Source organism: Salvelinus namaycush, chromosome 35 (assembly GCF_016432855.1).
Source record: "Salvelinus namaycush isolate Seneca chromosome 35, SaNama_1.0, whole genome shotgun sequence".
NCBI lineage: Eukaryota > Metazoa > Chordata > Actinopteri > Salmoniformes > Salmonidae > Salvelinus > Salvelinus namaycush.
In genome coordinates this window covers 1,657,544-1,867,253 of record NC_052341.1, presented here as the reverse complement: position 1 = coordinate 1,867,253, position 209,710 = coordinate 1,657,544, and the positions used below count along the sequence as shown (strand labels likewise).

Genomic DNA, 209,710 nt, shown 5'->3' with positions numbered 1-209,710 from the left:
TTTTTATACCCTGAAACAGCATGTTCTTATGAGTCCATAGGCTCGGGGTTTACACTCCCCCCGCTCTACCCTGAACAGCATGTTCTTATGAGTCCATAGGCTCGGGGTTTACACTCCCTCCCGCTCTACCCTGAACAGCATGTTCTTATGAGTCCATAGGCTCGGGTTTACACTCCCTCCCTCTCTACCTGAACAGCATGTTCTTATGAGTCCATAGGCTCGGGTTTACACTCCCTCCCGCTTACCTGAACAGCATGTTTCTATGAGTCCATAGGCTCGGGGTTTACACTCCTCCCGCTATACCCTGAACAGCATGTTCTTATGAGTCCATAGGGCGGGTTTACACTCCCTCCCGCTCTACCCTGAACAGCATGTTCTTATGAGTCCATAGGCGGGTTTACACTCCCTCCCGCTCTACCCTGAACAGCATGTTCTTATGAGTCCATGGCTCGGGGTTTACACTCCTCCCCTCTACCCTGAACAGCATGTTCTTATGAGTCCATAGGCTCGGGGTTTACACTCCTCCCGCTCTACCCTGAACAGCATGTTCTTATGAGTCCATAGGCTCGGGGTTTACACTCCCTCCCGCTCTACCCTGAACAGCATGTTCTTATGAGTCCATAGGCTCGGGGTTTACACTCCTCCCGCTCTACCCTGAACAGCATGTTCTTATGAGTCCATAGGCCAGGGTTTACACTCCCTCCCGCTCTACCCTGAACAGCATGTTATTAGTCCATAGGCTCGGGTTTACACTCCCTCCCGCTATACCCTGAACAGATGTTTTATTAGTCCATAGGCTCGGGGTTTACACTCCCTCCCGCTTACCCTGAACAGATGTTCTTATGAGTCATAGGCTCGGGGTTTACAATCCCTCCCGCTCTCCCTGAACAGCATGTTCTTATGAGTCCATAGGCTCGGGGTTTACACTCCTCCGCTATACCCTGAACAGCATGTTCTTATGAGTCCATAGGCTCGGGTTTACACTCCCTCCGCTCTACCCTGAACAGCATGTTCTTATGAGTCCATAGGCTCGGGGTTTACACTCCTCCCGCTCTAACCTGAACAGCATGTTCTTATGAGTCATAGGCTGGGTTTACACTCCCTCCCCTCTACCCTGAACAGCATGTTCTTATGAGTCCATAGGCTCGGGTTTACACTCCTCCCGCTCTACCCTGAACAGCATGTTCTTATGAGTCCATAGGCTCGGGTTTACACTCCTCCCGCTCTACCCTGAACAGCATGTTCTTAGAGTCATAGGCTCGGGGTTTACACTCCTCCCGCTCTACCCTGAACAGCATGTTCTTATGAGTCCATAGGCTCGGGTTTACAATCCTCCCGCTCTACCCTGAACAGCATGTTCTTATGAGTCCATAGGCTCGGGTTACACTCCTCCCGCTCTACCTGAACAGCATGTCTTATGAGTCCATAGGCTCGGGTTTACACTCCTCCTCTAACCCTGAACAGCATGTTCTTATGAGTCCATAGGCTCGGGTTTACACTCCTCCCGCTACTACCCTGAACAGCATGTTCTTATGAGTCCATAGGCTCGGGTTTACACTCCTCCCGCTTACCCTGAACAGCATGTTCTTATGAGTCCATAGGCGGTTTACACTCCTCCCGCTCTACCTGAACAGCAGTTCTTATGAGTCCATAGGCGGTTACACTCCTCCCGCTCTACCCTGAACAGCATGTTCTTATAGTCCATTGGCGGGTTTACACTCCCTCCCCTCTTACCCTAACAGCATGTTCTTATGAGTCCATAGGCTCGGGGTTTACACTCCCTCCGCTCTACCCTGAACAGCATGTTCTTATGAGTCCATAGGCTCGGGTTTACACTCCCTCCCTCTACCCTGAACAGCATGTCTTATGAGTCCATAGGCTCGGGGTTTACACTCCCTCCGCTTACCTGAACAGCATGTTCTTATGAGTCCATAGGCGGGTTTACACTCCCTCCCGCTCTACCCTGAACAGCATGTTCTTATAGTCCATAGGCTCGGGGTTTACACCCTCCCGCTATACCCTGAACAGCATGTTTTTATTAGTCCATAGGCTCGGGTTTACACTCCCTCCCGCTTACCCTGAACAGCATGTTCTTATGAGTCCATAGGCTCGGGGTTTACACTCCCTCCCGCTCTACCTGAACAGCATGTTCTTATTAGTCCATAGGCTCGGGGTTTACACTCCCTCCCGCTCTACCCTGACAAGATGTTCTTATGAGTCCATAGGCTCGGGGGTTACACTCCCTCCCGCTTACCCTGAACAGCATGTTCTTATGAGTCCATAGGCTCGGGGTTTACACTCCTCCCGCTTACCCTGAACAGCATGTTCTTATGTAGTCCATAGGCGGGGTTTACACTCCCTCCCGCTTTACCCTGAACAGCATGTTCTTATGAGTCCATAGGCTCGGGGTTTACACTCCTCCCGCTCTACCCTGAACAGCCTGTTTTATGAGTCCATAGGCCAGGGTTTACACTCCCTCCCGCTCTACCCTGACAGCATGTTCTTATGAGTCCATAGGCTCGGGGTTTACACTCCTCCCGCTATAACTGAACAGCATGTTCTTATGAGTCCATAGGCTCGGGGTTACACTCCCTCCCGCTCTACCGAACAGCATGTTCTTATGAGTCCATAGGCTCGGGGTTTACACTCCTCCCGCTCTACCTGAACAGCATGTTTATGAGTCCATAGGCTCGGGTTTACACTCCTCCCGCTCTACCCTGAACAGCATGGCTTATGAGTCCATAGGCTCGGGTTTACACTCCCTCCCGCTCTACCCTGACAGCATGTTCTTATGAGTCCATAGGCTCGGGTTTACACTCCTCCCGCTCACCCTGAACAGCATGTTCTTATGAGTCCATAGGCTCGGGGTTTACACTCCTCCCTCTCTACCCTGAACAGCATGTTCTTATGAGTCCATAGGCCGGGGTTTACACTCCCTCCCGCTCTACCCTGAACAGCATGTTCTTATGAGTCCATAGGCTCGGTTACACTCTCCCGCTCTACCCTGAACAGATGTTCTATGAGTCCATAGGCTCGGGTTTACATCCCTCCCGCTATACCCTGAACAGCATGTTCTTATGAGTCCATAGGCTCGGGTTTACACCCTCCCGCTCTACCCTGAACAGCATGTTCTTATGAGTCCATAGGCTCGGGTTTCACTCCTCCCGCTTACCCTGAACAGCATTGTCTTTATGAGTCCATAGGCTCGGGGTTTACACTCCCTCCGCTCTACCCTGAACAGCATGTTCTTATGAGTCATAGGCTCGGGGTTTACACTCCTCCCGCTACCCTGAACAGCATGTTCTTATGAGTCCATAGGCTCGGGTTTACACTCCCTCCCGCTCTACCCTGAACAGCATGTTCTTATGAGTCCATAGGCTCGGGGTTTACACTCCTCCCTCCTTACCCTGAACAGCATGTTCTTATGAGTCCATAGGCTCGGGTTTACACTCCCTCCCCTTACCCTGAACAGCATGTTCTTATGAGTCCATAGGCTCGGGGTTTACACTCCTCCCGCTCTACCCTGAACAGCATGTTCTTATGAGTCCATAGGCTCGGGGTTTACACTCCTCTCCGCTCTACCCTGAACGCATGTTCTTATGAGTCCATAGGCCGGGGTTTACCTCCTCCCGTCTACCCTGAACAGCATGTTCTATGAGTCCATAGGCTCGGGTTTACACTCCCTCCGCTCTACCCTGAACAGCATGTTCTTATGAGTCCATAGGCTCGGGTTTACACTCCTCCCGCTTACCCTGAACAGCATGTTTATGAGTCCATAGGCTCGGGTTTACACTCCCTCCCCTCTACCCTGAACAGCATGTTCTTATGAGTCCATAGGCCAGGGTTTACACTCCCTCCGCTATACCCTGAACAGCATGTTCTTATGAGTCCATAGGCTCGGGGTTTACACTCCTCCCGCTATACCCTGAACAGCATGTTCTTAGAGTCCATAGGCCAGGGTTTACACTCCCTCCCGCTCTACCCTGAACAGCATGTTCTTATGAGTCCATAGGCCAGGGTTTACACTCCTCCCGCTCTACCTGAACAGCATGTTCTTATGAGTCCATAGGCTCGGGGTTTACACTCCCTCCCCTCTACCCTGAACAGCATGTTCTTATGAGTCCATAGGCTCGGGTTTACACTCCTCCCGCTCTACCCTGAAGCATGTTCTTATGAGTCCATAGGCTCGGGGTTTACACTCCCTCCCGCTCTACCCTGAACAGCATGGTCTATGAGTCCATAGGCTCGGGGTTTACACTCCCTCCCGCTCTACCCTGAACAGCATGTTCTTATGAGTCCATAGGCCGGGTTTACACTCCTCCCGCTCTACCCTGAACAGCATGTTCTTATGAGTCCATAGGCTCGGGTTTACACTCCCTCCGTTACCCTGAACAGCATGTTCTTATAGTCCATAGGCTCGGGGTTTACACTCCCTCCGTCTAACCCTGAACAGCATGTTCTTATGAGTCCATAGGCTCGGGGTTTTACACTCCTCCCGCTCTACCTGAACAGCATGTTCTTATTAGTCCATAGGCTCGGGGTTTACACCCCTCCCGCTCTACCCTGAACAGCATGTTCTTATGAGTCCATAGGCGGGGTTTACACATCCCTCCGCTATACCCTGAACAGCATGTTCTTATGAGTTCATAGGCTCGGGTTTACACTCCTCCCGCTCTACCCTGAACAGCATGTTCTTATTAGTCCATAGGCTCGGGGTTTACACTCCCTCCCGCTATACTGAACAGCATGTTCTTATGAGTCCATAGGCTCGGGGTTTACACTCCTCCCGCTCTACCCTGAACAGCATGTTCTTATGAGTCCATAGGCCAGGGTTTACACTCCCTCCCGCTCTACCCTGAACAGCATGTTTTATGAGTCCATAGGCTCGGGGTTTACACTCCCTCCCGCTATACCTGAACAGCATGTTCTTATGATCCTAGGCTCGGGTTTACACTCCCTCCCGCTCTACCTGAACAGCACTGTTCTTATGAGTCCATAGGCTCGGGTTTACACTCCTCCCGCTCTACCCTGAACAGCATGTTCTTATGAGTCCATAGGCCAGGGTTTACACTCCTCCCGCTATACCCTGAACAGCATGTTCTTATGAGTCCATAGGCTCGGGTTACACTCCTCCCGCTCTACCCTGAACAGCATGTCTTTATGAGTCCATAGGCTCGGGTTTACACTCCTCCCCGCTCTACCCTGAACAGCAGTCTTATGAGTCCATAGGCTCGGGTTTACACTCCTCCCGCTCTACCCTGAACAGCATGGTCTTATGAGTCCATAGGCTCGGGTTTACACCCTCCCGCTTACCTGAACAGCATGTTCTTATGAGTCCATAGGCCGGGTTTACACTCCCCCGCTCTACCCTGAACAGCATGTTCTTAAGAGTCCATAGGCTCGGGTTTACACTCCCCTCCCCTTACCCTGAACAGCATGTTCTTATGAGTCCATAGGCCGGGTTTACACTCCCTCCCGCTCTACCCTGAACAGCATGTTCTTATGAGTCCATAGGTCGGGTTACAACTCCTCCCGCTCTACCCTGAACAGCATTTTTATGAGTCCATAGGCTCGGGTTTACTCCCTCCCCTCTACCTGAACAGCATGTTCTTATGAGTCACTAGGCTCGGTTTACACTCCCTCCCGCTTACCCTGAACAGCATGTTCTTATGAGTCCATAGGCTCGGGTTTACACTCCCTCCCGCTCTACCCTGAACAGCATGTTCTTATGAGTCCATAGGCTCGTGTTACACTCCTCCCGCTCTACCCTGACAGCATGTTCTTATGAGTCCATAGGCTCGGGTTTACACTCTCCCGCTCTACCTGAACAGCATGTTTTATGAGTCCATGGCTCGGGGTTTACACTCCTCCCTCTACCCTGAACAGCATTTCTTATGAGTCCATAGGCTCGGGTTTACACTCCTCCCGCTCTACCCTGAAAGCATGTTCTTATGAGTCCATAGGCTCGGGGTTTACACTCCCTCCCGCTCTACCCTGAACAGCATGTTCTTTGAGTCCATAGGCTCGGGGTTTACACTCCTCCCGCTCTACCCTGAACAGCATGTTCTTATGAGTCCATAGGCTCGGGGTTACACTCCCTCCCGCTATACCCTGAACAGCAGTTTCTTATGAGTCCATAGGCTCGGGTTTACACTCCCTCCCGCTCTACTGAACAGCATGTTCTTATGAGTCCATAGGCTCGGGTTTACACTCCCTCCGCTTTACCCTGAACAGCATGTTCTTATGAGTCCATAGGCTCGGGGTTACACCCTCCCGCTCTACCCTGAACAGCATGTTCTATGAGTCCATAGGTCGGGTTTACACTCCCCCCGCTTACCCTGAACAGCATGTTCTTATGAGTCCATAGGCTCGGGGTTTACACTCCCTCCCGCTTTACCTGAACAGCATGTTCTTATGAGTCCATAGGCTGGGTTACACTCCCTCCCGCTCTAACCTGAACACGCATGTTCTTATGAGTCCATAGGCTCGGGGTTTACACTCCCTCCCGCTCTAACCCTGAACAGCATTGTCTTATGAGTCCATAGGCTCGGGTTTACACTCCCTCCCGCTCTACCCTGAACAGCATGTCTTATGAGTCCATAGGTCGGGTTACACTCCCTTCCCGCTTACCTGGAACAGCAGTTCTTATGAGTCATAGGCCCGGGTTTACACTCCCCTCCCGCTCTACCCTGAACAGCATGTTCTTATGAGTCCATAGGCATCGGGTTTACACTCCCTCCCGCTCTACCCTGAACAGCATGTTCCTTATGAGTCCATAGGCTCGGGTTTTACACTCCCTCCCGCTCTACCCTGAACAGCATGTTCTTATGAGTCCATAGGCCAGGGTTTACACTCCCTCCCGCTCTACCCTGAACAGCATGTTCTTATGAGTCCATAGGCCAGGGTTTACACTCCCTCCCGCTCTACCCTGAACAGCATGTTCTTATGAGTCCATAGGCTCGGGTCTTACACTCCTCCCGCTCTACCCTGAACAGCATGTTCTTATGAGTCCATAGGCCAGGGTTTACACTCCCTCCCGCTCTAACCCTGAACAGCATGTTCTTATGAGTCCATAGGCTCGGGGTTTACACTCCCTCCCGCTCTACCCTGAACAGCATGTTCTTATGAGTCCATAGGCCAGGGTTTACACTCCCTCCCGCTCTACCCTGAACAGCATGTTCTTATGAGTCCATAGGCCAGGGTTTACACTCCTCCCGCTATACCCTGAACAGCATGTTCTTATGAGTCCATAGGCTCGGGGTTTACACTCCTCCCGCTCTACCCTGAACAGCATGTTCTTATGAGTCCATAGGCTCGGGGTTTACACTCCTCCCGCTATACCCTGAACAGCATGTTCTTATGAGTCCATTGGCTCGGGGTTTACACTCCCTCCCTCTCTACCCTGAACAGCATGTTCTTATGAGTCCATAGGCTCGGGGTTTACACTCCCTCCCGCTCTACCCTGAACAGCATGTTCTTATGAGTCCATAGGCTCGGGGTTTACACTCCCTCCCGCTCTACCCTGAACAGCAGGTTCTTATGAGTCCATAGGCTCGGGGTTTACACTCCCTCCCGCTCTACCCTGAACAGCATGTTCTTATGAGTCCATAGGCTCGGGGTTTACACTCCCTCCCGCTCTACCCTGAACAGCATGTTCTTATGAGTCCATAGGCTCGGGGTTTACACTCCTCCCCTCTACCCTGAACAGCATGTTCTTATGAGTCCATAGGCTCGGGGTTTACACTCCCTCCCGCTCTACCCTGAACAGCATGTTCTTATGAGTCCATAGGCTCGGGGTTTACACTCCCTCCCGCTCTACCCTGAACAGCATGTTCTTATGAGTCCATAGGCTCGGGGTTTACACTCCCTCCCGCTCTACCCTGAACAGCATGTTCTTATGAGTCCATAGGCTCGGGGTTTACACTCCCTCCCGCTCTACCCTGAACAGCATGTTCTTATGAGTCCATAGGCCAGGGTTTACACTCCCTCCCGCTCTACCCTGAACAGCATGTTCTTATGAGTCCATAGGCTCGGGGTTTACACTCCCTCCCGCTCTACCCTGAACAGCATGTTCTTATGAGTCCATAGGCTCGGGGTTTACACTCCCTCCCGCTCTACCCTGAACAGCATGTTCTTATGAGTCCATAGGCTCGGGGTTTACACTCCCTCCCGCTCTACCCTGAACAGCATGTTCTTATTAGTCCATAGGCTCGGGGTTTACACTCCCTCCCGCTCTACCCTGAACAGCATGTTCTTATGAGTCCATAGGCTCGGGGTTTACACTCCCTCCCGCAATAAAACTCTATGGGTACTCAATAGACCTTTTCTATTGTGTTATTGACTGTACGTATGTTTATCCCATCTGTGTTGTTGTTTTTGTCGCACTACTTTGCTTTATCGGAGGGCCTGTTGTCCGGACCTCTGGCAGTCTCTATGGGGGTGCCACAGGGTTCAATTCTCGGGCCGACTCTTATCTCTGTATACATTAACGATGTCGCTCTTGCTGCTGGTGATTCTCTGATCCACCTCTACACAGACGACACCATTTTGTATACTTCTGGCCCTTCTTTGGACACTGTGTTAACAACCCTCCAGGCGAGCTTCAATGCCATACAAATGCATGCTCTTCAACCAATCGCTGCCTGCACCTGCTCGCCCGTCCAGCATCACTACTCTGGACGGCTCTGACTTAGAATATGTGGACAACTACAAATACCTAGGTGTCTGGTTAGACTGTAAACTCTCCTTCCAGACTCACATTAAGCATCTCCAATCCAAAATGAAATCTAGAATCAGCTTTCTATTTCGCAACAAAGCATCCTTCACTCATGCTGCCAAACATACCCTTGTAAAACTGACCATCCTACCGATCCTCGACTTTGGAGATGTCATTTACAAAATAGCCTCCAATACCCTACTCAATAAATTGGATGCAGTCTATCACAGTGCCATCCGTTTTGTCACCAAAGCCCCATATACTACCCACCACTGCGACCTGTACGCTCTCGTTGGCTGGCCCTCGCTTCATATCCGTCGCCAAACCCACTGGCTCCAGGTCATCTACAAGTCTCTGCTAGGTAAAGCCCCGCCTTATCTCAGCTCACTGGTCACCATAGCAGCACCCACCCGTATCACGCACTCCAGCAGGTATATCTCACTGGTCACCCCCAAAACCAATTTCTCCTTTGGCCGCCTCTCCTTACAGTTCTCTGCTGCCAATGACTGGAACGAACTGCAAAAATCTCTAAAGCTGGAGACTCATATCTCCCTCACTAGCTTTTAGCACCAGCTGTCAGAGCAGCTCACAGATCACTGCACCTGTACATAGCCCATCTGTTATCAACCCATCCAACTACCTCATCCCCATACTGTATTTATTTATTTATCTTGCTCCTTTGCACCCCAGTATCTCTACTTGCACATTTATCTTCTGCACATCTACCATTCCAGTGTTTAATTGCCATATTGTAATTACTTCGCCACCATGGCCTATTTATTGCCTTACCTCCCTTATCTTACCTCATTTGCACACACTGTACATAGACTTTTTTCTCTACTGTATTATTTACTGTCTGTTTGTTTATTCCATGTGTAACTCTGTGTTGTTGTTTGTGTCGCACTGCTTTGCTTTATCTTGGCCAGGTCGCAGTTGTTAAATGAGAACTTGTTCTCAACTACCTGGTTAAATAAAGGTGAAATATAAATAAATAAAATAAAACCGAATAATGGGAAGACAACTTTTTTAAATTGTATTTTACCTTTCAGTCAAATCGAGCTGTAGAAGAGCTGTTGAATTAGCTGAAGTGTTGATGAAAAGAAAAGGTACTTTCTGTTCATTTATTTTCTTATGAAAGGAAAGGACTAATTGTTTTTAACCTTTTATTCAACTAGGCAAGTCAGTTAAGAACAAATTCTTAATTTACAATGACTATGCCTATCTACTGTACCCTGATAACTCACTAAGTTCTTCCGCTGCTCTGCCCGTTCGCTACACTTCGTCTGTGGTAAGTAGGCGAAAGTTGTTTGTGGTAACGAGGGTGCACGAGGGGTTGTCACTAGTTACCACAGACACAAAGTCAAAAATGACTATATAGTCAAATCCAATCAAATTTTATTTGTCACATGCGCTGAATACAACAGGTGTATCACCTTACAGTGATTTACGTACTTACAAACCCTTAAAAATGATTTAAGAAGTTAAGAAAAAAGAAAGAAAAAAAGTGCTAAGTAAAGAGTAGAAAAATAAAATTAAAGTAACAAATAATTAAACAGCAGCAGTAAAATAACAAGCTGGGTTATATACAGGGGATACCGGTACAGAGTCAATGTGGAGGCTATATACAGGGGGTACCGGTACAGAGTCAATGTGGAGGTTATATACAGGGTATTACGGTACAGAGTCAATGTGGAGGCTATATACAGGGGATACCGGTACAGAGTCAATGTGGAGGCTATATACAGGGGGTACCGGTACAGAGTCAATGTGGAGGCTATATACAGGGGGTAACGGTACAGAGTCAATGTGGAGACTATATACAGGGGGTAACGGTACAGAGTCAATGTGGAGGCTATATACAGGGGGTACCGGTACAGAGTCAATGTGGAGGCTATATACAGGGGGTACCGGTACAGAGTCAATGTGGAGGCTATATACAGGGGGTACCGGTACAGAGTCAGTGTGGAGGCTATATACAGGGGCTACCGGTACAGAGTCAATGTGGAGGCTATATACAGGGGGTACCGGTACAGAGTCAGTGTGGAGGCTATATACAGGGGCTACCGGTACAGAGTCAATGTGGAGGCTATATACAGGGGGTAACGGTACAGAGTCAATGTGGAGGCTATATACAGGGGGTACCGGTACAGAGTCAGTGTGGAGGCTATATACAGGGGGTACCGGTACAGAGTCAATGTGGAGGCTATATACAGGGTGTTACGGTACAGAGTCAATGTGGAGGCTATATACAGGGGGTACCGGTACAGAGTCAATGTGGAGGCTATATACAGGGGGTACCTGTACAGAGTCAGTGTGGAGGCTATATACAGGGGCTACCGGTACAGAGTCAATGTGGAGGCTATATACAGGGGGTACCGGTACAGAGTCAGTGTGGAGGCTATATACAGGGGGTACCAGTACAGAGTCAATGTGGAGGCTATATACAGGGGGTACCGGTACAGAGTCAATGTGGAGGCTATATACAGGGTGTTACGGTACAGAGTCAATGTGGAGGCTATATACAGGGGGTACCGGTACAGAGTCAATGTGGAGACTATATACAGGGGGTAACGGTACAGAGTCAATGTGGAGGCTATATACAGGGGGTACCGGTACAGAGTCAATGTGGAGGCTATATACAGGGTGTTACGGTACAGAGTCAATGTGGAGGCTATATACAGGGGGTACCGGTACAGAGTCAATGTGGAGACTATATACAGGGGGTACCGGTACAGAGTCAATGTGGAGGCTATATACAGGGGGTACCGGTACAGAGTCAATGTGGAGGCTATATACAGGGGGTACCGGTACAGAGTCAATGTGGAGGCTATATACAGGGGGTACTACGGTACAGAGTCAATGTGGAGGCTATATACAGGGTATTACGGTACAGAGTCAATGTGGAGGCTATATACAGGGGGTACTACGGTACAGAGTCAATGTGGAGGCTATATACAGGGGGTACCGGTACAGAGTCAATGTGGAGGCTATATACAGGGTATTACGGTACAGAGTCAATGTGGAGGCTATATACAGGGGGTACCGGTACAGAGTCAATGTGGAGACTATATACAGGGGGTTCCGGTACAGAGTCAATGTGGAGGCTATATACAGGGGATACCGGTACAGAGTCAATGAGGAGGCTATATACAGGGGGTACCGGTACAGAGTCAATGTGGAGGCTGTATACAAGGGGTACTGGTACAGAGTCAATGTGCGGGGGCACCGGTTAGTTGAGGTAATATGTACATGTAGGCAGAGTTAAAGTGACTATGCATAGATTATAAACAGAGAGTAGCAGCAGTGTAAAAGAGGGGTCTGGGTAGCCCCAGCTGTTCAGGAGTAGCTGTTCAGGAGTCTTATGGCTTGGGGGTAGAAGCTGTTAAGAAGCCTTTTGGACTTCGACTTGGTGCTCCGGTACCGCTTGCTGTGCGGTAGCAGAGAGAACAGTCTATGACTAGGGTGGCAGGAGTCTTTGACAATTTTTAGGGCCTTCCTTTGACACCGCCTGGTATAGAGGTCCTGGATGGCAGGAAGCTTGGCCCCAGTGATGTACTGGGCTGTACGTACTACCCTCTGTAGTGCCTTACGGTCGGATACCAAGCAGTGATGCAACCAGTCAGGATGTTCTCAATGGTGCAGCTGTAGAAAGTTTTGAGGATCTGAGGACCCATGCCAAATCTTTTCAGTCTCCTGAAGGGGAATAGGCTTTGTCGTGCCCTCTTCATGACTGTCTTGGTGTGTTTGGAGCATGTTAGTTTGTTGGTGATGTGGACACCAAGGAACTTGGAGCTCTCAACCTGCTCCACTACAGCTCCATCGATGAGAATGGGGGCGTGCTCAGTGCTCCTTTTCCTGTAGTCCACAATCATCTCTTTGTTTTGATCACGTTGAGGGAGAGGTTGTTGTCTTGGCACCACGCAACCAGGTCTCTGACCTCCTTCCTATAGGCTGTCTCATCGTTGTCAGTGATCAGACCTACCACTGTTGTGTCAATGGCAAACTTGATGATGGTGTTGGAGTCGTGCATGGCCATGCAGTCATGAGTGAACAGGGAGTACAAGAGGGGACTGAGCACGCACCCCTGAGGGGCCCCCGTGTTGAGGATCAGCGTAAACATTCATGAGAACAAAAAAATGCTTTTTTGGTCTTGATTTAAGGTTAGGATTTGCCATAAGGTTAGCAGTGTGGTTAAGGTTAGGGTTAGGCTTAAAATTACATTTTAAGATGAGAAATTGTAGAAATAGGCAAGGTTTAGACATAATTATGACTTTGTGGCTGTGGTAACTAGTGACGACAAGGGATGTTGTACAAAACAAAGTCATCAGAGATTGGATCATCTATAACCAATCAGAGTATCAAAGCCAATGTTCAAACCACCGTTTTTCCCACGTGTGTTCTGGCTCTGGCCCAACCCGCCGGGTTTCTGGGACCAATCAGACGGCCCCTAATGTGTTCTCATTCGGTGAAAGGGTAGGGGCAGGTATTCAGATCCAGACTCGTTGTGGCGAAGAAACTAACATCCGTGGGCGTGGCTTAGCATTTGGCAGGAGCAAGGAGTCTGGGTAGCCAGGCAATATCTATTGATGTTAATTTTCATAATGACTTATATGTATTCTATTATCTAATCAGCCTAGGCTACTTCTTGAGGCAGGATGGGCATTTATTTTGTATTTATTTTTTAACATTAGCAGATATTGTAGTCTAACAACAATGTGCGGAAAACATACTTTTTCTCTCAGGAATTTAACAAATCAGAGTCGTAAACATGTGAAGAAATGCCTTTCTACGATTATATTATCCTGAATCAGCATTCAGTGTGACATTACAAAAGTGTCCTAACAGCAACAACAGGAGTTAACTGGTCTGTGTAACGTCTGTGTTTATAGAGTATTTGCCATGATACCAATAGACCCTACTCAATTGTTTTGACTAGATGGTATACAGCTACTGTCAGAAGAACATTTTTGTAGCAGGTTAGGATAATTAATGTAGCAGATTATGAGAATTAATGTAGCAGGTTATGAGAATTAATGTAGCAGGTTATGAGAATTAATGTAGCAGGTTATGAGAATTTACGCGGCAGATTTACGCAGCAGATTATGAGAATTTACACAGCAGGTTATGAGAATTTACACAGCAGATTTATGCAGCAGATTCTGAGAATTTACGCAGCAGGTTAGGAGAATTAATGAGAATTTACGCAGCAGGTTTAGAAATTATATTACGGTTAGGAAAAGGGTTGGGGTTAGGGTTAGCTAAAGTGCAAACATTCTCCCCAACGTGACTCGCTTTGACATAAACTGTATTCCGTCTAGCCATGACCCTACTCAATAGACCATATTCAACAAAGCTCCTCCTGAGTGGCCCTTCTCTCTTGCCAACAGCAGATCCTCCCTCTCGTCATCTGACCAGTTCTACAACACCATAGGCTCCATGATTTTGGTCCGATGGCTTATGTCAATAATGGGGTGATGTATCCGATATGATAGCATTAAAATACATTTTGTTCCCGCTGAAAACACGTTGATTGACACTAAAAGCCTTTGTAAGCTACAAAGCATATTGACTGAATCAATGGCTTATAGGCCTAATAGCATTATTGCATGTACTGCACTAGCCTACTCCAAAGTAATGGGTTGGCAGTTGACAGCGGGCGCTGTGCACCAAAGCTCTCTGACAACTCTGATTAACAGTCTAGTAAGGCTGCGATTACACAGTCAGCCAAATTCAGATATATTTTTTTCACTAATTGGTCTTTTTGACCAATCAGATCAACTCTGAAAAAGGTCTGATGTATAATAATCGGATGTGATTGGTCAAAATACCAAAAGGGTGGAAATATCATAATTGGACAGCCTTTGAAACTTATTTGCTTCTACGTCTGCATCGCTTGCTGTTTTGGGGGGTTTTAGTCTGTGTTTCTGTATAAGCACTTTGTGACATCGGTTGATGTAAAAAAGGGCTTCATAAATACAGTTGATTGATATTTAATTAGAGCCTAAATGACTCATGGTAGGATATACAAGCCACTCTGTGAAACCTAAGCTTTCAGTGACACCTGAGTCTTGTCATTCTTGACTTTTGACCCAGGAAAGGGCTGAAAATAACTCATATTAATCAAATCAAATCAAATTTATTTATATAGCCCTTCGTACATCAGCTAATATCTCGAAGTGCTGTACAGAAACCCAGCCTAAAACCCCAAACAGCAAGCAATGCAGGTGTAGAAGCACCTAATATGTAGCCTTAGAAATAAGGTTCATGAAACATGATAACATCAGATTATATATATATATATATATATATATATATATATATATATATATATATATACTGTATATATATGTAACATATATATATACATACACTACCGTTCAAAAGTTTGTGGTCACTTAGAAATGTCCTTGTTTTTGAAAGAAAAGCACATTTTTTTGTCCATTAAAATAACATCAAATTGATCAGAAATACAGTGTAGACATTGTTAATGTTGTAAATGACTATTGTAGCTGGAAACGGCAGATTATTTTTATGGGATATCTACATAGGTGTACAGAGGCCCATTATCAGCAACCATCACTCCTGTGTTCCAATGGCACGTTGTGTTAGCTAATCCAAGGTTATCATTTTAAAAGGCTAATTGATCATTAGAAAACGCCTTTTTGCAGTTATCCATCAAATACATGGATAACAGGATGATAGTTGGAGCTGTTATTGTTAGATTTCAGTGCAGCCTTTGATGTTACTGATCATACATTGTTATTGGACAAAACTCACGTGCTATGACTTTACATCACCTGCCATCACATGGTTGGAGAGGTACTTATCCAATAGAACCCAGAGAGTGTTCTTCAATGGAAGCTTCTCTAACATCAGATATGTACAGTGCGGTGTCCCTCAGGGCAGTTGCCTCGGGCCATTACTCTTCACTATTTGTACAAATTATTTGGTCACTGGTCTAACATGAAGCTACAATTTATGTATGTAAATGATTCCACACTCTACATGTCAGCACCCGAAGCCAGTGAGCTCACTGAAATTCTAAATAAGGAAGTTACAGTCAGTATCAGAATGGGTGATTAATAATAAACTGGTTTAAATACATCTACAACTAAAAAAACATTTTATTTGGTTCAAAACATTATCTAAGACCTAAACCAGAGTTGTGTATAAAGGGTGTGACCAGTAGGCATGTTGAGGAAGGTAAACTCTTAGGTATGACATTGGATGGTCAATGATCATGGTCAAGACATACTGACAAAGTTGTTGTGAAGATGAAGAGGGGTATGTCTGTTTTTTCTTTTTTTTAAAGATGTTCTGCGTTTTTGACACAGAAATTGTTAATATGTAAGGTAACATGTTAATATGTAAGGTAACATGTTAATATGTAAGGTAACATGTTAATATGAAAGGTAACATATGTAAGGTAACATGTTAGTATGTAAGGTAACATGTTAATATGTAAGGTAACATGTTAGTATGTAAGGTAACATGTTAATATGTAAGGTAACATGTTAATATGTAAGGTAACATGTTAATATGTAAGGTAATATGTTAATATGTAGGGTAACATGTTAATATGTAAGGTAACATGTTAATATGAAGGTAACATGTTAATATGTAAGGTAACATGTTAATATGTAAGGTAACATGTTAATATGTAAGGTAACATGTTAGTATGTAAGGTAATATGTTAATATGTAAGGTAACATGTTAATATGTAAGGTAATATGTTAATATGAAAGGTAACATATGTAAGGTAACATGTTAATATGTAAGGTAACATGTTAGTATGTAAGGTAACATGTTAATATGAAAGGTAACATATGTAAGGTAACATGCTAATATGTAAGGTAACATGTTAATATGTAAGGTAACATGTTAATATGTAAGGTAACATGTTAATATGTGAGGTAACATGTCAAATGTACCCCATACATACCCCAACATGCCACCAGGGGTCTCTTCACAGTACCCCAAGTCCAAAATGAATTCACGGCAACTCAGTATTATACAGAGCCATGATCGCATGGAACTCCCTTCCATCTCCTATTACTCAAGCAAACAGCAAAAGGACCTTTAAATATACGGCTTAGACAACAAGTAGCTCCTGCTTCAAAAAAAAAAAAAGCTAATCGGGATCCTAATAAACAAAAAAATCAATAGCTAGTTATTGGTTACAGTTGTCATAGCAACAGACCTTCATTCAAGTAATGTATACAGGAGGATATGGCTATCATTTGGATAAGCCTGTAGATGGTTTACTAGACACTGCATTCATGCCTAATTCCTGCCATACAGGACCTCTATACAAGGCGGTGTCAGAGGAAGGCGCACATTTTTTGGGGGCCAAAGACTCCAACCACCCTAGTCATAGACTGTTCTCTCTGCTACCGCATGGTAAGCGGTACCGGAGCACCAAGTCTAGGTTCAAGAGGCTTCTAAAAAGCTTCTACCCCCAAGCCATAAGACTCCTGAACATCTAATCAAATGGCTACCCAGACTATTTGCATTTCCCCCCCCCCCCCCCCCACCCCCAATTTTACGCTGCTTCTACTCTTTGTTTATTATCTATGCATAGTCACTTTAACTCTACCTACATGTAGATATTACCTCAATTACCCCGACTAACCCGACTAACCCGCACATTGACTCTGAATATAGCCTCCACATTGACTCTGTACCGTTACCCCCTGTATATAGCCTCCATATTGACTCTGTACCGGTACCCCCCTGTATATAGCCTCCACATTGACTCTGTACCGGTACCCCCTGTATATAGCCTCCACATTGACTCTGTACCGGTACCCCTGTATATAGCCTCCACATTGACTCAGCCTCCACATTGACTCTGTACCGGTATAGCCTCCACATTGACTCTGTACCGGTACCCCCTGTATATAGCCTCCACATTGACTCTGTACCGGTACCCCCTATATATAGCCTCCACATTGACTCTGTACCGGTACCCCCTGTATATAGCCTCCACATTGACTCTGTACCAGTACCCCCTGTATATAGCCTCCACATTGACTCTGTACTGGTACTCCCTGTATATAGCCTCCACATTGACTCTGTACTGGTACCCCCTGTATATAGCCTCCACATTGACTCTGTACTGGTACTCCCTGTATATAGCCTCCACATTGTCTCTGTACTAGTACTCCCTGTATATATCCTCCACATTGACTCTGTACCAGTACTCCCTGTATATAGCCTCCACATTGACTCTGTACCGGTACCCCCCTGTATATAGCCTCCACATTGACTCTGTACCGTTACCCCCTGTATATAGCCTCCACATTGACTCTGTACCGGTACCCCCCTGTATATAGCCTCCACATTGACTCTGTACCGGTACCCTCTGTATATAGCCTCCACATTGACTCTGTACCGGTACCCCCTGTATATAGCCTCCACACTGACTCTGTACCGGTACCCCCCTGTATATAGTCTCCACATTGACTCTGTACCGGTACCCCCCTGTATATAGTCTCCACATTGACTCTGTACCGGTACCCCTTGTATATAGTCTCCACATTGACTCTGTACCGGTACCCCCCTGTATATAGTCTCCACATTGACTCTGTACCGGTACCCCCCTGTATATAGTCTCCACATTGACTCTGTACCGGTACCCCCCTGTATATAGCCTCCACATTGACTCTGTACCGGTACCCCCCTGTATATAGCCTCCACATTGACTCTGTACCGGTACCCCCCTGTATATAGTCTCCACATTGTTATTTTATTGTTGCTCTTTAATTATTTGTTAATGTTCTATTTTCGGTGCATGTGACAAATAAATTAGATTGTGTTTCTTAATCACATAACTGTCAGAGGTCATTTCTATACTAATGAAATAAGTCAAATGTTTATTCTCAGTGAATGTAGATTACATAAGAAATGTCAAAGTAGAAGGAAACGTTTGAGCTGATACAAACATAACCCTCATAATAAATTCTGTACAAATCTGATCCACCTTTTAAAACATGTTTTACTTTACTTTTCCAGACAATGCAACAACAAAAAAATAACATTTGCCTCTTCTGAGAGGGTAAAAAAAAAACGGTCATTTATTCCCCAAAAGAAAATGCACAAAGTAACCCTGTCGTCGTAGTTGACAGCTATTGTTCTTGGACACAAAGGAACAGGGTCCATGGATCGCAGGCCGCTCATACAGGCACCTCATTCCATTCCGTCAGATCCCCTAACCACCCAACCAACGAATAAAACCGACTCAATAAATAAAAAAACACGTGCAAAAGAAGAGAACACAGGATTCTGCCAGTGTCAACATTAAAAGGCTATTCAATTCTGACATTAGACATAGACTAGTAAAAACAACATTCCCATCGGTGTGGAAAGTGTTCGCCGTGCGTAATGGTGAGCAGTGTCAGTGGACAGGCTACAAATGATCCATGTCCTTTGTGTAGGCTACAATGTGTAATGTTCATAGCTTGCCATATCACATCATATTAAAGTCCTATAATATCACAAGCGGTAGTCAACAGCTTTTTAGGTGCGGAAGGGCAGATCGTTTGTCCACTTTTACAAAAGCAGAGGCGCTTTCAACTCCTTTCAGCCATTCTTTGCATTTCCTCACCACCGTCTCATCCACATTTCCATCTTCTTCTTCGTATTCCACGTCATCGTATTTATATTGATCATTTAGTAAAGAGATTTTTACTATGGATGTAATGTCCTTTGCGTGTTGCAGATTGGCGACGGGGATGGTAGAGCTTTTGGAACCACTTTGAGTCCGTTTGGATGGAAAGACTCGCCTGTGTCGAAAGTCTACGGAAGCACAACCCTTCTGCTGTTTGGCTAGTATCTGTTTTTCTAAACTGCGCTTTTGAATAACGAGAATGGCCTCCGGTGTGAGGCTCAGAGAGAATTTAATCTCTCTTTCTTCTCCTGCCTCGTCCTTTCCCACGGAGCTCCGCGAGGACTGCTTGCCCCTGTCCGGGTGCGTGGTGGCTTCCATCGAACTGGAACGCGGAACGCTCTTGCACGAGTCCTGAGATTGTTTGGGTAAAGTTAGAAGGTCTAAGGAACTCCTGGCTGTCTCCTGAATCGGGAGTTTGCATTTCTGTTGCTGGGGTTTTCGCCCCAGATTCCTCAGATTGGCTGTAGTCCAGGACTTCGACATCTTTTCCTTCTCCGAGTCTTTTTCCTCCAGCTGTTTCTTTTTCTTGAACAGCTCGCTGCCAGGAGAAGAGATTCGTTGGAGATTTATCGGTGGAAAAGGCATTATTGTGGATTTAAGTGATCCGAACACAACAGCAACGTCGCCTTTTAATAAACAAAATAAGAATAAACTCGAAGACTGTGAAGAAATATACTGTACTCCAATTGCATTATCCGATCCCCCCAAAATAATATATATGTATCTAGATCGTTAGGTGCACCTTTGCTGTAGTCCGTTGTGTAATTCAACTGGCGTGAAGGCGAAGCTGCCGGCTGTCTGGAATTTATACGGCTCGTGGATGGGAGGCGTGGCCGTGGTGAGAGCGGCGAGCAGCAGCACGCGGCTAAACAAAGACCGTATAAAAACAGCTCCTGCGGCGGCATCTATGATAGTGATGTCATCGATACAGTCCTTCGGATGTAACGGTAGCCTATTCTTGTTGAATGTATAAAGAAAAACGGACCAATGACATGTTTGGTTTACACTTAACGTAGACTTATTTATAGGGCTATAGTAGTTTTGTTATGGGGGACTGTTAAAATAGGGACGAGGTCACTCTTAATTGGAATTCCAGTGGAAGAATGGTCACATTTTTCCGTTCTTGAACAGGATATTCAGTTCTTCCACAAGCAAAATAAAATAGACGAAAGACATTTAGAGGTCATATGAAATAGCAAGTTTTTATCAATGCTCCATAGACATTTTTATGTCAGGCGTCTCTATAAACATTGTATTTAAGTACAATAAAAATTGTATTGGTCGCATACACATGTTTAGCAGATGTTATTGCGGTTGTAGCGAAATGCTTGTGCAAAGTTGCTTAGGAGCCTGAAACATTGCGGCCATGTCTATCGGCACCCATCTTAGACACAACATGTATCTAGACTATATATTGTATCCCCTATATTTAACAAACCATTAAAGTCTAAGCCCTGTCTACTAAGCTATACTGAATTGTTTTAAGATGGTCATACCATGGATCATATAAATGCATAGAACAACAAATAGTCCCCCCTTAAATTTGTTTTAAAGGAAGTTTGTTCTGAAGTGGCTATCCTAGATCTGAGAGATATAAGACATATATATATTTTTTTTTAAAACATGTTTTTAACCTCTTATTTTTGGCACTAAAACAGTCTCCCTATATATAATATATATACAAAAGTATGTGGACACCCCTTCAAATTAGTGGATTCGGCTATTTCAGCCACACCCGTTGCTGACAGGTGTATAAAATTGAGCACACAGCCATGCAATCTCCGTAGACAAACATTGGCAGTGGAATGGCCGTACTGAAGAGCTCAGTGGCTTTCTGCCCTTTCTACCCCGGTCAACTGTAAGCGCTGTTATTGTTACGTGGAAACGTCTAGGAGCAGCAACGGCTCAGCACTTGAAGTGGTAGGACACACAAGCTCAAAGAACGTGACCGCCAAGTGCTGAAGTGCGTAACGCGTAAACATTGTCTGTCCTCGATTGCAACACTCACTACCGAGTTCCAAACTGCCTCTGGAAGCAACGTCAGCACAATAACTGTTTGTCGGGAGCTTCATGAAATGGGCTCAGCCACGGAAACCTAACAAGCCTAACATCACCATGCGCAGCATCTGGCAGTCAGATGGACTAATCCGTGTTTGACAGATGCCAGGAGAACGCTACCTGCCCCAATGCATAGTGCCAACTGTAAAGTTTGGTGGAGGAGGAATAATGGTCTAGAGCTATTTTACATGGTTCAGACTAGGTCGCTTAGTCCCAGTGAAGGGAAATCTTAATGCTACTGAATACAATAACATTCTAGACGATTCTGTGCTTCCAACTTTGTGGCAACAGTTTGGGGAAGGCCCTTTCCTGTTTCAGCATGACAATGCCCCCGTACACAAAGCGAGGTCAATACAGAAATGGTTTGTTTAGATTGGTGTGGAAGAACTTGACTGGCCTGCACAGAGCTCTGACCTTAACCCCAACCACACCTTTGGGATGAATTGGAACGCCGACTGCGAGCCAGGCCTAATCGACCAACATCAGTGCCCGATGCTCTTGTGGCTGATGCTCTTGTGGCTGAATGGAAGCAAATCCCCGCAGCAATGTTCCAACATCTAGTGGAAAGCCTTCTCAGAAGAGTGGAGGCTGTTATAGCAGCAAAGGGGGGACCAACTCCATATTAATGCCCATGATTTTGGAATGAGATGTTCGACGAGCAGGTGTCCACATACTTTTGGTAATGCAGTGTAACTAAATGATTATAGCTTTACTTCTGTTACTTAATAAGGATCATATCACCGCCACCTTACCCAACTCACTGCAATTTGTATACCCCCCCCCAATAGATCCACGGATGACACAATCGCCATTGCACTGCACATTGCCCTGTCCCATCTGGATAAGAGGAATACCTATGTAAGAATGCTGTTCATTTGACTATAGCTTAGCCTTCAACACCATAGTACCCTCCAAGCTTTATCATTCAGCTCAGGGACCCTAGGTCTGAACCCCGACCTGTGCAACTGGGTCCTGGACTTCCTGACAGGCTGCCCCCAGGTGGTGAAGGTAGGAAACACCACACATGCGGATCTGGGTCATGTTCAGTAAGCGCCAAATGGAAGAAAACGGACTGAAATAGAGAGGGATTACAGGGTTATGTCCAATAAGAACTGTAGATTTCTCCATCATTGCAAAGCATTTTGAAACGTTTTGCCCTAATGAACACAACCTACTGGTAGAGTAGCTCCTTTCCCTTTGTTGTCTTCGGCTGAGAAAAGGGGAGAGTGTCCGTCTGTCACCCCAGGCAGTGATCTGGGTTTAATGTGGTGTCTGTCTGTCCGTCTGTCTCCCCAGGCAGTGATCTGGGTTTAATGTGGTGTCTGTCTGTCTCCCCAGGCAGTGGTCTGGGTTTAATGTGGTGTCTGTCTGTCCGTCTGTCACCCCAGGCAGTGATCTGGGTTTAATGTGGTGTCTGTCTGTCTGTCTGTCACCCCAGGCAGTGATCTGGGTTTAATGTGGTGTCTGTCTGTCTCCCCAGGCAGTGGTCTGGGTTTAATGTGGTGTCTGTCTGTCTGTCTCCCCCAGGCAGTGGTCTGGGTTTAATGTGGTGTCTGTCTGTCTCCCCAGGCAGTGATCTGGGTTTAATGTGGTGTCTGTCTGTCCGTCTGTCTCCCCAGGCAGTGATCTGGGTTTAATGTGGTGTCTGTCTGTCCGTCTGTCTCCCCAGGCAGTGGTCTGGGTTTAATGTGGTGTCTGTCTGTCCGTCTGTCACCCCAGGCAGTGATCTGGGTTTAATGTGGTGTCTGTCTGTCTCCCCAGGCAGTGATCTGGGTTTAATGTGGCGTCTGTCTGTCTGTCTGTCTCCCCCAGGCAGTGGTCTGGGTTTAATGTGGTGTCTGTCTGTCTCCCCCAGGCAGTGATCTGGGTTTAATGTGGTGTCTGTCTGTCTGTCTGTCACCCCAGGCAGTGATCTGGGTTTAATGTGGTGTCTGTCTGTCTCCCCAGGCAGTGATCTGGGTTTAATGTGGTGTCTGTCTGTCTCCCCAGGCAGTGATCTGGGTTTAATGTGGCGTCTGTCTGTCTGTCTCCCCCAGGCAGTGATCTGGGTTTAATGTGTCTGTCTGTCTCCCCAAGCAGTGATCTGGGTTTAATGTGGTGTCTGTCTGTCTGTCTCCCCCAGGCAGTGATCTGGGTTTAATGTGGCATCTGTCTGTCTGTCTGTCTCCCCCAGGCAGTGATCTGGTTTTAATGTGGTGTCTGTCTGTCTCCCCAAGGCAGTGATCTGGGTTTAATGTGGTGTCTGTCTGTCTGTCTCCCCCAGGCAGTGATCTGGGTTTAATGTGGTGTCTGTCTGTCTCCCCAGGCAGTGATCTGGGTTTAATGTGGTGTCTGTCTGTCTCCCCAGGCAGTGATCTGGGTTTAATGTGGCGTCTGTCTGTCTGTCTCCCCCAGGCAGTGATCTGGGTTTAATGTGGTGTCTGTCTGTCTCCCCAAGCAGTGATCTGGGTTTAATGTGGTGTCTGTCTGTCTGTCTCCCCCAGGCAGTGATCTGGGTTTAATGTGGCATCTGTCTGTCTGTCTGTCTCCCCCAGGCAGTGATCTGGTTTTAATGTGGTGTCTGTCTGTCTCCCCAAGGCAGTGATCTGGGTTTAATGTGGTGTCTGTCTGTCTGTCTCCCCCAGGCAGTGATCTGGGTTTAATGTGGTGTCTGTCTGTCTGTCTCCCCAGGCAGTGATCTGGGTTTAATGTGGCATCTGTCTGTCTGTCTGTCTCCCCCAGGCAGTGATCTGGGTTTAATGTGATGTCTGTCTGTCTCCCCCAGGCAGTGATCTGGGTTTAATGTGGTGTCTGTCTGTCTGTCTCCCCCAGGCAGTGATCTGGGTTTAATGTGGTGTCTGTCTGTCTCCCCAGGCAGTGATCTGGGTTTAATGTGGTGCCTGTCTGTCTCCCCAAGGCAGTGATCTGGGTTTAATGTGGTGTCTGTCTGTCTGTCTCCCCCAGGCAGTGATCTGGGTTTAATGTGGTGTCTGTCTGTCTGTCTGTCTGTCTCTCCCAGGCAGTGATCTGGGTTTAATGTGGTGTCTGTCTGTCTCCCCAGGCAGTGATCTGGGTTTAATGTGGTGTCTGTCTGTCTCCCCCAGGCAGTGATCTGGGTTTAATGTGGTGTCTGTCTGTCTGTCTCCCCAGGCAGTGATCTGGGTTTAATGTGATGTCTGTCTGTCTGTCTCCCCAGGCAGTGATCTGGGTTTAATGTGGCATCTGTCTGTCTGTCTGTCTCCCCCAGGCAGTGATCTGGGTTTAATGTGGTGTCTGTCTGTCTGTCTGACTCCCCAGGCAGTGATCTGGGTTTAATGTGGTGTCTGTCTGTCTGTCTCCCCCAGGCAGTGATCTGGGTTTAATGTGGTGTCTGTCTGTCTCCCCCAGGCAGTGATCTGGGTTTAATGTGGTGTCTGTCTGTCTGTCTCCCCCAGGCAGTGATCTGGGTTTAATGTGGTGTCTGTCTGTCTGTCTGTCTCCCCAGGCAGTGATCTGGGTTTAATGTGGTGTCTGTCTGTCTGTCTCCCCAGGCAGTGATCTGGGTTTAATGTGGCGTCTGTCTGTCTGTCTGTCTCCCCAGGCAGTGATCTGGGTTTAATGTGGTGTCTGTCTGTCTGTCTCCCCCAGGCAGTGATCTGGGTTTAATGTGGTGTCTGTCTGTCTCCCCCAGGCAGTGATCTGGGTTTAATGTGGTGTCTGTCTGTCTGTCTCCCCAGGCAGTGATCTGGGTTTAATGTGGTGTCTGTCTGTCTGTCTGTCTCCCCAGCCAGTGATCTGGGTTTAATGTGGTGCCTGTCTGTCTCCCCAAGGCAGTGATCTGGGTTTAATGTGGTGTCTGTCTGTCTGTCTGTCTCCCCCAGGCAGTGATCTGGGTTTAATGTGGTGTCTGTCTGTCTGTCTGTCTCCCCAGGCAGTGATCTGGGTTTAATGTGGTGTCTGTCTGTCTGTCTCCCCCAGGCAGTGATCTGGGTTTAATGTGGTGTCTGTCTGTCTGTCTCCCCCAGGCAGTGATCTGGGTTTAATGTGGTGTCTGTCTGTCTCCCCCAGGCAGTGATCTGGGTTTAATGTGGTGTCTGTCTGTCTCCCCAGGCAGTGATCTGGGTTTAATGTGGTGTCTGTCTGTCTGTCTGTCTCCCCCAGGCAGTGATCTGGGTTTAATGTGGTGTCTGTCTGTCTGTCTGTCTGTCTCCCCCAGGCAGTGATCTGGGTTTAATGTGGTGTCTGTCTGTCTGTCTGTCTCTCCCAGGCAGTGATCTGGGTTTAATGTGATGTCTGTCTGTCTCCCCCAGGCAGTGGTCTGGGTTTAATGTGGTGTCTGTCTGTCCGTCTGTCACCCCAGGCAGTGATCTGGGTTTAATGTGATGTCTGTCTGTCTCCCCCAGGCAGTGATCTGGGTTTAATGTGGTGTCTGTCTGTCTCCCCAGGCAGTGATCTGGGTTTAATGTGGTGTCTGTCTGTCTCCCCCAGGCAGTGATCTGGGTTTAATGTGGTGTCTGTCTGTCTGTCTCCCCAGGCAGTGATCTGGGTTTAATGTGGTGTCTGTCTGTCTGTCTCCCCCAGGCAGTGATCTGGGTTTAATGTGGTGTCTGTCTGTCTGTCACCCCAGGCAGTGATCTGGGTTTAATGTGGTGTCTGTCTGTCTGTCTCCCCAGGCAGTGATCTGGGTTTAATGTGATGTCTGTCTGTCTGTCTGTCTGTCTCCCCAGGCAGTGATCTGGGTTTAATGTGGTGTCTGTCTGTCTGTCTCCCCCAGGCAGTGATCTGGGTTTAATGTGGTGTCTGTCTGTCTGTCTGTCTCCCCCAGGCAGTGATCTGGGTTTAATGTGGTGTCTGTCTGTCTGTCTGTCTCCCCCAGGCAGTGATCTGGGTTTAATGTGGTGTCTGTCTGTCTGTCTGTCTCCCCCAGGCAGTGATCTGGGTTTAATGTGGTGTCTGTCTGTCTGTCTCCCCAGGCAGTGATCTGGGTTTAATGTGGTGTCTGTCTGTCTGTCTCCCCCAGGCAGTGATCTGGGTTTAATGTGGTGTCTGTCTGTCTGTCTCCCCAGGCAGTGATCTGGGTTTAATGTGGTGTCTGTCTGTCTCCCCAGGCAGTGATCTGGGTTTAATGTGGTGTCTGTCTGTCTGTCTCCCCAGGCAGTGATCTGGGTTTAATGTGATGTCTGTCTGTCTGTCTGTCTCCCCAGGCAGTGATCTGGGTTTAATGTGGTGTCTGTCTGTCTGTCTGTCTGTCTCCCCAGGCAGTGATCTGGGTTTAATGTGATGTCTGTCTGTCTGTCTCCCCAGGCAGTGATCTGGGTTTAATGTGGTGTCTGTCTGTCTGTCTGTCTCCCCCAGGCAGTGATCTGGGTTTAATGTGATGTCTGTCTGTCTGTCTGTCTCCCCCAGGCAGTGCACGGTGGGGTACTGTAGTTTATGAAGCATTTCGTAACATAACTCAATGTGACTATCAGCCCCATGACTGACACATCACTGACTTAGACACATGGGGGTTGAGGAGAAACAATTATGTTTCAAGGAATCCCTTACATCAGCATGCTCGCACGTGCACACGCGCACAGACAGATGTGTGTCTGCTTCTGCATTTTAGGAAATGATATCTCACACACACACACACACACACGTGCACACATTTCTGCTCCTAGAAAATAATAAGCATGCCACCAACATTTGAGGGTGAACTAAATTAGTTTACTGAAAGGAGGGCAGTTTTAAAATGAAAACAGTTGATGTCATTCATCAAAAACAGTTGATGTCATTCATCAAAAACAGTCTTCCCATTCTTGTCAAGTCTAAATCCAAAAGTAGAGAAAGGTAAGGCACTGAGTTCTATTTTCAGATTTACAGGCATCATATTGTAAATGTCTATAGGCTTTAACCTGCTCTGAAAGAACAAGATAGGAAATTGGTATTTTTGCAGGGTTGGGGTCAGTTCAAATTTAAAGCAGAAAAACTACAATTTCAATTGAATAATTGAAAAAAATATATCTATTGTATCTAATGTAAATCTATTTGAATAACTTTGCAACTAACTGAAATGTAAAAGTTATTTATTTCGAGAGTTTTTACATTTTTTTTTTATTTGAAATTTAAATCACTTCTGGAGTGGACTGCCTTTAATTCTAATTGACCCCGACCCTGTCTTCATGGATAATATTTTAATTTCACCTCTCACTTTCACCGGAAGCACTTAAAAAAACGACAGACAGAATTTGAGTGTAAAAATATGAGATTTTGCAGACAAGCTTCAAGCAGGGTCAATTCCATTTAAACTCAAGTCAATTCAGGAAGTAAACAAACCTCATCAATGCTTCTCAATGAGAACAACAGAATTATAAGTTTTAGTCAACTTCCTGAATTAAAGACATTTAAAATGGAATTGACCCCAAACCCTGCTAAGCATAATATGAATACACATTAGTTTCAGATAACTGTTACACAATTATTGGAAATATTAATGATTCATAGTATGAAACAGCAATGAAAATATATATTAGAAAATAAAAAGGAAAAACACAATTCCAAAAACAAAATATTTTACATATATCCACTCTGCATTACTAGTCTTCACATGAAAAAGTGGACAGTCTGGAAACATTAGACCTGGGTTTAAATACAATTCGAAATCTTTCAAATACCTAGACAAATTGCTCTAGCTTTCCTGGAGTGTTAGGTGGGTGGGGTTTTGCAGTTCCGCAATTTTCTATTGGTTCCATCACGCCAGGCATGCTCAATCAAGCCTCAGCTAAACTGATTTCAAATAGTGTTTGAACCCACGTCTGTTCTCTTAACTCAGGCAGCTGGTGAAGACCTTCATCACGGCGTCCCTGGAGAAGAAGGGAACACACAAGTGTTAGGAGAATCGGTGATAAATGACAAGACTTCATGAAGGGTGTTTGCATGAACAATCCAGTAGGCGATATTTACCTGAAAAGCAGAAGAACAAAAAAACAAGAAAATAAATGATGAAAGCAATTGTGGATAACAGAGTGATTTCTTTCTCTTTCTATCTAGTATTTTGAAATGTTTTTTTTTGGTACCCACCACAGATATTTTACCCTTTCTTGATAACAATTACAGTATATCACCAGAAAGGTACTTTACAGTAATGTGATTGCATTTTATTAGATTCATCTTTTGTTGTTATAGGTGTGGCTCACGCATATGTAATGATGTTTTGGCGGGAAAGCAGCACATGTTCAGTGATGCCCCTCCCCCTTCCACACTCCAGATATTGGAATGATGCATCACAACCAGCAGTCGCCACAGCAACAGCAAAACAAGGTCACTCGTCCATCTCAATTCTCTCTCCCCCTCTTCCGCCTCCCCCTCAATCTTTCTTTCTCGCCGTCAACCGCTCTCTCTACCCCTATCCATGTGTTGCTAGGCAGACTTTCCTTGCCCGCCACCCTCAACACCTACTGAAGGTGCTGTGAAGCTGAACCAGTACAGGTTAAAAAGAGGGCGGGATGGAGGGAGGAGAGAGAGAGAGGAAGTACGAGGAGGTTGGTGGAAACGACTGGTGTCTCTCCTGCTTCTCTGACTTGCAGTGAGCTCACCCCCCTTCACATAAAAAGGCACATACACACACACATCTTTCCTCTATCCTTATTGGCTCTACACCGGAGGCAACAGACTGCTATTTTAACAACCGGCTTCCTAAAACACACCACATAAATAAATGATAATTGACTGAAATGATGACACCCCGGTGCAAGTCTATTCTAGGATACCCCAGATAAAGTGCGTTTCAAAGGGCACCCTATTCCCTATAAAGCGCACTAACTTTGACCAGAGCCCTTTGGGATACCCTATGGGCCTTGATCAAAAGTAGTGCACTATATTAGGGAAGAGGGTGCCGTTTAGGACACAACCATAGTTCCCTGAGCTGTCGTATATAGAAAGAGCAGATGCAGCAGGTTCAACCGGGGACATGGGGAGAGCAGCAGGTTCGACCGGGGACATGGGTAGAGCAGCAGGTTCGACCGGGGACATGGGGAGAGCAGCAGGTTCGACCGGGGACATGGGGAGAGCAGCAGGTTCGACCGGGGACATGGGGAGAGCAGCAGGTTCGACCGGGGACATGGGGAGAGCAGCAGGTTCGACCGGGGACATGGGGAGAGCAGCAGGTTCGACCGGGGACATGGGGAGAGCAGCAGGTTCGACCGGGGACATGGGGAGAGCAGCAGGTTCGACCGGGGACATGGGGAGAGCAGCAGGTTCGACCGGGGACATGGGTAGAGCAGCAGGTTCGACCGGGGACATGGGGAGAGCAGCAGGTTCGACCGGGGACATGGGGAGAGCAGCAGGTTCGACCGGGGACATGGGGAGAGCAAGAGGACCTATATATAGTATCAACAGAGTAAAACACATTAAAGGATTGGCTTAATCTACAGTAGTCTGGGGAGTGACGCCCTCAGCCTGGTCTACAGTAGTCTGGGGAGTGACGCCCTCAGCCTGGTCTACAGTAGTCTGGGGAGTGACGTCCTCAGCCTGGTCTACAGGAGTCTGGGGAGTGACGTCCTCAGCCTGGTCTACAGTAGTCTGGGGAGTGACGTCCTCAGCCTGGTCTACAGTAGTCTGGGGAGTGACGTCCTCAGCCTGGTCTACAGTAGTCTGGGGAGTGACGTCCTCAGCCTGGTCTACAGTAGTCTGGGGAGTGACGCCCTCAGCCTGGTCTACAGTAGTCTGGGGAGTGACGCCCTCAGCCTGGTCTACAGTAGTCTGGGGAGTGACGCCCTCAGCCTGGTCTACAGTAGTCTGGGGAGTGACGCCCTCAGCCTGGTCTACAGGAGTCTGGGGAGTGACGCCCTCAGCCTGGTCTACAGGAGTCTGGGGAGTGACGTCCTCAGCCTGGTCTACAGGAGTCTGGGGAGTGACGTCCTCAGCCTGGTCTACAGTAGTCTGGGGAGTGACGTCCTCAGCCTGGTCTACAGTAGTCTGGGGAGTGACGTCCTCAGCCTGGTCTACAGGAGTCTGGGGAGTGACGTCCTCAGCCTGGTCTACAGGAGTCTGGGGAGTGACGCCCTCAGCCTGGTCTACAGTAGTCTGGGGAGTGACGTCCGCAGCTTAGTCTACAGTAGTCTGGGGAGTGACGCCCTCAGCCTGGTCTACAGTAGTCTGGGGAGTGACGTCCTCAGCCTGGTCTACAGTAGTCTGGGGAGTGACGTCCTCAGCCTGGTCTACAGTAGTCTGGGGAGTGACGCCCTCAGCCTGGTCTACAGTAGTCTGGGGAGTGACGTCCTCAGCCTGGTCTACAGGAGTCTGGGGAGTGACGTCCTCAGCCTGGTCTACAGTAGTCTGGGGAGTGACGTCCTCAGCCTGGTCTACAGTAGTCTGGGGAGTGACGTCCTCAGCCTGGTCTACAGTAGTCTGGGGAGTGACGTCCTCAGCCTGGTCTACAGTAGTCTGGGGAGTGACGTCCTCAGCCTGGTCTACAGTAGTCTGGGGAGTGACGCCCTCAGCCTGGTCTACAGTAGTCTGGGGAGTGACGCCCTCAGCCTGGTCTACAGTAGTCTGGGGAGTGACGCCCTCAGCCTGGTCTACAGTAGTCTGGGGAGTGACGCCCTCAGCCTGGTCTACAGTAGTCTGGGGAGTGACGCCCTCAGCCTGGTCTACAGTAGTCTGGGGAGTGACGCCCTCAGCCTGGTCTACAGTAGTCTGGGGAGTGACGTCCTCAGCCTGGTCTACAGTAGTCTGGGGAGTGACGTCCTCAGCCTGGTCTACAGTAGTCTGGGGAGTGACGTCCTCAGCCTGGTCTACAGTAGTCTGGGGAGTGACGTCCTCAGCCTGGTCTACAGGAGTCTGGGGAGTGACGTCCTCAGCCTGGTCTACAGTAGTCTGGGGAGTGACGCCCTCAGCCTGGTCTACAGGAGTCTGGGGAGTGACGTCCTCAGCCTGGTCTACAGTAGTCTGGGGAGTGACGTCCTCAGCCTGGTCTACAGGAGTCTGGGGAGGTTGAGGACGTCACTCCCCATAAATAAAAAAATTTCTTGGTTAAATAAAATAAATAATGCATGTATTATGTTATTCAAAGGGAAACGGCACCATACTATAGTTGGGATGTGGGTTAACCCTAGCTGTCAATGTAAATAACAACGTGTTGTTAACGGACTCAACCTGGTTAAATGTTATGTTCAAAGGAAAACTATAATCATTTCATAATTGAAATATTACTCAGGCCGCGTGATAACAAAAGGAAAACAATAGAAGGACAAATAAATAATAAAATCTCCATGAAATGAAAATGGATTTACATTCGACTTCACAATCATTCATATGTACTTTGGATGGCGTCCAAAGGCTTGTCCCTGCTTACATCTGGGTCATCTTTTAAAAAACACACACTGCAGAGTTAATTAAGAAGTTGAGAATATATATATTTTTTAAAGTGCTTCTTCTATAGAAATAGGTCACGCCTCAGTCAACGTTCCTATCGGTCCTAGACTATGGTGACATCATCTATATGAACACAGCTGCCACTTCATTACAGCCGTTAGATACAGTTTATCATAGTGCACTGCGCTTTATTACGGGCGAAAATTTTTGAACTCATCACTGCATTCTCTACCAGAGAGTTGGTGGGCCCTCTGTGATGTCATCACCGCATTCTCTACCAGAAAGTTGGTGGGCCCCCTGTGATGTCATCACTGCATTCTCTACCAGAAAGTTGGTTGGCCCTCTGTGATGTCATCACCGCATTCTCTACCAGAAGATACGTTGGCCCTCTGTGATGTCATCACCGCATTCTCTACCAGAAGATACGTTGGCCCTCTGTGATGTCATCACCGCATTCTCTACCAGAAGATACGTTGGCCCTCTGTGATGTCATCACCGCATTCTCTACCAGAGAGTTGGTGGGCCCTCTGTGATGTCATCACCGCATTCTCTACCAGAAAGTTGGTTGGCCCTCTGTGATGTCATCACCGCATTCTCTACCAGAAAGTTGGTTGGCCCTCTGTGATGTCATCACTGCATTCTCTACCAGAAAGTTGGTGGGCCCTCTGTGATGTCATCACTGCATTCTCTACCAGAAAGTTGGTTGGCCCTCTGTGATGTCACAGAGGTTGATACATTGCTATGTTTTCATTTATAAAGCCCTTTTACAAATATCTCCACTGTGCCTAACATCATTACTAAACTTTAGATATAGGAGTTACCACACCCGGTCTCAGGGATGGATAACTCTGGAAATTCCGTTGGTCTCTACTGAGTTAGGTAAATCAGCTTTTAGTTCCCTTGCAACGACGACGACGTGAGGAGGGCTTTATAGCCATGACGACGACGTGAGGAGGGCTTTATAGCCATGACGACGACGTGAGGAGGGCTTTATAGCCATGACGACGACGTGAGGAGGGCTTTATAGCCATGACGACGACGTGAGGAGGGCTTTATAGCCATGACGACGACGTGAGGAGGGCTTTATAGCCATGACGACGACGTGAGGAGGGCTTTATAGCCATGACGACGACGTGAGGAGGGCTTTATAGCCATGACGACGACGTGAGGAGGGCTTTATAGCCATGACGACGACGTGAGGAGGGCTTTATAGCCATGACGACGACGTGAGGAGGGCTTTATAGCCATGACGACGACGTGAGGAGGGCTTTATAGCCATGACGACGACGTGAGGAGCGCTTTATAGCCATGACGACGACGTGAGGAGCGCTTTATAGCCATGACGACGACGTGAGGAGGGCTTTATAGCCATGACGACGACGTGAGGAGCGCTTTATAGCCATGACGACGACGTGAGGAGGGCTTTATAGCCATGACGACGACGTGAGGAGGGCTTTATAGCCATGACGACGACGTGAGGAGGGCTTTATAGCCATGACGACGACGTGAGGAGCGCTTTATAGCCATGACGACGACGTGAGGAGCGCTTTATAGCCATGACGACGACGTGAGGAGGGCTTTATAGCCATGACGACGACGTGAGGAGGGCTTTATAGCCATGACGACGACGTGAGGAGCGCTTTATAGCCATGACGACGACGTGAGGAGGGCTTTATAGCCATGACGACGACGTGAGGAGGGCTTTATAGCCATGACGACGACGTGAGGAGCGCTTTATAGCCATGACGACGACGTGAGGAGCGTTTTATAGCCATGACGACGACGTGAGGAGCGTTTTATAGCCATGACGACGACGTGAGGAGCTCTTTATAGCCATGACGACGACGTGAGGAGCGTTTTATAGCCATGACGACGACGTGAGGAGCTCTTTATAGCCATGACGACGACGTGAGGAGCTCTTTATAGCCATGACGACGACGTGAGGAGCGTTTTATAGCCATGACGACGACGTGAGGAGCGTTTTATAGCCATGACGACGACGTGAGGAGCGTTTTATAGCCATGACGACGACGTGAGGAGCTCTTTATAGCCATGACGACGACGTGAGGAGCGTTTTATAGCCATGACGACGACGTGAGGAGCTCTTTATAGCCATGACGACGACGTGAGGGCTTTATAGCCATGACGACGACGTGAGGAGCTCTTTATAGCCATGACGACGACGTGAGGAGGGCTTTATAGCCATGACGACGACGTGAGGAGCGCTTTATAGCTATGACGACGACGTGAGGAGCGCTTTATAGCCATGACGACGACGTGAGGAGCTCTTTATAGCCATGACGACGACGTGAGGAGGGCTTTATAGCCATGACGACGACGTGAGGAGCGCTTTATAGCCATGACGACGACGTGAGGAGCGCTTTATAGCCATGACGACGACGTGAGGAGCTCTTTATAGCCATGACGACGACGTGAGGAGCTCTTTATAGCCATGACGACGACGTGAGGAGCGCTTTATAGCCATGACGACGACGTGAGGAGCGCTTTATAGCCATGACGACGACGTGAGGAGCGCTTTATAGCCATGACGACGACGTGAGGAGCGCTTTATAGCCATGACGACGACGTGAGGAGCTCTTTATAGCCATGACGACGACGTGAGGAGGGCTTTATAGCCATGACGACGACGTGAGGAGGGCTTTATAGCCATGACGACGACGTGAGGAGGGCTTTATAGCCATGACGACGACGTGAGGAGCGCTTTATAGCCATGACGACGACGTGAGGAGCGCTTTATAGCCATGACGACGACGTGAGGAGCGCTTTATAGCCATGACGACGACGTGAGGAGCTCTTTATAGCCATGACGATGACGTGAGGAGCGCTTTATAGCTATGACGACGACGTGAGGGCTTTATAGCCATGACGACGACGTGAGGAGCGTTTTATAGCCATGACGACGACGTGAGGAGCGCTTTATAGCCATGACGACGACGTGAGGAGCTCTTTATAGCCATGACGACGTGAGGAGCGCTTTATAGCTATGACGACGACGTGAGGGCTTTATAGCCATGACGACGACGTGAGGAGCGTTTTATAGCCATGACGACGACGTGAGGGCTTTATAGCCATGACGACGACGTGAGGGCTTTATAGCCATGACGACGACGTGAGGGCTTTATAGCCATGACGACGACGTGAGGAGCGTTTTATAGCCATGACGACGACGTGAGGAGCGTTTTATAGCCATGACGACGACGTGAGGAGCGTTTTATAGCCATGACGACGACGTGAGGAGCGTTTTATAGCCATGACGACGACGTGAGGAGCGTTTTATAGCCATGACGAATGATTTCAAAAGATGCATATCTCCTCCTACTAACTTTAAAGCATTTGTTCAGTTTGTATCTTTCACTTTATGATGATTGGAACCGGTTAGTGGTCATTTTGTGATAACTACACTGATTCTAATTTTGTAAAAATGTTATATTTATTTAAACCTTCTTCGGTTTTAGATTTTTTTTCTCTCGAAACGTTAACAATCCCAAATGTCGTTTAAAACGTTTACACCGGTAGGGCCTTCTGCTTGTCAGCGGGGGTCGAGGTATGGGGTGGGGGAGGTGAGACAGGCAGATCAGATGTAGACACTGTTAGTCTTCCATATGGGAATATTTCACATCACCTTTGTGTTCTACAGAGATGAATGCAGGAGGAGACCCATTTGAGCAAATTTTTAGAGGGGGGGAACCTCACCAAAACTTCACACTAAAGGGAGAGAAATCCCAGATTCAGTCACAGCTGTGCTAAGCCATGCCTTTAGGGCTCAGATTGTATGTGTTTAATCCTCCCTGACCTTCAGAGAGGGATTCCAAGACAGAAATCACCACTAAAATCCCCCAAAAGCCAACTTGCAGGGGGTCAATCAGAGGTTATCACTGATAATAATATGAATACTACACAACAACAACAAAAAAACGACATAAGCAAGTTTTCAAAAACTGGAAGCCTGAAGCAGCGAAGGGTGTGTGAGAACAAACTAATAGCTGGCCACCTTGACTATTTACATTGACCCCGCCCTTTTGTTTTTACACTGCTCGCTGTTTATTATCTATGCATAGTCACTTTTCAAATGACCTCATATAACCTGTACCCCCCCCCCCCGCACATTGACTCGGTACCCCCTGTATATATAGTCTTGTTATTGTTATGTAATTTTTTTTTTTTTTACTTTAGTTTATTTATTAAATATTTTTTAACTCTATTTCTTGAACTGCATTGTTAGTTAAGGGCTTGTAAGTAAGCATTTCACTAAGGTCTACACCGGTTATATTTAGCGCATGTGAGCAATAACATTTGCAGGGCGGGCTGGGTGAGAACATTAAAACCAACAGCTGAAACTGGGTGGGGTGGGTGAGCTGCCATTTGCATGGCTCTGTCTGGTGAGCTACGTGGGGTTAGGGCTTTGGTCTGTGTCCCAAATGGCACCCTATTCTCTATATATAGTGCACTACTTTTGACCAGGACCCATAAGGGAGGCCCATGGGGCTCTGGTCTAAAGTAGTGCAAGATGTAGAGAATAGACTTCCATTTGGGACGCATCCTAGAGGGGATTAAGCAACATATGGTGGAACCAAACAGCAGGGTGTGTAGAAGTAAATAAATACATGTTTTCATTCAGGGACCAGTGTGTGTGTGTGTGTGTGTGTGTGTGTGTGTGTGTGTGTGTGTGTGCACTTAGTTCAGTTGGCACTCTGCCATTTGTAGATGGACGACTGCTGCTCTCAAAGATAAAACATCTGTGTGTGTCTTTGAGATTGTCATTATTCCTTAAAGAGCGACTGCACTTCCTTATTTCGGCCACATTTTGAAGATAGGCTAAAACTGCTTCCCCAATAGAAATCCCCGATCACATTTGTAGGCGATGTCATGGCGACGTTGGCTAGCTAAGGTCATGCGTAGAAACACGTCATCGTGTCTAACGGTTGTCTGGCGCCAAACTGCGCCTCCGGGATTAGAAACCGATTGCACCTTAAGAAATGCTAGCAGCAAGGCCTCCCTAGTGGCGCAGTGGTCTAAGGCACTGCATCGCAATGCTTGAGGCGTCACTACAGACCAGGGTTCGTTCCTAGGCTGTATCATAACCAGCCGTGATCCGGGAGTTCCATAGGGCGGTGCACAATTGGCCCAGCGTCGTCCGGGTTAGGGGAGGGTTTGGCCGGGTTGGGGCTTTACTTGGCTCATCAGTCTAACAATCTTCCCGGGTCTTCCTTCACACCACCTGATAAGAGGTCCTGGATGGCAGAGAGCTTGGCCCCAACGATCTACTGGGGCTGTCCCCACCACCCTCTGTAACGCCATGCGATCGAGGGCGGTGATGCAGAGTGTCAAGATGCTCTCAATGGTGCAGCTGTAAAACGTTTTGAGAATTTGAGGGGACCATGCCAAACCTTTCAACCTCCTGAGGGGGAGGAGGGGGTCACACCTTCGCACGTGAGTGGACCATTATAATAAATAAACAAAACACTTTTACCCCATTTTCTCTCCAATTTCGTGATATCCAACTGGAAGTTACAGTTTTGTCCCATCGCTGCAACTCCCGTACGGACTCGGGATTGGCGAAGGTCGAGTGCCATGCGTCCTCCGAAACACAACCCTGATAAGCCGCAGTGCCCTCTTGACACACTGCTCGCTTAGTCCGCAAGCCAGCCGCACCAATGTGTCAGAGGAAACACCGTACAACTGGCGACCGAAGTCAGCTTGCAGGCGCCAGGCCCGCCACAAGGAGTCGCTAGAGCGCAGTGAGACATCCCGGCCGGCCAAACCCTCCCCCTAATCCGGACGACTCTGTGCCAATTGTGCACCGCCTCACGGGTCTCCCACTCACGGCCGGCTGTGACACAGCCTGGGATCGAACCGGGTCTGTAGTGATACCGCTGCGCCACTCAGGAGGCAAGTAGACCATTTTAAGTCCTTAGTCATTTGGACACAGAGGGACTTAAAGCTCTCGACCCGCTCCACTGCAGCCCTGTCGAAGTGGATGGGGGCGTGCTCGCCCCCTCGTTTACTGTAGTCCACGATCAGCTCCTTGGTCTTACTGACGTTGAGGGAGAGGTTGTTGTCCCGGCACCACACTGCCAGGTCACTGATCTCCTCCCTGTACGCCGTCTCATCGTTGCCGGTGATCAGGCCTACCACCGTCGTGTCATCAGCAAACTTGATGACAGTGTTGGAGTCGTGGGTGAACAGGGAGTAGGAGGGGACTAAGCACACACCCCTGTGGGGCCTCCGTGTTGAAGGTCAGCGTGGTGGCGGTGATGTTGCCTACCCTCACCACCTGGTGTCAGCCCATCAGGAAGTCCAGGTTCCAGTTCCAGAGGGAGGTGTTTAGTCCCAGGGTCCTTAGCTTGGAGGGTACTATGGTGTTGAACGCTGAGCTGTAGTCAATGAACAGTATTCTCATATAGGTATTCCTGTTGTCTAGGTGGGTGAGGGCAGTGTTGCTTGCAATTGAGATTGCGTCGTCTATGGATCTGTTGGGGCGGTATGCAAATTGGAGTGGGTCTATGGTGTCTGGGATGATGTGTGCCATAACCAGCCTCTCGAAGCACTTCCTGATTACAGATGTGAGTGCTACAGGGCAGTAGTCATTGTGTCTCGAAGCACTTCCTGATTACAGATGTGAGTGCTACAGGGCAGTAGTCATTGTGTCTTGAATTTTTTGAGAAGAGGAATGGCTTCAGTGACGTTTAGTCGTTTACAACTTTCTAACTATTACCAGTGTGTGTGTGTGTGTGTGTGTGTGTGTGTGTCTGTGTCTGTGTCTGTGTCTGTGTCTGTGTCTGTGTGTGTGTCTGTGTCTGTGTCTGTGTGTGTGTGTGTCTGGCAGTGTTTCATGGGAAATGATGTTCCTACTCAGGTCGCAGGGAGGACGCAAGATGCTCGTGAATGGATTTTGGAATATTGACAAGTTGCAGTTGGGATACAATTCCGCTCTGATCATCTTAAATTCTAATTTGTGGCGGACTCGAGTGGTTGACAGTATCAAACACATCAGCAAGTGGCCACTCCATTAAAGGGGCTTAGGGCCAAGCGTTATTTTAACATAACATTGGCTGAGCGTTGTCTTATGTAAACAAGTCTGAAGCGCTGCGTAAAATGGGCAGGTCTGTCTGCCTGTCTGGAGATTCGGACTGCTCTGATTGGATAGAGCACACACAGCTGATTCTCTCGTATTAGTGGGCCCTGGGCAGGATGGTAACCCATACCCTCCCAGTAAGTCATGACAAAACACACTTCGTGGCCAACTTATCCTATTTCCACTTTTGTAGTCAATTTTGACACTAGAATAAATGTTGCCGACTCATATCAATGAACCCTTAGGCGGTTTAAAAACAGAGAAGTTGGTTCTAAGGGGCAGTTGACCTTTAACCTTGTCCATGAGGTTTGTGTCAACTCAAGAATGTGCCAACTGGACCACTGAAATCACACACACCAGAAGAACATAGAACCCAGGGCTCTAAAGTGCGGGCCAATGGGGTTGCATCATAATATTTTGCTGTGCGACCAATAGTTTTAGGAGCCCTGTGCGACAACACAAACATCTCAACTAGGGAAAACCTCTCCCAGATAATAGTTGTAGTAATGATAAAGCGTCGCTGTATCGTTGTTATTTCCCAGTGTCCTGGAGAAAGAAGTGAGCGCAGATTCGATAGCGCCATTGGTTGGACCATTACTACAGCGGCTTCCTTCTAGCCCGACCAGGTTAAAAGATCTGACCCATTTTTATCTTCCGATAGCGGATCCGCCGGGACCGTATTGTACATTCAGAAACCGTTCTAAAACGGCTTATTATTTTAACGTTAACAAAACGGGTAACTTTGCCACTATATGCAAACATCTGGGAGGCAGAGAAAGAAAGGACAGGGGACATTTTCTTCAGGAAGTCGATCATACGAACGAACGAACGACAGATCTCTTGCACGACATCGACATAAACCTGACATTTTCTGACAGTGTTACAATTTCCAACGTAACTCAACGTAGAAACCTAATTTCAATGACAGATATTCGTATCAACATTTTAGGCTTTTCTAATAAACGAAAATGTCTTTAGTGTTACATGTCAGTTTCTAGGGCATAACATGTGCTTCAAAAGCAACTAGAATTCATATTAGGCCCAATATAGGCTGTATTAGCAGTCAATTTATACAAACTTATTCTCATGTGGTGCTCCTAACTTTCTTTCTTTTTTAAACTTAGGAGCACCACTTGCTATAAATTAGAGCCCTGGGTGCACCTTGTGTACGGAGCAAATTAGAGCCCTGGGTGCACCTTGTGTACGGAGCAAATTAGAGCCCTGGGTACACCTTGTGTACGGAGCAAATTAGAGCCCTGGGTGCACGGAGCAAATTAGAGCCCTGGGTGCACCTTATGTAAGGAGCTTTGACTGAAATCACACCAACAGCCAGTAATATCAGACAGAAATAAATGGAAACTCTTCTACCTGTGCAGTAAGACACTAATAAACAAATGTATTTATTACAGTTAAAACACTTGTATATAACAAAGTAAATAAGTAACCCCCCCCCCCCCCCCCCCCCCCCCCCATGATCCAAACCTTGCCCATTGGGCACAGGGTGGTTGGCGGTCAAGGCACTGGGTGCCACAAATCACACCAGATAAGGATAAGTTAGACTCATTAGGATAAGTCAGTTAGACTCATTAGGATAAGTCAGTTAGACTCATTAGGATAAGTCAGTTAGACTCATTAGGATAAGTCAGTTAGACTCATTAGGATAAGTCAGTTAGACTCATTAGGATAAGTCAGTTAGACTCATTAGGATAAGTCAGTTAGACTCATTAGGATAAGTCAGTTAGACTCATTAGGATAAGTCAGTTAGACTCATTAGGATAAGTCAGTTAGACTCATTAGGATAAGTCAGTTAGACTCATTAGGATAAGTCAGTTAGACTCATTAGGATAAGTCAGTTAGACTCATTAGGATAAGTCAGTTAGACTCATTAGGATAAGTCAGTTAGACTCATTAGGATAAGTCAGTTAGACTCATTAGGATAAGTCAGTTAGACTCATTAGGATAAGTCAGTTAGACTCATTAGGATAAGTCAGTTAGACTCATTAGGATAAGTCAGTTAGACTCATTAGGATAAGTCAGTTAGACTCATTAGGATAAGTCAGTTAGACTCATTAGGATAAGTCAGTTAGACTCATTAGGATAAGTCAGTTAGACTCATTAGGATAAGTCAGTTAGACTCATTAGGATAAGTCAGTTAGACTCATTAGGATAAGTCAGACTCATTAGGATAAGTCAGACTCATTAGGATAAGTCAGACTCATTAGGATAAGTTAGACTCATTAGGATAAGTTAGACTCATTAGGATAAGTTAGTTAGACTCATTAGGATAAGTTAGCTAGACTCATTAGGATAAGTTAGCTAGACTCATTATGATAAGTTAGCTAGACTCATTAGGATAAGTTAGTTAAACTCATTAGGATAAGTTAGTTAAACTAACTGGATCCACAAAAGGGTTCATGTACCGTAGTTTGAAACATAAACCTCTTACCTGGCAAATGGAATATAAGAGATGCTGTACCTGAAAGAGAAAACAGGGGGGGGAAAGAGTGAGTATATACCGTACAGGTGTACTATACAGGTATAGTATCAGGTAACCTATATTACAATATACAGGTATAGTATCAGGTAACCTATATTACAATATACAGGTATAGTATCAGGTAACATATATTACAATATACAGGTATAGTATCAGGTAGCCTATATTACAATATACAGGTATAGTATCAGGTAACATATATTATAATATACAGGTATAGTATCAGGTAATCTATATTATAATATACAGGTATAGTATCAGGTAACCTATATTACAATATACAGGTATAGTATCAGGTAACCTATATTACAATATACAGGTATAGTATCAGGTAACCTATATTACAATATACAGGTATAGTATCAGGTAGCCTATATTACAATATACAGGTATAGTATCAGGTAACCTATATTACAATATACAGGTATAGTATCAGGTAACCTATATTACAATATACAGGTATAGTATCAGGTAGCCTATATTACAATATACAGGTATAGTATCAGGTAGCCTATATTACAATATACAGGTATAGTATCAGGTAGCCTATATTACAATATACAGGTATAGTATCAGGTAACCTATATTACAATATACAGGTATAGTATCAGGTAATCTATATTATAATATACAGGTATAGTATCAGGTAACCTATATTACAATATACAGGTATAGTATCAGGTAACCTATATTACAATATACAGGTATAGTATCAGGTAATCTATATTATAATATACAGGTATAGTATCAGGTAATCTATATTACAATATACAGGTATAGTATCAGGTAACCTATATTACAATATACAGGTATAGTATCAGGTAATCTATATTATAATATACAGGTATAGTATCAGGTAGCCTATATTACAATATACAGGTATAGTATCAGGTAACCTATATTACAATATACAGGTATAGTATCAGGTAGCCTATATTACAATATACAGGTATAGTATCAGGTAACCTATATTATAATATACAGGTATAGTATCAGGTAGCCTATATTACAATATACAGGTATAGTATCAGGTAACCTATATTATAATATACAGGTATAGTATCAGGTAGCCCATATTATATGTATAGTATTGGCAGCATACTGATTGGCAGCATACTGTAACAGTGGCAGCCTATCAGACGATTGCAGGTGTGGCTTATTGGAGGCATAGCTTTCAGCGAGCTCTTTTTGGTGTCTCCCATTAGAGGAAACGTCATCAGTAGTCGTCACACAGTGCTTTACAGATACCCAGTCTAAAACCCCAAAACTGCAAGTCAGTAGTACCCAGTCTAAAACCCCAAAACTGCAAGTCAGTAGTACCCAGTCAGTAGTACCCAGTCTAAAACCCCAAAAGTGCAAGTCAGTAGTACCCAGTCAGTAGTACCCAGTCAGTAGTACCCAGTCTAAAACCCCAAAACCCCAAACACAGCGCGTGTCTGTCCAGCCGAGAGACTATACAACACAGAGCGTGTGTCTGTCCAGCCGAGAGACTATACAACACAGAGCGTGTCTGTCCAGCCGAGAGACTATACAACACAGAGCGTGTGTCTGTCCAGCCGAGAGACTATACAACACAGAGCGAGTGTCTGTCCAGCCGAGAGACTATACAACACAGAGCGTGTGTCTGTCCAGCCGAGAGACTATACAACACAGAGCGTGTGTCTGTCCAGCCGAGAGACTATACAACACAGCGCGTGTCTGTCCAGCCGAGAGACTATACAACACAGCGCGTGTCTGTCCAGCCGAGAGACTATACAACACAGCGCGTGTCTGTCCAGCCGAGAGACTATACAACACAGCGCGTGTCTGTCCAGCCGAGAGACTATACAACACAGCGCGTGTCTGTCCAGCCGAGAGACTATACAACACAGAGCGTGTGTCTGTCCAGCCGAGAGACTATACAACACAGAGCGTGTGTCTGTCCAGCTGAGAGACTATACAACACAGAGCGTGTCTGTCCAGCTGAGAGACTATACAACACAGAGCGTATCTGTCCAGCTGAGAGACTATACAACACAGCGCGTGTCTGTCCAGCTGAGAGACTATACAACACAGCGCGTGTCTGTCCAGCTGAGAGACTATACAACACAGAGCGTATCTGTCCAGCTGAGAGACTATACAACACAGCGCGTGTCTGTCCAGCTGAGAGACTATACAACACAGCGCGTGTCTGTCCAGCTGAGAGACTATACAACACAGCGCGTGTCTGTCCAGCTGAGAGACTATACAACACAGCGCGTGTCTGTCCAGCTGAGAGACTATACAACACAGCGCGTGTCTGTCCAGCCGAGAGACTATACAACACAGAGAGCGTGTCTGTCCAGCTGAGAGACTATACAACACAGAGCGTGTGTCTGTCCAGCTGAGAGACTATACAACACAGAGCGTGTGTCTGTCCAGCTGAGAGACTATACAACACAGAGCGTGTGTCTGTCCAGCTGAGAGACTATACAACACAGAGCGTGTGTCTGTCCAGCTGAGAGACTATACAACACAGAGCGTGTGTCTGTCCAGCTGAGAGACTATACAACACAGAGCGCGTATCTGTCCAGCTGAGAGACTATACAACACAGAGCGCGTATCTGTCCAGCTGAGAGACTATACAACACAGCGCGTGTCTGTCCAGCTGAGAGACTATACAACACAGAGCGTGTCTGTCCAGCTGAGAGACTATACAACACAGCGCGTGTCTGTCCAGCTGAGAGACTATACAACACAGAGCGAGTGTCTGTCCAGCTGAGAGACTATACAACACAGAGCGAGTGTCTGTCCAGCTGAGAGACTATACAACACAGAGCGTATCTGTAATAAGGCTGAATCCCCTTCGTGTGGCCGTAAATAAACCACCCCCCCCCTCCCCCTCCCCCTCCCCTAAAAGAAGATCCATGCCTTTTGCGGCCAAAGTGGCCGTTGTGCCCTTGGGCTGAAAATAATAATTATAAAAATTCCCTTCTCTTGGCTGCCAATCGCTGTGCTCCGAAGCACCTCTCACTCACATGGCTCGCTCAGATATCTTAATTCTTATCAGCCCAATGCCCGTCACGTGATCAGGTGACTTCTAACCAGGCGTCTCAGCTAAGAAGTAGGCTACAAGTGAAGACGGACGCAACAGCGCGCGTCCTTCTAATTGAATTCCAAGGCGTATATCGAATACGTTAGAAGAACCCGTCTAAATTTCCTTTGTCAGCCAACAAGACGAGTAACGAACAGCATAAACACTAGTCTACGTTAATCTACTAATCGCCCATAGTCCAAAAGTTAACCATATTCTATTGGTCAACTTGTCCTTCTGTGCAATAAATAAATATTCCAAACATACTGTAGTCTGGGACAGTTGTGGGAAGCGATAGATCCCAAGTTAATACAACCACTGCACATCAAAAAAACACTTTTAAAAAGCAAATGAGACTGAAGCAACAGATCAGAACGTTTAGCTTAAAAATGTTGATAAAGTAGTTAGGCAATTTATTCACATTATAAGTGCAGCAATACGCAGTAAGCACAAATGTTTAGCGGGAAAACAGCATTCTCAAAAGTGACTGCAAATATGATTATACAAGTAGTGCTTTATTACAAAAAGGTGTGTTTAAAATTGTGAAAATTATCTTCCCCAAACTTCACGCCACCTATGTATGCCAGTTAGGCTCTACACCAGTTGTAAAACGGATTAGGCTCTACACCAGTTGTAAAGCGGATTAGGCTCTACACCAGTTGTAAAGCGGATTAGGCTCTACACCAGTTGTAAAGCGGATTAATGCGCTTAATTTTAAGAAGTTAATTTGGCCACTTTAGTTGTGATACAAACCTTATCAAAACATACAGGCATATGGACTAGGCTACACGAGGTGTGCGACTATGATTTGCCATACTGCACACAAGCTGGGCATCATTCACAGGTGATAAGATATCAATCACAAATGACAGGCTAATATTGTCACCCATCAGACTATTTCTAATTTAATCTGGTCTTTACATATTATTTAGTATATGTGTGTGAAATTAGTTTTGATTTAGAATGGACCCTTATCATGCATCGGTCTGGAAACGGGGGCATGGAAAAAAATAATATATGCACTTAAATAGCAATGGAGGACGCTTTTCCTGTGGTTTATTTTCATGCCAGCCAGGTAGGCTATATTCCTGTTGTAAAGAGAAGCAATGGGCTTAGTATTAGGAAAGTTGATAAATACATATAGTAGGTCTAGCCTATAGAAAGCTGATGGGATCCTCCTCTTTTTAGTAGAGGCCATCACTCCATTTTCTCATGCTATTACATAGCCTATAGAAATGTATAGCAACACGGGCTCTCATGAAGTGTTTGATTAGATTTTCAATTACATATGCATTGATGTCAGTGACAATAGAGTGCTGAGTACCAGGCAGTTAGCAAGTTTGGTAGACTACTAATGACCATCAGCAGCATCAGAGCTTGGAGAAGCCTAATCATGACTCGTGACCGCCGGTGTAACAGCCCTAGGCCAGAGTGTGCAATGCGGTACTGAATGTGTCCGTCTGTCACTTTGATTACTCCAACTTGTCTCTCGACCTGTGCACCTACGTTGTAATCTTTCATTCATAGGCTAGGTTGTAGCAACCTCATGATGGGTACAGGGAAAATTACAGTATCATGTAGGTGCCTAAACCTATCACTGTTACATTGAGCTGGGTGAATGGAATATGAATGACAGTAACCTAAACCTATCACTGTTACATTGAACTGGGTGAATATGAATGACAGTAACCTAAACCTATCACTGTTACATTGAACTGGGTGAATATGAATGACAGTAACCTAAACCTATCACTGTTACATATGAACTGGGTGAATATGAATGACAGTAACCTAAACCTATCACTGTTACATTGAACTGGGTGAATGGAATATGAATGACAGTAACCTAAACCTATCACTGTTACATTGAACTGGGTGAATATGAATGACAGTAACCTAAACCTATCACTGTTACATATGAACTGGGTGAATATGAATGACAGTAACCTAAACCTATCACTGTTACATTGAACTGGGTGAATGGAATATGAATGACAGTAACCTAAACCTATCACTGTTACATTGAACTGGGTGAATGGAATATGAATGACAGTAACCTAAACCTATCACTGTTACATTGAACTGGGTGAATGGAATATGAATGACAGTAACCTAAACCTATCACTGTTACATTGAACTGGGTGAATATGAATGACAGTAACCTAAACCTATCACTGTTACATATGAACTGGGTGAATATGAATGACAGTAACCTAAACCTATCACTGTTACATTGAACTGGGTGAATGGAATATGAATGACAGTAACCTAAACCTATCACTGTTACATATGAACTGGGTGAATGGAATATGAATGACAGTAACCTAAACCTATCACTGTTACATTGAACTGGGTGAATATGAATGACAGTAACCTAAACCTATCACTGTTACATTGAACTGGGTGAATATGAATGACAGTAACCTAAACCTATCACTGTTACATTGAACTGGGTGAATAGAATATGAATGACAGTAACCTAAACCTATCACTGTTACATTGAACTGGGTGAATATGAATGACAGTAACCTAAACCTATCACTGTTACATTGAACTGGGTGAATATGAATGACAGTAACCTAAACCTATCACTGTTACATATGAACTGGGTGAATGGAATATGAATGACAGTAACCTAAACCTATCACTGTTACATATGAACTGGGTGAATATGAATGACAGTAACCTAAACCTATCACTGTTACATATGAACTGGGTGAATGGAATATGAATGACAGTAACCTAAACCTATCACTGTTACATATGAACTGGGTGAATATGAATGACAGTCATCCAATATGCTGTAATAGAAATAAGGCCATGTTCATCTGAAACAGCACTGACTGCCACTGGATGTGAGACTATGGGTATACTGTGTAGGCACCTGATCTGAGCCATACAGCAGACTAGGAATATATCAGATTAGGGGAAGAATCAATGTAACCTGTGTTTGTTACCCCCCCCACTTTGGTTCTGAAATCATTATTAGCCACTAACTAACTTGTGTTTGATCAAGTAATGTACCAATATTTATCATTTATAAAATTAGCTACAACATAGCCAATAATTATATAGCACAATGTTGGATTTTACCCCCACCGTTTCCAGACTGATGCATGATAATGGTCCATTCTAAATCAAAACTAATTTCACACACATATTATTTAGTATATGTAAAGACCAGATTAAATTAAGAATAGTCTGATGGGTGACAATATTAGCCTGTCATTTGTGATTGATATATTATCACCTGTGAATGATGCCCAGCTTGTGTGCAGTAAGGCAAATCATAGTCGCACACCTCTTGTAGCCTAGTCCATATACCTGTATGTTGTATCACAACTAAAGTGGCCAAATTAACTTCTTAAAATTAAGCGCACTAATCCCCATCTCAAAATCGAATGGTTTTGAAAATGTTTAACAGAGAGGAAGAGAAGCGAGGTCTTCCTCAGCAGGTGGGGTTGTTTCTGATGCTCACCAAGCCAGGAGTTTTTAATATAGGAGGTCAATGAGTGTGTCGAATCTGGTCAACAACAAATAAAATGGAGTGGCTTATTTGCTACGTTTATAAATTGAAGTTTCTTAATGCTTAGGTTGTTACGAGTATAAGTTGGACACATGACACCCCGGGCAACTTTGAGCAAAATAAATAAATAAATAAAAACACACAAATCGGAGTTCTCTCGAGACGGCTATAGATATTCACGGCTATAGATAAAGCATCTCGCTCCACTGAATACAGGTGGTTGATGTCGACAATCCTCATCGAATATTAAAAATTAAAATAAATATTCAACTAAATGAGATGTATCCACCAACCTAAAGAGAAGAATAGTTGAGAGCCCACCGTGCCGCTTTGTGGACAACGACGGCCATTGTTAGGGGGCGTAGAGACAAGCATCTTCTTGTCAGCACATCCATAAAAACTTTTTTTTTTTTTTTAAAGTGACCTTCTTTTTCTTCCTCCCACTTTAGCAGTGCGTCTCGCAAAAGTGATTCCTCGTTATGAAATGATCAAATTAAAGCCCGTTTATTTAAATGATCATATACTGTACACTGATTGTTTAAAGCAAAACCATTGCTGATGATGTTGAACCTGAACAAACACAAATATATATATTGTAAGCCCTCTTTCAGCAGTAGGCTATAGCCAGATGAGAGTAGAGGTTGTCACCCAACTCATAAAGCCTAATATTGCGTAAGCCATTGTAGAATTTGAATGCTGAAGGTACTGCCGACCTCGTGTTGGTCACCGCGTGAAGCTAGGCACATCTACAGACTGTCACTAGGCTCCTGATATTCCCTGGGGCTGCTAGGCACATCTACAGACTGTCACTAGGCTCCTGATGTTCCCTGGGGCTGCTAGGCACATCTACAGACTGTCACTAGGCTCCTGATATTCCCTGGGGCTGCTAGGCACATCTACAGACTGTCACTAGGCTCCTGATATTCCCTGGGGCTGCTAGGCACATCTACAGACTGTCACTAGGCTCCTGATATTCCCTGGGGCTGCTAGGCACATCTACAGACTGTCACTAGGCTCCTGATATTCCCTGGGGCTGCTAGGCACATCTACAGACTGTCACTAGGCTCCTGATGTTCCCTGGGGCTGCTAGGCACATCTACAGACTGTCACTAGGCTCCTGATATTCCCTGGGGCTGCTAGGCACATCTACAGACTGTCACTAGGCTCCTGATATTCCCTGGGGCTGCTAGGCACATCTACAGACTGTCACTAGGCTCCTGATATTCCCTGGGGCTGCTAGGCACATCTACAGACTGTCACTAGGCTCCTGATATTCCCTGGGGCTGCTAGGCACATCTACAGACTGTCACTAGGCTCCTGATATTCCCTGGGGCTGCTAGGCACATCTACAGACTGTCACTAGGCTCCTGATATTCCCTGGGGCTGCTAGGCACATCTACAGACTGTCACTAGGCTCCTGATATTCCCTGGGGCTGCTAGGCACATCTACAGACTGTCACTAGGCTCCTGATATTCCCTGGGGCTGCTAGGCACATCTACAGACTGTCACTAGGCTCCTGATATTCCCTGGGGCTGCTAGGCACATCTACAGACTGTCACTAGGCTCCTGATATTCCCTGGGGCTGCTAGGCACATCTACAGACTGTCACTAGGCTCCTGATATTCCCTGGGGCTGCTAGGCACATCTACAGACTGTCACTAGGCTCCTGATATTCCCTGGGGCTGCTAGGCACATCTACAGACTGTCACTAGGCTCCTGATATTCCCTGGGGCTGCTAGGCACATCTACAGACTGTCACTAGGCTCCTGATATTCCCTGGGGCTGCTAGGCACATCTACAGACTGTCACTAGGCTCCTGATATTCCCTGGGGCTGCTAGGCACATCTACAGACTGTCACTAGGCTCCTGATATTCCCTGGGGCTGCTAGGCACATCTACAGACTGTCACTAGGCTCCTGATATTCCCTGGGGCTGCTAGGCACATCTACAGACTGTCACTAGGCTCCTGATATTCCCTGGGGCTGCTAGGCACATCTACAGACTGTCACTAGGCTCCTGATATTCCCTGGGGCTGCTAGGCACATCTACAGACTGTCACTAGGCTCCTGATATTCCCTGGGGCTGCTAGGCACATCTACAGACTGTCACTAGGCTCCTGATATTCCCTGGGGCTGTTAGGCATGTAAAATGGCTGATATTCCCTGGGGCTGTTAGGCATGTAAAATGGCTGATATTCCCTGGGGCTGTTAGGCATGTAAAATGGCTGATATTCCCTGGGGCTGTTAGGCATGTACATGACTGATATTCCCTGGGGCTGTTAGGCATGTACATGACTGATATTCCCTGGGGCTGTTAGGCATGTAAAATGGCTGATATTCCCCTGGGGCTGTTAGGCATGTAAAATGACTGATATTCCCTGGGGCTGTTAGGCATGTACATGACTGATATTCCCTGGGGCTGTTAGGCATGTACATGACTGATATTCCCTGGGGCTGTTAGGCATGTACATGACTGATATTCCCTGGGGCTGTTAGGCATGTACATGACTGATATTCCCTGGGGCTGTTAGGCATGTAAAATGGCTGATATTCCCCTGGGGCTGTTAGGCATGTAAAATGACTGATATTCCCTGGGGCTGTTAGGCGTGTAAAATGGCTGATATTCCCTGGGGCTGTTAGGCATGTAAAATGGCTGATATTCCCTGGGGCTGTTAGGCATGTAAAATGACTGATATTCCCTGGGGCTGTTAGGCATGTAAAATGACTGATATTCCCTGGGGCTGGTAGGCATGTAAAATGGCTGATATTCCCTGGGGCTGGTAGGCATGTAAAATGGCTGATATTCCCTGGGGCTGTTAGGCATGTAAAATGACTGATATTCCCTGGGGCTGTTAGGCATGTACATGACTGATATTCCCTGGGGCTGTTAGGCATGTAAAATGGCTGATATTCCCCTGGGGCTGTTAGGCATGTAAAATGGCTGATATTCCCCTGGGGCTGTTAGGCATGTAAAATGACTGATATTCCCTGGGGCTGTTAGGTGTGTAAAATGGCTGATATTCCCTGGGGCTGTTAGGCATGTAAAATGGCTGATATTCCCTGGGGCTGTTAGGCATGTAAAATGGCTGATATTCCCTGGGGCTGTTAGACACGCAAAATGGCTGATATTCCCTGGGGCTGTTAGACACGCAAAATGGATGATATTCCCTGGGGCTGTTAGGCATGTAAAATGGCTGATATTCCCTGGGGCTGTTAGGCATGTAAAATGACTGATATTCCCTGGGGCTGTTAGGCATGTACATGACTGATATTCCCTGGGGCTGTTAGGCATGTACATGACTGATATTCCCTGGGGCTGTTAGGCATGTACATGACTGATATTCCCTGGGGCTGTTAGGCATGTAAAATGGCTGATATTCCCCTGGGGCTGTTAGGCATGTAAAATGACTGATATTCCCTGGGGCTGTTAGGCATGTACATGACTGATATTCCCTGGGGCTGTTAGGCATGTACATGACTGATATTCCCTGGGGCTGTTAGGCATGTACATGACTGATATTCCCTGGGGCTGTTAGGCATGTAAAATGGCTGATATTCCCTGGGGCTGTTAGGCATGTAAAATGGCTGATATTCCCTGGGGCTGTTAGGCATGTAAAATGCCTGATATTCCCTGGGGCTGTTAGGCATGTAAAATGCCTGATATTCCCTGGGGCTGTTAGGCATGTAAAATGCCTGATATTCCCTGGGGCTGTTAGGCATGTAAAATGGCTGATATTCCCTGGGGCTGTTAGGCATGTAAAATGACTGATATTCCCTGGGGCTGTTAGGCATGTAAAATGACTGATATTCCCTGGGGCTGTTAGACATGTAAAATGGCTGATATTCCCTGGGGCTGTTAGACATGTAAAATGGCTGCAAAATGACTCGTAGATCAATGACTGTCAACACTGATACAAACCTAGTTTGACACTGAAGGAGAAGACGCATCAGTTGTACATCTGCAATTCGTAATGTCCGATTGAGCCGACATATACGGATTGAATGCCCTGTTAAGTGGAGTGTTACTTACCATGTCATAGCCAAGAACTGTAGAATGCAGAAGATGATGGCCAATCCCTTCTTTCCCCACTACAGAGACAGAGAGAACGTCACGTCTGTTCTCAGACAACGGTGTTGTACATTTGTTATAGTGTATTAGGCCAGTGTTTCCCCCCCCCAACTCAGTCCTGGGGTTCCCAAGGAGTGCACATTTTGGTTTTAGCTGTGGTATTACACAGATGATTTAAATAAATCAACTCATCGTCAAGCTTTGATTTACAAGCATTTCGCTACACTCGCATTAACATCTGCTAACAGTGTGTATGTGACAAATACAATTTGATTTGAATCAGCTGTGTAGTGCTACGACAAAAAAAAAAACTAAATTCTGCACCCCAGTTGGGGACCCCAAAACGGAGTTTAGGGAAACGCTGCCATAGGGTCACGATGTTGGCTACTGAACTGTATCAGAGGCGTTCAAATACTTACCCAGAAAACTGCACAAAGCGTCAAAATGAGACAGAGCTGGAGGCAGAAAGAGAAAAACTCAAATTAAAAAAACAACTTTTAAAAATATGGATTAAATGAATGAATTATCTGATTCATCTTCTCGTGGAGGGATTTACTTCAGATTACCACTCGGCTTTGAGCCCTAAAGGCAGATCAACTTTAAAAAGATGGAATCCGCATTAGTGAAAACAACGCCACTGTTCGCCCCCCCCCCCCATTAGTGAAAACAACGCCACTGTTCGCCCCCCCCCCCATTAGTGAAAACAACGCCCCCGCCCCCCCCCATTAGTGAAAACAACGCCACTGTTCTCCCCCCCCATTAGTGAAAACAACGCCACTGTTCGACCCCCCCCCATTAGAGAAAACAACGCCACTGTTCACCCCCCCCCATTAGAGAAAACAACGCCACTGTTCGCCCCCCCCCCCCATTAGTGAAAACAACGCCCCCCGCCCCCCCCCATTAGTGAAAACAACGCCACTGTTCGCCCCCCCCCCCCCATTAGTGAAAACAACGCCACTGTTCGCCCCCCCCCCCCCATTAGTGAAAACAACGCCACTGTTCGCCCCCCCCCCCCCCCATTAGTGAAAACAACGCCACTGTTCGCCCCCCCCCCCCCCCATTAGTGAAAACAACGCCACTGTTCGCCCCCCCCCCCATTAGTGAAAACAACGCCACTGTTCGCCCCCCCCCCATTAGTGAAAACAACGCCACTGTTCGCCCCCCCCCCCCCCCCCCATTAGTGAAAACAACGCCACTGTTCGCCCCCCCCCCCATTAGTGAAAACAACGCCACTGTTCGCCCCCCCCCCATTAGTGAAAACAACGCCACTGTTCGCCCCCCCCCCCATTAGTGAAAACAACGCCACTGTTCGCCCCCCCCATTAGTGAAAACAACGCCACTGTTCGCCCCCCCCCCCCCCCCATTAGTGAAAACAACGCCACTGTTCGCCCGCCCCCCCCATTAGTGAAAACAACGCCACTGTTCGCCCCCCCCCCCCCCATTAGTGAAAACAACGCCACTGTTCGCCCCCCCCCCCATTAGTGAAAACAACGCCACTGTTCGCCCCCCCCCCATTAGTGAAAACAACGCCACTGTTCGCCCCCCCCCCCCATTAGTGAAAACAACGCCACTGTTCGCCCCCCCCCCCATTAGTGAAAACAACGCCACTGTTCGCCCCCCCCCCCCATTAGTGAAAACGCCACTGTTCGCCCCCCCCCCCCCATTAGTGAAAACAACGCCACTGTTCTCCCCCCCCATTAGTGAAAACAACGCCACTGTTCTCCCCCCCCCATTAGTGAAAACAACGCCACTGTTCGCCCCCCCCCCATTAGTGAAAACAACGCCACTGTTCGCCCCCCCCCCCATTAGTGAAAACGCCACTGTTCCCCCCCCCATTAGTGAAAACAACGCCACTGTTCTCCCCCCCCATTAGTGAAAACAACGCCACTGTTCCCCCCCCCCATTAGTGAAAACAACGCCACTGTTCTCCCCCCCCATTAGTGAAAACAACGCCACTGTTCGCCCCCCCCCCCCCCCATTAGTGAAAACAACGCCACTGTTCTCCCCCCCCATTAGTGAAAACAACGCCACTGTTCTCCCCCCCCATTAGTGAAAACAACGCCACTGTTCCCCCCCCCCATTAGAGAAAACAACGCCACTGTTCGCCCCCCCATTAGTGAAAACAACGCCACTGTTCGCCCCCCCCCCCCCCCATTAGAGAAAACAACGCCACTGTTCGCCCCCCCATTAGTGAAAACAACGCCACTGTTCGCCCCCCCCCCCCATTAGTGAAAACAACGCCACTGTTCGCCCCCCCCCCTCCCCCATTAGTGAAAACAACGCCACTGTTCCCCCCCCCCCCATTAGTGAAAACAACGCCACTGTTCGCCCCCCCCATTAGTGAAAACAACGCCACTGTTCGCCCGCCCCCCCCATTAGTGAAAACAACGCCACTGTTCGCCCGCCCCCCCCATTAGTGAAAACAACGCCACTGTTCTCCCCCCCCCATTAGTGAAAACAACGCCACTGTTCTCCCCCCCCCATTAGTGAAAACAACGCCACTGTTCTCCCCCCCCCATTAGTGAAAACAACGCCACTGTTCTCCCCCCCCCATTAGTGAAAACAACGCCACTGTTCTCCCCCCCCCATTAGTGAAAACAACGCCACTGTTCTCCCCCCCCCATTAGTGAAAACAACGCCACTGTTCTCCCCCCCCATTAGTGAAAACAACGCCACTGTTCTCCCCCCCCATTAGTGAAAACAACGCCACTGTTCGCCCCCCCCCCATTAGTGAAAACAACGCCACTGTTCGCCCCCCCCCCATTAGTGAAAACAACACCACTGTTCGCCCCCCCCCCCATTAGTGAAAACAACGCCACTGTTCGCCCCCCCCCCATTAGTGAAAACAACGCCACTGTTCGCCCCCCCCCCATTAGTGAAAACAACGCCACTGTTCACCCCCCCCCCATTAGTGAAAACAACGCCACTGTTCGCCCCCCCCCCATTAGTGAAAACAACGCCACTGTTCGCCCCCCCATTAGTGAAAACAACGCCACTGTTCGCCCCCCCCCCATTAGTGAAAACAACGCCACTGTTCGCCCCCCCCCCCATTAGTGAAAACGCCACTGTTCGCCCCCCCATTAGTGAAAACAACGCCACTGTTCCCCCCCCCCATTAGTGAAAACAACGCCACTGTTCTCCCCCCCCATTAGTGAAAACAACGCCACTGTTCGCCCCCCCCCCATTAGTGAAAACAACGCCACTGTTCGCCCCCCCCCCCATTAGTGAAAACGCCACTGTTCCCCCCCCCATTAGTGAAAACAACGCCACTGTTCTCCCCCCCCATTAGTGAAAACAACGCCACTGTTCCCCCCCCCCATTAGTGAAAACAACGCCACTGTTCTCCCCCCCCATTAGTGAAAACAACGCCACTGTTCGCCCCCCCCCCCCCCCCCCCCATTAGTGAAAACAACGCCACTGTTCTCCCCCCCCATTAGTGAAAACAACGCCACTGTTCTCCCCCCCCATTAGTGAAAACAACGCCACTGTTCCCCCCCCCCATTAGAGAAAACAACGCCACTGTTCGCCCCCCCATTAGTGAAAACAACGCCACTGTTCGCCCCCCCCCCCCCCCCATTAGAGAAAACAACGCCACTGTTCGCCCCCCCATTAGTGAAAACAACGCCACTGTTCGCCCCCCCCCCCATTAGTGAAAACAACGCCACTGTTCGCCCCCCCCCCCCCCTCCCCCATTAGTGAAAACAACGCCACTGTTCCCCCCCCCCCCATTAGTGAAAACAACGCCACTGTTCGCCCCCCCCCCCCATTAGTGAAAACAACGCCACTGTTCGCCCGCCCCCCCCATTAGTGAAAACAACGCCACTGTTCTCCCCCCCCCATTAGTGAAAACAACGCCACTGTTCTCCCCCCCCCATTAGTGAAAACAACGCCACTGTTCTCCCCCCCCCCATTAGTGAAAACAACGCCACTGTTCTCCCCCCCCCATTAGTGAAAACAACGCCACTGTTCTCCCCCCCCCATTAGTGAAAACAACGCCACTGTTCTCCCCCCCCCATTAGTGAAAACAACGCCACTGTTCTCCCCCCCCCATTAGTGAAAACAACGCCACTGTTCTCCCCCCCCCATTAGTGAAAACAACGCCACTGTTCTCCCCCCCCCATTAGTGAAAACAACGCCACTGTTCTCCCCCCCCATTAGTGAAAACAACGCCACTGTTCGCCCCCCCCCCATTAGTGAAAACAACGCCACTGTTCGCCCCCCCCCCATTAGTGAAAACAACGCCACTGTTCGCCCCCCCCCCATTAGTGAAAACAACACCACTGTTCGCCCCCCCCCCCATTAGTGAAAACAACGCCACTGTTCGCCCCCCCCCCCATTAGTGAAAACAACGCCACTGTTCACCCCCCCCCCATTAGTGAAAACAACGCCACTGTTCGCCCCCCCCCCCATTAGTGAAAACAACGCCACTGTTCGCCCCCCCCCCCATTAGTGAAAACGCCACTGTTCGCCCCCCCCCCATTAGTGAAAACAACGCCACTGTTCGCCCCCCCCCCATTAGTGAAAACAACGCCACTGTTCGCCCCCCCCCCATTAGTGAAAACAACGCCACTGTTCGCCCCCCCCCCATTAGTGAAAACGCCACTGTTCGCCCCCCCCCCCATTAGTGAAAACAACGCCACTGTTCGCCCCCCCCCCATTAGTGAAAACAACGCCACTGTTCGCCCCCCCATTAGTGAAAACAACGCCACTGTTCGCCCCCCCCCCCCCATTAGTGAAAACAACGCCACTGTTCGCCCGCCCCCCCCATTAGTGAAAACAACGCCACTGTTCTCCCCCCCCCCATTAGTGAAAACAACGCCACTGTTCTCCCCCCCCCATTAGTGAAAACAACGCCACTGTTCTCCCCCCCCATTAGTGAAAACAACGCCACTGTTCTCCCCCCCCCATTAGTGAAAACAACGCCACTGTTCTCCCCCCCCCATTAGTGAAAACAACGCCACTGTTCTCCCCCCCCCATTAGTGAAAACAACGCCACTGTTCTCCCCCCCCCATTAGTGAAAACAACGCCACTGTTCTCCCCCCCCCATTAGTGAAAACAACGCCACTGTTCACCCCCCCCCCCATTAGTGAAAACAACGCCACTGTTCACCCCCCCCCCCATTAGTGAAAACAACGCCACTGTTCGCCCCCCCCCCCCATTAGTGAAAACAACGCCACTGTTCGCCCCCCCCCCCATTAGTGAAAACAACGCCACTGTTCGCCCCCCCCCCCATTAGTGAAAACAACGCCACTGTTCGCCCCCCCCCCATTAGTGAAAACAACGCCACTGTTCGCCCCCCCCCCATTAGTGAAAACAACGCCACTGTTCGCCCCCCCCCCATTAGTGAAAACAACGCCACTGTTCGCCCCCCCCCCATTAGTGAAAACAACGCCACTGTTCGCCCCCCCCCCATTAGTGAAAACAACGCCACTGTTCGCCCCCCCCCCATTAGTGAAAACAACGCCACTGTTCTCCCCCCCCCCATTAGTGAAAACAACGCCACTGTTCTCCCCCCCCCATTAGTGAAAACAACGCCACTGTTCTCCCCCCCCCATTAGTGAAAACAACGCCACTGTTCTCCCCCCCCCATTAGTGAAAACAACGCCACTGTTCTCCCCCCCCCATTAGTGAAAAACAACGCCACTGTTCTCCCCCCCCCATTAGTGAAAACAACGCCACTGTTCTCCCCCCCCATTAGTGAAAACAACGCCACTGTTCTCCCCCCCCCATTAGTGAAAACAACGCCACTGTTCGCCCCCCCCCATTAGTGAAAACAACGCCACTGTTCGCCCCCCCCCCCATTAGTGAAAACAACGCCACTGTTCGCCCCCCCCCCATTAGTGAAAACAACGCCACTGTTCGCCCCCCCCCCCATTAGTGAAAACAACGCCACTGTTCGCCCCCCCCCCCATTAGTGAAAACAACGCCACTGTTCGCCCCCCCCCCCATTAGTGAAAACAACGCCACTGTTCGCCCCCCCCCCATTAGTGAAAACAACGCCACTGTTCGCCCCCCCCCCCATTAGTGAAAACAACGCCACTGTTCGCCCCCCCCCCCATTAGTGAAAACAACGCCACTGTTCGCCCCCCCCCCCCCATTAGTGAAAACAACGCCACTGTTCGCGCCCCCCCCCCCCCCCCCCCCCCCCAGCGTCTTTGTTATTGTTTTGTTGATGAAAACGGAGGGGAGGAGCATCTGACAGCAAGGTCCAAATATATTCTGCTGTCCTATCGAGCGTGCAACACTGTTCGTTGTATCGCCGTCGTTGTATCTCCAAAAAAACGGACGTGGCACTTTCACCAATTAAAAGGATTCCCGCTTTGAAGTTGTAGTATTTAGTCGTGGAAAAAACGAACGGCTGACCTAAACTAATGGCCTAAATCCACCAACAGTTTAAGAGCAGATGTATCACGCAACACGGAGAAAAAAATAACTGTCTTAAAAAGGAGAGAACTGCTGAATCCATTAAGACCTACATAACAGAATGATTCTTTAAAAAAAAAGTTGCAATGTAATATTTAACAGCCAGTTTTTTTTGTCATTTAAAATAATGTTTATCAATTATCATTTTTGACAAATATAGACTAACTTAGAAATGCCTTGTGCTTAGCAACATCTATCCAGCCACATCCCTCGGTTACGGGATTACTTGCAACGATTGTGATATATGTGGTTGTTTAAAACTTACATTAGTTGACTAGGACATTACACTTGTGTGTGTTATGTATTATGTAATTTTTACAATGTCAAATAAACTCGTTTACAATACATAGAGTACAGTAGGTAGTTACCAGCACAACACAGGTGGCTATCAGTCTGGTGGGTTCAAACATTCTCTTCAGCTGTTTCAGAGGTCCCATCAGGAAACAGGTGCTGCAGACACATGCAGGAAAACACAACGGTTTTTTAAAAAAACGTAGAAAATAAAATGTCACATGGATTTGAATTTCTATGATTTATTATGTTGGAAAAGACTACATATTGTTCAAAACAGCCCAGAGAAATGAAAACGGGTTGTTGTTGCTGATATTAAAATGTATATATATATATGAGAAGACTTTGACATGGATTCAACACAACACTAAAAAAAACAGACAAGCAAAAATAAAGCATTCTAATTTCAAATGTTAATAGATTTTCTGTGGCTGGGATTATAATAAGCCATGTATACTGAACAAAATCTAAAAACGTAACAACTTCAACGATACGGAGTTACAGCTCATTTAAGGAAATCAGTCAATTGAAATAAATTCATTAGGCCCTAATCTATGGATTTCACATGACTGGATAGGGGCACAGACATAGGTGGGCCTGGGAGGACATAGGCCCAGCCACTGGGGAGCCAGGCCCAGCCGCTGGGGAGCCAGGCCCAGCCGCTGGGGAGCCAGGCCCAGCCGCTGGGGAGCCAGGCCCAGCCGCTGGGGAGCCAGGCCCAGCCACTGGGGAGCCAGGCCCAGCCAATTAAAAATCAGGTTTTCCCCCACAAAAAGGCTTTATTATAGACAGAAATACTCCTCAGTTTCATCAGCTGTCTGGGTGGCTGGTCTCAGACGATCCCCGAGGTAAAGAAGCCGGTGGTGACTGGGCTTTCTCTGTACTGGGATCAGTTTATACACTGGCCACCGTCACACTGTCTCTTTACAGTCTTTATGGACTCTTTTCTAGGTCAGGAGACTAACGTCTATCTCATAATGCTACATCATCACTAACAGCTACACAAAGTATAGAGCGAGAGAGAAGAGAGGAGAGAGAGAGATGGGCATTCCTGTGCCGTTTTATTAAGTTTCAGGAAAATACGAATCACTGACGCATTTTGTTCATGTCTTATGATTAACTTGAACAAATTAATGAATTTTCTAATGAGTTAAACACATTTTTGAATTACGTTTTAATGTCTGGATTCCGTGATTCTGTCCGCAACACAGATCTTAGAGAGCCCTGCTGGTAGGCCTAGGATATTTATATACACTCACACACAGTACCAGTCAAAAGTTTACACCTAAAACCTACTCATTCAAGGGTTTTTCTTTATTTTTACATTTTCTACATTGTAGAATAATAGTGGACATCAAAACTATGAAATAACACATATGGAATCATGTAGTAAAAAAAAAAGAGTTAACAAATCAAAATATTTGTTATATTTGAGATTCTTCAAATTAGCCACCCTTTGCTTTGATGACAGCTTTGCACACACTTGGTATTCTCTCAACCAGCTTCATGAGGTAGTCACCTGGAATGCATTCCAATTAACAGGTGTGCCTTTTTTTAAAGTTAATTTGTGGAACTTCTTTCCTTCTCAATGCTTTTGAGCCAATCAATTGTGTTGTGACAAGGTAGGGAGGGTATACAGAAGATAGCCCTATTTGGTAAAAGACCAAGTCCATATCATGGCAAGAACAGCTCAAATAAGCAAAGAGAAACGACAGTCCATCTTTACTTTAAGGACATGAAGGCCAGTCCATGCAGACAATTTCTAGAACTTTGAAAGTTTCTTCAAGTGCAGTCGCAAAAACCATCAAGCACTATGATGAAACTGGCTCTCATGAGGACCGCCACAGGAAAGGAAGACCCAGAGTTCCCTCTGCTGCAGAGGATAAGTTCACTAGAGTTGCCAGCCTCAGAAATCAGCAATTAACTGCACCTCCAGATTGCAGCCCAAATAAATGCTTCACAGAGTTCAAGTAACAGACACATCTCAACGTCAATTGTTCAGAGGAAACTGCGTGAATCAGGCCTTCATGGTCGAATTGCTGCAAAGAAACCAATACTAAAGGACACCAATAAGAAAAAGAGACTTGCTTAGGCCAAGATACACGAGCAATGGACATTAGACCAGTGGAAATCTATCATTTTGGTCTGATGAGTCCAAATGTGAGATTTTTGGTTCCAACAGCCGTGTCTTTGTGAGACGCAGAGTAGGTGAACAGATGATCTCCGCATGTGTGGTTCCACCGTGAAGCATGGAGGAGGAGGTGTGATGTGTGGGGGTGCTTTGCTGGTGACACTGTCAGTGATTTATTTTGAATTCAAGGCAAACTTAACCAGCATGGCTACCACAGCGTTGTGCAGTGACACGCCATTCCATATGGTTTGCGCTTAGTTGGACTATAATTTATTCAACTCATTCAATTCAAACTCAGTACCTCTTTGCTTGACATCATGGGAAAATTAAAAGAAATCAGCCAAGACCAGAGAAAATAAATTGTAGACCTCCACAAGTCTGGTTCATCCTTGGGAGCAATTTCCAAACGCCTGAAGGTACCACGTTCATCTTTACAAACAATAGTATGCAAGTATAAATACCATGGGACCACGCAGCTGTCATACCGCTCAGGAAGGAGACGCATTCTGTCTCCTAGAGATGAATGTGCGAAAAGTGCAAATCAATCCCAGAACAACAGAAAAGGACATTGTGAAGATGCTGGAGGAAACGGGTAGAAAAGTATCTATATCCACTGTAAAACGAGTCCTATATCGACATAACCTGAAAGGCCACTCAGCAAGGAAGAAGCCACTGCTCCAAAACCGCCATGAAAATGCCAGACTACGGTTTGCAACTGCACATGGGAACAAAGATCGTACTTTTTGGAGAAATGTCCTCTGGTCTGATGAAACAAAAATAGAACTGTTTGGCCATAATGACCATCGTTATGTTTGGAGGCAAAAGGGGGATGCTTGCAAGCCGAAGAACACCATCCCAACCGTGAAGCACGGGAGTGGCAGCATCATGTTGTGGGGGTGCCTTGCTGCAGAAGGGGCTGGTGCACGTCACAAAATAGATGGCATCATGAGGGAGGGAAATTATGTGGATATATTAAAGCAACATCTCAAGACAGGAAGTTAAAGCTTGGTTGCAAATGGGTCTTCCAAATGGACAATGACCCCAAGCATACTTCCAAAGTTGTGGCAAAATGGCTTAAGGACAACAAAGTCAAGGTATTGGAGAGGCCATCACAAAGCCCTGACCTCAATTCCATAGAAAATGTGGGCAGAACTGAAAAAGGGTGTGCGAGCAAGGAGGCCTACAAACCTGACTCAGTTACACTAGCTCTGTCAGGAGGAATGGGCCAAAATCCACCCAACTTATTGTGGGAAGTTTGTGGAAGGCTACCCGAAACGTTTGACCCAAGTTAAACAATTTAAAAGGCAATGCTACCAAATACTAATTGAGTGTATGTAAATGTCTGACCCACTGGGAATGTGATGAAATAAATAAAATCTGAAATAAATCATTCGCTCTACTATTATTCTGACATTTCACATTCTTAAAATAAAGTGGTGATCCTAACTGACCATCCAAGATGGCGTAGCAGTGTAGACGTGTTTGTTTAGTCCTCTCGTGTACGTTTGTATTTTTCGTATTTCTTGTATATACTTTTTTTTTTAAATTCTATCTCTTTTCGATTTTTAATTCGATTATACCTTCCGGTAACCTACCTCACCCAATGTGATACGGAATCACTATTATTTTTTTAAACTTTGGAACACATTCAAGAACCCCCAGTAGCTAACCAGCTAATCAGCTACAAGCTATTTAGCCATTTTTAGCCGCTGCTAGCAGCTTTTACCTTCTGCACAGACACCAGCCCTGTTATTAGCCTGGATATTACTCACCAATTTACCAGCATCGGACTGTCTCTCGACAACAACGCCGGATTCCTGCCGTAATCCCTGAGCCACTACTTCTGATCCTCACAGCTAGCTTGCAGCTAGCGCAGCTAGCGCCACAGCCACGAAGCTAGCACCAGTTAGCAAACACAATTCTACAATCACAACCTCTCTTTCGCCGTCGCCATCCGACTTGGATTCTCTGTCGACACGACCACGTCTGGTCTGCAGACGAATACCCCATCCGCTGTGCCCTCAACCGGCCTCCGTCTGATCAGACCACCCCCCGGGCTACTAACTTTAAACGCCGCGTGCTAGCTTAGTGGCGGCTTCCCTGCTCCATTTACGGTTGCCCCCTGGACACTATGATCACTTGGCTACATAGCTGATGCCTGCCGGACTGTCCATTAATTCACGGTACTCCATTCTGTTTATTTGTGTTTTATCTGTCGGCTCTGTGTTTTAACTCAGGCTCTGTGTGTAGTTAATCCGACCCTCTCTGCCTAGTCGTCGCCATTTTACCTGCTGTTGCTGTGTTAGCTGACTAGCTGCTGTTATCTCACCTGTTGTTTTAGCTAGCTCTCACAATCAAGACCTGCAATCACTTTATGCCTTACTGTATGTCTCTCTCAAATATCAATATGCCTTGTATACTGTTTTTCAGGCTAGTTATCATTGTTTTGGTTTGCAATGGACCCCGTAGTTCCACTCTCCGTACCTCTGATACCTCCTTTGTCCCACCTCCCACACATGCGGTGACCTCACCCATTGAGACCAGCATGTCCAGAGATACAACCTCTCTTATCATCACCCAGTGCCTGGGCTTGCCTCCGCTGTACCCGTGCCCCACCATACCCCTGTCTGCACATTATGCCCAGAATCTATTCTACCACGCCCATAAATCTGCTCCTTTTATTCCTTGTCCCCAACGCTCTAGGCGACCAGTTTTGATAGCCTTTAGCCGCACCCTCATCCTACTACTCCTCTGTTGATGTGGAGGTAAACCCAGGCCCTGCATGTCCCCAGGCACCCTCATTTGTTGACTTCTGTGATCGAAAAAGCCTTGGCCTCATGCATGTCAACATCAGAAGCCTCCTCCCTAAGTTTGTCTTACTCACCGCTTTAGCACACTCTGCCAACCCTGATGTCCTTGCCGTGTCTGAATCCTGGCTTAGGAAGGCCACCAAAAATTCTGAGATTTCCATACCCAACTATAACACTTTCCGTCAAGATAGAACTGCCAAAGGGGGAGGAGTTGCAATCTACTGCAGAGATAGCCTGCAAAGTTCTGTCATACTTTCCAGGTCTATGCCCAAACAGTTTGAACTTCTAATTTTAAAAATTAATCTCTCCAGAAATAAGTCTCTCACTGCTACCGACCCACCTCAGCTCCCAGCTGTGCCCTGGACACCATCTGTGAATTGATCGCTCCCCATCTAGCTTCAGAGTTTGTTCTGTTAGGTGACCTAAACTGGGATATGCTTAACACCCCGGCAGTCCTACAATCTAAGCTAGATGCCCTCAATCTCACACAAATCATCAAGGAACCCACCAGGTACAACCCTAAATCCGAAAACATGGGCACCCTAATAGACATTATCCTGACCAACTTGCCCTCCAAATACACCTCTGCTGTTTTCAATCAAGATCTCAGCGATCACTGCCTCATTGCCTGTATCCGCGGTCAAACGACCACCCCTCATCACTGTCAAACGCTCCCTAAAACACTTCTGTGAGCAGGCCTTTCTAATCGACCTGGCCCGGGTACCCTGGAAGGATATTGACCTCATCCCGTCAGTTGAGGATGCCTGGTCATTCTTTAAAAGTTACTTCCTCACCATATTAGACAAGCATGCTCCGTTCAAAAAATGCAGAACTAAGAACAGATATAGCCCTTGGTTCACTCCAGACCTGACTGCCCTCGACCAGCACAAAAACATCCTGTGGCGAACTGCAATAGCATCGAAGAGCCCCCGCGATATGCAACTGTTCAGGGAAGTCAGGAAACAATACACGCAGTCAGTCAGGAAAGCAAAGGCCAGCTTTTTCAAGCAGAAATTTGCATCCTGTAGCTCTAACTCCAAAAAGTTCTGGGATACTGTAAAGTCCATGGAGAACAAGAGCACCTCCTCCCAGCTGCCCACTGCACTGAGGCTAGGTAACACGGTCACCACCGATAAATCCGTGATAATCGAAAACTTCAACAAGCATTTCTCAATGGCTGGCCATGCCTTCCTCCTGGCGACTCCAACCTTCGCCAACAGCCCCCCCCCCCCGCCCCGCTGCTACTCGCCCAAGCCTCCCCAGCTTCTCCTTTACCCAAATCCAGATAGCAGATGTTCTGAAAGAGCTGGAAAACCTGGACCCATACAAATCAGCTGGGCTTGACAATCTGGACCCCCTATTTCTGAAACTGTCCGCCGCCATTGTCGCACCCCCTATTACCAGCCTGTTCAACCTCTCCTTCGTATCATCTGAGATCCCCAAGGATTGGAAAGCTGCCGCGGTCATCCCCCTCTTCAAAGGGGGAGACACCCTGGACCCAAACTGTTACAGACCTATATCCATCCTGCCCTGCCTATCTAAGGTCTTCGAAAGCCAAGTCAACAAACAGATCACTGACCATCTCGAATCCCACCGTACCTTCTCCGCTGTGCAATCCGGTTTCCGAGCCGGTCACGGGTGCACCTCAGCCACGCTCAAGGTACTAAACGATATCATAACCGCCATCGATAAAAGACAGTACTGTGCAGTACTCTTCATCGACCTGGCCAAGGCTTTCGACTCTGTCAATCACCATATTCTTATCGGCAGACTCAGTAGCCTCGGTTTTTCTAATGACTGCCTTGCCTGGTTCACCAACTACTTTGCAGACAGAGTTCAGTCTGTCAAATCGGAGGGCATGTTGTCCAGTCCTCTGGCAGTCTCTATGGGGGTACCACAGGGTTCAATTCTCGGGCCGACTCTTTTCTCTGTATATATCAATGATGTTGCTCTTGCTGCGGGCGATTCCCTGATCCACCTCTACGCAGACGACACCATTCTGTATACTTCTGGCCCTTCCTTGGACACTGTGCTATCTAACCTCCAAACGAGCTTCAATGCCATACAACACTCCTTCCGTGGCCTCCAACTGCTCTTAAACGCTAGTAAAACTAAATGCATGCTTTTCAACCGTTCGCTGCCTGCACCCGCACGCCCGACTAGCATCACCACCCTGGACGGTTCCGACCTAGAATATGTGGACATCTATAAGTACCTAGGTGTCTGGCTAGACTGCAAACTCTCCTTCCAGACTCATATCAAACACCTCCAATCCAAAATCAAATCTAGAGTCGGCTTTCTATTTCGCAACAAAGCCTCCTTCACTCACACCGCCAAACTTACCCTAGTAAAACTGACTATCCTACCGATCCTCGACTTCGGCGATGTCATCTACAAAACAGCTTCCAATACTCTACTCAGCAAACTGGATGCAGTTTATCACAGTGCCATCCGTTTTGTTACTAAAGCACCTTATACCACCCACCACTGCGACCTGTATGCCCTAGTCGGCTGGCCCTCGCTACATGTTTGTCGTCAGACCCACTGGCTCCAGGTCATCTACAAGGCTATGCTAGGTAAAGTGCCGCCTTATCTCAGTTCACTGGTCACGATGGCTACACCCACCCGCAGCACGCGCTCCAGCAGGTGTATCTCACTGATCATCCCTAAAGCCAAAACCTCATTTGGACGCCTTTCCTTCCAGTTCTCTGCTGCCTGCGACTGGAACGAATTGCAAAAATCTCTGAAGTTGGAGACTTTTATCTCCCTCAACAACTTTAAACATCTGCTATCCGAGCAGCTAACCGATCGCTGCAGCTGTACATAGTCCATCGGTATATAGCCCACCCAATTTACCTACCTCACCCCCCATACTGCTTTTATTTATTTACTTTTCTGCTCTTTTGCACACCAGTATCTCTACTTGCACATGATCATCTGATGATTTATCACTCCAGTGTTAATCTGCTAAATTGTAATTATTCAATTTATTTCCTACCTCCTCATGCCTTTTGCACACATTGTATATAGATTCTCTTTTTTCTACCATGTTATTGACTTGTTTATTGTTTACTCCATGTGTAACTCTGTGTTGTTGTCTGTTCACACTGCTTTATCTTGGCCAGGTCGCAGTTGCAAATGAGAACTTGTTCTCAACTAGCCTACCTGGTTAAATAAAGGTGAAATAAAAAAAATAAAAAAAGACAGGGAATTTCTACTAGGATTAAATGTCAGGAATTGTGAAAAACTGAGTTTAAATGTAATTGGCTAAGGTGTATGTAAACTTCAGACTTCAACTGTATGCTGGTGTGCCTGGGTATATATTATGCAGCATGAAACGCATGGTTACTTATGCCCACCTGAATATACTCCTCAAATTAAAAAATATGACGGTCTGAGCACTTCAAGTTACTGTGTGCACAAAAGCCCTTGTATGCATTACATAGTGTACAATATACCCTAGTCAAAAGCAGTGCACTACATAGGGAGCCATTTGGGGAAAAATGTCCAGTGTAAACATGACACTACTGTTTGTGGTTCAGAACAGTAACCAGAAGTGAGGACACACTGAACCCGTTTCTTTCACAGTGTTGTCGCTGTGGAAACACACAAGATGACAGAAGACACTTGAAACAAAGAGATGTCACAGTTCACCGTCCGGTAGGAAAATGATACCGTGTCAAAAGAAAGCCACACCACGACGCGACACCTGTCTGTGATAACCAATCAAATTAATTTCAGCAAACGGAAGCACAGTGGCATGGAAACACTCCCAAATAAGGGAGAAAAAAAACAGAGAGAGGGGAGGAACCAGGCTCAGAGGAGAAGAACCGGGCAAGAAGTGTTGGTCCCATGTTTCATGAGTTGAATCACAAAAAGCTATTCCTCTCAACTTTTGTGCACAAATTTGTTTACATCCCTGTTTTGTGAGCATTTCTCCTTTGCCAAGACATTCCAGCCACCTGACAAGTGTGGCATATCAATAAGCTGATTAAACAGCATGATCATTATACAGGTGCACCTTGTGCTGGGGACAAAACAAGGCCAATAAAATGTGCAGTTTTGTCACAACGCCACAATACCACAGATGTCTCAAGTTGAGGGAGCGTGCAATTGGCATGCTGACTGCAGGAATGTTCCCCAGAGCTGTTGCCAGATCATTTAATGTTAATTTATCTACAACACGCTGCCTCCAATGTTATTTTTTGAAAAAATATATATAAATAAAATTAATTAATTAAAATCGTCAGTACGTCCAACCGGCCTCACAACCGCAGACCACAGGTAACCGTGCCAGCCCACGACCCCCACATCCGGCTTCTACACCTGCAGCATCGTCTGAGGTGGGGTGGAGGGGTGCTGAGGAATATTTCTGTCTGTAATAAAGCCCTTTTGTGAGGAAAAACTCACTCTGATTGGCTGGGCCTGGCTCCCCATTGCGTGTGCCTGGCTGCCAAGTGGGTGGGCATATGCCTGCTAAGGCCCACACATGGCTGCACCCCTGCCAGTCATGTAAAATCCATAGATTAGGGCCTAAAACTTAAAGAGAGAGTGAGTGTACCTCATGATAAGATGTAGACCACACTATCTACTAAGACTATCTATATTTTTCGTAGCCGTCCATTTACCACCACAAACCCATGCTGGCACTAAGACGACACTGAACGAGCTGTATAAGGCCATTAGCAAACAAGAAAATGCTCATCAAGAAGTGGCGCTCCTAGTGGCCGGTGACTTTAATGCAGGCAAACTTAAATCCGTTTTACCTCATTTCTACCAGCATGTTAAATGTGCAACCAGAGGAAAAGCCCACCTTTACTCCACACACAGAGACGTGTACAAAGCTCTCCTTCCATTTGGAAAATCTGACCATAATTCTATCCTACTGATTCTTGATTACAAGCAAAAACTAAAGCAGGAAGTACCAGTGACTCGCTCAATACGGAAGTGGTCAGATGACGCGGATGCTAAGCTACAGGACTGTTTTGCCAGCACAGACTGGAATATGTTCCGGGATTCATCCAATGGCATTGAGGAGTACACCACCTCAGTCACCGGCTTCATCAATAAGTGCATCGATGACGTCGTCGCCACAGTGACTGTACGTACAAATCCCAACCAGAAGCCATGGATTACAGGCAACATCCGCATCGAGCTAAAGGCTAGAGCTGCCGCTTTCAAGGAGCGGGAGAATAATACAGACACTTATAAGAAATTCCGCTATGCCCTTAGACAAACTATCAAACAGGAAAAGCTTCAATACAGGACTAAGATGGTATCCTACTACACCGGCTCTGACGCTCGTCGGATGTGGCAGGGCTTGCAAACTATTACGGACTACAAAAGGAAACCCAGCCGCGAGCTGCCCAGTCAAGTGAGCCTACCAGACAGGCTAAAGGCTTTTTATGCTCGCTTCGAGGCAAGCAACACTGAAGCATGCAGCTGACATTTTCAACCTCTCCCTGACCGAGTCTGTAATAACTACATGTTTCAAGCAGACCACCATAGTCCCTGTGCCCAAGAAAGTGAAGGTAACCTGCCTAAATGATTACCGGCCTGTAGCTCTCAAACTCCCAACACAATCATTAAGATTGCTGACAATACAACGATGGTAGGCCTGATCACTGACAACGATGAGACAGCCATTAAGGAGGTGGTCAGAGACCTGGCAGTGTGGTGCCAGGACAACAACCTCCCCCTCAACGCGAGCAAGACAAAGGAGCTGATCGCAGACTACAGGAAAAGGAGGACTGAGCACGCCCCCATTCTCATCGACGGGGCTGCAGTGGAGCAGGTTGAGAGCTTCAAGTTCATTGGTGTCCACATCACCAACAAACTATCATGGTCCAAACACACCAAGACAGTCGTGAAGAGGGCACGACAACACTCCCCCCCACCCCCTCAGGAGACAGATCTTCTGCACCATCGAGCGCATCCTGACCGGTTGCATCACCGCCTGGTTTGGCAACTGCTCGGCATCCAACCGTAAGGCGTGTAGTGCGTACGGCCCTGGGGCCAAGCTTCCTGCCATCTAGGACCAGGCGGTGTAAGAGGAAGGCCCCCAAAAAATAGTCAGACTCCAGTCACCCAAGTCATAGACTGTTCTCTCTGCTACCATACAGCATATGGTACCGGAGCGCCAAGTCTAGAACCAACTAGGCAAGTCAATCAAGAACAAATTCCTATTTACAATGACGGCCTACCCTGGCCAAACCTGGACGACGCTGGGTCAATTGTGCACCACCCTATTGGACTCCCAATCACAGCCGGATGTGATGCAGCCTGGATTCGAACCAGGGACTGCAGTGACACCTCTTGCACTGAGATGCAGTGTCTTAGACGACAGCGCCACTCGGGAGCCCTGCAGAGGGGATAACCGTTCATTTATTTTTTACTTTATAGAGCTTGAAGTAAGCATTTCACGCTACGGTGAACCTGCTGTATTTGGTGCATGTGACACAATTGGATTAGATTTAATGAATTGATTTAAAATTTACTGATTTCCTTATGTGAACTGTAACTCAGTAAAATCTGTGAAATTGTTGCATGATAAGTTTAAATTTTTGTTCAGTATTATAGTAAGTAAGCATTTGACAAGTTAGCCTCGTCCGAGCCAGAACGGCCCATAGCGGCAGGAGCCCATCTCCTGATTACACACTCCCTGGACAGAACGCTAGTCTGTCGTAGGGCCTTCTCCCCAATCAATCTCCTTCATGCTGAGTGCCAAGCAAGGCATTGGGTCCCATTTTTAGAGTCTATTGGAGAGAGTCACGTGTAATACATTTATCTGACAGCTCAACCCTCTCTTGATTCTTAAGATAGAGAACTAAACCCAACAGACCTGTTCCACCATCAGGAATTCAATCAAAATACATTACTGAACTGTACAAAAATGTCCTGAATTATAGAAACCCTTTACCACAATGAATCCTAGACAGCTGTACATTGTTGCCAAAGCAACTTACTTACAGTGAGTGCATGGGGACAAAACAAATGGTGTATGTGTGTGTGGTCCCTGCGGGAAATGAACCTACGACCTTGGTGTTCATTAGTGTCATGCTCTTACCTACTGAGCCACACAGGACTACTACACCAAGCTCAATAGGGAACCCATCCAATGTGCTTCTGTTCTGTCTGAACATTTAAAAAATAAAAAAATAAAAATAAATACTGCATAGTATGACAGACAAACCAGGTGGTCTTACTGACACCTGAAACATAGAAATAGAACAGCTAGAACAGGGACAGAATTCCAATTCTAGAACAGGGACAGAATTCTAACTCTAAATTCCGTGACTTGGAACACCCCTCGACAATGAACTCAAAAGAACACTTTGGCAGCTACTTTACGGACTGCTACAGAGTCCACTCCAAGCTGGGTGACGGGACAGGAGATCAATAATTGATAGGTCATTCGTAAAGTGTGGACAACAACAAAAAAAGATTAGGCACCCCCATCAATCACGTTAGTGGAGTGGTGCTAAACATTCAAATCGACAGATGTTAGAAAAACGGCAACAACTCGATGTGTCTGGGTCAAGTCCATCCAAAGTCAAGTTAAATGGGTAGGAGGGAACTTACAGTGAAATTACCTCACATTAAATTAGAATTGAAGTGTATAATGTAGTTTTTTTTAAATGTAAAAAGTATATCAAATAAGTATGCATTTAGTAATAGCTTAATTCCTGAATTGCTTGTATTGGAAATAGCTTTGTCTTTTAGCTCTGGCAGTAACAACAGTATTGGTAGCAGACCATGAACAAAATGAATGGACTCACCTGGAGAGTGCAGCAAGGTTACCTAGTGTGTAGAACACAGCAAACAGCTTGGTGCCATTTGGTAAGAACAGCAGTGCAGTGCCCTGGTTGAAAAACACACAAAATTAAATTATTACTATGTCCACCTAGGCATCATCCTGCCATCAGTTTGTATGAGCAGTCTGATCGGCTAAAGAAACTCCTGGAAGACAAGAGAAGAGGTACGCTAGATCAATGTTACCTGGAATTAGACTATTTGGTAAATATCAGGTAGGCCAAAATATTTTAAAATTATAATAATTTGTATTGCTTTTGTATTTTATTTTGAACAAGAACGATCTGTAGGCCAAAGGAAAATGGTTCCCTGAAATGTTACAAATACAATGTTACATGATCGCCACCTAGTGGTGAAACACCATATCACTTTCTACACACGGACATGCTGGTTCCCAAAAACAGGATCTGACTCATTTCGCTTTTATTTTTAAAAGTTGATCATACAGTCTAGGGCTCTCCATCTCTGTTCCTGGAGAGTTACCCTCCTGTATGTTACAGCAGGACTCTCCATCTCTGTTCCTGGAGAGTTACCCTCCTGTAGGTTACAGCAGGGCTCTCCATCTCTGTTCCTGGAGAGTTACCCTCCTGTAGGTTACAGCAGGGCTCTCCATCTCTGTTCCTGGAGAGTTACCCTCCTGTAGGTTACAGCAGGGCTCTCCATCTCTGTTCCTGGAGAGGTACCCTCCTGTAGGTTACAGCAGGGATCTCCATCTCTGTTACTGGAGAGTTACCCTCCTGTAGGTTACAGCAGGGCATTCCATCTCTGTTCCTGGAGAGTTACCCTCCTGTAGGTTACAGCAGGGCTCTCCATCTCTGTTACTGGAGAGTTACCCTCCTGTAGGTTACAGCAGGGCTCTCCATCTCTGTTCCTGGAGAGTTACCCTCCTGTAGGTTACAGCAGGGCTCTCCATCTCTGTTCCTGGAGAGGTACCCTCCTGTAGGTTTACATCAGGGCTCTCCAACCCTGTTCCTGGAGAGCTGCTGTCCTGTAGGTTCACTCCAGCCCTAATCTAGTCACCTGATTCTAATAATTAGCTGGTTGATAAACTGAAACAGGTTAGTTACAACTGGGGTTGGAGTGAAAACCTACAGGAGGATCCCTCTCCAGGAACAGGGTTGGAGAGCCCTGCTGTAAACCTACAGGAGGGTAACTCTCCAGGAACAGGGTTGGAGAGCCCTGCTGTAAACCTACAGGAGGGTAACTCTCCAGGAACGGGGTTGGAGAGCCCTGCTGTAACCTACAGGAGGGTAACTCTCCAGGAACGGGGTTGGAGAGCCCTGATGTAAACCTACAGGAGGGTACCTTTTCAGGAACAGGGTTGGAGAGCCCTGATCTAAACCTACAGGAGGGTAACTCTCCAGGAACGGGGTTGGAGAGCCCTGCTGTAACCTACAGGAGGGTGACTCTCCAGGAACGGGGTTGGAGTGCCCTGCTGTAACCTACAGGAGGGTAACTCTCCAGGAACAGGGTTGGAGAGCCCTGCTGTAAACCTACAGGAGGGTAACTCTCCAGGAACAGGGTTGGAGAGCCCTGATGTAAACGTACAGGAGGGTAACTCTCCAGGAACAGGGTTGGAAAGCCCTGCTGTAAACCTACAGGAGGGTAACTCTCCAGGAACGGGGTTGGAGAGCCCTGCTGTAAACCTACAGGAGGGTAACTCTCCAGGAACAGGGTTGCAGAGCCCTGATGTAAACGTACAGGAGGGTAACTCTCCAGGAACAGGGTTTGGAAAGCCCTGCTGTAACCTACAGGAGGGTACCTCTCCAGGAACAGGGTTGGAAAGCCCTGCTGTAACCTACAGGAGGGTAACTCTCCAGGAACAGGGTTGGAGAGCCCTGCTGTAACCTACAGGAGGGTAACTCTCCAGGAACAGGGTTGGAGAGCCCTGCTGTAACCTACAGGAGGGTAACTCTCCAGGAACAGGGTTGGAAAGCCCTGCTGTAAACCTACAGGAGGGTAACTCTCCAGGAACAGGGTTGGAGAGCCCTGCTGTAACCTACAGGAGGGTAACGCTCCAGGAACGGGGTTGGAAAGCCCTGCTGTAAACCTACAGGAGGGTAACTCTCCAGGAACGGGGTTGGAAAGCCCTGCTGTAAACCTACAGGAGGGTAACTCTCCAGGAACGGGGTTGGAAAGCCCTGCTGTAACCTACAGGAGGGTAACTCTCCAGGAACAGGGTTGGAGAGCCCTGCTGTAAACCTACAGGAGGGTAACTCTCCAGGAACGGGGTTGGAGAGCCCTGCTGTAACCTACAGGAGGGTAACTCTCCAGGAACAGGGTTGGAGAGCCCTGCTGTAACCTACAGGAGGGTAACTCTCCAGGAACAGGGTTGGAGAGCCCTGATGTAAACCTACAGGAGGGTAACTCTCCAGGAACGGGGTTGGAGAGCCCTGCTGTAACCTACAGGAGGGTAACTCTCCAGGAACAGGGTTGGAGAGCCCTGCTGTAACCTACAGGAGGGTAACTCTCCAGGAACAGGGTTGGAGAGCCCTGCTGTAACCTACAGGAGGGTAACTCTCCAGGAACAGGGTTGGAGAGCCCTGCTGTAAGCTACAGGAGGGTAACTCTCCAGGAACAGGGTTGGAGAGCCCTGCTGTAACCTACAGGAGGGTAACTCTCCAGGAACAGGGTTGGAAAGCCCTGCTGTAAACCTACAGGAGGGTAACTCTCCAGGAACAGGGTTGGAAAGCCCTGCTGTAAACCTACAGGAGGGTAACTCTCCAGGAACAGGGTTGGAGAGCCCTGCTGTAAACCTACAGGAGGGTAACTCTCCAGGAACAGGGTTGGAAAGCCCTGCTGTAAACCTACAGGAGGGTAACTCTCCAGGAACAGGGTTGGAGAGCCCTGCTGTAACCTACAGGAGGGTAACTCTCCAGGAACAGGGTTGGAGAGCCCTGCTGTAAACCTACAGGAGGGTAACTCTCCAGGAACAGGGTTGGAAAGCCCTGCTGTAAACCTACAGGAGGGTAACTCTCCAGGAACAGGGTTGGAGAGCCCTGCTGTAAACCTACAGGAGGGTAACTCTCCAGGAACAGGGTTGGAAAGCCCTGCTGTAAACCTACAGGAGGGTAACTCTCCAGGAACAGGGTTGGAGAGCCCTGCTGTAAACCTACAGGAGGGTAACTCTCCAGGAACAGGGTTGGAGAGCCCTGCTGTAAACCTACAGGAGGGTAACTCTCCAGGAACAGGGTTGGAGAGCCCTGATATAAACCTACAGGAGGGTAACTCTCCAGGAACAGGGTTGGAGAGCCCTGCTGTAAACCTACAGGAGGGTAACTCTCCAGGAACAGGGTTGGAAAGCCCTGCTGTAAACCTACAGGAGGGTAACTCTCCAGGAACAGGGTTGGAGAGCCCTGCTGTAAACCTACAGGAGGGTAACTCTCCAGGAACAGGGTTGGAAAGCCCTGCTGTAAACCTACAGGAGGGTAACTCTCCAGGAACAGGGTTGGAGAGCCCTGCTGTAAACCTACAGGAGGGTAACTCTCCAGGAACAGGGTTGGAGAGCCCTGCTGTAAACCTACAGGAGGGTAACTCTCCAGGAACAGGGTTGGAGAGCCCTGATATAAACCTACAGGAGGGTAACTCTCCAGGAACAGGGTTGGAGAGCCCTGATATAAACCTACAGGAGGGTAACTCTCCAGGAACAGGGTTGGAGAGCCCTGCTGTAAACCTACAGGAGGGTAACTCTCCAGGAACAGGGTTGGAGAGCCCTGCTGTAAACCTACAGGAGGGTAACTCTCCAGGAACAGGGTTGGAAAGCCCTGCTGTAAACCTACAGGAGGGTAACTCTCCAGGAACAGGGTTGGAGAGCCCTGCTGTAAACCTACAGGAGGGTAACTCTCCAGGAACAGGGTTGGAAAGCCCTGCTGTAAACCTACAGGAGGGTAACTCTCCAGGAACAGGGTTGGAAAGCCCTGCTGTAAACCTACAGGAGGGTAACTCTCCAGGAACAGGGTTGGAGAGCCCTGCTGTAAGCCTACAGGAGGGTAACTCTCCAGGAACAGGGTTGGAGAGCCCTGATGTAAACCTACAGGAGGGTAACTCTCCAGGAACGGGGTTGGAAAGCCCTGATGTAAACCTACAGGAGGGTAACTCTCCAGGAACAGGGTTGGAGAGCCCTGCTGTAAGCCTACAGGAGGGTAACTCTCCAGGAACGGGGTTGGAAAGCCCTGCTGTAAACCTACAGGAGGGTAACTCTCCAGGAACGGGGTTGGAAAGCCCTGCTGTAGGCTATTACATAATGTTCTTGTGGAATAAGCCCTTGGTGTTTAACACCAACCTGACCTGATCCATCTCCTAATGAAAGACCAAATGGTGCATACAAACACATGATCCATGTTAGACATTCCTGAACTAGTAGAATCAATGATGAATGAGAGGAAAATATATAAATAGGGCTTCTGTTATGAATGGCTCTCACCAGTGTTGTTAACACGCTGTGAATAATCAGTCTCCAGAGTTGTTATCAGTACAACCCTTCTGTAGACCAGCCCATAACCAAATAACAGAGAGGACAACTGTTCTGTAGACAGGCCCATAACCACACTAACAGAGAGGACAACTGTTCTGTAGACAGACCCATAACCACACTAACAGAGAGGACAACTGTTCTGTAGACAGGCCCATAACCACACTAACAGAGAGGACAACTGTTCTGTAGACAGGCCCATAACCACACTAACAGAGAGGACAACTGTTCTGTAGACAGACCCATAACCACACTAACAGAGGAGACAACTGTTCTGTAGACAGACCCATAACCACACTAACAGAGGAGACAACTGTTCTGTAGACAGACCCATAACCACAATAACAGAGAGGACAACTGTTCTGTAGACAGACCCATAACCACACTAACAGAGAGGACAACTGTTCTGTAGACAGACCCATAACCACACTAACAGAGAGGACAACTGTTCTGTAGACAGGCCCATAACCACACTAACAGAGAGGACAACTGTTCTGTAGACAGACCCATAACCACACTAACAGAGAGGACAACTGTTCTGTAGACAGACCCATAACCACACTAACAGAGAGGACAACTGTTCTGTAGACAGGCCCATAACCACACTAACAGAGGAGACAACTGTTCTGTAGACAGGCCCATAACCACACTAACAGAGAGGACAACTGTTCTGTAGACAGACCCATAACCACACTAACAGAGGAGACAACTGTTCTGTAGACAGACCCATAACCACAATAACAGAGGAGACAACTGTTCTGTAGACAGGCCCATAACCACACTAACAGAGAGGACAACTGTTCTGTAGACAGACCCATAACCACAATAACAGAGGAGACAACTGTTCTGTAGACAGGCCCATAACCACACTAACAGAGGAGACAACTGTTCTGTAGACAGGCCCATAACCACACTAACAGAGAGGACAACTGTTCTGTAGACAGACCCATAACCACAATAACAGAGAGGACAACTGTTCTGTAGACAGACCCATAACCACACTAACAGAGAGGACAACTGTTCTGTAGACAGGCCCATAACCACAATAACAGAGAGGACAACTGTTCTGTAGACAGGCCCATAACCACACTAACAGAGAGGACAACTGTTCTGTAGACAGACCCATAACCACACTAACAGAGAGGACAACTGTTCTGTAGACAGGCCCATAACCACACTAACAGAGGAGACAACTGTTCTGTAGACAGACCCATAACCACACTAACAGAGAGGACAACTGTTCTGTAGACAGACCCATAACCACACTAACAGAGAGGACAACTGTTCTGTAGACAGACCCATAACCACACTAACAGAGAGGACAACTGTTCTGTAGACAGGCCCATAACCACACTAACAGAGAGGACAACTGTTCTGTAGACAGACCCATAACCACACTAACAGAGAGGACAACTGTTCTGTAGACAGACCCATAACCACACTAACAGAGAGGACAACTGTTCTGTAGACAGACCCATAACCACACTAACAGAGAGGACAACTGTTCTGTAGACAGGCCCATAACCACACTAACAGAGAGGACAACTGTTCTGTAGACAGGCCCATAACCACACTAACAGAGAGGACAACTGTTCTGTAGACAGGCCCATAACCACACTAACAGAGAGGACAACTGTTCTGTAGACAGACCCATAACCACACTAACAGAGAGGACAACTGTTCTGTAGACAGACCCATAACCACACTAACAGAGAGGACAACTGTTCTGTAGACAGGCCCATAACCACACTAACAGAGAGGACAACTGTTCTGTAGACAGACCCATAACCACACTAACAGAGAGGACAACTGTTCTGTAGACAGACCCATAACCACACTAACAGAGAGGACAACTGTTCTGTAGACAGGCCCATAACCACACTAACAGAGGAGACAACTGTTCTGTAGACAGACCCATAACCACACTAACAGAGAGGACAACTGTTCTGTAGACAGACCCATAACCACACTAACAGAGAGGACAACTGTTCTGTAGACAGGCCCATAACCACACTAACAGAGAGGACAACTGTTCTGTAGACAGACCCATAACCACACTAACAGAGGAGACAACTGTTCTGTAGACAGACCCATAACCACACTAACAGAGGAGACAACTGTTCTGTAGACAGGCCCATAACCACACTAACAGAGAGGACAACTGTTCTGTAGACAGGCCCATAACCACACTAACAGAGAGGACAACTGTTCTGTAGACAGGCCCATAACCACACTAACAGAGAGGACAACTGTTCTGTAGACAGACCCATAACCACACTAACAGAGGAGACAACTGTTCTGTAGACAGACCCATAACCACACTAACAGAGAGGACAACTGTTCTGTAGACAGGCCCATAACCACACTAACAGAGAGGACAACTGTTCTGTAGACAGACCCATAACCACACTAACAGAGAGGACAACTGTTCTGTAGACAGGCCCATAACCACACTAACAGAGGAGACAACTGTTCTGTAGACAGGCCCATAACCACACTAACAGAGAGGACAACTGTTCTGTAGACAGACCCATAACCACACTAACAGAGAGGACAACTGTTCTGTAGACAGGCCCATAACCACACTAACAGAGGAGACAACTGTTCTGTAGACAGGCCCATAACCACACTAACAGAGAGGACAACTGTTCTGTAGACAGACCCATAACCACACTAACAGAGGAGACAACTGTTCTGTAGACAGACCCATAACCACAATAACAGAGGAGACAACTGTTCTGTAGACAGGCCCATAACCACACTAACAGAGAGGACAACTGTTCTGTAGACAGACCCATAACCACAATAACAGAGGAGACAACTGTTCTGTAGACAGGCCCATAACCACACTAACAGAGGAGACAACTGTTCTGTAGACAGGCCCATAACCACACTAACAGAGAGGACAACTGTTCTGTAGACAGGCCCATAACCACACTAACAGAGAGGACAACTGTTCTGTAGACAGACCCATAACCACAATAACAGAGAGGACAACTGTTCTGTAGACAGACCCATAACCACACTAACAGAGGAGACAACTGTTCTGTAGACAGACCCATAACCACACTAACAGAGAGGACAACTGTTCTGTAGACAGACCCATAACCACACTAACAGAGAGGACAACTGTTCTGTAGACAGGCCCATAACCACACTAACAGAGAGGACAACTGTTCTGTAGACAGACCCATAACCACACTAACAGAGAGGACAACTGTTCTGTAGACAGGCCCATAACCACACTAACAGAGAGGACAACTGTTCTGTAGACAGGCCCATAACCACACTAACAGAGAGGACAACTGTTCTGTAGACAGGCCCATAACCACACTAACAGAGAGGACAACTGTTCTGTAGACAGACCCATAACCACACTAACAGAGGGGACAACTACAGATACAGTGTAGGCAGCACTGTCCACTGTGACTAAGGTTTTACTTTCGTTTTCTCTGACACAGAGACTGAACTCATGTACCTACTGACATAGAGGATGATAGAGGACACTGCTGTGGTTTACTGTAATATACAGCCATCACTGGTATCATGCTGTGGTTTACTGTAATATACAGCCATCACTGGTATCCTGCTGTGGTTTACTGTAATATACAGCCATCACTGGTATCCTGCTGTGGTTTACTGTAATATACAGCCATCACTGGTATCCTGCTGTGGTTTACTGTAATATACAGCCATCACTGGTATCCTGCTGTGGTTTACTGTAATATACAGCCATCACTGGTATCCAGCTGTGGTTTACTGTAATATACAGCCATCACTGGTATCATGCTGTGGTTTACTGTAATATACAGCCATCACTGGTATCATGCTGTGGTTTACTGTAATATACAGCCATCACTGGTATCCTGCTGTGGTTTACTGTAATATACAGCCATCACTGGTATCCTGCTGTGGTTTACTGTAATACACAGCCATCACTGGTATCATGCTGTGGTTTACTGTAATATACAGCCATCACTGGTATCATGCTGTGGTTTACTGTAATATACCACCATCACTGGTATCATGCTGTGGACAGACACTTGTTTGTTGAGGAGAATACTGGCAGAAGGAGAATACTGTACACGAGGAAGAGAATCTGATAAGTGCTTTGTGGATGGAAACAGCCGTGGGCATTGGAAGGGAAGGGGGAATGTGAAACCAAACCCGACTCATATAGGCTGGTTAGCTGACGTCGTCACCAGAACGATGCGCGTCAAAGGGGGCAGAAGGCCGTGTTTTGTTATGGTTCTGAATGGCCAGATAGCTTCTTTTGTCATTGTTGCTAGCTGTCATGATGGGAATGGTAAGGGGCTCCTTCCAGCTAATCTCATCTTGTATTGAATGATGTCACGTCTAAGCTAATATGGCTTAAAATTAGCTAGCTAGTCAACTACTGTAACAGCGTATTTGCGGTCATTGGCTAACTTTATGTTTTCAATAAATGTTAGAGATTAAATATAGTTTACATTGGGGCGGCAGGTAGCCTAGTGGTTAGAGACGGGTAGCCTAGTGGTTAGAGACGGGTAGCCTAGTGGTTAGAGACGGGTAGCCTAGTGGTTAGAGACGGGTAGCCTAGTGGTTGGAGACGGGTAGCCTAGTGGTTAGAGACGGGTAGCCTAGTGGTTAGAGACGGGTAGCCTAGTGGTTAGAGACGGGTAGCCTAGTGGTTAGAGACGGGTAGCCTAGTGGTTAGAGACGGGTAGCCTAGTGGTTAGAGACGGGTAGCCTAGTGGTTAGAGACGGGTAGCCTAGTGGTTAGAGACGGGTAGCCTAGTGGTTAGAGACGGGTAGCCTAGTGGTTAGAGACGGGTAGCCTAGTGGTTAGAGACGGGTAGCCTAGTGGTTAGAGACGGGTAGCCTAGTGGTTAGAGACGGGTAGCCTAGTGGTTGGAGACGGGTAGCCTAGTGGTTGGAGACGGGTAGCCTAGTGGTTAGAGACGGGTAGCCTAGTGGTTAGAGCAGGTAGCCTAGTGGTTAGAGCAGGTAGCCTAGTGGTTAGAGACAGGTAGCCTAGTGGTTAGAGACAGGTAGCCTAGTGGTTAGAGACGGGTAGCCTAGTGGTTAGAGACGGGTAGCCTAGTGGTTAGAGACGGGTAGCCTAGTGGTTAGAGACGGGTAGCCTAGTGGTTGGAGACGGGTAGCCTAGTGGTTGGAGACGGGTAGCCTAGTGGTTAGAGACGGGTAGCCTAGTGGTTAGAGACGGGTAGCCTAGTGGTTAGAGACGGGTAGCCTAGTGGTTAGAGACGGGTAGCCTAGTGGTTGGAGACGGGTAGCCTAGTGGTTGGAGACGGGTAGCCTAGTGGTTGGAGACGGGTAGCCTAGTGGTTGGAGACGGGTAGCCTAGTGGTTAGAGACGGGTAGCCTAGTGGTTAGAGACGGGTAGCCTAGTGGTTAGAGACAGGTAGCCTAGTGGTTAGAGACGGGTAGCCTAGTGGTTAGAGACGGGTAGCCTAGCGGTTAGAGACGGGTAGCCTAGCGGTTAGAGACGGGTAGCCTAGCGGTTAGAGACGGGTAGCCTAGCGGTTAGAGACGGGTAGCCTAGCGGTTAGAGACGGGTAGCCTAGCGGTTAGAGACAGGTAGCCTAGCGGTTAGAGACAGGTAGCCTAGCGGTTAGAGACAGGTAGCCTAGCGGTTAGAGACAGGTAGCCTAGCGGTTAGAGACAGGTAGCCTAGCGGTTAGAGACAGGTAGCCTAGCGGTTAGAGACAGGTAGCCTAGCGGTTAGAGACAGGTAGCCTAGCGGTTAGAGACAGGTAGCCTAGCGGTTAGAGACAGGTAGCCTAGCGGTTAGAGACAGGTAGCCTAGTGGTTAGAGACAGGTAGCCTAGTGGTTAGAGACAGGTAGCCTAGTGGTTAGAGACAGGTAGCCTAGTGGTTAGAGACAGGTAGCCTAGTGATTAGAGACAGGTAGCCTAGTGGTTAGAGACAGGTAGCCTAGTGGTTAGAGACAGGTAGCCTAGTGGTTAGAGACAGGTAGCCTAGTGGTTAGAGACAGGTAGCCTAGTGGTTAGAGACAGGTAGCCTAGTGGTTAGAGCAGGTAGCCTAGTAACCGGAATGTTGCTGGATCGAATCCCCGAGCTGACAAGGTTAAAAGTCTGTCGTTCTGCCCCTGAACAAGGCAGTTAACCCACTGTTCCTAGGCCGTCATTGTAAATAAGAATTTATTCTTAACTGACTTGCCTAGTTAAATAAAGGTTAAAAAAATAAATAATAATAATCTAAGCCAAACCCCGTCTGTTTTGTCCCATAGTTGCACAAGCATCAGTTTTGTTGCTAAACAACCAACCCATCTATAGAGTACAGCCCGGGTCAAAAGTAGTGCACTATATTAGGGAAAAGGGCACCATTACAGACTCACAATAACACTGAAATAGGGTGAAATCTCACCAGTATGGAGCACAGGATGCCTGAAGCGAAGCATATGACGAACCACTTCACCCGGGTGCTGTAGCTGAGCGTCGAGGCATCCAGGACCTGAGGAGAGAACAATGGCAGGATGTCACAAGACAGACGGGCAACAACCCAAACCACAGACTCAGGGACCCAAGGTCTCTCTTCCTACTGATGATTCTACCATGCTGACCAGTGGCAAAGTAGAGAGCGTAAGTTAAAAGCCCATTTTTTTGTACGCACAAAAAAAACATCCAATTACACAAACAACAGTTACACACAAAGGACGTAGGTCAACTTCTATGACACCGGCGCTAATCAATCTTTGTTTCAAGACATCTGATAACACAAGACAGGAAAAGGAAAGCCATGGTTTTAATGTAAATCAGCTGAGCAGCATTGTTTTTGAACTGATGTACTGTTTTGAAGTGTGCATTACTAGTAAGGGAAATAAACGCAACGTCTGCACGTCTTCAACTAAGTGTATCACTCAGTGAATAAATTAGATACAGCCCGTCTTCTTGTGGACGAAAACCAGTGTTCAAGACAAACCTTACCTCATCTGATCCACCATCTCCTTATGAAAGCATGTAAAGAGCAGTGATGCATACAAATACACAGGATTAACGACATTATTAGTTGTCACAGCCATACAATTAATTAGGATCTCTATGGTCACAACTCGCTAGTTTTCACCTGAGAAGCATCGGCGCATGCGCGGCTTTACTCCTATTTACCTAGTTACCAAACTATTTCAGCACAGTAGACATACACTCAACATAATGTGTATCAATTATAACACAAGGTATAGTGTTAGTTTAAATACTCGTGACTAAGAACAAGCAACTTATGCATTTGATGTCGTCCACGGAAATGTACCACTCGACTCATGTGTCAAAGCCAAGGTTTCGCATTTAGCAAGTTAGCTAGCTAGCAAGCTAATGCAAACCCAGATAAAATACAACAACATGCTGTGTTACCTGCGCCGTGAGCCCTGCTTCCTCGTTGTCTTCTCGCCCCCCTATCATACTACGAAGCTTGTCCATAGTTGACAATAAATATGTGTAAGTGTATTATTTGTTTGGAGCTAAATGAGATAGCTAACTAACTTCCGGAGACTTCACGATTGGGCGTGTCTATGTGCTACCACCTGACAGGCAGAGCGAGAACATCCAGCAAAACAGACCGGTTCTTATTATACCGCAGTGAGCATTGCCAGTCTTGGTTTTAATGTCTATGCTATCACTAAAAGTGGCCTCTGCAGTTTCCACTGATCCAAGACTGGCAGTGGTGAATCGGAAACGTGTAAGTGGCATCCTTGGGACGTCCAATTCTGACGTCACCCTGTTTAAATTCACATTTAAACCCGTAGGGTAAGAGTTACAGGACGGGGACACACTTTTTTCCCCCCACGCCACTTCGATGAAAAGGGATTTCATAGCAAGTTATTAGAGAATTTTCGCTAACCCTATCCTGCTATGTTAACTATACTATCCTGCGGCGTAAATTCTCCTAACTTGCTACGAAAAAGAGTGCTTTCCATTTATGGTTAAGGCAGAGAGGAAGAGGTGTATGGAAGCATTTAGGTGCTTATTGATAATTCCAATTTCCTTTCATCTTGTCAAGGCCAAACAATAGGACATTCAGCGTTTTATCATTTTTCTAGTTGAAAACAAAAACATTGTATATCAATCAAGTCGTTCTCGTTTATGGTTTCCAAATTGGGCATCGAGTAAAAGAAAACAAATAACGACAAAATGTATAATTTTTTTCTGTTTGTTCATATCTGGATGAGGACACGGTATGGGGGTTTCAGAATGTGCCCGCTGGAGGAGGCCACGGTATGGGGGGTTCAGAATGTGCCCGCTGGAGGAGGACATGGTATGGGGGGTTCAGAATGTGCCCGCTGGAGGAGGACACGGTATGGGGGGGTTCAGAATGTGCCCGCTGGAGGAGGACACGGTATGGGGGGTTCAGAATGTGCCCGCTGGAGGAGGACACGGTATGGGGGGTTCAGAATGTGCCCGCTGGAGGAGGACACGGTATGGGGGGTTCAGAATGTGCCTGCTGGAGGAGGACACGGTATGGGGGGTTCAGAATGTGCCCACTGGAGGAGGACACGGTATGGGGGGTTCAGAATGTGCCCGCTGGAGGAGGACACGGTATGGGGGGTTCAGAATGTGCCCGCTGGAGGAGGACACGGTATGGGGGGTTCAGAATGTGCCCGCTGGAGGAGGACATGGTATGGGGGGTTCAGAATGTGCCCGCTGGATCAACACACGGTATGGGGGGTTCAGAATGTGCCCGCTGGAGGAGGACATGGTATGGGGGATCAGAATGTGCCCGCTGGAGGACACAGTATGGTATCTGAGCAGATCATCATGAACTTAATCCGGTTACATCAGCCAATACAATAAATAAAAAATCTGCCTTTTTATTGGTGTGGACATAATTCACAAACCTCCTTTCCTGCTTCCTGAAAGGCAGATGTAGAAAAGGCAGAATGGTGAGGATACTACATGAATTGATAAGACAAAATGGCCGACTTTTCTTCATGTATACCTACCACCTTTCAGGGGGAGCTGATGATCAATGATATACAGAGAACGTCTGATATTACTTGATTATGGAACTTGAAGCATAAAGCCCATTTTCCAGTTGGGTTTGGCTCAGTAAAACACATGAATCCCTGTCCTAATTTCAACAATGGGTACTAATGTGGTATATCTTGTATTTTTTTGTAGTAAATCTCACTCATTTGTGAGATTGTAAACAGGTCATATTTCTTTTTAAACATATTTCCAACTTCAGTATCCAAAATGTTCTGGCTCCTCCCATAGGATATAGTAATTACAAAAATGTAAAAAGCTGAAAATAGGGCTTTGGTGTTTGTCATTAGCATTTTGGTGAGCGCTATGCTAGCCAGCCCAAAGGTTACATGGCCACAATCAAGCTACATTATGAATCAGAATATCATGGGAATTTTATACCACAATTCATTTGACCAGGAAAAGAGGACTGACTGCCAGATGCCTCTGGGTCTGCAGATAGAGAAGATATTGGCTCAACGCTCACCAGCCCAATGAGTAGGTGCAGGAGGTTTAGGCTTGAGATCCAAAGGCCTTGAATTCACACAAAATGTGCCTCTAATCCAGGGTTTCCCAAACTCAGTTCTCTGGAACCCAAGGGGTGCACATTTTGGTTCAAATAATCAAGCTTTGATAATTTATCAATTGTGTAGTTTTATGTATTTATTTTATTTAACTTGGCAAATCAGTTAAGAACAAATTCTTATTTACAATGACTGCCAAACCCGGACAACGCTGGGCCAATTGTGTGCCGCCCTATGGGACTCCCAATCACGGCCGGCTGTGATGCAACCTGGATTCGAACCAGGGGATGCAGTGACACCTCTTGCACTGAGCTGCAGTGCCTTTGACAGCTGCGCCACTCGCCACTTAGGACAAACACCAAAACGTGCACCCCATGGACCGAGTTTGGGAAACACTGCTCTATCCAAATGGAGCAGCACGAGGGCCATTTACTAAGTGTTGAAGTCATTAAACCTGCAGCTTGAGGGCCATTTACTAAGTGTTGAAGTCATTAAACCTGCAGCTTGAGGGCCATTTACTAAGTGTTGAAGTCATTAAACCTGCAGCTTGAGGGCCATTTACTAAGTGTTGAAATCATTAAACAAAACAGCTCGAGGGCCATTTACTAAGTGTTGAAGTCATTAAACCTTCAGCTTGAGGGCCATTTACTAAGTGTTGAAGTCATTAAACCCACAGCTTGAGGGCGATTTACTAAGTGTTGAAGTCATTAAACCCACAGCTCGAGGGCCATTTACTAAGTGTTGAAGTTATTAAACCCACAGCTCGAGGGCCATTTACTAAGTGTTGAAGTCATTAAACCCACAGCTCGAGGGCCGTTTACTAAGTGTTGAAGTCATTAAACCCACAGCTCGAGGGCCATTTACTAAGTGTTGAAGTCATTAAACCCACAGCTCGAGGGCCGTTTACTAAGTGTTGAAGTCATTAAACCCACAGCTCGAGGGCCGTTTACTAAGTGTTGAAGTCATTAAACCCACAGCTCGAGGGCCGTTTACTAAGTGTTGAAGTCATTAAACCCACAGCTCGAGGGCCGTTTACTAAGTGTTGAAGTCATTAAACCCACAGCTCGAGGGCCGTTTACTAAGTGTTGAAGTCATTAAACCCACAGCTCGAGGGCCGTTTACTAAGTGTTGAAGTCATTAAACCCACAGCTCGAGGGCCGTTTACTAAGTGTTGAAGTCATTAAACCCACAGCTCGAGGGCCGTTTACTAAGTGTTGAAGTCATTAAACCCACAGCTCGAGGGCCGTTTACTAAGTGTTGAAATCATTAAACAAAACAGCTTGAGGGCCATTTACTAAGTGTTGAAGTCATTAAACCCACAGCTCGAGGGCCGTTTACTAAGTGTTGAAGTCATTAAACCCACAGCTCGAGGGCCGTTTACTAAGTGTTGAAGTCATTAAACCCACAGCTCGAGGGCCGTTTACTAAGTGTTGAAGTCATTAAACCCACAGCTCGAGGGCCGTTTACTAAGTGTTGAAGTCATTAAACCCACAGCTCGAGGGCCGTTTACTAAGTGTTGAAGTCATTAAACCCACAGCTCGAGGGCCGTTTACTAAGTGTTGAAGTCATTAAACCCACAGCTCGAGGGCCGTTTACTAAGTGTTGAAGTCATTAAACCCACAGCTCGAGGGCCGTTTACTAAGTGTTGAAGTCATTAAACCCACAGCTCGAGGGCCGTTTACTAAGTGTTGAAGTCATTAAACCCACAGCTCGAGGGCCGTTTACTAAGTGTTGAAGTCATTAAACCCACAGCTCGAGGGCCGTTTACTAAGTGTTGAAGTCATTAAACCCACAGCTCGAGGGCCGTTTACTAAGTGTTGAAGTCATTAAACCCACAGCTCGAGGGCCGTTTACTAAGTGTTGAAGTCATTAAACCCACAGCTCGAGGGCCGTTTACTAAGTGTTGAAGTCATTAAACCCACAGCTCGAGGGCCGTTTACTAAGTGTTGAAGTCATTAAACCCACATTGCCTGAAACATTTTACCTGCTGTGCTACGTTTAAGTATACCATCAAGTGCAGCACATCCTCCTGTTTTGTAATAAGTATGAACGCAGAGCGATTTACAAGCTACGTGTAAAATATAACGCCAGAATTGGATGATATAAAATCGACACAAAAACACACTATAGAGCTGGAGAAAAAAAGTGACCGACAAAATGAGAGGTCTGTATGTAAACCTGCATTGGAAACACTTCATTAATCACAACAGATAGTCATTGCACCACCATGCTACACGTACTGTATCTACAAGTGATATCAATGCTTTGACAATACATCTTGATATGGTCTATAAGTGGTGACAGAATGTACTGTCAAAGAAATCAGAGAGAGAGCCAGAGAGAGACAGATTGAGAGTGAGCGAGTGAAAGACTACTGGAGATGCAGCTTCATCCAACTGACTGTAGTTAGCCAGTAAATTAGTGTAGGTTACCTTGTGCTGCCATTGTTTCTAAGCTTTTATACTCTATGAAACATGGTTTGAAGTTGAACTGTGGTACAATACTGTACTGAGTCCACCGTCATATGGAATAAGGGTTTATTAGACATGCATGGAGTAAGTCTTTGTCAGAGCTAACAAGCCACAACTGAATGACGCGCATCATTTTGTTATTAAACTCAATGAAAAAAAAGGGGGGGGGAAATGGCACTAATGGATCTACACACATCTGCGAGCGATGTCACAGAGCTGTGCCAATGCATCATGATATGGCCTATAATGTAACATATTGACTACTGTCAAACACATTTTGAATTCTACTGTAGCTGTACAATTGTAGAACTGTAGCTTATTGTGTGCTTACCTTTCGGGAACATTTACAAAAAACTGTTCCCGAAAAATGTCAAGGTAGGAGATCCTTCAATGCCAGGGCTTCCCCTAGACCGACCACCCGCAGGATTTCTGGTGGATGGTCGTGCTTCTACACCTGCATTGCTTGCTGTTTGGGGTTTTAGGCTGGGTTTCTGTACAGCACTTTGTGGCATCAGCTGATGTACGAAGGGCTATATAAATACATTTGATTTGATTTGACTTGATTTGGAGCCTCTGCCCGGCACTGTGATGATTTCTGTGCTCATGCTCTCCAACAGGCCTGACACACCAGGCTTGTGGGGTCATGATTGTTGGTTCTCATCAGGGTGTTGTAGGAGGAAGTAGTGTAGGACCGTGAGACAGGGTTGAGTGAATGGTCCTGTGAAAATATATAAACTCAGCAAAAAAAGAAATGTCCCTTTTTCAGGACCCAGTCTTTCTAAGATAATTCGTAAAAATCCAAATAACTTCACAGATCTTCATTGTAAAAGGGTTTAAACACTGTTTCCCATAAATGAACCATAAACAATTAATGAACATGCACCTGTGGAACGGTCGTTAAGACACCAACAGCTTACAGACGGTAGGCAATTAAGGTCACAGTTATGAAAACTTAGGACACTAAAGAGACCTTTCTACTGACTCTGAAAAACACCAAAATAAAGATGCCCAGGGTCCCTGCTCATCTGCGTGAACATGCCATAGGCATGCTGCAAGGAGGCATGAGGACTGCAGATGTGGCCAGGGCAATACATTGCAATGTCCGTACTGTGAGACGCATAAGACAGCGCTACAGGGAGACAGGACGGACAGCTGATCGTCCTTGCAGTGGCAGACCACGTGTAAACAACACCTGCGTAGGATCGGAACATCAGAACATCACACCTGCGGGACAGGTACAGGATGGGACACAACAACTGCCCGAGTCACAACAGGAACGCACAATCCCTCCATCAGTGCTCAGACTGTCCCAGTACACGTGAAATGGTATGAAATCTGAACTATTGATCACTCAAGAAGAAGTGAGTCCTCGTAAGAACATTGACCGACGCAGAAAACTGGACATCTCACTCCGACGACGACCCGGAAGAATCTACAAAGGATAATGGCGACCTCGACTGGGCAAACCAGAGCCTCACACCACCAGCTCAACTATCGAAGCCAACTTCACGTAAATACAATGCACTACCTTTCTCAGAACGAGCAATCGTTAGTGGCATATGTATTTATGTGAGAATTGCTTCCCATGTCCGATAGAGACCCATTCCTTAGTCTTTCTTCCAACCCCCCCCTCTAAATATATCGTGTTATAACCAAACTGTTTTTGTTTAGTCCACTAGGGACCGTATTTACTGTATAATGTTATGTATTTTATACTGTAACTGTTTAATTAGTTAGTAAATAAATAATTGAGCCAATTGGTGTATGGATGATTCATAGTATAGGCTGGGTTCGTGCAGATAACCAAGAATTTTACGACGTTCAGATGAGACTGATAGAAGGTAAAGAATAATGAATAACTGATTGACTGCTATTGATATAAAAGATCTTCATATCTTTAAGAGTGGATTCGGGAGATAACCGCTCTATATAAACTAACTCTTCCGTGGTGCCCCAGGTTATTAACGAGTTAATTGTTGAATGGTTTAATTAAAATCACGTAATCAATCAAATGTTAGGTAATCGATTTGATAAAATAGCTTGTCATCACATTAAAGAAGTCAGAGACACGACACTATGTATGCTTGGAATCAGCATAAAAGGGGCTATTGACAGCAACTCATCAATGTTAGATGTCATAAATGAGGACCGGAAAAAGAAAGTGGAGGAAAACTGTACTTACATTAAAACAATTGCAGATGTGCTGCTATTAACTGCCACTCAAAATACAGCGCAGAGAGGTCATCGAGAGTCTGATGACTCTCACAACAAAAGGTAATTTTTTTGGACAATCTTAGAAGAAATAGCAAAGCATGACCCTCTCATAGAGAAAACTATGAATGCATGTGGCCATGCTAAGTACACAAGCCACCAAATCCAGAAGGAAGTTCTTGAGGGCTGAGCTGAGATGGTACAACGTGAACTAATAAGAGAAGTAATAGAAAGTGAAGTTTTTAGTGAAATTGAAACCCAATGTCTTTAGTTGTGTGGTACTATTACAACGTAGCCATCCACGAAAGCTTTTTACACTTTCACTCAGCTGAAAGCTTAGAAGCAGCAGATATCACAAAAAAAAAGATAATTGATAGCCTTGAAAAACATGGTCTGGACTACAGAAATAATCTTGTGGGGAAACGCTATGACGGTGCATCCGTCATGAGCGGAAAGCATTCTGGTGTGTCTGCACGGATTAAAAACAGTGCACGATTTGCATTTTATGTGCACTGTAATGCACATTGTTTGAATGTGGTTCTTGTCGATGCTGTAAAATCAGTGTCTGAGGCAGTTCACTTTTTTTTGCTCTCCTGCAGAAGCTTTATAACTTTGTATCTGGCTCGTACTCTGGCTGTATCCACAGCAGCAGCAGCTAGGAATTACGGAGACTTACAGATGTAAGGTGTATCTGGCTCGTACGTTCATCTCAAGTGGCTTGCAGTTCAGAAAGAGCTGTATCCACAGCAGCAGTCCGGGGAACTACGGAGACTTACGGATGTAAGGTGGGCATGCAGATACATGGCATGCCGTAAATGTTCTTTTTTGTAAATAAACTATGCAATTTATCTTATCTCCTTGGTGTTTGTTTGAGTTTTGTTTTCTGAAAATATTTTGGGATGTTCAACACTTATAGACCCAGTCTCCAGTCTCTCCAGTATATGTGTGTGTGTGTGTGTGTGTGTGTGTGTGTGTGTGTGTGTGTGTGTGTGTGTGTGTGTGTGTGTGTGTGTGTGTGTGTGTGTGTGTGTGTGTGTGTGTGTGTGTGTGTGTGTGTGTGTGTGTGTGTGTGTGTGTGTGTGTGTGTAAGAAATTGAGCTGCAGTTCCGAGGTAGAGACACTAGTATGTTAAAGAATTCTAGTGAACTAACCCTGTTGGACCACACTATCTGTCACATTGAAGAACTCCGGGTTCAGTGAATTATCACTTCTACCTCTAAAACCAGCAATCAAAGGATTCATTCATGCTCCTTAGATGCCAGGTTAGGGTTACACACACATTTTCTGTCATGGTCTATGGACCCCCTGAAGTAGCCCCGGCCACCTCATGTAGAAAACTCTAGTTCCACCACTGCTTCCTACCCACTGTTCTTCTACATCTGCATTGCTTGCTGTTTTTTTTTTTTTGGATGAGTTTCTGTACAGCACTTTGTGACATCTGCTGATGTAAGAAGGGGCTTTATAAATACATTTGATTTGATTGAGATACCAACATAAGAAAATGGTAGGTGCGTGTGGTCAGAAAAACCAATCCGTGTCGGGTGTGACCACCATTTGCCTCATGCAGCACGACATCTCCGTTGCATAAAGTTGATCAGGCTGTTGACTGTGGAATGTTGTCCCACTCCTTTTCAATGGTTGTGTGAAGTTGCTGGACATTGGGGGGAACTGGAACACGCTGTCGTACACGTCGATCCAGAATATTCAAAAAATGCTCAATGGGTGACATGTCTGGTGAGTATGCAGGCCATGGAAGAACTGGGAAATGTTCAGCTTCCAGGAATTCTGTACAGATCCTTGCGACATGGGGCTGTGTATTATCATGCTGAAACATGAGATGATGGCGGAGGATGAATGGCACGACAATGGACCTCCGGATCACATCACAGTATCTCTGTGTACTCAAATTTCCAACGATAAAATGCAATTGTGTTCGTTGTTCGTAGATTATGCCTGCCCATACCCTAACCCCACCATGGGGCACTCTGTTCACAACGTTGACATCAGCAAATCCGCTCACCCACACGACGCCATACACGTGGTCTGCCATCAGGCCGGTACAGTTGATACCGGGATTCACCCATGAAGAGCACACTTCTCCAGCGTGCCAGTGGCCATCTAAGGTGAGCATTTGCCCACTGAAGTCAGTTACGACACCAAACTGCAGTCAGGTCAAGACCCTGGTGAGGACGACGAGCACGTAGGTAACTGCCACTTGAGTAAATGAGGGATACAATATTGAAAGCATGATGTGCTTCTACACAGGAAGTTGCAGACACTTGTAGAATCTATGCTAAGGCGCATTCAAGCGTTTCTGGCAGCTCAATTAAGATCCAATCAAATTGTATTAGTCACATGCACCGAATACAACAGGTGCCTTACAGTGAAATGCTTACTTACAAGCACTTAACCAACAATGCAGTTAAAAAAAAAATATGGATAAAAATATGAAATAAAAGTAACAAGTAATTAAAGAGCAGCAGTAAAATAACAATAGCGAGACTATATACAGTAAGGCAAAAAAGTATTTAGTCAGCCACCAATTGTGCAAGTACTCCCACTTAAAAAGATGAGAGAGGCCTGTAATTTTCATCATAGGTACACTTCAAAAAGCAGCAGTAAAATAATAAATTCATGACAGACGACAGACGTGACAGACGAAATGAGAAAAAAAAATCGACGAAATGAGAATTTTTTTTCCAGAAAATCATATTGTAGGATTTCTTATGAATTTATTTGCAAATTATGGTGGAAAATAAGTATTTGGTCACCTACAAACAAGCAAGATTTCTGGCTCTCACAGACCTGTAACTTCTTCTTTAAGAGGCTCCTCTGTCCTCCACTCGTTACCTGTATTAATGGCACCTGTTTGAACTTGTTATCAGTATAAAAGACACCTGTCCACAACTTCAAACAGTCACACTCCAAACTCCACTATGGCCAAGACCAAAGAGCTGTCAAAGGACACCAGAAACAAAATTGTAGACCTGCACCAGGCTGGGAAGACTGAATCTGCAATAGGAAAGCAGCTTGCTTTGAAGAAATCAACTGTGGGAGCAATTATTAGGAAATGGAAGACATACAAGACCACTGATAATCTCCCTCGATCTGGGGCTCCACGCAAGATCTCGCAAGATCTCACTCAAGATGGGGTCAAAATGATCACAAGAACGGTGAGCAAAAATCCCAGAACCACACGGGGGGACCTAGTGAATGACCTGCAGAGAGCTGGGACCAAAGTAACAAAGCCTACCATCAGTAACACACTACGCCGCCAGGGACTCAAATCCTGCAGTGCCAGACGTGTCCCCCTGCTTAAGCCAGTACATGTCCAGGCCCGTCTGAAGTTTGCTAGAGAGCATTTGGATGATCCAGAAGAAGATTGGGAGAATGTCATATGGTCAGATGAAACCAAAATATAACTTTTTGGTAAAAACTCAACTCGTCGTGTTTGGAGGACAAAGAATGCTGAGTTGCATCCAAAGAACACCATACCTACTGTGAAGCATGGGGGTGGAAACATCATGCTTTGGGGCTGTTTTTCTGCAAAGGGACCAGGACGACTGATCCGTGTAAAGGAAAGAATGAATGGGGCCATGTATCGTGAGATTTTGAGTGAAAACCTCCTTCCATCAGCAAGGGCATTGAAGATGAAACGTGGCTGGGTCTTTCAGAATGACAATGATCCCAAACACACCGCCCGGGCAACAAAGGAGTGGCTTCGTAAGAAGCATTTCAAGGTCCTGGAGTGGCCTAGCCAGTCTCCAGATCTCAACCCCATAGAAAATCTTTGGAGGGAGTTGAAAGTCCGTGTTGCCCAGCAACAGCCCCAAAACATCACTGCTCTAGAGGAGATCTGCATGGAGGAATGGGCCAAAATACCAGCAACAGTGTGTGAAAACCTTGTGAAGATTTACAGAAAACGTTTGACCTCTGTCATTGCCAACAAAGGGTATATAACAAAGTATTGAGCTAAACTTTTGTTATTGACCAAATACTTATTTTCCACCATAATTTGCAAATAAATTCATAAAAAATCCTACAATGTGATTTTCTGGATTTTTTTCCCTCATTTTGTCTGTCATAGTTGAAGTGTACCTATGATGAAAATTACAGGCCTCTTTCATCTTTTTAAGTGGGAGAACTTGCACAATTGGTGGCTGACTAAATACTTTTTTGCCCCACTGTACAAGGGGTGTACCGGTACAGAATCAATGTGCGGGGGCCCCGGTTAATTGAGGTAATATGTACATGCAGGTAGAGTTATTAAAGTGACTATGCATAGATGATAACAACAGAGAGTAGCAGCGGTGTAAAAATGGGTGGGGGGGGGGCTATGCAAATAGTCTGGGTAGCCATTTGATTAGGTGTTCAGAAGTCTTATGGATTGGAGTAGAAGCTGTTTAGAAGCCTCTTGGACCTAGACTTGGCGCTCTGTTACCGCTTGCCGTGCGGTAGCAGAGAGAACAGTCTATGACTAGGGTGGCTGGAGTCTTTGACAATTTTTAGGGCCTTCCTCTGACACCGCCTGGTGTAGAGGTCCTGGATGGCAGGAAGCCTGGCCCCAGTGATGTACTGGGTCGTTCGCACTACCCTCTGTAGTGCCTTGCGGTCGGAGTCCGAGCAGTTGCCATACCAGGCAGTGATACAACCGGTCAGGATGCTCTCGATGGTGCAGCTGTAGAACATTTTGAGGATCTGAGGACCCATGCCAAATCTTTTCAGTCTCCTGAAGGGGAATAGGTTTTGTTGTGCTCTCTTCACGACGGTCTTGTTGTGCTTGGACCATGTTAGTTTGTTGGTAATGTGGACACCAAGGAACTTGAAGCTCTCAACCTGCTCCACTGCAGCCCCGTCGATGAGAATGGGGGCGTGCTCAGTCCTCCTTTTCCTGTAGTCCACAATCATCTCCTTTGTCTTGATCACGTTGAGAGGTTGTTGTCCTGGCACCACATGGCCAGGTCTCTGACCTCCTCCCTAAGACACTTTCAGTTGGCGTTTCCTTTATTTTGGCAGTTACCGGTAGTAGCAGGCTACAAGGGAGAAACAGCTTGAGTCGCGTAAATGGGAATATAACATTACAGACAAAGTTTTGAATGAGACAATTGTGTGTACAACATCTAAAGTCCTGCATCACTATACTGAGAGCTTTGGTGTTTGTCCCGATGGGCATTAGGATCTGGTTGCATGCAGCTGTGCACTGAATTTATGATTACTTGGGTTCTGCCAGCTGTGGGCATGTGGTCAGGATTAAATCCAACCCGAGGTAAACAGTTACTGTACGGTACCCTTTATTCTGTGATGTATCATTTTTTTCCTATCATCTCACCAATGTCCGTTTTGGACGAGACTGATTTGACAAATTACAATACTTACACTTTATAGTCAATTTAGACACTAAAATAAATGTTTCTCGCTCATATCGATTCCATATAGCCCATTTTCTAAATGAAAAGTAGCTTTTTAGGTGCAGTCGATCCAGGGCCCTCAAACTCAACTCTGGGCCTCAAAGCTAGATCCACTATGTTTTTTCCTTTCCCCCCAGTAATCAGGGACTGATTTTGACCTGGGACACCGGGTGGGTGCAATGAATTATCAGGTAAAACAGAAAACCAGCAGGATCCGGGCCTCGTAGGGTAAGAGTTAAATTCCCCTGCTCTCCAACCCTGTTCCTGGAGAGCTACCGTGCAGGTATTCGCTCCAACCCCAGTTGTAACTAACCAGCTAATTATTATTAGAGTGTTGGAGTGAAGAGAGTGAAGAGCTACCATCCTGTAGGTTTCAAAGAACAGGGTTGGAGCCCGCTGGTTTAGGGGTTAGTTAGGGACGTCCCAAGGATTCCAAAAAAGCACTAACCTTGGTGAATCACTACCACATACATGTAATCTCTATTTGCATAATCCTAGCTCCCTTTCCTCCCCTCCTTAGCTTTCCTAAATCCATTTCCTCATATCCTTTGCCTTCCTAGTTCGTTTTCCTATCTTAATCTAATTTCTTCTAACACCCTTTCCTTTCTCCTATTCTAGTTTCCTTTCCTTCTTCACTTGCTCCCATTTCCTCCCCTAACTGTATTTTCTCTTCTCCTTCCCTTTCCTAGAGCTCAATTCAAGATTGGCTTAAAAAAAATATATATAAAAAAAAGATTGTGTTGTTGCAGAGATCAGTCAATCAAAGTCAATCATAGGAATGTGGGCGTATGGATAATATAATAATCAGAAATACATAGTTAACACACAAACCAGTAGATGCAAAGGTTTGTTTGAAACAGAATGAATATTTGACTGCGTCTTTTATGAGCACTTCCGGTAAAAATCACTCTCCCGATTGGTCGAATTTAAAAATGAGACCGCGACAGTTTAGGATGACAACAGAAGACGGAATTTCGTTGCGAAACATTTTTGTGGAAAAAAAAGTCTGTCACGTAAGTAGACATTAAAAACCCTAATATCAAAAAGAAAAATGCTATTTTTTTCCTAATGATTCGAATATATAGGGTAAGTTAGTGACTTGCATGTCTCTTCATTTTGTTACAAAAAGACTAAGGTTAACTAGTTAAGTTAGCTGTGTTGGCGTCGCCTCGTCGGAATAGTGGTTTAGCCAACGTTAACTAGCTGTCAGTGCAGTTACCAATTTGTCTCGTTAAAGCCAACAACATGATCTACTCCGCTTGATTAGTGCTGTGATCTGCTTACGTTGAATGTCGAAGGTGATTTGTTAGCTAGCTAGTTGCTAATGTGGAAGGTGCGTTGGTAGCTAACTATAGCCAGTGCTTTGCTCAACACCTGTTTCTTTGTCCCACCACATTATTTGACACAGGATGATGGAATCAGGTTATCACAGCACATTGGAAAGCGCGGAGAGGGAAATTAACGTCGACGACCTGAGGAAAGACCTTATATCAGAGTTTCACTCACAGGAGTCATGCCTAGAAGAGAATGAGCACTTGCAAGTGTACCTCCGCATTCGACCGTTCACATCAATTGAAAGTGAAAATGGCGAATCACAGGTAATTTAACACACTGCTCTGGCTTGAAATAGTTTTTTCACAAGAAGCACACACGTCAGGTAACAAGAGCCTTGGATAATAACTGTTGACCAAAGTTTAAATTGACCATTGACTTGTGACTCGCTGTCCTTTGCTGTACAAATTCAAGGACTGCGTTTCCATTGAGCCCCCAGACAAGGTCCTCCTCAAGGCTCCAAGGACTTCCCTCTCAGCAGGGCTTAGTGACAAATCAGTCCCTCAGACAGCTCAACGGTTCCAGTTCTCACAGGTCAGTCAGCAGGGCCTGTCAGTGTCATCCAGGGACTGTATACATATATATTTTTTTGCCTGCCAGCTAAATCTTACACATTTACAGTAATGGTGATTTTTAATGTGCGCTGTCCCTGTAAAACACATTTTTAACAAAGTAGAACCAAAAAACACACAAGAAAATAAATAATAACCACGATCTCATAAGGAACAGAAGATAGATCTTCTAACAACACTGTTCATTTATTTTTGTCCTCAGGTCTTGGGGCCAGAAACCTCTCAGAGAGAGATGTTTGATGGCACAGTGAGAAGTCTGGTCAAGGATGTTTTGGAAGGTGGAAATTCTCTGGTTTTCACATATGGAGTCACAAATGCGGGAAAGACATTCACATTTCTAGGTTTGATTTCTTGATATATATATTTTTTGAATTGCCTTGCAGCGTTGGAACGATGCATACTGTTTTGTCATAACATCCTACTTGTACACAAGGGCCGGCCTGAGTTAGTTGTTGCACAGATTCACTGTATGAATAACACTGTGGAAATGCAATCCTTAAAAAAAAAGTCAAATCATATGTTGACCCTTCACCCCCATTTCAAACCCTGCTCTTTTATGGCCAACTCCCACTAAGATGACATGATTCACACAGTAACAGATCTTCAACACCTGTTGGGTTTTTAAGGTCCAGAGGCCAATGCAGGGATCCTCCCCAGGTCTTTGAATGTCATCTTTAACAGCATTGAGGGGCGTGTTTACAACCAGATGACTATCAAGCCACAGCGATGCAGAGAGTTCATCAGGCTCACTAAAGATCAGCAGAGTGAAGAGGCCACTAGCAAGAGAAATCTCTTCAGGCTCCTCAAGGAGGTACAGGGTTGGTTTATTAACCCAAATTCATCATAAAAATATATTTTTTAAAGCCATTGCATTACTCAACAAGTTTTTCTTTGGGTTTAATAATTTATATTATATCATTGTTCTTCCCCCATAGAGTGATAACCCGAAAAGCTCCACCAGCCAGACAAGCTCCACCAGCCAGACAAGCTCCACCAGCCAGACAAGCTCCACCAGCAAGACAACCCTACAAGGCAAGGAGATTCATCATTTATGTGGTCTTACACCACCATGCATGTTCATGTTTTGCATTTATACATGATTGTCACATGTCACGTTGCTCGCTCTCACTCTGTGTGTGTGAGCGCGTGTGCGTTTGGTGCATCGTTTGTCATCACAATAGACTTCTATCCAACAAGAGGGTTTGTAAACAGTCTAGCCACTTGTTTCTCTGACAGGGTCCACACTAAGTGACATTGAGAGGACTGTGACTGAAGACGCTTTCAGTCTGGTTGTTGACGCACACACCAAGTTCTCAGTCTGGGTGTCCTTCTGTGAAATCTACAACGAGAATATTCACGACTTGCTGGAGCCCATGCCGATCGGAGCCCTGAAGAGATCCACGCTGCGGCTGTCGCAGGATGTCAAAGGCAACTCCTTTGTAAAAGGTAACAGATGCATTGGAGGTGTAAAACATATATATTGCTGTCTAACAAGTGCTTTATATATCTGTCCCGCTCTATCAACTGAGCTGCAAAGGACCAAATGTTCCTGCGTGTACTTTCAGATCTGAAGTGGGTACAAGTGAACAACGCAGAGGAAGCCTACAAGGTGATGAAGCTAGGAAAGAAGAACCAGAGCTTCGCCAGCACAAAGCTCAACCTCCTCTCGAGCAGGAGGTACGATCATTTTAAAAGCACGTTATTTTCATTTTCCAATTTTTTAGTAATTTGAATGTTTCTTTGGGCTGTTACTAACTGGCGTGAGCCAAGTTCACACAGCACAGAGTAGATTGACCGCTGTGTTCTTATAGAAATCTGTTCCTATGCTCAGCCACAGCATCTTTTCTGTCCGTATCCTGCGTATTGAAGATGCTAGGATTCCTCGTGTTAACTCTGTCAGCGAGTAAGTGAAATGGATATTTTATTAATTCGCTCACAATAAAAAATAAAAAAAAAATCTATAAGCAACCATGCAGTACTTGTGGGTGTGTAAGGCAGGGCTGTGTTTTTTTCCCCTTCCTGTTCAGGCTGTCCCTGTGTGACCTGGCTGGGTCAGAGCGGTGTGCTAAAACTCAGAATAAAGGGGAGCGTTTGAAAGAAGCCGGGAACATTAACACTTCGCTGATGACGCTGGGCAAGTGCATCAACGCCTTACGTCAAAGCCAGCAATCCAAGTGAGCCGTGTCTGCTTTTTGACATACGTAATACAGAGTCTACAAAACATTAGGAACGCCTTCCACATAATACATCATCTTTTAGCTGACTCTGCTGCAACTCATTTCTCAGTGCCCTGAGAAGTGTGTTTTTTGTTGTACATTGTCCCTGTCCAAACGTAATGAATACAATTTACATTCTGACCTGCCCCTTGTTGCTAGGCTACCACAGCACATCCCTTTCAGGGAGAGCAAGCTCACCCACTACCTGCAGGGCTTCTTCTGTGGGCGGGGCAAAGCCTGCATGGTAGTCAACGTCAACCAGTGTGCCTCCATGTACGACGAGACGATCAACGTGCTCAAGTTCTCCGCCGTGGCTCAGAAGGTGGTGGTGCTGACATCCAAGACCGCCCCCCATCTCGCCACCAAGACGTCGGCCCGGGAACTGTCCATGATCGTCGACCACGCAGACAGAAAGAACCTATTGGGTAAGCGGAGAAGGAGCTCTCTGGTTGGCTGGGAGACCAGTCTGGAGGATGTGCAGGAGGATGTTGATGACATGGAAGGGGAGAGCACGGCAGAGGACAGCGTGATTGAGGAGACCATGCAGGAAGTGGACGATGACAAGTTTCTCATCGATAAAGATGCTTATGAGGTAAGGCTCTCCCCCTAGCTACTAGGGCTGAGAGTTGCCAGGGGCCTCATTAGACCAGACTGAGGGGCCTCATTAGACCAGACTGAGGGGCCTCATTAGACCAGACTGAGGGGCCTCATTAGACCAGACTGAGGGGCCTCATTAGACCAGACTGAGGGGCCTCATTAGACCAGACTGAGGGGCCTCATTAGACCAGACTGAGGGGCCTCATTAGACCAGGCCTCATTAGACCAGGCCTCATTAGACCAGGCCTCATTAGACCAGGCCTCATTAGACCAGGCCTCATTAGACCAGGCCTCATTAGACCAGGCCTCATTAGACCAGGCCTCATTAGACCAGGCCTCATTAGACCAGGCCTCATTAGACCAGGCCTCATTAGACCAGGCCTCATTACACCAGGCCTCATTAGACCAGGCCTCATTAGACCAGGCCTCATTAGACCAGGCCTCATTAGACCAGGCCTCATTAGACCAGGCCTCATTAGACCAGGCCTCATTACACCAGACTGAGGGGCCTCATTACACCAGACTGAGGGGCCTCATTACACCAGACTGAGGGGCCTCATTACACCAGACTGAGGGGCCTCATTACACCAGACTGAGGGGCCTCATTACACCAGACTGAGGGGCCTCATTACACCAGACTGAGGGGCCTCATTACACCAGACTGAGGGGCCTCATTACACCAGACTGAGGGGCCTCATTACACCAGACTGAGGGGCCTCATTACACCAGACTGAGGGGCCTCATTACACCAGACTGAGGGGCCTCATTACACCAGACTGGGGGGCCTCATTACACCAGACTGGGGGGCCTCATTACACCAGACTGGGGGGCCTCATTACACCAGACTGAGGGGCCTCATTACAATATGTATTGCGTTCCGAACATATTGCTCACAACATGTCTGCTGCAGAGGGACAAGAGAGTCATGATAACTAGTTTTCATCAGTTGTGGAAATAAGTGCTGAAAACAAATTGGCTCCCTGTTTTAAAAGGTGGGGAACAAGCTATGAAGGAAAAATTAGTTTTGGTGCAGGGACAGCCAACTAGTGCAAAAATAATACAGCGACATTGTCAAAAATAATATCCCGATTTATGTAACCGTATTGATTTGTTCCTCCATCACTACTAACCTCTGTTTAGTAGTCACCTACATTTCCAGGACCTGATTTGATTTCTGACATTTGGGGAAGATTCAGGCTTACTAATAGTCTCGTGAAAGGGACCAGAGTTTTTCCTTATCAGATCACATTGTCAAAACTCTGGTACCTTTAATAAAAAAAAAATGTGAAGTTCACCCAGAACTAAAGTCTTGTGTAATTTGGTCAGATGCTTGATTTGATTTATTTTTAAAAGTCTGTCCACAAGAGATGAATGTGAAGTAAGTTTGTTTAATGTCTGTTAACCCTTTCAGAGTCAACTCCTCCAGTTGAAGGAGCTCCGGGAACAACTCCAGAAAGAGAGATCTGAAAACCTGGCTTTGGAATCCCGGATCCGGGACGAGGTCACAAAGGAATTTTCTGAGCTCTTCTCTGAAATGCAGACCGACTACAAGTGAGCTCTTCTCTGCTTTTTTTTTGTTGTTGTTTGTTTTTTTAAGTCATACTTTTTGTTTGGCTGCTTTTAAATAATAATAGATTGGATTTATATATTGCCTTTCTATCAACTGAGGTTACTCAAAGCTTTTACATAGTAAGGTGGATTTTAAAGGTTAAATGTTTTTAATACATAAAACTGAACAAGCTGTAGCTTTAATAACTTGATTTCTGTGTCCTTAAAGGGAACGTCTGGCCAAAGAGAAGGAGATTGTCGAGGAGAGAGCAGAGAGGCGTCTAGAGATCCTGAAGAATCTAGTGAACAAGAACGCCAGTCATGAGGAGCTGGACAGAGCAGAGCGAGCCACGGTAATGTGGACTAACTAGACACATTGGCCGTCTAGCAGTGTCAACCTCCATCATGTAGCCTTGTCTCTTCCTTCACCTGACACGGCCTTTGCTGATAACTACTCTATTGAGGAATCACGTATTGACTATGACATGTGGTCTCACCTAGCTATCTTAAGATGAATGTACTTAACTGTAAGTTGCTCTGGATAAGAGCTTCTGCTAAATGACTAAAATGTGTATTGTCTCGTGTAGAAGGTCAGCTCGTCGTTGGGAGGCATGTTTGACTCCATGTGCAGTGACCTGGCAGGCATAAAGATGGCGGCTGAGACGGCCAAGACGTGTCTGGTGGTCGCCCATCCCAGTAGTGACACCGTCTCCAACCTCTCAGAGCAGCTCCCTGTCAAAACAAATGGTAACCAACTGGCGGCCGGCTGGCGGCCGGTTGCCCCGTGGCCGGCTGGCGGCCGGTTGCCTCGTGGCCGGCTGGCGGCCGGTTTTTATTTTAGCACTACACAATGGATTCTACTAAGCAAAGGCTTGATGATGATTTTGAATGGGGTGTGTCATGTTAAAAACCCAAGATCTGCACCTTTTTGGGTCCTCAGGACCAGGATGATGAAACACTGGTGTAGCCTGTCACATTCACCTTCAGTAGAACTGTGTCAGCAATAACCTGTCAATCACCAGTTTTCACTGTCCGTCAATGACCGAAGCAGACCGGTTTACCTGATTTTCAGTGGCTGTGAGGGAACATGCTAGGTCTCCTTCTGGTTGATTAGTCCGTTGTCTTCCGTTGATTTCAGAACTGGAAAATTATTGCAGACAAGCACCGCAATCAAACGAACAGCTTGACGAGGCTAGAAAGGTACTGTCAAATTGATTTTATTTTTGGGTGGGGTATTTTGCAGCAATGGGACTTATTTTGGTTTTAACTAATCAATCGTGGACAGACTACATACACCACATGATGCTGCAGTTTAGTTCTGTGTGTACTGAGGGGAGAGTCGGGGCACTGAGGGGGAGAGTCGGGGCACTGAGGGGGAGAGTCGGGGCACTGAGGGGGAGAGTCGGGGCACTGAGGGGGAGAGTCGGGGCACTGACAAACCTTTTTGTGTTTTCTCTTGTAGACTCTGGATTCTCAGGAGCTGAAGATCTCCGACCTGGTGAAGATGTGTCATGAGAAGGATGAGATGATCTCCTCTCTTCAGAACACCGTGGACCAGCAGGTCAAAGACACTATCAAGGATGTAAGTTCCTTCTAAATGACAAGCTATCAGCCTGTTTCACAGTCCAGGGGTTCTCAAACCTTTTTAGGGGGGGCCGGGGGACCCATTTTGTGATAGGAAATTCATCAGGGACCACCCTGATTTGATTGGTCACATACACGTGGTTAGCAGATGTTATTGGTCACGTACACACGGTTAGCAGATGTTATTGGTCACGTACACACGGTTAGCAGATGTTATTGGTCACGTACACACGGTTAGCAGATGTTATTGGTCACGTACACGTGTTTAGCAGATGTTATTGGTCACGTACACGTGTTTAGCAGATGCTATTGGTCACGTACACACGGTTAGCAGATGTTATTGGTCACGTACACACGGTTAGCAGATGCTATTGGTCACGTACACACGGTTAGCAGATGTTATTGGTCACGTACACACGGTTAGCAGATGCTATTGGTCACGTACACACGGTTAGCAGATGCTATTGGTCACGTACACACGGTTAGCAGATGTTATTGGTCACGTACACACGGTTAGCAGATGCTATTGGTCACGTACACACGGTTAGCAGATGCTATTGGTCACGTACACACGGTTAGCAGATGTTATTGGTCACGTACACACGGTTAGCAGATGTTATTGGTCACGTACACACGGTTAGCAGATGTTATTGGTCACGTACACACGGTTAGCAGATGTTATTGGTCACGTACACACGGTTAGCAGATGTTATTGGTCACGTACACACGGTTAGCAGATGCTATTGGTCACGTACACACGGTTAGCAGATGCTATTGGTCACGTACACACGGTTAGCAGATGTTATTGCGAGTGTAGCGAAATGCTTGTGTTTCTAGTTCCGACAGTGCACTAATATCTAACAATTCCACAACAACTACCTAATACACACATCTAAGTAAAGGAATGGAATAAGAATATATAAATATATGGATGAGTGATGCAGAGCGGCATAGGCTAAGATTCAATAGATGGTATGTAATGTACAGTTGAAGTCGGAAGTTGACATACACCTTAGCCAAATACATTTAAACTGTTTTTCACAATTCCTGACATTTAATCCGAGTAAAAATTCCCTGTCTTAGGTCAGTTAGGATCACCACTTTATTTTAAGAATGTGAAATGTCAGAATAATTGTAGAGAGAATTATTTCATTCAGCTTTTATTTCTCATCACATTCCCAGGGGGTCAGAAGTTTACATACACGCAATTCGTATTTGGTAGCATTGCCTTTAAATTGTTTAACTTGGGTCAAATGTTTCGGGTAGCCTTCCACAAGCTTCCCACAATAAATTGGGTGAATTTTGGCCCATTCCTCCTGATAGAGCTGGTGTAACTGAGTCAGGTTTGTAGTCCTCCTTGCTCGCCCACACATTTTCTATGGGATTGAGGTCAGGTCTTTGTGATGGCCACTCCAATACCTTGACTTTGTTGTCCTTAAGCCATTTTGCCACAACTTTGGAAGTATGCTTGGGGTCATTGTCCATTTGGAAGACCCATTTGCGACCAAGCTTTAACTTCCTGACTGATGTCTTGAGATGTTGCTTCAATATATCCACATAATTTTCCCTCCTCGTGATGCCATCTATTTTGTGAAGTTCACCAGTCCCTCCTGCAGCAAAGCACCTCCACAACATGATGCTGCCACCCCCGTGCTTCATGGTTGGGATGGTGTTCTTCGGCTTACAATTTAAGCATCCCCCTTTTTCCTCCAAACATAACGATGGTCATTATGGCCAAACAGTTATATTTTTGTTTCATCAGACCAGAGGATATTTCTCAAAGTACGATCTTTGTCCCCATGTGCAGTTGCAAACCGTAGTCTGGCTTTTTTATGGCGGTTTTGGAGTAGTGGCTTCCTCCTTGCTGAGCGGCCTTTCAGGTTATGTCGATATATGACTTGTTTTACTGTGGATATAGATACTTTTGTACCTGTTTCCTCCAGCATCTTCACAAGGTCCTTTGCTGCTGTTCTGGGATTGATTTGCGCACCAAAGTACGTTCATCTCTAGGAGACAGAATGCGTCTCCTTCCTGAGCGGTATGATGGCTGCGTGGTCCCATGGTGTTTATACTTGCGTACTATTGTTTGTACAGATGAACGTGGTACCTTCAGGCGTTTGGAAATTGCTCCCAAGGATGAACCAGACTTGTGGAGGTCTACAATTTATTTTCTGAGGTCTTGGCTGATTTCTTTTGATTTTTCCCATGATGTCAAGCAAAGAGGCACTGAGTTTGAAGGTAGGCCTTGAAATACATCCACAGGTACACCTCCAATTGACTCAAATAATGGCAATTAGCCTATCAGAAGCTTCTAAAGCCATGACATAATTTTCTGCAATTTTCCAAGCTGTTTAATGGCACAGTCAACTTAGTGTATGTAAACTTCTGACCCACTGGAATTATGATACATTGAGTTATAAGTGAAATAATTTGTCTGTAAACAAATGTTTGAAAAATTACGTGTCATGCACAAAGTAGATGTCCTAACCGACTTGCCAAAAGTATAGTTTGTTAACAAGAAATATGTGGAGTGGTTGATACACTTAGGTTGGAGTCATTAACACTTGTTTATGTAAACTTCTGACTTCAACTGTACATATGAGATGAGTAATATGTAAACATTAAAGTGATCCATCTATTGAAGTGGCCAATGATTTCAAGTCTGTATGTAGGCAGCAGCCTCTGTGTTAGTGATGGACATAATTGCATATGAGTTCTACTATGACTTTGGCAGTGCATCATGGCTGGACGAACCAAGTCTCAGACCCTGGGAAGGGAAAATAATGTAAAGGCCCATGTCTTGGCATCAGAATATTGCATTTCGACACATTTTGTCATGGGGTAGAGTTGTAAAATTTACTGTGGATACCAATATCCCTGTGAGCCGCCCAGGCCTGTCACTCAGGGTTAAGAACATGCATTGTAAATGAATAATATTGTATTACACCCTTAACTTATTCCGTAGGTGTTGTTGGCCAAAAATGTGTTTAATCTGTTAGGTGTATTCATAAACAATGTATATATTTTGACATCTGAAGGTGGACCCCCTGCAGTACCTAGCCGACCCCACTTTGAGAACCCTTGTCATACTCTGTATTTGACAATACCTCCCCCTTTTTATAGCTCACTGGTGCCAATTTCCCATCCGAATGTCACCTTTTTTATGAATGCTCATATCCAGAACGTGACCAATTTTTATTCCAGCTTGAGTTGGCCATGCTAGATGTTTTAACACCGTTGTTGTGGGGGGGGGGGTGTTCCTTGACAGAAGACTACATTCGACGGCATCAAAGACGAGCTCCTGCGTCTGAAGAGCAGCTGCACTTGCTCCGGAGGGGAGAAGCGCAGCTCTCGCGCAGAGAGCCGCAAACGGCTGGTGGACCTCCAGCCGGACCTGGAGGAACAGCCCCCCAGCAAGAAAGGTACGGGGTAGGCTCCGCTGCCGGGATGTCCCTCCCACCGTTTGTGGGGGGGGAGAGCAGGGGGGAGAGAATAATGCCAGAGGTCGCAAAAACATCCGCTCGAAAAGGTGACTGTCTGCGCTCAAGAAGTAATGCTGCCTCAGACTTCCTTATGTATAAATGCTTCTATTCGCCATTTGTGGGTTTAAAAAAAAAAAGTGATTGTCGTATTCATGATTTTAAACAATAATAAATCGTTCTTTTGTTGGTTTTCTGTACTCAGACACTTTTTTTTTTTTTTACATTACAGATGTGGAAGGTATTATTGAGGAATCACATCATTAGTAGAGACACCATGTTCTGAGAAATGATCTTCACTAACCATACTCACTAATATGGACTTAGAAATGTTTATTTTCCAATATCAATTGCTGACCAAAATTGCAATGTGTCCAGTTTGCTGTTTAGCAAACCACTAGCCCTAATCCCATTCCACTGGCTAACACTTAAGGACAGAACACAAGATTCATTCAGTTAAATACTGTAAAGCATCCCGTTAACCTAAACTAACATCCCACCATACCTCAGATGATCAGTATTATAATATACTTTGTTGGCAACGCCTTTTAGAGATGACTCATCAGATGTCTTGTTCTTTGTTAGGATTCCATGGGGAGGGTAGTGGAGAGGAGGAGGAGATGGACAGATTGCGCTGGGAGCAGGTGGTGAAATCCTCAGAAGTGGCGGGACAAGTAGAGACTCTGCAGCTTGACCATGTAGCACACGGCGAGGGTGACTGGAAAGTGCAGGAGAAGAATATCTCCTGTATGGAGGCACATGAGCTGAACGCTGAGGCGCAGACGCGTGCTCGCGAGGAGGCCCTGTCCGTGGAGCAGGCGGCGAGGAGGGAGAATGCCAGGCTGCTCCAGGAACGGGAAGACTTGCAGCGGGAGATGGGCGTACTCCGAGGGGAATCCCAGGATCTAACTGGGAAGCTGCAGGCCGTGGAGAGGGAGGTCAGTCTGCAGACAGCTAGAGCAGAAAAAGCTGCAGAGGACCGACAGGTCACGCATGACCACGAGGTCAGAGAGAAAACTGCCCTGATTGACTCCCTGATACAGGAAGTGACACGCCTAGGGCAGGAAGTCGTGGCCTATCAAGCTGCGTCGGAAGTACAAAGGGACAGCCGGCTTCTCAGAGACAAGATGGCGGAACTGAAGAGGGAATGCTCAGAGGCCCTAGCGGAGAGGCTCCTGCTGAAAGAGAAACTGGCCCAACAGCAGATCATAGAACAGGAGCTGAAAGAGAAACTGGCCCAACAGCAGATCATAGAACAGGAGTTGGGGGAGCTGAAAGAGAAACTGGCCCAACAGCAGATCATAGAACAGGAGTTGGGGGAGCTGAAAGAGAAACTGGCCCAACAGCAGATCATAGAACAGGAGTTGGGGGAGCTGAAAGAGAAACTGGCCCAACAGCAGATCATAGAACAGGAGTTGGGGGAGCTGAAAGAGAAACTGGCCCAACAGCAGATCATAGAACAGGAGTTGGGGGAGCTGAAAGAGAAACGGGCCCAACAGCAGATCATAGAACAGGAGCTGAAAGAGAAACTGGCCCAACAGCAGCATCTAGAGACCAGGAGTTTGGGGGAGCTGAAAGAGAAACTGGCCCAACAGCAGATCATAGAACAGGAGTTGGGGGAGCTGAAAGAGAAACGGGCCCAACAGCAGATCATAGAACAGGAGCTGAAAGAGAAACTGGCCCAACAGCAGATCATAGAACAGGAGTTGGAGGAGCTGAAAGAGAAACGGGCCCAACAGGAACTGACCTTGGAGCAGCTCAAGGTGGAAATGGAGGCTAAAGAAGAGGCCCACGTTGACAGCAAAAACTCTGTAGCTGAGAGAGCGACTGCTGAGGGGCTGAGGAAACTAAACTCTGATCTGGAAGCTGAGGTCGCGACCTTGAAGGGAAAGATAGCCTATCTGGAGGAAGAGGAGCGCACGCGCCAAATGGAGAGGGAGGTGGCTGTAACCGTGTCCCAAACGGAGAGAGTGGCAGAGTTGGAGAAGATACTGTTCGAGAAGGAGGCGGAGGTGTCGGGCCTGCAGAGGAGCCTGAGGGAGGCGCAGGAGAGGTGGGAGGATGAGACGGCTGCGGTGCAGGAGGCTCGTAGGAGGGAGGTGGAGAGGAGGAGGGAGCTGCTGGCCGTGGCTGAGGAGGCCATCGCTCAGAAGGACGCTGAGCTGAACAAGAGAGCCCAGGACATCACCAGGTTGGCTGGCTGGCACCATTCACTCACTCTGGCTAGTGGGGAGGCCTACGGGCCAATCCTAAATCATCCTCTAAACCCTACGCACGTGTGGAGATCTGAGAGGATTTGATTGGTGTATGCAGTACGGTGACAGGTTCCACCTAGCCTATCAGAGGGCAAGGTGCAGCTGTTACAAGATTGATTACAAGTGTCCTCTCAGATCTCTACAAGTGTATAGGGCACCAGGATTAGGGGTTGTTTGATTTCTTTATTTTCCCTGCTCATCCTGACTGGTAAACCTCTCTCTCTAATATAGTAGTGTTTTTAGGTTAATCTCATGTGTTTGTGACCACAGATTGAAGGAGACCATTAAACTTGACTCGGACAAAGTGAAGAGTTTGACCTTGGACCTTGAGAGGAAAGACGATGACATTTCTGATCTCAAGGAGAAGCTGGCCGACTCTAAAAAACAGATACAGCAAGTTCAAAAGGAGGTAAAGGCTGATAAAAATATATAAATCTTTTCATTGTGGTGGCAGCGTAGCCTAGTGGTTAGAGTGGAGGGGCGGCAGCGTAGCCTAGTGGTTAGAGTGGAGGGGCGGCAGCGTAGCCTAGTGGTTAGAGTGTTGGACTAGTAACCGAAAGGTTGCAAGATCGAATGCCCGAGCTGACAAGGTAAAAATATATCGTTCTGCCCCCTGAACAAGGCAGTTAACCCACTGTTCCTAGACCAGTTAACCCCACTGTTCCTAGACCAGTTAACCCCACTGTTCCTAGACCAGTTAACCCCACTGTTCCTAGACCAGTTAACCCCACTGTTCCTAGACCAGTTAACCCCACTGTTCCTAGACCAGTTAAACCCACTGTTCCTAGACCAGTTAACCCACTGTTCCTAGACCAGTTAAACCCCACTGTTCCTAGACCAGTTAAACCCCACTGTTCCTAGACCAGTTAAACCCCACTGTTCCTAGACCAGTTAAACCCCACTGTTCCTAGACCAGTTAAACCCCACTGTTCCTAGACCAGTTAAACCCCACTGTTCCTAGACCAGTTAAACCCCACTGTTCCTAGACCAGTTAAACCCCACTGTTCCTAGACCAGTTAAACCCCACTGTTCCTAGACCAGTTAAACCCCACTGTTCCTAGACCAGTTAAACCCCACTGTTCCTAGACCAGTTAAACCCACTGTTCCTAGACCAGTTAAACCCACTGTTCCTAGACCAGTTAAACCCCACTGTTCCTAGACCAGTTAACCCCACTGTTCCTAGGCCAGTTAACCCCACTGTTCCTAGGCCAGTTAACCCCACTGTTCCTAGACCAGTTAACCCACTGTTCCTAGGCCGTTATTGAAAATAAGAATTTGTTATTAATTTATTTAACTAGGCAAGTCAGTTAAAAAAAAAAAAAAATGACAGTGAGCAATATACAGTATATACACACAAGTATGTGGACACCTGCTCGTCAAACATCTCATTCCAAATTCATGGGCATTAATATGGAGTTGGGCCCCCCCTTTTTGCTGCTATAACAGCCTCCACTCTTCTGGGAAAGGCTTTCCATTAGATGTTGGAACATTGCTGCTATAACAGCCTCCACTCTTCTGGGAAGGCTTTCCACTAGATGTTGGAACATTGCTGCTATAACAGCCTCCTCTCTTCTGGGAAGGCTTTCCACTAGATGTTGGAACATTGCTGCTATAACAGCCTCCACTCTTCTGGGAAGGCTTTCCACTAGATGTTGGAACATTGCTGCTATAACAGCCTCCACTCTTCTGGGAAGGCTTTCCACTAGATGCTGGAACATTGCTGCTATAACAGCCTCCACTCTTCTGGGAAGGCTTTCCACTAGATGTTGGAACATTGCTGCTATAACAGCCTCCTCTCTTCTGGGAAGGCTTTCCACTAGATGTTGGAACATTGCTGCTATAACAGCCTCCTCTCTTCTGGGAAGGCTTTCCACTAGATGTTGGAACATTGCTGCTATAACAGCCTCCACTCTTCTGGGAAGGCTTTCCACTAGATGTTGGAACATTGCTGCTATAACAGCCTCCACTCTTCTGGGAAGGCTTTCCACTAGATGTTGGAACATTGCTGCTATAACAGCCTCCTCTCTTCTGGGAAGGCTTTCCACTAGATGTTGGAACATTGCTGCTATAACAGCCTCCTCTCTTCTGGGAAGGCTTTCCACTAGATGCTGGAACATTGCTGAGAGGACTTGCTTCCTTTCAGCAACAAGAGCATTAGTGAGGTCGGGGCACTGATGTTGGGCGATTTAAGCCTGGCTCGCAGTCGGCGGTTCCAATTCATCCCAAAAGTGTTCGATGGGGTTGAGATCAGGGCTCTGCAGGCCAGTCAAGTTATTCCACATCGAACTCAACAAACCATTTCTGTATGGACCTCGCTTTGTGTTCGGGGGGCATTATCATGCTGAAACAGGAAAGGGCCTTTCCCAAACTGCTGCCATGAAGTTGGAGGCACAGAATAATCTAGAATGGTATGTTGTAGCGTTAAGATTTCCCTTCATTGGAACTAAGGGGCCCGAACCATGAAAAACAGCCACAGACCATTATTCCTCCTCCACCAAACTTTACAGTTGGCACTATGCATTCGGGCAGGTAGCGTTCTCCTGGCGTCCGCCAAACCAGAAAACTAATTTCCACTGCTCCAGAGTCCAATGGCGACGAGCTTTACACCACTCCAGCCAACGCTTGGCATTGCGCATGGTGATTTTAGGCTTGTGTGCGGCTGCTCGGCCATGGAAACCCCTTTCGTGAAGCGTCCGACAAACAGTTATTGTGCTGACGTTGCTTCTAGAGGTAGTTTGGAACTCGGTAGTGAGGGTTTGCAACCGAGGGCAGACTTTTTTTAAACGTGCTACGCGCTTCAGCACTCGGTGGTTCCGTTTCTGTGAGCTTGTGTGGCCTACCACTTCTTGGCTGAGCCGTTGTTGCTCCTAGACGTTTTCACTTCACAATAACAGCACTTTTTTAAAGTTGTTAGGTTCTAATTCTGAGTAAAACACTCAATGGACATTTTATGAAAGCTTAACCAAGTTTAATTCTGCCCAGAGGATCAATACAGCTGCATTAGACAAACACATTATCACACAAGGACTGATATTTAACCGTTCCTCATAGGCTGAGTCTCCTCCGACACATCTGAACAAACATCGTTCTTTATTGCTAGGCAGGACACTAGTGATACGGGCCATAAACTTTTGTTTCTCCCTTAAGGTGACCTGACCTCAACCCCCTCCTCTCCATCACTAATCCATGGCTCTCTCCCTTTATCAATGCCTGCCCTGAGCTCAACCCCCCCCCTCCATCACTAATCCATTGCTCTCTCCCCTTATCAATGCCTGACCTGACCTCAACGTCCCGTCCCCCCCCATCACTAATCCATGGCTCTCTCCCCTTATCAATGCCTGCCCTGACCTCAACCCCCCCCTCATCACTAATCCATGGCTCTCTCCCCTTATCAATGCCTGACCTGACCTCAACGTCCCGTCCCCCCCCATCACTAATCCATGGCTCTCTCCCCTTATCAATGTCTGCCCTGACCTCAACCCCCCCCCCCCCCCCACCATCACTAATCCATGGCTCTCTCCCCTTATCAATGCCTGCCCTGACCTCAACCCCCCCCCTCCATCACTAATCCATTGCTCTCTCCCCTTATCAATGCCTGACCTGACCTCAAACCCCCCCTCCCTCCATCACTAATCCATGGCTCTCTCCCCTTATCAATGTCTGCCCTGACCTCACCCCCCCCCCCCCCCCCCCACCAGCACTAATCCATGGCTCTCTCCCCTTATCAATGTCTGCCCTGACCTCAACCCCCCCCCCCCCCCCCCCCATCACTAATCCATGGCTCTCTCCCTTTATCAATGTCTGCCCTGACCTCAACCCCCCCCTCCCTCCAGCACTAATCCATGGCTCTCTCCCCTTATCTATGTCTGCCCTGACCTCACCCCCCCCCCCCCTCCATCACTAATCCATGGCTCTCTCCCCTTATCTATGTCTGCCCTGACCTCACCCCCCCCCCCTCCATCACTAATCCATGGCTCTCTCCCCTTATCTATGTCTGCCCTGACCTCACCCCCCCCCCCCCCCTCCATCACTAATCCATGGCTCTCTCCCCTTATCAATGCTTGCCGCATGTAATCACTTCCCTGCACTCAACACATTCCAAGCTTAATTGCACACACTTTATACCTTCCTCCTATAACCATTAACTTCTGGTGTAGACCCTCCACTATATACCTTCCTCCTATAACCCTTAACTTCTGGCGTCGGCCTGCTAAACCTCTGCCCCCCCCTCCCTCAGTGACATGAATAAGTACATGTTCTATTCTCAGAACCCAACACAGTTGACCGGGGAAGCTCTAGCAGGGCAGAAATTCTGACGAACTGACTTGTTGGAAAGGTAGCATCCTATGACGTTGCTGCGTTTTAAAAGTCACTGAGATCTTTAGCATGGGCGATTCTACTGCCGATGTTTTGTCTATGGAGATTGCACGGCTGTGTGCTTGATTTTTATACACCTGTCAGCAATGGATGCGGCTGAAATGGCTAAATCCACTCATTTGAACGGGTGTCCACATACTTTTGTAATGTAGTTGGTGAATAATTCTACACACAATCACTATTAATAACATATTAAAAACTAGTAATACAATATGAATAACACATTTAAACACTTAATAACGTATTAAAGACTTGATAACATGTGTGCCCTTTTTGTGATCCTTACCCAAGATCATCTTGGAGAAATCTCTCAAACAAAAACTGCAGGACTTGGAGAAAGTGATGAAACGGCAGCAGGCAGACTTGGCCAACAAAGACCGGACCATACACCAACTGAAAACTGTATGTTGTGTACTCTCTGGGTTATTGTCATTCTAACAAAGACCGGACCATACACCAACTGAAAACTGTATGTTGTGTACTCTCTGGGTTATTGTCATTCTAACAAAGACCGGACCATACACCAACTGAAAACTGTATGTTGTGTACTCTCTGGGTTATTGTCATTCTAACAAAGACCGGACCATACACCAACTGAAAACTGTATGTTGTGTACTCTCTGGGTTATTGTCATTCTAACAAAGACCGGACCATACACCAACTGAGAACTGTATGTTGTGTACTCTCTGGGTTATTGTCATTCTAACAAAGACCGGACCATACACCAACTGAAAACTGTATGTTGTGTACTCTCTGGGTTATTGTCATTCTAACAAAGACCGGACCATACACCAACTGAAAACTGTATGTTGTGTACTCTCTGGGTTATTGTCATTCTAACAAAGACCGGACCATACACCAACTGAGAACTGTATGTTGTGTACTCTCTGGGTTATTGTCATTCTAACAAAGACCGGACCATACACCAACTGAAAACTGTATGTTGTGTACTCTCTGGGTTATTGTCATTCTAACAAAGACCGTACCATACACCAACTGAAAACTGTATGTTGTGTACTCTCTGGGTTATTGTCATTCTAACAAAGACCGGACCATACACCAACTGAAAACTGTATGTTGTGTACTCTCTGGGTTATTGTCATTCTAACAAAGAGAAATATATATATATATATATGCCCTTGTTGTTGACCGGCTCTTCCTCTATCCAGGAACATTCCGCTGACTCGAAGTCTGAGGAGAACCTAAAGCTCTATCAGAACACCTGCAAAGGTACATGGCTCAGTACTGTTCTACTGTGTGTGTCTGTCTTCCATACATAGTCTGTGTTTTGAAATCTGTCTTCCCCGACTACTTAGTAAAAGTGTGTACTAATCATCCTATAGACTCTTTTAGAACACACTGTTCTAAAAATGGTTGCAGTTTTTAGCAGCAAATATCGACATATGAGACTCACGCATACTGAGAATGCAGTGTTAATCGCGCATGCTGAGAACGCATCATCTAATGCAGTGTTTCCCAACTCCAGTACTCCCATACACCACACATTTTATTGCGCATGCTGAGAATGCAGTGTTACTCGCGCATGCTGAGAATGCAGTGTTACTCGCGCATGCTGAGAATGCAGTGTTACTCGCGCATGCTGAGAATGCAGTGTTACTCGCGCATGCCGAGAATGCAGTGTTACTCGCGCATGCCGAGAATGCAGTGTTACTCGCGCATGCCGAGAATGCAGTGTTACTCGCGCATGCCGAGAATGCAGTGTTACTCGCGCATGCCGAGAATGCAGTGTTACTCGCGCATGCTGAGAATGCAGTGTTACTCGCGCATGCCGAGAATGCAGTGTTACTCGCGCATGCCGAGAATGCAGTGTTACTCGCGCATGCCGAGAATGCAGTGTTACTCGCGCATGCCGAGAATGCAGTGTTACTCGCGCATGCCGAGAATGCAGTGTTACTCGCGCATGCCGAGAATGCAGTGTTACTCGCGCATGCCGAGAATGCAGTGTTACTCGCGCATGCCGAGAATGCAGTGTTACTCGCGCATGCCGAGAATGCAGTGTTACTCGCGCATGCCGAGAATGCATCATCTAATGCAGTGTTTCCCAACTCCAGTCCTCCAGTACTCCCATACACCACACATTTTATTGTATCCCCCAGACAAACTCACCTGATTCAACTCATTGAGGGCTTGATGATGAGTTGACAAGTTAAATCAGGTGTGTTTATCTGGGGCTACGACGACAATGTCTACTATTGGGGAGGACTGGAGTTGGAAACACTGATCTAATGCGCATTTGTGTGTTTTCCTGTCGTTGTTTTGGGACAGCCGTTCCCCTCATCTGATTTATTAGACACACGTGGGTCTGAAAAGGTGCTCTCCAATAGTATGCAGAGAATTATATTACTGTAGATGAAAGACAAAATGAGTTTGACATCCTGGCATTTTTAAAGCATTACTTTAAAACTTCTTATGGCTGCAATCCCGTTAACGGGATGATATGACAACAGCCAGTGAAAGTGCAGGGCGCCAAATTCAAACAGAAATCTCATAATTAAAATTCCTCAAACATACATGTATCTTATACCATTGTAAAGGTAATCTTGTTGTTAATCCCACCAAAGTGTCCGATTTCAAATAGGCTTTACAGCGAAAACACCACAAATGATTATGTTAGGTCACCGCAAAAACACAGCCATTTTTCCAGCCAAAGACAGGAGTCACAAAAAGCAGAAATAGAGAAAATTAATCACTAACCTTTGATGATCTTCATCAGATGACACTCATAGGACTTCATGTTACACAATACATATGTTTTGTTCGATAAAGTTCATATTTATATCCAAAAACCTCAGTTTACATTGGCGCCATGTTCAGAAATGCCTCAAATATCTGGAGAAATTGCAGAGAGCCACGTCAAATAACATAAATCCTCATCATAAACTTTGATGAAAGATACATGTTTTGCATAGAATTAAAGATACACTTGTTCTTAATGCAACCGCTGTGTCAGATTTCAAAAAGCTTTACGGCAAAAGCACAATATTCAATAATCTGAGAACAGCGTTCAGCCACAAAAGGAAGCCATACAGTTACCCGCCAAATTGTGCAGTCAACAAAACTCATAAATAGTATTATAAATCTTTACTTACCTTTGTTGATCTTCGTCGGAATGCACTCGCAGGACTCCCACTTCCACAAGAAATATTCGGTGATGTCCATAATTTATGTCCAAATAGCTATTTTTGTTAGCGTGTTTGGTAAACAAATCCAAAGTCAGGAAGCGCGTTCACTAAAAGCAGACGAAATGTCAAAAAGTTCCGTAACAGTCAGTAGAAACATGTCAAACGATTTATTGAATCAATCTTTAGGATGTTTTTAACATAAATCTTCAATAACGTTCCAACCGGAGAATTCCATTGACTTCAGATGTGCGATGGAACAGAGCTCCCTCTCATGTGAACGCACATGGTCAGAGCATGGTCAGAGCATGGTCAGAGCATGGTCAGAGCATGGTCAGAGCATGGTCAGAGCATGGTCAGAGCATGGTCAGAGCATGGTCAGAGCATGGTCAGAGCATGGTAGACCTGACTCATTCCTGTCTCCTTCGGCCCCACTTCACAGTAGATGCATCAGACAAGGTTTTACAGACTGTTGACATCTAGTGGAAGCCGTAGGAAGTGCAAACTGATCCATATCCCACTGTGTATTCAATAGGGGCTGGGTTAAAAATCGACCAACCTCAGATTTCCCACTTCCTGTTAGGATTTCTTCTCAGGTTTTTGCCTGCCATATGAGTTCTGTTATACTCACAGACATCATTCAAACAGTTTTAGAAACTTCAGAGTGTTTTCTATCCAATACTAATAATAATATGCATATATTAGCAACTGGGACTGGGGAGCAGGCAGTTTACTCTGGGCACCTTTCATCCAAGCTACTCAATACTGCCCCTGCAGCCATAAGAAGGTTTAAGTTTCAAAATTGCACCTACTAGAAAACGTACTATTTCCACATACCCAAAATGGCTACTATTTAGAGTACAAGTATTGGAACACGGTCATAGTGTTGACGACACACGGTAGTTCAGGTATTGTGACACAGCCGTGGTGTTTGACAGTACATACGGTAGTCTATTCTCATATGCTGTTGGTAGTCTATTCTCATATGCTCTTCTCTGTGTGTCTCTGTTCTGTATTCATGGGGTTCATTGTGCTTCTTCAGACCTTCAGGCTAAGGAGCGTTTGATTGAGGACATGCGTCTGGCTCTGATTGAGCAGGAGGACACCCAGACCCAACAGGAGCAGGTGCTGGATGCTAAACTGGAAGAGATTGACGCCCTCACAGACGGTGGGATTATCAAATCACTATTTAAAGTGTATTTAAACACGTGTCAATACACTTAACAAAAAAATATATATATATATTAAAAATGAATAATAACAAAATAATTTTTTAAATATAGCTGCAAACACAAGCAGCAATGAACGGGGTTCACAGGATGACAGAAAGGACACAAGATCAGAATTTATGTGTAATCGGTGAAAGCATGATCATATTAATAACAAATGTAATGACTAAATGCAAAATCTGGACTGAGAAGCTGATTGTAGCTGATTTTGAGAACTAACGTTACATTATGCAAAGAATACGTTGTTAGTCGTTTCCTTGTTTTTTTTTAGATATCAATACTAAATTCAGTGTAGTTCATTTCGAGCGATGTCCGTGATGACAATGACACGTTTTCAAATTGATAGGGCACCGTGGAGTGGATTTATAGTGGTTTAATGTGGACACTTAAAATCAGATTTTTATTTATCAAAAACTCAGCCATCTTTTGACCAATCCCATAGCATTTCTCTGTACCATGGGCCTACATTCCACATTTGGTGTCTGAAGATTTTAAGTATTTTCTAGCATATTAGCTAATATGCATCTACTTGTATTGTGTGGCAATCTTTGAATGCATCAGTTATTTTCTCAAACTCTTTAGGGAGTATTGTTAGGAGTGAATTTAACTTTTTTTTTTTTTATCCATGAGAAGATTTTTTCAATAAATTTTTTAGCATCAGAGTTACCTAGTCAAATAAGTGAATTGATAATAGTTTGTATATAGTTAGTTAATAATTGTTAATAGTTTCTTAAGATATCAATGGTAAACTTCACATGATTCATCGTGTTAATGTCTTTGATGACCCTGAACAGTTTCATAGGCCATTGTTGAGTGGTACAAAGGATTTAAATGGACACGTAAAATCAGATTTCCTGATTTTTTTTTTTTTTTTTTTATCAGTAACTCCGGCATCTCTTAACCAATCCCTTAGCTTTTCTCAAACTAAGTTAAGAGATGTACAATGAGCCAACATACCAAGATGGAGGAAAACATATCCTGGTGAACCTTATGGGCCCTTGAGACACATTTGTTCAGCATGAGGATAGACGTCGACCTAAAAAGTTTCAAGTCTCTAGGTCAAAGTATAAGCGTTTAAGTGAGACCCCCTTATAACAGCACCACCTACTGGCCAATCAGTGCCATTATTTTGACCAAATTACTCATAGCCTCTAGTTTCTTTTGTCAAATATAGAAAAATATATATAATCTAAGAATAACAATAGATTACAGGTTGGCTGTGAACCCCTAAACAAGACTGTGAGATGTGGTATTCCATTCAGATTACAGCTCTTTATATTTGGTGACAGTACTCAAGTTTTTTGTTGTTTTGTTTGTTATTTTCAGAGGTGGAGAAAGTGAAAGGACTGTTAAGATACCAGGACAATAGAAAAGACACTGCGGCCCTGAGAGACGGCCAATCGGACGAAGCCAAATTAGCCAAACAGGAAGCCATTCAGGCTCAAGTGACCTTGAAGGTGGACGTCTAAATATTTAGTTGATAATACATATTTTGTCCCGTCTTTTTTAGATTGGATTAATCCCTGTTTGTACGTGTTTTTCCCAAGTAATCATATGAGTTAGAGAGCTGGGATGATAAAACCACAAATAGACCTTGATGTCTGAACAGACCTCTTATCGAGGACATGTTACCGATATCGATAATTACGATAAATAGTCTATAGCCTTCTAAATGTGACGTTTGACGTGAAATCAGTCTACTGGTATGCGTGGTTGGTACTGGGACAATTGCTAGCTACAACGTTCAAACTAGAAGTATGAGTTTTTAAGGGTCGTATAAAAAGTAATTGAGGGGGCACATTCCTGTTAGAAATCTATTTATCATTATTGCGTATTTTTTGTCTACATTGCTCATCTCGTGTGTGTGTGTTTCTAGCTGTGTACTGAGAAGCACCAGGCTGACAGGAGGAAGTGGCTTGAGGAGAAGATGGTTCTGATCCGGCAGGCCAAGGAGGCCGAGGACAAGAGGAACCAGGAGATGAGGAAGTTCGCAGACGGCCGTGAGCGACACGCCAAACAGCAAACCCAAGTGGTAATAGAACTTCCTGTAGAAATGATCCATTTAGAACCTCTCCTCCGGGGACCCCCCCCCCAGCCGTTCCGTTTATTTTAACTATTCCACAACCATCACATTCACACCTGATTCAACTTGTCAACTAATCATCAAGCACTTAAACTGGTGAATCAAGTGGGCTACAACAAAATGGTGAAACGTGTAGGGGTCCCTGAGGAGAGGTTTGAAAACCCCTGCCCTTGAGTACAGCCACAAAACAGACAGCGCCTACTAAGAAAAACCCCTCTGTCTGTGACCCCTGTAGGAAGATCTCGTGGCCCAGCTCGCTGAGAAGGAGCAGGACCTAGTGAAGTGGAGGAAGGAGAGGGACTCCCTGGTGACAGCTCTGGAGGTTCAGCTAACCAAACTCGTCTCCAGCATCGCAGACAAGGATGCACAGATAGCCAGTCTCCGCTGCAACGCCACCTCTCAGCCAGCAGAGGTCAGTGCAAACACACACACGATGGGACTGTTAGGTTGGTTGGGGCTGTCGGAGAATGTTCTCATTTGGGATTGTACATATTAGCACTGTTAAGGTTTGCTGCAGGCTTGTTGGTCATTTTCCATTTTTAACTTTGCATACAGAAGAAGTGATTTGAAGTTTGCACTGTTTTGAAAAATAGCGGGCACTTATTTTATGCACATTAAGTGTGGAAAATGCTCTTTACAAAGGTAATGTTACTGTAGGTTAATTTATTATCTATAATTTTGAAATGGAATTGTTTCAAGCTCTGAATGGGGCACAGTTCACTTTCCATTATGTTTTGTGGTACCTTAACAGCACGAAAATGAACACAACTTTGGACCGTGAGGATGGATGGGAGTTATTGGTCCATTATATCCTAATGGGTGGTTGTGTTGGTGTTCTTCGTCCTTCCTCAGAGGCACCGTGGCCAGGTGGAGGTAGAGGAGCTGCAGAGCCTTCTGTCTGAGAGAAACGCTGAGATCCTCAACCTGAAGGAACAACTGAAAGCTGTATCCAAAGCCGGCGGCAATGTCTCATCCGCGCCTCCCACAAAGCCCAGAGAGACCGCCACTCTGGTGAGAGAGCAGTCTCCTTTATGACAAATCCAAGTTTATTGGTCACGTGTACAGGATACAGGGTGTAAACGGTACAGTGAAATGCTTTACTTGCGAGCAACTCAACAGCACAGTACACATTATCATAAATATAACTTTATTCGATTTCCCATCTATATTTTGTAAGTTGGTCTTGTTGATACAATGGATGTTGTCCATGGCTCTCTCTCTCTTTCTCTCTCTCTTTCTCTCTCTCTCTCTGTCTCTCTCTCTGTCTCTCTCTCTCTCTCTCTCTCTCTGTCTCTCTCTTTCTTTCTCTGTCTGTCTCTCTCTTTCTTTCTCTGTCTGTCTCTTTCTTTCTCTGTCTGTCTCTTTCTTTCTCTGTCTGTCTCTTTCTTTCTCTGTCTGTCTCTTTCTTTCTCTGTCTGTCTCTTTCTTTCTCTGTCTGTCTCTTTCTTTGTCTGTCTGTCTCTTTCTTTGTCTGTCTGTCTCTTTCTTTGTCTGTCTGTCTCTTTCTGTCTCTGTCTCTCGCTCTCGCTCTCTCTCTCGCTCTCTCTCGCTCTCGCTCTCGCTCTCGCTCTCTCTCGCTCTCGCTCTCTCTCTCTCTCTCGCTCTGTCTCGCTCTCTCTCTTAGACTAAAGCAGAGGAGTGCCCTCCCAAAGTCAGTGAGAGAACTCTCCATGACGACAACAGTCAACTAGTACATGAAGTGAAGACTGAGAAGAGGACCAGTCAGGTAATCAATTGTTGCTCCTGTAGGTTAACCCAACTGACTAGGGGCTCCTGTAGGTTAACCCAACTGACTAGGGGCTCCTGTAGGTTAACCCAACTGACTAGGGGCTCCTGTAGGTTAACCCAACTGACTAGGGGCTCCTGTAGGTTAACCCAACTGACTAGGGGCTCCTGTAGGTTAACCCGACTGACTAGGGGCTCTGCTGTAGGTTAACCCGACTGACTAGGGGCTCTGCTGTAGGTTAACCCGACTGACTAGGGGCTCTGCTGTAGGTTAACCCGACTGACTAGGGGCTCTGCTGTAGGTTAACCCGACTGACTAGGGGCTCTGCTGTAGGTTAACCCGACTGACTAGGGGCTCTGCTGTAGGTTAACCCGACTGACTAGGGGCTCTGCTGTAGGTTAACCCGACTGACTAGGGGCTCTGCTGTAGGTTAACCCGACTGACTAGGGGCTCTGCTGTAGGTTAACCCGACTGACTAGGGGCTCTGCTGTAGGTTAACCCGACTGACTAGGGGCTCTGCTGTAGGTTAACCCGACTGACTAGGGGCTCTGCTGTAGGTTAACCCGACTGACTAGGGGCTCTGCTGTAGGTTAACCCGACTGACTAGGGGCTCTGCTGTAGGTTAACCCGACTGACTAGGGGCTCTGCTGTAGGTTAACCCGACTGACTAGGGGCTCTGCTGTAGGTTAACCCGACTGACTAGGGGCTCTGCTGTAGGTTAACCCGACTGACTAGGGGCTCTGCTGTAGGTTAACCCGACCTGACTAGGGGCTCTGCTGTAGGTTAACCCGACCGACTAGGGGCTCTGCTGTAGGTTAACCCGACCGACTAGGGGCTCTGCTGTAGGTTAACCCGACCGACTAGGGGCTCTGCTGTAGGTTAACCCGACCGACTAGGGGCTCTGCTGTAGGTTAACCCGACCGACTAGGGGCTCTGCTGTAGGTTAACCCGACCGACTAGGGGCTCTGCTGTAGGTTAACCCGACCGACTAGGGGCTCTGCTGTAGGTTAACCCGACCGACTAGGGGCTCTGCTGTAGGTTAACCCGACCGACTAGGGGCTCTGCTGTAGGTTAACCCGACCGACTAGGGGCTCTGCTGTAGGTTAACCCGACCGACTAGGGCTCTGCTGTAGGTTAACCCGACCGACTAGGGGCTCTGCTGTAGGTTAACCCGACCGACTAGGGGCTCTGCTGTAGGTTAACCCGACCGACTAGGGGCTCTGCTGTAGGTTAACCCGACCGACTAGGGGCTCTGCTGTAGGTTAACCCGACCGACTAGGGGCTCTGCTGTAGGTTAACCCGACCGACTAGGGGCTCTGCTGTAGGTTAACCCGACCGACTAGGGGCTCTGCTGTAGGTTAACCCGACCGACTAGGGGCTCTGCTGTAGGTTAACCCGACCGACTAGGGGCTCTGCTGTAGGTTAACCCGACCGACTAGGGGCTCTGCTGTAGGTTAACCCGACCGACTAGGGGCTCTGCTGTAGGTTAACCCGACCGACTAGGGGCTCTGCTGTAGGTTAACCCGACCGACTAGGGGCTCTGCTGTAGGTTAACCCGACCGACTAGGGGCTCTGCTGTAGGTTAACCCGACCGACTAGGGGCTCTGCTGTAGGTTAACCCGACCGACTAGGGGCTCTGCTGTAGGTTAACCCGACCGACTAGGGGCTCTGCTGTAGGTTAACCCGACCGACTAGGGGCTCTGCTGTAGGTTAACCCGACCGACTAGGGGCTCTGCTGTAGGTTAACCCGACCGACTAGGGGCTCTGCTGTAGGTTAACCCGACCGACTAGGGGCTCTGCTGTAGGTTAACCCGACCGACTAGGGGCTCTGCTGTAGGTTAACCCGACCGACTAGGGGCTCTGCTGTAGGTTAACCCGACCGACTAGGGGCTCTGCTGTAGGTTAACCCGACCGACTAGGGGCTCTGCTGTAGGTTAACCCGACCGACTAGGGGCTCTGCTGTAGGTTAACCCGACCGACTAGGGGCTCTGCTGTAGGTTAACCCGACCGACTAGGGGCTCTGCTGTAGGTTAACCCGACCGACTAGGGGCTCTGCTGTAGGTTAACCCGACCGACTAGGGGCTCTGCTGTAGGTTAACCCGACCGACTAGGGGCTCTGCTGTAGGTTAACCCGACCGACTAGGGGCTCTGCTGTAGGTTAACCCGACCGACTAGGGGCTCTGCTGTAGGTTAACCCGACCGACTAGGGGCTCTGCTGTAGGTTAACCCGACCGACTAGGGGCTCTGCTGTAGGTTAACCCGACCGACTAGGGGCTCTGCTGTAGGATTAACCCGACCGACTAGGGGCTCTGCTGTAGGTTAACCCGACCGACTAGGGGCTCTGCTGTAGGTTAACCCGACCGACTAGGGGCTCTGCTGTAGGTTAACCCGACTGACTAGGGGCTCTGCTGTAGGTTAACTCACCCTCACTGTCATACTGTGTACCCTTGTCTTTAGGGGTCTGGGGGCTACCCGTCGGTGCTAGACTCCTCAGAGATCATAACGGAGGGGGGCAGGACCAGCCGCTTCCCCAAGCCGGAGCTGGAGATCTCCTTCAGCCCGCTGCAGCCCAACAGGATGGCCCTGAAACGCCAGGGAGAGGCCGTGGTCAACGTCAAAATCACCCGCAAGAGGAAGAGCTCTGAGATTGACAAGGTAGACGGTGTTAAAGGGATAGTTCCCCCCCACCCCCAAATTACCGAATTTTTAGTTTCCTTTACCCAGTAAGAGCTGTTTGGATATGAGCATGCTATCGCTCCCGTGACTTGAATGGGATTTGTGCCACAAATGCTAAAACATTAGCATTTGCAAACCGTGCCAAGGTAACTAAACCAAAGCATGGGTTGCTGCCACACCTTGTCCATACACTGCTTACAGGGTAAGCAAACCAATGTCATTTAGGTGAACTTTCCCTTTTTCTTTTAAACTTGCAGCGAGGGATTGTATGTTCACTCTGAGGTACAACTGTGTGGTCCTCCTGCCACTGCACGCCTGTAGCTTGGTGGAACACTCCACTGAGATGCAGACCCGGTCCATCTTACCATTCAGGTGGTGTCTTTCTCCTGTCAGTCATCTTAAAGACATGCTCTGGAACTTATGGCGACTAAAACGTGTTGTGTTTTAAACCTCCTCCTTTTGGGCTGGATGTGTCAATGTGTTGTCCATAGATGCATAATCTATGAGTAGAATTACTGTTTTACCTCAATTAGCCATCAAATCCCTAGTTTGACACAGACTGTTTTTCTGGAAGCTATGCTGCGGCCTCCCCCCCCCCCCCCCCCCCCCCACGTGGGCCGGCCCCCTAGCAGTCAGAGTTCTAGCCAATGAGCTTCAACCCCCTCGCCATTTTGAGTGACTGCTAGCAAGATGCAGAGAAAGAGAGTGAGAGACCAATGACGTGGTGCACATATCTTCACATGGTTTTAATTGCGTCCGATAAGCCGTTTTTATGAAGTGTTTTTAATAATTAGGTTCTACTGAAGAGAAAGTCGTTCAACATATTAATAGTTTATTGCCCCCGTCTTACGTTATGCATTGAAAATGAAAAAGCTTGTGTTTCCATTTGGGGAAGTAAAGGTTGGAATTTTCCCCATTTACATGTGGTGTGATCTAACACCAAGCACGGTTACGGTCACACGGTTGTGTGACTACAATGAGTTGATGTAGTGTGTATGGGTCTCTGCTGCAGTGACGTAGGAGTGAGTGAAGGCTATGGGGCAGTATGGGTCTCTGCTGCAGTGACGTGTGAGTGAAGGCTATGGGGCAGTATGGGTCTCTGCTGCAGTGACGTAGGAGTGAGTGAAGGCTATGGGGCAGTATGGGTCTCTGCTGCAGTGACGTGTGAGTGAAGGCTATGGGGCAGTATGGGTCTCTGCTGCAGTGACGTAGGAGTGAGTGAAGGCTATGGGGCAGTATGGGTCTCTGCTGCAGTGACGTAGGAGTGAGTGAAGGCTATGGGGGCAGTATGGGTCTCTGCTGCAGTGACGTAGGAGTGAGTGAAGGCTATGGGGCAGTATGGGTCTCTGCTGCAGTGACGTTGGAGTGAGTGAAGGCTATGGGGCAGTATGGGTCTCTGCTGCAGTGACGTAGGAGTGAGTGAAGGCTATGGGGGCAGTATGGGTCTCTGCTGCAGTGACGTAGGAGTGAGTGAAGGCTATGGGGGCAGTATGGGTCTCTGCTGCAGTGACGTTGGAGTGAGTGAAGGCTATGGGGCAGTATGGGTCTCTGCTGCAGTGACGTAGGAGTGAGTGAAGGCTATGGGGGCAGTATGGGTCTCTGCTGCAGTGACGTTGGAGTGAGTGAATGCTATGGGGGCAGTATGGGTCTCTGCTGCAGTAACGTTGGAGTGAGTGAAGGCTATGGGGCAGTATGGGTCTCTGCTGCAGTGACGTAGGAGTGAGTGAAGGCTATGGGGCAGTATGGGTCTCTGCTGCAGTGACGTAGGAGTGAGTGAAGGCTATGGGGCAGTATGGGTCTCTGCTGCAGTGACGTAGGAGTGCGTGAAGGCTATGGGGGCAGTATGGGTCTCTGCTGCAGTGACGTAGGAGTGAGTGAAGGCTATGGGGCAGTATGGGTCTCTGCTGCAGTGACGTTGGAGTGAGTGAAGGCTATGGGGCAGTATGGGTCTCTGCTGCAGTGACGTAGGAGTGAGTGAAGGCTATGGGGCAGTATGGGTCTCTGCTGCAGTGACGTAGGAGTGAGTGAAGGCTATGGGGCAGTATGGGTCTCTGCTGCAGTGACGTAGGAGTGAGTGAAGGCTATGGGGGCAGTATGGGTCTCTGCTGCAGTGACGTTGGAGTGAGTGAATGCTATGGGGGCAGTATGGGTCTCTGCTGCAGTGACGTTGGAGTGAGTGAAGGCTATGGGGCAGTATGGGTCTCTGCTGCAGTGACGTTGGAGTGAGTGAAGGCTATGGGGCAGTATGGGTCTCTGCTGCAGTGACGTAGGAGTGAGTGAAGGCTATGGGGCAGTATGGGTCTCTGCTGCAGTGACGTAGGAGTGAGTGAAGGCTATGGGGGCAGTATGGGTCTCTGCTGCAGTGACGTAGGAGTGAGTGAAGGCTATGGGGCAGTATGGGTCTCTGCTGCAGTGACGTTGGAGTGAGTGAAGGCTATGGGGCAGTATGGGTCTCTGCTGCAGTGACGTAGGAGTGAGTGAAGGCTATGGGGGCAGTATGGGTCTCTGCTGCAGTGACGTTGGAGTGAGTGAAGGCTATGGGGCAGTATGGGTCTCTGCTGCAGTGACGTTGGAGTGAGTGAAGGCTATGGGGCAGTATGGGTCTCTGCTGCAGTGACGTTGGAGTGAGTGAAGGCTATGGGGGCAGTATGGGTCTCTGCTGCAGTGACGTTGGAGTGAGTGAAGGCTATGGGGCAGTATGGGTCTCTGCTGCAGTGACTTTGGAGTGAGTGAAGGCTATGGGGGCAGTATGGGTCTCTGCTGCAGTGACTTTGGAGTGAGTGAAGGCTATGGGGGCAGTATGGGTCTCTGCTGCAGTGACGTTGGAGTGAGTGAAGGCTATGGGGCAGTATGGGTCTCTGCTGCAGTGACGTAGGAGTGAGTGAAGGCTATGGGGGCAGTATGGGTCTCTGCTGCAGTGACGTTGGAGTGAGTGAAGGCTATGGGGCAGTATGGGTCTCTGCTGCAGTGACGTTGGAGTGAGTGAAGGCTATGGGGCAGTATGGGTCTCTGCTGCAGTGACGTAGGAGTGAGTGAAGGCTATGGGGCAGTATGGGTCTCTGCTGCAGTGACGTAGGAGTGAGTGAAGGCTATGGGGCAGTATGGGTCTCTGCTGCAGTGACGTAGGAGTGAGTGAAGGCTATGGGGTAGTATTGCCTCCATATAGGAGGAGTATTTCTGGGGTTTAAACCTCTGCAGTTAGAAACTCAAGATTCCCTGCTGACTGTCCCAGTTGTATGATAGAGAGGGGAGGAGAGTGAGACTAGGGGGGAATCTTGAGTTGTATTTCCTTGATTCCTCGCATCATCACCTCCCCCTCAAAATGCATTGGTGGAGGAAGTTCGAGGGGAGGAACCTCATATCTTCTACTCCAATGTGTTTTGAGAAGGAGACTGGGAGAGGAAACAAGGAGAGATTCAACTGAGGACTTGGGAAAGTGAGAGCTGGCAGCAGATAGGCAGCAGAGAGGCTTTTGGTGGAAAGACACTACCTTTAGACATGGAGCCTTGTACGATCCAGAACGGCTCATAGGAGCAGGAGCCTATCACCTGTTTCTGTATCGTGAGGCAGCTTGATGTACCAGTACACCCTCTGGACAGGACGCTAGTATATCACCTGTTTCTGTAGCGTGAGGCAGCTTGATGTACCAGTACACCCTCTGGACAGGACGCTAGTATATCACCTGTTTCTGTAGCGTGAGGCAGCTTGATGTACCAGTACACCCTCTGGACAGGATGCTAGTATATCACCTGTTTCTGTAGCGTGAGGCAGCTTGATGTACCAGTACACCCTCTGGACAGGATGCTAGTATATCACCTGTTTCTGTAGCGTGAGGCAGCTTGATGTACCAGTACACCCTCTGGACAGGATGCTAGTATATCACCTGTTTCTGTAGCGTGAGGCAGCTTGATGTACAAGTACACCCTCTGGACAGGACGCTAGTATATCACCTGTTTCTGTAGCGTGAGGCAGCTTGATGTACCAGTAAACCCTCTGGACAGGATGCTAGTATATCACCTGTTTCTGTAGCGTGAGGCAGCTTGATGTACCAGTACACCCTCTGGACAGGATGCTAGTATATCACCTGTTTCTGTAGCGTGAGGCAGCTTGATGTACCAGTACACCCTCTGGACAGGATGCTAGTATATCTCCTGTTTCTGTAGCGTGAGGCAGCTTGATGTACCAGTACACCCTCTGGACAGGATGCTAGTATATCACCTGTTTCTGTAGCGTGAGGCAGCTTGATGTACCAGTACACCCTCTGGACAGGATGCTAGTATATCACCTGTTTCTGTAGCGTGAGGCAGCTTGATGTACCAGTACACCCTCTGGACAGGATGCTAGTACATCACCTGTTTCTGTAGCGTGAGGCAGCTTGATGTACCAGTACACCCTCTGGACAGGATGCTAGTATATCACCTGTTTCTGTAGCGTGAGGCAGCTTGATGTACCAGTACACCCTCTGGACAGGATGCTAGTATATCACCTGTTTCTGTAGCGTGAGGCAGCTTGATGTACCAGTACACCCTCTGGACAGGATGCTAGTATATCACCTGTTTCTGTAGCGTGAGGCAGCTTGATGTACCAGTACACCCTCTGGACAGGATGCTAGTATATCACCTGTTTCTGTAGCGTGAGGCAGCTTGATGTACCAGTACACCCTCTGGACAGGATGCTAGTATATCACCTGTTTCTGTAGCGTGAGGCAGCTTGATGTACCAGTACACCCTCTGGACAGGATGCTAGTATATCACCTGTTTCTGTAGCGTGAGGCAGCTTGATGTACCAGTACACCCTCTGGACAGGATGCTAGTATATCACCTGTTTCTGTAGCGTGAGGCAGCTTGATGTACCAGTAAACCCTCTGGACAGGATGCTAGTCTATCACCTGTTTCTGTAGCGTGAGGCAGCTTGATGTACCAGTACACCCTCTGGACAGGATGCTAGTCTATCACCTGTTTCTGTAGCGTGAGGCAGCTTGATGTACCAGTACACCCTCTGGACAGGATGCTAGTATATCACCTGTTTCTGTATCGTGAGGCAGCTTGATGTACCAGTACACCCTCTGGACAGGATGCTAGTATATCACCTGTTTCTGTAGCGTGAGGCAGCTTGATGTACCAGTACACCCTCTGGACAGGACGCTAGTATATCACCTGTTTCTGTAGCGTGAGGCAGCTTGATGTACCAGTACACCCTCTGGACAGGATGCTAGTATATCACCTGTTTCTGTATCGTGAGGCAGCTTGATGTACACCCTCTGGACAGGATGCTAGTATATCACCTGTTTCTGTAGCGTGAGGCAGCTTGATGTACCAGTACACCCTCTGGACAGGATGCTAGTCTATCACCTGTTTCTGTAGCGTGAGGCAGCTTGATGTACCAGTACACCCTCTGGACAGGATGCTAGTATATCACCTGTTTCTGTAGCGTGAGGCAGCTTGATGTACCAGTACACCCTCTGGACAGGATGCTAGTATATCACCTGTTTCTGTAGCGTGAGGCAGCTTGATGTACCAGTACACCCTCTGGACAGGATGCTAGTATATCACCTGTTTCTGTAGCGTGAGGCAGCTTGATGTACAAGTACACCCTCTGGACAGGATGCTAGTATATCACCTGTTTCTGTAGCGTGAGGCAGCTTGATGTACCAGTACACCCTCTGGACAGGATGCTAGTATATCACCTGTTTCTGTAGCGTGAGGCAGCTTGATGTACCAGTACACCCTCTGGACAGGATGCTAGTCTATCACCTGTTTCTGTAGCGTGAGGCAGCTTGATGTACCAGTACACCCTCTGGACAGGATGCTAGTCTATCACCTGTTTCTGTAGCGTGAGGCAGCTTGATGTACCAGTACACCCTCTGGACAGGATGCTAGTATATCACCTGTTTCTGTAGCGTGAGGCAGCTTGATGTACCAGTACACCCTCTGGACAGGATGCTAGTATATCACCTGTTTCTGTAGCGTGAGGCAGCTTGATGTACAAGTACACCCTCTGGACAGGATGCTAGTATATCACCTGTTTCTGTAGCGTGAGGCAGCTTGATGTACCAGTACACCCTCTAGACAGGATGCTAGTATATCACCTGTTTCTGTAGCGTGAGGCAGCTTGATGTACCAGTACACCCTCTGGACAGGATGCTAGTATATCACCTGTTTCTGTAGCGTGAGGCAGCTTGATGTACCAGTACACCCTCTGGACAGGATGCTAGTATATCACCTGTTTCTGTAGCGTGAGGCAGCTTGATGTACAAGTACACCCTCTGGACAGGATGCTAGTATATCACCTGTTTCTGTAGCGTGAGGCAGCTTGATGTACCAGTACACCCTCTGGACAGGATGCTAGTATATCACCTGTTTCTGTAGCGTGAGGCAGCTTGATGTACCAGTACACCCTCTGGACAGGATGCTAGTCTATCACCTGTTTCTGTAGCGTGAGGCAGCTTGATGTACCAGTACACCCTCTGGACAGGATGCTAGTATATCACCTGTTTCTGTAGCGTGAGGCAGCTTGATGTACCAGTACACCCTCTGGACAGGATGCTAGTATATCACCTGTTTCTGTAGCGTGAGGCAGCTTGATGTACCAGTACACCCTCTGGACAGGATGCTAGTATATCACCTGTTTCTGTAGCGTGAGGCAGCTTGATGTACCAGTACACCCTCTGGACAGGATGCTAGTCTATCACCTGTTTCTGTAGCGTGAGGCAGCTTGATGTACCAGTACACCCTCTGGACAGGATGCTAGTATATCACCTGTTTCTGTAGCGTGAGGCAGCTTGATGTACCAGTACACCCTCTGGACAGGATGCTAGTATATCACCTGTTTCTGTAGCGTGAGGCAGCTTGATGTACCAGTACACCCTCTGGACAGGATGCTAGTATATCACCTGTTTCTGTAGCGTGAGGCAGCTTGATGTACCAGTACACCCTCTGGACAGGATGCTAGTATATCACCTGTTTCTGTAGCGTGAGGCAGCTTGATGTACCAGTACACCCTCTGGACAGGATGCTAGTATATCACCTGTTTCTGTAGCGTGAGGCAGCTTGATGTACCAGTACACCCTCTGGACAGGATGCTAGTATATCACCTGTTTCTGTAGCGTGAGGCAGCTTGATGTACCAGTACACCCTCTGGACAGGATGCTAGTATATCACCTGTTTCTGTAGCGTGAGGCAGCTTGATGTACCAGTACACCCTCTGGACAGGATGCTAGTATATCACCTGTTTCTGTAGCGTGAGGCAGCTTGATGTACCAGTACACCCTCTGGACAGGATGCTAGTATATCACCTGTTTCTGTAGCGTGAGGCAGCTTGATGTACCAGTACACCCTCTGGACAGGATGCTAGTATATCACCTGTTTCTGTAGCGTGAGGCAGCTTGATGTACCAGTACACCCTCTGGACAGGATGCTAGTATATCACCTGTTTCTGTAGCGTGAGGCAGCTTGATGTACCAGTACACCCTCTGGACAGGATGCTAGTATATCACCTGTTTCTGTAGCGTGAGGCAGCTTGATGTACCAGTACACCCTCTGGACAGGATGCTAGTATATCACCTGTTTCTGTAGCGTGAGGCAGCTTGATGTACCAGTACACCCTCTGGACAGGATGCTAGTATATCACCTGTTTCTGTAGCGTGAGGCAGCTTGATGTACCAGTACACCCTCTGGACAGGATGCTAGTATATCACCTGTTTCTGTAGCGTGAGGCAGCTTGATGTACCAGTAAACCCTCTGGACAGGATGCTAGTATATCACCTGTTTCTGTAGCGTGAGGCAGCTTGATGTACCAGTACACCCTCTGGACAGGATGCTAGTCTATCACCTGTTTCTGTAGCGTGAGGCAGCTTGATGTACCAGTACACCCTCTGGACAGGATGCTAGTATATCACCTGTTTCTGTAGCGTGAGGCAGCTTGACGTACCAGTACACCCTCTGGACAGGATGCTAGTATATCACCTGTTTCTGTAGCGTGAGGCAGCTTGACGTACCAGTACACCCTCTGGACAGGATGCTAGTATATCACCTGTTTCTGTAGCGTGAGGCAGCTTGATGTACCAGTACACCCTCTGGACAGGATGCTAGTATATCACCTGTTTCTGTAGCGTGAGGCAGCTTGATGTACCAGTACACCCTCTGGACAGGATGCTAGTATGTCACCTGTTTCTGTAGCGTGAGGCAGCTTGATGTACCAGTACACCCTCTGGACAGGATGCTAGTCTATCACCTGTTTCTGTAGCGTGAGGCAGCTTGATGTACAAGTACACCCTCTGGACAGGACGCTAGTATATCACCTGTTTCTGTAGCGTGAGGCAGCTTGATGTACCAGTACACCCTCTGGACAGGATGCTAGTCTATCACCTGTTTCTGTAGCGTGAGGCAGCTTGATGTACAAGTACACCCTCTGGACAGGACGCTAGTATATCACCTGTTTCTGTAGCGTGAGGCAGCTTGATGTACCAGTACACCCTCTGGACAGGATGCTAGTATATCACCTGTTTCTGTAGCGTGAGGCAGCTTGATGTACCAGTACACCCTCTGGACAGGATGCTAGTATATCACCTGTTTCTGTAGCGTGAGGCAGCTTGATGTACCAGTACACCCTCTGGACAGGATGCTAGTATATCACCTGTTTCTGTAGCGTGAGGCAGCTTGATGTACCAGTACACCCTCTGGACAGGATGCTAGTATATTGTAGGTTCTTCCCTCCAATCTGTCTCCTTAATGCTGAGTGCCAAGCAGTCCCATTTCCTTCCCCCCCCCAGTCTGGATTGACACTGAGTCGGCCTTTTAGACTTGTCTTGTACTTACCAACAGGGGAACTTCTGTACCTAAAGCCCACACAGCCTAGCGGGGGGGCCCCTGAGAGCTCTGAGGTTCCTGGTCCTATTGTTACTGTTATTCAGCCCCTTCTGTTATATGACTCATTCACCTTTTTTTGGGACACAAAAAAACAAGACTGTTTCCCCCTGTGTCTCATCACATTTGACTCCCCGTTGCTGGGAATAAAATCACAAACATGTTTGTTTGTTTGTTGACCGCTAGACAGGAGGGGCGGGCACACTCCGACAGGAGGGGCGGGCACACTCCGACAGGAGGGGCGGGCACACTCCGACAGGAGGGGCGGGCACACTCCGACAGGAGGGGCGGGCACACTCCGACAGGAGGGGCGGGCACACTCCGACAGGAGGTGCAGGAGGGGCGGGCACACTCCGACAGGAGGGGCGGGCACACTCCGACAGGAGGTGCAGGAGGGGCGGGCACACTCCGACAGGAGGGGCGGGCTCACAGACAAACCTGATAATAACAAGTGAGGGTCCAGACGCAGGTAACTGCCAAAATTTAAGGAAACCTCAACATAGTGTCTTTTTTAATAGGCCGTTGGTCCACCACGAGCCGCCAGAACAACTTCAGTGTGCCTTGGCAGATTGTCTGGACCTCTATTGGAGGGATGCGAGAAATTCCATAATTTGGTGTTTTGTTGATGGTGGTGGAAAACACTGTCTCAGTTGGGTTGAGATCTGGTGACTTGAGACCCCTCTTTTAAAATCACTGAGATCTCTTCTAGCCATGGTAGCCAAAATAATTTGAAACATGACCCAAAGCATGATGGGATGTTAATTGTTTAATTAACTCCGGAACCCTGTGTGGAAACACCTGCTTTCAAATATACTTTTGTTTCCATAATTTCGTGTTTATTTTTATTTTTGTCAGTTACCTGCATCTTTAACAACATTCTCTATTTAGTCAGAAGCATTTTATTGCTCCTAACAGCTTTCTCTCAGACGATTTTAAAATGTTTTTTTTTTATAATGTTCACAACAAACATATGAACAGGGCAATGGTTTTAGTATTAAAGATGAATGCATCTGAAGCACACACAAAAGAGCCTTCGGTGTAGACGACTCGGGTTATTCTCGTTGCTACCCGATGGAAGTATTGCATCAGTCGATTTCTGCCTTAACACTTCTTTTATAAATGTGTTGTTAATCTGTTTCTTATTTACTTCAGAAGAGGTTTGTTATCATTTCCCACCGCTTGTAACACATCTTTTCTTTTTAAAGAAGAACCGTTGGCACTGTAAGGCTAAACCGAGAGCGACACGTGAGCTCCCATCTCAGGTATTCAAACCAGTCAGACCCATGTCTGTACTCATCCGTCCGTCGTACCATTTCAGTCATCCTTGGGGGTTCCATTTTTAACCCTCTTCATGCATGTTACTCCATCCCATCGTCATTCTTCTCGATTTTTGTATTACTTTGTTCATTAATGTTTAGGTTGGCGTAATGGCAAAGCTTTGTACGTTCTCTGAGAGACGATATGGAAGGAATGGTCGTGATTTGAAATGACAAGTGTTTCAGCGCTGGGTATTTCCTGCTTTTGTGGTAATTTCTATAAATAATATATACCCATTGATTTCTTGAAGACTGTAACTTATAAAATGCAGAAACACAAACTCCAGAGATTGTGGATAGTTTGAAACATGCTCAATGATTTAATATCTTGATGTAAAAGAAACTTAAATCAGATTTAGCACCTGTTTTAACAGATGTTATTGCGGATGCTGCGAAATGCTTGTGTTTCTAGCTCCATCAGCACAGTAATACATCTAACAATACACACAATCTAAAGTAAAGGAATGGAATTAAGAATATATAAATAAATATATGGACGAGCAATGTCCGAGTGGCATAGACTAAGATGCAGTAGGCTAGAGTATATACATACGAGATGAGTAATACATAGACTAAGATGTGGTAGGCTAGAGTATATACATATGAGATGAGTAATACATAGACTAAGATACAGTAGAATAGGATAGAATACAGTATATACATATGAGATGAGTAATACATAGACTAAGATACAGTAGGCTAGAGTATATACATACGAGATGAGTAATACATAGACTAAGATACAGTAGAATAGAATACAGTATATACATATGAGATGAGTAATACATAGACTAAGATGCAGTAGGCTAGAGTATATACATACGAGATGAGTAATACATAGACTAAGATACAGTAGAATAGGATAGAATACAGTATATACATAGACTAAGATGCAGTAGAATAGGATAGAATACAGTATATACATATGAGATGAGTAATACATAGACTAAGATGCGGTAGGCTAGAGTATACATACGAGATGAGTAATGCCAAATATGTAAACATTATTAAAGTGACTAGTGTTCCATTTTTTAAAATTAAAGTGGCCAGTAATTTGAAGTCTATGTATATACTGATACAATGTTGGACAGGTGTTACCAATTAACTTATTGAAGATACTTTTATTTTGGAATACACATTTAGTTTTTTTAAAGATTAGGTTTACTTTTGCCATGAGTTTCTGAACATTTCAGACTAGATTTATGTCGGATAGTCTTCACTGGAGCTGTGAACCATGCATTTGTTAATCCACATCAATAATTGGAAACCTACTGATTTATTTAATCTGCAATTACATGAGACTCTTAATGTTTGGCAAATCTTAATTGTATTTATTCAATTGATCTTTTGAAATCTATACATTCATGAAATTTAAATGAATATGTCCTATCTAATCCCGATCATTAGAGGGGGAAAATTCCCTAGGCTGTTGCCTACATGTTAGATTGAATTTGACTTTGTTTTTGGCTCATACTTATGAGCGTATGTAGCTTTAAAAACCACACCATGGCATTTTAATTTCTCTCCCTGCTCTACTGTCTCATCTCTCTGCCTCTCCCCCTGGTCTGCTGTCTCATCTCTCTGCCTCTCCCCCTGGTCTGCTGTCTCATCTCTCTGCCTCTCTCCCTGGTCTACTGTCTCATCTCTCTGCCTCTCCCCCTGGTCTGCTGTCTCATCTCTCTGCCTCTCTCCCTGGTCTACTGTCTCATCTCTCTGCCTCTCCCCCTGGTCTGCTGTCTCATCTCTCTGCCTCTCCCCCTGGTCTGCTGTCTCATCTCTCTGCCTCTCTCCCTGGTCTACTGTCTCATCTCTCTGCCTCTCTCCCTGGTCTACTGTCTCATCTCTCTGCCTCTCCGCCTGGTCTACTGTCTCATCTCTCTGCCTGGTCTGCTGTCTCATCTCTCTGCCTGGTCTGCTGTCTCATCTCTGCCTGGTCTGCTGTCTCATCTCTCTGCCTCTCTCCCTGGTCTACTGTCTCATCTCTCTGCCTGGTCTGCTGTCTCATCTCTCTGCCTGGTCTGCTGTCTCATCTCTCTGCCTCTCCCCCTGGTCTGCTGTCTCATCTCTCTGCCTCTCCCCCTGGTCTGCTGTCTCATCTCTGTGCCTCTCTCCCTGGTCTGCTGTCTCATCTCTGTGCCTCTCTCCCTGGTCTACTGTCTCATCTCTCTGCCTCTCCCCCTGGTCTACTGTCTCATCTCTCTGCCTCTCCCCCTGGTCTACTGTCTCATCTCTCTGCCTCTCCCCATGTGCTGGTGTTTCTCAGGATGAGGTGAACAATGAGAACCGAAGGAACACCAGAACCAGGAGGACTTCTAAACTGGCCGTACATCAAGAGGAGGTGAGAGAGACACGTTATTAAATGACTGCCCCCTTCTCGTTTTCAACACGGCCTGTGTGGCGTCTCTAAAGATGCATCGGTTAGAGAGCATGGTGCTTGCAACGCCAGGATTGTGAGTTCGGCTCCCGTGGGTCAACCATACATCACATTTGGTATTTTATTAGGATCCCCACTGGCTGTTGGTATTTTGGTGTTTTGTTAGAGTCCCCGTTAGCTGTTGAGATAACAGCAGCTACTTTTCCTGGGTCCGCACAAAACATGAACATGAATAGACAAGAACAGCTCAAGGACAGAACAACTTTTTTTTTTAAGGCCCACGTAGCCGACATATCAATACAGACACACAAACTATCCAGGTCAAATACGGGAGAGGTGTTGTGCCGTGAGGTGTTGCTTTGTGTTTTTTGAAACCAGGTTTGCTGTTTATTTGAAGGAAGTTCCATGCAATAATGGCTCTATTAAATACTGTACGCTTTCTTGAATTTGTTCTGGGTTTGCGGACTGTGAAAAGACCTGGTGGGGGGTGTGTGTCAGCTGTGTGTACAGTGGTTCCTCTTTTAAAAGTTGTGAGTTTACACCGTGGGACTTAGAGGTACCCAGCGTCACCGCGTCATTGCTCCAGACCACCACAAGGGGGAGTTAGAGCACTCATTATGCATTTGGGTCCCAAGGTTTTTATATGACCAATCATATCGAGCGGTTCCAATGACGAATTTCACACGGGGCCACCCGGCCCTGGTAACTTCAGCAAAGATGGCTGACAAAACATTACAGAAAGCAAATGTAAGCCGTTATAACGTCATAATGAGTCAAGCAAAAAATGTATAATTGAGAGGAATATGTTAGTTAATGTAGAGACAAATGATTTTTTTTGTCATAAAGTACATTTTATGAAAATCTCTATTTAGCAAGGTTTTTTTCCCCAGCCACATCCAATACCAGGTTTATGATATCTCACTCATTATACACTTCAACAGTGTTTACAACTGCTGCTCCTGGGACATCAATGATTACACATTGTAACTATGCAATAGACTAGAAACATGAGTTAAGTTAAGGCTGATTTGTAATTCATATATATATATATATATATATATATACATACATACACACACACACACACACACACACACAGAATAAAAAACATTACGTCCTGCCAGCACACCCACAAGCGAGCCACTCAGGCAGAGAATGACGCATGGGAAAAGAGCGAGGAACGAGATGGGAGTAACAATCCAGGCTATTTGCTCTGAGGCATAATAATGTAATGAAACAAGCAGAGGAGCAGGTTTAGAACCCTCAACATTCTAGCCTGAAGTCCAGCACACTAACGACTGTGGCCCAAATGTATTCATTGGGGTTGGGGCCGATTGGGGCTAAAAACACTTTATCAATTGGAATCTTTAACATGTGGAAAGAGGGAAAATATTATTATTAGTTTTTCACAAGCGTAGCAGGATGGGCTATTAGCTGAACAATAGACTATTCAACCTTTACTAAAGAATTGTCTAATAGCCGAGCTAGGTGTGAACCTCCCCAATTTGAGCTAGGTGTGAACCCCCCCCCCCCCCCCCAACTTGAGCTAGGTGTGAACCTCCCCCCCTCCCCAACTTGAGCTAGGTGTGAACCTCACCCCCTCCCCAACTTGAGCTAGGTGTGAACCTCCCCTCCCCAACTTGAGCTAGGTGTGAACCTCCCCCCCTCCCCAACTTGAGCTAGGTGTGAACCTCACCCCCTCCCCAACTTGAGCTAGGTGTGAACCTCCCCTCCCCAATTTGAGCTAGGTGTGAACCTCCCCTCCCCAATTTGAGCTAGGTGTGAAACTCCCCTCCCCAACTTGAGCTAGGTGTGAACCTCCCCTCCCCAACTTGAGCTAGGTGTGAACCCCCCCTCCCCAACTTGAGCTAGGTGTGAACCCCCCCTCCCCAACTTGAGCTAGGTGTGAACCTCCCCCTCCCCAACTTGAGCTAGGTGTGAACCTCCCCCTCCCCAACTTGAGCTAGGTGTGAAACCCCCTCCTCCCCAACTTGAGCTAGGTGTGAAACCCCCTCCTCCCCAACTTGAGCTAGGTGTGAACCTCCCCCCCTCCCCAACTGAGCTAGGTGTGAACCCCCTCCTCCCCAACTTGAGCTAGGTGTGAAACCCCCTCCTCCCCAACTTGAGCTAGGTGTGAACCCCCCCCCTTCCCTCCCCAACTTGAGCTAGGTGTGAACCCCCCCCCCTTCCCTCCCCAACTGAGCTAGGTGTGAACCCCCCCCCCCCTTGCTTCCCCAACTTGAGCTAGGTGTGAAACCCCCTCCCAACTTGAGCTAGGTGTGAACCCCCCCCTCCCCTCCCCAACTTGAGCTAGGTGTGAACCCCCCCCCCCCCCCCCTCCCCTCCCCAACTTGAGCTAGGTGTGAACCTCCCCTCCCCAACTTGAGCTAGGTGTGAACCTCCCCTCCCCAACTTGAGCTAGGTGTGAAACCCCCTCCTCCCTAACTTGAGCTTGGTGTGAAACCCCTCCTCCCCAACTTGAGCTAGGTGTGAACCTCCCCTCCCCAACTTGAGCTAGGTGTGAACCTCCCCTCCCCAACTTGAGCTAGGTGTGAACCTCCCCTCCCCAACTTGAGCTAGGTGTGAACCTCCCCTCCCCAACTTGAGCTAGGTGTGAACCTCCCCTCCCCAACTTGAGCTAGGTGTGAACCCCCCCTCCCCAACTTGAGCTAGGTGTGAAACCCCCTCCTCCCCAACTTGAGCTAGGTGTGAACCTCCCCCCCTCCCCAACTGAGCTAGGTGTGAACCCCTCCCCCCTCCCCAACTGAGCTAGGTGTGAACCCCCCCCCCCCCCTTCCCTCCCCAACTTGAGCTAGGTGTGAAACCCCCTCCTCCCCAACTTGAGCTTGGTGTGAAACCCCTCCTCCCCAACTTGAGCTAGGTGTGAAACCCCTCCTCCCCAACTTGAGCTAGGTGTGAAACCCCTCCTCCCCAACTTGAGCTAGGTGTGAAACCCCTCCTCCCCAACTTGAGCTAGGTGTGAAACCCCTCCTCCCCAACTTGAGCTAGGTGTGAACCTCCCCTCCCCAACTTGAGCTAGGTGTGAAACCCCCTCCTCCCCAACTTGAGCTAGGTGTGAACCTCCCCCCTCCCCAACTGAGCTAGGTGTGAACCCCTCCCCCCTCCCCAACTGAGCTAGGTGTGAAACCCCCCCCCTTCCCTCCCCAACTTGAGCTAGGTGTGAACCTCCCCCCCTCCCCAACTGAGCTAGGTGTGAACCCCTCCCCAACTGAGCTAGGTGTGAACCCCCCCTTCCCTCCCCAACTTGAGCTAGGTGTGAACCTCCCCCCCTCCCCAACTGAGCTAGGTGTGAACCCCTCCCCCCTCCCCAACTGAGCTAGGTGTGAACCCCCCCCCCCCCCCCCCCCCCCTTCCCTCCCCAACTTGAGCTAGGTGTGAAACCCCCTCCTCCCCAACTTGAGCTTGGTGTGAAACCCCTCCTCCCCAACTTGAGCTAGGTGTGAAACCCCTCCTCCCCAACTTGAGCTAGGTGTGAAACCCCTCCTCCCCAACTTGAGCTAGGTGTGAAACCCCTCCTCCCCAACTTGAGCTAGGTGTGAACCTCCCCTCCCCAACTTGAGCTAGGTGTGAAACCCCCTCCTCCCCAACTTGAGCTAGGTGTGAACCTCCCCCCTCCCCAACTGAGCTAGGTGTGAACCCCTCCCCCCTCCCCAACTGAGCTAGGTGTGAAACCCCCCCCCTTCCCTCCCCAACTTGAGCTAGGTGTGAACCTCCCCCCCTCCCCAACTGAGCTAGGTGTGAACCCCTCCCCAACTGAGCTAGGTGTGAACCCCCCCTTCCCTCCCCAATTTGAGCTAGGTGTGAAACCCCCTCCTCCCCAATTTGAGCTAGGTGTGAAACCCCCTCCTCCCCAACTTGAGCTAGGTGTGAACCTCACCCCCTCCCCAACTTGAGCTAGGTGTGAACCTCCCCTCCCCAATTTGAGCTAGGTGTGAACCTCCCCTCCCCAATTTGAGCTAGGTGTGAAACTCCCCTCCCCAACTTGAGCTAGGTGTGAACCCCCCCTCCCCAACTTGAGCTAGGTGTGAACCCCCCCTCCCCAACTTGAGCTAGGTGTGAACCTCCCCCTCCCCAACTTGAGCTAGGTGTGAACCCCCCCTCCCCAACTTGAGCTAGGTGTGAAACCCCCTCCCCAACTTGAGCTAGGTGTGAACCCCCCCTCCCCAACTTGAGCTAGGTGTGAACCCCCCCTCCCCAACTTGAGCTAGGTGTGAACCTCCCCCTCCCCAACTTGAGCTAGGTGTGAACCCCCCCTCCCCAACTTGAGCTAGGTGTGAACCCCCCCTCCCCAACTTGAGCTAGGTGTGAACCCCCCCTCCCCAACTTGAGCTAGGTGTGAACCTCACCCCCTCCCCAACTTGAGCTAGGTGTGAACCTCACCCCCTCCCCAACTTGAGCTAGGTGTGAACCTCCCCTCCCCAATTTGAGCTAGGTGTGAAACTCCCCTCCCCAACTTGAGCTAGGTGTGAACCTCCCCTCCCCAACTTGAGCTAGGTGTGAACCTCCCCTCCCCAACTTGAGCTAGGTGTGAACCCCCCCTCCCCAACTTGAGCTAGGTGTGAACCCCCCCTCCCCAACTTGAGCTAGGTGTGAACCTCCCCCTCCCCAACTTGAGCTAGGTGTGAACCTCCCCTCCCCAACTTGAGCTAGGTGTGAAACCCCCTCCTCCCCAACTTGAGCTAGGTGTGAAACCCCCTCCTCCCCAACTTGAGCTAGGTGTGAAACCCCCTCCTCCCCAACTTGAGCTAGGTGTGAACCTCCCCCCCTCCCCAACTGAGCTAGGTGTGAACCCCCTCCTCCCCAACTTGAGCTAGGTGTGAAACCCCCTCCTCCCCAACTTGAGCTAGGTGTGAACCCCCCCCCTTCCCTCCCCAACTGAGCTAGGTGTGAACCCCCCCCCCCTTGCCTCCCCAACTTGAGCTAGGTGTGAAACCCCCTCCCAACTTGAGCTAGGTGTGAACCCCCCCCTCCCCTCCCCAACTTGAGCTAGGTGTGAACCCCCCCCCCCCTCCCCTCCCCAACTTGAGCTAGGTGTGAAACCCCCTCCTCCCCAACTTGAGCTTGGTGTGAAACCCCTCCTCCCCAACTTGAGCTAGGTGTGAACCTCCCCTCCCCAACTTGAGCTAGGTGTGAACCTCCCCTCCCCAACTTGAGCTAGGTGTGAACCTCCCCTCCCCAACTTGAGCTAGGTGTGAACCTCCCCTCCCCAACTTGAGCTAGGTGTGAACCTCCCCTCCCCAACTTGAGCTAGGTGTGAACCTCCCCTCCCCAACTTGAGCTAGGTGTGAACCTCCCCCCCTCCCCAACTTGAGCTAGGTGTGAACCTCCCCCCCTCCCCAACTTGAGCTAGGTGTGAACCTCCCCTCCCCAACTTGAGCTAGGTGTGAAACCCCTCCTCCCCAACTTGAGCTAGGTGTGAAACCCCTCCTCCCCAACTTGAGCTAGGTGTGAAACCCCTCCTCCCCAACTTGAGCTAGGTGTGAAACCCCTCCTCCCCAACTTGAGCTAGGTGTGAACCCCCCCTCCCCAACTTGAGCTAGGTGTGAAACCCCCTCCTCCCCAACTTGAGCTAGGTGTGAACCTCCCCCCCTCCCCAACTGAGCTAGGTGTGAACCCCTCCCCCCTCCCCAACTGAGCTAGGTGTGAACCCCCCCCCCCCCCCCCCTTCCCTCCCCAACTTGAGCTAGGTGTGAAACCCCCTCCTCCCCAACTTGAGCTTGGTGTGAAACCCCTCCTCCCCAACTTGAGCTAGGTGTGAAACCCCTCCTCCCCAACTTGAGCTAGGTGTGAAACCCCTCCTCCCCAACTTGAGCTAGGTGTGAAACCCCTCCTCCCCAACTTGAGCTAGGTGTGAACCTCCCCTCCCCAACTTGAGCTAGGTGTGAACCCCCCCTCCCCAACTTGAGCTAGGTGTGAAACCCCCTCCTCCCCAACTTGAGCTAGGTGTGAACCTCCCCCCTCCCCAACTGAGCTAGGTGTGAACCCCTCCCCCCTCCCCAACTGAGCTAGGTGTGAACCCCCCCCCTTCCCTCCCCAACTTGAGCTAGGTGTGAACCTCCCCCCCTCCCCAACTGAGCTAGGTGTGAACCCCTCCCCAACTGAGCTAGGTGTGAACCCCTCCCCAACTGAGCTAGGTGTGAACCCCCCCTTCCCTCCCCAACTTGAGCTAGGTGTGAAACCCCCTCCTCCCCAATTTGAGCTAGGTGTGAAACCCCCTCCTCCCCAACTTGAGCTAGGTGTGAAACCCCCTCCTCCCCAACTTGAGCTAGGTGTGAACCCCCCCCTCCCCTCCCCAATTTGAGCTTGGTGTGAAACCCCCTCCTCCCCAACTTGAGCTAGGTGTAAAACCCTCCCCTCCCCAACTTGAGGTAGGTGTGAACCCCCCCTTCCCTCCCCAACTTGAGCTAGGTGTGAAACCCCCTCCTCCCCAATTTGAGCTAGGTGTGAAACCCCCTCCTCCCCAACTTGAGCTAGGTGTGAAACCCCCTCCTCCCCAACTTGAGCTAGGTGTGAACCCCCCCCTCCCCTCCCCAATTTGAGCTTGGTGTGAAACCCCCTCCTCCCCAACTTGAGCTAGGTGTGAAACCCTCCCCTCCCCAACTTGAGGTAGGTGTGAAACCCCCTCCCCTCCCCAACTTGAGCTAGGTGTGAAACCCCCCCCCTCCCCAACTTGAGGTAGGTGTGAAACCCCCTCCCCTCCCCAATTTGAGCTAGGTATGAAACCCCCTTCCTCCCCAACTTGGAACAAATCATTTTCAGGACTACTGTATCTAGAAAAAGCAGCAATAGGTTTTTAAGAAGAGGCTGTTCTCCACAATGTGTGGATGAAGCTCTTCATTTGGCATTGGGGGAAAACCCGAGAAGAACTTTTACCAAACTTTGACCCGCTAAAGACCACTCTAATGTTCACACCTTATTATATATATATAGGAGAGGTCACAATTTACGCGATAAATTGGTCCGTGCCAACTGCCAGCCGCAAAAGACTCAGCCAGGCTCTTTTACGCCCTCTTCCAAATGGTAGCTATAAATGCAGAGGTTGAGCACAGTGCAACAATATGATGAAGTGTGAATATTTCTGCCAACCACATACAGGAAAACGGTTCCTAATAAATGACATTATTAGGTGCTCCACCACCCATGGTATCTACATTATTAAATGTCTATGTGGGCTGTGGTATGTAGGTAAAACCTCTCGTTCTCTCAAACAGAGAATCAGGGAACACAAAAGTTAAATCAGGAGAAACGACAGGGATTATCCAGTCGCAGTACATTTTAATGACCTGAAGCATGACATTTCTCCTTTTTTTTTTTTTTTTTTTTAAATAGGCCTAGACTCTGAAGAAATAGACTCCAATTAAGCCCTCGTTGTTTGTAAAGTCAAATTCAAAAGGCACTCGCACATCTGAGCTATCTTTTTTGCAGGTGCATGGCAACAGGTGCATGGCAACAGGTGCATGGCAACAGCTGGATAAGATGAGGAAAAAGGAACCTGCACATTTCTCTTGCTTGTATCACTGATCTTTAATAAGCTTTACGTATCGGCCTCACGGCCTTCGTCAGAGCTTTTGTGAGGTAGACCTAGCCCCACCCACATTCGTTCCACACATCAAAAGGGGTTTGGAGGTGAAGAAAAAACAAATAAGTGCTACCAAATATAACAATATGCGCATCATAAATATTCAAATAAAGCGTGTACATAAAACATATTAAACACGTCTGTAAAACCACAATGAGGACATCGACCTACCGCGCTAGTTTTCATAAATCATTGGGTACAACGCAAGGAAAAACATCAGTGTAATCTGAAATAGGGGCTGAATTCATGTTCACGTTTACAACATAACATACATAGACATTTCATCATTAAGACCTTCAGGAAATAATGTCTGGAGGGTGAAAATCCCAAAACATTCTCTTTTACTCAGAGTATTATTAATATCACCTCCCCTGTCTGATATCTTAACTTTCTCTATGCCACAAAATCTTTTTAAAATAACTGGCTGAAGTAGGCTATGATGCTTGACAGCCTAATAGAAGTAGGATTTTTTTTTTATTAGTCCTATTTACAATTGCAACTGATCACAAATGTAGCATCCTACATTAAAACAACAATTTAAAGAAAAAAAAGTCTGCACTTTCGGACTAAAACAATGTAACTAACTAAAAATAGAGCGCACATTCGTAATTCCCAAACTCTAAAAGTAATTGGAAAGGTAGATACAAATGATGTGCGACACTGTGGTTACAATAAATAATGTAGCCCACCATGCAAATGTTTCCTATTAGTCTGTGGAGAGAGACCGAGGCGAGGAGAGAGGGAGAAGATGAAAAGCGAGAGACAGATTGATAGGATAATTCCCATTTGATGGTTTATTTTAAAGTGGAATTATTATTATTGAATGTCTCGCCAGCTTTGATCTGGGCCTGGAGGACGCAAAGTTTCTCAGACGAATCATAGGGTCGAAACTACAGAACAGTACAAAACAAGCTAACACACATGGTTAATGTGGTGCTATTCCAAGGATGTGTAACCGAAGAGAGACACCACGAGTGGGCACAGAATACATAGCATTACTGCTGCGTCGTCTATTTCAGCACCGTTTCACACTGCTCTGAGACCAGCATGGAGAAACGAAAATGCTCAAATATATTCTTTAAGATGTGTTGATTATTCAGCAAAACATCATTTGCTTATATTCAGTCAAGTTAGGTTTATCCAGAAATAAATCATTCAAAATAACTGGCTTTATTTACAAATTAGTGAGAATGCCTCACCCCATGTTCAAGAATTGCCTCTTTTTTTTTCTCGCTCACTCCAGGTTAAATGAAAAACGAAATCTCCAAAATATTGTTACTTTTTAAACAAAGCAATTTATTAATTAATTTCGAATTATATAAAAGCCCTTTAGGATATGTGAGAATATCTAATGGAAAATACCACTTAGATATTAATATAGAGTCCTCTAAATGTAAGGAAAATGCCCTTTAGATATTAATATAGTCCTCCAATCCTCTAAATGTAATTATTGGCTGAGAGGCAAGGCATTGAAAAAAAAATCATATTTTTCAATATACTGTAGGCTTGCCATAGGTGAAATGAGTCTCACTAGTGTTGAGTAACGTGCTGTTAAAAAATGGTGTAGGACTTTATTTATTTAAAGAGCATTTAAAAGTTAGAAAAACAAAAGCCTATAACTATTTTAGCACCGTTTTGCGCTACTCTGAGACAAGCATGAGGACTGGTCTTGATAAATCAATGAGATTTTTATTTTCACTTAATCTCCATTTGGAAATTAATCACTAACCTTTGAACATCTTCATCAGATGACATCATGTTATACAATACATTTATGTTTTGTTCGATAATGTGCATATTTATAGCCACAAATCGTGGTTTTACATTGGCGCCATGTTCAGAAATGCATCCAAAATAGCCAGAATAATTACAGAGAGCAATGTGAAATACAGAAATACTCATCATAAAACTTTGATGAAAGATACATGTTGTACATATAATTAAAGATACACTGGTTCTTAATGCAACCGCTGTGTTAGATTTAAAAAATAACTTTAGTAAAAAGCACACCATGCAATAATCTGAGACGGCGCTCAGCCATTCTCCGCCGTGTTGGAGTCAACAGAAATACAAAATTACATCATAAATATTCCCTTACCTTTTGATGATCTTTCATCAGAATGCAGTGCCAGGAATCCTAGTTCCACAATAAATCGTTGTTTTGTTTTATAATGTCTATTTACTTCTGTCGAATTAGCAACTTTGGCTAGCATGTGTAGTACACGTGTCCATACAAATTTACGCTTATGAACGAAAACTTCAAAAAGTGATATTACAAATCGAATAAACTGGTTAAACTCAGTTGAAAATCAATCTTCAGGATGTTTTTCCTCATATATATCCAATAACGTCCCAAACGGAGCATTTCTTCATGTCTATATGACTCATTGCAGACAAGGACATGACGTTCCCAGTGTGCGTGGCCAAGAACTGGCAATCTGCCTGACCACGCACCCCAATAGCTCTCATCCGGCCCCATATCATGCTAGACGCTTCATTCCACGTTCTACTGCCTGTTGACATCTAGTGGAAGGCGTATGAAGTGCATACAGATCCATAAATATAGGAGATTTGAATAGGCCATGACTTTCAGATCGACCCATTTCAGATTTTTTACTTCCTGTTTGGAAGTTTGCCTGCCATATGAGTTCTGTTTTACTCAGATATAATTCAAACCGTTGTAGAAACTTCAGAGTGTTTTCTATCCAATAGTAATAATAATATGCATATCATATGATCTAGGACAGAGTACGAGGCCGTTCAATTTGGGCACCAATTCATCCAAAAGTGAAAATGTCGCCCCCTATCCTAGAGAAGTTAATAAACTTGTAACCGCACTTTTGAGAAAATGGCCCTTGGAATGTTTTGGTACCTACTGAAGAGCTCTTCGTTGTCTACACCCATTCAGCATTGTTCCCACCCTCTTAAGCTTTAGCCCCACCCATCTCTTGTGAGGTCATGTGCTAAACAGTGAGTAGTGTAGTAAAGTTAAGTTTAAAAGTGGTAGTAGCCTACATTAAGGAAAAATTTCAGGTAAACAAAGTGTCCTGATGAAAAAATATTTTATAAATTTTAGATGACTCTTACCCAGACACACTTGTCTAAATTGATGGGTCATGTGAAAGACATTTTCCACTTCACAATAACAGCACTTACAGTTGACCGGGGCAGCTCTAGCAGGGTAGACATTTTACAAACTGACTTGTTGGAAAGGTGGCATCCTATGACGGTGCTATGTTCAATGTCGCTGAGTTCTTCAGTACGGGCCATTCTACTGCCAATGTTTGTCTATGGAGATTGCATGGCTGTGTGCTCGATTTCAGCAACGGTTGTTTTGAAGGGGTGTACACATACTTATTATTATAAACTGCCTGGTTTGAGCCCTGTATGCTGATTGGCTGAAAGCCATGGTGTAGACCACGGGTATGACAAAACCATTTTGTTTTTACTGCTCTAATTACGTTGGTAACCAGTTTTATAAAAACGATAAGGCACCTCGGGTTTGTTATCTGGCCAATATACCACGGCTAAGGGCTGTGTCAGCGTTCTGTCGTGCCTAAGAACAATCCTTAGCCGTGGTATATTGGCCATTATACCACACCACCTCAGGCCTTATTGCTTAATTATATCATGGTTTCGTAGACCTCTCCGGCGAGGGGCAGTAAAGACCCGGACTCCATTAAACCCCAGGACTCCCAGTCCAGCCTTCGGAGCAGGAAAGAAGGAACGATGCAGAAGATCGGCGACTTCCTCCAGAGCTCCCCAACGTTTTTCGGTAGCAAGGGTAAGAGTTGACACTAACAGTAGCACAGAATGTGCCGGATACTCTATAGCTAGATTACATCATCAGACCAAAGAGCCAGAAACCACACTGGAGCCAAAGTACCATCTGCAGTGGTACGAATCACACCTTAATGGTCAAGTTCAGTATTACCTGCCACAGTCTCTATCCATCCATCCACAGTCTCTATCTGTCCGTCCACAGTCTCTCTCTCTCTATCCGTCCGTCCACAGTCTCTCTCTCTCTATCCGTCCGTCCACAGTCTCTCTCTCTCTATCCGTCCGTCCACAGTCTCTCTCTCTCTATCCGTCCGTCCACAGTCTCTCTCTCTCTATCCGTCCATCCACAGTCTCTCTCTCTCTATCCGTCCATCCACAGTCTCTCTCTCTCTATCCGTCCATCCACAGTCTCTCTCTCTCTATCCGTCCATCCACAGTCTCTCTCTCTCTATCCGTCCATCCACAGTCTCTCTCTCTCTATCCGTCCATCCACAGTCTCTCTCTCTCTATCCGTCCATCCACAGTCTCTCTCTCTCTATCCGTCCATCCACAGTCTCTCTCTCTCTATCCGTCCATCCACAGTCTCTCTCTCTCTCTCTCTCTATCCGTCCATCCACAGTCTCTCTCTCTCTCTCTCTCTCTCTCTCTCTCCGTCCATCCACAGTCTCTCTCTCTCTCTCCGTCCATCCACAGTCTCTCTCTCTCTCCGTCCGTCCACAGTCTCTCTCTCTCTCTCTCCGTCCGTCCACAGTCTCTCTCTCTCTCTCCGTCCGTCCACAGTCTCTCTCTCTCTCTCCGTCCGTCCACAGTCTCTCTCTCTCTCTCCGTCCGTCCACAGTCTCTCTCTCTCTCTCCGTCCGTCCACAGTCTCTCTCTCTCTCTCCGTCCGTCCACAGTCTCTCTCTCTCTCTCCGTCCGTCCACAGTCTCTCTCTCTCTCTCCGTCCGTCCACAGTCTCTCTCTCTCTCTCCGTCCGTCCACAGTCTCTCTCTCTCTCTCCGTCCGTCCACAGTCTCTCTCTCTCTCTCCGTCCGTCCACAGTCTCTCTCTCTCTCTCCGTCCGTCCACAGTCTCTCTCTCTCTCTCCGTCCGTCCACAGTCTCTCTCTCTCTCTCCGTCCGTCCACAGTCTCTCTCTCTCTCTCTCTCCGTCCGTCCACAGTCTCTCTCTCTCTCTCTCTCCGTCCGTCCACAGTCTCTCTCTCTCTCTCTCTCCGTCCGTCCACAGTCTCTCTCTCTCTCTCTATCCGTCCGTCCACAGTCTCTCTCTCTCTCTCTATCCGTCCGTCCACAGTCTCTCTCTCTCTCTCTATCCGTCCGTCCACAGTCTCTCTCTCTCTCTCTATCCGTCCGTCCACAGTCTCTCTCTCTCTCTCTATCCGTCCGTCCACAGTCTCTCTCTCTCTCTCTATCCGTCCGTCCACAGTCTCTCTCTCTCTCTCTATCCGTCCGTCCACAGTCTCTCTCTCTCTCTCTATCCGTCCGTCCACAGTCTCTCTCTCTCTCTCTATCCGTCCGTCCACAGTCTCTCTCTCTCTCTCTATCCGTCCGTCCACAGTCTCTCTCTCTCTCTCTATCCGTCCGTCCACAGTCTCTCTCTCTCTCTCTCTATCCGTCCGTCCACAGTCTCTCTCTCTCTCTCTCTATCCGTCCGTCCACAGTCTCTCTCTCTCTCTCTCTATCCGTCCGTCCACAGTCTCTCTCTCTCTCTCTCTATCCGTCCGTCCACAGTCTCTCTCTCTCTCTCTCTATCCGTCCGTCCACAGTCTCTCTCTCTCTCTCTCTATCCGTCCGTCCGTAGTCTCTCTCTCTCTCTCTCTATCCGTCCCATCCACAGTCTCTCTCTCTCTATCCGTCCATCCACAGTCTCTCTCTCTCTCTCTCTCTCCGTCCGTCCACACTCTCTCTCTCTCTCTCTCTATCCGTCCGTCCACAGTCTCTCTCTCTCTCTCTCTATCCGTCCGTCCACAGTCTCTCTCTCTCTCTCTCTATCCGTCCGTCCACAGTCTCTCTCTCTCTCTCTCTATCCGTCCGTCCACAGTCTCTCTCTCTCTCTCTCTATCCGTCCGTCCACAGTCTCTCTCTCTCTCTCTCTATCCGTCCGTCCACAGTCTCTCTCTCTCTCTCTCTATCCGTCCGTCCACAGTCTCTCTCTCTCTCTCTCTATCCGTCCGTCCACAGTCTCTCTCTCTCTCTCTCTATCCGTCCGTCCACAGTCTCTCTCTCTCTCTCTCTATCCGTCCGTCCACAGTCTCTCTCTCTCTCTCTCTATCCGTCCGTCCACAGTCTCTCTCTCTCTCTCTCTATCCGTCCGTCCACAGTCTCTCTCTCTCTCTCTCTATCCGTCCGTCCACAGTCTCTCTCTCTCTCTCTCTATCCGTCCGTCCACAGTCTCTCTCTCTCTCTCTCTATCCGTCCGTCCACAGTCTCTCTCTCTCTCTCTCTATCCGTCCGTCCACAGTCTCTCTCTCTCTCTCTCTATCCGTCCGTCCACAGTCTCTCTCTCTCTCTCTCTATCCGTCCGTCCACAGTCTCTCTCTCTCTCTCTCTATCCGTCCGTCCACAGTCTCTCTCTCTCTCTCTCTATCCGTCCGTCCACAGTCTCTCTCTCTCTCTCTCTATCCGTCCGTCCACAGTCTCTCTCTCTCTCTCTCTATCCGTCCGTCCACAGTCTCTCTCTCTCTCTCTCTATCCGTCCGTCCACAGTCTCTCTCTCTCTCTCTCTATCCGTCCGTCCACAGTCTCTCTCTCTCTCTCTCTATCCGTCCGTCCACAGTCTCTCTCTCTCTCTCTCTATCCGTCCGTCCACAGTCTCTCTCTCTCTCTCTCTATCCGTCCGTCCACAGTCTCTCTCTCTCTCTCTCTATCCGTCCGTCCACAGTCTCTCTCTCTCTCTCTCTATCCGTCCGTCCACAGTCTCTCTCTCTCTCTCTCTATCCGTCCGTCCACAGTCTCTCTCTCTCTCTCTCTATCCGTCCGTCCACAGTCTCTCTCTCTCTCTCTCTATCCGTCCGTCCACAGTCTCTCTCTCTCTCTCTATCCGGGCCATCCACAGTCTCTCTCTCTCTCTCTATCCGTCCATCCACAGTCTCTCTCTCTCTATCCGTCCATCCACAGTCTCTCTCTCTCTATCCGGTCCATCCACAGTCTCTCTATCCGGGCCATCCACAGTCTCTCTCGCTCTCTGTTCATCCACAGTCTCTCTCGCTCTCTGTTCATCCACAGTCTCTCTCTCTGTCCATCCACAGTCTCTCTGTCTGGCCTTGCCTGGCCCCAGAGCTGTTTGTGCTTTTACCTACTCCATAGTCCTTGTCAAGCATGGCAATTCCATAATAAGCTGGCAATAGAAGGGAAACAGACTGGAATCCCAGGTGTATTGTTTCTGGCCCACAGTAATGGCTTGCTCTGGCTTGACCCTTTTAGTGCCCTATGCTGCTGAGCTTTTTTTAAAGCCCTTCACGTCCCTCTTTCTCTTTGCAGCTAAAAAGATAATGGGATTGGTGAGCGGGAAATCCCCAGAGACGGAGAGCGGTGCATCCATGAGCTTCAGACCCAAGAAGTCCAAGAGGAAGCTTTACAGACCAGATATCTCCTCCCCGATGGACTTCCCCTCCCACCCGGTGAGAACTCACAGCCAGCTGCCCATCCGTACGATTAGGCTTGGTCGACATGGCAACAACATAGCACAATGTTTAACATTTTTATAGAATAATAGACGTTTTAAATATGTTTTATCCGTAGTGCAGGACGTTAGGATGGCTACAAATGAATTCCAAGTGGTTTTTAATGGGCTTTATCCATTCTGATTTGTTTATACTGGACCAAAACTTGACAGACAAAGTGGTCCAATTTGTATAACTTTTAGTTTATTTAGTACTGGATCAACAAGTCTTTATCGAAGGTATTGTAATAAATCCCTAGCTGGATGTGTATTCATCCATACGATATGTGGCTGCTCCAAACCTGGGCCAACACCCATTTTATTGGGACAGTAGGGCTTCCTGTTTAGAGTTATTCACCACCCAGGGTGCTTGATCAAAGTATTTCATTTTAGATCTGTTTTATCCCAGTGTGTCGGGTGTGTAACCACACAGGAAGGTCACGTAGACAACCCGATCAGTTCAGGTCTGATGCTGGGCAGCCTTGCACTATGGGTAATGATTCCCTTTTATATGGTGGGTGTCATGCAAGACATACGTGTTGATTTTTAACTTCAGTTGTAAATAATGTAATGAAACAGGCAGGGGGAGCAGGTCTGGAACCCTCGACCTTCTAGTCCGAAGTCCGACGCGCTATCGACTGTGCCCGCAAAAACATGCTCGCGAGGCGGAGTCGATATCCGCGCTTATCAACCCAGGGTCGTTACACTATAGGTCAATCTTAAAGATACGTTAGAAAGGTTTTGTATAATTTGAGACACTTGTTTTTAAAAGTAGGGCTCGGAAATCGGGACGCCGAAAATGATGCACAATTGTGTACAACGTCCTCTGTTTTTTAATGAAATGTTACTAGATCGTTCTGCTCTAGAACGTAGTGAAGTACGGGTCAATTCAAGAGGGTGCTACTAAATCAACGTCAAAACCGATTTTTCTTTTGCCCTGAGACATTATGAATCACATTCAATGAATCATTTAGATTTGTTCTCTACAATATTACAACTTTAAACACACTTTGTTAGTTGACCGTGTTGATGAAATGAGAATGGTAATTTGTAGTTTAGATTGTGCTGCTCTTGGCTGTATCTCTTCCTTATTTCGGCGTTAGGAGGTGGGTAACGTATATCAGGGGGCATTTTCCGCGCTTTGGATCGATCGAAATCAACTTGATACCCTCGTCATGTTCATCTCCAGATCCGTGGCTTTTTGTTCCTCTAACCCCGGTCAATCGATGTTGAGAGGGGCCGTTTCCATGGCGATTTAAAAGGGAAGACTCGGAAATTCACAATGGAAACTAGGAACGCATTTTTTCCCCCGGGGAGGGTGTATATATTGAAATTTAATCGGTTAACTTTGGTAATTAATGTATACCCAGTATATAAGCTCCATTTGATTTTTGTATTCTGGGGATATTATTTACGGAAGAGCCCGTATCACACACTAACCTGCAGCCACTAGCTAGCTTGTCTGTTGACGTTGGAAGTTAGCGTCGTTCTGCCCACGGAGCAGTGACAGAGTTCTATTGAGCAGCGACCACTTTCTGACCATGATGACGTTATGTTCTCTTTAATCATGCTAAATTCTCTGAGTAAATCGTCTAACTTTTGAACTGTGTGTGTGTATATGTGTGTGTGTATATATATATACACACACACCCACCCACCCACACACACACACACACACACACATATATATATATATATATATATATATATATATATATATATATATATATATATACTGCTCAAAAAAATAAAGGGAACACTAAAATAACACATCCTAGATCTGAATGAATGAAATATTCTTATTAAATACTTTTTTCTTTACGTAGTTGAATGTGCTGACAACAAAATCACACAAAAATGATCAATGGAAATCAAATTTATCAACCCATGGAGGTCTGGATTTGGAGTCACACTCAAAATTAAAGTGGAAAACCACACTACAGGCTGATCCAACTTTGATGTAATGTCCTTAAAACAAGTCAAAATGAGGCTCAGTAGTGTGTGTGGCCTCCACGTACCTGTATGACCTCCCTACAACGCCTGGGCAAGCTCCTGATGAGGTGGCGGATGGTCTCCTGAGGGATCTCCTCCCAGACCTGGACTAAAGCATCCGCCAACTCCTGGACAGTCTGTGGTGCAACGTGGCGTTGGTGGATGGAGCGAGACATGATGTCCCAGATGTGCTCAATTGGATTCAGGTCTGGGGAACGGGCGGGCCAGTCCATAGCATCAATGCCTTCCTCTTGCAGGAACTGCTGACACACTCCAGCCACATGAGGTCTAGCATTGTCTTGCATTAGGAGGAACCCAGGGCCAACCGCACCAGCATATGGTCTCACAAGGGGTCTGAGGATCTCATCTCGGTACCTAATGGCAGTCAGGCTACCTCTGGCGAGCCCATGGAGGGCTGTGCGGCCCCCCAAAGAAATGCCACACCACACCATGACTGACCCACCTCCAAACCGGTCATGCTGGAGGATGTTGCAGGCAGCAGAACGTTCTCCACGGCGTCTCCAGACTCTGTCACGTCTGTCACATGTGCTCATGTGCTCAGTGTGAACCTGCTTTCATCTGTGAAGAGCACAGGGCGCCAGTGGCGAATTTGCCAATCTTGGTGTTCTCTGGCAAATGCCAAACGTCCTGCACGGTGTTGGGCTGTAAGCACAACCCCCACCTGTGGACGTCGGGCCCTCATACCACCCTCATGGAGTCTGTTTCTGACCGTTTGAGCAGACACATGCACATTTGTGGCCTGCTGGAGGTCATTTTGCAGGGCGCTGGCAGTGCACCTCCTTGCACAAAGGCGGAGGTAGCGGTCCTGCTGCTGGGTTGTTGCCCTCCTACGGCCTCCTCCACGTCTCCTGATGTACTGGCCTGTCTCCTGGTAGCGCCTCCATGCTCTGTACACTACGCTGACAGACACAGCAAACCTTTTTGCCACAGCTCGCATTGATGTGCCATCCTGGATGAACTGCACTACCTGAGCCACTTGTGTGGGTTGTAGACTCCGTCTCATGCTACCACTAGAGTGAGAGCACCGCCAGCATTCAAAAGTGACCAAAACATCAGCCAGGAAGCATAGGAACTGAGAAGTGGTCTGTGGTCACCACCTGCAGAATCACTCCTTTTTTGGGGGTGTCTTGTTAATTGCCTATAATTTCCACCTTTTGTCTATTCCATTTGCACAACAGCATGTGAAATGTATTGTCAATCAGTGTTGCTTCCTAAGTGGACAGTTTGATTTCACAGAAGTGTGATTGACTTGGAGTTACATTGTGTTGTTTAAGTGTTCCCTTTATTTTTTTGAGCAGTGTATATATATATATATATTATACACACACACACACAGTCGTGGCCAAAAGTTTTGAGAATGACACAAATATTTATTTTCAAAGTCTGCTACCTCAGTTTGTATTACATCCTGCAAAATATATCTCCCCCCCCCCCCCCCACTGTAATTGGTATGTTAGAAATATGTAAGTGCTTATGTTTATTCTCCTGAACTGTTGACCTCTGTCTCAGATCATCAGTGGAAGTCCAGACGAGAGAGAGGGTGACCATCTCATCATCAAGAGGAAACTCCGGACTCGGACGGCTAAATGAGTCGACTTCTCTGTTCCACAGCGATGATGTCATCCATGCTCTAAAAGTAAAACAGGGAAATGAACTAATCGATGTTGTTTGGTGTAATGAAGGACATGTTGGCGTTTACTTAATATCGGTTAGGTAGTTATCAGTTGTTGTTTTCTTATAGCCTTCATTTATCACTTTAATTTATATTCCATTTCTATGTATATAATATTCCACATAGTGTGATTTCTTTCTTTCATTTGTGTGATTTAACACTATCATTTTTTTGAAACCAAGTATTGTTATTCTCAGTCCAGAACATTTTGGTAACGCGCTCCTCTGAAGATATACACGTCAACGATATTCATGGTAAATAAACACGAGGTGTTTTTTGTTGTTGTTGTGCGTAATGAATGTCTTACTAGGGACAACCACTACCGAATCCTATTTTGGTGGTAAACGTGATGATAATGCATGGTGTAACATAGATATTAGGGCCCTGTTCAATCAGCGTCGTATCTGGGGGGTAAGACAGAACAGCATTACAAAAAATGCTCTTTTGGTTTCACACCGTAAAACATTTTATTTCCTAAATTTAATCTAAATACAAATAAATGTTTATCCCAGAATCTACAATTTTTTGGGATTACACCGAACCCTTTGACTGCTATTCATATGTAGTACTGCAAACATATTCCAAGGCGAGTTAATAAAACACTACTATTCCTCCAAAATGATTCCAGTGTCTCGGATAACTTCAGTAACAAACGATATTCTAACCACGTCATCAAGTATTGTCACCATCCGTATTTATACTCTGAAATCCCCTCGGCAGTCACTGTATTGCTTTTTCCACTTACTCATAGAATATTTTTAAATGCATCCGAATAAGTGAAAAATCAAGGCAAGGCAGCTGTCGATAGAAGAGGGGGGGGGAGAGAAGGCTTGTGACACCCAGAGCTCTGTTCTGGGACGGACGTCACCGTTACGTTCATACAGCAGGGACTAGGTGTTCTTCTGCTTTTTACTTTCTCTGCAAAGGTGTTTTTTTTTTTTTGTGGAAGTGATTTATAAGGAGCCTGACAATCATGGTTTTCACACCTTTTTTTTTTAATGAGGAAGATATTCATCTGTCAGAATTCTGGGTTTTGGCAGTTGGTATCGGCTCAGAATTAGAGATATAGGCCTCAGTCAGCAAGTGATGTATTATGTACTATCTTAACCGGCAGATTTTCTGTGTGCTTCGTGACCCAGGAGAGGATGAAAGGGGTGTAAAGGGATAGTTCACCCAAATTACATTTCGCTGTCCTTACCCTTTAAATCCAAAGGCCTCATTAGGAAACGACACAATGGCACATACAGCACTGTAAAGATGACAGATGGGCTACACCACTAGAGGTAAAGATGACAGACGGGCTACACCACTAGAGGTAAAGATGACAGACAGGCTACACCACTAGAGGTAAAGATGACAGACAGGCTACACCACTAGAGGTAAAGATGACAGACGGGCTACACCACTAGAGGTAAAGATGACAGACGGGCTACACCACTAGAGGTAAAGATGACAGACGGGCTACACCACTAGAGGTAAAGATGACAGACAGGCTACACCACTAGAGGTAAAGATGACAGACGGGCTACACCACTAGAGGTAAAGATGACAGACAGGCTACACCACTAGAGGTAAAGATGACAGACGGGCTACACCACTAGAGGTAAAGATGACAGACGGGCTACACCACTAGAGGTAAAGATGACAGACGGGCTACACCACTAGAGGTAAAGATGACAGACGGGCTACACCACTAGAGGTAAAGATGACAGACGGGCTACACCACTAGAGGTAAAGATGACAGACGGGCTACACCACTAGAGGTAAAGATGACAGACGGGCTACACCACTAGAGGTAAAGATGACAGACGGGCTACACCACTAGAGGTAAAGATGACAGACAGGCTACACCACTAGAGGTAAAGATGACAGACGGGCTACACCACTAGAGGTAAAGATGACAGACGGGCTACACCACTGTAGAGGTAAAGATGACAGACATGCTACAGCACTGTGGAGGTAAAGCTGACATAGATGTGTGACTGAAGAGCATTCGTAAATCTCCCAATCAATGCTGCTTGATCTTCCCCATATACTCGGAGCCAAGTCAAAGACAAGTTTTCTCTCTATAATCACGAGCCGGTACTGTTCGATTTAGCTATGCTATCTCTTCCCACACAGCTGCACCATTGTACCATCTGAATGTCAGTTCCAGCTTCCTGTTCTCCAAAGACGGCGAAAGTGTCTGTGTCAATCTAGTTATGACTCCAAACTGAGAAGTGGAGATGCAGCTTCTGCTGACAGTACAAAAGGTCATCGGGGTAAAGAGGGAGAAAGTCCACAATTCAAAGGATCACAGTATCTACTGTTGTGTTTGCAGGGCAGGCTGCTCTGTGCATGTGTTGAATCAGGCTGGTCTCATAGACTAGAGTTACATAATAAATGAAAATCCAGGACACTCAAATTAAAGGGAAAGGGGGGGATACCTAATTCAGTTGTTCAACTGAATGCATTCAACTGAAATGTGTCTTATCAACACAACCCCTCTGTTGGTTAACTGCCTTGCTCAAGGGCAGAATAAGTCAACTCAGCAAAAAAAGAAACGTCCCTTTTTCAGGACCCTGTCCTTCAAAAGATAACTCGTAAAAATCCAAATAACTTCACAGATCTTCATTGTAAAAGGTTTAAACACTGTTTCCCATGCTTGTTCAATGAACCATAAACAATTAATGAACATGCTCCTGTGGAACGGTCGTTAAGACACTAACAGCTTAGTAGGCAATTAAGGTCACAGTTATGAAAACTTAGGACACTAAAGAGGCCTTTCTACTGACTCTGAAAAACACCAAAAGAAAGATGCCCAGGGTCCCTGTTTATCTGCGCGAACGTGCCTTAGGCATGCTGCAAGGAGGCATGAGGACTGCAGATGTGGCCAGGGCAATAAATTGCAATGTCCGTACTGTGAGACGCCTAAGACAGCGCTACAGGGAGACAGGACGGACAGCTGATCGTCCTAGCAGTGGCAGACCACGTGTAACAACACCTGCACAGGATCGGTACATCCGAACATCCCACCTGTGGGACAGGTACAGGATGGCAACAACAACTGCCCGAGTTACACCAGGAACGCACAATCCCTCCATCAGCGCTCAGACTGTCCGCAATCGGCTGAGAGAGGCTGGACTGATGGTTTGTAGGCCTGTTGTAAGGCAGGTCCTCACCAGACATCACCGGCAACAACGTCGCCTATGGGCACAAACCCACCGTCCCTGGACCAGACAGGACTGGCAAAAAGTGCTCTTCACTGACGAGTCGCGGTTTTGTCTCACCAGGGGTGATGGTCGGATTCGTGTTTATCGTTGAAGGAATGAGCGTTACACCGAGGCCTGTACTTTGGAGCGGGATTTGGAGGTGGAGGGTCCATCGTGGTCTGGGGCGGTGTGTCACAGCATCATCAGACTGAGCTTGTTGTCATTGCAGGCAATCTCAACGCTGTGCATTACAGGGAAGACATCCTCCTCCCTCATGTGGTACCCTTCCTGCAGGCTCATCCTGACATGACCCTCCAGCATGACAATGCCACCAGCCATACTGCTCGCTCTGTGCGTGATTTCCTGCAAGACAGGAATGTCAGTGTTCTGCCATGGCCAGCGAAGAGCCCGGATCTCAATCCCATTGAGCACGTCTGGGACCTGTTGGATCGGAGCGTGATGGCTAGGGCCATTCCCCCCAGAAATGTCCGGGAACTTGCAGGTGCCTTGGTGGAAGAGTGGGGTAACATCTCACAGCAAGAACTGGTAAATTTGGTGCAGTCCATGAGGAGGAGATGCACTGCAGTACTTAATGCAGCTGGTGGTCACACCAGATACTGACTGTTACTTTTGATTTTGACCCCCCCCCCCCCACCTTTGTTCAGGGACACATTGTTCCATTTCTGTTAGTCACATGTCATTGGAACTTGTTCAGTTTCCGTCTCAGTTGTTGAATCTTGTTATGTTCATACAATATTTACACATGTTAAGTTTGCTGAAAATAAATGCAGTTGTCAGTGAGAGGACATTTCTTTTTTTGCTGAGTATATATGTTACGTTTGGTATGGTTACTTAAGGCGAAAACGGAAGTAGGATGGGTAGGCGTATAATGTGAATGTCTGGCAATGTGTTAGAATCTCATCACGGACATCTTTCGCATTTTAGAAACTTTGCGACTACTTAGCGTGTTAGCTAAACCCCTTTAATCTAATTCCTAACTTTAACCCCTAGCTGGGCATTGTGTCAAGAAGCAGTGCGGCTTGACGGGGTCGTGTTTCGGAGGACGCACGGCTCTCGACCTTCGCCTCTCCCGAGTCCGTACGGGAGTTGCAGCGATGGGACAAGACTGTAACTACCAATTGGATACCACGAAATTTGGGAGATTGGTAAAAAAAGTAACATATCACACTAATTTCAGTGTCCCAGATTTCCATTTACTGTGTTACGTCTACCCCTGAGTCCAGGTTGGTTGAATCAGATTGAGTGCCTTCATGGTTGAAATCTTTGTAGTCCCAAAGCCCCTGCAGGAAGGTGACATTCAGGCGCATTAAGCAGGAAAGAGTGATGTCAGATTCGCTTTTCTCCTTCACTTGTTTCAGAGGAAACCACAGCTGTTTGTTCCCATCTTTTAAGAAACATGCCTTTACCCCTTTTACACACAAAAAGCTTATTTCTCTCATTTTGTGAAGAAATTTGTTTACATCCCTGTTAGTGAGTATTTCTCCTTTGCCAAGATAATCCATCCACCTGACAGGGGTGGCATATCAAGAAGCTGATTAAACAGCATGGTCTTTACACAGGTGCACCTTGTGCTGGGGACAAAAGGCCACTCTAAAATGTGCAGCTTAATCACACAACACAATGCCACAGATGTCTCAAGTTTTGAGGGAGCGAGCAATTGGCATGCTGACTGCAGGAATGTCCACCATAGCTGTTGCCAGAGAACTTAATGTTAATTTCTCTACCATAAGCCGCCGCTTTCATTTTAGATCATTTGGCAGTACGTCCAACCGACCTCACAACAGCAGACCACGTGTATGGCGGCATGTGGACGAGCGGTTTGCTGATGTCAACGTTGTGAACAGAGTGCCCTGTGGTGGCGGTGGGATTATGTTATGAGCAGGCATAAACTACGGACAACAAACACAATTGCATTTTATTGATGGCAATTTAAATGGACAAAATCTGTGACCAGATCCTGACGCCCATTGTTTTAAACGTGTCTGACCAACAGATGTATATTTGTATTCCCAGTGAAGGGAAATCCATTGATTAAGGCCTAATGAATGTATTTCAATTGACTGATTATCCTCATATGAACTGTAACTCTGTAAAATCAAAGAAATTGTTACATGTTGCATTTTATATGCCCAGCTAGCTCATAACGTTCTGAGAACCATACTGTATGTTTCTTAGAGCTTGGTGAGCAGTGTGGTTGTCCTAATGGTTATTTTGCATACAACCTTCCCACAACCTTCTGGGAATGGTTTAGGATAGTTGCTTGGCTTGGGAACAGTCTCAGCACATTTAAGCAACGGGTATTGGTTTTTCAATACTTTAACAGAACGTTTCCTAAATGTTCAAACATGGTTACATTTAATTTCAATTTTGGTAATGTTCTAATTTCAGTACTTCAGCATAACGTTTCCTACAGGTTTTCTCATGGTTCTATTTAAAGTCGTGTTGATGCCATGCTGTGTTGACTTAGGTCTCTCTTTATGTAGTGTTGTGTTGTCTCTCCTGTCATGATGTGTGTTTTGTCCTATATATATATTTTTTTTTAAATCCCAGGCCCCGTCCCAGCAGGAGGCCGTCATTGTAAATAAGAATTTGTTTTTAACTGACTTACTTAGTTAAATTACGGTTAAATAAAAATAAATAAAAAACATTGTTTCGAGAACGTTAAGAAAACGTTCCAATAAAAACCACAAGAAAACGTTAACATTCAGAGAACGTCTAAGAATGTTATTTAAAAACATTCTCAGTCCACCAACAAAACTCTATCTATCTTGTTTGGTGTCTTCAGTTGTCTTGGCAGAGCCACTAATTGGTTAATTAATTAATTACACACCTGATCTTAATGAGTGTTTGTTTACTTTGAAATGGGGTCTGTTTGAATAGACTAAAATCAACAGCTTTGTATGAGTAAAAACAAAACATGTCATGCTAGCTCCATCCTGGTGGTGCAGTGGACTAATTCCATGTATAGACAACAGAAGATCATAGGTTTGAATCTCACTGACGCTGTGCCACAATAAAAGAGAAATATGAGAAACGTTCTCAGAACCTCCCTGCAACCCAAAAAAATGTACGTTCCCAGAACAGTCAACATTTTCTCTTCCGTTCTCAGAACCTTTAAAAAAAAAAAAAATCAGTTTTACTGGTCAGGAAAGTTATGTCTTCGTTCCCAGAACCAATGGGAAACCAAAAACGTACGTTCCCACAACTTTGAAGGAACCAAATGTGCTAGCTGGGTGTAGATCAGCAGTGTAGCTGTAGGCCAAGGTTAGCAGGGAGCTACGCAACTCAAATGAGTACAGCTGCGGGCTAATTTCACTGTCTCGTGAAAAGAGAAAGAGACAAAGCCAATTCTCTGAGGAGACCCATGCGTTTGTCTGCCAGCGGGCCACAACTGGGCTTTAGTTCTACCACCACAATGATGCAATTACTGTTTTACTGTTTTAAGGGGGGATTTAAACCAACATGGCAGCAAATCAACAAAAACACTTTTCCTCCAGCCCAATGAAAAGACATGTTAATGACTCTGAGTTTGTATGACAACTTAACTCAGTACTGTTTCTCAGGCCTACTGAGACCCACTTTAGGGTGTGGGATTCCATTTTTTTTTATAGAATTTATTTGGGTCAAAAACAAGATGTACAATGTATTCCCAGAGGATAGCGCTTAAAGTATTCATTCATTAAAACACTTGTTTCCAAAGTGGTCCTCGATCAATGGTAAAAAAAACAAAAAACATTTAGTGATTTAAAAAAGACAAAATTACAAAACAACTACGTTATAATTCATTTTGACATACCAGAAAAGTGGCACTATACATCTGATGAATCTGTTGAATGATAATACACAGATACAACCCAGCTAGCAGATAACGTTCTGAGAACCATTTGTCTCTTAGAGCTTGGTGAGAGTGTGGTTGTCCTAATGGTTATTATGTATACAACCTTCCGACAACGTTCTGAGAACTATGTTTCTTTGGTGGGAATGTCAGTACTATAGCATTACATTGCCTACAGCTTTCGTCATTGTTCTACTTAAAGTAATGTTCTCAAATTGTTCCGGAAAACGTTAACAATGTTCTTCTGTGCTAATGCCAGTACTTCAACATAAAGTTTGCTACAGGTTTCCTCGTGGTTCTATTTAAAGTCATGTTCAGAGAACGTTAAGAAAACGTTCCATTAAAAACCACAGAAAACATTTGGAATGTTCGAAGGATGTTCTAAGAATGTTCTATAAAAACATATACATTTATCTTGTTAAGTGTGTTCAGGTGTGTTGGCCACGCCCACTAATTGGCCACACCTGATTTTAATGAGCGCTTGTTTCCTTTGAGGAATAGAGTCTTGTTTGAATTAACGGCTTTGTATGAGTTTAAGAAAACATGTCATGCTAGCTCCATCCTAGTGTGTAGTGGACTAATTCCATGGACAGAGAACAGAAGATCATAGATTCAAATCTCACTGACTTTGTGCCAAATTAAAAATGTGTTTGCATGATTTAATGCGTATCTGATTTGGAGATCAAATCAATTAAATTAAGCTCGCAGTGTTATTAAAAGTCTTATTGAAACATGTCAAATTGTTATTGAATTATCTTCAAATAACCTATAATATCCATTAGCAGAAACGTTAATAAAACCACCAACGATTACTTTCAGGGAACCAATAGTAAAACGTTCTCAAGTCCTGACTGCAACTTAAAAAATGTATGTTCCCAGAACAGGCAGAGTTTTACTGGTCAGGGCACTTATGGCTTCATTCCCAGAAGCAAAATGCCTTCCTCACCATCTTAAACATTTAAAATCTTAAAAACATTTTAAAAGGAAGGCATTTAAAAATGCCTTCCTCACCATCTTAAATAAGCATGCCCCATTCAATAAATGTAGAACCAGGAACAGATATAGCCCTTGGTTCTCTCCAGACCTGACTGCCCTTAACCAACACAAAAACATCCTGTGGCGTTCTGCATTAGCATCGAACAGCCCCCGTGATATGCAACTTTTCAGGGAAGTTAGAAACCAATATACACAGGCAGTTAGAAATGCCAAGGCTAGCTTTTTCAAGCAGAAATTTGCTTCCTGCAACACAAACTCAAAAAAGTTCTGGGACACTGTAAAGTCCATGGAGAATAAGAACACCTCCTCCCAGCTGCCCATTGCACTAAAGATAGGAAACACTGTCACCACCGATAAATCCACTATAATTGAGAATTTCAATAAGCATTTTTCAACGGCTGGCCATGCTTTCCACCTGGCTACCCCTACCCCGGTCAAAAGCACTGCACCCCCCACAGTAACTCACCCAAGCCTTCCCCATTTCCCCTTCTCCCAAATCCAGTCAGCTGATGTTCTGAAAGAGCTGCAAAATCTGGACCCCTACAAATCAGCCGGGCGAGAGAATCTGGACCCTTTCTTTCTAAAATTATCTGCCGAAATTGTTGCAACCCCTATTACTAGCCTGTTCAACCTCTCTTTCGTGTCGTCTGAGATTCCCAAATATTGGAAAGCAGCTGCGGTCATCCCCCTCTTCAAAGGGGGGGGACACTCTTGACCCAAACTGCTACAGACCTATATCTATCCTACCCTGCCTTTCTAAGGTCTTCGAAAGCCAAGTTAACAAACAGATTACCGACCATTTCGAATCCCACCGTACCTTCTCCGCTATGCAATCTGGTTTCAGAGCTGGTCATGGGTGCACCTCAGCCACGCTCACGGTCCTAAACAATATCTTAACAGCCATCGATAAGAAACAATACTGTGCAGCCGTATTCATTGACCTGGCCAAGTCAGGTTGACTCTGTCAATCACCACATCCTCATCGGCAGACTCAACAGCCTTGGTTTCTCAAATGATTGCCTCGCCTGGTTCACCAACTACTTCTCTGATAGAGTTCAGTGTGTCAAATCGGAGGGCCTGTTGTCCGGGCCTCTGGCAGTCTCTATGGGGGTGCCACAGGGTTCAATTCTTGGGCCGACTCTCTTCTCTGTATACATCAATGATGTCGCTCTTGCTGCTGGTGAGTCACTGATCCACCTCTACGCAGACGACACCATTCTGTATACTTCTGGCCCTTCTTTGGACACTGTGTTAACAACCCTCCAGACGAGCTTCAATGCCATACAACTCTCCTTCCGTGGCCACCAACTGCTCTTAAATACAAGTAAAACTAAATGCATGCTCTTCAACCATGCACCTGCCCGCCCGTCCAGCATCACTACTCTGGACGGTTCTGACTTAGAATATGTGGACAACTACAAATACCTAGGTGTCTGGTTAGACTGTAAACTCTCCTTCCAGACTCACATCAGACATCTCCAATCCAAAGTTAAATCTAGAATTGGCTTCCTATTTCGCAACAAAGCCTCCTTCACTCATGCTGCCAAACATACCCTCGTAAAACTGACCATCCTACCGATCCTCGACTTCGGCGATGTCATTTACAAAATAGCCTCCAATACCCTACTCAATAAATTGGATGCAGTCTATCACAGTGCCATCCGTTTTGTCACCAAAGCCCCATATACTACCCACCACTGCGACCTGTACGCTCTCGTTGGCTGGCCCTCGCTTCATACTCATCGCCAAACCCACTGGCTCCAGGTCATCTACAAGACCCTGCTAGGTAAAGTTCCCCCTTATCTCAGCTCACTGGTCACCATAGCAGCACCCACCCGTAGCACGCGCTCCAGCAAGTATATCTCACTGGTCACCCCCAATGCCAATTCCTCTTTGGCCTCCTTACAGTTCTATGCTGCCAATGACTGGAATGAACTACAAAAATCTATGAAACTGGAAACACTTATCTCCCTCACTAGCTTTAAGCACCAGCTGTCAGAGCAGCTCACAGATCACTGCACCTGTACATAGCCCATCTATAAATAGCCCAAACAACTACCTCTTCCCCTACTGTATTTATTTATTTATTTTGCTCCTTTGCACCCCAGTATTTCTACCTTGCACACTCATCTACTGCAAATCTACCATTCCAGTGTTTTACTTGCTATATTGTATTTATTTCGCCACCATGGCCTATTTATTGCCTTTACCTCCCTTATCTCACCTCATTTGCTCACATTGTATATAGACTTATTTTTCTACTGTATTATTGATTGTATGTTTGTTTATTCCATGTGTAACTCTCTGTTGTTGTATGTGTAAAACTGCTTTGCTTTATCTTGACCAGGTCGCAGTTGTAAATGAACTTGTTCTCAACTTACCTACCTGGTTAAATAAAGGTGAAAAAAATACAATTTAAAAAATAAATAAATGGGAAGCCAAAAAAACATACGTTCCCACAACTTCCTAGGAACCAAATGTGTTAGCTGGGAATACTCTCAGCAGTCTGGGTTGTAAATGTGTTAGCTGGGAATACTCTCAGCAGTCTGGGTTGTAAATGTGTTAGCTGGGAATACTCTCAGCAGTCTGGGTTGTAAATGTGTTAGCTGGGAATACTCTCAGCAGTCTGGGTTGTAAATGTGTTAGCTGGGAATACTCTCAGCAGTCTGGGTTGTAAATGCGTTAGCTGGGAATACTCTCAGCAGTCTGGGTTGTAAATGTGTTAGCTGGGAATACTCTCAGCAGTCTGGGTTGTAAACGTGTTAGCTGGGAATACTCTCAGCAGTCTGGGTTGTAAACGTGTTAGCTGGGAATACTCTCAGCAGTCTGGGTTGTAAATGTGTTAGCTGGGAATACTCTCAGAAGTCTGGGTTGTAAATGTGTTAGCTGGGAATACTCTCAGCAGTCTGGGTTGTAAATGTTTTAGCTGGGAATACTCTCAGCAGTCTGGGTTGTAAATGTGTTAGCTGGGAATACTCTCAGCAGTCTGGGTTGTAAATGTGTTAGCTGGGAATACTCTCAGCAGTCTGGGTTGTAAATGTGTTAGCTGGGAATACTCTCAGCAGTCTGGGTTGTAAATGTGTTAGCTGGGAATACTCTCAGCAGTCTGGGTTGTAAATGTGTTAGCTGGGAATACTCTCAGCAGTCTGGGTTGTAAATGTGTTAGCTGGGAATACTTTCAGCAGTCTGGGTTGTAAATGTGTTAGCTGGGAATAATCTCAGCAGTCTGGGTTGTAAATGTGTTAGCTGGGAATACTCTCAGCAGTCTGGGTTGTAAATGTGTTAGCTGGGAATACTCTCAGCAGTCTGGGTTGTACATGTGTTAGCTGGGAATACTCTCAGCAGTCTGGGTTGTAAATGTGTTAGCTGGGAATACTCTCAGCAGTCTGGGTTGTAAATGTGTTAGCTGGGAATACTCTCAGCAGTCTGGGTTGTAAATGTGATTGATTGGGGATAACACTGCAGGGAGGAAAATCACAATGTGGCTTACAAAACCCCCATTCGTCGCTGTTGGAAAACTGAATACCATAGTTCCACTGGCACTTGAATAAATGTGCCTACGTTTTCCTGAAACACATCATAGGGAGGTACAGAGAAGATAAACCGTTGTAGTTGAGGTACAATGGGGAATTTGAACAATGGCTCAATTTAATGAAGACCTACTTGTATATCAGATAAGTTGCTATTTATGACTTCATTCTTTATAATGAAGGCTGCTTTGTGATTTACATTTTTATTAGGATCCCCGTTAGCTGACGCCATGATTTCAGCTTATCTTCGGTGGGTCCAACATAGAACTAAAAAGGACATTACACACAATTACAATTTATCTTTTTAATGCATGACAAACATTTAACAAATAGACAGTCGATCAATGGCAAAGAGTATCTGGTAATGGAATGTTAGCTAAAGAGACAAGTTCTCAGGCTATCAGTCACTTGTTACTCTTAATCTACATTGTTGACTCCAGACTCTTAACTCTCCCCTTACCTTAAGTCAACTCCCACCACTGAGGTTGTGGTTTGCACATTGGTAATAAGAATCATTACTTTCAACAATTTGTAGAAAATATAAAAACTAATAGCTTGATGAGTTGTTTTTGTTGATCCAGCTTTGCTGACTTTTTGGCACTCAGAATGAGATAAATTGCGAAAAGGGATTTTTTTTGTTTGTTATTGCTGAACCTCCCCTTCATTTGTCATGCTTTACAGAGCGTGAATGAGGATAAATATTCGATACAGACCAGTAAAAGGCTATTTATGGCCCTTTATATTGTGTTTTCTTAAGGTCAAACAATAAAAAGCTCATATGGAATTCCAGTTCTAAGGGGGAAGGGCTTCAGGAGCAGACAGGAAGAGAGGCGGGGTTTGGACTGCTCCATGGAAACCAAGCAACCATGGCAACAGAAGTTTGCTCAAAAGGCACTGCGATGTTACAAACTTCAATTAAACTCAGTTCACTTTTGAAGTGTGATGGTTTTTACTACGTTATTGCCACAGCTCCCTTAGCAAAGGCAACAAATCCACCCAAACCAACCCTCAAAGCAGGCTTTGATCAACAATGGCAAGGACAAACTACTATATGTTTGAAAGAAAAAATGAAGACACCTTGAATACTGTACATGTGCACATCTAATGAATAGAATAGTGGCTCTAGTCTTTGATTGCTGACAAGGACAGGTCCATGAATCTAAAAGGTGATTTTCAGGTGTGGGCTTTTAAATCATTATCTTCCAGACAGCGACAGCATTCATCATGCTGTGAAGACTGGAAATGTAATTCTGCACAATGCTAAATTATTTCAAAGAAATAACCGTATTATAAATAATCTTGGAACATTGTGCTATTGCAGTCACATTCCCCCTTCTGACATCTTAGAGAGAAAATAGCCTATTATTGTCCAACACTTAGCAAATCCAACAACACTTAGCACACCTACTTAGCAAATACACCGACACTTAGCAAACCCACTTAGCAAATCCACTTAGCAAATCCACCGACACTTAGCAAACCTACTTAGCAAACCCACCAACACTTAGCAAACCCACTTAGCAAATACACCGACACTTAGCAAACCCACCAACACTTAGCAAACCCACTTAGCAAATCCAACAACACTTAGCAAATACACCGACACTTAGCACACCCACCAACACTTAGCAAACCCACCTAACACTTAGCAAATCAGCTTAGCAAACCCACCAACACTTAGCAAACCCACCTAACACTTAGCAGACCAGCTTAGCAAACCCACCAACACTTAGCAAACCCAACCTAACACTTAGCAGACCAGCTTAGCAAACCCACCAACACTTAGCAAACCCAACCTAACACTTAGCTAACCAGCTTAGCAAACCCACTAACACTTGGCAAACCCGCTTAGCAAACCCACTAACACTTGGTAAATCAACTTAGCAAATCCACCAACTCTTTGCACACCCACTTAGCAAACCCACCAACACTTAGCAAATCCACCAACATGCAAAAGTAACAAAAATAAGAATCAACAAAGGGTTGTATAGGGTACATATAAAATATAAATTAAATAATTATCTATTTTTATTCATTCAGTTTGATAAGTTTATGTTCATAGCTGTCAGTTGTTACACAAATCAACGTAGTCTCAGGGCAATTTGTATTATTCTGTACAAAAATCTGTGACACTCCATTTAGTTTGAGATGTTATGTTACTTTAGGTTACATTACGAATGGAATAGCGGTCGTACAATATAAAATGAATTAGAGGACGTATAGTATTATACGTCTCACCCAATCGTACAATAGCATACGAATTGGAAGATGTAATTCATCATATGTCTTGGAGGATGTATAGTATTGCATGTCTTTATGTGAGACCAGGTTGCTTGTTGCGCTGTAACAACAAAGGAGAATTACGGGGAGAATTGATGAACTAATGACAAAGGTTAGGAGAACTAAAATGTGAAAATGTAGGTGAATTTATGTAGCAGGTTAGGTGGATTGGGTTAAGTTTAGAATAAGGGTGTAGGGGTAAATTGCTCCAGTTGTTCCTGACGCAACTGGAACATGCAACCTCTGGATTACTAGACTGTCGTGGATTACGCTCACCCATCCTCCCCAACCAATGTTCCTACTTTCTGTCTCCCTACTTTCTGTCGTTTCTGTCTCAGAAATTCGTAAAGTATTTTTTTCATATGGCTCTGAGGCCAGGCTGGTATCTGAAATTCTTTACATAACTGTTAAAAATACTTAATAGTTGACCACTGTCTCAAGTGCTGTTACTGTGAAATGTAAACGTCTAGGAGCAACAACGGCTCAGCCGTGAAGTGGTAGGCCGCACACAGCTGCACACAGGCCTAAGATCACCATGCGCTATGCCAAACGTTGGCTGGAGTGGTGTAAAGCTTGCCGCCATTGCACTGTGGAGCAGTGGAAACGCGTTATCTGGAGTGATGAATCACGCTTCATCATCTGGCAGTCTGACAGACGAATCTGGGTTTGGCGGTTACCAGGAGAATGCTACCTGCCCGAATGCATAGTGCCAACTGTAAAGTTTGGTGGAGGAGGAATAATGGTCTGGGGCTGTTTTTCATGGTTCGGGCTAGGCCCCAGTGAAGTGGAGTCTTAACACTACAGCATACAATGACATTGTATATGATTCTGGGCTTCCAACTTTGTTACAACTTTCCTGTTTCAGCATGACAATGTGGCTAAAAGGACGCAAGTCCCCGCAGCAAGGTTCCAACATCTAGTGGAAAACCTTCCCAGAAGAGTGGGGGCTGTTATAGCAGCAAAAGGGGGGACCAGCTCCATATTAATGTCCATGATTTTGGAATGAGATGTTCGGACGAGCAGGTGTCCACATACTTTTGGTCATGTAGTGTACCTTGTGTTTGACCATCCTCAAAAGGTGCCACAAATTTAAACAGAATTTGATATCCTTAATTTCCATCAGCTTTTGATATATGGAGATTGGATTTTGGGAGTAGATTTGAACTTATCTAGATGTGGTTTGGGAGTGCTGAGATCAGCTTCTTCCCCTCCTCCACTATCCATGCAAGCCAAGTGGAGAGAGGAGGGGGGGAGTCAATTGATGGAGAGATCTAACAGCTCAATAAAGCTGTCAGTAGTGGAACTAAATGTACACGTTGTCATGGTGTCCACGTTCCCCCAGAAGGAGAGAGAAAGGGAGCTGGGAAACACATTTGGATGTCCCAGACGGAGAGAGAAAGGGAGCTGGGAAAGACATTTGGATGTCCCAGACGGAGAGAGAAAGGGAGCAGGGAAACACATTTGGATGTTCCAGACGGAGAGAGAAAGGGATCTGGGAAACACATTTGGATGTCCCAGAAGGAGAGAGAAAGGGAGCTGGGAAACACATTTGGATGTCCCAGACGGAGAGAGAAAGGGAGCTGGGAAACAGATTTGGATGTCCCATATGGAGAGAGAAAGGGATCTGGGGAACACATTTGGATGTCCCAGACGGAGAGAGAAAGGGAGCTGGGAAACACATTTGGATGTCCCAGACGGAGAGAGAAAGGGAGCTGGGAAACACATTTGGATGTCCCAGACGGAGAGAGAAAGGGATCTGGGGAACACATTTGGATGTCCCATATGGAGAGAGAAAGGGATCTGGGGAACACATTTGGATGTCCCAGACGGAGAGAGAAAGGGAGCTGGGAAACACATTTGAATGTCCCAGATGGAGAGAGAAAGGGAGCTGGGAAACACATTTGGATGTCCCAGACGGAGAGAGAAAGGGAGCTGAGAAACACATTTGGATGTCCCAGACGGAGAGAGAAAGGGAGCTGGGAAAGACATTTGGATGTCCCAGACGGAGAGAGAAAGGGAGCTGGGAAACACATTTGGATGTCCCAGACGGAGAGAGAAAGGGAGCTGGGAAACACATTTGGATGTCCCAGACGGAGAGAGAAAGGGAGCTGGGGAACACATTTGAATGTCCCAGACGGAGAGAGAAAGGGAGCTGGGGAACACATTTGAATGTCCCAGACGGAGAGAGAAAGGGAGCTGGGGAACACATTTGGATGTCCCATATGGAGAGAGAAAGGGAGCTGGGGAACACATTTGGATGTCCCAGACAGAGAGAGAAAGGGAGCTGGGGAACACATTTGGATGTCCCAGACGTAGAGAGAAAGGGAGCTGGGGAACACATTTGAATGTCCCAGACGGAGAGAGAAAGGGAGCTGGGAAAGACATTTGGATGTCCCAGACGGAGAGAGAAAGGGAGCTGGGAAACACATTTGGATGTCCCAGACGGAGAGAGAAAGGGAGCTGGGGGACACATTTGGATGTCCCAGACGGAGAGAGAAAGGGAGCTGGGAAAGACATTTGGATGTCCCAGACGGAGAGAGAAAGGGAGCTGGGAAACACATTTGGATGTCCCAGACGGAGAGAGAAAGGGACCTGGGGGACACATTTGGATGTCCCATATGGAGAGAGAAAGGGAGCTGGGGAACACATTTGGATGTCCCAGACGGAGAGAGAAAGGGAGCTGGGAAAGACATTTGGATGTCCCATATGGAGAGAGAAAGGGATCTGGGGAACACATTTGGATGTCCCATATGGAGAGAGAAAGGGAGCTGGGGAACACATTTGAATGTCCCAGACGGAGAGAGAAAGGGATCTGGGGAACACATTTGAATGTCCCAGACGGAGAGAGAAAGGGATCTGGGGAACACATTTGGATGTCCCATATGGAGAGAGAAAGGGAGCTGGGGAACACATTTGAATGTCCCAGACGGAAAGAGAAAAGGAGCTGGGAAACACATTTGGATGTCCCATATGGAGAGAGAAAGGGAGCTGGGAAACACATTTGGATGTCCCATATGGAGAGAGAAAGGGATCTGGGGAACACATTTGAATGTCCCATATGGAGAGAGAAAGGGATCTGGGGAACACATTTGGATGTCCCATATGGAGAGAGAAAGGGATCTGGGGAACACATTTGAATGTCCCATATGGAGAGAGAAAGGGATCTGGGGAACACATTTGGATGTTCCAGACGGAGAGAGAAAGGGATCTGGGGAACACATTTGAATGTCCCAGACGGAGAGAGAAAGGGAGCTGGGGAACACATTTGGATGTCCCATATGGAGAGAGAAAGGGAGCTGGGGAACACATTTGGATGTCCCAGACGGAGAGAGAAAGGGAGCTGGGGAACACATTTGAATGTCCCAGACGGAAAGAGAAAAGGAGCTGGGGAACACATTTGAATGTCCCAGACGGAGAGAGAAAGGGAGCTGGGGAACACATTTGGATGTCCCAGACGGAGAGAGAAAGGGATCTGGGGAACACATTTGGATGTCCCAGACGGAGAGAGAAAGGGAGCTGGGGAACACATTTGAATGTCCCAGACGGAGAGAGAAAGGGATCTGGGGAACACATTTGGATGTCCCATATGGAGAGAGAAAGGGATCTGGGGAACACATTTGGATGCTTTAAGTTTGATAAAGTACTACTACATTATCTGTAATGACCTTCACAGAAACTTCATCACCTTCATGTTTCCATACCAAAAACCCCAATTAAATTAAAACATTTTAGTTTGAAATGTTGAAGCATTAATCTGTGTTAGTCATCCCCATGGTGCTAATAATTAATTTAATGTTTTTTTACACTCAGTGTAGTTGGCACAAAGGTAAGATCTAGAGAGAGTATGTTTACAGCTTGGCATTCATAACTAGTCCTGTTTGAATCATTTTTACATGGTCCTCTACACCAAAAAGGCAACAGTACAGGCAGGGAAAAGGCTAGTAACGTTGTCCGGGAGATCAGGCAATAGGTTGATAACAGGAAATCCGATAGGCTGAAGTACAGGAAGGGAATAGACAAAAAAGGCGTTGTTAGTGAGGCAGGCAAAAACTATCATACACGGGAGGATTAATGTGGAGACAATCACAAAGACAGGTGAGACAGATCAGGGTGAGACATAAGTATTCAGACCCTTTAGTCTGTACTTTGTTGAAGCATCTTTGGTAGTGATTACAGCCTCGAGTCTTCTTGGGTATGACGCTACAAGCTTGGCACACCTGTATTTGGGGAGTTTCTCCCATTCTTCTCTGCAGATCCTCTCACGCTCTGTCAGGTTGGACACTAGCTCCACAATGAAATAGGGTGCAGGCCAGGCAGCAGGCTGTTAGCCAGCCTGCCAGCTTAGTGGAGTCTGCCACTAGCACAGTCAGTGTAGTCAGCTCAGCCATCTCCATTGAGACCGTGTCTGTGCCTCGAACTAGGTTGGGCAAAACTAAACATGGCGGTGTTTGCCTTAGCAATCTCACTAGGATAAAGACCTCCTCCATTCCTGCCATTATTGAAAGAGATCGTGATACCTCACCTCTCAAAATAGGGCTACTTAATGTTAGATCCCTCACTTCGAAGGCAGTTATAGTCAATGAACTAATCACTGATCATAATCTTGATGTGATTGGCCTGACTGAAACATGGCTTAAGCCTGATGAATTTACTGTGTTAAATGAGGCCTCACCTCCTGGTTACACTAGTGACCATATCCCCCGTGCATCCCGCAAAGGCGGAGGTGTTGCGAACATTTACGATAGCAAATTTTAATTTACAACAAAAAAAATGACGTTTTCGTCTTTTGAGCTTCTAGTCATGAAATCTATGCAGCCTACTCAATCACTTTTTATAGCTACTGTTTACAGGCCTCCTGGGCCATATACAGCATTCCTCACTGAGTTCCCTGAATTCCTATCGGACCTTGTAGTCATAGCAGATAATATTCAAATTTTTGTTGATTTTAATATTCACATGGAAAAGTCCACAGACCCACTCCAAAAGGCTTTCGGAGCCATCATCGACTCAGTGGGTTTTGTCCAACATGTCTCTGGACCTACTCACTGCCACAGTCATACTCTGGACCTAGTTTTGTCCCATGGAATAAATGTTGTAGATCTTAATGTTTTTCCTCATAATCCTGGACTATCGGACCACCATTTTATTACGTTTGCAATCGCAACAAATAATCTGCTCAGACCCCAACCAAGGAGCATCCAAAGTCGTGCTTTAAATTCTCAGACAACACAAAGATTCCTTGATGCCCTTCCAGACTCCCTCTGCCTACCCAAGGACGTCAGAGGACAAAAATCAGTTAACCACCTAACTGAGGAACTCAATTTAACCTTGTGCAATACCCTAGATGCAGTTGCACCCCTAAAAACTAAAATCATTTGTCATAAGAAACTAGGTCCCTGGGGTATACAGAAAATACCCGAGCTCTGAAGCAAGCTTCCAGAAAATTGGAACGGAAATGGCGCCACACCAAACTGGAAGTCTTCTGACTAGCTTGGAAAGACAGTACCGTGCAGTATCGAAGAGCCCTCACTGCTGCTCGATCATCCTATTTTTCCAACTTAATTGAGGAAAATAAGAACAATCCTAAATGTATTTTTGATACTGTCGCAAAGCTAACTAAAAAGCAGCATTCCCCAAGTGAGGATGGCTTTCACTTCAGCAGTGATAAATTCATGAACTTCTTTGAGGAAAAGATCATGATCATTAGAAAGCAAATTACGGACTCCTCTTTAAATCTGCGTATTCCTCCAAAGCTCAGCTGTCCTGAGTCTGCACAACTCTGCCAGGACCTAGGATCAAGAGAGACACTTAAGTGTTTTAGTACTATATCTCTTGACACAATGATGAAAATAATCATGGCCTCTAAACCTTCAAGCTGCATACTGGATCCTATTCCAACTAAACTACTGAAAGAGCTGCTTCCTGTGCTCGGCCCTCCTATGTTGAACATAATAAACGGCTCTCTATCCACCGGATGTGTACCAAACTCACTAACAGTGGCAGTAATAAAGCCTCTCTTGAAAAAGCCAAACCTTGACCCAGAAAATATAAAAAACTATCGGCCTATATCGAATCTTCCATTCCTCTCAAATTGATTTGAAAAAGCTGTTGCGCAGCAACTCACTGCCTTCCTGAAGACAAACAATGTATACAAAATGCTTCATTCTGGTTTTAGACCCCATCATAGCACTGAGACTGCACTTGTGAAGGTGGTAAATTACCTTTTAATGGCGTCAGACCGAGGCTCTGCATCTGTCCTCGTGCATCTAGACCTTAGTGCTGCCTTTGATACCATCGATCACCACATTCTTTTGGAGAGATTGGAAACCCAAATTGGTCTACACGGACAAGTTCTGGCCTGGTTTAGATCTTATCTGTCGGAAAGATATCAGTTTGTCTCTGTGAATGGTTTGTCCTCTGACAAATCAATAGTACATTTCGGTGTTCCTCAAGGTTCCGTTTTGGGACCACTATTGTTTTCACTATATATTTTACCTCTTGGGGATGTCATTCAAAAACATAATGTTAACTTTCACTGCTATGCGGATGACACACAGCTGTACATTTCAATGAAACATGGTGAAGCCCCAAAATTGCCCTTGCTAGAAGCCTGTGTTTCAGACATAAGGAAGTGGATGGCTGCAAACTTTCTACTTTTAAACTCGGACAAAACACAGATGCTTGTTCTAGGTCCCAAGAAACAAAGAGATCTTCTGTTGAATCTGACAATTAATCTTGATGGTTGTAAAGTCGTCTCAAATAAAACTGTGAAGGACCTCGGCGTTACTCTGGACCCTGATCTCTCTTTTGAGGAACATATCAAGACCATTTCAAGGACAGCTTTTTTCCATCTACGTAACATTGCAAAAATCAGAACCTTTCTGTCCAAAAATGATACAGAAAAATGAATCCATGCTTTTGTTACTTCTAGGTTAGACTACTGCAATGCTCTACTTTCCGGCTACCCGGATAAAGCACTAAATAAACTTCAGTTAGTGCTAAATACGGCTGCTAGAATCCTGACTAGAACCCCAAAATTTGATCATATTACTCCAGTGCTAGCCTCCCTACACTGGCTTCCTGTTAAGGCAAGGGCTGATTTCAAGGTTTTACTGCTAACCTACAAAGCATTACATGGGCTTGCTCCTACATATCTTTCCGATTTGGTCCTGCCGTACATACCTACATGTACGCTACGGTCACAAGACGCAGGCCTCCTTACTGTCCCTAGAATTTCTAAGCAAACAGCTGGAGGCAGGGCTTTCTCCGATAGAGCTCCATTTTTATGGAATGGTCTGCCTACCCATGTGAGAGACGCAGACTCGGTCTCAACCTTTAAGTCTTTACTGAAGACTCATCTCTTCAGTGGGTCATATGATTGAGTGTAGTCTGGCCCAGGAGTGTGAAGGTGAACGGAAAGGCTCTGGAGCAACGAACCGCCCTTGCTGTCTCTGCCTGGCCGGTTCCTCTCTCTCCACTGGGATTCTCTGCCTCTAACCCTTTTACAGGGGCTGAGTCACTTGCTTACTGGTGCTCTTTCATGCTGTCCCTAGGAGGGGTGCGTCACTTGAGTGGGTTGAGTCACTGATGTAATCTTCCTGTCTGGGTTGGCGCTCCCCTCTTGGGTTGTGCCGTGGCGGAGATCTTTGTGGGCTATACTCGGCCTTGTCTCAGGATTGTAAGTTGGTGGTTGAAGATATCCCTCTAGTGGTGTGGGGGCTGTGCTTTGGCAAAGTGGGTGGGGTTATATCCTTCCTGTTTGGCCCTGTCCGGGGGTATCATCGGATGGGGCCACAGTGTCTCCTGACCCCTCCTGTCTCAGCCTCCAGTATTTATGCTGCAGTAGTTTATGTGTCGGGGGGCTAGGGTCAGTTTGTTATATCTGGAGTACTTCTCCTGTCTTATCCGGTGTCCTGTGTGAATTTAAGTATGCTCTCTCTAATTCTCTCTTTCTCTCTCTCGGAGGACCTGAGCCCTAGGACCATGCCTCAGGACTACCTGGCATGATGACTCCTTGCTGTCCCCAGTCCACCTGGCCGTGCTGCTGCTCCAGTTTCAACTGTTCTGCCTGCGGCTATGGAACCCTGACCTGTTCACTGGACGTGCTACCTGTCCCAGACCTGCTGTTTTCAACTCTCTAGAGACTGCAGGAGCGGTAGAGATACTCTTAATGATCGGCTATGAAAAGCCAACTGACATTTACTCCTGAGGTGCTGACTTGCTGCACCCTCGACAACTACTGTGATTATTATTATTTGACCATGCTGGTAATTCATGAACATTTGAACATCTTGGCCATGTTCTGTTATAATCTCCACCCGGCACAGCCAGAAGAGGACTGGCCACCCCTCATAGCCTGGTTCCTCTCTAGGTTTCTTCCTAGGTTTTGGTCTTTCTAGGGAGTTTTTCTTAGCCACCGTGCTTCTACACCTGCATTGCTTGCTGTTTGGGTTTTAGGCTGGGTTTCTGTACAGCACTTTGAGATATCAGCTGATGTACGAAGGGCTTTATAAATACATTTGATTTGATGGGGAGCGTCGCTGTACAGCTATTTTCAGGTCTCTCAAGAGATTTTCGATCAGGTTCAAGTCCAGGCTCTGGCTAAGACACTCAAGGATATTCCACTCCTACATTGTCTTGGCAGTGTTCTTAGACCTATTTTCCTATTGGAAGGTAAACATTTGCCCCAGTCTGAGGTCCTGAGTGCTCTGGAGCAGGTTTTCATCAAGGATCTCTCTGTACTTTGCTCCGTTCATCTTTCCCTCAATCCTGACTAGTCTCCCAGTCCCTGCCGCTGAAAAACATCCCCACAGCATTGATGCTGCCACTATCATGCTTCACTGTAGGGATCGTGCTAGGTTTCCGACAGACGTGACGCTTGGAATTCAGTTTAAAGAGTTCAGTCTTGGTTTCATCAGACCAGAGAATCTTGTTTCTCATGGTCTGAGTCCTTTAGGAGGCTTTTGGCAAACTCCAAGTGGGCTGTCATGTGCTTTTTACTGAGGAGTGGCTTCCGTCTGGCCACTCTACCATAAAGGCCTGATTGATGGAGTGTTGCAGAGATGGTTGTCCTTCTGGAAGGTTCTCCCATCTCCACAGAGAAACTCTGGAGCTCTGTCAAAGTGACCATTGGGTTCTTGGTCACCTCCCTGACCAAGAACCTTCTCCCCTGATTGCTCAGTTTGGCCGGGCGGCCAGCTCTAGGAAGGGTCTTGGTGGTTCTAAACTTCTTCCATTTGAGTTTGATGGAGGCCACTGTGTTCTTGGGGACCTTCAATGCTGCAGACATTTTTTGGTACCCTTCCCCAGATCTGTGCCTTGACACAATCCTGTCTCGGAGCTCTACAGAGAATTCCTTTGACCTCATGGCTTGGTTTTTTGCTCTAACGTTCACTGTCAATTGTGGGACCTTATATAGACAGGTGTGTGCCTTTCCATAATTATATTAACACCAACCTGGGTCTGGGGCCCTACTTTGGCCAACTCATTCTAAATGTTCTGGACACGCCATTGCGTAAATCTAACTGGTAGAGAGGATGTGTTATGAATAGGAAATAACCCAGAGCCTTGTGGACCTCTAGCGATAATATCTCATGTATATCTATGTGGTCGTTAACCCAGCCCTGGACTTGTCACATTCCGCTGCAGTAATTCATTTAAAAAAAATATGTGTTTTACCCCTGGTCAGGTGACCTATCAGGGCAGACATCTGGCCACTCAACAGGAGTGTGTGTGTGTGTGTGTGTGTGTGTGTGTGTGTGTGTGTGTGTGTGTGTGCGCATGCATGCCTGTGTGTGTGCCTGTGTGTGTTGGGCACTGGGGCTAGCCTGGATTGGTTAGGGTGTTACATGAAGCATAAGAAATGTGTTTAATTGTGTTATACAAGTGTAGAACATTACGCACCAGAAGATTCATAGAGACCTGGAGCTCAGGGCATGTTAAGTATAACTGTGTCCTTAAGGTGGCGGATCACACAAGTCTTTCAGAATAACATGCTAATGAGTTGAGAGAACACAAGAAAACTGGAAACTTTTCCTCATAGAGAATTGAGGAATGCTACAAACAGGAAATACCCTCTTTATATAGATTTACCCTAACTGTTCCCACAAGGGTATAAGCGTTTTTGGACAGACAATTTATAATTGATTTATAATTTATAATCGGTCTCGTAGATCGATGCATTGCACACTTTTTGTTTATAATAAATCTCTCCCGCATAAACTTGAATGTATTGTAATGTTTTTAAAATTGTATAACTGCCTTAATTTTGCTGGACCCCAGGAAGACTAGCTGCTGCCTTGGCAGGAACTAACGGGGACCCATAATAAACCCCAGGAAGAGTAGCTGCTGCCTTGGCAGGAACTAACGGGGACCCATAATAAACCCCAGGAAGAGTTGCCGCTGCCTTGGCAGGAACTAATGGGGATCCATAATAAACCCCAGGAAGAGTAGCTGCTGCCTTGGCAGGAACTAACGGGGACCCATAATAAACCCCAGGAAGAGTAGCTGCTGCCTTGGCAGGAACTAACGGGGACCCATAATAAACCCCAGGAAGAGTAGCTGCTGCCTCGGCAGGAACTAATGGGGATCCATAATAAACCCCAGGAAGAGTAGCTGCTGCCTTGGCAGGAACTAATGGGGATCCATAATAAACCCCAGGAAGAGTAGCTGCTGCCTCGGCAGGAACTAACGGGGACCCATAATAAACCCCAGGAAGAGTAGCTGCTGCCTCGGCAGGAACTAATGGGGATCCATAATAAACCCCAGGAAGAGTAGCTGCTGCCTCGGCAGGAACTAATGGGGATCCATAATAAACCTCAGGAAGAGTAAACCGATCTCTCCTGCTGCGCTGCGATGTCAGGATTCCAGGCATATGAGGGTATAGGGTTGAGCCAGGAGTTGATGGACAGTCGGACGAGCAAATGAAATGGTATGAGGGACATCCCAGCTTCAAGTGGTGTCATATTTCACATCCTGCTTCACACAGGCAAAAGAGACATAATCAGTCATTTTGATCTATGGTGTGCACAGATCGATTTATAAACCAAAATGTCAGCCAGAACCACGCAGGTCCCCAAAACAGGGAACTTTACCTCTAGGAGTTAACAGATGAATAAACATTATGCCTGTTTAAACCTTAGGGCTCTATTCAATCTGTATTGCAGAAGTTCAGCGTTACAACGTGATTGAAATGTAAAAGGCAATGTTCCTGTGTTAGAGGAGAATGCACTGCGGCAAATGTCGGCTCAATCAGTGTAATTACTGTTCAAATACACTGTTAATCAGAGCAGACTGGTACGGATGACAATCGATGCATCAGTTCAGTAATATCTCTCAATTATCTCTTAACGAATACATTTTCAAAGTCTTTGAGAAGAAACAGCAAAAAAAAAAGGTTATTTAAATATAATCTTGCAAGTCCTTTCATATGTAAATTACCCCCCAAAAATAAATGATCTACTGGAAGAGGTGGAAGTGTCAAACAGCAGCATCATATCGGCTAGTTTAATAACTTGATCATGTAAAGGATCATGTGACAGAACTCACAAACACCAAAACATTTGTGGATTTGTTTATCTTTAAGTTTTATTTTACCAGGCAGGTCAATTACGGGGAAAATAAAAAATCTTATTTACAATGATGGCCTGGCAAGAATAAATGAAAAGGCCTAAATTGAATAGGACAAAAAATGAATAGGCCTAAGTTTAATAGGACAAAAAATGAATAGGCCTAAGTTTAATAGGACAAAAAATGAATAGGCCTAAGTTTAATAGGACAAAACATGAATAGGCCCAAGTTTAATAGGACAAAAAATGAATAGGCCTAAGTTTAATAGGACAAAAAATGAATAGGCCTAAGTTTAATAGGACAAAAAATGAATAGGCCTAAGTTTAATAGGACAATAAATGAATAGGCCTAAATTTAATAGGACAATAAATGAATAGGCCTACATTTAATAGGATAAAAAAAATGAATAGGCCTAAGTTTAATAGGCCAAAACATGAATAGGCCTAATCATCACTGAGCCACCATTTTCCTTCAGGCCCCATGTCTATGATCTGTGCTGGGAGGAGGGCTCAGAGAGTAGGCCTATTTCTTTCACATAAGGGCTTTTAAGGGAATTGCTTTAACAAAAGCCTCCATTTTATTCGCTAAGTGCACTACCGCGTTGACTGAATACTGAATTCTGTGAGTTTGGATAATTCTACGTTGTTTCCCTTAGCGACATGGCCATCATAAACGTTGCTAAGTGGGTGACTTTGGGTACATGTTGGATTTAGACAGGAAATAGAACGTCACCCTAAACCCATTTTTCCCCCTCCTTCAGCTGTCTTGGTTTTGACTCACAATAAGACATTTAAGATGACTTTGCGACGTATGATTCAGTGTTGTTAAGTGCGTAGGATTGCCTAACACCCCTGCGCCTTCCTTTTCTTCACTGGGCATTGCTTTACGTGTGATAGAACATATGACTGGGCCAATACTCCACATTTTCACTTTGTTTCACTAAAACAATTACAAGCCATCACACAACAAGGTGTTGGCACACTGAGCAATTTAACAGAGAGAATACTGACATTATAGTCAGGAAAATTAAAAACACAAATTGTGACTTAACTGTAAACACATGGAAAAGCTATTCATAAAGCCATCTAAATTAAACAATGTTATTGCCATTTTATAAAAACCAAGAAAGGTTCACAGAATACCCTCAGATTCTATTTACACTTTGAGTCTTTATGACATTACTATCAAAATCACTGTGTCTTTATGACATTACTATCAAAATCACTTTGTCTTTATGACATCACTATCAAAATCACTGTGTCTTTATGACATTACTATCAAAATCACTTTGTCTTTATGACATTACTATCAAAATCACTCTGTCTTTAAGACATTACTATCAAAATCACTTTGTCTTTATGACATCACTATCAAAATCGCTGTCTTTATGACATTACTATCAAAATCACTGTGTCTTTATGACATTACTATCAAAATCACTTTGTCTTTATGACATTACTATCAAAATCACTTTGTCTTTATGACATTACTATCAAAATCACTGTGTCTTTATGACATTACTATCAAAATCACTTTGTCTTTATGACATCACTATCAAAATCACTGTGTCTTTAAGACATTACTATCAAAATCACGTTGTCTTTATGACATTACTATCAAAATCACTTTGTCTTTATGACATTACTATCAAAATCACTTTGTCTTTATGACATCACTATCAAAATCGCTGTGTCTTTATGACATTACTATCAAAATCACGTTGTCTTTATGACATTACTATCAAAATCACTTTGTCTTTATGACATCACTATCAAAATCACTGTGTCTTTAAGACATTACTATCAAAATCACTTTGTCTTTATGACATCACTATCAAAATCACTTTGTCTTTATGACATTACTATCAAAATCACGTTGTCTTTATGACATTACTATCAAAATCACGTTGTCTTTAAGACATTACTATCAAAATCACTTTGTCTTTATGACATTACTATCAAAATCACTGTGTCTTTATGACATTACTATCAAAATCACTGTGTCTTTATGACATTACTATCAAAATCACTTTGTCTTTATGACATCACTATCAAAATCACTTTGTCTTTATGACATTACTATCAAAATCACTTTGTCTTTATGACATCACTATCAAAATCACTTTGTCTTTATGACATTACTATCAAAATCACTTTGTCTTTATGACATCACTATCAAAATCACTTTGTCTTTATGACATCACTATCAAAATCACTTTGTCTTTATGACATCACTATCAAAATCACTGTGTCTTTATGACATTACTATCAAAATCATGCAATTCTGTTAAATCCTTAATGATGTCACTCTCATTAAAAAAATGAAATAATGATTTGTCAATCACATTTATATATGTATATGATACCATTCAACAAACATACATTCAACATAAATTAACAGACATTGGAGGGGAAAAAAATCTTTATACAATTGAAAGGGCATACTCACAGTAAGTAAAATGCCATGTGTAGGTTGTATTGTCCATTGGGCACGTCCAACATGTCCCAATGAACCATTTGCATTTAGAGTCTGCATTAACTCTAATTGAAAAGATGTTGTCTGAAGGTCAAACACATAACCATGGAACAACGTCAACACACCATGGTTGATTTTTGACAAAGTCACAACATTGTTACCGTGACGTACAGAAAATGTTCAAAAGTGTTTGTTTACATTTACTTTGTTTACAAACATTGGAGTAAAACAAGCTTATATTTTGGTTCTGATGGGGTACTACAGTTGAACTAAGCTCATTAGGCATTTCTAAGTTGTATTCTTCAAGAATCAAATGGGTATATACAAAGTTGGAAGCACAGAATTTTCTAGAACGTATGCTGTAATGTTAAGATTTTCCTTCACAGGAACTAAGGGGTCTAGTCCGAACCATGAAAAAAAACAGCCCCAGATCATTATTCCTCCTCCACCAAACTTTACAGTTGGCACTATGTATTGGGGAAGGTAGCATTTTCCTGGCATCCGCCAAACCCAGATTAATCTGTCGGACTGCGTGATCCATCACTCCAGAGAACGCGTTTCTACTGCTCCAGGGTCCAATGGTGCCTCGCTTTCCACCAGTCCAGCCGACGCTTGGCATTGCGCATGGTGATCTTAGGCTTGTGTGCGGCTGCTTGGCCGTGGAAACCCATTTCATGAAGCTCCCGACGAACAGTTCTTGTGCTGATGACGTTGCATCCAGAGGCAGTTTGGAACTCGGTAGTGAGGGTTGCAACCGAGGACAGACGATTTTTACCTGCTACGCGCTTCAGCACTCGGCGTTCCCGTTTTATGAGCTTGTGTGTCCTACCACTTCGCGGCTGAGACGTTGTTCCTGCTAGACTTTTCCACTTCACGATAACAGCACTTACAGTTGACGGGCAGCTCTTGCAGCCACCCTGGGGATCTTGCAGGGCAAACATTTGACGAACTGGCTTGTTGGAAAGGTGGCATCTTATGACGGTGCTACATTGAAAGCCACTGAGCTCTTCAGTAAGGCCATTTTTTATGACAATGTTCGTCTATGGAAATCGCATGACTTGGGCTAGATTTTATACACCTGTAAGAAACGGGTGTGGCTGAAATAGCCAAATCCACTAATTTTAAGGGGTGTCCACATACTTTTGTTAATATAGTCAACAACAACAAAAAAATGGATGGATCAGCTGTAGATTGCCCCTTCAAGCAACAGCTAAACCGTCTTGTTCTGAGGCATCGTGTTTATGCAACAACAGCACAACTGAGAAATGCCCAGGGTAAAAGCACCGTAACGTCACGGACACAAAGCCAATGACCATGGACTCACATTCAGATGGAAGGATAGAGATTCTTAGTTGTTTCATAAATCAGACCTGACCAATAAGGTCTAGACTGTGTCTGGATATGCACGATCTTAAGTAGAGGAACCAGGCAGGCAGATAACATTGACCTAAGACTTGGTCATTGAGAGAACGTGGTCTACTCTAGTGCTCAGTATGGCAGCTCCCACAACACCACAACAATAACACCATTTAGATAACAGAGTCTGTCTTATCCACCCGTTTGAGGACTTGTTGCATCCCGACGGCAGACAACTTGCGGTTGATATTGCGGTAACGGCAGCGCAGCAGGTTGCTGTAGGTGGTCCTCAGGTCCCTGTTGAAGAAGGCGTAGATGAAAGGGTTGAGGAGGGAGTTGGCGTAGCCCAGCCACAACAGGGTCCTCTCCACCCACAAGGGCACACAGCTAGGGCAGTCCGCCCTGCAGATGAAGGGTCTGGCCGTGGACAGTAAGAAGAAAGGCATCCAGCAGACACTGAAGGCCCCTACCACGATCCCCAGGGTGGCTGCTGCCTTCTGCTCCCGCTTGAAGATGGACATGTTCCTCCGGTTGCTCCTCATGAGGCGCGAGAATCGCGTGCACTCCTCCACCTCCCTGTGGAGCCTCAGGGCGGCCGACACACAGTCCACGCTCTCCTCTTCCTCCTCCTGTTCCTGCATGGCTTCCTCCTCTTCCCCCCGCGCCTCCTCCTCCCCGACCCGCGGGAAGCCCGTGATGGTGTGTTTGGCGGCGCTGAGCTTGGCGGCGTGGTAGATACGGTAGTACATAATGAGCATGACGGATACGGGGATGTAGAACGCCACTGAGGTGGAGTAGATGGTGTAACCAAAGTCCTGGCTGATCAGACACACCTTGTTGTCGTTTACGTTCTGGGCCCAGCCGAAGAGGGGGGGCAAGGTGATGGAGGCGGACAGGAGCCACACGCACACCACCATCTTGGCCATGCAAGTGCCATTCTGTCTCACAGGGTAAGTCAGAGGCTTGGTTATGCCCAGGTACCTCAGAACGGACAACAAAATAAGCATATAATTAATTAGCTGTAAACATAAATGAACTGTTTATACATACAGAACTTATTACTGTAAATACATTGGATGAACAGCAAGGAACTTCCAAAGGAAAACAAACACTGGGGAATTATTCACACCAAAATAAAGACAGCAATTAGAATAAGATAGTGTATAACAATCGTATTATAATGCAGCCTGCTACTAGGGCTAGGCTATAATTTGTTTTAAAGGAGATTGGAATTCCCGGACTCTTTACATGTTTTTATTATGTTTATGACAGGATAGGAGAACATACAGTATAGAGGGACCAGCAAAAATGTGTATAGGGCTCATGAGGGGATCGAACTGCAGGGGGTAAACAAATAGTTTGAGGTGAGAGTGCTACCCACTTAATTCACTATGAAAATATCCGTGTTAATTTGTTTTTTTAATGATTTATTTTATTTAGTAGCCTACACCAATTGGTGCCAAGCCCGAATGGGCTTATAAGACACGATTTCATCAAGTATGTGTGCAAAAAAACACTAAACAAAAATATAAGACTCAATTTAACAATTAAATGCATAATTAACAATCCTAATAAAACGGCTTTCACCGTGTCACACTACGCAAACAATACGTGTCCTTCTATGTAGGCAATAGGCATTGGAATGACACTTACCTGTCTATGCTAATTACGCACAACGTCATTATGGATGCGGTGCAGCACATCACGTCCATGGCAATAAAAACATTGCAGAAGACTTGGCCAAAAACCCATTGCCCCCCAATAAGGTCCGTTATACTGACAAACGGCATAACTGCCAGCGCGATTGAAAGGTCGGCAACCGCCAGAGACACGATCAGATAGTTGGACGGCTGCCGCAACTTTTTCACGAAGCACACCGAAATCACCACCAGCAAATTCCCGCAGATAGTAAACAGCGTGAGCATGGTGAGGATCCCTCCAATAAATACCTTCTCCACCTTGTCGTAGTTCAGAATTTGCTCCCCACACCGAGTGCTATTCTCCATCAGCAGAGTTGGAGACTGCGAAGTGGCGGATACTGCCTCCGCCGCCTCTTGCGCAATCTTCAGCAAGTGTGCAACGAGAGCCTCCGAAATCATATTTGTTGCACCGGGCTCTTTCACTTTCTCCATCACATAAGATTTCATGTTGCTGTTGTTGAAAGTTCCATCTGCATCCACGAACATGCTGGTTGGTTTTTATCCATGAACTTGCAACCCCGTAAAATGACATAGCCTTATAGGCCTACGCACAGATGTGCATGTGTGATGTAAATGACTAATCTGCAACCTCCGCTCAGAGCGCGCATTCGTAGTAGTCGGAAACACGCAAATTGCTCTATTTTGAGGACATTATTCATCACGCAAGCACGTATCAAAAAATGACCTTAAAATGTTTCTCTGTGAACATCTCTGGTCGCCACGGAGAAATAACAGCTCCTGCGGCCATGTCAGTGCAATTATACGCTAACTGATTGACAAGGGACGTCAGGAACACCTAGACGTTGGAGTCATACCAAATGTATTCAAAAAAAAATAGCAAATGTCTCGCTGATTTATTCAAGACATGAAATAAGCATGTCATTATCTGAATAGCCAACCAATCCAATGCGGCCATGGACAATAACGGATGGGGGACCGTATCAAAATACCTTTATTGGCAACTAAATCAGGTGTAGTAGAATAGGCCTAATAATTGTAAGCTAAAATATGGCCACAATAGCATCATTTTTTTATATTTTTAATTTATGCATAAATACATATACAGTGGGGAGAACAAGTATTTGATACACTGCCGATTTTGCAGGTTTTCTTACTTACAAAGCATGTAGAGGTCTAATTTTTATCATAGGTACACTTCAACTGTGAGAGACGGAATCTAAAACAAAAATCCAGAAAATCACATTGTATGATTTTTAAGTAATTAATTTGCATTTTATTGCATGACATAAGTATTTGATACATCAGAAAAGCTAGAACTTAATATTTGGTACAGAAACCTTTGTTTGCAATTACAGAGATCATACGTTTCCTGTAGTTCTTGACCAGGTTTGCACACACTGCAGCAGGGATTTTGGCCCACTCCTCCATACAGACCTTCTCCAGATCCTTACATTTACATTTAAGTCATTTAGCAGACGCTCTTATCAAGAGCGACTTACAAATTGGTGCATTCACCTTATGATATCCTTCAGGTTTCGGGGCTGTCGCTGGGCAATACGTTATTTCAGCTCCCTCCAAAGATTTTCTATTGGGTTCAGGTCTGGAGACTGGCTAGGCCACTCCAGGACCTTGAGATGCTTCTTACGGAGCCACTCCTTAGTTGCCCTGGCTGTGTGTTTCGGGTCGTTGTCATACTGGAAGACCCAGCCACGACCCATCTTCAATGCTCTTACTGAGGGAAGGAGGTTGTTGGACAAGATCTCGCGATACATGGCCCCATCCATCCTCCCCTCAATACGGTGCAGTCGTCCTGTCCCCTTTGCAGAAAAGCATCCCCAAAGAATGATGTTTCCACCTCCATGCTTCACGGTTGGGATGGTGTTCTTGGGGTTGTACTCATCCTTTTTCTTCCTCCAAACACGACGAGTGGAGTTTAGACCAAAAAGCTCTATTTTTGTCTCATCAGACCACATGACCTTCTCCCATTCCTCCTCTGGATCATCCAGATGGTCATTGGCAAACTTCAGACGGGCCTGGACATGCGCTGGCTTGAGCAGGGGGACCTTGCGTGCACTGCAGGATTTTAATCCATGACGGCGTAGTGTGTTACTAATGGTTTTCTTTGAGACTGTGGTCCCAGCTCTCTTCAGGTCATTGACCAGGTCCTGCCGTGTAGTTCTGGGCTGATCCCTCACCTTCCTCATGATCATTGATGCCCCACGAGGTGAGATCTTGCATGGAGCCCCAGACCGAGGGTGATTGACCGTCATCTTCAACTTCTTCCATTTTCTAATAATTGCGCCAACAGTTGTTGCCTTCTCACCAAGCTGCTTGCCTTGTCCTGTAGCCCATCCCAGCCTTGTGCAGGTCTACAATTTTATCCCTGATGTCTTTACACAGCTCTCTGGTCTTGGCCATTGTGGAGAGGTTGGAGTCTGTTTGATTGAGTGTGTGGACAGGTGTCTTTTATACAGGTAACGAGTTCAAACAGGTGCAGTTAATACAGGTAATGAGTGGAGAACAGGAGGGCTTCTTAAAGAAAAACTAACAGGTCTGTGAGAGCCGGAATTCTTACTGGTTGGTAGGTGATCAAATACTTATGTCATGCAATAAAATGCATTTACTTAAAAATCATACAATGGGATTTTCTGGATTTTTGTTTTAGATACCGTCTCTCACAGTTGAAGTGTACCTATGATAAAAAATTACAGACCTCTACATGATTTGTAAGTAGGAAAACCTGCAAAATCGGCAGAGTATCAAATACTTGTTCTCCCCACTGTATATTGTCGTAAGCCTTATTGGAACAGTAGCGAGCATAAAGTGTGGAGAGTTGTCATCAAGGCAAAGGGTGGCTACTATAAAATATATTTAGATTTGTTTAACTCTTTTTGTTGTTGTTAGTTACTACATGATTCCATATGTGTTATTTCATAGTTTTGAAGTCTTCACTATTATTCTACAATGTAGAAAATAGTAAAAAATAAAGAAAAATCCTGGAATGAGTAGGTGTGTCCAAACTTTTGACTGGTACAGTACATTGTTGTAACCCTTATTGGAACAGTAGCTAGCAGGTGTGCCTAGGGGCTAGCAGAACAGGGTTTGAGACCTGCATATAATTGCTACACTAGTGTCAGAAGTGGGATGGAGCCTTTGATGGGCATGGTGTGTACATGTGAGGAACTTGTCGTAGAGAGGGTGGGGACAGCTCACCTGAAGGAAGCGGTAATGTAGCGACTTTAACTCAACACCTAACGACCTTGTCAAGAGGTTCGGACCTCTTGGTGTAACGGTTAAGATGTTGGCTCGACAGTTGCTCGACCCAGGTTTGAGTTCCAGTCAGGGCTGCCACCCCACGAATTCGTTACAATAGATAAATAGTTAGGCATATGTAAAGGCGGTGGCAGTAGCCTCGAGGTTACCAGCTTCAATTTCCTGTATACTACCTACTGCTGTTGTGCCCTTGAGCAAGGCACTTGACCCCTACGTGTGTGTGTGTGTGTCAGCTTGGGTACCGGAACAGCAAAAAATAAATGATCTGTGCAAATGTACCAATAAATGAAGTATAGTAATCTGATTGACACACTCCCGGGATCACAGCTAAGTATGTCATGGGGCTGTCATGTATTAAAGTGGGTTTATCTGACCTGTCCTGTATTATTCATAAGACTAAAGGTACCAAAACCTTTTAAATCTGGTTCAGAATGATCTGGAATCTGTCAATAAATAAATAAATAATATTTCTATCCAGCATCAGATCAGAAAATAATGATTCTGATCCGGATACCAGAATATGAAGATCACAGAATCTGGATTCAGTGCTTTGAACAGGCCTCTCCATCTCCTGAACAGACTGTGCTACTACTTCTACACTGTCGTGGGGAAACAGAAGAGAGAACTACATGAAGAAAGATACCTTGACTAAAAATAGTAGTCTGTATATCCCTTAGAAGTTCAGTTGATTAATTTATTTGAAACTTCTCAATATAACAAATCCAAAATCACATTTTATTGGTCTTGTACATATATTTTGCAGATGTTATCACAGGTGAAGCATAATGCTTATGTTTCTAGCTCCAACAGCGGATGAATACTGAACAATACACAGAAATCTATGGTTACTATGGTGACATTATGTATATGCACCCGGCAGTCTCTGTTTTGAAACCATTGGACTCAGTTTTCCATTCAGCGATACGTTTTATCACTGGGGATGGTTTAAGGACTCACTATTGTAGTCTGTATAAAATGTGGGATGGGACCTCTGTCTGTAAGAAGAGAGCTGCACTCTCTTATGTATTTACAAAGCAGACTTACAGATACTTCCTCTGTTGTGCAGCGGTCTAAAGCACTGCATCTCAGCGCTAGAGGTGTCACTACAGACCCCGGTTCAATTCCAGGCTGAATTACAACCAACCGTGATTGGGAGCCCAATAGGGCGGCACACAATTGGCCCAGCGTCGTCCGGGTTTGGCCGGTTTAGGCCGTCATTGTAAATAAGAATTTGTTCTTAACTGACTTGCCTAGTTTAAATAAAGGTTAAATAAAATAAAAACATAACTTCATCGATTACATTTAGACTTACAAATTACCAAACCCGTTCTCAGAGATGGATAACTCTGGAGATCCCTTTGGTCTACACAGAATTGGGAAAATCTAAAGGCTTATATTTGTGGAACAATATGCAGAATTCCTTGCAGTTAGATATTCTGGTTTCTTTCAGGCATTTTACATGATTCATTGGAGACTTTTATGTTACAGAATGCGATTGCTTTAATGTTTAATGTTGTGTATTTTATTGGGTTTTATTATAGAGAGTTTTATAAGTAATGTTTTATAAGTAGAGTTGTTGTGTTTTATTTTATATAATTTGTGTTTTATTTTATTTTTGAAAGTATTGGGATTTATTTGTAAACTTATACAGGGCACTCTTGTAAAATAGTTTTGATCTCAATGTGACTCCTTGTTTAAATGAAAGGTTCATAAAAAATTCCCCCAAAATCCAAAGAAATTAAGAAATATCAGAGCAAGCATTGTCAGAGTCTGGAATATAAATACATATATACACTGTTGTCAGAGGCAACCTGGAGCATTTCCCAGTCTGACTGATCAAAACAATCTTGAAGCATAGATTCCGATTGGTCAGACCAACTAGTGACCACATACCTATACTGCAGTCAGTTTAACATAATGAACCTTTGGTTTGAAGTTACATTGACATGTCTTGGTTGTTCACCCATCTAAATCCACCGTTCCAGTGGCATCAAGTCTTGATCATCAATATAATCCTGATTTTCGGCATCAAAACTATCCTAATCACTACCTTTTTTGAGTTTTGAAAACGCAAAAACGACATTCATTCCTGATTAAAAGGTCAGAGTACCAAATCCTTATCCCTATTCAGAGGGTCAGAATCTTATTTTTCCGTTTTGTAAACCCAAATTCTAACATTTAAGCCTATCTGATTTGCCCAAATCTGTTCAGATCATTTTAAAAAATCGGCCAATTTCTCACAATAACGAAGATCAGGGAAATATGTAGAGGCTTTTTTTTTTGAGTCATGTTGGGGATGAATCAGAACGAGTTGGGTAACATAGAAAATATGTTTTATTTTCATCATATGCTTGTGAGATACTTGTCATTAAAATATTTCCCTTTGTCTATAGATATATAAATATGTTCTTTGAGAAGAACATAACTATGAATCAAGGGGTTTATTATCAGATATAGGCAAATGAGACTATGGACCATTGAGCAGAATACTTTTTGTACAGTACGTTACAATAGCGCCACCATGTGGCCTTATAGGATTAACTGACCAACTTTAGTCTTTAGCCTTAAAGTCTTCTGAAGACACTGATGATGAGGCCTACTCAAGCGAACCAAAATCATCTTCTATTTGAATACACTGTAATCACTCCTGCCGTGTTGGCTGGGGCTGCAGAGCAGAGTATCCCCCCCCCCCCCCCAAAAAAAAAATATGACAAGTGACGCTATATCTAACAGTGTTACATTAGACCTCTTCACATTGCTGCTAGTGTTACATAGGACCTTGATATGGCAAGTTTCACCAGTTTGAACAGTAGGCTAAACAAAAGAGCTGTTGACATGGTTTTGAAGGGAGAAAATAACCCCACATAACCGTTGTACTGTATATAATTGTAATGTTATTCTCATGTGAGCAATTGGAATACTATATGTCCTGTAGAATATTACTGCGTGTTTTACATTTAAAAATGTGACATTTTCTTTTAATTATACACTGAACAAAAATATAAAACGCAACATGTAAAATGCTCGTCCCATGTTCCATGAGCTGAAATAAAAGATCACTGAAATTTTCCATACGCACAAAAATATTATTTATCGCAAATTTTGTGCACACATTTGTTTTACATCCCTGTTAGTGAGCATTTTATCCTTTGTCAATATAATCCATCCACCTGACAGGTGTGGCATATCAAGAAGCGTACACAGGTGCACCTTGTGCTGGGGATAAAAGGCCACTAAAATGTGCAGTTTTGTCACACAATACAATGCTATAGATGTCTCATGTTTTGAGGGAGCGTGCAATTGGCTTGCTGACTGTTGGAATGTTCACCAGAGCTGTAGCCAGAGAATTTAAAGTTAATTTCTCTACCATAAGCCGCCTCCAACGTTGTTTTAGAGGACTTGGCAGTACGTCCAACCGGCCTCACAACCGCAGACCACAGTGTAACCACGGCAGCCCAGGACCTCCACATCCAGCTTCTTCACCTGCGGGATCGTCTGAGACCAGCCACCCGGACAGCTGATGACACTGTGGGTTTGCACAACCCGAATAATATCTGCACAAACTGTCAGAAACCATCTCAGGGAAGCTCATCTGCGAGCTCGTCGTCCTCACCAGGGTCTTGACATGAATGCCAAAATCCATCACAGCCATTGAAGATGAGTGGAACAACATTCCAGAGGCCACAGTCAACAGCCTGATCAACTCTATGTGAAGGAGATGTGTCACGCTGCATGAGGCTAAATGGTGGTCACACCAGATACTGACTGGTTTTCTGATCCCCGCCCCTACCTGTCTTTATTTAGGGTACTGTATCTGTGACCAACAGATGCATATCTGTATTCCCAATCATGTGAAATCCATAGATTAGGGCCTAATGAATTTGTTTAAATTGATGGATCTCCTTGTATGAACTGTAACCAAACCGTTCAGACGTTTTCATGAGAAGACCGATTTGTTTGGGGATGTCTCTCATGTTCTGACAAACACAGCTGTAGCTCAGCCACTTTCCACCGCAGATGCGGAAGGCCGACATTGGTGGATGTGATGGATTGAGAAGCAGCCCAAGTTAAAGAAACGTATATCTCGAGCTTAAAACAAATGATGGGGATATATTTATTACGTTACGCACGGGTGCGTCAATAGACTTAAGGATTAACACGCTTAAATTACGAGAGTACACAGTCCTTGTGAGGACTTTCCATGAATGACAGTGGTATGTTGTCCTGGTATGTTGTCCTGGTATAGTTGTCCTGGGATAGTTGTCCCAGTATAGTTGTCCAGGTATAGTTGTCCCGGTATAGTTGTCCCGGTATAGTTGTCCCGGTATAGTTGTCCAGGTATAGTTGTCCAGGTATAGTTGTCCCGGTATAGTTGTCCAGGTATAGTTGTCCCGGTATAGTTGTCCAGGTATAGTTGTCCCAGTATAATTGTACGGTGATATTCCATGAATGGCGGTGGTATGTTGTGTCCTAGAAGCTGGCATGGGAAAATAAAGAGAAATATATTGTATTATTATCTGTGTAACATTCTTTGTAGAAGAGGAACAGAAATACATGCTATTCCTTCAACCCCTCAAATAGATCATGAAAAGCTCTGGGCTTCTTCTTTTTTTGAAACAACAAAAAGCATTAAGATAGAAATGTTAAGAGTACACTGTCAAACAATCTTATTGAAACGATAATGTGTCGCATTCTATTGATGATGTGACACTTTGGAATAGCTTATTTATTTTTGTTTTTGTGAGTTTGTTCAGACGCTGCTGGTTATGAGGTTAAATTAAACACCAAACACAACATAGCCTACTTGTTCCAAAAATAAAGAACGTGCCTCTAACAGTCCATTATGTTCCAAGGCAAGGGGGTGGGCGACTCCAGTTCTCCAGGGTCTGATTGGGGTCACACTTTTTCTCCATCCCTAGCAAACACGGCTGATTGGTCAAATTGCATTCTAAACTGAAGATCATGATTAGGTGATTATTGGAGTCAGGTGTGTTAATAAGCTGGGGCTGGGGGCAAAACACCAATCACAGGCCCTGGAGGACTGGAATTGCCCGCCCCTGTTCTAAGGTCTCTCTCTGCTACTTCCTGTTTCTGTCCACTAGATGGTAATAATGTTCCAGTCAGATAACCCTCCGTTTAGTTTCTATGGACAGTAGACAAAATTAGATTTACCAAGTGAAAGTCAACTCTACATCATGTGTAATATTCGCGGTATAGAATAATTTACTGTAAAACCACATAATTTTTCCCGTAAAATCACAGTGCAAAGAAAATGTGAATATTAATTACAGGAACTGTCCTGAAAAATGCATGTTTAAAAATGACTTATTAAAGTACTGTGAAATAACATATATATATATTTTTTACAGTGCACTGTTCCTCATACATGCTTAATTGAGTCTTACGTTGTGATGCAAATAGCACAAAAAACTGTACATACTGGTCAACAGTTCTACAAAGATCGCAGACATGAACAAGACTAGAATAACATCTCTCATAGATTAAAAACAAATGTACATTTCAATAGGAAAAAATAATATCCTTTTAGGCACTTGTTATATGGGGCAAACAGCAATCAGAGTATCACGTTTTTTGTTGTATTTTTTTTATCCCTTTATTGTACCAGGTAAATATGACTGAGGCTTAAATTATAGGCATTGAGGCTTTTAAAGACAATGTTCAAACATTCGCAAAGATCCCATTCACGTTAAAATGTTGTAGGCTACGTCGCCTCAATCGGAAATTGCCTTTAATAGATGCAATTCCTAACATAGCCCTACTGTAGTGAACGGTGGGGGCAGGGAAGCAAACCCCGGGTCGCTGGCGTAAAATACAAACACCATACGCATCGCGCCAACAGGGTAGACCACTTGGTGGGGGTTGTAACGTGCCTCATATAGCGAGGATCGCTACACTGCCCCGTCCGAACAGGTAGGTACCAGTGGAGGCTGCTGAGGGGAGGACGGCTCATTATAATGGCTGGAACAGAGCGAATGGAATGGCATTAAATACATGGAAACCATAGAAACCATGTGTTTGATACCACTTCACTTATTCTGCTCCAGCCATTACCACGAGCCCGTCCTCCCCAATTAAGGTGCCACCAACCTACTGTGCGAGGTATGTTCCGTGCGTCGACTACTCAGCCCCCTCACACGTCCGGGCCGCCATCCCACTTCTGACACCAGTGTAGTGAACGGCGGGGCAGGGAACGAAGCGAACCCGGGGTCGCTGGCGTGAAAAGGCAAACACCCTTCGCATCACACCAATAAGGTTAACCCACTTGGTTGGAATTGTGACGTGAATCATTTAGCGAGGATCGCTACAATACAAACATTTTAAATAAATAAACAACTGACTGAAATACAAAAATTAACGCTCCTTTAAAAATACACAATTGAAACTACACATTAATTAAGCAGTCTCACAAACTAGGGCATAGAGAGCTTTTGGACTGGAAGTGCTTCACTCATGAACCCGAGGAGCCTTAATCTATTATGTACACAAGTGGATGAACACCAGGTAGGACTGCAAAACTAAATACACATCTTGAAATATGCCACTGTACTGTCTGTTCACAGTAGGCCCTACAGCAGAACAATCAACTATAACCAGGCCTAATTATAAATAGATATTCTGGAAAATCATATCAACCTAACACCAGACCAGTGTGCCCAAACCATTACTGACAAATCAAAAATAAAATAAAATGTGATGAACAATCCAACCACTGTTTGACCTTTGACCTGGTGGTATAGTTTCAGTGCCAGAACAAAACAAGGTCATGTGGACAACACCCAAAGATCCACGCTGACAGTTTCCTCGTGATGTAAGGTCTACGACATATCGAAAACCCACCCTTCAACTCGGACCCACTGAGAGATAAACAGGTGAAAACAAAAGCTTCATAGTCACCTCTGAAAAGCCAGGGTGGGGAATAACAACATGGCATAGCAAGAAGTAAACAGCTTTTCCATCTGCATCAGTTTCAACACATAGGAAAATGTTCATGACACAGCCTGGCTGTCATGCCCTCTGCTTGGCGGCGTGTGTGTTATAAATCACCTCAACATGACGGCTACTGACCGCAACACATATCTATAAATATGGCACAGCCATGGCTGAACGTTAGCCTACATCCAGAGAGAAGTAACATTAAATAATCTAACAATAATTATTTTATCCATAGCCTAAGGTTACGCTATAACACGACCGTTCTGCTTATTGGACATATGAACCTGAATGCTTGTTTGTATTTTTCTGTATAGAACGAGAGCGGGTGCCTTTGGGACCGTACTATCCGGGATCGTTGGGATGTCCCTACTCCATTGCAGTTGACATGGTTAAGGGAATGTGTTAAGGTAATGTGTTAAGGTTGTGGTAGGGACGGCCCGAGGATCACAAATAGCACTGACCACAGCCCGTGTCCCCTGGAGAGGGCAAACGGGTTCGGGAGCCATTATTCGTGACGTAACTAGCTCGCTAACCGGCTGTTTTAACTCAGAAACTGCGCTAGCGGCGGGCTGTAAACGTCGGAAGTAAATTACCGACCGTGACCTCCTGGCCAAAACGTGTTGAAGCGGATAGGTCTTTACACCTTTTGTCAACTGAATAAAAGGCGCACATTATTGGTACTAAGAGCGAATAAATATTTTCTACTCGAGCAATTTCGTTAAAAAAATATATTGTAACGAGGGTCGTTACAATACATATTATTAAGGAGGGTGCGCGGGGTTGTATTTTAACGTAGGAGCTAGTTAGATAGAGACAGCAACTCCTTGCCTCGTTTCGGTTAGTTTAGTTAGTTTAGCCTGATATCTGACGTAGCTAGACAACTGCGACAATGGATAAAGCAAAATCAATTATCGGAAAAAAAGATTCAGGATCCTGTCATGCCAACGGACTTCAAAGGGAGTTTCATTCTCAGGCTAACATCGGTGGCTGTAACGCGTACAAATCAAGTGGAAACTGTAGTGGTGCTAGTAGCAATATTGAACACTTCCATCACCTGCAGACCGATCATGTCGAAGCCAATGGGTCATCTCCTGCGAAAAGATGCAGGTTACGAAGAAGAGTTGAGTCGGCGAAGAGAAACAGACCACGTAAGTGACACTGACAATTGTGTTTGCAGATGCAACTTTTGCATTTAGTCATTTCTGTGTTTACTCATCAAATTACACATTTTATGTTATAGGCAGCTACATGGAGGGTTTTCAAACCCCTCTACGTGGACCCTCAACCGTAACATGTATTTTACTATTCCACAGCTATCACACCCAGTGGTGTGAAGTACTTAATTAAAATTACTTCAATACTACTTAACGTTTTTTAGGGTATCTATTTATATTTTTGACAAATACTTTTACTCCACTACATTCCTAATTTTTTTTATTTAAATTTCATACATTTTCCCTGACACCCAAAAGTACTCGTTATATTTTGAATGCTTAGCAGGACAGTAAAATGGTCTAATTCACACACTTATCAAGAGAACATCCCTGGTCATCCCTACTGCCTCTGATCTGGCGGACTCACTAAACACACATGCTTCGTTTGTAAATGGTGTTGGAGTGGGACCCCAGATATCCGTAAATGAAGAGACAACAACTACTAGAAAATGGTGCCGTCTTGTTTGCTTAATATAAAGAATTTGAAATGATTTTTACCTTTTGATACTTAAGTATATTTAAAACCAATTACTTTAACTTTTACTCAAGTAAAAGTCACCCAGTAAAATACTACTTGAGTCATTTACTATTAAGGTCTCTTGACTTTGACTCAAGTATGATGCATGGGTATTTTTCCCACCACAGATCACACCCGATTTTAGTCTGTTAACTAATCATCAAGCACTTGCTTACCGGTAGGTTAATCAGGTGAGTTAGTTTAGGGTTACAACAAACTTGTGATAGGCCTACGTCCGGGGGTCACCGGGTAGAGGTTTGTAAGCCACTGTGCTACATGTCATTTAAAGACGCTGCATTTAAACAAGTTGCATAGCCAGCTATGCATGGTACCGAACGTCTTGCGTCATCATTTAAGGGGCCAGGTTGTCGTGCCAGTGAGAGTAGCCATGGTGTTTTGGTTGATGCTCGTGTGTTGTATACATTCTGCTGTTCATAGATTGTGTCAATTCCTCGGTCTATATTCTGTCAGTATACTTTCTTTTGCTGGCACCACCATTTTATAGAGTCAAATTTTAAGCTTTGTGTAAATGTACTAGGAGAATTGAAAACGATTCTGATAGCGATTAAAGTGGCTGTGACTACTTTAGGCTGTCAGTAAACCACCCTATTAAACTAGTTTGCTCCTAATATTAACAATGATGTGATGGATGTGATCTATTATTAGATCCAGCCACGCTGTGGTGTTAGACCCAGCTGTGGTGTTAGGACCCAGCCGCGCTGTGGTGTTAGGACCCAGCCCCGCTGTGGTGTTAGGACCCAGCCCCGCTGTGGTGTTAGGACCCAGCCCCGCTGTGGTGTTAGGACCCAGCCCCGCTGTGGTGTTAGGACCCAGCCCCGCTGTGGTGTTAGGACCCAGCCCCGCTGTGGTGTTAGGACCCAGCCCCGCTGTGGTGTTAGGACCCAGCCCCGCTGTGGTGTTAGGACCCAGCCCCGCTGTGGTGTTAGGACCCAGCCCCGCTGTGGTGTTAGACCAGCCCCGCTGTGGTGTTAGACCCAGCCCCGCTGTGGTGTTAGGACCCAGCCCCGCTGTGGTGTTAGGACCCAGCCCCGCTGTGGTGTTAGGACCCAGCCCCGCTGTGGTGTTAGGACCCAGCCCCGCTGTGGTGTTAGGACCCAGCCCCGCTGTGGTGTTAGGACCCAGCCCCGCTGTGGTGTTAGGACCCAGCCCCGCTGTGGTGTTAGGACCCAGCCCCGCTGTGGTGTTAGGACCCAGCCCCGCTGTGGTGTTAGGACCCAGCTGTGGTGTTAGGACCCAGCCCCGCTGTGGTGTTAGGACCCCGCTGTGGTGTTAGGACCCAGCTGTGGTGTTAGGACCCAGCTGTGGTGTTAGGACCCAGCTGTGGTGTTAGGACCCAGCCCCGCTGTGGTGTTAGACCAGCCCCGCTGTGGTGTTAGACCAGCCCCGCTGTGGTGTTAGGCCAGCCCCGCTGTGGTGTTAGGCCAGCCCCGCTGTGGTGTTAGGCCAGCCCCGCTGTGGTGTTAGGCCAGCCCCGCTGTGGTGTTAGGCCCCAGCTGTGGTGTTAGACCAGCCCCGCTGTGGTGTTAGACCAGCCCCGCTGTGGTGTTAGGACCCAGCTGTGGTGTTAGGACCCAGCTGTGGTGTTAGGACCCAGCTGTGGTGTTAGGACCCAGCCCCGCTGTGGTGTTAGACCCAGCTGTGGTGTTAGACCAGCCCCGCTGTGGTGTTAGGACCCAGCTGTGGTGTTAGGACCCAGCTGTGGTGTTAGGACCCCGCTGTGGTGTTAGGACCCCGCTGTGGTGTTAGGACCCAGCTGTGGTGTTAGGACCCAGCTGTGGTGTTAGGACCCAGCTGTGGTGTTAGGACCCAGCTGCGCTGTGGTGTTAGGACCCAGCCGCGCTGTGGTGTTAGGACCCAGCCGCGCTGTGGTGTTAGACCAGCCCCGCTGTGGTGTTAGACCAGCCCCGCTGTGGTGTTAGACCAGCCCCGCTGTGGTGTTAGACCAGCCCCGCTGTGGTGTTAGGACCCAGCTGTGGTGTTAGGACCCAGCTGTGGTGTTAGGACCCAGCTGTGGTGTTAGGACCCAGCCCCGCTGTGGTGTTAGGACCCAGCCCCGCTGTGGTGTTAGGACCCAGCCCCGCTGTGGTGTTAGGACCCAGCCGCGTTGTGGTGTTAGGACCCAGCCGCGTTGTGGTGTTAGGACCCAGCCGCGTTGTGGTGTTAGGACCCAGCCCCGCTGTGGTGTTAGGACCCAGCCCCGCTGTGGTGTTAGGACCCAGCCCCGCTGTGGTGTTAGGACCCAGCCCCGCTGTGGTGTTAGGACCAAGCCCCGCTGTGGTGTTAGGACCCAGCCCCGCTGTGGTGTTAGGACCCAGCCCCGCTGTGGTGTTAGGACCCAGCCCCGCTGTGGTGTTAGGACCCAGCCCCGCTGTGGTGTTAGGACCCAGCCCCGCTGTGGTGTTAGGACCCAGCCCCGCTGTGGTGTTAGGACCCAGCCCCGCTGTGGTGTTAGGACCCAGCCCCGCTGTGGTGTTAGGACCCAGCCCCGCTGTGGTGTTAGGACCCAGCCCCGCTGTGGTGTTAGGACCCAGCCCCGCTGTGGTGTTAGGACCCAGCCCCGCTGTGGTGTTAGGACCCAGCCCCGCTGTGGTGTTAGACCAGCCCCGCTGTGGTGTTAGACCAGCCCCGCTGTGGTGTTAGACCAGCCCCGCTGTGGTGTTAGGACCCAGCTGTGGTGTTAGACCCAGCCCCGCTGTGGTGTTAGGACCCAGCTGTGGTGTTAGGACCCAGCTGTGGTGTTAGGACCCAGCTGTGGTGTTAGGACCCAGCTGTGGTGTTAGGACCCAGCCCCGCTGTGGTGTTAGGACCCAGCCCCGCTGTGGTGTTAGGACCCAGCCCCGCTGTGGTGTTAGGACCCAGCCCCGCTGTGGTGTTAGGACCCAGCCCCGCTGTGGTGTTAGGACCCAGCCCCGCTGTGGTGTTAGGACCCAGCCCCGCTGTGGTGTTAGGACCCAGCCCCGCTGTGGTGTTAGGACCCAGCCCCGCTGTGGTGTTAGGACCCAGCCCCGCTGTGGTGTTAGGACCCAGCCCTGTGGTGTTAGGACCCAGCTGTGGTGTTAGGACCCAGCTGTGGTGTTAGGACCCAGCTGTGGTGTTAGGACCCAGCTGTGGTGTTAGGACCCAGCCCCGCTGTGGTGTTAGGACCCAGCCCCGCTGTGGTGTTAGGACCCAGCCGCGCTGTGGTGTTAGGACCCAGCCGCGCTGTGGTGTTAGGACCCAGCCCCGCTGTGGTGTTAGGACCCAGCCCCGCTGTGGTGTTAGACCAGCCCCGCTGTGGTGTTAGACCAGCCCCGCTGTGGTGTTAGGACCCAGCTGTGGTGTTAGGACCCAGCTGTGGTGTTAGGACCCAGCTGTGGTGTTAGGACCCAGCTGTGGTGTTAGGACCCAGCCCCGCTGTGGTGTTAGGACCCAGCCCCGCTGTGGTGTTAGGACCCAGCCCCGCTGTGGTGTTAGGACCCAGCCCCGCTGTGGTGTTAGGACCCAGCCGCGTTGTGGTGTTAGGACCCAGCCGCGTTGTGGTGTTAGGACCCAGCCGCGTTGTGGTGTTAGGACCCAGCCCCGCTGTGGTGTTAGGACCCAGCCCCGCTGTGGTGTTAGGACCAAGCCCCGCTGTGGTGTTAGGACCCAGCCCCGCTGTGGTGTTAGGACCCAGCCCCGCTGTGGTGTTAGGACCCAGCCCCGCTGTGGTGTTAGGACCCAGCCCCGCTGTGGTGTTAGGACCCAGCTGTGGTGTTAGGACCCAGCTGTGGTGTTAGGACCCAGCTGTGGTGTTAGGACCCAGCCCCGCTGTGGTGTTAGGACCCCGCTGTGGTGTTAGGACCCCGCTGTGGTGTTAGGACCCAGCTGTGGTGTTAGGACCCAGCTGTGGTGTTAGGACCCAGCCCCGCTGTGGTGTTAGGACCCAGCCCCGCTGTGGTGTTAGGACCCAGCCGCGCTGTGGTGTTAGGACCCAGCCCCGCTGTGGTGTTAGGACCCAGCCCCGCTGTGGTGTTAGGACCCAGCTGTGGTGTTAGGACCCAGCTGTGGTGTTAGGACCCAGCCCCGCTGTGGTGTTAGGACCCAGCCCCGCTGTGGTGTTAGGACCCAGCCCCGCTGTGGTGTTAGGACCCAGCCGCGCTGTGGTGTTAGGACCCAGCCGCGCTGTGGTGTTAGGACCCAGCCCCGCTGTGGTGTTAGGACCCAGCCCCGCTGTGGTGTTAGACCAGCCCCGCTGTGGTGTTAGACCAGCCCCGCTGTGGTGTTAGACCAGCCCCGCTGTGGTGTTAGACCAGCCCCGCTGTGGTGTTAGACCAGCCCCGCTGTGGTGTTAGACCAGCCCCGCTGTGGTGTTAGACCAGCCCCGCTGTGGTGTTAGGACCCAGCTGTGGTGTTAGGACCCAGCTGTGGTGTTAGGACCCAGCTGTGGTGTTAGGACCCAGCCCCGCTGTGGTGTTAGGACCCAGCCCCGCTGTGGTGTTAGGACCCAGCTGTGGTGTTAGGACCCAGCTGTGGTGTTAGGACCCAGCTGTGGTGTTAGGACCCAGCTGTGGTGTTAGACCAGCCCCGCTGTGGTGTTAGACCAGCCCCGCTGTGGTGTTAGACCAGCCCCGCTGTGGTGTTAGACCAGCCCCGCTGTGGTGTTAGACCAGCCCCGCTGTGGTGTTAGACCAGCCCCGCTGTGGTGTTAGACCAGCCCCGCTGTGGTGTTAGGACCCAGCCCCGCTGTGGTGTTAGGACCCAGCCCCGCTGTGGTGTTAGGACCCAGCCCCGCTGTGGTGTTAGGACCCAGCCCCGCTGTGGTGTTAGGACCCAGCCCCGCTGTGGTGTTAGGACCCAGCCCCGCTGTGGTGTTAGGACCCAGCCCCGCTGTGGTGTTAGGACCCAGCCCCGCTGTGGTGTTAGGACCCAGCCCCGCTGTGGTGTTAGGACCCAGCTGTGGTGTTAGGACCCAGCTGTGGTGTTAGGACCCAGCTGTGGTGTTAGGACCCAGCTGTGGTGTTAGGACCCAGCTGTGGTGTTAGGACCCAGCTGTGGTGTTAGGACCCAGCCCCGCTGTGGTGTTAGACCCAGCCCCGCTGTGGTGTTAGACCCAGCCCCGCTGTGGTGTTAGGACCCAGCCCCGCTGTGGTGTTAGGACCCAGCCCCGCTGTGGTGTTAGGACCCAGCCCCGCTGTGGTGTTAGGACCCAGCCCCGCTGTGGTGTTAGGACCCAGCCCCGCTGTGGTGTTAGGACCCAGCCCCGCTGTGGTGTTAGGACCCAGCCCCGCTGTGGTGTTAGGACCCAGCCCCGCTGTGGTGTTAGGACCCAGCCCCGCTGTGGTGTTAGGACCCAGCCCCGCTGTGGTGTTAGGACCCAGCTGTGGTGTTAGGACCCAGCTGTGGTGTTAGGACCCAGCTGTGGTGTTAGGACCCAGCTGTGGTGTTAGGACCCAGCTGTGGTGTTAGGACCCAGCTGTGGTGTTAGGACCCAGCCCCGCTGTGGTGTTAGACCCAGCCCCGCTGTGGTGTTAGACCCAGCCCCGCTGTGGTGTTAGACCCAGCCCCGCTGTGGTGTTAGACCCAGCCCCGCTGTGGTGTTAGACCCAGCCCCGCTGTGGTGTTAGACCCAGCCCCGCTGTGGTGTTAGACCCAGCCCCGCTGTGGTGTTAGGACCCAGCCCCGCTGTGGTGTTAGGACCCAGCCCCGCTGTGGTGTTAGGACCCAGCCCCGCTGTGGTGTTAGGACCCAGCCCCGCTGTGGTGTTAGACCCAGCCCCGCTGTGGTGTTAGACCCAGCCCCGCTGTGGTGTTAGACCCAGCCCCGCTGTGGTGTTAGGACCCAGCCGCGCTGTGGTGTTAGGACCCAGCCGCGCTGTGGTGTTAGGACCCAGCCGCGCTGTGGTGTTAGGACCCAGCCCCGCTGTGGTGTTAGGACCCAGCCCCGCTGTGGTGTTAGGACCCAGCCCCGCTGTGGTGTTAGACCAGCCCCGCTGTGGTGTTAGACCAGCCCCGCTGTGGTGTTAGACCAGCCCCGCTGTGGTGTTAGACCAGCCCCGCTGTGGTGTTAGGACCCAGCCCCGCTGTGGTGTTAGGACCCAGCCCCGCTGTGGTGTTAGGACCCAGCCCCGCTGTGGTGTTAGGACCCAGCCCCGCTGTGGTGTTAGGACCCAGCCCCGCTGTGGTGTTAGGACCCAGCCCCGCTGTGGTGTTAGGACCCAGCCCCGCTGTGGTGTTAGGACCCAGCCCCGCTGTGGTGTTAGGAACCCAGCCCCGCTGTGGTGTTAGGAACCCAGCCCCGCTGTGGTGTTAGGAACCCAGCCCCGCTGTGGTGTTAGGAACCCAGCCCCGCTGTGGTGTTAGGACCCAGCCCCGCTGTGGTGTTAGGACCCAGCCCCGCTGTGGTGTTAGGACCCAGCCCCGCTGTGGTGTTAGGACCCAGCCCCGCTGTGGTGTTAGGACCCAGCCCCGCTGTGGTGTTAGGACCCAGCCCCGCTGTGGTGTTAGGACCCAGCCCCGCTGTGGTGTTAGGACCCAGCCCCGCTGTGGTGTTAGGACCCAGCCCCGCTGTGGTGTTAGACCAGCCCCGCTGTGGTGTTAGACCAGCCCCGCTGTGGTGTTAGACCAGCCCCGCTGTGGTGTTAGACCAGCCCCGCTGTGGTGTTAGACCAGCCCCGCTGTGGTGTTAGACCAGCCCCGCTGTGGTGTTAGACCAGCCCCGCTGTGGTGTTAGGACCCAGCCCCGCTGTGGTGTTAGGACCCAGCCCCGCTGTGGTGTTAGGACCCAGCCCCGCTGTGGTGTTAGACCAGCCCCGCTGTGGTGTTAGACCCAGCCCCGCTGTGGTGTTAGACCCAGCCCCGCTGTGGTGTTAGACCCAGCCCCGCTGTGGTGTTAGACCCAGCCCCGCTGTGGTGTTAGACCAGCCCCGCTGTGGTGTTAGACCAGCCCCGCTGTGGTGTTAGACCAGCCCCGCTGTGGTGTTAGACCAGCCCCGCTGTGGTGTTAGACCAGCCCCGCTGTGGTGTTAGGCCCCAGCTGTGGTGTTAGGCCCCAGCCCCGCTGTGGTGTTAGACCCAGCCCCGCTGTGGTGTTAGACCCAGCCCCGCTGTGGTGTTAGACCCAGCCCCGCTGTGGTGTTAGACCCAGCCCCGCTGTGGTGTTAGACCCAGCCCCGCTGTGGTGTTAGACCCAGCCCCGCTGTGGTGTTAGACCCAGCCCCGCTGTGGTGTTAGACCCAGCCCCGCTGTGGTGTTAGACCCAGCCCCGCTGTGGTGTTAGACCCAGCCCCGCTGTGGTGTTAGACCCAGCCCCGCTGTGGTGTTAGACCCAGCCCCGCTGTGGTGTTAGACCCAGCCCCGCTGTGGTGTTAGACCCAGCCCCGCTGTGGTGTTAGACCCAGCCCCGCTGTGGTGTTAGACCCCAGCCCCGCTGTGGTGTTAGACCCAGCCCCGCTGTGGTGTTAGACCCAGCCCCGCTGTGGTGTTAGACCCAGCCCCGCTGTGGTGTTAGACCCAGCCCCGCTGTGGTGTTAGACCCAGCCCCGCTGTGGTGTTAGACCAGCCCCGCTGTGGTGTTAGACCAGCCCCGCTGTGGTGTTAGACCAGCCCCGCTGTGGTGTTAGACCAGCCCCGCTGTGGTGTTAGACCCAGCCCCGCTGTGGTGTTAGACCAGCCCCGCTGTGGTGTTAGACCAGCCCCGCTGTGGTGTTAGACCAGCCCCGCTGTGGTGTTAGACCCAGCTGTGGTGTTAGACCCAGCTGTGGTGTTAGGACCCAGCTGTGGTGTTAGGACCCAGCTGTGGTGTTAGGACCCAGCTGTGGTGTTAGGACCCAGCTGTGGTGTTAGGACCCCGCTGTGGTGTTAGGACCCAGCCACGCTGTGGTGTTAGGACCCAGCCACGTTGTGGTGTTAGGACCCAGCCACGCTGTGGTGTTAGGACCCAGCCACGTTGTGGTGTTAGGACCCAGCTGTGGTGTTAGACCCAGCTGTGGTGTTAGACCCAGCTGTGGTGTTAGACCCAGCTGTGGTGTTAGACCCAGCCACGTTGTGGTGTTAGACCCAGCCACGTTGTGGTGTTAGACCCAGCCACGTTGTGGTGTTAGGACCCAGCCACGTTGTGGTGTTAGGACCCAGCTGTGGTGTTAGGACCCAGCTGTGGTGTTAGACCCAGCCACGTTGTGGTGTTAGACCCAGCCACGTTGTGGTGTTAGGACCCAGCTGTGGTGTTAGGACCCAGCTGTGGTGTTAGACCCAACTGTGGTGTTAGGACCCAGCCACGTTGTGGTGTTAGGACCCCGCTGTGGTGTTAGGACCCCGCTGTGGTGTTAGGACCCCGCTGTGGTGTTAGGACCCCGCTGTGGTGTTAGGACCCAGCTGTGGTGTTAGGACCCAGCTGTGGTGTTAGGACCCAGCTGTGGTGTTAGGACCCAGCTGTGGTGTTAGGACCCAGCTGTGGTGTTAGACCCAGCTGTGGTGTTAGACCCAGCTGTGGTGTTAGGACCCAGCCACTTTGTGGTGTTAGGACCCCGCTGTGGTGTTAGGACCCCGCTGTGGTGTTAGGACCCCAGCTGTGGTGTTAGGACCCCAGCTGTGGTGTTAGGACCCAGCTGTGGTGTTAGGACCCAGCTGTGGTGTTAGGACCCAGCTGTGGTGTTAGGACCCAGCCACGTTGTGGTGTTAGGACCCAGCTGTGGTGTTAGACCCAGCTGTGGTGTTAGGACCCAGCCACGCTGTGGTGTTAGGACCCCGCTGTGGTGTTAGACCCAGCTGTGGTGTTAGGACCCAGCTGTGGTGTTAGGACCCAGCCACGTTGTGGTGTTAGACCCAGCCACGTTGTGGTGTTAGGACCCCGCTGTGGTGTTAGGACCCAGCTGTGGTGTTAGGACCCAGCTGTGGTGTTAGGACCCAGCTGTGGTGTTAGGACCCAGCTGTGGTGTTAGACCCAGCCACGTTGTGGTGTTAGACCCAGCCACGTTGTGGTGTTAGGACCCCGCTGTGGTGTTAGACCCAGCTGTGGTGTTAGGACCCAGCTGTGGTGTTAGGACCCAGCCACGTTGTGGTGTTAGACCCAGCCACGTTGTGGTGTTAGACCCAGCCACGTTGTGGTGTTAGGACCCCGCTGTGGTGTTAGACCCAGCTGTGGTGTTAGGACCCAGCTGTGGTGTTAGACCCAGCCACGTTGTGGTGTTAGACCCAGCCACGTTGTGGTGTTAGACCCAGCCACGTTGTGGTGTTAGGACCCAGCTGTGGTGTTAGGACCCAGCTGTGGTGTTAGGACCCAGCCACGTTGTGGTGTTAGGACCCAGCTGTGGTGTTAGGACCCAGCTGTGGTGTTAGGACCCAGCTGTGGTGTTAGGACCCAGCTGTGGTGTTAGGACCCAGCTGTGGTGTTAGGACCCAGCTGTGGTGTTAGGACCCAGCCACGTTGTGGTGTTAGGACCCAGCCACGTTGTGGTGTTAGACCCAGCCACGTTGTGGTGTTAGGACCCAGCTGTGGTGTTAGGACCCAGCTGTGGTGTTAGGACCCAGCCACGTTGTGGTGTTAGGACCCAGCTGTGGTGTTAGGACCCAGCTGTGGTGTTAGGACCCAGCTGTGGTGTTAGGACCCAGCCACGTTGTGGTGTTAGGACCCAGCTGTGGTGTTAGGACCCAGCTGTGGTGTTAGGACCCAGCTGTGGTGTTAGGACCCAGCTGTGGTGTTAGACCCCGCTGTGGTGTTAGGACCCAGCCGCGCTGTGGTGTTAGGACCCAGCCCCGCTGTGGTGTTAGGACCCAGCCCCGCTGTGGTGTTAGACCAGCCCCGCTGTGGTGTTAGACCAGCCCCGCTGTGGTGTTAGACCAGCCCCGCTGTGGTGTTAGACCAGCCCCGCTGTGGTGTTAGACCAGCCCCGCTGTGGTGTTAGGACCCAGCCCCGCTGTGGTGTTAGGACCCAGCCCCGCTGTGGTGTTAGGACCCAGCCCCGCTGTGGTGTTAGGACCCAGCCCCGCTGTGGTGTTAGGACCCAGCCCCGCTGTGGTGTTAGGACCCAGCCCCGCTGTGGTGTTAGGACCCAGCCCCGCTGTGGTGTTAGGACCCAGCCCCGCTGTGGTGTTAGGACCCAGCCCCGCTGTGGTGTTAGGACCCAGCCCCGCTGTGGTGTTAGGACCCAGCCCCGCTGTGGTGTTAGGACCCAGCCCCGCTGTGGTGTTAGGACCCAGCCCCGCTGTGGTGTTAGGAACCCAGCCCCGCTGTGGTGTTAGGAACCCAGCCCCGCTGTGGTGTTAGGAACCCAGCCCCGCTGTGGTGTTAGGAACCCAGCCCCGCTGTGGTGTTAGGAACCCAGCCCCGCTGTGGTGTTAGGACCCAGCCCCGCTGTGGTGTTAGGACCCAGCCCCGCTGTGGTGTTAGGACCCAGCCCCGCTGTGGTGTTAGGACCCAGCCCCGCTGTGGTGTTAGGACCCAGCCCCGCTGTGGTGTTAGGACCCAGCCCCGCTGTGGTGTTAGGACCCAGCCCCGCTGTGGTGTTAGGACCCAGCCCCGCTGTGGTGTTAGACCCAGCCCCGCTGTGGTGTTAGACCAGCCCCGCTGTGGTGTTAGACCAGCCCCGCTGTGGTGTTAGACCAGCCCCGCTGTGGTGTTAGACCAGCCCCGCTGTGGTGTTAGACCAGCCCCGCTGTGGTGTTAGACCAGCCCCGCGGTGGTGTTAGACCAGCCCGCTGTGGTGTTAGACCAGCCCCGCTGTGGTGTTAGGACCCAGCCCCGCTGTGGTGTTAGGACCCAGCCCCGCTGTGGTGTTAGACCCAGCCCCGCTGTGGTGTTAGACCCAGCCCCGCTGTGGTGTTAGACCCAGCCCCGCTGTGGTGTTAGACCCAGCCCCGCTGTGGTGTTAGACCCAGCCCCGCTGTGGTGTTAGACCCAGCCCCGCTGTGGTGTTAGACCAGCCCCGCTGTGGTGTTAGACCAGCCCCGCTGTGGTGTTAGACCAGCCCCAGCTGTGGTGTTAGGACCCAGCCCCGCTGTGGTGTTAGACCAGCCCCGCTGTGGTGTTAGACCCAGCCCCGCTGTGGTGTTAGACCCAGCCCCGCTGTGGTGTTAGACCCAGCCCCGCTGTGGTGTTAGACCCAGCCCCGCTGTGGTGTTAGACCCAGCCCCGCTGTGGTGTTAGACCCAGCCCCGCTGTGGTGTTAGACCCAGCCCCGCTGTGGTGTTAGACCCAGCCCCGCTGTGGTGTTAGATTTTTTTTGCAGAAACCTAATGTGGT

The 209,710-nt window shown here is 46.9% G+C and overlaps 5 protein-coding genes across 6 annotated transcripts in view; 2 read left to right on the top strand and 3 right to left on the bottom strand.

Moving 5' to 3' along the window:
* Positions 1 to 18,695: 18,695 nt before the first annotated feature.
* Positions 18,696 to 20,114, bottom strand: prr18 (proline rich 18). The gene has a single exon (XM_038975452.1). It carries the CDS (start codon positions 19,968 to 19,970, stop codon positions 19,224 to 19,226), a length of 747 nt encoding a protein of 248 aa, XP_038831380.1. The 5' UTR covers positions 19,971 to 20,114; the 3' UTR covers positions 18,696 to 19,223.
* A 6,974-nt stretch (positions 20,115 to 27,088) lies between these two features.
* Positions 27,089 to 83,611, bottom strand: sft2d1 (SFT2 domain containing 1). 2 transcript variants are annotated; one of them, XM_038975253.1, is made up of 8 exons: positions 83,311 to 83,606; positions 82,328 to 82,414; positions 71,432 to 71,514; positions 58,790 to 58,871; positions 52,417 to 52,452; positions 51,959 to 52,017; positions 41,300 to 41,329; positions 27,089 to 28,246 (listed from the first exon to the last, which is right to left on the bottom strand). In XM_038975253.1, the coding sequence occupies exons 1-8, from the start codon at positions 83,374 to 83,376 to the stop codon at positions 28,207 to 28,209; spliced, it is 483 nt and encodes a 160-aa protein (XP_038831181.1). In that variant the 5' UTR covers positions 83,377 to 83,606; the 3' UTR covers positions 27,089 to 28,206. The 2 variants fall into 2 exon arrangements, with proteins under 2 accessions (XP_038831181.1, XP_038831182.1); XM_038975254.1 differs by lacking the exon at positions 51,959 to 52,017 and having other exon boundaries at positions 83,311 to 83,611.
* Positions 83,612 to 96,469: 12,858 nt separating this feature from the next.
* LOC120029349 (kinesin-like protein KIF20B) lies at positions 96,470 to 155,908 on the top strand. The gene is made up of 33 exons (XM_038974581.1): positions 96,470 to 96,545; positions 96,941 to 97,130; positions 97,279 to 97,398; positions 97,639 to 97,777; positions 98,063 to 98,247; positions 98,372 to 98,468; positions 98,673 to 98,882; positions 99,002 to 99,113; positions 99,268 to 99,339; positions 99,464 to 99,610; positions 99,812 to 100,244; positions 101,661 to 101,800; positions 102,027 to 102,150; positions 102,385 to 102,544; positions 102,936 to 102,997; positions 103,260 to 103,379; positions 106,650 to 106,803; positions 107,446 to 109,051; positions 109,386 to 109,524; positions 113,784 to 113,894; positions 114,662 to 114,722; positions 117,675 to 117,800; positions 119,188 to 119,318; positions 119,738 to 119,893; positions 120,180 to 120,356; positions 120,797 to 120,955; positions 121,569 to 121,670; positions 124,128 to 124,325; positions 134,416 to 134,472; positions 136,790 to 136,864; positions 148,143 to 148,284; positions 151,760 to 151,899; positions 155,463 to 155,908. The coding sequence occupies exons 2-33, from the start codon at positions 96,942 to 96,944 to the stop codon at positions 155,541 to 155,543; spliced, it is 5,925 nt and encodes a 1,974-aa protein (XP_038830509.1). The 5' UTR covers positions 96,470 to 96,545; position 96,941; the 3' UTR covers positions 155,544 to 155,908.
* A 29,142-nt stretch (positions 155,909 to 185,050) lies between these two features.
* Positions 185,051 to 187,063, bottom strand: LOC120029348 (5-hydroxytryptamine receptor 7-like). Its single transcript, XM_038974580.1, has 2 exons — positions 186,531 to 187,063; positions 185,051 to 185,858 (listed from the first exon to the last, which is right to left on the bottom strand). Exons 1-2 carry the CDS (start codon positions 187,061 to 187,063, stop codon positions 185,051 to 185,053), a joined length of 1,341 nt encoding a protein of 446 aa, XP_038830508.1.
* Positions 187,064 to 197,654: 10,591 nt separating this feature from the next.
* Positions 197,655 to 209,710, top strand: part of LOC120029347 (pantothenate kinase 3-like) — a 77,176-nt gene continuing 65,120 nt past the window's right edge. The window contains exon 1 of the mRNA XM_038974579.1: positions 197,655 to 197,913. Within this exon, the coding sequence (XP_038830507.1) occupies positions 197,655 to 197,913 (259 nt within the window). The remainder of the gene's footprint in view (positions 197,914 to 209,710) is intronic.

Bases quoted from the DNA above. Each gene is read 5' to 3' on its own strand.
- prr18 (XM_038975452.1), bottom strand. From the start codon at position 19,970: ATGCCTTTTCCACCGATAAATCTCCAACGAATCTCTTCTCCTGGCAGC.
- sft2d1 (XM_038975253.1), bottom strand. From the start codon at position 83,376: ATGGACAAGCTTCGTAGTATGATAGGGGGGCGAGAAGACAACGAGGAA. The intron at 58,872-71,431 runs GTGAGTCCATTC...ATGTGTCTGCAG, and splicing joins AACCTTGCTGCACTCTCCAG to CACCTGTTTCCTGATGGGAC. The intron at 41,330-51,958 runs GTAAGTAACACT...TTTCTCTTTCAG, and splicing joins CAGTTCTTGGCTATGACATG to GTACAGCATCTCTTATATTC.
- LOC120029349 (XM_038974581.1), top strand. From the start codon at position 96,942: ATGATGGAATCAGGTTATCACAGCACATTGGAAAGCGCGGAGAGGGAA. The intron at 119,319-119,737 runs GTGGACGTCTAA...GTGTGTTTCTAG, and splicing joins AGGCTCAAGTGACCTTGAAG to CTGTGTACTGAGAAGCACCA. The intron at 148,285-151,759 runs GTAAGAGTTGAC...TTCTCTTTGCAG, and splicing joins AACGTTTTTCGGTAGCAAGG to CTAAAAAGATAATGGGATTG.
- LOC120029348 (XM_038974580.1), bottom strand. From the start codon at position 187,063: ATGTTCGTGGATGCAGATGGAACTTTCAACAACAGCAACATGAAATCT. The intron at 185,859-186,530 runs GTAAGTGTCATT...GTCCGTTCTGAG, and splicing joins TGCGTAATTAGCATAGACAG to GTACCTGGGCATAACCAAGC.